Below are 239,827 nucleotides of genomic sequence, written 5' to 3'. Positions count from 1 at the left end.
AGAAGTAGAGTCTTCCAAAGGTCTTTCATTGTAACTACTTGTTGCATCTCCTATAGAGCATTCCCAGGAGATTCCTGTCACCTCTGAAAGCAGAGTTCACAAAATAGTCAATTCCACTTGTATTACTAAGTAGCTCTGATTGGGCGCTGCGGCTGTCTTCCTACGGGCGTGCACCCATCCTGGGGCCAGCTGTGCCCTGCATTTTCGCTCCCTCTCTTCCGCAAGGCAGATTGACACAAGTGAAACTGATCATCAGCGCTGGCAAGTGCAGCAGCGAAGGGCTGCAGGGCTCCAGCTAAGTCTTGCTGACGAGGCTATTAAACTGCGTACGGAGGCCCTCGATCGCGTACACTTAAGACCAATTCATTCATTCCTTCATTCGTGCACGCAACAGTGCCAGGCTCCGTTCCAGGGTCCCTGCACTTAGGAAGCTTACAGCCTCAGATGCCAATTAAGCAAGCAACAACACCAAGGTGAGAAGGGACTGAGAGGGGCATCACGGGGTACCTGGGTGCACCCCAGGTTCTGGGTGAGGGCAGAGAAGGGGGCTAAGTTCTATTCCCTTCTAGTTTTCTGTGTAATCATGAATACATTTCTTAGCCTCTCTGAACCTTGCATTCCAAAATGACCAGGGGGAGGCCAGACACGGTGGCTCACACCTGTAATCCTAGCACTCTGGGAGGCCAAGGCAGGAGGATCCCTTGAGCTCAGGAGTTAGAGACCAGCCTGTGCAAAAGTGAGACCCCCGTCTCTAGCAAAAATAGAAAAATTAACCGGGCATGGTAGTGCGTGCCTGTAGTCCCAGCTACTCGGGAGGCTGAGGCAGGAGGATCGCTTGAGCCCAGGAGTCTGAGGTTGCTGTGAGCTGAGCTGATGCCACAGCACTCTAGCCTGGGCAACAGAGCGAGACTCTGTCTCCAAAAAAAAAAAAAAAAAAATGACCAGGGGGACAAAAGCCCTAGAGACTAAGGAAAGTAGCCCTGCTTATCCCACAGGACAGGGGAGGCTCCAAGACACAGCAGAGCAGGGACTGAGTTGTCTGCCCTCTTCCCCATGAGCAGAACCTCTTGAACTGCACACAGCCCAGGAGCCAAATCCCAATTGGTTTAAGCCAATCATGGCAATCTCTGTCTTTAGCCCTTCATTGGTCTGGAGTGGGCACATGGTCCAGTTCAGAGTGATAACAATATAAAGAAGATGCTCCGGAGGATGTGTGGGGAGTGGCAGTGTGATTGGAGGTGAAGATTTTCATCCTTGATGGAAAAAAAAGCCAAGTGAAGAGAAAGCTCCTTTGCTCCCATCCTCCTTCCCTATTTTTGACACTGTTGTGTGAGGATGTGGTGCCTGGAGCTGTGGCAGCTATTTTGTGACCATGAGGCGTCAAGCTTGAGGATAAGCAACAACATGCTGAGGGGCCCGGAGTGAAAGGGTTAAAAGAACCAGGGCGATGATGACATTGTTAAGCTGCAGAATCAACATTAGGACAAGCTACATCGGATATCTTGCTAAGTGACCAACAGATATCCTTATAGGTCAAGCTACTGAGAGTCGAGTTTTCTGTTATCACAGCTAAACATTCTTTCTTTACTTTCCCAGTTCCTACTCAACCTTCCTAAGCCAGGTAGTCTTATCTCCTTCATACAGTCATTCAATAAATGTTTGCTGACTATCAACAAATTGTTATTGAGCACCCATATGGCCCCTGCTCTGTTTTAGGTGTCAACTAGTGGGAAAGAGACAAAAATAATAAATAAATTGATTACAAATTGTGGTGAGTTTTATACGTTAAACAGCGGGGTGCTGAAATAAAGAATGAACCCATTGATAGAGCAGTCAAGGAAGGCCTCTCTGAGGAGGTGACACGTAAGCAGAGACCTGAACGAGTGCAAAGTGCAGGGTGGGGAGATTGCCAGGAAGTGGGGACGCCTTGGGCAAAGGTCCCAAGGTGGAAATAGCTCAGCGTGTTTGGGCGACTGGAGGAAGCCCATGTGGCTGGACAGCGGGGACTGAGGAGGAAATGGTGACACTCACTAGAGGACGTGGGGAGAAGGCAGAGCCAGATTGCACGGCAGGACCAGGAGTTTGGGTTCTATTTTAGGGGACGCCACCAAGAGGGTTTAAGCCGGGAAGTGGCACGGTCTTATTTCTGTTTTAAGAACATCGCTCCACCTGCCATATGGGGAATGAGCTTCCCGGATCCTCCCCTGGGTTCCCTCTGCCCTCGCCTGTTTTAATCCTCTGCAGATCTGCTGTTGCCCTCCAGCCACGTCCAAGGCTTCCTGATCCTCAGGACCCAGCTCGGTGGCCGACACCTCGCTCCTCCCTGGGCAGTCAGCGTCCGGCAAACCCTTCCAGGCGCCCCGCGGGGAACAGGGGACAGGAGCCTGACAACTTGCTCCAGGAAGTGGCCGACAGGCCTGCGCCCCCGGCCACACACAGCAGGCAGGGGTGAGCCGGGGCCACCGGGAACCAGCACCAGGTCTGGGTTTGCTCAAAGTTTTATGACCGTGCCTGGGTCCAGGAATAGACAAGTAGGCGATTCTGTCCCCCTGTTAATGTCATCAAGCTGGGCTTCTCCTTCCTGCCTTGGCTGCCCTCTGCCTCCTCTAACTCTTCCTTCTTTGACACCGGCAGGCTGTCCAAGGACAGAGGGAGGGAGGACAGAAAAAGAACTTGTTCCTTATCTCAGAAAGCAACTCTGAAACCCCCTCATGTCTCCACCAGCCCTCAGGCTTTGTGGGGAGTGGAGACCACCACCTCCCAGAAGCACGTGGCTAGCAGCTGGCAGCCTCTGCCACCAGAGCTCAGCATGGCTGGCGGCTCCGGGACACTGCGGGTGAATCAGCTGATGGGGCCCCAAGAGAGAGAAATTCGGCTCAAAGTGTCCTGGTCTCTTCCCTCTGCAGCCTGGTCACGTCCTTCCTCCTGTGACGTTTATTGCTGTGGACTGTATGTTTCAAACACCAAGTCTCAGCATCCTGGAACACCAGGAGCCCTCAGAGATCAACCCAGGCCTGCCCAGTGCCCAAGGGATACGAGTCACACCCCAGCCTGCCTGAGCAGAGCCACAATTCTCAGCGCAGGGACAGGTGGGGGCCACAGAGCTGCGTGACCCCCTCTGAGAGTCTGAATTGGACCCTTCTCACCCAGCACAGGGTCCCCGGGTGGGCAGAGTCCTGGTTAAGGGCTCGAGCTCCAAGCCAGGCTGCCTGGGTGGGAATCTCAGCTCCCCCACACACTAGGAGGCCATCTTAGGCATGTGCCTCAGTTTCCACCTCGCACAATAGAGATGATAATAGAACCTACTTCAGGGGTTTAGGGAACGCTGACTCGTCGCGCGTGCTGAACGGGCCTGCCCCACCGTAAGTGCTCACGAGGAGGCGGCTGCTGTTGCTATTTGCCACTGTGGCGCCTCAAGCCGGGAAGGGCAGTCGTCACCCAAGGCCACCGAGCCAGTCTGCAGCAGGTGCAACTGGTCCTAACTTCCAGAACTGAGTTCCCCCGGGCTTTGGATGTTTGCAAACACTTTTGTTCACCACTTTGGGGGAAGCATGTTCAAGGCATTGAGCAGCCACCCACAGCCATCAACACACTCACACCGTCTCCCCCAGGGCCGTACGCAGATTAAATCACGGACGGATACTTAAGTGCGTATGTCCACATAGTCCCAGAAATGCTGAGATACTGACGATCACAGGAGCACGCGCGCGCACACGCACACACACACACACACACACACACACACGTCACGCATGCGCTCTGCGCCCCCAGGACCCAGACCTTCTCCCAGACCCCACCTCCTGCTCTGCTCTCTTTCCTTCTCCCTCCTCCTCCCCTTCCTCTCCCTCCCCACACACTTACTCATGGCTATTTTCCCAAAGTCCCCAGCCTGTCACTTGAACGAGGGGTGATGTTGGCAGCTCCAGCCGCCAGCCGGACACACTGGGTGCAAGTGTGTCTGGGACCTAATCAGAATGTCGCAAGTGTTGGCCGTGATCACTGGGCACCGGGTGCTGGGCTCAGTTTTCATTCCCAGCTCAACTAGCTGGGTGACTCTGGTCAGGTGACATAAGCAGAACCTCCATTTTCTTGGCTGTTAAATGGGCACAGTCATTGTACTGTTTGTCGTCCTGGACGCAGGGACAGCACAGTGGTGGCCATTCTTGAGATGATACCAGTGACAGCGACAGTAACGTGCCTGCCCTCAAGACGCTGCAGTCGTGCAAGGAGCAGACGAGTCACCGGCCTCTCCTGCTGCAGCCCAGCGGCTGCTGCCCCGGAGCCTCTGGGACAGTGTGAAGGAAGGGCCACCAACCTGCCTGGCAGGCGTAGGGTGACCCACATGTGCAAAGGCTTGGAGGGGAGAGGACACAGCACAACAAAATGATAACAGGACGCCGCTCTCTGGAGCATCTGACCCCAGAGGCCCCATATCCTCCCCAGGATCCTCTAAGGGAGCTGGTAAATGGCCAGAGGTGGCAGCCCTGTGTCACCAGGAGAATATAGAAGTGGTCGCGTCCTAGTCATCGCCAACGAGAGGCCGTTAAGGAGATACTCTCGGGGAAGAAGGAGGCAAAGCACACACAGAAAACACACTGGCCCCGAATCTGGAGGTGTGAGACTAGCTGCTGTGTGACCTTGGACAAGTCACCCGACCTCTCTGGACCGCCACTTCATCTCTGGGATGCGTGTGGGTTGGAGGGAGGGGGACATGCGGATCCATCGGCACGCCCGGCCGGCCTGGGAAACCCCGCCTTGTGGTCAGGGGAGGTTGTCCTGGGTCTCGGCTCATGTCACGTCCCAGATTCCTCCCTGTCCCCTGGGACGTGTGCATGGGAATGCCAAGCCCAACCTTCTTCAAAGCCACGGGTATTCCAAGCTGCCCCATCCCCCATCACTGTCCTGCAGCTCGAGGCGAAGGCAGACGGCTGGCAGAGCCCCACACAGCCCCAGGAGGGGAGGTGGCACTGCAGTTGGTGGCAGACCTGCTCCGTGCTCATTCTTGGCAGACACTGACCCTTTCAACCCTCACCATAGCCCTATGAGGTAACTATTAATGTTTCCATTTTACCCATAAGGAAACTGAGGTTCAGAGAGGTTAAGTCACTTGCCCAAGGACACGCAGCCAGTGCATGGCAGAGCCAGGATTCCAGGTCTCTGCAAAGTCAGCAGCTTGTCTTGTGCTGTGACACTCAGGGGACCAGAGGTCTCCAGACTCCTGACCCTGCAGCTTTGAGGTGGGGAGTGAGGAGGAGACCTGAGGCTGAAAGTGTGGAGGCTGTGCCAGGCAAAGGCTAATGCCACGAGCGCAACCCTGACCTGCAGAAACGGCGAGGACGTGGCCCCGCTCCTGGCTCTTCTGAGAACCACCGTTGCAACTGCTCACGCACGGAGGAAACAGCCATGCACCAAGCACTACCACTTGTCAGTTCCATGCTGGGCATCGCCACAGTGACCAACACACAGTCCCTGCCCTCATGGGACTCAGGGGCCAGGGCAGGTCCGGAGTGCACTGAGTGTTAAGGCAGAGGGGCCTGGGGGCCATGGGAACCCAGAGGAGGGGCTCCCAGGCCAATCTGGAAATCGAGGAAAACTTCCTGGAGGAGGAGGACGTGGACAAGTGGCTCTTCAGTGGGCTCAGCCAAGGAATGGTCTGCTCTGTTCCACGCTACCTTCCTAGGATCAAGGACGGTGCCCAGCAGAAGGTATTTCTCAGGAAAGAATGGCTGAAATGATTTGCTTAATTGGAAGCCCGTGACAAAAGGCATGCCTTTGAGAATCATGCCAGCAAGGTGCTGCAGGTGCACAGGGACGGGAGGGGGCAGTGGGAGGGGCGACGCTTCCCTGTTGTCACAACCTGCAGGCACTCACCTGGAGGAGGAAACAGCCTGGACCTGGGGGACCCTAAGGGGCAAAGCCAGGCACGTTTGGCTCCATGTAGGCATGAACATTTGGCAATCCAAGGGTTAGAAAGGCCAGGAGCTGGCGTGTGACGTTTGAGTCGAGACCGGTGACTGTCTGTTAAGGATGTGGAAAAATAAATAGATCAAAGGCCTTGGTGGGAAGCGGAGTGAGCTGAGTTTTTAAGGTCTCACCTGTGGCTGAGTCTGGGACGTGCCTACAACAGCCAACTCGCTTCGTCCCTGCTCACAGAGCTCCCGGCCAGGGTGGAACATCCTGATGAACCCGGGGCTGGAGAGGAGTGTCTGAAGCCATTTACAACCATCCTCCTTCACTAAGTCCCTCCCACCCTGCTCTGCAATCACAGCAGTCATGCGACCCTGTTCTTGCAGATGGTATATCTGCTGAGCAACTTCTAGAAAAGGTCTTGTGTCCTCCCCACACAAGGGAGCACCCCACCCACCCACGGCTGGGCTGGCGCTGCCATACTTCCTTATGGGGATGATGGTGAGAGAACACGATGCTTGCAGCTGTATTGAGACCGTGAGGCAACGAAGCACATACTGAAAAGCAAACGCTCAGGACAGCAAAGCGTGGGATAGCAAGGCTTAGCAATTCTAAGACACACCATCTTTTGACATTTTCACATCTTTCAGATCAAGATGCATCTTAGGATAATCACTAGGTGTCAGAGTGTAATTGGCTTTTTTTTTTTAATCAACGGAGGCACGGCCTAGCTTGGGGATTTGCCCAATACCCCATAAGTAAAAGGTAGTAGAAGCAAGATTGCAACCAGATCTTTTCCACCTCGTGTAAGACATGGTCAGAGAGGAAGGGAGGGAGCTCAAACAGACTGAGCACCTACTGTGTGCTCAGGCACGTCTTCAGTATCCCCTCTCCTAACCCCGGACTTGCCCAGTGTCACCCACCCATCAAGTGGCAGAAGCAGTGTCTAAACTTACATTCAGCTGACTCCGAAGCTGAGGCTCCCACAGTGTGTCCCTCTCTGTCCTCAGGCCCGTGCCCCCTTCCAGCGCCACTGCCGAGGGTTGAGCACAGGAGCCGCTGCCTTCGCCTGGGCAACAACGTCTCCGTGGTTTCCACCCGGCTTGCTCCTTCCTCTTGCCCAGGGAGCTTGGTCTTCACCCCAGGGGCCAGGAGGGGCTGCCACAGTGCTTACAAGAGGGGACCGATGTGCTCACCGGTGACTTATTCTTCTGGGTGAACACTGCTCCACCAGCCTCCTGGCCTGGCAGGCGCCCGCCAGGCGCCCGCCAGAGCGGAGTCTCACTGCTGACCTGGCCCTGCAGCACAGCAGGTATCTCGGGGGGCTCCTGGGGCAGAAGGGAAGATGGGGACGTGTCCGAGGGGAGGCTCCCAAGTCAGCCTCGCTGGCTTCTCCAGTTGGCCAAGCACGGGCAGAGGCCCTGCCATGTCCCTGCCTTTGCACAGACCTCTCCAGTCGGTCCCCTGCACAGCCAGCCTGGCCACCCTGAGTCCATCACCCAATGTCACCCAAACGTGGAGGCAGCAAACAGCAGGAGTTGACCACATGGGCCTTGCATTTAGGCCTCTCCAGGCTCAACCTCAGCCTCTGCCACCGATAGATGGGTGACTCAGGCAAGTCATTTATTGTCTCTGAGCCTCAGTTTCTCTCTCTGTAAAATATGGGTAATAAAACCTTTCCATACAGACTTCTGGTAAGTATCAAATAAGAAAAAAATATAAAGAACGTAGCACCATTCTGGAGCAGAAAACGCTGTAAAAACTACTATTAACGCTGCTGTTGCAACTGTCTAACAATCTGCAGGAAGACAAGGCTCAGAGAGGGGACACGGATCGCCAGGATCATACAGCCAGGTGGTTCTTCCTGCTTGGTAATAACAATAGAAATAACAGCCATGGCTAACACCATGTGCCAGGCACCATTCTGCATGTTTTAGACGTGCTTTCTCATTTAATCCCCACGATTCCCCATTTTATAGATGAGAAAACCGAGCCATATTAAATAATCTTCCCCAAGCCACAGAGCCTCAGTGGTAAGGCCAGGATTTGAACCCAGGGAGTTCTGGCCCCAGAGTCCGGCACACGCCTGCAGCACGTGTAGCCAATTCACCAAGGCATTTTCCCCCGGAGGCGGCATTTCACCCGCCTCTGGTGGCAGTATTTGCACCCTGACGGGGGAGTCAGGCCAGCCTGATAGGGCTCCTTAAAGCACACTGTGACGGCAGCTTCCCCACCATTTCCTGCCTCCCTCGTGAACAAATGATGCTCACCGGGCACCTTCCGGGGGGCTGTGCGGGGCAGGACACTGGGCTCCCGAGTGGCACAGTTGCCTGGCACCCTGGGGCTGTACCTGGCCCCACAGACTTTCTTCCAAATGCCCGAAGGCCACGTTCCAAGAGGCAGCAAGACCAGGCCAGGAGTGGGCAGATGCCCGCCCAGCCCACGGCCCCCACGGCCCCCCAGGCAGCCGGAAGCCGCGGTCAAGGTTGAAGCCAGACTCTAAGTAAAGGTCGGAGGCTGCTTCCTGCTCCAGCACAGCCCGTCCTGGGCCCGCAGGCTCCTCCTCACCCAGCGCCTCCGCCAGGGAGGAAGAGCAGGCCCGTGCCACCGCCCGGCCGGGCACACAGCTCCGGCCTGACTGTCCTCTGCCAGGGGATGGAAGTCACTTTTTAAGTTTGGCATCCAAAGGCGCTTGGAGGCTGAGATGAGAGAACTGGGGGCAAAGGAACTGTTCTGTCTTGGTTATGATGGTGGTTACACACCTGTGTGCGTTTGCCAAAACTCGTAGAGCTGAGCACTGAAAAGGGGAAATTCACACCTCAAAAAAACCCAACTGAACATCACATCTGTATAAATAAATAAACATAAGACTCTAGAAGAAGAAGAAAGACCTGTCCAACACACGGGTGAGGCCCGAGGGAGCCCCGGCCACCCGTAGCCCCAAAAGGTCAGACAGCAGCCCGGGCTCCCGGCCACAGCACTGCGGTGGCACTCAGGCGGGGAGAGCAGGGGACACCTGCACATGAGACGACTGTCCCCTCTCTCAACCGCCTCATCCAACGCTGCCCCGCAGCCAAACACTCCTGGAAGTTAGTGCACTGCCCCGGAGCAGGCAGCCCTCTCAGCCGCTTGGGTCTCCTCCTCACCGGGCCTCGTTCACACGTGAGGTCCGGCTGGGTTTATTCTCAGCACAGGTGAGATGAAACTGGGGCTTAGAGAGGCTGAGGGACCTGCCCACCGTCCCCCAGCCGATAATAGGAATAATCCCCACAGCAGCCTTGAGATCAGCACCATTAGTGCTCTTACTTTATAGATGAGCAAAGTGATGCACAGAGAGGTTGAGTGACTTGCCCCAGGTCACACAGCACATAAAAAGCAGAGTTAGGACTGGAACTTGGGAGTCTGGCTCCAGGGCACTGCTCTCAGCCACTATTGTCTTTTCCCTCTGAAGACGGCGAAAAGCCACCACCTCATGCCTCTCCCTAAAGAGCGTGCTCAGAGCCTGTTACGGTGTTACTGGGTGCACCATGGCCCCAGGCACCCTGCTGCTAATAGTTGAGCTGGCAGTTCCATGGGAGGGTGTGACCCTCCGGTGTAACCCCAGCTGTGTGAGTTTGGTTACTCTGCAGCTCTGTGTTCTCTGCCTCACCTGTTTAGGGAACGATGGTGGCGCCAACCTGCAGGGCTGCTGTGAGCCTGCAGTGAGTGAACACAGGACACACAACTGCGCCTGTGCCAGGGCGCTGACAGTGCCGTCCTGACTGGCATCCTCACTGTTGAGCAAGGCAGGGAGCAAAGGACAAATGACACAGTCTCACTGCAGCCAGAATCCAGAATCACGTTCACTCAACTCCCAGGCCCAGCAGTAGGTTCTCACCCACACAGAGTGGGCGGCCGCTCCCCCGTCTTGTCAGCTTGTCCCCACCCGAGGGCAGGGCCTCCCAGCTCGGCCTTGGGTCTCACCTGCGAGGACCATCAGGCATCCTTCTTGGAGCCCCTCTGTCTGTCTCCACTTCTTCAACTGCGGGAAGGGGTGGGGCAGAGAGGGCTGGGAGATTCCAGCCCCTGCAGGTGGGGGAGGGGAGGGGGGTGGCCTGCACCTAGGGTCTGGTCCCAGGGCAGCATTCCCCGAAAGACAGGCAGACTTGCTGTTCTACCACTTGTATCTTGTGCTGAAATAGGGCCTGTCTTCTTCTTGACCTGGAGCAATATTACAAAATGCTGCCTTCACCAGAGCAGTGGGCTGTCCTGCAGCATTTTGTTTAATGTAATTATTTGATGGTCGTCTTCCAGATAGATGAGAGGAGAGGCTGCGTTTCTCTTGTTCGTGGCTGTATCTCCAGGGCCTGCATACAGTGAAAGTGAGGGTGGGTGGGTAGATGGGTGGGTGGATGGATGGGTGGGTGAATGGGTGAATGAGTGGGTGGGTGTATGGATGGATGGGTGGATAGGTGGGTGGGTGGATGGATAGATGGATGGATAATTGGGTGGATGGATGGATGGGTGGATAGTTGGGTGGGTGGATGGATGGATGGATGGGTAGATGGGTGGGTGGGTAGATGGATAGATGGAAGGATAGTTGGATGGGTGGATAGTTGGATGGATGGATGGGTGGGTGGGTGGATAGCCAGGTGGGTGGATGGATGGATGGGTGGATGGGTGGGTGGGTAGATGGATAGATGGATAGTGGGGTGGGTAGATAGTTGGGTGGATGGATGGGTGGGTAGTTGGATAGATGGAAGGATAGTTGGGTGGGTGGATAGTTGGATGGATGGATGGGTGGGTGGGTGGATAGCCAGGTGGATGGATGGATGGGTGGATGGGTGGTTGGGTAGATGGATAGATGGATAGTGGGGTGGGTAGATAGTTGGGTGGATGGATAGGTGGGTAGTTGGATAGATAGAAGGATAGTTGGGTGGGTGGATAGTTGGATGGATGGATGATGGGTGGGTGGGTGGATAGTCGGATGGATGGATAGATGGGTGGATGGGTTGGTGGGTAGATGGATAGATGGATAGTTTGGTGGGTAGATAGTTGGATAGATGGATGGATGGGTGGATGGGTGGGTGGGTGGATGGATAGATGGATGGATAGCTGGGCAGATAGATAGTTGGGTGGATGCGGCTGGGGCTGGGGGCTCAGGGAGACCACTTGCCTTCTCTCTGCCTGCTGTTCAGGACTGAGGACTTGTGGCATCTCCTCCACAGGCCCTGTCAGGGGCCTTGGTCCCTATGATCAGTGGGTCAGCCCCAGAGGCTCCCAGGCAGGGCCAGGGTGGCAGACTAAGGAAGAGGATCTGGCAGAGGTTGAGGACAGGGGGGTTGGTGCTGCGGGCGGGGCGGCACAGCGAGCACAGAAAGCGTTTGGCGGTGGAGGAGAAAGGAAGAAGGAAGAGGAGGGGAGGCGGAAGAGGAGCTGATCAAGGGAGAGGCAAACTGGGCAATCGCTGCTCCCTGCGCGTGGTTAAGAGCTCTGCCTGGCGACTTCCAAAGCCCTTTCCTCCCCATTAGCACATCGCAGCCGCAGCCGCACATCTCTGTGGGTCGGTTTTATTATCCTTCCCCTAGCACGGCCCACGGAAGGAAGATGTCAGCAGCGCTATCCTGGGCGAGCGTCCTGCTCCCTGTCCTGGCTCAGGGACCCTGGCCGTGGTGTGGCCCTTCCAAGTCTCACCTTCCTCACCAGTCAAACAGGGGTGACCACGATGCCACCTGGCAGGGATGTCAGGAGGAGGAAACGAGCGTGTGTGAGGCTCTGGAACCCAGGTGGGGCCAAGCCGTCCCCTTCCCTCCTCCTTCCTCTCCCTGCTCTGAGTGTGCGACGCCCACAGAGCTCGGGGTGCAGGCAGACCCGTACACCCGCAGGTGGCTTCGGTGTGGACCAGTGCCTGGGCCTCCCCCAGAGACTCTGGTTCCACTGATGTGGGGCCTGGGAACCAGGACTTTTTTAAACTCCCCAGGAGATGCTGGTGTGCAGAGTTGAGAAGCTCCAGTCTGTGCGGGTAAGGCAGAGGTTCTACAAGGAGACCCACGGAACTGGTCACAATCGACAGTGTCCCTGGGGAGGCCGGGTGGCTGGGACTTGGAGGGCAGCGTGGGAAAGAGGAGGATATTTTTCCGAATCCCCTTGGGCCTTGTGAGTTTTGTTCCATATGCACACAATATCTATTCAAAGGGTAAAATTAAAATGGTTATAATCATAAGCAAATGGAATCAAATCCAGCCCAGCCCACTCCCAAGATTGACAGTTCCTCCCTTTTTCCAGGGATCTCACGAGAACCCGATGTTACCTGGCCCCTGGGACATGGAGGTGGCAGCAGCCTCAGTCGCCACTCAGCTGTCACAGGCTGAACTGCGGCCCCCCAGTGCCTCAGGATGTGACTATACGTGGAGACAGAGTCTTAAGGTGGTGATGAAGGTAAAATGATTAGGACACACACAGAGAGAAGGACAACCACGTGAGGACGCGGGAACAAGACGGCCGTCTACAAGCCAAGGAGAGAGGCCTCAGAAGACACCAGCCTTGCCCATGCCTTGAGGTCAAACTTCTATGCTCCAGAACAGCGAGACAATAATTTCTGTTGTCTGAGTCACGCAGTCTGCCGTGAGCTTCAGACAACAATGCATTCACCGCACTGCAATGCATCTAACCTGTGTGACAGCTTTGCTCTTTCAGCCCTTCGAAACACAAAGGCCTGGCCCGGGCCCTCCCTTCCCTGAGCACCTGCAGGGGTTGGTCACCATGCAAGGACCTTCTCAGTCTTCTTGCTGTTTCTCCATCCCTCCTGCCCTTCCCCCCTTCCTCCCTCCCGCCCTCCCACCTTCCTTGCTAACCTCCTGTAGCCTTAGGACTCTTACAGTTGCAACTGACAGAACCTTACTTTAAACTATTAAACAGTTTAAGAGAATCGGTTGACTCACAGAACTAAAAAGTTTAGAGACAGGCCTGAAGAGTCAGGTGTAGGCTTCAGGCCTGGCTGACTCAAGGGTCTCAAGTGGTGACATTTCTCTCGCTGTCCTGTGAAGAGATGGTCTCCAGGCAGCAGGCAGGAGGCCCCACGGGCAGCAGGAACAGGGCCCATAAAAATTCCCAGGGAGGATTCCAGTGGGACTGGCCAGAGACCTGTGCCCATCCTGAGCTGTGGCCAAGGGCACGGGACATTCTGACTGGCCAGGCCTGAGTCGCAGGCCCACCCCTGGCAGGGGGCAGGGGGAGGGGAGTGGGAGGATTTGGGCCCCATCTTCAAAACGTGGGAACACATTTCCACAGGACAGAGGCATCTGTTGCCAGATCGGGGGGAGTGAGAGCGGGGAGGTCACCCGATGTCATTTGCTGCCCTCCCTTCCACACACCTGTGTGGGCACTTACTCCTGGCTGAGACTCCTCCCCAGCCACGCCCTTCAAAGCTGTCTCAGTGTCCCCACCATGCACAGCCTTCACCTGGATGGATGTTCGGGGAGATACTGAAGGGGTTCGCTCAGAGTTCTGTAGGCTCCACAGAACTGCAGGGATCCTTGCACGCGTCATAAGCATATTAGGCAGCTACTGCTGCGTAACAAACCACCCCAAAGCTCATGACAATGACAATCTTATTTTTCTCTTTCCCCAATCTCAGGGCAGGTCTGCTTCGGGCCGTAGGTTGGGTGGACTGGGCTCCTGGCTGCAGGGGCGTCCCGGCTGTCTCTCACCCGCCTTAGAACAGCGCCTTCCTGGGGCTGTGCTTTGTCATGGTGGCCACGGGAGACTGACAGGCCGGGCCACGTGGTGCAAGCTCATCTCTGGTGCTGCCTCTGTTTCTGCCGCGTCTACTCACACTCCTCTGGCCAAAGCAAGTCCCATGGTTGAACCCAAAATCCATGGGGCAGGAAGGAGACCCTTCCCTCAGAGGGGGCGGGCAGAGAACGGCTGCCCTGCCGAACAGTCCAGCACAGTGGGAGGAAGGTCAGACCCCCTGGAAGTCCCCTCAGAGCTGAGCAGCATCAGGGAGCCCAGTGCCCAGAGACGTGGGGCGGAGCCTGGGGCAACGGAACTCCAGAGATAAAAAGGAAAATAAAAAGAGGACAGAACTCAGACCCAGAGACAGACAGAACTCAGCCCAGCTTGGCTGCCCGCCAGCTGTGTGAGCTTAGGCAGCTTCCTTAACCTCTCTGAGCCAATTATCTCATCCACAAAGGGAGGAATAATTATTCTAACCTCACAGGCAGTGGGGTGGTGTGAGAACTAAATGCAAGAGTTTGAGGAGCGTGGCTCTGTGCACAGGGTTTTGTATAGATTCTCTCCCTTAACCTTCCTCCGTACCTCAGTTTCCCCATGTGTGAAGTGGGAGTAGCAACGACACCTCATTATTGGAGGAGGGGGTGGTTGGAGAAACGCTGAGAGCAGACCACTGAAACATGAAGCCCCCGGAGCAGAGCATTGGTGTCTGTGTTTCCTCAGGGGACATATTCCCACGGCTCTGGGACGCAGAAAGTTAATTCTCCCAGGGCCTGCAGGGCCGAGGGTGGCCTGGGGAAGGAGCCGCTGGCCTGGTGTGGCAGGACCGGGCTCTGGCTGAGGAGCTCTGGGTCTTCCTGCCCCTTCCTTCTCTGCGGACGCTTGACCCTGTCTCCTACCCGAGCTGAGGTCCCAGACACGGTGATGTGGAGCAAGGAGAGTCGCTGACATTCAGGGGTCGTACAGACCTGGGCGTGGGGGCTTGCCCCGTCCCCTCCTAGCTGTGTAACACTTCCTCTTCTGGGGCCTCGGCTGAGGGAGGGGGAAGGACGGCTCTGCCAGTGCAGTTGGCAGGGAGGGACCCGAGGGGACAAGGGGACCTCTCTCCAGACAGCCCCGGTGCTCCCCTGAAGCTGTGTGTAATTGAATCCCATTTTCCGGCACCCTGGGGGGCGGACAGTTGAAGGGACCCAGCTAAGGGCCTGCTGAGATAATGAAAGAGGAAGTCCCTGGAAAACGGCAGCTTGCATGCCAATGAGCCGGGCCAGCCCCCTTCAAACTGATTATAAAACTCCTTAAAGGGGGGCAGTCAAGGTTGCTCAAAGCAAAGTAGACCCGTGCACAGGGGACTCCTCCCCTTCCTGGGGGCTGGGAGAGTGACAGAGAGGTCCTGGAACTGCAAAATCATCCGTGCACTTCTGTGCCCCGCCCCCGCCGGCACCCTGCACCCCCGGCCCAGCACCTCACCCACACTCGGTGACACGCTGGGCGGAGGGAGCGGAGTGGAGATGTCAGTGCACCCAACACGCCCGGCGCCACGTGCGCCCGAGGCTGTTACTCAGCAGGAAAGGAAGCAGCGGGGCTGCACTGTGCCCCTGCCTACGAGGGTTCTCCTGCTCGCAGAGGAACGAAGCTCAGCGAGCCGCATGCACACGGCTGGGAAGTGGCAGCACTGTGCTTCCAACCTGGGTCAACCACAGCGCCCTTGCTTTGTCCCACTGCAGCAAGGCCTCTGGGTCCCTCATTTGTCCCCTGCCTCCAGCCCCTCTGCCCCTCCCTGATCCCAGCCCCCTCACCCAGGTGGCTCTCCTACCTCCAACCTCCCTCCACTTAGCTCCAGCCTGGACCCATCTGCAGAGGAGTTTGTTCTGCAGAAAGCTTGCATTCTGTTTCTGTCCTAACTTTGCTCAAAAACCTGCTGTGGCTCCCCATGTCTTCTAAGAATCAAATCAGAAATCCCCAGCCAGGGACAAAAGGCCCCTCAAGCACCTGGTTCTGTCTCACCTATGTAGTTTCCCTCCCTCCCCTCACAGACCCTCTGCTCCAGATGGGCTGATCTGTTGGCCCCTCCTCTAAGAAGCCTCCCAGCCACACATGCCCATGACAGTTTCATACCCCTCTGAACCTCGGAATAACGGCTCCCATGAAGTTCGTGTCCTAATCCCTGGAGCCTGGGGATATGTTAGGTTACATGGCACGGGGGAATTAAGGTTACTAATCAGCTGACTTTAAAATAGCAAGATTAGGCCCGGCACGGTGGCTCACGCCTGTAATCCTAGCACTCTGGGAGGCCTAGGCGGGAGGATCGCTTGAAGTCAAGAGTTCGAAACCAGTCTGAGCAAGAGCAAGACCCTGTCTCTACTAAAAATAGAAAAATTAGCCGGGCACGGTGGCGCACACCTGTAATCCCAGCTACTCAGGAGGCTGAGGCAGGAGGATCACTTGAGCCCAGGAATTTCAGGTTGCAGTGAGCTAGGCTGACACTACGGCACTTTAACCCAGGTGACAGAGCAAGACTCTGTCTCAAAAAATAATAATAATAATTTTAAAAAATAAATAAAATAAAATAGGGAGATTAGCCTGGATTACCCCACTGGGCTCCTTGTGATCACAACAGCTCTTACAAGCGGAAGAGGAGGCAGGCGAGGTCAGAGGGATGCGACGTGAGGGGGACTTGCCAGCAGGCAGCCGTGACTCGAGGAACACAGGCAGCTGGAAAAGTCAAGGAAACGGATTCTCCCGGAGAGCCCCAGAGGGACCGCAGCCTGCCAACACCTGGATTTTGGCCCAGCCACATCCGTGTGAGCTTTCTGGTCTCCAGAATTGTACACTAATACATTTGCCTTGTCTAGGACACCAAGAGGTCATTTGTTACAGCAGCGATGGGAAACCGAGACTCGTGCACAGAGAAAACCACACCGGCGGCCAACTCGGCCTGTTCTCGAGCCCTCCGAGGAGCCGTTTGACCTTTCTGAGCCTTAATTTCCACATCCATAAAACCAGAACAGTAGCACAGCCTCCCGGGCTCGCCGGCAGGGTTGGGGAATGTCGGGTGCGGTATAGACCCCGTGGCTCTAATCATCTGCGTGGCGGCACAGTTATTTTGTTTGGAGACAAATATTGATGTCTTCCCAGGCTTCCCTTCTCCAGATTAAAAATCCCAACTCCCACCCCGCCCCTGGCGTTTCTAACCATTTTATGAAAAGGGTCCCGTCTTCATAAATGGGGCGTTAGCATCCCAGGGCCAGGACTGCCTTCACCACGGCTTCTTGAACAGTCATTCTCCCTATTGGTGATAATAATAGCTAGGATTACTCCGTAGTTCTTGACTAGGGTCAGTTTTGTCTCCAGGCGACATTTGTCATGGTCTGGAGACATTTCCGGTTGTCACAACTGAGGGATGCTGCTGGCATCTAGTGGGTGGAGGCGTGGATGTTGCTAAACAATCTGCCGTGCACTGGACGGTCCCCTACAACACAGAATCATCCAGCCTTAAGCGACAAGAGCACAGAGGTTGAGGAACCATGGGTGATTCAGATGTCCCCTGTGTGTGAGGCCAGTTTAGGACACTTTGTATCCGTGAGCTCTAAACTTTGCAACAACTCTGCAAGGCTGCGTTATTGTGCAGAAGATGACAACTGAGGCTCAGAGAGGTCAAGGAACTTGTGCAACATCACACAGCTAGAGAGAGACTGAGCCAGGACTCCCTCACAGGACTCCACTGTCTGCTCTCAAAGCCAGGGAGGGCCCTCCTGACAGTGTCCACCTTCTGCAGGTTATGGGATGTCACAGCCGGGCTCAGCATCTGTGGGAACCCCTTGCTGTTGAAGACCTCAGGACCCAGGCTCGTCCCAGCCCACTAGAGCCTCTGGAAAGGTCATTACACATTCCTGCTGCCCAGCCCTGCTCCAGGCCAAGGAAGAGACGGGACAGGGGAGAAGGGGACACTCAGGGGATGCTTTTTTCTTCAGTGACATCTGTTTGTTTAACGAAGGGCAATGACATTCCCCAGGACACCCCGTGGTGTAAATATTTACCCATCTAGAGCTCCAGGAGGACACAGGTCTGCAGGAACCTCCAGCCTCAGAGCAGGAAGCAGAGGGTGAGGGGGGGTGTTGGGGAGGACTCGCCCTCCCAGCACTGACCTCACTTGTGCCTCAGAGTCCTGGCGGGAGGGAGGTATTACTCGCCCGTTTGACAGAAGAGGAAACCGAGGCCCAGGAGGGCGTCACACAGCTGGGAGCCCGGGGCCCCTGCCCTTTCCATTCCTCAGGCAGCCTCCCAGGCCACGCAGGAAGGCAGATTCTGGGAAGGGTGGGCTGGGGGGAGCAGTCAGAGACAGGTAGCAATGGCAGTGCCAGGTGGGGACTTGTCCAGAGTCCCAGGTGCCCCATCCTAAGTGTCTCTGTCTCTCTGTGTCCACCTCTGACTCTGCCTCTCCCCCAGGTCACATCTCCGTCCCTCCCTCTCTCTCTCTCTCTCTCTCTGATTCTTTCACTCTTTTTCTTTTTTGTCTCTCTCTCCGTCCCTGTCTCTCTGTCTCTCTCTGATTCTCTTACTCTGTTGTTCTCTCCTTCTCTGTCTCTTTTGTCTCCATTTCTGTTCCTCTCTGTCTCTCCCTTTCTCTGATGCTCTTGCCCCGTCTATTTCTCTATCTCTGCCCCTGTCTCTATCTCTCTGCCCCTGTCTCTCTCTCTCTATCTCTGTCTTTCTATCTCTCTTTCTCTGTCTCTGATTCACCGTCGTCCTCTCTTCCTCTGTCTTTTGTCTCCATCTCTGTCCCTCTCTGTCTGTCTCTGTCCCTCTCTGTCTCTGATGCTCTTTCCCCGTCTCTGTCTCTCCATCTCTGTCCCTCCGTCTCTCTGCTGTCCTATCTGAAGGTGACAGAGCTGGGGTCCCAGGCTCTGTGGGGCCCAGTGTGTGTGGTTGGACCAGTGTCTGCAGGGAGGGCGGGCCCATGTCTCGTGTGGGGACCCCTGGACGGGCAGCAGGGGTCTTCAGGGAGAGGTGGGGCAGGAGCAGGAAGCAGGGAGCGGCCAGCGAGAGCCCCTTGCCCGAGAGCAGGCGCCGCACCCTGCTGTCTGCCTTCGCACCAGCGCGGCCCACGCACAGATAGACTCTCGGCCTATAGCCGCGTCCTGAGCAGCCCTTTTCACGTCTCCCAGCCTCAGTTTCCTCATCTGCAAGGAGGGGACAGCAACACCTTCCTCTCAGGCCAGGCGAAGTGGTTTGGGAGCTGGCACAAAGGAAGCCACTGGCAGGACCCACGTGCAAAGCAGCCGGGACACGCCCGGCCCCGTCCCTCTCCGGGGCTGGACTCCACAGGCACGTAAATATTTGCCGAACAAGAACAAATTCCACAAGTGGCAGGACTGTCTTTAAAAGACGTTCTATTTGCATAAGAACTGGCCACACTGGCACCTCGGCCCCGGAGGGTGGGGGAAGTTTATTCTTGAACACAGACGCCCACGCAGAGCCAGCCGGGCGCTGAGCAGCCGGTGGGGCCGGGCTCCTGCCCCCAGACGCTGCCTCTTCAGTTCACACTTGATTCAGAAAGTTAAAGTGATGGATCGTCGTGCCTGAAGCCCTGCCCGGTGCCAGGCGACTCCGCTTGGCATTTCATTGAACCTGGAGCCAAGTTTGATCCCGAGTGTCACTTTACCACGGGGGAACCTGAGGCGGCCGCCCACCCTTTCATTCAACACACACTCGCGGACGCCCACAAGGTGCCAGGCTCTGTGCCACGCTCTAGGCAAAAGGTGCCAAAAGAGGGGGACAGAGTCCCCATCGGAGCAGCCTAAGTCCTACTGTGGGCGGACAATGAAAACAATAGTTTCAGAGTGTGACGCCACCCGCAGTGCAGAGAGTGGAAAGTGCGGTGTGGCGGGGGCTGGGGGTCTAGAGAAGGAGGTGTCCAGGCCAGGTGCCCCCACCCCTGCAGACACCAAGGCCTGAGGCCTGACCACGTGGAAGGCACCTGGAGGAAGGCGGAGTCGCTGGAGTGCCCGCAGTCAAGGGGCCTCGGCGGCACCCCCCCACCGCCGAGAGTAAAGGCAGGTGACCGTCTAACCCCACCCTGCGTCCAAGCCCTGCTCGTTTTCTCAGTGCCTGGTTCTCACGAGGGTTAGAGGCGCAGGAGAGAGGAAGAGAAAGGGGAAAGGGCAGAGGCCAGGGGCCCAGACAGCCAGGGCGGGTGGGGACCTGCAGGACCAGGCAGGCTGAAAGGGGACCCTGCCCGTGGGGTCTCAGACGGTCCCCACAGAAGCCAGAGGGCCTCGATCCGCTGTAAGTGGCCTCTGTCCTTACCACCTGGCCTCGCCTCGGTTTCTCCCTCCTCTCCCTTCCCTTCTCCCTACAGACAGGGGTTCTCTCCGCCCACTCAGCAACTACTGCTGACAAGGCCAGGAGCCCCTGTCTGCTTCTGCAGGGGGACAGGGGACAGACTAGTTAACGAGGGTGGGGGGCAAAGTAGGGCCTTAACAGAAAGCAAAACTCAAGCCCCAGTTCCAGCGTGGAGCAAAGAGGGACACAGATCCCAAACCCGAGTGTCCCAGCGGACCTGCAGACGCTGCTCTGCCTGCCCCAGGCCCGCACGGGCTTGTCATGAGGCAAAGACGATGGAGACAGCGGATCAATAATTGTCTGAAACAATCGGTCTGTCGGAGCCGGGCCGGGGCCGCCTCCCTGCCCGTGAGCACGCAGCCTGCGTTGGCGGAACTGCCTGGCAAGGGGGCAGAGTTTATTCGCTTTGCTAAGGATAATCTCCTCGCACTGAGGCCCACAAAGTTTGACTTAATACTCCTGTTGCCCCGGCAACCTTCTGCGCTGGTTCTCCCATGTCATTCTTCATCAAAAACCATGCTAGGAACTTTTTGCTTCCGTTGGAAACTTATGGTTGCCAAGGCAACCCCCTCAAAGCATCCTAAGGATGTAGGTGGGCCGCAGGTGATGGGGGAGGGGAATCTGTTTATCTTTGGCCCAAGACGGCTACACGGGGGGAAGAGGAGGGACCCAGGGCAAGGGTGGGTGACGGGGGATGCATTTGGTTAGAGTTGGGGGGAAGAGGGGATGTCAGGAAAGAGAGGACCACGGCCCCCACGTGTGCACTTGTTCACTCACCTGCAGTCACTTGAGCACCATCTGTCCGCGGGTTCTTTAATCTCCCAAGGGCCGAGTGGACGGAGGGGTGTGCAGACGCCCCCCCACATACAGCCAGCCCCGCAATGTGGAAAACGGGGAGCAGAGCGAGCACTGGCCTCGGAGTCAGACGGACCCGGGTTTTCATCTGGGCCCTTGACTCTTTCCTCATTTATAAATAGAGCATAAGGACAGACCCCCTTCTGGCAGAACCCCCTCCTGAAGGTCCTGGGGGCACCGCAGAGAGTCCAGCGCACCCGAGTCCCACAACAGCACATCGAGCCCGGACTCCGCACCCGCGGCGTGTGCAGTGAATGAGCACAGCTCTGTTTGACTCTCCAGTGGGGGTGGCGGCGCTGACCCCGGGGCAGCCAGCGCTGGCAGAGGGTGGCAACGTGGAGGTAGGGCCAACACGGGAGGGCAGGGCTGGGGGGCCCTCCCTGCTTGGAGACAGCCCCCCTCCTCCCCAGGTCTGCCCCGGAGGGGGAGCGAGGGAAAGGGAGCGAGGGAAAGGGAGGGGCGCGTGGCACTGGGGGCTTCCTGCCGCGCTTTCCAGGCACTGTCCCTCCCGCTTAATCCCAACAAGCCCCGTTTTGCAGATGGGGAAACTAAGCAAGGTTGAGAGAGGTGGAGTGAGGTCGCCCAGAGAGCGAGCAGCTGCTGCAGAACTCAGCCGTGGGCCATGTTCCCTCCACAATCCCTCATTAACTCTCAGAACAGTCCTGGGAGGCGGATTCCATTATCCCCATTCTGCTGACGAGAAAAACAAATCTGAGAGGTCAGACAGCTCGCCCGGGGTCACACAGCTCTTGCGGGGGCCCCGGCCTCTCTGTCGGCCCCTGCTCGGCCCAAACGCCCGGGCCTTGGGATCGTGTCTGCCTGCCAGTCCTCAAGGCCCCACTGGGAAGCCGGAAGGGAGAACACACGTCTATCGTCTGTTCGATATTTCTGCTCTGCCCCCGACCTCCAGCAGCCCAGCCGCTGGCCAGGGTGCGGGATGGGGAGGGGCTGGGGTGTCGCCAACGCCAGAAGCCGGCAGCACAGAGCAGACCGGAAGCCCCTTAGACGTGTGGGGACTGTGGGCAGGGTGGGGAGTGGCCACCCTGGGCTGGGAGCTGAAGAGCCGCAACCCCCTCGCCTGCCCACCTTCCAGAGGAGGAAACTGAGGTTCCAAAACCTTAAACTGTGATGTATCCAAAGCTCACAATGACCAAGGGACCAAAGCCAGGTCTGTGGACTCAATACCCAGAGCCCCTCTGAGCAGCGGGGGTGGGGGTGGGGGTGGCTTCTGTTTCTGGGCCCCTCCCCCTTCTTCCTGCACCCACTGGGGCGGCCCCTGGCTGCTGGCTGTCCCATGTGTGTCCTGCACTGGGCCTCCTTCTTCCTCAGACCCACCAAGCCCCCCTAGAACTTTGACCCTGCTCTCCTGCCACCCAGAACATTCTCTCCCCACCCCATAGCCACTCACACTCCATGCAGAACTTCGCTTAAATGTCCCCTCCTCAGAGAGGACTTCTCTGACCGTCCTTTTGCTTAAAATCACAGGCATGGGGGTGGGGGAGAGGGGTCAGGATAAATGATACAAGACAGCCACGCCGGGTGACAGTCACATGGGGGTTCGTTGCTCTCTCTACCTTTCTATATATTTATAATTTTCCATAATAAAAGTTTTTAAAATAATATTAATGTTAAGCATCAACTCTGTGCCAGGCACGGCTCTGGGACACAGACATGACTAGGACAGGGGGATAGACTGGGTGTCATGGAGCCACTTATAAACGGGCAAACAGGTGACATAATGTCAGGGAGCGTTAAACGCCGTGAGGAAAATAAAACGGGCGAAGGGGTGGAGAGTGACGGAAGGAACGTGGTTCTGTTATTCGAGCCTCGAAGGGACTCCAACACGCTGGGGACGCACGTGCGTGGACGGCAGACCCGCAGTGGTCTGAGGCTTTGGGCCGCCCAGCTCTAACCGCAGGGCGGGACTCAGAGAGACACTACCTGATTCTGCAGTTACTCACTCAACAAACGTTCAAGGACACCCTCTTGTCCAGCCTGTGCCGGCACTGAGGGCCCAGCCGCGTCTCCGGGGAGGCCCTGGCTGTGTGGCACACGTGCCCGGGGCTGGGGCTGCCCGGGAGGGAGCCTCACCCAGTCTCGGGGATCAGGAAGGGGCTCCCAAAGGAAGTGAGACCTAAGTTTACTCTCAGGCTGAGCAGGATTTAGCCAGAGGAAGGGCTTATCCAGGCAGAAGACACGGCACAGCCAAAGGCCAGCGGCAGGACAGAGTGAGGCGCTGGAGATCTGTCGCCTGTCAGTGGGGCTGCAGCAGAGAGATCACGGCTGGGGACTCAGCAGGGAACCAAGTGCAGAGGTGAGGGGCAGGCAGGAGCCTGGGCATCCCCATCTGTCCCCTCTGCCTCTGTCAGCTCCAAAGAGACAGCAATTTGTTTCTGCCTCTGGGTTTTCACACTTGCTGGAACATTCTTCCCCAGCTCTGCACGGCCGTCCATCTCCCTCAGGGCTGGGCGAGAGGAGAGCTGCCCAGAGGGGCCGGCCCTCAGCAGCCCTGAGAAGTGGGGGCCCCACTGCATCTCCCTCTAGCACCCCGCACCCAGTGCCTCCCCCTCCCGCACCCACCGTTCTCCCGTGACGTTGCTGTGCCTGCCGCTACAGCAGGGCAAACCTTCCCACTGCTCTGATGCTCTGACGCCGCCCCTGACCAAGAGGCTTTCTTTGTCCTGCGGAAGGTGGGCAGAAGTGAGTGTCCCAGTTCTGGGCGTGGGACTTCAGAGGCGCTGCAGGTGCCCATTAATTCCCTGCACTTCTGCCACCACCACAGGACAAACAAGTCCCGGGTAGCCCCGTGGTCCACAGACAAGAGGCCCACAGAGCAGCCCCAATCAAGCCCTGCTCAATCTGTCGCTCCCCAGCCGACCTGCAGACTTCACAGTGAGGACACGCGGTTGCCGTGTGAAGCCACTGGGCTCGGGGGTGTCTGTTGTGTGCATTATTGCGAGAGCAGGCGGCTGACAGCCAGCGCTGAACACTCTCGCTGTCCCGCCCCTCTCAGCGCGGTCTCACCCACACTAGGCCCCGCTCCGTGACAGCCGGGACCCTCGTCTGTCTCGTCCTCACTCAGGGTGCAGTCCCGGGTCTGGGGCATCACAGGACTTCACATGTGTGTGTCGCGAGTGGACGAGCCAGTGCACCGTCTGGAAGGCTCTGCAGCAGGAGAGGTGTGGCGTGCCGTGTGGTTTAGGAAGACAACTCTGGTTGCAGTAACAGGAAATGGATGACAGTGGGGCGGGCTCTGCAGAGGAGGCCAGAGGGGGACAAAGGTGGCCGGGACTCCAGCACGAGCAGAGACGCAGACAGACTCGGGAAGGCTCAGACACTCGGGAGGCTGAGGCGGGAGGATGGCCCGAGCCCAGGAATTCCAGGTTACCGTGAGCTAGGGTTGCGCCACTGCACTCCAGCCTGGATGACAGAACGAGACCCCGTCTCTAACAAAAATAAAATAAAATCCTCTTTCAAAAGCAGGGAAACATAGCTAAGGCTGAGTTACGCTGCAGGCTGGGCTCTCGCGCATGTTACTCCATTAACTCCTCACCGGCGCCGTGTGAGGTGGGCACTTTGATCATCCTCATCTCCTAGAAGAGGAAACTGAGGCACAGAAAGAGTCTGTAACCCTCCCAGGTCATGCAGCGGGTGAGCCGGGGACCCCAACCCAGGCCGCCTGGCTCCACTGTACCCTCGTGTCCCAGTCTCCTGTCTCAGGGTGAACATGAGTGGGACCCCAAGACCCCGATGGCATGGGGGGGCTAAAATGGGCCCCAGCACGTGCGGGAGGAGGGGGCGGCTCCCACCTGGGGGGAAACCAGGGAACCAGCATTGCTGCTTTTTGTGATTTAATTCGACGTGCAGGGTCATTGTCTGTGGGCAGAGTGCCGGGTCCCAGAGGCCCCTTTCCCTGGGGGTGTGGGTGGGGGAGGCGGATCTGTGAAGACCCAGGGGGCAGAGGGGCCGAGGGGGGCCTCACAGACCCTGCTGCTGTCCTTCCTCTCCCGGCCCACCGAAGTCTCGGCTCCCGTTTCCCTGCCCGTCCGGCCCAAAGACCGTGCGGACGGTCTCACCCTGGACGGTCAACAAGCCCCGGCACAGGCCACTGCGGTCCTTCTCCCAGGAACAAGCAGAGAGAGAAATCCCTAGAGACGGAATCTCGGGCGTCCCTGTGCAAACCCGGGAGGCAAAGGGGGTCCCTGTGCAGGCAGCAAAAACCCTCCTGTGGGGTGTCTCACCCTCCAAACCCGCCGGGGAAGCCGTGCGGAGAGTGACGCTCCCATCTGTTCGGCTCTTGCAGTTTACAGAGCACCTCCCACACACCTCGTGTCTGGTCCTCACAGCAGCCCCGGAGGGGGCGCCGGTCTCCCCACCCAGAGACGGGAAGCCTGAGGCTTCTGGAGCTCACAGCAGAAGGACAGGAGCGGGTGGGACCCTGGTCTTCTAACTGCGTCCCTGAGCTCATTCCGCCGGGCCGGTGACATGCAGGCCACTCCTGAGCCGGGGTGCAGAGCAGGCCGGTGTCCTAAAGTGCAGGCGAAGCTGGGGCCCCAGGGGGGCTCGGTGCATGCCGGGGCCTGGTGGCCCACTGGGGAGTCTGTGCACCGGGTAGGACGTTGGTCCCTGAGGGTTTGTCTCTGTGGAGGGAACCAGAATCTTTAGGACAAACCCCACGTCCAGGAAAGACTCTCAGAAGGAATTTGGGTGATGCAGATGCTCGAGAACTCTGAGGGAGGTGAGAGGGTGAGGTAATGTCGTGAGGAACAGCTGCTCGGGCTGGGACTCGAGGAGAAGCCAATCTGGAAAGTTCTGCAGGCAGAGTCCAGGGAGGCTTTGAGTTCCTCACTGCTTCCTGCCCTGGCAGAGCGGCAGCCGCTCCCTCCTCAGGTGCCCAGGTGCTCCTCCTCGCGCGTCACAGCGCTCGCCGGTGGCACCTGCTTGGTGGTCTCCGCCCGCCGGGCTGTGAGTCCTCTGCTCGTCCGTTCGTTCTCTCACTCACAGGCGGCCTGGCAGCTCCGGGGGCTGGAGACACGGTGACAGGGTGACGGACAAGGTCTACATACCGGTGGTGTGGGAGATAGGACTGGTGTCGTCGGGAGGGGGCTGGAACTCGCCCTTGGTTTACACCTGGACACTTGGCTCTCTCGGTGGGGAACCTCAGCGCAGGAATGTTCCAGCCAGGGCCTTGTTACAACGGCCCACCCCTGTGGGAGGATGGGGGGCCCCCTCTCCTCCCAGCAGCCCGGCCGCCCCCTATTAGGGCTGCTTGGCTCCTTTTGCTGAAGACGTTGCTTCCTGTTAAATTCAGATGTGCCCACGAAAGGGGAACACCGGAGCCTTGTCCCTCAGATGCTCCTCGTTTTGTATGGAGCTGATGTGTCCGGGAGCCTAGCACAGAGCCTGGCGCAAAGACGTGCTTGCTGGATAGACGCAGACCAATCCTCGCACTCAGTAAATGTGGAGGCGAACGCCCACCAGGTGCCGGGCTGGGCGGTGGAGACGCGGAGGCAAACCAGACACGCCATCGCTGACCTCCGAGAGCACAGGGTCTGGGGCTGGCGACAAGTGCGGATCAAATAGTTGCAACACAACGTGATTAAGAACCATCTGTGTGTTCACTCCAATTTTCCGAGGATCAGGTATCACTAAAAGGATCTGCTAAACTGAACTGGACCCAACGCCAAAGACATTTTCAGAGCGTAGTCAGATGCCTCTGACGCAGGACTGCACTTTCCCTTAGTGGCTCCGAAAGCCTGTTAGGACTGAGAAACACACCAGGGTCAATACTGGGAGCAGCTGCTTTCAGGTGTGTCTACTTGCAAGGTCAGCTTATTCCCATTTCACAGGTGAGAAAACTGAGGCTCAGGAAGCCACACAGCTAGGAAATGGAGATGGGGAGCAAACGCAGGCCAGAGCAACCCCACAGTCTGTGATCTTTCCATGGCAGGCCAGCTCCCAGCTTCCAGAAAATCCACATAGTGAACTTCCACTCACATCTCATTGGCCAGAAGCAGGTCACATGGTCACTGTACCTGCAAAGGAGTCCAGGAGGTACGTGTGTGAACTGGGCTGCGCCAACTTAACTGGATTTCTTTCAAACAGAAGAAGAGAGGATGAGCATGGGTGGGCAAGTTTGCTGTATCTACGTCATCTTCGATGATGGGTATCACTATCATCATCGCTATTATTGCCGTCCCCTGCCCATCTCCAGCACACCACCCAGCCCTGTGCCAGCAAGGCACTGCCCCCACCCATGCCCACCACATAGACCCCACAGGAGGGACTCCCTGAGCCTCCACCTCAGCCACAAGGCACAGGTCATGGGGGCGCCTTGCCAAGTGCTGGATCACAGAGCCCAGGAGGGTGGATGGATGAATATATGGGTGGATGGACGAATGGATGGATATCAGACAAGCAGTGGTTCCTGGGCTAAGAGCAGGATTATTTCCACCTACTCTCTCAGCATCTGTCTGAGAGGTAGGGATGGGGTTGCCTAGGAGACAATGGTCCCTGCCCAGGTCCCTCTGCCTGGAGGAACTTTAAGCTTTCCCTTCCTTGCCCTCACTCCAGAGGTGAATAGGAAGATGAATAGGGCAGTGGGGGAAAGGACAGGTAGGACATTACCACTGACTTGCTGTGTGTCCTTGGACAAGTCACTTCTATGGGCCTGTTTCCCTAATCATAATGTGAAGGGACAGGACTGGATCAACACTTTCCAACCTGGCTGGTATCAGAATCTTCTGTGAAGCTTGTGAAAATGCAGATGCCCAGGCCCTTGTTCACTGAACCAGCATTTGTTGTTGTTTTATTTTTTTTGAGATGGGGTCTTGCTTTATCATCCAGGCTGGAGTGCAGTGGCATGATCATAGCTCACTGCAGTCTCAAACTCCTGGGCCCAAGTGATCCTCCCAAAGTGCTGGGATTACAGGTGTGAGCCACTGCACCTGGCTGCAGCATCTGTTTTTACCAAGCTGCCCAGATGACTCTCACAATAGGCCAGACTTGCAGATGAAGGACTGGAAGGTCCCCAAGGTCCCAGTTGTAACACCCTCTAGCCCATGGCTTCTTCGTATGGCCCTTCCTGTAACCTTTCTCTTGCCCTTCCTCGGCCTCTCTCTGAGTCAAGATCCTTTCCGTTACAAGGTCAGAAGTCCAACCGACACTAAGCTGAAGGGGATTTATTTGCCAATATATTTAAAATCCAGAAGTGGATCTTTCTTCAGGCCCAGCTGGATCCAGGGGCTCAAGCAGTCTCTAAGGCTCTGTCATTTCATCTCTCAGCTCTGTGTCCTCAGTGTGTTGGTTTCGGTCTCAGGTAGGCTCTCTCTCTACATGGCATGATGATGGCTGCTGGCTGACCCAGCTCTGCTCATGCCAGCTGTCTCAGTCCATTTATGCTGCTATAAAGGAATACCTGAGGCTGGAAAACTTAAAAAAAGGATTATTTGGCTAGCGGTTCTGCAGGTTGCACAAGAATCATGGATGGCACTGACGTCTGCCTCGGTGGGCACCTCAAGGTGTTCCCACTCATGGTGGAAGGGGAAGGTGCTCCCACTGATGACAGAAGGGGAAGGGGAGCCAGCATGTGCACAGATCACACGGTGAGAGGGAGGAAGCAAAGAGAGAGGGGGAGGAGGCATCAGGCTCCTTTTAGCAACCATCTCTCAGCTGCAAATAACAGAGTGAGAACTCACTCACTCCCCACCCAGGGAGGTGTTAATCTATTCACGAGGGATCTGCCCCCATGACCCAAACACCTGCCATTAGGCCCTCGCCTCCAACATTGGGAATCAAATTTCAACATGAGATTTGGAAGGGCCAAACATCCAAACTACACACCGTCCCACAATTCAGTAGAAAGTGAGAGCAACTCCCTCTTTTGGTGTCCACGTATCAAATCTCAGGGAAGACTCTGATTGGCCCTGCCTGAGCCATGTGCTCACTGCGAGCCAATTCCTATGCCAGGGATGAGCCATTCTGATTTGCCAGTCCAGGTCACATGACCAAGCAAAACCAGTGTGTCTATTGCACTGCTCGTTCCCTAGGCCTAAGGCCCTGGTCAACTTACAACTATAGGGACTTCGTGGGTGAGGGTGGGGAAGAGAGCCCAGGCTCCTCCCGGGTCTGGCCTGCACTCGCCCATGTCAGGTGACACCTGTCTGGAAGTCAGGAGGCTGTGGCCCTCCCATGTCCTCTGAAGGAGGTGGCCCTGTGAAGTGAGACTGAAGGCTGTGCCTTGGGTCTCCTCCCCATCTGGCTTCAGGAAGTCGCCCTCCCACTCTCATCGGCAAACCGACTCTCTCCAGCCTGGTGAAGCTTAGGTTTCGAGGCCCAGAGACGACAGTCTTTCCTCCTCACCCCACCATCCCAAGGGCACTTCCCTAGACCCTTCTCGTTTGTGTTTGCGAAGACTGGGTGGGAGGACATTATTACAACATGCTGCTTTCCTGGGATGGGGTCCCGCCCCAGTGGGCCTGGACATGGGCAGGCGAGCTGGGGACAGAGAGCCAGGGCTGGGGACAGCTGAACGGCTCTGCACAGAGTGAAGGGGACTGTGAGGGGACTTGCAAGGAGAGGGGGCACACACCAGGGAGATGGCACAAGGCCAGGACCCCCAAGAGATGCACCTGGTGTGGCGGACAGTGGCCCAGGAGTAGAAAGATCCGAAGCCTCGCGTAGAAAACGAAGCTCCGTGCAAATCCTCCCGCAGCGTTCCGTGAGGTCTGCCATCTCGCACGTGAGAGAGGACTTTCGTGGAAACTGAGGAAGGGGCTGAGTCCCACGTCTGGGCTGCAGTCACACAAAACAGAGAGCTGAGGAGATGGTGGGTGGGGAGGCTGGGAAGCTGCAGAATGTCGGGAAGAGGAGCCCAAAGCCTCTGGAACCCACAGCGAGAGCGGATGTCAGTACTCAAAAGGGCAGGGGACCCAAACATCTGGGTCCCGGTGGGGCTAGACACTTTCCTCCCACTCTGGGAAGCACAGCAAGAAATGCCATCCGCCTTTCACTCTCAAGGAGACAGGCCCACAAGAGGTCGAGAGGTCACTCGGTCACCCTGCAGGCCTCCACCTCCAGTCTGGCCAGAGAGGCCACGGCAGGGAGGCTGTCGGGAGGGGCTCAGAGGCAGCTGAGATGGAGGCCCCTGGGGCTGCCGTCTCCCTCCGCTGCCCCTCCTGGCCAGGGCTGTGTCTGGCTCAGACCCGCTGTGCCCGGGCATCAGGGCACAGGCCCACAGGACAAAGGCTACGGCAGGAGGGCCAGGGGATAAAGCTGCTGCTGTGTAGACCAAGTTCCCAAATAAGCCCGACTCACCAAGAGTCTGGTCACCATGGCAACAGGAAAGTTGTTCTGCACAAGCCTCCTTGATGAAAGGCCCGGCAGCCACCGCCTTCTTCCCTTCCCAAGGAATCAAGTCCCTCTGTCACCAGGGGGAGCCTGCCAGGCCCAGGCCCCAGGGTAGGCACTTGCAGACACACTGCCCCACTGAGGCCCCACTGAGGCCCCACTGAGGTCCTGTGAGACGGCCATCGTCATAATCATCCTGCAGATGGGAACACCAGGGCTCTGAGACAGGGGCCCTGGCCAGGGTCACCAACAGCCCAGGTCTGTCTGGCTCCAAGTCCAGCAATGCACAGGCATTAGGAGGCCTGGAACCAAACTCACAACTCCCTCCCTGCCTCCCAGCCTCCTCATTCCTTCCGGGCCTCAGTTTCCCCTTCCCCACCCAAAGCATTGTCAAGGTAGAGATGGGGGCAGTTCTGCACCCTTCCCAGGGTGTTAGTGGTGGAGAACAGGCATGATCACTCCTGAGCAGGGACTCTGGGATTCTTGAAATAATCTCCTGCCCTCAGGGTTTAATTACAGCAATGTCCCCTGTGGGGTTCATTGATAATTTCTCCCTGCAGGGTAGGTGGTATCACACAGACTGGTGGCTAAGGTTTTGTGTGCCCCAAGCATTCTCATCCCACTTCTGGGGACAGGCCCTGTCTTGCCTGGCCACAAGAGTAGGAATTTATCTGGACTTGACCAATCAATCCTTGTAGCTCATCTCTCTGGCAACTGTGATTGGTCCAAGAGATAATGATTGACCCAAGCAGAGCCAGTCAGAGAGCTCCCTGGGACTGCTATATGGACATTGAGAGAAGAAAGCTCTTGCTTTCTTGGCAGGAGTGGGGGGGGTGTCAGGTTGATGAGTTGGGACTTCCAGGGGCCTTGTCCCACATACTGTGGACAAAGTGTGAGTGTCATCAAGGTTCAGTGACAGACAACACAATCCATTCTACATAATGGAAGCAAAAGGAGATTTTCTTTTAGCATATTAAGTGACCGAGTGTCAGGGGCAACTGCCCAAAACATGCTGCAGATCTGGGCTAAAAGGCTGAGGTTCCTGCCTCTGTTGGGAAGCTGTGGACTTGGGAAGCCACCATGGCAGCTGCCAGCGCCAGGATTATGCCTGTGCTCTGCTACCATCCACACAGCAGCACGGGTGCTCTGCGCCCTGTCTCTCCCCCTAGGAAACTCAGTTCCGAATCCTAGTCCGTGCATGTGTGTTCGAGGGCAGGATTTACGTCCCTTTGGGGAACGCCACTTGCAAGAGAGTCGGGGAAGTGTAGTTGTTGAGTCTTCCAGCTTCTGCAGCACAGGCGGGCATGCTACACAGGGGTGTGGCACGCATGGTGTGTGCCACCAGCAAAGTCCAACCCTCACTGTCATCACTGTCACCTAGATGATGCTGGCACAGTTTCCCACACTGCGTGTCCTTCAGCAAACCTCTTATCTCGGGGCCTCAGTCTGTTCATCTGTCATTTAGGGGTGTTCAGACCTGTCCCCAACATGTCTCAGAGCGGTTGTGAAGATGAAGGTGAGACAATAGGAGGAAAAGGCTTTGCACCCTGCAAAGAGCTAAGCACCCGGGCAAGTTTATCACTATTCAGTAAATGGCTTGAACCAAGAGGAAAATGAACCCAGAAGGGGTGAAATGACTTCTCCAAGGTCAGATCTTCAGTCAATAAAATGTGAGTGACTAGAATTTGGGATTGTGAATTCTTCCTTAGGTCTCAGGGAAGTGGGAGGAAGGGCGGAAGGGGAGGGGCTCAGTGTAGACGGCTCCCGGAGGTGGTGGCAGTGGGGGAGGGTATTGTATGCGGCCACCTGTGTCTGTGTGTCAAGTTTCCCTGCAACCCGGTGGCTTGAAACAGCAAGTGTTTATTACCTGATGGTTCGTGTGGGTCAGGCCCCTGGGCACGGCTTAGCTGGGTTCTCCCGCTCAGGGACTTCTGTGAGGCTGCAGTCAGGGCTGTGGTCTCATCTGAAGGCTGGGCTGGGGGGACCCACTTGCAAGCTCACTCACGTGGCCGGTGGCAGCCACAGGTCCTCACTGGCTGTCGGCCAGAGCCAGGCAGCTCCCAGCACGGCCACTGGCTCCTGAGCAAACAAGAGTGAAGGGGAGAGAGAGCTCCCAGGACAGAATTCACGGTATGTTTGTAACCTGATCTCTGGAGCAGCACCCACCACTTCCGCTGTGTTCGGCTTACTATACTCAAGCCGCTAAGTCCAGCCCACACTCTAGGGAAGAGGCCAGCAAGAGCGCGTGACCACCAGGAGGCGGGACCACTGAGGCCATCGTAGCAGCTGTCCACCAAAGGGCTTGAGTGAGAGGACCCTGCCCAGGCCCAGCTCTGGCCCACACCTCTGGGGAAAGCGATGGGGAGGGTGAGACAGGAGAGGATGTTCTCAGCTGCTTTGCACCAACGTGCCCAGCCCGGGTCCTGCAGATGGAAAAGCTGAAATGAAGCCTCTCTTGGCCACCGCCCCTGCCCCCATGGGGTCCAACACACGGAAGCGGGAAGTAGGCGGAGGGGAGAGGAGGATGCATGGACACCAACATGGCAACCACTTGGATCAGATCTTCCCAATGAAATGAGAGAGCCCCAAGGCCCCCAAAATGTCATGAGAGGAGCACCGGACTAAGAAGGAGCTAAGGGGTCTGGGCTCGGGCCCTGGGGCAGCCCTAACAGGCTGTGTGTCTGTGAGCGAGTTGTATGCCCTCTCTGGGCCTCAGTCTCCCCAAGGGTCGAAGTTCTGTCACGAAAAGGGGATGAAGGGTAACGGGATAGAGACAACCCAGGGGCTTGGCCTGGGTGCCACCACCTGCCCCCAGAGGCGCCTGTCCCCAGAGACCTTCCCCCTCCCCTCTCTCCTGGGCGCCTGATTCCCTGTCTCTGTTCCTGACCTACCATCTCTGTCCTCACACAGCCCAGCCCAGCCCAACCCCCAACCGCCTCCACCTGCCCCAGCACTGCCCCCCGCTGGGCTGGGCCGGTCTGGGCTTGAGGAGGGGGCCAAGTGGACGGTTGGGGCCATGGCTGGAGATTGTTCACCTGAAGTCTGGGCTCTTGCCTTTCTCCCCAAGGAAGGTGGGGGAAGATTCTTCCAGACTCCAAGCAGCGGCTCTCTGATGCTCCTCCTTCCCGCTCCCCACTCAGCCCTGCTGCTAAGGAGCACTTCCACCTGGGGGCTGGGGGCTTATGTAACTGCCGCCTGCCGCCCCCACTCCCAGCCAGCCCCTTGGCTCCATCTCAAGGCACAGGGCCATCCCGGTGCCCCCACGCCGGGCCTCCATGGGGTCCCCGCCTCTTGGAAGGCCCCATAGCATGTGTTCTCTCTCACAAGGCCCTTCATGCTGGCACGGACGTTCTTTCTGGCTCTTTCTCCCCAAGCAGGAAGAAACATGCTTTGTTCTCTGTATTCACTGTGTCTGGGAAACATGTGGATGCTCGGCAAATGTAGCTGAATGAACTAAAAATACCAATAATAATAATAGAAACACTCAGAGAGGATGCAGCGGCACATTCTGAGAATGCCACCGTGCTCGTGCACTTAATCCTCCCCACTCTAGATCGCAGGTGCTGTTCACACCCCACGACATGCACGGGCGAACGAATGCCATGTTCTTTCCCCGGGGAGGCTCTGACCCAAGAGAGGTCAGACCCATCACCGGGTGCAAAGCAGGAGAGGTGCCACACTGAGCGGTCCCTGTCATATACACATTACTGCAACAGCCAGCGAGGTATAAAGGGCAAAAATATTGTCAAAATCCCACTTTCCTGACCCGTATCAGTCAGGATAGACAAGATTAAACCGAGTAATAAACAACCCCAAATCTCAGTAGCTTAAAACAACAAACCTTTAGGCCGGGCGCAGTGGCTCACGCCTATAATCCTAGCACTCTGGGAGGCCGAGGCGGGCAGATCGTTTGAGCTCAGGAGTTTGAAACCAGCCTGAGCAAGAGTGAGACCCCGTCTCTACTAAAAAATAGAAAGACATTATCTGGACAACTAAAAATATATAGAAAAAAAAAAATTAGCCGGGCATGGTGGCGCGTGCCTGTAGTCCTAGCTACTCGGGAAGCTGAGGCAGAAGGATTGCTTGAGCCCAGGAGTTTGAGGTTGCTGTGAGCTAGGCTGATGCCATGGCACTCTGGCCAGGGTGACAGAGCAGGACTCTGCCTCAAAACAACAACAACAACAACAACAACAAAGCTTTATTTCTCACCCCTACAGCATGTCCATTGCAGGGGTGGGGACAGGACTCTGCTTCACGTTGTCCTCCATGCAGAGCGCACTGGAATGTCCCGGTGGTCGGTGGTTGCTGCACTGAGGACAGGGACTGGAGGAGTCACACACTAGTTCTTAAAGGGCAAGCGCATGTCGAATGGCTAACTCAAGAGGCAGGGACATGCAATCCTTGGTGGGCCCAGAAGATGGAACTGTGCCTTTTGGTGAAAGGTATTGGGCTAAGTGTGTCACTTGTGGGGAGTCTGTTCTGTGCTGAGCACAGGGAAGAGACACTGAGCTCAGCAGGGTCCTGCCCTCCCAGAGCACAGCTTCTGATGGGGAAGCAGACGGGAGAAAATGACAGACGAGAGCTTGACATTGGAGAGGGTGCTCCAAGGGGGCCCCTGCCCTGGCCCCGGAGATCAGGGAAGGCTCCTGAGAAAGCAGATATTCACGTCAAGGATGGCTGGGTCTTCTGGGTCTGGGGGCCTCTGCCCTCCCAGGTGGCAGGCCCGCAGCCCCGAGCCCTGCCTTTCAGGGCACCTCATAGGGAAGCGAGCCTAGCCCAGCATCCTGATGCCCACCATGGCTCTAGACACCTCTGCTCTGCCCCCCTTGGGAGCAAACTGACAGTGGCTTCCACCAGGAGCAGGTTGGGCCTTTCTGGAGGCGGGTGTAGAGAGATTCAAGGTTTGGAGGCTGGACGCAGACCCAGTCTCCCTGTCACTGCAGGGGACACCCTCTTAAGTGCCACCAGCCCCTTCTGAAGGGATGGCTGAGCTCCTGGAGCACCCAAGCCACAACAGTGCTAGCAGCAGGGACCCCAGGGCCAGATGCTGGGTTGCAGAGACAAGGTCACCCAGAAATCCCATCTGAGATCCGATGAGTCTACATCAGGAGGAGACCCAAGAAACTAACTGTGGTCACCTCCAGGGAGGGAAACTGATGGCTGGGAAAGGCCAGGGAGAAGGGGGACTGATTATACTTTTGTATGTTTCGTCCACAAATTACCTAAGCAAAATCTCTGTATCTGTATATTTGATTTGAATGAGTCTAGCCTTCTGAGCCTCTAAGGTTATAAAATCATTCTGAGATTAAGGCTCTGTGACTCTCAGAGGCAGCAAAGATTTGGGGGTCAGACGTGCAGCAAAGATTTGGGGGTCAGAGGCGCCTGGGTATGGATCCCAGCTTCACGCACTGCTGTGTCTTAGCGTCCTGGTCTGCGGTCGGACGTGAGGATACCTATTTCCCCTGGACCGTGACCAAGATGAAGTCAGGGTCTGGCACCCGCAATGCCTTTGTCTAAACAAAGCTAGTGGTGAATACCCTGGGCCTGGAGAATCCTTCAGGCACAGCCTGGGCTGCTGAGCCTGAGCCAAGGAGTTTCCGGATTCCCGGGGTAGGAGGCCCAGAGGTCCCTGCGAAGCCTGGAGAGCTGGCGGGGCAGCCCGGGAAGGCCAGGCCGGGCGGTGCCGGGGGAGGGGAGGCTGCAGCCTGTGCCTGGTGCTCTGGCGCCCCCTCATGGACACTGTGCTCCTCGCACCCCTGGGAGAGCCGACTTTTACCAAAAAAATCTCCTGATTACTTGGACTTAAAAAAAAAAGGGGGGGGGGACCAAGACCAGAAACAAGGTAAGAGTCCCCACCTGCACTGGCTGCTTTGGGGCCCCAGGCCCACTACACAGCACTCGGTAAAGGCTCGGGAGCTTTCGGCAATGCTTTATCGATGCCTTGTTAACCACGGGCGCCACCTGCTGAGCCGGCACCCAGGTGCCCACACTCTCTGGATGAAGGCTCTACCTTTTATTTTACTTCCTCCTCCTTATACCTCTCTCAGTCCGCACTACTGTTTTAGCCTCTTAAAATCTGGGGGAAAGGAGACCTAGGGAAATAAAGAAACTGAACTCAGGGCACATAGCCAGAAGTGGTGGCATTAGGATTCAAACTCAGGCCATCTGCCCTTTGCCACTCCCGCCATATGTAAGGATCAGTAATTTTATCTTCCATTCACTGAATGCTGAGTGCTCACACGTGCACAGAACCCGACCACAACTCTTCAGACGGATTTTTATTTCCCCCATTTTTAGGGTGACCAACTGTTTGGTTTGCCCAGGACTGAGGGGGCCCAGGGATGCAGGACTTTCAGTGTTAACACTGGAAAAGCCCTGCTTATTTTACAGACAAGCAGGCTGAGATTCAGAGAGGGTGATATCTCACACAGCTATTAAGCATGGAGCCTGGGGTCTGGCTCTGGAATGCGGCAGGTCTACTGGCTCTACAAGATTGAGCTGGTTCTGTAAGTAAGAACAAAGAGGAAAGGATGGGAGGGGGTGAGAAGGAATGGTAGGAAAGAAACCTGGAGTCTCAGAGCCAGAACAGTCTTGGAGGCAATGCTGATATCTCCTAATAAGACCACCTTGGGTTGGTCCTCCACTTGTGTTTCTTAAAATCTTGGAACCTCAATTTCTCATTTGTAATTTGGGGATAATAAACTTGCAGAGGTGCCCATTTCTTCAACCAGTATTGACTGAGCACCCACTGTGGACCTGGCATTAAAAGAGAAGGCAATGGCGTGTATGAAATGGGTGGTGGTAGCCCTGAGTAGTAGCCGGGGAGAATCCTGAACCCCTAGACCTGCAAGCCCAAGCCCTCCAATGGGCGCTGGGCTCCCACTTGACCACCGACAGAGGCAGGGAGCTTACTACCTACAACACAGCCCTTCTGTTAGAACGAGCCAATGTATGTAGCTTCTTGCACCCACCTTACATATTGAACATTCAATGTGCCTTTACTCTGTTCTAAGTGCTTTGCACATATTAACTCATTTAATTCTCTTAGTTACCCTCAGCATCTAGGCAGGAGCTTGGGCTGGAGGCAGGCCCAAATCCTTTTAATAAAGGGATTTGTTCTGTGAAGTTTGGATTCAGTTGAGGGGCCACACTTGGGGATCCGGAGGAAGCTGTAAGTTCCCCACCCTTTGGACCAGTGCAGGAGAAAGACTTCCGACCGATTTAGGATGTGGCATCCTCTCTCTCCCTCTGCCTGGCCTTCTGCCTGCCTTGGGGTTCATCCTCTGCTCCAGGGACAGGGGACTTGGTCCATTCCTGACCAAGTTGCCACATTTCTGATTTCCAAGCCTTTGCTGTTCCCTCTGCCTGAAATGCCTGGCCCTGTTCCCCCACCCCTGGTGACGGCTGGGGCTGGAGGCTCCCTAAGAGATACTTAGTGGGCACACCCCCACCTTGGCATCCAGGAAAACTCACTCTGCATGCAACAGGCACTCGCTTCATTTTCCCTCACTTTCACCCATCCTTCCAAGCCTTTCTGACCCACCCAACAACCTCTCTGGTTGAACTGTGTCCTCCTCCCCCAAGTCAGTATGCTGAAGGCCTGGCCTCCAGGAACCCAGAATGCTTGTGTATGTGAAAATAGGACCATTAGGGTGGGCCCTAATCCACTGTGACTGGTGTCCTTATAAGACATTAGGACACACACACAGAGGGGCACCACATGACGAAGACCCAGGGAGGAGACGGCCATCTACACGCCAGGGAGTAAGAACTCAGAAGAAACCAGCCCTGCCGACACCTTGACCTTGGACTTCCAGCCTCCAGAACTGTGAAGGTACTTCCTGTTAAGCCCCCCAGTCTGGGGTACTTTGTTGTGGCAACCCCAGCAAACCAATACACCCCCGACCACCAGGATTTTACAAGCTTGTCCAAACTGGCCTCTTGCTAAATTCTGGGGGAAGGTGCCAGCTACCAGTCTACCACTGGAAGCCAGTTCTCCGATCTCCCTCTAAAATAGCTCTAAAGACTCAGAAAAGGAGACCAAAAAATCATTAAAAATCATTAAGGGGAATTTAGTTCCCCAATAACTTTCTCCACCAACATTGTGCTAAGATGTTCTAAGAGCTCAGTGGGGGCAGCTGACCAAGTGGCCCCGGGCAGGGCCCGGCACACCCACCGGCCCTGCTCTCACCTCCTCCTCAGGAGCTGGGCAGTGTCATCCCCACTCTGTGAGAGAGGAAACTAAGGCTCAGGAGGTACAGGAAGTGGCCCAAGGTCACGAGCTAGAAAGTGGCAGAGCTGGGATTTGAACCCAGGCCATCTGGCTCCAAACCCATGTTCTTAACCACTATGCTTTATTGCCTCATTATTTTAAAACAAAAATGCTTACTTTTGCTCTATTACCAAAAGTCACATTGAAAATCATTTTATGGACTCTTTGGCCATGTCACCATGTCTTGAAACCAGTGTTTACCTTGGTTCATCTAGACTTGACACTTACAATTTAACATTTGTTAAATACCAAACTGACACATTCATGTTTAAATATACGAATAAATAGTTGTTACAGTATGCAAAAACATAAAACTTTCTTTCATGAGCTGATGTTCAAGATGCTTATCTTTTGCATTTTTATAATTCAACATTTTTGTGATTTCGTTTCATTTTTTGTATAATAATAGCTTTTATTAAAGGAACATCTTATTCTGTGTCTCTTTTACTCTTTGTACTCTGATACGTTTACTCTGTGTCAGGTTCCTGATTTCATTTCTTCAAGACAAGAGAATGGGTTTTAGGCTGCTACCTGCAAGCACCTCTGCAAAATAGCACATTTCAAGTGCGGACGGTCTTCATTTCCAGGAAATAAGAACCCAAATTGGACATAGCTTTCACTAATTTCTCTTTGTAATACTGAGTTTGTAAGCACTTGTGCTCCGTAAGACTGTGGATCTGGTGGATGAAGTTCAGGGGTCTGGTGAAGACCACGTTGAAGATGAGCTTGAGTCCTCAACGACAGCCTAGGCTTTCTGTCTTACGCGAGTGGTCCACAACAGGTATAAACTAAGTTGTATGTGACTAAGGACGACCAACATGGCCTAAGTTCCCAAACCAACACAAGGCTGGCAACTGTCCCCGGAGAGAGAACCGGGGAAAGGAACTCAAGCAGCCTCATCTGGTCTCTCCCTCCTTCTCCTGGACTTTGAACTGCAGAAGGGGTAGCGTGGCTCTCTTCCTGGGAAGGGAAGTTACATGACCCACGGAGCCAGGAGTGGAGGTAGAGCCAGGAGTGGAGGTAGAGCCAGGAGTGGAGCGGGCTGCGAAGGCGCGAAGGCACGACAAGGTGAAACCTGAGAAGGTAGGCGCTGTGGGGTAGCCATCTCAGCCCCTCCTGGGAGCATCTCCCTGGGGCCAGCCCTGACACCTACCCTCACCATTAATCCTCACAGCCACCCCAGGAGGGAAGGGCTACTGTACTGCTACTCACTCCCTTTTTACACAGGAGAGAAGGGAGGCTGAGATGAAGCGACTTGCCCTGCAGAGAGAAATGTCTGCAGAGCAGCGTGTGGCCTGGGGAGGAAAAGGAGATCTGCAGACAGGGCTGGCGTAGCCAGGTCACAGCAGAGCGAAGAGCTCGGCCACCCCTGCAGTGGCTGGAGCAGCTTGGGAATCGAGTCCCTGGCCACCCCTATCTCCAAGCCACGCTCTGAGGCCTGCCCGGGTTATGATCGGCTTCCCCTGGCCACCTCCGTGAGAGGCCGGCTCTGTCCCTCCCTCCTGCTCCCTCCCAGCCTTTGCTTCCCCCAGTGCCCAGGTGAATCCCCCCTGGCCCCCACCTCTCTTCATGCGGCCCCCACCCAAAGGTGGCTGCACATGTTCTAAGCACAACTGCTCCTCCTATGAGCCCCACCCAGCAAAGCCAGTTGAGCCCCCTCTGGCCCCTCAGCAGAGAGGCCTCGTTGGGACAGTCCCCAGGCAGGGCCAGTCTCTCCCACTTGACTGGCACCTCCTCCAGGCCAGGACTGACTGCCCAGCGTCCCACTCAGGCTGGGCTCAGGGACTGCCCAGGGAGGACTAGGCAGAGAAGGTGGTGCGGGTGGAGTCCAGAGCCAGCAGGTTTGAAGCCTGACCCTACACTCCCTCACTGCGACACCCGCCTCTCTGAGCCTGCTTCTTTACCTGGGAAACAGAGGTGACCACAGTGGCACCATCCCCATGGGGGGGGGGGGGAGGGCCATCAGCAACACAAACCTGCGGCTGCAGGGTGAGCTCACTCTGGTCCCACAAACACAGGACAGAGGCTCTCAGGCCCGAAATGGAGGCGAGCCCCACCTGAGCAAGATGAAAGACTAATAGGAACCGGAGACACTGCCTTGGATGCAAAAGCCACAAAGGCTCTCAGTGAGATGGCCGTCCCAATAGGAAAACAAAAGCTGTCCCCAAAGTTCTCAAAATTATCAAAAAAGAAATGAGCTTTGAACATGAGTGAGTCAGAGGAAGACTGATTTAGCTCCTCTCATCTCTCCATTTCCCGGAACAGTATAGAGTCACAAAGAGCTTTGAGCAGCTGGAAATTTTTGCACAAAAAAACTTGTGATTCAATAATGACCACACCGATGCACCAAGCTTTCTTGTGTTTTAGAAAGATCAAATAATCTTACTTTGAGTTCTTCACAAGTGCCTTCATTTTTACATGGTGGTTATTTTTAAATACCTTATCTGCTAATAATCAGAACATATTTATTTAACATATTTCCAAACTCATGTTTTGCTTGAGGCATTTATATTGCTTTTTTTTTTTTTTTTGAGACAGAGTCTCACTCTGTTGGCCTGCCTAGAGTGCCGTGGCGTCAGCCTAGCTCACAGCAACCTCAAACTCCTGGGCTCAAGCGATCCTCCTGCCTCGGCCTCCCGAGTAACTGGGACTACAGGCATGTGCCACCATGCCCGGCTAATTTTTTTTCTATATATTTTTAGTTGTCCAGCTAATTTCTCTCTATTTTTAGTAGAGATGGGGTCTCATTCTTGCTCAGGCTGGTCTCGAACTCCTGAGCTCAAACGATCCTCCCACCTCGGCCTCCTAGAGTGCTAGGATTACAGGCGTGAGCCACTGTGCCCGGCCTGAGGCTGTTATATTTCTAAATGTATTTTAAATGTCAAATATTTTATTTCACTAATTTTCTGGATCCTAGCTTTTTAAAAATAAAACATACTCAGAGTGGCATTTCGAAATCAGGCAAAGTGACCAAAGCACCGTCTGTGCTGTCTCCTCCAACACTGCTGTCACGCGTGCTGCTGGTCAGTCCTCACGAGCTGGGGTAAGGAGCCCCACGATCTCCAGTTTACTGGTAAGCACAGAGCAGTGAAGTGCCCCACCTAAGGCCACACAGCTGTGGGTGGCCACCCAAGGAAGCACCAGCAACGGAGTCCCAGCACCTCTGCTCTCACCTGCTTAGCCAGAGGGCCCAGCGAGAACCCACGTCCCGGAATACCGAATGCCACGGGAGTCTTGCTCCACCGCCTGGCCTGCCTGGGCACTGCACTAGCAGCTGCTGCTCACCGATCCTAAGCACAGTGAGTAAAGCAGATGCTAGAGTCACCCTGTTTACAGGTTAGGAAACTGAGGCACAGAAAGGTTCAGTGAATCCAGGCAGTCCACCTGCCACACCAGGGCACTCACCCACCCCACCCCCCACCCCGCCAAGCTGTTGGGGAACAGCTGAGGCAGGTCAAACTTGAATGCCTTACAAAGCACTTTCCACACACTGGGTCCCACTGAACCTCACCAGTGAGGGACTGGCTTCATTCTCCCCACTGAACAGATAAAGAAACCGGGGCACAAAAGTCACATGACTTGCTCAAGAGCCTAAGTGGCAGACCCAGGTCAGAAACCCAGGCCTGGCTGGGGATAGTGGCTCATGTCTGTAATCCCAGCACTTGGGGAGGCCAAGGCAGGAGGATCACTTGAGGACAGGAGTTCAAGACCAGCCTGGGCCACATAGCAAGATCCTATCTCAAAAAATAAAAAAATTAGCCAGGTATAGTGGCTGGTGCCTGTAGTCCCAGCTACTTGGGATGCCTAGGCAAGAGGATCGCTTGAGCCCAGGAGTTTGAGGCTGCAGTGAGCATGACCAATCCACCACACTCCAGCCTGGGTGACAGAGCGAGACTTTGTCCCAGAAAACAAACTCCAGAGCCTGTTCTTTCCCCACACTTGCCCCACAGTGAGGGCAGGATGGGGGATGACAGGCTGCCAGGTCAGAGGCCTGCAGATCTCCACAGACACCACGGCTTTATTGTTTCCATACACTCCAAAAGCACATTTCCCAGAACTGCAGGGAGGCAGTGGCCCAGAGGCAGCGAGGCAGGAACCACGGCTGCTTCCTCCATGGCAGAGAGGAGGAGCCTGGGAAGTCTGAGGACAGCAGTGCGGCGGCGGCAGAGGTGACGGCAACATTCTCGATGGCGGATGGCAGCAGCGGGGCAGCAGCACAGGCGAGTCCACGGCGGGCGCGCGGGCTCACCTGAGGCGGTAGAGGACCTTGCGCTGCATGCGGTGCTGGATCTCGCCCCGCCGCAGCATGAGCTGCAGCACCTTGTGGATGGCGTGCTCCGGGTACTTCTGCGGGAGCGCACGGCTGGGTCAGGGAGCCTGCCTCCCCGGGGGGCCCACACAGCCCCTCGCTCAGGGGGAGCTTTACAGTCTCCCTTGACTGTAAGATGGCCCACACTCCCTGAGCACCTACTGCGTACCAGGCACTAAGTCTTCACATACTTTAATTCATTCCATCCCCAACAACCCTGTGCGGCTGGTAGTAGGATTATCCTCATTTTACAGGGGAAGAAACTGAGGCACAGAGAGGCTAAGTCACTTGCTCAAGGTCACACAGCAATTAAGTGGTAGAGCTGGGACTTAAGTCCATCTGACTCTAGAAGTGAAGTTCTTGACACCCCTAAACCTCCCTAAGCCTCAGTCTGCTCACCTACAGAGCAGGCATGAGACCACCCACTGCATAAAACTGCTCCGGGAATCAAAATGAGGGAATGTGCAGGAAACGGCACAGAGACCAGAAACCGGGACTGCCCTTGTGATGTTAAAGGTGACATGTTCTTCACAGCATCCGGAAAGCCCACGTCCTCTCTATGGCTCCACAGCACCCTGGCCAACGAGCTGGAATGCTAAGCCTCCTGGCTCTGCCCCTCCCACCCCCCACCCCACCCCCAAAGGCCAGGCAATGCGGGAACAGATGGAAGGGCTGGGAAAACACGGACATGGTCGCACCAGAACCAGCCACCTCTCTTCTCCCCTCCCCTTCATGGGACAGAAAAAATACCCTTGTCCCCGACTGATGCAGTCCCTAAAGGAGAAACAATGGCTGGAACAGGTATGGGACAAAGGACAGCTGCCCCCTCCCTCACCTCCATCCCCCCCACCCCCGGCCTATCTGCTGAGCAAAAGGACACCGGTGCTGGAGGGGTGGGGACCAGGCCATGGGGACCAGCAGGAGGCCCTGTGCAGCCTGGGCAGGCTCACACCCCCAACCCCTGCTCCGAGGAAGGCTCACCTGCTTGGTGAAGTCCTGGATGATGCTGTGCTCAGACACCTGGGAGCCGATGGCAAAGCGGCGCTTGAGCTGCTTCTCGATGCGGCTGAGCATCTCCTGGTCCTCCTGGCTGGTGAAGCCCTCCACCCCTGTGGGCAGGACAGGCAAGGTGGGCAGGAGGGAGGTGCTGGGGCCCCCAGTTTGCCCACAGTGGGAGTTCTTGGAGAGATGGAGGCCTCTAACCCAAGGCAGAGCAGCCCGAGCCAAGCCCGGAATAACAAGTTAGAGAAGGGCATCGAGTGTGCTGGGGCAGCAGGGACCTGACTGAGGAGGAGACGGGACAAGGCCAGCATGTGGGTAAACGCTCCGGGCAGGGCACACAGCAGGCGCAAGGCAGAGGCAGGAACACACTCGACTGACTCAAAGAGCAGTCCAGGGCGCCAGGGACACAGCCAGAGTGGTAACTAGGGGCCAGGCCCGGTGGGCCCCTGTGGGCCACAGCCCAGATTTTGCTGGAGAAGTAGATGGAGGGGACCACCAGTGACCCAGGAAGGAGAGCAGGCCCTGGAGACCACATCTGCAAGGTGCCCGAGGAGCCCTCAGAAATCTCCCATCACTGCTGCAGAGTGGGTCTCCCCTGCTGACCACGCCCTGCCGAGGCCTTGGTGTGTCAGCTAAGGAGACAGCAGGGACGCGATCGGGAAGCCACTGAGAGGGGAGGGAGTCTGTGAGGCAAACTCCTACACAGCCTACGAGGCCCAACTCAGATAAGCACCACCCCTGATCACCCTTGCCCTTTTTGTGTGTAGCATGGCAGAGAGCCCTCCACTAACAAATGTTTCACGTGACAGAAGTGCCTCCAGGGCAGAGACTGAGTCTTTACCAAGGCAGGAAGGGGACCCCAGCCCCAATGGAACATGGCAAGCCTGCTTCCCCCTCAGGGTAAGTGACACGTAAGTGTTCTCTCCACCTGGGAGCCCTTCCCCCAGGGAGCCACGTTTCCCTTCCCCTAGGTCCCTGCTCCACGTCACCTACTCAGAGAGGCCGTGCCCAATATCCCCATGAGAAACAGCACCCCCCTTCTCTAACACACCTGGCCCTGCCGTCACCTCCCCAACCACACTTGTCACCACCTGAACTCCATCTGTTTCTTGACTGCCTGTCTCTCCCCGACCAGAACGAGAATGAGAGCCGGGGGGCAGGCGCGGTGCTGGGGGCCGGGCCGCAGAGACTTTGCGATTTGACCTTAGGCTCCCAGCAGCTAGGACAGTGCGAGGCAAACAGTAAGCACCAGCGAAGTATCTGCTGGGCGAAGGAAAGGATTTCTCCCGAGAGAGCCGGGCACATCATCGGTGCTCGGGAGCAGTCTGCTGGAAGGCTGACCAGAGCAGGCAGTGCTGCGTATGGTGGGGAAAACGATGGCCCGGGGTAGCGACACCTGCACTCCAGCCAAGCGACTGGTGACCTCAGGCCCCACAGAAAGGCCTCCCTGAGCGTCAGCTTTCTCTCTCTCAGATGGGAAGGGCGACTGCCCACCGGGCTTCCAGGGAGCAGCTGTGAGAAAAATGAGGGAAATGGCTCTGGAGGTGCTGAGAATGGTTGCGAGCGCAGTGGACAAGCGCGCCAACCGCTGTTCTCAGTGGTGGTTACCGTTACTATTACTGACCTGGGTCAAGAGGGCGTGTTCAAGGATCTGGAGAGAACCTGCTGCTTTTCACAGTGGAGGAAAACAGCCATGGTGAGAAATGGGGAGAGGGGCTCATAGCCAAAAGGAAGCTCAGAGCAGCTCAGCAAACACGGAGACGCAACATACCGCGGGCCCTGCCCACAGACCACACGTCTGTGCCCCACACGTCTGCTCACCTGACAGGGTGCCAGACAAGGCGGCATCCAATGTGGACACTTGGAAGAGCCTCAGAGCCTCCTCCACGTCCGCCTCTGTGGCAAAGGGCTGCAGCTTCATCTTGCTGAGGGACTCGGCGATGCGCACGATGGCCTCCAGCTGCCTGTAGGAGCAACAGGGTCTCAGGGCAGCCTTGGCCCTCTCTTCCCTCCCTGGCCACCCCAGTCCCAGGGAGGTGCTTGCCCAGGGTAGTAAGGCCACGGTGGAAAGTACCAGCTGTCCCCATCACCCATCTCCCTGTTTGACTTGGTCATGGAACCCCAATGTTTACTCCAGCACATACCAATCTGCTAAAAGACAATTTCCCGCCCCTTTTGCACCCAGGTGTATCTATTAATATGTGACCAAATTGTGGCCAATAAATCATAAGTCCAAGCATTGTGTGGGAATTTCAGGAAGTATCCCTAAAAGGAGAGCCCTACTTTTCCTTCCTCTCCTGCTGCCTGGAATGTGGAGGTGACGGCTGAAGTTTGCAGCCATCCTGGACTCTGAGGGTTAGGGTGGACCTGAAGGAGCCCAGGTTCTGGGATGCTGACGGCTCTGAGGAATCCTCACACCAGTCCCACACCACCTACTTCCAGACAGTTTTACATAAGAGAGAAGCAAACTTCCAATTTCTTTAAGCTATTTATTTGGGTTTGCCATTACATACAGCAAATCCCCTTCTAACTAATCAGTGCTAGCAGCAGGATTCAAACCAGCTCGCTAGCTGCCAGCTCTCACCCACTGTACTGTCGCTATAAACTCACAAGAATGAGCAGAGTTAAGAGCTAAGAAAACTAAGGTCCAAAGAAAGAAAGCAAAGGCCGGGCGCGGTGGCTCACGCCTGTGATCCTAACACTCTGGGAGGCTGAAGTGGGAGGACTGTTTGAGCTCAGGGGTTGGAGACCAGCATGAGCAAGAGTGAGACCCCGTCTCTACTAAAAGTAGAAAGAAATTAGCCAGACAATTAAAAATATATAGAAAAATTAGCCAGGCATGGTGGCGCATGCCTGTAGTCCCAGTTACTCAGGAGGCTGAGGCAGGAGGATCGCTTGAGCCCAGGAGTTTGAGGTTGCTGTGAGCTAGGCTGACGCCATGGCACTCTAGCCCACGCAACAGAGTGAGACTCTGTCTCAAAAAAAAAAAAAAAAAAAAGAAAGCAATTTCCCCAGAGTGGGCTAGAGGCTGGGACCCAAGTCTCTTAACTACCAGGCCTGGGTCCTTCCCTCCCTTCAGGCTTCCCCGCAATGGGAGAAGCCAGACCAAATTCACAAGAGAGGGTTCCAGGTTTTCCCAGCCTCAAATCAACCAAGAAATACAGACGATCAAGGAGACCACAGCTTCTGCTCCAAAAGGACTTCTCCTGCCCAGCCCTACCAGGGGCCTGGCCCAAGAGATTAGCAGCGACCACTGTCCACATTACACCCCGCTTTGTAAAGTGAGGCCCGTCTGCCCTGGTCCAGTCCTGCCCGATGCTCACCGCACGGTGATGGGGATGCTGGAGCGGCGGTCGCTGTCCCTCTCGTGCTGGCGGGCCCCGCTCCGCATAATAATGTAGCGGTTCTTCAGCTTCTCCGCAGCCTCTGCCGACAGGCGGGGGCCACACTTCCTGCAGGACAGTGGGGGGCGGTTGGTGTGAGGCCAGGAAGGAATCTTGGGGCACCCACCCTGTCCCCCAGCACTCTGCTGGCTTGCAGACATGAGCCTTCCCTACACACCACGGCCGCCTGCTCCCGTGGGCTGAGGGCAACACGTGGACAAGATGCAGGTGAAACCTGGCTGGGGTAGGGGCCACAGAGACCAACAAGGGGGAGGACACTGGCAGCTGTCAGGAAGCAGGTGCAAGAAAGCCAGGTGGGTCTGCAGGGGTGAAACTGCTGCCCCCTCACTGTTGGTTTGTCATGCCACAGGGGGCTATTGCCCCATACATGCTGCTAACAGCAGCATCACAGCGGCATGGAGGCCCACTGGGTGGTGGGCTTCACAGTGGTCTCAAACTCCTCCACCCCAACACATCTGGAGATGACACCCACAAGAGGCTCCGCAGTGACTGCAGTCCAGGGGCTGGGGAACACAGCAGACTCCTGGGAGGATGGGCACAGGGAGGTCTGGTAAGTGTCTCATCCCTTCCTATCCCCTCCCCATCCCTGGCCGAGTGACAACCACTGATTTAGGGACAGCCCTAAATCACCCACCCTAATGAGACTGAGGCCTGGAGGGAGGGAGGGAACTCCCCAAGGCTACCTGGGGACTTAGTGTGAAGGCGGACTATAATCCAGGGCTCCCTGACTCACACCTGTGGGCCAGACAGAACTCAGAACCTGAAAAGACCCAGGGACTGCCCATTCACCCTGGGGGGGGTGTTGAATTAGCGACCCACTTGCCTAGAGCTTCAGCCCCTCATCAGAGGGACAAAGAGCCCTCAACTTTTGGGTTTTAGCTCCTTCAGTAGACAGGCTGGGCGTGGTGGCTCACATCGATAATCCCAGCACTTTGGGAGGATCGCTTGAGGCCGGGAGTTAAAGACCAGCTTGAGCAACACGGCAAGACTCCATCTCAAAAAAATAGAAAAATTAGCCGGGTGTGGTGGTGCACGACTGTGATCCCACCTACTTGGGCAGCAGAGGTGGGAGGATTGCTTAAGCCTGGGAGTTTGAGGTTGCAGTGAGCTATGATGTAACCACTCTACTCTGGCCTGGGTGACAGAGCAGACTCTGTCTGAAAAACAAAACAAAGGTAACAGGTGTTGTATGTCAAGAATCTGAGTGTGGTAGTTAAGAGCACAGCCTCTGGAGGCAGGCGCCTGGGTTCACTTCCTGGCTCCAATGCCTCCTACATGAGACTTTAGACAAGTTTCTTAACCTTCCTTTGTCTCAGCTTCACCATCTGTAAAATGGAGTAAGAGTACAACCAATCTTGTAGGGTTCTGGGGAGGGTTCAAGTTCACTCACATACAAAATACTCAAAATACCTGACGCAAAATAAGTACTATGTATATGATTACTATTATTGAAAATCTGTGAGAATAATAATTAAAGTTGTAGCTGCCACTTACTGAGTATTTACTTGGGGCGAGGGTATGCCAAACACTCACTTATCTCGTGCAATCCTTACAAAAACCCTAGGAAACACCAGCCTGGGGAAACCAACTTGCCCAAGGTCACAGAGTGGGGTGGGTATTACCCAGAGCCAGTGTCCGTAATATCCACACGGCACTGCCTCCCTGCATGTCAGACTCCAGGGGGTCTTCAAGACCATCTAATTTCTACCCCCTCGGTGGAGGGATGGGGAAACTGAAGCCAAGAGCCACAGTGACCTGTGCAAGGTCAGACGAGCAGAGCAGACTGAGCAGAGCTGAAGACAGGACAGCATCACGTGGGGCAGCCTGTGCAGGGAGCAGCAGGACCAGGCGCCTGGGCCCTCTCCCACCCGGGGAGGTGGGGCCACCTCACCCCCGCGGGGCCTGCGTCCAGGACTCACGCTCGGCAGTAGGCAATGAACTTCTTCAGCTTGGCCAGGTCGATCTCGCCCTCCACGGCCTGTGTCTGGGTCAGTGCGCTCACGTGCAGAGTGATGACATGTTTGGCCAGCATCTGGGGGGCAGATGGGACACCAGGTCAGCCCATATGTCCTCTGGAGCATGAATCTGAACACAGAAGTGGAGCAGGCAGGGAGGGCTGATGGGGCCCTGGTATCACAGAGCCAGAAAAGGTGTCAGCTCTCAGGCACACTCACCCTGCTCGCTCAGCACCAGCCCCTCCACCTGAGAGGGGCGTGTGGATCCTCCTTTAGAGAGAACTCAATGCTCTTGCTCCCCTGCCCCATCCAGGTGGCTCCGGTGGGGGTTCGGCCTGGATACCCACCCTCTGGGGCATGCCTGCTTCAAGGACGGACATTTGATCCACCCAAACCAATGGGAGTCCACCGTGTGACTTCTGCTGACAACTATTGGAAAAAAGAGACCTCCTTTTCCTTGGGGGCTATTACACTAACAGCTAGTAAGATTTTGCCACCACAAGGAGAGCAGCTGCCCAAGAACAAAACTTCCACCAAGGAAGCAAAGCAGAGAGGCAGAGACAGAGCTGTCTGAGAAGCCGGTTCTGCCTGGGCCTTAAGCCTCTGGACTCTATTCTATAAGCCATTAAGTTCTTTTCTTTCAGAAATGTACTAACTGTAATTAGGGTTCTATTACTCATAACCCAATGTCAACTCCTCCATTTCATATACAAAGGGCCCAAATCACACAGCACATCACTCTCGGCAGAGGCAGAGGCAGAGCCAGGCCGCGGGACCCCGACCTCTACGTCACTGCTCTGCGGTCTGCAGCGACCACCACCTCGGGTGCTCCCCTCTTAATGGCCAATCTGATTCGGGACTTCACTAGCCGACACCCCCGTTCGCCCGTCCCCAGAACCACGAGCCTCCTGAAGCCAGACCCCGGGGCCGCCAGCCCTGCCCCACACGCACCACATCCCTCTCCTCGTTGTGCTCGTCCTTGACGATGAAGATCATGTCGAAGCGGGACAAGATGGTGGGCATGAAGTCAATGTTGTCCTCTCCCTTTGTCTCATCCCAGCGGCCAAACACTGAGTTGGCAGCAGCCAGGACGGAGCACCGGGAGTTCAGGGTGGTGGTGATCCCAGCCTGAGGGGACAGAGGAGCAGGGGAAGAGATGACAAAGAGCCCCAGGACATGCCTGTCTTGTGCACACACGCACACAGGCCTGGGCAAATAGGACTCGGCCCCCGCCAAGCAGAGCAGCCTGAGGACGGCTGGGCCAGGTGGCTGTGGCAGGGTGGGCTCTCCAGGGTGGGCCACTCACCTTTGCGATGGAGATGGTCTGCTGCTCCATGGCTTCGTGGATTGCCACGCGGTCATCTTCTCGCATCTAAGTAGGGAAAGACACATCTGTCAGACCCACCAGGCAAGGAGGTGAGAACATCAGCGGCAGGAAAACCAGCAGTAGCTACCACTCCTGAGTTCTGACTCCATGCCAGGAAATGGGTCACTTCTAATCATGGTGACAACTGTGTGGGCTTGGCTTTCCTCTCCCCACTCTCCAGATATGGAAACTGAGGCTTGGAGAAGTTAAGCAACTTCCCACAGTTATCACAGGGTGACAGGCCCAGGGACTGAACACATCTCCCAAGCCTAAGGTGGTTTCTGCTGGCTGAGCACAGGTCACACACCCCAGCCCCACAACTATAGGTGCCACCCATCTTCCAGCCACCACCGGCCCTGTCACACTCACCTTGTCAAACTCATCAATACAGACGACCCCACCATCAGCCAGGACCATGGCTCCGCCCTCCATGATGAAGTTCCGGGACGAGGGGTCCCTCATCACTGAGGCTGTCAGGCCGGCTGCACTGCTGCCTTTCCCAGACGTGTACACCTGGTAGGTGGGGGGAGGTGTCAGGGCCCAACGACAGTCCCAAGCTTTGACCCCAGTAAGTCAAAGCGGACCCAGAGGGTTATGATTTGCCCAAGGTCACACACCCAAGCTGGCTGCAGAGCACAGAACACAACTCAGAACTCCTCCCTCTGGAAGGGGAGGCCGCCCTGGGCCTCAGTGTGCCTACATGTTCTCCCCAGGAGGGCGTCACCTTCACTCCTCACCAGAGCCTCACCAAGTCCTGAGATGCAGCGCTGAGGGGCCCAGCTCAGAGATGGGCAAACTGAGGCCCAGAGGAGAGGAAATGGTCTCAGAGCTGGGATGGGGACTCCCCACCTTGAGGCCCTTGTCATCTTTGTATAGACCTGCGTGCCAAATGCTGCCACTGAGCCCCTGAAATGGGGCAAGTGCCAACTGAGATGTCCTCAAGTGCAAAATGCACAAGGATTTCAAAGACTCGGTGCTAACAAAAACGTACAGTATCTTATTAATAATCATCTATATTAAACTGTATGTTGAAATGATAGTATTTTAGATATAGTGACTATATTATGAGAATCAATTTCACCTGTTTCTTTTTTATGTGGCCACTAGGAAATTTAAAACGACACACATGGCTCACACTTGCAGTTCACGTGACATTTCTGGAGGGCGCCGGTGTGGGAAACTTGGCACGTTTCCTATCTACCCAAAGACCACCATCTTCCCCTGGACTGCCCCACCCCACTGACCACAGCAGTCAGACACATTCCTGCTCTGACCCCCCCAAGACCCACTCAGCAATGCAGCAGAGGACCCAACTCATGGACAACTGGGTTCAAATCCTGCTCTCAAGCTTACCAGCAGTGGGACCTCAGGCAGGCACTTAGACATTCTGCACCTGAGTTTCCTCATCCATACAATGGGGGTAACAGTGCTTACTACACAGAGTGGAGGTGAGGCTTAAATGAGTAAATATGTGCAAAGCACTTCCAGCAGTGCCTGGCCCTTGATTTTAGCTGTGATTGTTATCAGTGTCTTTATTTAACAAATGGGTGAACTACACACAGGGAGATTAGGTGACTTGATCAAAGTCCACAGCCAATTGCTGGCCAGGCTGAGACCTTAACCTCATCCTAACTCTGAGTCCAGTGTTCCTGCCCCACCCCAAACCTACACACACACCTGCTGGTTCCCTTCCTCCCTTCGCCTCCTCTGCCACGCCAACCTCAGCCAAGAATACCACGGGTGTCCTGAGGACCCAGTGGCCCTGCCCTGCAGCCCTCCTCCCTGCTGGGGCAGCCAAGGTGGAGAGACTGTCCCAGGCCACTCACCCCAATGGGAGAACACTTTTCCACGAACTTCAAAAGCTGGGACTTGGCCGTCCCAGGGTCCCCCAGCATCAGGAGGTTGATGTCTCCTCGGCGAGTAAGTCCGTCAGGGAGTCTGGGGGAGGGTGGGTAAGTGGACAACATGAGAATCCACCTGAGGACTGGGACTCAGGCTGGTCCCCAGAATGGTGGGCTGGCAGTCACACCCCCCGCAACCTACCATGAGCCTCAGAGCAGGAGGGAAAGTAGGGGCTCTGGCCTGAGGACCCAAGTTCACACCCAGCTCTGCCGCTCCCCAGCCGTGGTAGCCTCGCCTAACAGAGGACAGGGCTTGCTCCCAGCAAATGGCACTTATGGCTGTGCTCGGGCCCACCCAGCAAGAGCTGACACATGTTCCTCCCAGCTGGAAAGAAACGGATGAGCGACTGCCTGTGGGCTGTGCACAGGGCAATGAAAGCAGTGCCACGAGGGCAGGCTCCTGGCTCCCCCACGTGTGCTGGGGAGCAAATTCTTTTACTTTTTTGTGCCTCGAATTCCTCATCTATAAAATGAGCACAATAGCTGCTTCCTCACAGGGCTATTGTGAGGACTGAATGGACTTCAGACACATAAAGACTCAGAAGACGCCTGGCATATAGTAAAAACACAGTAAATGGTAGCTGTCAGTAATATTATCACCATTATCCTATTATTTTGTAGTTTCAAGAGGATGCACAATATCTTTTAAGTGTCAGGTTTTTCACCCGTTTTGGGTTCAGAGAGAGGATATCTCTCACCCAAGGTCACATGGTAAGTAAGTAGCAGGTCAGAGACTCAATCCCTGGCGCCCAGACAACTCCAGCCCCAGCACTCTCCATTGCACTTGCCAGGCCCCCGGTGAGACAGGTGCACAGACCAGCCTTGGCAAGCCTGGGAGCTGGCAGAGGTGCCTGGGGGTGGGGGGCAGGCTGAGGGCCTAGGAAACATGACGAAAGTACTCAGTCCTGATCATCTGGCTGCTGTCCTACTGTGGGCCCCATCCCCAGCTCCCCCCGACCCAAAGGACTCAGACCCCCCACCTCTTTCGGGAGCCCCCAAAGAGCAAGCAGGCGATGGCTTTCTTCATGTCTGTGCCCCCAAAGATGGAGGGGGCGATGCTCTTGGAGATGACCTCGTAGACGTTGGGGAGGGAAGCCAGGCGACGGAACTCCTCCTCCTCCTGTGGGCTCACGGCCCCGGCAAAACTGCGGCCTGAATGGGGAGGGCAGGGCGGGTTCGTGAGTTCGTGTGAGGGGTTGCCTCCTACAACCCACTGCCCGGCCTGGCCCCAGCTCAGGGACCTCTGGAGACAGCACAACCTCAGTCCAAGTAAAAACAGAGACCCCAGCTCTCCCCTGTAGCCCCCAGCCTCAAGCTCTTAAGAGTGGACTTGGTGTGTTCCAGGGTCCAGGGAGTAAGAGGAGGAGGGTGTCTGAGGAATTAGAGGACCAGATCACATAAGCCACATGGTCCCCACTGGAAAATCTCCCCTTTTGCCGAGATGGGTGGAGAGCCATCTCAGCCAAGGAGTGACATGGTGTCTTTGGTCATGACAGCATTGCTCACTCTGGCTGCTACAGAACAGAGAAGGTAGGGGCGCAATGGAGACAGGGAGACCAGGGAGGAAATGCAGGGGAGAGACAGCAGGGCTCAGACCAGGGTGGGGACGATGAGAAGTGGTCAGGCCCTGGACACATCATGAAGGTGGAGCTAGCCAGACAAGCTGACTGATTAGATATGGAGGATGAGAAAAAGAGGAGGAGCCAGTTTGAGAGGGTGCGGAAAGGAAGGGCAGCTTCGACCATGTTAAGTCTCAGTGGACGTGTCAAGTCAACAGTTGAATAGATATTAAAAGTCTGGAACATGGGGAGAAGCCCTAGCTAGAAATGGAAATGTGCAAACTGCCGGCCTATAGGTGGGTGGTGCTTTTTTTTTTTTTTTTTTTTTGAGACAGTCTTGCTCTGTCGCCTAGGCTGGAGTGCAGTGGCATCATCACACTTTACTGCAACCTCCAACTCCTGGGCTCAAGTGATCCTCCTGCCTCAGCCTCCCAGACTGCTAGGATTACAGGTGTGAGCCACTGTGCCCAGCTGTATAGGTGGTGTTTAAAGCTATAACTAAGCCAGGCATGGTGGCTCATGCCTGTAATCTTAGCACTCTGGGGAGGCCGCGGTGAGAGGATCGCTCGAGGTCAGGAGCTCAAGACCAGCCTGAGCCAAGAGAGAGACCCCGTCTCTACTAAAAATAGAAAGAAATGATCTGGACAGCTAAAAATATATATAGAAAAAAATTAGCCAGGCATGGTGGCACATGCCTGTAGCCCCAGCTACTCAGGAGGCTGAGGCAGAAGGATCGCTTGAACCCAGGAGTTTGAGGTTGCTGTGAGCTAGGCTGACGCCATGGCACTCTAGCCCAGGCAATGGAGCGAGACTCTGTCTCAAAAATAAATAAATAAATAAATAATAAAGCTATAACTATCTAGGTAGTTCGTACAAATAGGGGATCTTGGACTGAGGCCTGGGGGACACACCCCTACAAATCAATTCACTGCAGCCAGAGGACTGGAACAAACCTGAAAACCCTCAAAGTGGTTCCCATTACCCGTGGTGTAAGCACGAGCTCCCCATCTCAGCACTCACGGCCCTTTGTGTGGCCCCAGCCACTCACTTGCAGACTCCCACAGGGCCTGCGAGGCACTCAGCACCCTGGCCAGGCTGGGGTCTTCACCAGGTCCCACCATCCCCTCCCCGCTGGAAGATAACCCACGCCCGACACCCTCCAAACCCCAGCTCAGGCACCCCTCTTCAGGGAGCCTTCCCAAGGCCCAGAGCCCACCTTCCGCTTCGCTGACCTTCAGCACCTCCTTGGAATTACACAACCCTGCATCTGACGCCACCTCACCCACGCTGTCCCCTGCGCATTCACACTGCCTTATTTTTCCAACTAGCCCTAGGTGCCTGCCTGCCTGGAACCCTGCACTTCACTTCTCTTATATCTTCTGTCACAGCACTGTAGAGACATGGCACTCAGTAATTCCCCTGGATGGGACCCGAGTCCTTCCGCCTTGATCCTGCCTTTAGGCAAATACTCTCAGCCCAGGGCCACACAGCTAGGACCTACAGGTGAAAGGCCTCAGGCAACAAATTTTTGCTTAATATAAAATTGAACATTCTATCGCTATGAGAAACGCAAGGAGGTCCTTCCTGGGCTACCTCATGAGGTAATGAGCTGCCTGTCAGCAGAGGTGTGTAAGCACAGCCTTTTGGTAGGGCCCAGCCAGGACCCCAAAGCCAACTTACCAGAGCCATCTGTGTCCACCTGGATGCCCAGGACACGGATGTAGGAGCTCCGGATGCCCACGCCCACCCTGTCACGGCCCCTACTAGAGGTCAGGCCGAACTTCTTGATGGAGTAGATGCCCATGATGGTGACCCTGTTCCCAGGAACAACCTTGTCACACAGGTACCTGAGGGCAAAGAGGAAGGAGAAAGGTTAGGTTTGGATCAGGGCAGCAAGCCCCTGATCCCACCCACCCCATGGCACTGAGGCCCTGAGCATTTTCACCAAAGGCACCCCTGAGCTGGCCCCACCCCACAGTACCCAGAGAGCAGGTCCCTCTCCCCATTCACTGGCCACCCCATGCCTGGTGGCTCAGCTGCTCGGAGGATGGTGTTGACAATGGTGGCAGCCAAACAGGAAGGCAAGTGGTGGCCTGACCCTCTTGCTGAACTCAAGAGCCCGTCTGTTACGCTGGCAGAGGGGGAGGCTCCGTGCCAGCCCACCTGAGCCCTCCAGAGGCCCTGTCGTGTGGCGCACTTCAGCGACGTCAGGGGAGGACATCCTCCTCCTGCCCTCTAGCCTCGTTGCAGGGCCACTCCCTGTTTTTGGCTCTTCATGGCTCCATGAGCTCGCCCAAGTCATTTTGCCTCTGGGTTTTCATTTCCTCTTTTAAAAATAAGCTATGGAGGCCAGGCGCGGTGGCTCACGCCTGTAATCCTAGCACTCTGGGAGGCCGAGGCGGGAGGATCGCTCGAGGTCAGGAGTTCGAGACCAGCCTGAGCAAGAGCGAGATCCCATCTCTACTAAAAAATAGAAAGAAATGATCTGGACAGCTAAAATTATATATATAGAAAAAAATTAGCCGGGCATGGTGGCGCATGCCTGTAGTCCCAGCTACTCGGGAGGCTGAGGCAGAAGGATCACATAAGCCCAGGAGTTTGAGGTTGCTGTGAGCTTGACACCACGGCACTCTAGCCAGGGTAACAGAGCAAGACTCTGTCTCAAAAAAAATAAATAAATAAATAAAAATAAGCTGTGGAAACAGGGAAGTCTCTAGGTCACTCAGCCAGTGCAGTGTGGAGGGGACACTTAGTAGCTGTGTGACCTCAAAGTCACTGCACCTCTTGGAGCCTGGGGGGCTGATAAAGTGATCTGAGCTGCCTCAATGGTTGCAGAATCAAGTGAGGTAGCAGACACAGAAGTGCTTTATACACCATCAAGAGTCGTATCTCCCTAAAGGACCATCACTGTCACTATTAACATTCTATGGGCCTCCAGCTCCTCTTCTCATACCCACTTCTTAAGCTTTCAGGATCACGTACAGCTTGGGAAATGCCACATACTGAATACTGCTAAACACCTGACATGCATTATTGAGCAGTCCTATGAGAAATTAAGGACTATCCATATCCCCATTTTACTGATAAGGAAACTGAGGCTCAGCAAGCTCGTGTAACTTGAGCAAGAGAGCAAGAGTCTGACCCCTACATGCTCTGCGGTCACTGATGAGCTAATAAAAGCTATGGATCTACTCCTCAGAAAAACTCACACACACAGAACATCTGCACAACTTCACGGTGTGCAAGCCCAGGTTAAGAACCCTAGTCAAAAATCTCCAAACCTCCCACCCAGGTTAGTGTGAGGGGCCCAGCACTCTCCCCGCTTCCAATCGCTCAGCAGAATCTTCACGGAAAGCCTGGGGAGGAGTGTGGGGTATTAGACTGGGAAGAGGCTTTCCCGGCTGATGCTTATCTCGCTGTGCTGCCCGAGGCCTCTCAGTCCTAAGAGGGCTGGACAGATGCTCCTAGGAAAAACACAGGCTTTGGAAATCAACCGACAGACTCAAAGCCTGGCTCCTCCACTCACACAGTCATTTAACCCCTGCAAGTTACATTTCCTTGTCTTCAAAATGGGGGCTGATGTGCCCCTGCAGAGTGTGGGAAGACGAGAGAGATGAGAGGAACCTACGGAAGCACCAGGCACACAGCAAGGCGCTCAGCAGCCAGCCACCTTCTCCGCCCCAGCCACCAGGCTCCAGATGATCCGTGCCCAGCACCCACCGCCCCGCCCCTGCCCGCCTCACCTGTCGCAGTAGAGCTGCATGTGTCTGGGCATCTCACCATGGGGTACTGCGTCAGGCAGCTCCTGCAGCTTTAGGGTCTGGAAGTCCACACACTTGCACTTGTCAGGCATGATGAAATAGGGGTCCAGTGGGCACTTGGGGCGCCCAGCCTGATCCCTGGACGGGAGAGAGGAAAGGGTCACCAAAGCTACCCTAAGAACCCAAAGGCCCAGGAGTCAGCAACGAGATGTAGACAGCAGCAATTCGAGGGGTCTCCAAGTTAAGCTGGGAAAGGCCCTAGGAGGGCAGCTCTGTGGTGGACCGAGCACTGGATTAGGAGTTGAGAGAAAAGCTGGAGGCCCGGCTCCTTCATTGACTTGCTGAGAGGTGGCAAGGTCACACTCACGGTCCCATTGCAGGGTCTCAGTGTGCCCACAGGTGAAGAGAGGCTAGATCGTCAACTCCCTTATTAAACCCCTGCTCAAATCCCAGATCTTTGCTGTGAGATTCTAGGCACCTTTAGACCATTCTGAGGATCCTGGCCTCTGCATACTCCTCCTCTGTGATAGTCATTAACAAACATCACAGCAATATATACAAGCAGGTATCCTAGCAAAGCACCTACTATGTGTCAGCCATTATTGCAGGCGCAGGGGACACAACAGTGAACAAAAGGTCCCAGCTCTTGTGGAGCTCAAGTTCTCAGCAGGGGAGACTGAAAAAACAAAAGCAAACAACCACATGCTACAGCGACAGGTACGTGCTGGGAAGAAAAGTAAAAGTAGGCAGGTGAGAGAGAGAGACCAGGTACGTGTGCGCCAAACAAGAGGCAGGGTCTGGGGAGGCGCCCCTGGTGAGGGGACACGTGAGGGGGAACTGAAGAAGGGAGGACACAGGCTACAGCTGCCTGGAGGAAGATGCTCTGGGCAGAGGAAACAGCAAGGTCAACGGCCCTGAGACCAGGCTGTGCTCTGTGCATTCTGGAAGCAGGCAGTGTGGCAGCGCCTGGGAGGGGAGGCAAGGCCGGAGGGAGCCAGGCGCAGACTGTGGAGGGCTGTGCAGGACTGGACTTGGTGAGGCGGAAACAACCCATTCACTCGCAGTGTCAAGGGTCACCTGGCTGTTGGGTGGAGACCAGACTAAGGGAGACACCAGTGAACAGGAGGGACTGGGGAGGTGCTGCACGGCTCCAGTGAGAGATGACAACAGCATAGAACAAGGCAGACGCGCACGCAGGTCAGGAAGCTGAGGAGGCACCAGCAGGGGAGCCAGGGAATGGCAGCCAGCGAGAGGGTCCCTTTGGATCAGGGTCGGCACACATTTTCTACAGAGAGCTAGACAGTATGCGTTCTAAGTTCTGCGAGCAAATGCACACTCTGCCTTCCTGGCGTGAATACAGTCACGGGCAACATGTAAACAAGTGAACTGGCTGTGTTTCTGGGCTATACAGCTGGCAGGCAGGATCTTGCCCAGCGAGCCAGTTTGCTATCGAAGATTCCAGGTAGACTCATTCCCCTGGACTACTTTTCCCGCCCGACGCTGGGCTCCCAACACAGGTTGTCTGGGCTTCCTAGCAGGGACAGAACTCACCAGTGCAGAGAGACACCATGCCCCATTTATGGTGTCCAGGAGCCCCAGGGCATCAGATCTGTACCAATCCCAAGGCTCTCCCCCACCCCAACCCATCACAGGGGGTCTCTGACAAGCAGCTGCAGGTGGTGCTTGATACTCCCCCTCATCCTTCCTGACCCCCACTCAGGTCACCTCCCCAGTCCCTCTCGGCCACACACTCACGTGTTGCACTTCCTGGGCAGGGGGTAGCCCTCCAGGCCGGGGCGCATGGCAATGTTGGTGAGGGTGTTGCGGCAGCTGCGGCACTGGATGGAGATGCGGGTGGCCTTGGCGCGGACCGCAGAGGCCGCAATGATGATGCCGGGGATCTTCACCAGGTGTGACATCATGTCTGACTGTAACAGAGTCACAGGGAGGCTTGTTGGTTAAAAGGAGCCAGGGCATGTGTGAAATGTGCAGGGCAATGTCCCAGGCAGGGGCTGGGGGAGGGCACAGAACTGTGGGGAAGCCACAGCTCTTCTGTTCAGCTCAACGCTGCATCCAGAGCACCCGCCCAACACCAGGCCACCTGGACCCAGGGACGCAGGAGCCACAGGCATGGCCCCTGCTTTTAAGGGCCTCATAGCACAGTGGGGGAGCACAGAAGGGAGCACATTCTTCCACAGGACAGTCAGCCCTGCTCTTCAACAAGTCAATAATATATGAGAAAGAACTTCTGTCCACAGTGTAAGGGAGGCTGCTGTGGCTTAAGAGACTTAAATAACAACCCAATACGACGTCCGGTCCTGCCGAAACACACGAGCTGTAAGGGCGCTGGGTGTGATCCGTGCCTGAATCTGGGTGGCACATCCGATGACACTAAGGGATCTCTGTTCATTTGGTTAAGGTGTTGACGGTATCGAGAGTATGTAAGAAAAAATTTTTAAATGCATATTGAAGCATTTAGTGATAAAGTGCTATATCTGTAATTTAAAATTCTTTGGCAAAAAAATAAAAGGAGAAAACAGCAAACAAGGAAAAATGTTAATCATTAAATCTAGGTGAAGATATATATGGGATTCTTACACTATTCTCTATGCTTTTCTCTATGTGTATGAAATTTTTCATAATAAAAAGCAAAAAAACCCCAGAAATGTTCCTTTTATCACCTTTCCTTCCCATTCCCAGTAGGGTTTCTGGGCAGAGGGGTGGGCTACAGGTCCATGCTGTGACCCCCACAGAAGCCCACAGGAGAAAGAGGAGACACAGAGGAAGGCGGCCAGAGCCACATGGACCTGCGATGACCCAGGGCCCTAGAACCCTTAGAACGACCCACAGAGCAGGTGTTTTGGAAAATACCTATAAGTCACAGATATCCTAGCACTTTAGGGCCGCAGAGCTGGAGAACACTGACGTTGTCTTATCCGCCCAAGCCATCCTAACAGGCGACCCTTTGGAGAGGCCTACTCCTCACCAAAGGCACACCATTCCCTGTGTTTCCCCGTGAGTCTGGGAGGGGAAGCTAGTGCCTGGGCGGATCAAAGTCTGCCTTGCCTTGATGGTGAGCAGCTGCCCACAAAACAACTCCAATGTCACTTCGACAGACAGGCAGAACCTCGTGAAGCTGTTTGGTTCCACAGGTGTTCACAGAGCCCCTCATGACGCTGATACACTTCACAGCCTGGCGTGCCCATAGCCCTGTTTCTGAAACAGACCTGGCATTGTGCTACGCTAACCGAGGAAGGCTCGTTAGGGACCCCAACAGAGCTGCAGAGGTTCCAGCAAAGAACAGAGCACAGCCTTCTGGGTGCGGTGCACAATGGAGAAGGTGGCTTTAGGGGAATGGGCCACATTTAGGCATCACTGAAGAATTCACCAAGCACAGTTCACTGGATTCTCACAAACCTGAGACACAACAATCAACACCGTCACCATCACTTCCTCTTTGCTGCTCTCCTGGCTTCCCCTCGTTTTATAAATCTTCCACACAGCAGCCAGACAGACCAGACAAACCTTTGTAAAATGGAATCAGACCATTCTCCTACTTGTACCTCCACTGGCTTCCTACTGTGCTTCAAACAAAATCCAAGTTCCTTCCCATGACTAGAAAGTCCCTGGTGGCCGGGCGTGGTGGCTCACACCTGTAATCCTAGCACTTTGGGAGGCCGAGGTGGGCGGATCGTTTGAGCTCAGGAGTTCTAGACCAGCCTGAGCAAGAGCAGGACCCCGTCTCTACTAAAAAATAGAAAGAAATTAGTTGGACAACTAAAAATATATATATATAAAAAACTAGCTGGGCATGGTGGCGCATGCCTGTAGTCCCAGCTACTCGGGAGGCTGAGGCAGAAGGATTGCTTGAGCCCAGGAGTTTGAGGTTGCTGTGAGCTAGGCTGACGCCACGGCACTCTAGGCCCGGGCAACAAAGCGAGACTCTGTCTCAAAAAAAAAAAAAAGAAAAAGAAAAAGAAAGTCCCTGGTGACCTGGCCTCTCTACCTCCTTCCTCCTCCCCAATGCTTGTGCTCCCTGGGCCCCTGCCACACTGGCTTCTTTCCACTGCCAGGAACATGCCCACTCCCCACCGCAGGGCCTTTGCACCTGCTGCTCCTTGAGCCTGTAAATCTCACTCAGGCTGCCACGTGCTGACAATCATCACTCAGATCCAGCTCCAGCATCTCTTCCTCAGAAGCCTTCTCCGACCACCATCGGCTTTCCTTGGCCAGCCTCGTTGCCCCATTTTCTTTCCTTTTCTTCGTGCCTCTGATCCCAGTACCCTGAAGTCATTCAAATGTTCCTTGTCTGTTCCTCCCACTGTAAGCTCCAAGAGAACAAGGTTCTACCTGTTTTCTTCACCATATTGAGTATCTAGCTCAGCAGCAGGCACATAGCAGCCACCCAGTATTTGTTGAACAAATAACTAAACAGATGACAGATGCTCACCAACCTCTCCTGCCTCTTCATTCCTCTTTAGCCATGGTGATGGTCTTTCAGCATGGCCTTGAACGCACCATGCCCTTCTCACCTCTTAGGCTTTGCTGTGCCCCAACCCATCCCACCCCCTGGAATGCTCTCTCCTGTCTGCATGCTGCCCAATCTCCACTGAGATGTCACCTCTTCAAAGAAGCCTTCTCCATCTTGTCTAGAGGGGGCCCCACACTTTCCAGTCACCCTTTTGATTGCTGTCATTGCATTTACAACCATCTAAAATTATCGTGGGTGATGTCTACTGGTTGACGGAGTTTCCCTACTGAACAGAAACTCTGCAAGGACAGGAGCTCGTTGTGTAGTTTGCCATTGTTTCTCTAGGACACAACTCAATGGCTTGCCCACGAGAGAGGTTCAGTAAACATTTGTGCAGTGAGTTAACTTTACAGAGCAGGAGACAGGCTCAGAAAAGTCAAGTGCCTTGCTCAGAGTCATAGAACTGGCAGCCACCCCTGCCTGTACCCAAAGCTCTCTGCACCATGCAACAGCCACCGCCACCCTCCAACTGGCCTGTCCGTGACCCACCTTCAGGCTACGAACACTGGAAGGGCTGGCCTCCGACTGGAGCATGACCTGAATGTCCTGGAGCACCTCCTCGCCGGCAGGCCGGGGCCGGGTCACCTCATCAGCTACCTCCTTGGCAGCTTCCTCTAGCTGGGGAGAAGGAAGGGCACAGGCTGTTAGTGCCTGGGGCAGAACATCCCTGGGGCACTCAAGGATGGGGTCCCACTCACTAGCTGCAGGTGCTCAGTTGGCTGCTTGTACAAGTAGTCGGCCAGGTCCTCATCAAAGCTGGCCAGATCCTCCATCTCCACCTCAATCCAGTACTCCCCCAGGTTGTAATGCCGCTTGAGTTCATCCCTAGAGTGGGCAGGTGGGGGAGGGGAAGGGTGCAGAGAAGAGGAAATTTAACACTGGCTGGGGTGCACTTGCACTCCTCAATCTGCCCACACCACAGCCACCCGCCCCACCATTCCCCTTCCCAAACACACATCTAATTCCAGGTCCTTCTATTATTTAACCCTGCAGAGGCTACACACCTCCAACAGAGGCATCCTCCAAAGACAGTTCCATGGAAGCAGTCCACAAGATAGTTGAAGGATGTTTCAACACACAGGTCAGTGTGCACAAAATGGCAAACCAAGTCTTTCATTACAGGACTTCTCAGAGCCTTTAATTCACTCTTGCACACACCTCAAACTTGGAAGCTCCAAGGCAGCAGAGACCACGTCTGTCTTATCAACCTCCAGTCAGATCCTTTGTACAGAGCATCCCCTGGGACTACTGTCCCAAGAACACATTTGGGGACCATTGACCTATGCAGTCCGCTCCTAGCCGCACAGTATCACAGGCCCTGTCCCCTTCTACCTTATGTCCAGGAACCAATAAAATGGCCAGTCTGACCCTGAAAGCCCCTTGCTATAGGACACCCCATACTTCTACAAAACAACTGCTCCTACCCAGAATGCTTTCCACACCTGAAACTCTTCCCTCAGCTCAAGAGTCACCTCAAACTTCAGCCCCTCCGGAAACCTTCCCTAACTCCTTTACATTCACCCTTTGAGGCAATTATCACCTTGGAATTTATTTTTGGTCTCCATGACTCACTCCCCTGACTTATGAGCTTCCTGAAGAAGTATGTGTCTTTTCATCTTTGTATCTCAGTGTTTGGCACATAGGTGGCAACCGCTGCATGAATGGGAGGCAGCAATGACTTTACCCATTTTACTGACAAAGAAATCGAGGCCCAGAGAGATAACTTGTAAGTCACTCAGATATTAACTGGTCAGGCCCAATCCTGAGCCTGTAAATTCATATTCTCTGCATTTTTTTTTTTTTAAAGATGAGAGGTCTCACTATGTCACCCATGCTGGTCTCAAACTCCTGGCCTCAAGAGATCCACCCACCTTGGCCTCCCAAAGTGCTGGGATTACAGGTGTGAGCCACCATGCCCTGCCATTCTCTGCATTTTAAGGTCTGAGGGATAGAGGCTGGCCTATGAGGATTCCACGCAATGTCACAGGAGCCTTGTCCAGCTTAGATGCTACAGCCTAGCAACCAGAACAGTGCCTAGGTGCAGCAGGTGCTCAATCAATAAAAGTGCAAGACTGGAATGAATAAACGAATGAGTGAACTAAATCATAACTACCACTTCCACCTTTTACACCCATAGGGACCTGGAGTGCACAAGGTAAGAGATATGACCTAGAAGGACATTAAGAAGCAGATGAACAGGGACATGGCCCAAAGGGCACTAGCTGGATTGTGGGTGGCCCACTCAACAGGTGACTCACTCAAAAGTTAACTTCAGGTGAAAACTATACAAAACCTTATGCCACTGGGGTGAGGGGACCAGGGGTGAGTCCTGTGACCCCCGACAAGCTCTTTCCCCTGTCTGGGCCAATCTGTGCCGACTGTCTACGGCTCTAAAAGGCTGAGTGCAGGTATGTGGCAGAGCTTCATCTGGGCCCCCCACTCCAGCTCCACAAGCAGCAGTTTCACAAGCGCCACACCTGTATTTGAAGGTGAAGCCAGTGCGGTCGGTGCCCACTCGGTACTGCCGCAGGAACTCCTTAAAGCGCTTCTGCAGCTGCGATTTTCGGGCCTGCCCCTCAACGGCCCCGGTGTCTCCACCAAAGCTGTCGCTGTAGAAAATGCCAGGGTCGTCAAAGCCCGACATCACTGCACCTGGCGTGGGAACAAAGAGCTGCAACAGGCTGGGGGCGGTGCCCGGACTGCCCTCCCCTCAGACGCCTGGGTCCCCGGCCCCGAATGAGGGGCGGGGTGTCCCGGCTCCGAGCCAGGGGTGCGGCTGACCCCGGATGCCCTCCCGGACCCTCACTCCAGTTCCCCAGGAGAAACCCTGCTCCACCCCTCCCGCGCCCCGAAACGCTGACACCCGCTGAGCACCCCGTGAGGCTGTTTCCGCCGGCTCCCACTCCCCAGTCCCACTGGCCTCACCTCTCCTTTCCCCTACTCCACGAACCAGGGGAGACAAGAACCTCCACGCTCCGCCGCCGAGTTTCGCGGGAAAAACTACAGACCGAGTTCTGGCGCTACGGCTGCTGCGCCCCTATTGGTTCACCGGGGCCCTCCGGCCAGCGATTGGGCCGGTCTGAGCGTACGAGCCCCGCCTCCTGGGCCTGTTGCCGAATCAGATTGGCTGCAAGGAGCATGACGTCACGCCTCACCTCTTTCCGGGCTCCATTTTGTGTGCGGAACAATTTGGCGCGAAACTTCTGGCCCAGAAGGAAGCGGCGGCGCTTGGCTGGGCGGGCGCAAAGATGGCGGAGGGGCGGGGCCGAGCGACGAGCATGCGCGTGTTGCGGGTGCCTTTGTGTAATTTTTTTTTAAGGTTTTGGTTTGTTTTGTTTTGTTTAGAGTCTCACTCTAACGGCCCTGAGTAGAGTGCCGTGGCATCACCTTGGCTCTCAGCAACCTCAAACTCTTGGGCTCAAGCGATCCTCCTGCCTCAGCCTCCCTAGTAGCTGGTGCTACAGGCATGCGCCACCATGCCCGGCTAATTTTTATATATATATATATATATATATATATATATATATATTTAGCTGCCCATATACTTTCTTTCTATTTTTAGGGGTCTGGCTCTTGCTCAGACTGGTCTCGAAGTCCTGAGCTCAAAGGATCCTCCCGCCTCGGCCTCCCAGAGTGCTAGGATTACAGGCGTGAGCCACCGCGCCCGGCCTTAATTGTGGATTTTTAATTCTTTGGCAGTGCTTAAAATGTGTGAAAATTCATGACCAGATTTCCAACCTAGCTTGAAAAGTTGGAAGATTTGGCAAAAGCGGACTGGAATCCTCAAGCAGCAACATGGGAGGCTCCATCTCCCCTCCCCTCCTCCCTGTCCTACCCCCCAACAGGAACAACTGGAAAGAACCTTCTATTCTCTTTGCCACATGCACACAAACATATATTTACAGGGAGAGTTTAAATTATGTGTATTTTTAGGCCTGGCACAGTGGCCCATGCCTGTAATCCCAGCACTTTGGGAGGCAGAGGCAGGAGGATAGCTTGGGGCCAGCAGTTTGAGACCAGCCTAGGCAACATAGTGAAACTCCATCTCTACAAAAAAAAAATTTGTTTTAATTAGCAGGATGTGGTGTCATGCACCTGTAGTCCCAGCTACTCCAGAGGCAGAGGTGGGAAGATTGCTTGAGCCCAGGAGTTTGAGGCTATAGTGAGCTATGATCAGGCCACCATACTCCAGCCTGGGCAGCAGAGACCCTGTCTCTTAAAAAAAAAAAAAAAAAAACAACTGTGTATTTTTACAGAATATAAAAATAAAACCAAATTAATCTGAAACTTGCTTTTCTCATTAATTCTTCATGAACGTCCGTCTAAGTCAACAGACATAGAGTTTGGCTGGGCACGGTGGCTCATGGCTGTAATCCTAGTACTCTGGGAGGCCAAGGTGTGGGGTCAGGAGCTTGAGACCAGCCTGAGCTAGAGACCCTGTCACTACTAAAAATAGAAAAAATTAGCCAGGTGTCATGGTGTGTGCCAGTAGTCCCAGCTACTCGGGACGCTGAGGCAGGAGGATCGCTTGAACCCAGGAGTTTGAGGTTGCTGTGAGCTAGGCTGACACCACGGCACTCTAGCCCACGCAACAGAGCGTGAGACCCTGTCTCAAAAAAAAAAATAGACATAGAGCTAGCTCATTCTATTTTAACAGCTACTTAATCTTCCATATATAATGACAAAGACTCTCTCCTTGACCAAATTCTAGCTGGGTTCCTCTGTGCCTTCTTTTCCACTAGGCCTCAATGTAAAGATGTGAACCAACCAACACTAACAGTTTCTAATAGCTCCAGGCCACCCTTAAGGTGGCTGCCTAAGAAAATTCAAGGCTGCCAATAAATTTTTACAGTTTGTTCCAGGTGGCACCTGAGGATGTGACCTCTATCTCCTAGTCTCTGTGGGATACCCAGATAATTTTTTAATTTTTTTGTAGAGATGGGGTCTTGAGGCTGGGAGAGGTGGCTCACGTCTGTAATCCTAGCACTCTGGGAGGCTGAGGCGGGAGGATCACTTGAGTTCAGGAGTTCAAGACCAGCCTGAGCAAGAGCAAGACCCCATCTCCACAAAAAAAAAATAGCCAGGCATAGTGGCGCATGCCTGTAGTCCCAGCTACTTGGGAGGCTGAGGCAGGAGGATCGCTTGAGCCCGGGAGCTTGAGGTTGCTGTGAGCTAGGCTGACGCCACAGCACTCTAGCCAGGGTAACAGAGCGAGACTCTGTCTCAAAAAAAAAAAAAGAAAAAAAGAAAAGAAAAGAAAAGAAAAAAGAGATGGGGTCTTGCTGTGTCACCCCAGCTGGTCTTGAACTCGTGGCCTGAAGCAATCCTTCCCACTTAATGCCTCCCATGCTGCTGGGATTACAGGGTTGTGCCACTGTACCTGGCCTCAATCTTTCTTTAAAATGCCCGTTCTAAATTAGCCAGGCAGGATGGCACGGGCCTGTAGTCCTAGCTATTTGGGAAGCTGAGGCCAGGAGGATTGCTTGAGCCCAGGAGTTCGAGGCTGCAGTGAGCTCTGATGATGCTACTGCAGTCTAACCAGGGTGACAGAGGGAGACCGTGTCTCAAAAAAAAAAAAAAGAAAGAAAAAAAGAAAAAAAGAAATTAAAATGCCCATTTACCTCTGTACAAACCGAAACTCAGTTCATACTGCACTCTTTTCCCTACTGCAATTGTTATTACTGATTAAAATCTGTCTTTACCACTTTTAGTAGTGTCTGGCTTTGTTTGACAAATGATAGAACACAAATTATTCAGCCATTCTCTTACTAGAATTCGACATGGTTTCTCTCTTTCCCGTCTCTCCCTCCCTCCCTTCCGCACTACAATGAGTATCTATGCCCCTTTCACATGAGGGAACTGGGCCCAGGGTGGGCGAGCTGCAGCTGCTGTGTGAATGCCTATGCTTTGCATACGTAATCTCATAAAGAGTGGCTGCTGGACCTGGGTGCACACTGGAATCTCCCAGGGCACTTTTCATAAACATTGATTCTGGAGTCCCAGCCCAGGTCTCCAGAATCAGGACCTCCCAGGGTGGAGCTGTGGATTCAACGGTTAAGTATTTCCAGGTGATTCTGATGCCACCACGCACACACTGGTGTTTGGTTACCACTGGATCCTCCCACCAGGTGCGGGAGGTGTGGGAGGTAGGTGTATTGTTCTTATTTACCAGTGAACAAAATGAACCTTGAAGTGACTTGGCTAAGGTTCCAGACTTAGTGACACAGAACTAGGGACAAAGATCTCCTGACTCCCAGTCCTCAGGTACTAGTCAGATAAGGAAATGTCTTGTCCCCTGCTCTGGCCAGTACACCTTCAGTGGAGGGTTTTCTAGGATTTCAATTGCTTTCAGGACTTAGGGCACTGGCAAACGCTTGGGTTCTAGAGCTGGACAGACCTGGCTGAAATCCTTCCTGACCCTCAGAGAGTGGTAACACCCCTCAACATAGAGATGACATAGGTGAGATGACTCCCATAGTACAAGAATCACTAACCATTGGTCTCCTCCCTTGCATAGAAGCTAACAGTGTACAGCGTTAGCATTTAACATGCATCTCATTTGCTTTCCAAGACAGATAGGCAAGGTGGGTATCGCTATATTCATGTCATACATGATAAAACAGAGCCCCCAAAGGCCAGGTGCGGTGGCTCACGCCTGTAATCCTAGCACTCTGGGAAGCCGAGGTGGGAGGATGGCTCGAGGTCAGGAGTTCGAGACCAGCCTGAGCAAGAGCGAGACCCCGTCTCTACTAAAAAAAATAGAAAGAAATTAACCAGACAACTAAAAATATATAGAAAACGTTAGCTGGGCATGGTGGAGCATGCCTGTAGTCCCAGCTACTTGGGAGGCTAAGGCAGAAGGATTGCTTAAGCCCAGGAGTTAGAGGCTGCTATGAGGTAGGCTGACGCCATGGCACTCTAACCAGGGCAAAAGAGCGAGACTCTGTCTCCAAAACAAATAAAAATAAAAAAGAAATAAAAACAGAGCCCCAAGAGGTTATGTAACTAATCTCAAAGCAGGGATCTCACTCCTGTCCCCAGGAGTCACTAGACAGAGACATAAATTTTATCCCAGAATCTGCTCATTTCAGCCTAACAGGGCAACCCCATCCTCAGGAAAGGTGAGTTTCCCATCAAGCAGGCTCAACACAATGATTCGCCCACCACCTGCTTAAATCTCACCTCCAGAATGCTCAAACAACTAACTCAGGCCAAGCCCACCATCACCACCTCTCCCACCAGGCATTGGAGAAACAAGCGAGGGAGAGGTCAGCTCCCCAAGGACAACAGAGCCCATGAAAAACACTGCAAGTTACTATCAGACAAAGTCATTTATTATTTCACACAAAAGTTAGAGACCAAGGCCACAGTGCTATTAAACATCTCCCTCCCCACCCCTCCAGCCCCCAGAAAACAGCCCCAACCCTGCTATAAAAACAACAGAACACAACAAAATACAGTTCAGGCTGAGCCAGGAACAAAGAGTGGCTCCAACACAAACAAGACAAGAACACAAGACATAACATCTTTACACGTTTATATAAAAATTGCCATAGCTCATGGGGAAAGTGATTACGGCTATGTCAACAAGGATACTGTGAAACTAGAGAGCGTCTAGAGGTTCAGGACAGCTGCCACTTCTGGCCACGTCTTCTGGGCTCTGCTGCAGGAACTGAGGATGCTGAGGGGCGGGGCTGGGCCCTTCGTCCCACTCTGAAGGTCAGGCCACTGGCTGGATGTGCTTTTGGGTTAGGAAGATGCCACAGGCTCCTTCCTCCTTTCCAGAGAGAGGGACACAGCAGGAGGGCTGGGGGAGGGGGCCCCAAAGGCTTCCTATGCCCAAGATAAGGAAGCCAGCCAAGAGACTGCCCCTCTCCAGAAGAAAGCCCTCCGCTGGACAAAGTTCATGGCCCCTGGGAGCCAGCACACATGCATTCACATGGCATAAAGCCCCACGGCAACCGTCACCACCAGAAAGCTCAGTGTGAGGACCCATCGGAGGAGCGGGGCCTGGGAGAGGACGTTGAGCTGGGGCTTCCCTCTGGGAGTCTCCAAGGGGGTGACGTCTGAAAGAGAAAGAGGCAAGGTCAACGACAGGTGAATGGGGGAGGGGTGTCTGACACACACAGAAGCACAGCAGAGGGGCTGCAGTGTCCCTGGCACCATCCTTGCCCAGTGCCAGGATTCTGCTAGAGCACAGGCAGCTGGCCCTCTCGCCACTGCTTGCATACCTTCACAGACGGGGAGCTTACTAATTCTCCCGGTTGCCCATTCTCGCACGTTCAGCCGGCCACGTTGTGAGAACGTCCTCAGGCCCTAGCCATAGTTTTCACACTTCCTCCCGCTATCGGGAAGGCCCTCCCCTTAAGCTTTACTGGCCAATAGGTCTGAGCTGTAAATCCTCACGTCAGACTCAGAAGGTTTCTCAGAACGGTGGTCATGGGGCAGGAGCTAGAAGGCCAGAGCTCTGAGGTCAAAATCCAAATTCATTTACACGTGACAGGCCAGAGCCAGCCGTGCGATCTGGGTGGGGGGGCCGTCTCCACCTCCTCGGGCACAGAGTAGGTGTTCTCTGGGTTCCTAGAAGTGGGACAGAGCCCGGGGAGGACTCTGGAGCCAGACCAGCTGGGTTTGGATCCTAGCTCCACCCTGGGCATCTGCGAGAGGGGCTCCCTGGGAGGAAGCAGGGCCCCCAGCTTGGTGGCCCAGGGTCGCAGCTGTGGGGAATACAAGCAGGCAGGTGCCCCGCTGCATTTTACACTGTTGTTCGTATTAAAGTTTCCTTTTGATGCACTTGGGGACCAGTTGTCACACTTTTGGGTCTCAGGACTACTTCATACTCAAAGGTGACCAATTATCTATCCAGAAGAGCTTTTCCTTGTGCAAGTATAGCTATTGCTAATGACCATGTCAGAAATTAAAAGCAAGAAATTCTTCACACACAAGAACACACGGGCACACATTCCAGGAGCCATCAGATCCACGAGAGGTCACCACATGCCATGTCACCTTTGCAGAACTCCAACACGCATTCACAACAAAGTAGGAGTAAACAAAGGCCAAAAAGTAGTAGTAAGAGTATAAAGATAACTTTGACCTCACAGACCCCCACCCCAGGGTACCACACTTCAAGAACTGCTGCCTATGGGCAAAGTCCCCTCACCCCACCAGGTAGCCAGTCCCATCAAGACTGGCCACATTCCAACCCTCCTAGGCACAATGCACCAGCAGAAGGGTCCATGTGGCCCTGGCATGGGTGGAAAGCCACAGGCCAGGTGGCTTAAGGTGGCACTCAGAGAGAAGGCCCAAAGTAACCTGCCAATGGGTTCCCACCTGCCCCCAAAGCCACACTCCTTCCCACAGTGTATTAGGCCTGGTGAAGGTACATTTTGTGGAGCACTTTGGTCTTTTTGGACGTTTCCCAGATGTTCTCACTACAGCCACAGCCTTGATCGCTCTCTGAGGCACGTGAGGGAGGGACCGACACATAAGACTCAGAAGGGACACGTATTCCTGCAGTGGATTAACAGCTGAAACAGGTGCCCTGACTCTGGCCACATCAGGGGGCCTGCTCAGCAACCTTCAAAGGGCCTAAAGGGAGTCTAAATTAAGTGTGGCGGGGAGGGGGTTGCCCATGACTTCTGAGGGGTTCTTGTGCACTGTTGAGCCAATGAACTACAACTAGCTCAACCTCCCTGGATTTGCCAGGTGGGGAAACTGAGGTGTGGAGAAATCTCACGGCTTGCCCAGAGCCACAGGCTGAAGGCTGGCCCAGGCCCTTTTGCCTGCACTCTACTTCTCACATAAAACATTCAGAGGACACAAGAGAGTAGAGATACTAGAGACATCCAGCCAGGCTACGTCCCCCTCCGACGGGAGCCCTCACCTTGCGCCCTGCTGTGGGCCCGCCAGTGGAGCCCCGCTGCCTTCGGGGGGCTCTGGTCCTTGGAGGGGCTCTGATCCTTGGCGTCCGGAGTCAGCAGCTCCTGCAACTCCTCAAAGAGCTAAAAGGCAAAAGACACACAGGCCCATCTCAGTGAGAGATGCTGCCAGGCCCCAGCTGAAGGTACAACTCCAACTTTTCTTATGAAATACTTTGGAACTCGTAAGGAAAATACTGAGCATTCCTGGCCCTTTCACCCACCGTAACAGATAAGGTGCTCCAAGCACAGCTGGCGCCCCTGGCCTGCTCCTCCCTGCCCTCCAGTAACAGCCCTCCCGGATTTAGAGTTCACCGTGGCTATTCGTGCCCTTAGTCCTGGCCTTATGCAAAGCGCTGTGTTGCTTGTTCTGAAACAATATATAAGGGGTATCCTAGTCCATGCACGCTTTCTGTGGCTGCTTCTTCACTCGAATTTGTATTTGTGAGACTCATCCTTGGGTGAATGGATGTCGAATGGTATTTATTAGCCTGGTTTTGCAGATGAGGAAATGGCAGCTCCCAGAGGTTCCATGACTTTCCTGAGACTAACCCAGAGGTCAGGCACCAAGAGCCAGGGCTCAGAGGGGCTCTGACTCCAAATCCCCTGTTCTTTTGACTATATTCTCTGAAAGACATAGTTTTTCTTGGAGGATTGATTGGATTTAGGGGGTGGGGGTGGAGGGGAGGGCCTTGCTCCACCACAGGTGCGATGCAAGGCTGGGGTAAGGAGCTGGGAGGGCGTGAGCCAGAGCCCCAGCTCCCCGGGCGCCTCCAGGTGGTGGGAAGGGCGAGAGCACTAACTCTCTGGTTAGAAGAAAACCCACCCCTCCACCTCTGCCCAGGCATTCATCCTTCAAGGCCTTGCTCAAACTCCATCTTCCCCCTGGATTTGGGGCGCTTGTAGAAAAATGTAAACTACATCCCTGGCTGGACTGAGAGTCCCTGGAAGGTAGAAGCTGTGTCTCCAGCACCTGTAACCCCGGCAGTGCCAACCTGGCTACACACTACTGCACATGACTTACATGTAGCCACAGACTGCTGGCAGACAGTGATGCTCTCACTGGGAGTCTCATGCCTGTGAGGACAGTAGCTAATGTTTGAGGGCTTCCCCTGTGCCAGGCAGCGCTGGAGGGACTTTAGTGATATAGACCCCCATCCCCCTCCCCTACAATAAGAGAAGTTACCCAGAGAGGCACGGCTGCAAGAGGCAGCGGCCACCCGAGGCTGCCAGACCCTCACCTGGATATTGAGCAGGAACGCCGTCTTGGCCTCTTCGACCACCCTCTGCCTGACCGCGGGGGTCATCTCCAGAGAGTTCATGCGGGAGCGGTAGAGCTGCTTGAACTTGGTGGCGCTGGCAACATTGGGGAAGGTGAAGAAGGCCAGGCCCTCGCCGGAGCTGGGCAGGTCCAGGGCCTTCTGAGCAATCTTCTTGAGGACCTGGCCCCCAGACAGGTCGCCCAGGTAGCGGGTGTAGGCGTGGGCCACCAGCAGCTCGGGCTCCGTGCGCCCCACCTCGTGGAGTCGCCGCACGTAGCGCTGCGTGGCCGGCGTGCAGGGGATAACCTCCTGCCAGCGGGGCCCATACCAGAAGGCCATGTCCTGCTCCAGGGCTGCCCTGCGGTGCAGCTCTTCCGGGAAGTAGAGGGGCGCGTAGACCGGGTTCTCCTTGTTGCTCTCGATCTCCTCCTCCAGGGCCACGTAGATGTGGTACAGGGAGGCCATCACCAGCTGAAGCCAGAGTGAGCAGGTCAGGGCCAGCCACACACAAGACCCCATCTCATCCTCCCCTCCACTACTGCCACTTCTCAGCTGGGCGCCGCCTCCTGCTATACCCCCAGCCCTTTCCACACAGCAGCCACAGGGATTTTCACAATAGACAAATACGCGATCATGACCTCTCTCACCAAAACCCTTTTACCCCACTGGGTAAAACATGTGGCCTAATTTAACCCGTATAAAAATCCAGCAAAGAGGCCGGGCGCGGTGGCTCACGCCTGTAATCCTAGCACTCTGGGAGGCCGAGGTGGGCGGATCGTTTGAGCTCAGGAGTTCGAGACCAGCCTGAGCAAGAGCGAGACCCCATCTCTACTAAAAATAGAAAGAAATTATATGGACAGCTAAAAAATATATATAGAAAAAATTAGCCGGGCATGGTGGTGCATGCCTGTAGTCCCAGCTACTCGGGAGGCTGAGACAGGAGAATCGCTTGAACTCAGGAGTTTGAGGTTGCTGTGAGCTAGGCTGACGCCACGGCACTCACTCTAGCCTGAGCAACAGAGTGAGACTCTGTCTCAAAAAAAAAAAAAAAAAAAAAAAAAAAAAAAAAAAAATCCAGCAAAGGAATTGCTATTCCCATTTTACAGAAAAGGAAACTCAGGCTCAGAGAGGGTATGGGACATTGAGGTAGCACAGCGAGTAGGAAATGAAACTGGATTTAAGACCAGGCATTCCTCGGGAGCCATCATGACTCTGGAGCGGGGAATACCTGAAATGAACATGCTTAAAGGAAGCTGCCCAGGTGCCTCTGGTCTTAGACCTCTGGGTGACCATATGCAGGACACAATTCTCCTTCCCAGAGGCCCACTCTAAACCCCACCACCTCTGGACACGGCTGGGGCGAGAGGCCCCGAGCGCACCTTGGCTTGGGAAGCTCACTCCCGTTACACATTAATACTCTAGTCTGAATTTGAAGGAGGACAAAGTTAAGATGTTCCAGTTGAGGCTTCCAAGTTATTTCTGAGCCATAAACATTCATGACAGCCGTATTCCTTGAGGGGACAGAAAGCCAGGCAGCCTGATACAAAAGAGCCCAGATTTTCAAGTGTGACGGACCCAGTTCTAACCTCAGCTCGGCCAGTCCTCAGCTGTGTGGCCATGGGCAAAGCACTTTCCCTCTCTGGTCTCAGCTTCCTACCCTAGAGTGGGAGATGATCTGAGGCCTGTGTGATTCTGGGCAAGTCAAGCCTCCGTTCCGTCGCCTGCCACATACTACTCAGGGCTGGTGTGAGGGTTAAGAGAGGTGATGCGGGCAAAGTGCAGGGTGCAGCCTGGCATTTAGCGCTCAAATTAGAGAGGCTGCGATAAGTGCTACCTCCACCGACGTGATGCAGTGAGCACTGGCTTCTCTCGTGGATCTTGGTGCCCATTTTGAACTCTGTGACTTAGAGGCAAGATCCAAAGTCTACAGTAGCTGGGGATGGGACAGTCCAGTGGTCATCTCCCTGCCCTCCTTGCCTCCAGTCACACTACAGCAACTGGGTGTATGACATCTTTTTGAGGGAGCAGGGAGGAGGATGAGGAAGACCCGTTACACACTCAAGGGCCTCACCCGCCCTAGAACTGCACGTTAAATCTCCCCCCACCGAGGCATCTCTCATGTTAGAGGGGGAGGTAGCAGATTGCAAAAGGGAGGGGTTCACACACCCTCTGTCAGCCTGAGCAAGCCTGTCCCCACACTGACGTTTAACACCCAGCACCTGTCTGGCTCTTTGTCAAGTACTTTCCTTTTATTTGCATACATTTCACAACAGTGCCAGGAAACAGCAAAATCAATGCCTAGCACACTGCCGGCGCTTAAGAAAACCCTGATGCTGAAATCCCATTTTGCAGATGAGGAAAAGGTGGCTTAGGGAGGTTAGATGAGGCGTCCCCAGTCTCACTGTTAAATGGTCCTGCTGGGGCTCGAATCCACACTACCCCTTGTCTTCAGAGGCAAATTAGAATTAAGAAAGAGTGCAAGCTCTGAAATGAGACTGGTCTTGGTTTGATTTTGGCCTTTTCTGCTTACTTACTGGCTGTGTGACTGTCTGTTAGTCACTTGGCCTCTCTGAGCCTCCCCTTCCTCATCTTTCTCATCAGAGTTGAGGCATAGAGGAGAAATAAAGTGTATAAAATACCCAACATTTTATAGAACAAGTGCTCAGTAGATGGTATTGCTGGCCCAGCCCCTCCACAACACTACATAGCAGGCCATGAACTTGCTGTGTGACCTTGGGTAAGTCACCACCCCTCTCTGAGCCTCAGCATCATCATTTGTAAGATGACTCCCTTGGACATGCCCATCTGGTCCCTCAGCATCCTTGGCACCAATCCCCACTTAAGCTGTAGCCTGAGCCTTGAATACCCCACACCTGCCACACCCTCCACCAGGGTTAGTCCCACCTGGACCCATACCTTAAAGCCATCTCGGGTCACCTGGCCCTTCTGAAAGTTCTTCATGAACTCGGTGTTCTCTGCCTGGGTGTGCACCTCCTTGGTGGCCTCCTTCAGGGCCTCTGACAAATCCTGAGGCATGCTGCAGAGGAAGCAGGGGGAGGGTGAGGACGGGGTTCTTCCCGACCACCTGTCAGAAGGCCTTCAAAACACTCCCAGTCTCATACAGACCATGTTTCCAATTGCCTTGAGATGCAGCTCTGTAAACACTGTTCAGTCATTAAGATACTATGTCATATAGTCCCCAAACCAAGGAGGAAAACCCTGTTATCAGTGATGGAGGGAGGAGGTACAGCACAGCCCAGAGAGGCAGCAGGCCACGTGAGCACTCATCGCCAATGTTGTAATTGCTCTGATTGGCTTTTGGACCCCATATTTAATTCATTTATTTTGTTGAAGTTTCAGACACAGATCTCACAACCCCCTAATAATATTATGCTCATCATCAAAGTGTTTGGTTAAAAAGCCTGAGAAAGTCAGGTGCATAATCCTAGCACTCTGGGAGGCTGCGGCAGGAGGATCACTTGAGGCCAGGAGTTTGAGCCCAGCCTGGGCAACATAGAGAGACCTCGTATCTATAAAAAATAGGAAAAATTAGCCAGGCGTGGTGGTGTGCACCTTTGGTCCTAGGTACTCAGAAGGCTAAGGCAGGAGGATCCCTTGAGTTTGAGGCCAGCCTGGGCAATATAGCAAGACCCAGTCTCGAAAAAATAAAAACATTCTTGGGGGAAGGGAATAAGCAAGACTTAGAGGTAGAAAGAACAAAGTTCAAGTCCCAGCTCTGACACCTGCTAGCTGGGCAACCTTTGGCACGTTGCCTCCCTGAACTGTGCAATCCTGATCTGTGAAGTGAGGAACACCATGGCCAAGGTGACATTTACACTCAGGTGTTACACAGCTAGTGAGAAGTGGATGCCGCCAAAAGTGGATGCCGCCAAAAGAACCAAGTGCTCTCCACAAGGCTGGGGGAGCCCCAGGGATCCTAGATTAGACAGAGAGCACCTCCCAGCATACCTCAAAAGTTGGATACAAAAATTAAAAAGTTGGCTGCTTCAAAGGTTGGATACCATAAGGACATTCCCATCTGGTCACCCATGGCACACCAGGGTGCCAGGCATGTAAATCACCCTTTCTCCCTCCAGCTACCCCGCCAGCACAGGCAGGATCCCAACCCAGCTCTTTCTGACTCCAAAGCCCAAGTTCCTGGCCCCTTGGCTCTGTCGCTCCCGCCTGTGTCTCAGGAAGGGACTGAGACGCGAGCAGGGCGGGAAGGGAAGAGCCCCGCGCCCCGTGCTTGCCTGTCGGGCTGCGGGCGCTCCATCGGCGAGGCTGGTCTCGCTGGGTGCTGGGTGCTGGGTGCTGGGTGCTGGGTGCTGGCTGCCGGCTGCTGGCTGAGCGGGCGGCGGCCCTGGGGACGCTGGCAGGAGGCGGGCAGCGACTGTACCGAGCCCTATCCGCGCCGCCCATTTATGCTCCGGCCGGGTCACGTGGTCCGGCCGAACAGCTGATGCTCACTTTCTGGCCCGAGGTTGCGACACCCGCGGGGGCCCGCGGGGGCCCGCGCCCCGCCCGCCCCCGGCCCGCGCGGGGTGGAGGGGAGCGGTCATATGACCCTCGGAAAACAAAGCCTGGCCACAGGACGTTTAGAGAGAAAAAAAACCAACTTCAGGAAATCTGAGCAGCTGCGGGCTCTGGGTGTGATTGTGGGCTTCCAGAGCCCACTACCCATTGATGGGACTTGGCGCACCCCAGGAATCCAGAAGGTTCCAGAGAGTTGGAAGGCAGCGCTTCTCAGAGCAAGAGGCTGGTGGGCAACAGACTTGTTCCCTAAAATGTCACCTCCCCCGCAACCCTGTGCTGACAGCCTGCCTCCCCACACCCTCTTTAAATGTACACTTAGGGCCTGTTTTGTGAGCACCCACTATGTGTTAGAGGCTGTACTGGAATCATGGTTCATCCCTACATCACCCGCTGGGGGTGGATTGATCCCATTTTACAGATGGGAAAACTGAGGCTCAGGGGGATGAGTGGTGTGCTCAGGGTCACACACAAAGCAGGAGGCCAGACTCCAAACCTAGGGAGGAGTCTAAGTCTCCACCTACCTCCTCCACGCTCTGTTGGCACTTGGTACACACCTGGCCTGGGACACCTGTCATACAAACTGCCTCCCTGACAGGACATGGGGGACACTCTCCCAGTGCATGTCAGGTCTGATTTGTCTCTTATCCCCAGTGCCCACTTGGGGACTGGAGTGGAGCTGGCCCTTGCTGATCACCCATTGAATTAATTCTACATGAGGGGCACTGCTCTGGACTTCAGGGAGACAGGGTCACTGGGTGAGCCCAGGTGGCAAAACAGATGATTCCTGAAGTCCCTTCCCAGCGCCACAGTTCTGAGTCTAAATTTTTTTAAAAGGTGACTTTCATTCATGACAATGATGTTTAGAAATGGAGGTAGTAGGTGCCCCCCACCCCCGCTCCCCCGACCCCCTGTAAAGGAATGTGAGTACAGGCTTAAGGGCAGCCTGTCAAGCATGGGTTTCCCAGCTGAGAGCCTGGAGGGGCTGAGTCCCTGTGGTCCCTCCCACCCATGCCTGTCCAGGAGTCGGAGGCTTGGTAACCTGCACAGCCACCTCTGCTTCTAGGAACGATGATAACTGTAATAGTTTCATTCACTGAGCGCTTACCGTTCTAAGCACAGGATTTAATCCTCACAATCACTCTGTAAGGTTGATACTATTATTATCCTCCTTTACAAATGAGGAAACTGAGGCAGGGAGGTTAAGATAAGGGTTTAAACTCCGGCAACCTGGCATGAAGACTTCAAAACTTTCTGGAAACCAAGGTAGGGGTCACTATAGCCCAGAGGCACTTCCAAGATTTTCTTAGAAAGGATCATTCTACAGAGGCTGGTGTAGAGGCCATGGGAAAACTTCCCATTTGTTCTGAAGGTTTGCTGAAAATCAACTGACAAAAGGCAGAAAATCAACTGACAAAAGGAGAAAGGCATATAAAATTTTATTTTAACTTGCACAGCATGGGGGAACCGCAGGAGAATGATTACCTATAACCCCGTGTCGTGCAAGGGAGGGAGAAGATGGGGAAGGTAGACAATTTTTTTTTTTTTTTTTAGCAACGGGGTCTCGCTATGTTGCCCAGGCTATAAACAATTTTCTTTTAACTTCTTTACAGAACTTGGAGCTGGTGAGAATGTAGACAGTTCTTTTGAGGGGCAGTAAATCATCGGGGGGAAAGAATAGCCTGGGAGGTGGGGAGCAGACATTACGCAGATACAGTCGCCCAGGTAACATTTCTTGGAGCTGCCCTCAGAATAGCTGGAAAGTCTGTCTGGTTGAGGTGATAACCCCAATCTGTTCTCTCCTCCAGTGGTTGATCTTTTTCCTGATTATCTGATGAGATCTCTAGAAAGAGGGTTTAAGACAGTTGTATTTCTTTTGGAAAGAAGCTTTCTTGGTCAAATAAGGGAATTCCAGAGAAAGTGCCTGGGGGTGGGGGTGGGGGGGAGGTTGGGGAGGGAACAAGACTAGGTTAGAGGGACCTTGCCTCTGAGGCAGCTTCCAGGGCCTCTCAGCATGTCAAAGGGCCAGTCTTAGAATGTCACTTTCTGAGCCCCAACAATAGCATGTAAAGCCTGAGGACAGGGACTCGTCTGCTTTGCTTTGTAAATGCGCAGAGACTGGCGCAGTGCTGGCAGGTGCAGACAGTTAATAATTCCGGATGCACGAATGAATGAATAGACACTACGAGGTCTCTTTCTGGGAAAAATTAGTGTGTGACCTCATCTGATCTTGACAACAGCCCTGTAAGGTGTGTGCAATCATCATTTTTATCTCCATTTTGTCCACATAAGCACTGAGGCAAAGAGAGGGTAAGTAATTTTCCCAAGGCACACAGCTAGCGATGGCAGAGCCAGGATTCAGTCCACAGCACTTTGAAGCCAGACCCCCCACTGCTGACCACCACACCCAGCCCCTCTCACAAAGGCTCCAGGAGCGTAGGGGAGAAGAGTGTGAAGGTCTGAAAGCTCGCCATGTGCAGACCCGAGCCTGTCAACTCAGGGCCTCCAGAAGGTAACGCTCATGCGCTCTGACCACTTTCAATTTAACGCAGGGGAGCAGAGACCCCAAGAAGGGGAGGGACTTGGCCAGGCTGCACCCCCATTGTAGACAGAATGCTCCAGTGACCCACAGTTCCTGGTGCCCGGTCCAGGCTTGGTCCCTTTTCCAAGTTCCCTGGGAGCCCCAGACTCGGCCAGAACAGACCCCACACACAGACGATGCTTGGGTTGGGGAGGCCAGGCCAGAGCTGCCCCGGTGCTGACCGCGGGGCTCTCTCCTATGCTGACTCAGCATCCTGACTTCCCCTTTCCTCAAGCAACTGAATGATCCAAATGCCATCCTCCTCCTGGGGTGGCTGAATAATGGCCCCTCACAGATGTCCACATGCTAGTCCCCAGAGCCAGTAAGTAGGTTACCTTACCTGGCAAAAGGATTTTGCAGATGTGATTAGGTCAAAGCTCTTGAGATGGGAGATTATCCTGGATTATCCTTGGGGGCCTAATGTAACCACTAAGGTCCTTAGAGAGGGAGGCTGGGGGGTTACAGACACAGCAGGCGTCGGGGCGAGGAAAGCAGAGGGACAGAGCGAGATTGGAAGATGCTGCGCTCCTGGCTCTGAAGACGGAGGATGGAGCCACCGATCAAGGAGTACAGGCAGGTTCTAGAAGCTAGAAAAAGTGAGGAAATGGATTCTTTTATGGAGCTCCAGAAGGATCACAGCCCACCCACATGAGGACTTCTGATGTCCAGAACTCTGGAGTTAAATCTGTGCTGTTTTGCGCCACGATGTTTGTGGCCATTTGTTACAGCAGTGATAGGAAACGCATACGCCCTGCTCAAAGCCTGCCTTCCTCATAGCTGGGGCAGATCCTCAGCTCTGGGAAGCAGGAGGGACAGATGGAGACCCTGAGGACCCTGGGGGGTGGGGGTTCTCCAACTGCTCCTCCTGTTCTCCCAGGATACATCTCCTAGCAGATGCCACGGGTGGAGAAATGTGACATGTGAGGGCTCCATGGACTGCAACGTTAACTGGGGCGGGGGGTGGGGTGGGCAGGCGGGTGGGAGCCGTGGGAGGCAGGGGACAAAGGCCTGCAGGCTGGCATGGACAAAGAGTGGCAAAGAGGTCGTGTGGCTGGAGCCGAGAGTAGGGGGAGACAGGGCAGGGGAGGAGGGCAGAGAGAGATGGGGAATGGAGCCTGTCGGGCTTGTGGGCTGTTGCAGGGAGCTTTGGGGGGATGTGGGGACTGAGGCTTTGGAGCGAGGAAGGATGCGATCTCATTTTGGTTTTCCTGGGGTCGCTGTGGTTACTGAGGGTGATTGGACTGAAGAAGGCCCCGGCAGAGGCTGCCTGGCGCAGCACTCCGGGTGAGAGATGATGGGCCTGGACCAGAGGGGGAGAAATGGCCTAGGACATACGTATTTTAAAGGGAGAGCCATCGAGAATTTCAGAATAGCGAACAGGACGAAGAGAGGCATTGCATGGGTCCAAGCAACTGGGAGGTTTGGGGGCAGCGCAGGAGCCCAGTCTCGGACCGGTCAGTTTTGAGATTTCAGGGACAGGGCTTTGCAAACAATGTGTAAAGAAGTAAGAGATAAACAAGAGGCCTTTACCCTGTTCTATAAGTTTCAGTTCCTTCTGCCTACGATGAATGCTGCCCTTTCACCAACCACTGGGGCAGAAGCTGAGGAAGCAGCTGGTGACTCAGCAAAATCTGCCTTCCCTTTGTCCCCGCAAGTCCCCCCTCCCAACCATGACACAGCAGAAACGCAGCTGCTGTGTGGGAATGTGGAAATCGGGACTCAGCGTTCTCAAGGCGCTGCCAGAAAACAGAAGTGGTTTGGGCCCCAGGGAGGGGCCGGGACAGTGGCTCCCAACTCCCTAAGAGTAAAAAACAAAAGCGAGTTGCCAGCTGAGGGGGGGAGCACTTGGCCCAGCTGGATGATGGGAAAGAATAGGGAGACCCTGCCTTGGTGTCCTCCAGCAGAGGACATCCCAGGTAAATAAAGTCACAGAGGGTTCCTGACCACACCCATGCCTCACACATACCCAGAAAGGGCATGTCCCGACCTGGCAGGGCAGGGGCCCCCGTGGTGATCTGTGGCCTAACTGCTCTGCCACAGGCTGGAACACAGCCTTCTTCAGCAGGGCGGACAAACCCAAATCATTAAAATAAAATCTACAGATTGGACTGGAAAATGGTAAATGCTTCTGATGGTAAGAGACCCCACCGATAAGGTTGAAACCCTACCACAGACCGGAAGGAAATAGATGCTACACGTATAACAGACAAGAGATAAACATTCCTAATAAAGGAGCTCCCCCAGAGCAATCAAAGATGACAATCCAATAGGAAATGTTAGACTTTGGTACAGGTTGCTTAGCAGGATCCATTGGCACAGCCGCCGCCTCCGAGGGATAGGAGAGCCAACCCTCTGGCACAAAGGAGCCGGAGAAGAGAGCGGGTCCTGTCCCTTATCTCATTTACTCCTCCTTCTGCCCGGATTTTGCAGATAAAGCAACCTAGGCGACTGCGCCATTCCTCTGGTTAACACCTTTCAATGGCTTCCCACTGCCCTTAGGTAGAGTGCAAGCTCTAGCCTGGCACAGCTGGTCCTTGGCCATCCAGACCTGCCCATCTGTGCAGCAGGAGGGATCTCACCCACTTGTCCCTCAGACCATGTGTGCCACCCACAGAGAAATCCTACCAGCCCCTGAAGCGGCAAGGTGGTCCTGCCTCTGGACCAGGTGGTTCCCCCACCCGGAATGCCCTTTGTCACCCCTTTGCCAGACTGTTCATCAGAGACAGATCACAGACCTAAATGAAGGTGCTAAATCTATAAAACATGCAGAATAAATCCTAAGGGAAAATCTTAGTGCCTTAGATTTGGTGACAATTTTCAAGTACACCACAAAAAGCACAAAATATAAAAGAAAAAAATCAATAATTTGGACTTTATCAAAATAAAAAATTTTTGTTCTTCAAAAGACACAGTTACCAACGAAAGTATAAGAAGCAAGCCAGAGATTAGGAGAAATTATTTGTAAAACATATATCCAACAAAGGACTCGTATGTAAAATAAAGAACTTGTATACTAGCACTCTGGGAGGCCGAGTCGGGAGGATCACTCGAGGTCAGGAGTTCGAGACCAGCCTGAGCATCAGCGAGACCTCGTCTCTACTAAAAATAGAAAGAAATTATATGGACAGCTAAAAATATATATAGAAAAAAATTAGCCGGGCATGGTGGCGCATGCCTGTAGTCCCAACTACTCAGGAGGCTGAGGCAGAAGGATTGCTTAAGCCCAAGAGTTTGAGATTGCTGTGAGCTTGACACCAGGACACTCTAGCCCAGGCAACAGAGTAAGACTCTGTCTCAAAAAAAAAAAAAAAAGAACTTGTATGATTCATTAGTAAGAAGACAGACAAGTGAACAACAACAAAAAAAAGGGTAAAAAGTCTGAACAGATAATTCACCAAAGAAGATATATGGATGGTAACTACGTACAGGAAAAGGTGTTCAACCTCATGGGTGATTAGGGAAATGCAAATTAAAACCACCATGAGGCCTGGCAAGGAAGGTGGCACATGCTTATAATCCTAGCACTCTGGGAGGCCAAGGTGGGAGGATTGGTTGAGGTCAGGAGTTCAAGACCAGCCTGAGCAAGAGTGAGACCCCCATCTCTATTAAAAAAATTTAAAAAATTAAACAAAAAACAAACCACCGCGAGATGTGACTATATCCCTATTAGAATGGCTAAAATGCAAAAGACTGACTATGCCTCCTGTCGAGAATGTGGAGCAACTGGAACTGTCATTCACTGCTGGTGGGGATGTAAAATGGTGCTGTAGGGGATCAGAATATGTCACCCCAAAATATGCTACATTGGCATAAGGGGTAATCTTCATTCCTTATTTGAGCTGAAGGCAATTGAGAAACAGCAGATGCCAAACAAGGTCTTTGCCTTCTCCCCGTTTGTGTAAGAGCACGTTAGACTCTCAGAGGAGACGAGACTAGACTCTTAGCAGCCTAGAGAAGGCACCGAGAGGAATCTACATAATTTACTAAATTCACCTTTATCTTTCATTAGTTCCCCCATGTATTTACCTTCCCAGAGTTTGCCACCCCTAAAAATCTAAACCTCTTTTCCTTTGTCTTGTCATTTCTCCACAAATGTACTGTTCTTTGTTAACATGCTATATAAGCCCGAGTTCTAACCACTCCTTTGAGTCACTCATCACGGATTTCTCCCATGTGTATGTGTGCTGCACAGATTATTAAAAATAAATTCACTTGTTTGGCTCTTGTTAATCTCCCTTTTGTCTGTTTAATTTCCAGGGCCCCAGCCAGAGAACCTAGGAGGGTAGAGAAAAAAGGTTCCTACAGCACAACTACTTTGGAAAGCAGTTTGGCAATTTCTTAAAAGGCTAAACATACATCTAACATAGAACCCAGGCATTCCGTGCCCAGGTATTTAAGAGAAATGAAATATATGTCCATACCAAGTATTGTACACGAATTTTCACAACGGCTTATTTGTGGTAGTCCTAAACTGGATACAACCTATATGTTCATCAATAAGCGAGTGGATAAGCAAATGGTGGTATAAACATGATGGATGTTCAGCAACAAAAAGAATGAACTACTACATTTGTGCAACAGCACAAATGAATCTCAAAACTATTTTGCTGAGTAAAAGCAGCTAGACAAAAAAAGAGCTTTTACTGTATAATTCCATTTATACAAAATTCTATACAAAGTATATCTAGAATGATATAAAATTCTGGAAAATGAGGCCGGGCGCGGTGGCTCACGCCTGTAATCCTAGCACTCTGGGAGGCCGAGGTGGGCGGATCCTTTGAGCTCAGGAGTTCGAGACCAGCCTGAGCAAGAGCGAGACCCCACCTCTACTAAAAATAGAAAGAAATTATATAGACAGCTAAAAATATATATAGAAAAAAAAAATTAGCCGGGCATGGTGGCGCATGCCTGTAGTCCCAGCTACTCGGGAGGCTGAGACAGGGGATCGCTTGAGCTCAGGAGTTTGAGGTTGCTGTGAGCTAGGCTGACGCCACGGCACTCACTCTAGCCTGGGCAACAGAGTGAGACTCTGTCTCAAAAAAAAAAAAAAAAAAAAATTCTGGAAAATGCAGGCTAACCTAATCAGATCGGTGGTCACCTAGTTAAAAAGGTGGGAATACCAAGGAGCATGAGGAAACTTTGGGGAGTGATGAATGAGTTCACCATCTTGATTTGCAGGGATGGTTTCATAGGTTTTGAGTTGTGTCAAAACTCATCAAATTGTATGCTTTAATTATGCACAGTTTATTGTAGATCAATTATATCTTCATGGAGCTGTAAATCAAACAGATTCAGCCCAGGCTTTCCTGAAGTTCTTCCCCTCACCTTATGGGGCCCTGCCACTGAGTTCCCTGTGCCTGAGTTGCCGCCACCCAACCCCAGCCCCCACCCGACTGTGAGTTCCTTGAGGCCAGCAAGGGCCAGGTCAGATTCACCGTCCTTACCAATGTGGAAAACCTGGGTACTAAAAAAGAAGGAAAGAAAGAAAGAAAGAAAGAAAGAAAAAGGAAAAAGAAAAAAAAAGATTCACCGTCCTACTTCCTAGCCTAGAGCGTGGCACAAGGCAGGTATTCGCACACACTTGGTGAATGAGCTTTAGCAAGCAGGATTAATTTCCCTGCCTAAGGTCACAGGGCTCACCTGGGATTCAAGGCAGGTGTCTGGCCCTAAAGCTGCCTCAGGCTCCAGGAGGAACAGCTGTCTAGAAGCCCTGGGGCCTGAGGCAGAGGGGAGGAGAACAGCAACATTGTTTTCACAACTGTTGTTTAGCCTGCATTAGCACAGATGGTTGCTAGTCTGGTCTTGGAGGACCAGGCAAGCGGAGGTCTAGTCTTAGGAAGGTGCAGACTGCTAGGCCCGTCTTGCAAAACGGAGGCTGACGGTAGCCCTAAGACCTGGTTGGATGCTGCTCAATCTGATCTAGGTACTCCTAGTGTAGACTGGCTAAAGTAACGAACTCTAAGTGAAAAGGTTGCAGTCAAATCCGGGACCCATGACTTCCCACCTGTGTACACTTGAACCCCCTAAGCTTTTATTTCCTCATCTGACAAAATAAGGACTAAGAACAGCGTTGACTCAAGGGGATGTGGTGAGGATTAAATCAGTGTGATACAGTAAGGAGCCCAGAGCCGGGCCTGGCACAGAGGAAGCACACAGTAACCGGTAGCTGTTCCTGTTTTGTCAGACAGGCATCCAGTTCCCCTTTCATGGTTCAGCCAGAGCCTTTTCCCTATCTACTCACTTCTGGATGATTCCGCACTAGGGTGGGGATCACTAACACCCAACAAACCTTGTTCTCAATCAGCGGTTTTGAATCTCAGGTTCCTCATCTTTACTCTTTTCTCAAAAAGTAAACTTCTTTGAAATAATTTCAAATGTCCATAAAAGTTGCAAGAATAGTACAGAAAATTCCTGTATACTTTCATCCAGATTGACCAGTTGTTAGCATTTTGACATATTTGCTTTATAATATTCATTCTCTCTCTTGATATATATCATATGTGTACACATAGATTTTTTGACATATATAGAGTATATATATATTTTTTCTGGCTCATTTGAGAATAAGTTGCAGGCATCATGCCTCTTTACCCAGGTATAATTCTTTAGCATGTATTATACCTGGAGGACAGTCTCTGTAACTACCGTACAATTATAAAAATCATACAAATTCATTATATTACAGGGGAGGCAAAATTTATCTCTACCCTCTTAGGGTGTTCAGATGGGCCTGAGAATTAAACTGACAAGGCAGATGAATAGAAGAGCACACAGAGTTACTTAATACACATTTACATGACATGGGAGCCCTCCTAAGGGGGAAACAAAAGACTCAAAAGAAGCAGTTAGAGCCAAACACTTTTTTTTTTTTTTTTTTTTTTGAGACAGAGTCTCACTCTGTTGCCCAGGCTAGAGTGAGTGCCGTGGCGTCAGCCTAGCTCACAGCAACCTCAAACTCCTGAGCTCAAGCGATCCTCCTGTCTCAGCCTCCCGAGTAGCTGGGACTACAGGCATGCGCCACCAATGCCCGGCTAATTTTTTCTATATATATTTTTAGCTGTCCATATAATTTCTTTCTATTTTTAGTAGAGGTGGGGTCTCGCTCTTGCTCAGGCTGGTCTCGAACTCCTGAGCTCAAAGGATCCGCCCACCTCGGCCTCCCAGAGTGCTAGGATTACAGGCGTGAGCCACCGCGCCCGTCCTAGAGCCAAACACTTTTATGCTGAGTTGGACAAAGAGTAGAAAATTGTGAAAACATGACAAAGCAGAGGCACGTGGGCTAGGGTAGTTCACTGGGTAGAGAAGTGACTGGAAGAGCAAGCTTTAACACGGTTTGTACAGATTTCTCTTGGCTTCAATTCCCCCCCATTGATGAAAAGAATGTTACTTTTCTCCTGCTACAGGGAAGACGTCTTCCATACGGGGGTTTTATCTCTTGCTCTCAGGAAGAGAAAGGGGAGGTCAGAGCTGTTTTTTAAAGCATCTATAGCTCAAAAGGATCATATACCAAAGTGGCATATTTTGGGTGACCTGTTCTGAACTCTTTCCCTGTAAGGTCTATATTTCAATGTCGCCAATTGCCCCAGTAATGTCCTCTCCAGCCATTCTTCCCAGTCCCGGTTCCAACCCAAGAGTGCATTTTTAGTTTTCCTGCCTCTTTGGTGTCCTCAGCCTTTGAGGTTTCCAAAGGACAGGCCAGCTAGTTTGCAGACGTCCCCGTTTGAGCAGCTCCCCCACCCCCATCCCCGGGCTTCTACGACTTAAAGTGTGAAGCCCCCAGCACAGCGCCTGGCCTGTTCCCTGAAGCAGGGCTGCGGGGAGGAGCGCGAGGAAGGGCGGAGGGCAGCTGAGGCTTGGCGGGGATTCAGCCCCCAACGAGGACGCGCTGACCCTGGCAGGCCCGACTCCGCCGGCAGCCCAGACTTTGCCCAAGGGATTAAACCTGGAGCAGCTGGACCGTGACTCAGCGAAAACAGATCTCAGGACCGTGACTCAGCGAAAACAGATCTCGGAACCGTGACTCAGCGAAAAGAGACCTCGGGACCGTGACTCAGCAGGAAAAGGCCCGCCACGCGGCTCCGGAAATGATTACTCGGCAGGGGCCCCGTACTGAGCCGTGGTGGTTGCGCCCCAGGCCCTCCTTTGGATGGGGACGGTGAGCCTTCTTTAGACCTGGCCCTGCCTCTTCACCTCCCTCTGCTCTACAGGGTGGTTAACACCCCGCAGCGCTGCTGCAAGGCTCAAGTGAGCCCAGAAGTGAGAGCACGCCTGGGACACAGTCACTGGGTACCTTAACAAATGACTTGGGGGAGTGACTCCGCCAGTCATAGGCTCAGCGGCGTGGGAACTGCTGTAGCTGCCTGGGAAAGCGGTTTTTGCTATTGAGTGATTGGACGAGCTCCTTCAACACAATTCAACAAACACTTGGTAGTCTCTCTGGGGCCTCAGTTTCCCCATTTTAAAATTGAGGAATTAACCTGTTATGGGACTAGGAAAAAAAAAACCCTGAGGAACAAAGATAATTTCTCTTTCACTTATGATATTCCATATGTCAATGTCATTGTCATCCTTGACTTTTAAATAAATTTGAAAATTTATTCCTTCGCGCACACCATCCCAGATACTTAGGAGGCTGAGCCAAAAGGATCACTTGAGTCCAAGAGTTTGAGACAAGCCTGGACAACAGAGCAAGACCCCTGTCTCTACAAAAAGTAAAAAAATTAGCTAGGTGTGGTGTTGCACACCTGTAGTCCTAGCTACTCTGAGAAGCTGGGGCAGGAAGATTGCTTGAGCCCAGGAGTTCGAGGCTGCAGTGAGCTATGATGATGCCACTGTATTCCAACAGAGCAAGTACCTGTCTCTACCAAAAAAAAAAAAAAAAAAAAATACATTTATTCACATAATAATGAATCTAGCCTGGAATATTCTTCTTTATATTACTGCAATCCCAACATGTAATTTTTAATATTTTTTTATGGAGGAAGGAGCCCTCAAAGACAAAGGTGCCTTGGGCACATGGAGGTCGGAACACAGCCTTGCTGGTGAGCTGGGATGACGGGTGAGGAATGGTCAGTAAGAAATTCTCAGTGGTGAGAAATGGACAATGGGCTTTCGGACAGAGGTGTTAATGTCAAACTTAGTGTAGCTGCCTGTGCTGGCTTGTAGTTCTCCTGCGCCAGCCAGACTCTCACTTAAAACCTGCCGCTCACAAAAGGCTTGTACAGGGGTCTTTGTGTCTTTGTGGGCATGAAGGACTAGCCCTCCCAGAGAAGAGATGGAGTTTTCTGAAGCAGGAAATGGGGGAAAGGACTGGCCTCCGGGACTATGTGCCCTTGGTGGGTAGGGTGGGGCTACTGCCCTTGCACTAGAAAATTGGAGGACAGGGTCTTCCCACATAATTCAAGGACTTGGGGCGCCAGGAAGGCAGGCAGTGGGTTACACATCACTGTAAATAACAACAAAGGGAACATCTCCAGGCAAAAAGTGTTTTCCTGCATTTTTGATTATGGGTTTAGATAGAAACCCAAGAGCAGGATGACTGGGTGAAGGCTTCTGCAATTATCTTTTACTCAATTATCGGTTAAAGTAAACGATTACTTTTTTTTTATTTTTTAAACTTGGAATAGTCAACACCTTTTTTAATAGTAAATATGACTTCTATTATTGGGGTGGGAGGGATGCTTCAGCCTGTTTGAGTGACAGCCAGGAGGAAGGACCGCCTCAGTGTCCCGCCAGAGTGTGGGCTGTCAGGCTGGGAGTGACCGCAGTCAGGGGTCAGGGAAGGAAGAAAGGGCCGTGGGCTCCAGGGAGAGGCCTGCTCGGCTGAACCCAAGGCGGGGAGGAGCCTCCTCACAGGCGAGTTGGCAGGACTATGCCCCCAGCAGCTGGCGGGCAGCAGGTGTGGGGACAGGGAGGAGACGGCCACCTGCCAGCCAAGGAGAGGGGCCTCAGGAGACGCCAGCCCTGCGGACACCTTGCTCTCAGACTGGCAGCCCCTAGAACCGTGAGAAGCAAATTGCTGCAGTCTGAGCCCCAGTCTGTGGTACTTTGCTGTGGCAGCCCCGCCAGCCAGCACCGGGTCCTGGGCTTCAAGGCCAGGAGGGGCTCTGCAGGATCCCGTTGTGTCACCCGTGGTTCATAGTTTGCTCTTTTGTTTCTCTCTTTCTTATCTATTTTTTTCCCAAGCCATTTGCGAGTAGGTTGCAGACATCATAGCTTCACCCCTGAGACGAGGGCACAGTCCGCGTTATGGTTCCGCACTGGGGACTCACACACGACCCGTTCGTGTCGGCCCACACCCACATTCCCGAACTTTCTCCAAAACCGTTCTTTAGAGACTGCCCTTCCCCCATCCACGATCCAGTCAAGGCTCCTGCCTTGCTTTGCTTGTCCTGTCTTTTTGGTGTCTTTCATGACGTTGGCTCCTGAAGAATTGTTTTGCAGAGACAGGTCAGTTGCCTTGAAAATGTCCCATGTTCTGGATTTGTCATTTTCCTCAAGGTTCTATTCTGGGTAAACATTTTTTTTTTTTTTTTGGAGACAAAGTCTCGCTGTGTTGCCCGGGCTAGAGTGAGTGCCGTGGCATCAGCCTAGCTCACAGCAACCTCAAACTCCTGGGCTTAAGCGATCCTACTGCCTCAGCCTCCCGAGTAGCTGGGACTACAGGCATGCGCCACCATGCCCAGCTAATTTTTTCTATATATATTTTAGCTGGCCAGATAATTTCTTTCTATTTTTAGTAGAGACGGGGGTCTCACTCTTGCTCAGGCTGGTCTCGAACTCCTGACCTCGAGCGATCCACCTGCCTCGGCCTCCCAGAGTGCTAGGATTACAGGCGTGAGCCACCGCGCCCGGCCCTGGGTAAACATTTTTGACAAGAGCACCGTATAGTGATGTTAACTCCTCTCACACGGGAGGTGAGGAAACCAAGGCCGGGCAATTAGGAGGCGGAGTTTTTATCTGCCTGGGCTCCCATGACTCGGGACAGGAAAAGTGCCTTTGTGTGAAGTCGGGGACCCTCACTAAGCAAAAGGAAATGGGATCTATAAATAAAACCATACTGTTCCTTCCTTATGAAGCCTGGTGGTTAAAACATCCCTAGACTTGGCCTTGAATCCCATTAGTAATGAGCTGTGTGACCTGGGAAAGTCTCTTAATGTCCTGGGCCTCAGTTTTCTTATCTGGAAACTGGGGATAACAATAGTACTGACCTCTTGGGCTCAGGCGAGGGTGAAAGGAAAGTACCCATGTCAGATGTTTAGCATCGTGCCTGGCTTGTTGTAACTGGTCAATGAAAAGTAATTGTTTGTTATGCTAATGATTATCCACAAATTAAAGTGCCCTGGCCCTGCCACCTGCCCCTTCCCCACGGCGGAAGTGAGGAAGACTGGGGCAGGCCCGTAGCCCCACATAGGAGGAAAGACATGGCCTCAAACCTTGAGTGTCCCAGGCTTTTCTGAGGAGCGCAGGACGCAGGGACACTGGGCCGCACAACCCCAGGGGCACTGTCCACGCTGGGACCGTGTGAATGGCCCCTGGGCTGGGCGGTGTAGAGCCTGCCCGGCTGTCTAGGTGGCCTGGCAGGGCTGGGTGAATCTTCCCCAGGGGCACCCTAGTGCCCACCTCCTTGTTGTGCAGGTGAGGAAACTGAGGCCTCAGAGAGAAAAGGGGACTTGTTAATGGCGTAGGGAGCGGGTGGCAGAGGTGGGACCACAGCCCCCTTCTCCACCCTGCCGGTTTCCACTGTGGGACATGGAGGGGGCGCTGGGCTGAGCCTCTGTGTCCTCTGGCCCTTGGACTGCCTGTGACAATGAGGGCCGCCTGTGATGATGTTTGTGGACACACTGTGTCAACTGTCAAGTACCAGGAGGCAAGTGTTTGGCTTCCAGAGGCTCCCCCCGAAGATGGCTGTTCCCAAGGCCCTCTAGGAGGGAGGGTCCCAGGTCCAAAGATCCAAGGGTCCTTGCTGAAGAAATTCCAGACTGTGCCCAGCCTTCTGAGGAGGCGGCATCAGCCTGGGAAGGTGGTCTGGGGCACGGGTCAAAAGCACCTGGCCTTTGGCATCGGACAGAGCTGCGTGCCAGACTCTACCATTTCCCTCACTGTGACCATTTTGCCCCGCAGAGCCTCAGTTCCTTCCTCAGGAAAGTGGGAATGACAGTCTTAACTTTCCAGGGTCAAATGAGATCATGGGGCCAGGTGTGGTAGCTCAAGCCTATAATCCCAGCACTCTGGGAGGCCAAAGTGGGAGGATCACTTGAGGCCAGGAGTTCGAGACCAGCCTGAGCAACATAGCAAGACCACATCTCCACAAAAAATAAGGAAAATTAGCCGGATGTGGTGGTGTGTGTCTGTCGTCCTAGCTACTCGGGAGGCTGAGGCAGGAGGATGGCTTGAGCCCAGGAGTTGGAGGTTGCAGTGAGCTGTGATGATGCCACACTCTCTGGCCTGGGCGACAGAGCGAGACCCTGTCTCAAAAACAGAAACAACAAGAAAATGAGATTGTGGGTGAAGGAGCTTGGCTGGCCCGGTGTGTGGGACACAGCAGGTGCTGAGTCGGGGACCCCAGCCCGCTTTTCCAGGGGAGAGCTGACGCCTGTCGAATGATCAGCAATAGCCAGGACAGTTCAGTGTATGGGTCGAGCTCTCAGCCGGGCTCTGCAGGCAGCCAGCTTCGGTTTGACTCCAGCTCTGCCACTTTGCAGCTGTCTGACCTCGAGAAAATGCATGTGGCCTCTGTGCCTTAGGTTTCTCTTCTCTAAAGGGGGGACAATGTGACTGCCTCCCTCCCGGGCTCCGGACAAGAAGCTCACACACACGAAGGACGGGAGGGGCTCAGTGCACATTCTGCCGTCGTGGTAACGATGCTGTTCCGGTTACCGGGCGGCTCCGGGACGCAGACGCTGTACTTTGTACGTCTCGGGCTGGATTTCCTTTCTCCTGCACACGCGGGCTGCCTGTGGCAGGTACTGACTCGCTGGAGTGTGAGCTCCTCAAAAGCTGACCTTTGGCCAGTGCTGCGACAGTGCCTGCCTCACTGTGTGGTCAGTGGGGGCCAGTGGCTCAAGTGTGGAGGGGTGGTGTCACATTCCACAGCCAGCCAGTGGGACCGTCCCTCTGATTTGGGACCGGCAAAGTGCCTCTGCCCGCCCTCTGTGGCTGTGATCTGGCTTTGCTGTCTGGGGCCGCTGAGAGGAGGGGTGGTTCCCAGCCTGCCCTGACCACAGCTGCTCTTGCCGGGTTCTTACCCTGGAGGCTGCCCCTCTCCCTCCCTCCTCCTCCTCTTCCCCTGCCCCGGCCAGCTCAGCCCCTCCCCACACGCCTCCCCAAATGCCTTGCAACTCACACCCCTGCTCAGTGAGGAAACACCCAGCCACTGTTTCCTAAAACGTACCCCTGGGGATCTCAGTTCTTCCTGTCCCCCTAGGACCCCTGTGCAGGGGAAGACGCAGGGCTGGCCGGGCTGGTGAGGACAGGTGGAGCTGGGGTTCAGCCAGGGGTGGCAAGGGTCACACCCTGGGATTGTGGGACGTTATCTCTGTGCCCCAGAAAGGGAAATGACCGGCGAGCAGAGTGGCCCTCTGGAGTGGCCAACAGGCCGTCCACTCTGGTTTGGAGGATTGAGTGGGTGCTGGGTGGCCCCCCTGAGATTCTAGATCTTTCTAGAGTTATGTACCAGCTGTGTGGTCATGAGACAGTCACTTGCCCTCCGTGGGCCTCACGGAGCTCATCTGGGACACAGGGATGTTGGATTAGGTCAGAAATCCCAGACTGGGAGGCCCCCAGGGCTGCCGGGCAGTGAGTGGGTAAAGCTGCGGGGTGGGCAGCCCGTGTGCCCACCTAAAGGGGCAGTTGCAACTCTGCTCCAGCATCCTCTTTTATGACTATTTTTAATGAGACATGAGAAATTTTTCAATTTTTAAACATTGCAATAGACTCAATTTGTTAGAAAATCCCTCCACAAGACTTGATATGGCCCGTGGCTGCCACTCGACTCCTCTGGGTGAGCCGGGTTTCCCTTCCCTCCTGCTTGTCCGACTGCTTCTCTACCGCTTGGCATCTGCGATTCCCGGCTTGGGTGGGGTTGATCAGGGCGGGTTCCAGCGGGATCACTCCTGCCTCCTCTCCTCTGGCACGTGCTGCTCACGCTACCCTGTGTCACTGACGTTCCCAGGAGGACACAGGCTCCACCCACGCACATTCTGTTTGTGCCCAGAGCTCAGGGCCAGTGTCATCCTGCGCTGTTGTCATTCCACCCAAGGGAGGGCCCCTGGGGACACGAGTCACCATGGCCCGGTCTGTGGGAGGTTAGCAGCAGGGATGGCTTGAACGGAGACCGGAGCCTTGTAGGTTCCCACTAAATAAACACATAAATAATCCGCTTCCCCCTGACTGTTCCCTGTGTCGGGGAAGGGAAGGGCTAGGACTCATTCTGTGTCCTCAGAGCCTAGCACGGGGGCGCGTAGCAGGGCAGGGTGGCAGCAGCCACCGTCCCTACAGGGAACACAGGCAGGGTGTGCAGCTGGAGATACTCAGCCCCGATTTCTGAGCAGGGGAGACAAGACTGAAGCAAAGCACATCATGACCCAAGGGGTGAGGGGGGCCTAAGAGTTTGCCTTAACCGCCAATTCGATTTTTTTTAGTCACCTGCTCAAAACCACACAGCTTGTAAATTGTGAAGCCCAGAGATGGTGCTTTTTAAATTTTTTTAAAAGAAATTGTGGTAAAATACACATAACATAAAATACATCATCTTGATCATTTTAAATGTACATTCAGTAGCATTAAGTACATTCAGTTTATTGTGCAATCATTACCAGAGTCCCTCTCCAGAAATACCCCATTATCCCAAAATGAATCTCTGTACCCATTAAACAATATGCCAACTAGATTTTACAGCTTAATTTATGGGTTAGTGCTGGGAGGTTGGCCAGGTGAGATGGCTCCCGTGGGAGGTGATGAGTGCCCCGTCACTGGAGGTGTGCAAGCAAAGACGGGACACGAGATGTGGGTTGGCTGGAATGGCACCACCAGTCCATGACGCTGTGCAAATCTCTACCGGGTTTCTGCTGGAGGGTGAGACAAAAAGCCTTACATATTGGTAATTGAGCTGGGAGGTGTGCGCGTGCGTGTGTGTCTGTGTGTGTGTGTGTGTGTGTGTGTGTGTGTCTCCCAGGGGACGTGATTTGACCTACAGTAACCTGTATTAAAACCAAGCTGTCTGGTAACGAGGCTCCGTCACACCTCACAAACCTGTCATCTCACCGGGCCAGGCTGGGACCAGCGCCCAGACACGGTGAGTTCCTTCTCGCTCTTGCTCATGCCGTCACCTTCCAGAAATGCCTAATGGCCCCGTCCTCCTGTGTGGGGGAGGCGAGCTGGAGCGTGTACCGTGTGTGGTAACGTGGCCGACCCAGTGGCCATCCCCTCTCCCCTTCCATGACACACCCCCAGCTTGTCAGGATCCAGATAGAATCGTACATCCAGGGAAGGTGCACCTACTAGAGAGGAGTCGTGATTGGTCTGAGGTGTAGACGCTAAGCCATCTTGTGGCCATCCCATTCCTCCTGGCCAGGGCAGTCGTGGAGGTGAATTCCGTGATGAATGACTGGTCAGGAGGTTAGGAGTGGCTTGTCTGCGGAGGTGACACATCAGCTGAGCCCAGAAGGAGAATGAGTTAACAGGTGGTGGTGGGGGCAGGGAGGGATAGTCTATAGGAACAGCACGTACAAAGGCCCTGTGGTCAGGGCGTGAAACTTTTGAGGTGTGAATGACAGCCCATGTGTCTGGAGTGTGGCAGGGGACAGACTTCAGGGGCCTTGGAGGCCAGGCCAGGAGGTGGGTCTTTACCCTGAGAGCAAGGGACGGGTTCTAGGTATGTGTGTTGGGGTCTGGGGGTGCAGATATTGTAAGACACTGTCAGATTTGCCCTTCAAAATGTATCTCGGCTACGTGTGAGGAAGACACTTTGGGGAGGGCAGAATCATGCTTTAACCCCCAACTTCATGTCCAGTAAAGGTCCCAGGTCCTCCCGACGACTTGGGCAATCCCTGGGTGCCGTGTTTTCCCCACTTCCCCTGCCCGGCCGCCAGCGTCTTCCTGAGTATTTTGCTGTGTGCTGTGCTGACTCAGATGTGAAACTCACCCCTTCTCCATTTCCACAAAGCCCTCCTTTGGACAAATACTTGTGGGCAGAGTATTAATTAAAGATCTCGGGGTCACAGAGCGGGGTGACATCAGACACCACCCAGAAAACAACTGGACACAGCATCTGTCCTTCCCCTCCCCTCCCCCACTCCAGCCATCCATCTCGGACCCTCCCGACCCCTGGCCAGGCAGCCATGACTCAGCCTCTCCTGCCCCCCTCTCTGCTCCCTTCCTGTGTCTTGTCTCTGTGCTCCCTGTCCCCCTCTTCCAGATGGCACTGTGTGAGTACCGTCCCTCCCACAGGCAGAGCAGTGAGTCTCTCCACAGCTCCCTCCCCAGGCTCCAAGATTCAAAGTCACAACAAACCTGGACACAATATAGTTTCCTTTTCTCCAGTCACTGCCTCTGGCCACGCCCAGTCCCCCATCGGCGTCTTTTGTGACATCTCAGGCAGTTTTGCTAACTTTCTTGTCTCTTTCAAGCATGAACAAGTGCAGTCTCAAAGTTTAATCTCACGTCCAGTTTGACACCCATGTCCCACCTCCCCTTAGCCCTGCAGGGCTTTGAAGAGGGACCCAGAGAGGGTGGGTGTGGGCTGCTCCTGCACGCCCCTTCCCTCCCTCTGTCTCCTGAGTCCCCGGGTTGTGGGAGAGCAAAGCAATGTCATGTAGGGTCAGTGCAGAAGCCAGGGAGGGCGCAGAGGGCGGTGGCCAAGGAGCGTGAAGGCCAAGGCTGGCAGGAGCCGGGGCAGAGCCCCTGGCGGGCACCGAGCATGGGCACCTTCAGCTCCTGTCCTTTCGGGTCTGGGTTCTGCCCTAAACAGCTGGGGGCCCGGAGGGGCTGGCCAAACGGAGGCTGTGCGGGTAGTTCTCTGGGCTGAGGCTGCTCGGGCAGCTGGAGCACTGCTGGCTGGAATGAGGCGCTGCCTTGGTGTGCAGAAAGTCTGACTGCTGATGCACAAAAGGGAAAAATATCAACTATTCAATGCATTGCAAAATGTTTTATTGCCAAAAATCAAAACAAACAAAACATTTCCAAATCCAGGCTCCAGGGGAAAACCCGGATAAAGGAGTTCCTCGGACTAGCTGGTCTTGGAGGTCTAACATTCTATGGGAGCCCAGAGCAAGGTGCAGGGTGCTGGGGGGCGGGTGTTTCCAAAGAGAGACTTTCTGGCTGCAGCTGCCGTCTCTTTGCCCCCTGCTGCTGGGCAGGTTCGGTGGAAGACCTGGATTCTAGTCTCCGGTCTGTCACACATTTGCTGTGTGGCCTTGGGCAAGAGAAGGGACCCTGCTCTGGTGATACCATCTCTGTGGCTGGTAGGAGGGGCCCTGCCCCACCCTGCCCCACCCCACCCTGGCAGCCAGCCCCTCCCTGCAGGTGTCCGGCAGCTTCTGCAGACCCTGTGGCTGGCCAGACTTAGGTCCAGCCACACACACACACACACACACACACACACACACACAGAGTGACTGTTCTAGCCCAAAGCAGCTCAAGCCACAGCTCTGGTCCCCAAAGAAAATACACTTCACCCTGACCCCCACAAGGAGCCTTTCTCCCCAGACAAGAGGACTGTGACTCCACTTCCCAGCTGTGTGACCTTAGCCAGCTGACTTTTCTGCCCTCTCTCCTCTATAAAATGGAGATTCCTTTTCCTTCCATGGGGACCTTCCAGGGCTCCAGTGAGGCAGGGTCCCTCGGGAGCACAGGTGTCCCCCGCCCTCCTGTCATGGACCCTGCTTCCCCTTTTCTGGGGGCTGGCTGGGGGCAGATGTGGGGTGTTGCCCAGCTTGGGTTTCGCTTCTGTCCTGGCCCTGGGTGGCCATCCCCGCTGCGGGCACCCAGCAGGGCACGGAGGCAGCTGCACCCTCGGCCTCCCTGTCCCGCTGAACCTGCGGCCGGCGCTTTCTCCACCCTCGCTGCTCCTGGAGCGGAGACGAACCCAGAGCCTCTGCTTCCCCATCTCTGTGGACACTTGGGTTTCTTTCTTCGAGTGCCTTCTTTTTTGGAAGGAAGATTGTGAGATTTGGGGGTCGAGTGGGCAGAACAGCAGAGTGGAAAGGGGCTTTAGGATCACTTAATTCACTCTCCTTGGTTAACAGATGGGGAAACTGAGGCCCAGAAAGAGGAAAGGGCTTGTCTCAAATCAAACAGTAAGTCACTCGCTGTGCCCCAGGCCAGGCTGGAGTGTGAGGCTCCCGGGGCCTGCACGGGGCAGGAGCCGCGCACCGTGAGGCTGGCCCGTCTGTACGTCCCACATTGGCCTAGGAGGTCCCAGGGCCCTGCCAACCTGACTCTGACCCACTGGGCATTTGGGGCCCAGGTCGGCTTGGGCTCCTCCCCTCTGGTGGCTGACAAAAAGGGCTGCAGGCCAGCCGCGGTGGGGCAGGGAGAGGCTGGAGGAGTCCTGTGCCAGAGGCAAGGGGCGAGGATGGGCCAGGGAGGCTACTTCCTCGTCTCAGCCTGCCCGGGGTGGGCAGAAGTGAAACCTGCCAGCCCAGCCACTTGGGTCTGCTCTCAAACGCAACAGGCAGCAGCAGGGACCAGGACAGCAGCCCCCAGCCTGGCTCCCAGCGCCTGTGCCCTCCCCCGACTCTGTCCTCCACTCTGCCCCCCTCCTGCTCTGCTTCGGGCCCGCAGCTGGTCCTTCGTGGGCTCCTAAGGGCAGGCTGGCCCGAGGATGGCTCTAGCGGCCACCCTTACACCCCTCCTGGGGGCAGGGGCTGGAGCAGAGTGGGTAGGTGTCACCCCTGGCCGCCCTCTGCAGAGCATGTGGTAACCCCAGAGCAGAGCAGTGAGCCTGGGAGAACGGCCCGAGGGCCTGGAGGGAACCCATGGCGGAGCTGTGTCCCCTCAAATTCGTACGTTGAAGCTCTGACCCCCAGGTCCTCTGAATGCGACTGTACTTGGAGATGGGCCTTTAGAGGAGTGATTAAGGTAAGGCGAGGTCATGAGAGTGGGCCCTAAGCCACCGTGGCTGGTGTGCTCCTAGAAAGGGCGAATTTGAACACAGGCATGCACAGAGGGCAGGCCACACGAGGACACAGGGAGAAAATGGCCATTCACAGCCAAGGAGAGGGCTCAGAAGGAACCAGCCCTGCTGACGCCTTGGTCTTAGACTTCCAGCCTCCAGAACTTCTGCTGTCTGAGCCCCCAGCTGTGGCCCTTTATTCCTGCCGCCCTGGCAGACAGGATTTCTGCGGTGTTTCTGATGGGGAGTTGGGCACGGGTAGCCTGGAGGTGTAAATACCAGCAGTGCACGAACATTTGGGTGGTCTGTGGGGACAGTGGGGACAGACATCCTTTCAGAGAGGCTTATTCTATCTGCTTAAAGTTAAACCCCCTTTCCCTTCTTCCTCTTCTTGCCTTCCTGTCCCGAAACCATGGGGTGGGCCAGGCAAGGTGGGCGTCTGGGTCAGGTGGGGTGGGTGAGGGCTGACGGCCGAGTGGGGTGCGGGGGCCTGAGCTGGGCAGGAGGGGTCTGAGCAGGGGCAGGCGTCCTCCCAGGGCCAGACGGGCACCAGGCAGGCAGGGCAGTGGTGGCAACAGAGATGTGTTACTGCCGGGCATCGCACAAATAAGCAAATGAAGGACAAGAGGAAGCAGCTTCTCACTGCTGGAGAAGAGAGTTGCAGATATGGAAGGGGGGAAAGGACAAGGAACCGCGGGGTGGCCAGAGTTACGGGTGTGATTTCCACATGCACAGAACAGCAGCACAGAGAGCTCAGCGCGTGTCCGCGGGGAGGGCCCAGGAGCACACCTGACGCTCCGCACAGAGCACGGAGGGACAGGGCTCGCTCCTGCCCACCCGGAGCTCGTCTCACCGCATCCTCCCCACACCGCGAGTCAGGAGGGGGTAAGGGGAGTTGAAGCTTCCAGAGATTAAGCCCCTTGTGCAGTTGGCTGTGGAGCCAGACCCTCGGACTGCAGCCCCCAGCCTCTTCGCAGTCACTCGGCCCCACCAGCCAGTCTCGGTGCCGCGGAGGGGCTGGCGAGGCGTTGGCGGCCCCCGCCCCCTGCAGGCCCTGCACACGCAGCGTTGCTGCCATCTCGTGGCAGCCCTGGGGCACTGACTCTGGAGGACTCAGAGCTGGGCGTGCCGCCAGCCACCCCGGGAGAGGGCGGGGGCTTCCCAAAGTGCCCACCGTGAGTCAGCGGAGCCCGATCCAGGACCACCGGGTGGACCCTGCCTTGTCCCCGCTGCCGAGGTCAAGGCAGCTGTGGGCCCCCTTAGGGGCAGCAGCTTACACCAGGAGGAAAGACAAACGCTGTCCTTTGGTCCTCTGCCAGCTGGGGAGAAGAGACAGAGGTTGCCCTGGGAGCTGGGAAGGCTATACCAGAGGCTGAGCTGGGGTGCCCGAAATGACCCAGGAGCCTGAGGGGCAGTGCTCTGAGCCAGGTGTCTGTACCCTCCGTGACAGTAACGACACCCATAGAGCACTTCCTATGTGGCAGGTGCTGTACTACTTGTCAGCTCAGTAAATCCTCAGGACAACCCTGAGGGAGTGACAGACCATTTATTTATACGTGAGGCACAGAGAGGTTAAGTAATTTGCCTAAGGCCACACAGCTCAGAAGGGGCTGCAATGGGATTTGCTGCTTTTTGTTAAATTAATTTATTTGGTTTTAGAAACAGGGTCTTGCTCTGTTGCCCAGGCTGGAGTGCAGTGCAGTGGCACAATCATAGCTCACAACAGCCTCAAACTCCCGGGCTCAAGTGATCCTCACGCCTCGACCTCCCAAAGTTCTGGGACTACAGGCCTGCGCCACCGCACCTGCCAGGATTTGCCGTTGCATGACAATTGGAGAGGCTGTTCCCGAGTCACGGAGGTGGGCGGGGCCACGGTGTGCAGGGGTCAGTTTCCAGGCCCAGGAAGCCAGGAGGGAGTGGAGGGGGTGGAGCCTCTGCCAAGAGGCTGCCTCCCGGGCCGGGGCTGCTTCCCAGGAGCCCCCAACCCCTGCCCACCGGCCCTAGCTCCACTCAACCCTTCCACCATAGCCCTGGCCCGGTGGTGCCCTCTTCCAATGCAGCTGGGCCCAGCAGGGGCCGCCGGCGCCTCCTTAATCCTGCCCCGTGGCGCCAGGTGGAGGCCCTGTTGCTGCCCAAGGCACCCACCAGGCAGCTGGTACTCATTTTCATGGGGTGGTGACTTCCTGTGGCTGTAAAGTGATCCAGCCTCAGACACAGAGCCTGCTGCCGGGAAACCCAGCCTGGCCGTACTAATGGCTTCCTGCCAGTGCCCCCTCGCCCCTCCAGGCCCCGCAGCCTTCTCTCTGGAGGACGGCCCTTAAGGAGCTTGATGCTGTCCTGGCCAGCGGAAGCCGAGACCTCCGCAGGGCCCCTTCCTGTCTGGCATTCAGGGCTCTGCCTGGCCCGTCCTCACTGACCTCCCATCTCCAGTCCGAATCCCTTTCATTTGTTTCAAAGCAGGAAACAATCATTGAGTTTCTGTCTGTCTTTATTGTCCTCTTGCCTCCCACGTGACCCCACTCTGCCGGCACTGCCAGGTTCACCTCCCTGTCACCATTACCTAGCACCACGCCTGGTGTGCAGCCGGCACTTGGGGATATGTCCACGGGAGTGAACAGCTTGGCAGTTTTGGTCCTTAGCAGGGCCCTGAGTCCCTGGAGCCATCTACGGAAAATTCCTTGGGCTTCCTGGCTGACAGAGGGGAGCGGCGACCTTGGCTTTTATCCTTGTAAAATCACAGTTTCCCTAAGGGGTCCGCAGTTAAGTGGAGGGGAAGGAGGGAGGCAGGCAGCGGTGTGTGGGCTGGGCAGGCAGGAGGGGCAGCAGTGAGTAGGGACTGGTCCCACCCCTCCACTGCTTCGCGCATGACTAGGCAGCCTCCAGCTTCCCCAAGCCTCAGTTTCCCCACCTGTAAGTAGCGGCCAACACCATCAACCCCAGGGGCGTGGTGAGGTGTGCAAAGGGCCAGGCTGGGCACAGCACATGGCAGGAGCTCACAGATGCCTGGAGTGGGGGATGGGCCCTCCTGAGGGCAGTGGGCGTCCCTCCTTCCCTGTTTAGGGTCCCTTGTGTCTGCCCCCAAGCTGCCTTCCTTACCAACTCCACCAGGAGGGCAGGGCCAGGCCTGGTCCCCTGTGTGCCCAGCTAGAGACCACACCTCGGGTGGCAGGTGCTGCCTGCCTTCTGCCCATGGTAGCCGGTGGCCGCTCACAGACCCGGGTCCCCATCCCAATCACTCCAGCCCCACTCCAACCCCCTTCCCTTCTGCCGCCAAGAGCTGGGCCAGGAGGCTCCAACGTGCCTCAAGTAGTGACCCCTGGGGGGCCTAGGGGGGAGATTCCAGACCCGAAAAGGTGGTACCCCAAGACCTGGGGCTCTTGAGCTGCCATAGAGGGAGGTAGAGCTGACCCCCGTGCCTGACCTGTGGCCCAGCACCTTGAGCTGTGTACCAAGTCATGCAAACTGAGCTTTGGTGTGGTCACCTGAAAAATGGGGACAATGTGCTTATGAGGAAGTCCCCAGCACACGACAGACAACTGGATCTGTTCCTCGCCTGAACTGGGGCAGCTCATGTGACCCACGGAATCACAGTCTCAGAGTGTGTAAAGCGAGGACGGTACCTTTGCCTCTCCCGGGCTGTTGTGGCAATCCCCCAAGCCAGCGAGGAGCCTAGTGCGGTGCCTGTCCACCAACAGGCCAACACCGTCCCTGCGGGCTCCCTCCCTCGAGATCAATGTGCTGCTGTGCAGGCAGGAGCTGGCCTGAGGGGACAGCAGTGGGAGGTGGGAGGGGGCTGCACCTGCTGCTCCGACTGCACCATCCGCAGAAGCCACCTCTCGGATGGCCCCCAGCCCAGCCCCGAGCAGTCCCTCCCATGAGGCCAAGAAGTCACTTCCCACCAGGGCACTGGACAATGCTGCCAGCGAGGTGGTTTTCTACCTTTAATTGGGGATACACAAGGCACCTCTCCCAGTACAAGAGGATCAGCCACCAGGCGGGCCCCGGTGCCAGAGGAGCCCTGCCAGCAGGAGCAGAGGCAGAAGACAGGACAAGGCAGTGGAGGGAGGGGGGCCCAGGCGTCCCCTGGAGCCCCACCCTGCAGCCTGGAGCTGGCGAGGTCTCGCCCACTGCGTGCAGCTTCGTACCTGGACAGTGGGCGGCTCCTCGGGGGCTTCCACCCCGCGCTCCGCGGCCAGCTGCAGCCGTCGGGTGCACCGAAGCAGGCAGGGAATGGACGAGCAGCTCGGCAGAGCCTCCAGCCAGGCCCAGCCAGGCCCAACTGGCAGTGAGGGCTCTGAAGCAGCTCCTCTGGGGATAGGTCCAGGACAGGGCACCACCCAGGGCAAAGAAAGTCACACCGGGTCAACCAAGCAGCCAGCCCGTCTGTCCTGGGGCCTCCCACTTCTCAGCAAAGTCGTAGTGGTCGGCTCGGGTGGGGAAAGAGGCAGGAGTGGCCAGGACCTCACTGTAGCACGGACCTGTCTCCCGGATCCAGCTCGCTGCCTCCCCACACCAACCGCACAGCCCAGCCGCAGCCGGTCGGCTCCATCCTCGAGGAGAGAGGGGGTACAAGCCACCCCCAAAGCAGCCTTAACACCAAAGGAGGGAGAGAGCCCTGGCCCAGGGCAGGGGAGCAGCAGGGTCCTGGGCCACAGGGTGCCAGACCCTGCGCTCATAAGGCAAACAGCATGTCGTCATCTTTCTCCTGGGTCTTCTTCCGAGGGGCCGAGCCAGGAGGGGGGCCCGGGGGCCTCTCGGCGGAGGGGCTGGAGAGGTTGGGCAACCGATCGGCAGCTTTGGCCCGTTCTTCCAGGAACTTGTCGAATTCTAGAGGAAGGAAAGCGGGTGAGGGTGGGCTCTGAGGCCAGAGCCCGGAAGGGGGGTGGGCAGGCAGGGGCGGGGACTACTACCTTCACTGGTGACGCCCTTGGGCTCTTCTGGGACAGTGCCCTGAGAAAGCAGAAGGAGAGGAGGCAGAAGTTAGCCACACCCCAGGGAGCAAGGCCACAGGCCGCCCACCTGGTGGGGGGGGTGGGGGTGGCAGCTCGGGTGCTGCTGACCAGGGTTCGTTCCAAGCTCAGGCCCTGCCCGGGCTCTGCCATTTCCTGAGCCCCAGAGCCTTGGGTGTCACCTGACTTTGCTGAGCCTTAGTTTTTTCTTCCATAAAATGGGGAGGCTGAAGCTAACTCAGAGGGTTGCTGGGAAGCTAAGACAGGGTAACATGCAAAGAAGAATGCTGAGTGCAGGACGTGGTGCCTGGTGGGTCTTGGATGAGCACCCATTCTTTTCTTCGAGGGTCTTGAGGGGTGGACATTCTTGCCCCCATGGTGGAGAGGGAGACACCCAGAGACTGAGGGCCAGTCACACGGAACGTGGGGGCTGGAAAGGGGGCGAGGCTTCTGCCTCCAGACAGAAAGGCCTGAGTCCTTGCCCCCTGGCCTGACCCTGGGCAGAAACACAGTCTTGGCACTCGCAGAAGGTAGCCTCAGGCCCCGAGGTGCCCAGGCTCTGGTGTGGTCCTTGGTGCCCAGAGAGGGTGGCCCATGCTGGGGCGGAGCGCTGCACGGAGGACCCGAGTCTGACTCCCACCCCCTCTCTCCCTGGGGTCCCCATCTCTTGGCGCCCGCCTGCCTCCTCCTGGGCACTTCCTGTGGAGGACAGCGGACTGCCCTAGGCCTGGGCCCCCCGCAGCTGTGTATCAGTCTTCTGATCTGTACGATGGGGTGGGGTGGGGTTTCCCTCTGTGTGCGGCTCCCAGAGCTTCTGCAGGCCAAGCTCAGCGCCATGATGCTTCCCCGGCAGCCTCCCTGGCACCTGCTGGGACTGCGCACTGGGGACAGGCTCTGGGAAGCAGCTGAGAGGGGTACTGTGCCCAGGCCCTTCCCTGGGGGGGTGGGGTGGGGGGACGTGCCTGGAGGAGGCAGGTGGGTGGCAGGAGATGGTGACTTTATTCTCGTCCCTCTTCACTGGTGGTTCACCCCACTCCCCTCAGGGCGCCGGACAACTCTACCCTGGCCCCGTGGCCATTCATTTCGTTACAAGAAAAATGAGCCCCCTGCCAGGTGAGTGAGGGGTGAGCCTTTGCTTCTTGGCTGGGTGGGCCCCAACTTACCACGTCAGTGGACAGCCACTGCTCGATGTCCTCCATGAAGCAGGCCTGGGTGACAGGGATCTGGAAGGAAGGGCAGAGGGTGAGGCGGGCGGGCAGTGCCCTGGGCAACAAGGCAAAGGCACCCCCGGTTCAGTGCCCCCCCAGCTGGGTGGCTTTGGGCAGTCACCCACCCCTATCCTGAGCTTCCTCCTCCTCACTTGGCCCTGCCCTGTCCCCTGCTGGCATTCCCCAGGGCCAGGCTGTGGGTGAGGGGGTGCAGAGCCAGGGGCCCGAGCAGGAGATGGGGACGGCGCTCCCCTCAGCTGGAGCAGGGCCCGCAGGGAACGGCAGGTCCCTCTCCCGCAGGGAAAGGGACCCCAGTTCTGCCCCACTGGCCGGGCTCTAGGCTGGAGGAGGGCCCTGCGCAAAGGCCCACGGGTGCTCGGGAGCGTCTAACTGAAGAATATGCAAAGCCCAGGGAGGGACCCCAGACGTTTCTCCAGCCATTAAGGTTGAGGTGGGGGACACAGTGAGTGGGCCAGGGGCAGCCAGGTTCTCTCCCCTGGCATCTCCACACGGTCCCTGACAAAGGGTGGTGTAGAAGGGCCAAGAGCAGGGAGGTGCCAAGTTGCCCAGGCAAGGCCAGTCTGGTGGGCTCGGAGGCGCAGTGCTATAGATGGGGGCATTTCACTTCGGGCCACAAAATCACGGGCTCTGCCACGATGGCTGCCGCACAGGGGAAGGGCTTGGGGGCTTCCTTCTCTAGCCGAGTGTGCAGTGGGTGGCTCCAGCTGGAAGTTACAGGCATAGACTTAGGAGTCGGAAGGACTGGAACCCGGCCCGGCCCCTCGGCAGGAAACTTAAATTCTGTGCCCCTCATTTCCCTCCTCCCTAGAGTGGGGACAACAGCGCCCACTGTCCAGGCTGCTGTGAGGGTGAAACAGGACAGCAGATGTCAAGAGCTTGGCACAGTGCCGGGCCCACAGTAGCTGCTCAAGGAATGCCAGTTACTATTTACTACTCATTAGTGTAGCAAGGGTAAAACTATTCCTGGTTACTATTTAGCTGCTTTGGGAAAGAGGAGAGCGAGAGTCTTTCTCCAACCAAGCCAGTTGTCTCCACGCTCCACCAGCCAGGACCTGGGGACGCCCCTGGGCAGCGGCGGCCCGGCAAGAAGGCAGGCGCCGACTTCCTGGCAGCAGCGGCGGCAGGTGCTCCGGCTGCCCACGCCGGCTCCCTCTCCCACCTCCTCCGCCCCAGTCGCCTCTCAGCTGCCAGAGCAGCTGCCTCGGCCTTGCCCGAGTCGAGAGCAGGAACTGGGCAGAGGGGCTGCGGAAGCTGCCGTCTGGGCCAGCCTGGGAACAGCCCGAGCCTCAGGGCCCTCGCTGGCCCTCCTGCCTCCTCTGGGTCTTCGTCCAGGTCCCGCTCCCCCAGGCAGCACCGCCGTGCCGTTTCTGTGCCTGCGGAAGCCCTGCGAGCAGCTCCCCAGCTCTCCGGGTGGCCAGGCCTGGCCCCTGCTCACCATGCCTCGTCTCACCATCCAGTCACTGAGGCTCTTCGCGCCGCCGCCTCCCATCTGGGTGAGAGAGTCACGCTGACGGTGGTGGCATGGCAGGGCCAGGGCCACTGGCACCTGCAGCCTTCTCCAGCAGGGATGGTCCTTTTTGGGCAGGAGGCCCATGTATGTGTATGTGTTGTGTGCACGCAGACGTGCACCGGGGCTGTGGCAGCAGGTGCCAGGGCATGGAGGAAGCAGCAGAGGTGCCCACTGTGGGTGAACCACAACAGCTCTGGGACACCAGAGCCCTGATGGGCTGGGACAGAGCTGAGAGCAAAGGAAACAAAGCTTCTTAGCCCTTTCCACAAAGATCCCAGAGGCTGGGCCCGAGCAATCCTGGGACGGCAGAGCAGGTGGCCGTCAGCCGGTCTGGAGGCTCCCAGGGGACTCCAGTGGGCACCCAGGGTTCAGGAACATTGGTGTGTCCAATCCCCTCATGTTCGCCGACGGCAACAGGTTTCCTAGAACCCCAGAGTGGACTGGGGGTAGAGGGAGACTGGAGTGCTGGCTCCCGCCCGTCACCCCGTGACCGCCTTGCGCACCCCACAGACCCAGCGCGGGCCTGGCTCACTGCCCACCACGGCACCCTAGGGAGCGAAGGAGCATCACCACGCCACAGGGCTGCTGAGTTCTGCTCTGAATCCCAGGGCAAACATGGGCTGCCCACAGAGTTGGCACTGGATTCTGCTGTGTACTTTGCCGCTTGCTGTCATGTTCGGACGGTTTAGTGGGTGAAGGCCTCACCCCCAGCCAGACGTAAGCACCTCAGGAGCAGCAGTCTGCTCACACAGTTTTAGGAAATCATTCTGATCTGGCGGAAGTTGCTTCAAGTTATCGGAGAGGAAATGAGTGATGGTTTGTTTACCAGTTTCTGCTTTTCTGCAGGAGGAGTTGTGTGTGCTTCCTCCCCGTGGGCTAGCTGCAAGGTGGTGTGGCGGCGGGAGACCTGGGCTCTGGCTCCAGTCGTGCCAGAGCTGCTGTGTGCCCCTGGGGAAGTGAGGCCTGTCTCGGGGCTGCAGCGGGAATGGACTGGCTGGGATTGTTGCCTGCTGCGCTGTGGAGTCAGCCTCTGCCCACGAGAAGCGTCTACGCAGGCTCCCAGAGTGTCTGGATTCATCTGGATTCTTGCGGCTGGAAGGGTGGCCCTTGGAAAAGGAAGGCCGAGGACGGGTGCATGTACCTCATTCACTCTCCTCTGTTCCTAAGAGCGTTTCAGATCCAGTGTACTTGCCATCGGCACAGCTTTGAGGCCAGGAAGACCAACAGCAGTGAGACCCCGGGCAAGGTACCTGGCAATTCTAAGCCTCGGTTTTCTCATCTGTAAATGGGGATGACCGCACGGCAGCACTGTGAAGACTAAATGCTGTCTTATTAATGCTTTGCTGTGTGCCAGGCACCACGCTGGGGATATCACACCTACCGTTTCACTTAACCTCTCCCTGGAACTCAGCTATCTCATTTGTAAAAGGGATAATAACATGCCCTAAGGGTTTGGGGGTGCCAAGTGCTTAGCTCGGGGCCTGGCAAGGAGCACAGGCTCAGTAAATGATCATTTATAAAAGAAAAAAAGATTAAAAAGATTGGATGCTCTGAGACGTGGCGTGGCAAGTTGCTCTGCTTGGTGGCAGGTCACACCACACAGGAGGCACTGGGTTTCCCTGCTGGTCCTGCCTGCATGGTGCTCTATGCCTCGCTCTGTTCTGACCTGGGAATGATTCGTCAGACGCTGAAAGACCCAGGAGTGGAGACGGAGCACCCTTGGGAGTCACCGGGACTTGACCGCTCGGTAGACTGAATGGCTTCCGCAGGCTCCTCCCTGGTCTCCCAGCTTCCAGCCTGATCTTTTCGGAATGGAAGTCAGAACAATGTCCCTCCTATGCTCAAGACTTTTCAGTGGCTCCCACCTCATTTGGGATGCAGCTGGAGTCCTTCCAGTCGCGCCAGGTCCCTCGGGCTCCCTCTTCCACCCCCCACCCCACTCTGGCCTGGGAAGCCCCCAAGGTGCTGCCCCTGCTCCTCCCAACTCCTGGGTCCTGCTGTTTCTAACTGTCCCCCACGGGAGCTGCTCTGTCTGCTCACGTACAGATGCAGAAATTCTCACACTGCCCGACAGGCATCTGGATACACAGGTAAAGACAGGAGAATCCTGCGTGGAGTTCTCGCCCAGGGGGAGGGGTCACCTACAAAGTGTGCTCGGTGCTGGACATGTGGCTGTCACTCAATCATAGTGAAGCAACTAAATGAAGCTAACAGACACTCTAGGACTCCTCCCTGCTGTTTCAGGGTACTCCTCTGCCCACACATCTGCAAATGAAAGGTCTCTAGAGGGGCAGTGAGGTATGCTATTGACTGGACTCTAACTCCGTGCCAAGCACCCTAAATATACCCCCTCACGTGTTCTATCGTCAACTACTGCAGTCCCACCATGGGCCCCAACGCACAGATGAAATGGAGGGTCAGGAGGGCTAATGGTTTGCCTGACACACAGCTGGTAGGTGGCAGAGCTGGGACAAGAAGCCAGGGCCACTAGACTGCAGCTCCCTCACTGAGACTCAGGCCAGGATCCCTGACATGTGGCCGGGTGCGGTGGCTCACGCCTGTAATCCTAGCACTCTGGGAGGCCAAGGTGAGAGGATTGCTTGAGGCCAGGAGTTCAAGACCAGCCTGAGCGAGAGCAAGACCCTGTCTCTACAAAAAACAGAAAAATTAGCTGGGTATGGTGGCATGCCCCTGTAGTCCCAGCTCGGGAGGCTGAGGCAGGAGGATTGCTTGCTTGAGCCCAGGAGTTGGAGGTTGCAGTGAGCTATGATGACACCACTGCACTCTAGCCCTGGTGACAGAGCTGTTTAAGCCCTGTCTTAAAACAAACAAACAAAAAGAATCAAAGAATCCCTGCCATGTGAGCTCGGACAAATGACTTCATCTCTCTAACAGTTTCCTTAGCTGTAAACTGGGAATAACCACGTTAGCCACAGAGCGCCAATGTGAGAGCCAAATGAGGAAAGAGGTGTGGATGTGCCGAGCCAGTGCCTGGCACACAGTGGGGCATTCCCTGCCGTCCTTCTGGGCCCCCAGGTGGCAGCAGGGGCCCTTTGCTTACCGTGCTGGTGCTCTGCTGCCGGGCGTCCAGGGCTCCAGCCAGGCCGTCTGTTGCTTGGGGGGCTTCGTATTTTACCCTGAAACACAGAGGCCACCAGGCCATCAGAGGCCACCTCGCCTTACTGGGCCTGCCAGCTGACGCAAGGACGGAACGGTGGGGGCGGCTCAGGCCACCAGACGGGTGTGGGCTGAGGCTCCTACTCTCCAGGCCCGTTCGGGAGTGGGAGGAAGGATCTTGTTTCCTGCCTCTGGGAATCAGGATCAGACGTGTGGGGACAGCAAGGCTGGGGAAATTAGGGAGGGTGTCAGTAGCCAAAGACCAATACCAAGACCACCAACAGCTATGCCAGATTTGGCCGAACTCAGAGGACTGAGATATGGCTCCAATGACCCCATGCTTGCAGAGAATGATCTACAGACCCTTTCTCGAACAGTTTCGTTTCCCAATTTTGTAGACTGGGGGATGCCCGCCAGCCAGGCAGGGTGGGAAGGCAGGAGCTGGGAGGGAACGCAAGGCGCGCGGGCTGGAAGGGGCAGGGGGCAGATCCCGCTGCTGCTGGGCAGGCGAGGAAGGGCAGGGAAGTGTGTGCTGTGTTTGAGGTGAAGTCTCAGGGGAGTGGGAGGAGAAGGTGGGCTGACGTGGGGGCTGGGGGTGTCTCCCAGATGCTGTAGGGGGACATCCAGGGCATCTATTCTTGCTCTGAAGTGCTGGCAGAGGCCAGACCTCGGCCCGGGGTCAGTCCAGCTTTGAGCACAGAGCTGTGCTCACGAAGGGAAAGCCCTGCACAGCTAGGGCTGAGGGTCTCCAGGTGGGGACGCTGGCACTCCACCCAACCTGGAGTGGGCCTAACTCCAGGCTTCAGGAACTGGGACCGTATCACATTTAACTCTTGCAGTGCCAATGTGCCTTCCTAGGAATGGGGTGGGCTGGCACTAAAAGGGGCTTCTTGAACAAGACCCCCGGTTCCCAGGCAGACATTTGAAGAGCACCGCTATCCGCTCCTTCCCACAGGGGCAGAGTTCCCTGGAGGAGTGCGACTGCTGGCTGCTTCACCCCTCGTCACACGGCTCCATCCATGGCAAGTGAGCTGGGGACTACTGGGAGCCACGCTGGCACCACCCTTAAAGCCAACGGGCTGGGGTCCGGGGTGCTCACTCCTCTTGCAGAGCAGCTTAGCACCCCTGGGCAACGAGAGCTGGCAAGGAGGAAGTGAGGCCAAAGACTCAGCAGTGCCCCCTGACCAGAGAAGGCCCGCTGCTTCGGGGAGGGGAGGCAGCACGCTGCCGTCTGCGTCTGAGACATGCTAGGCGCGTTGGGGAAAAGGCAGAATAAGGCGTGTCCGGCCCCGGGAGTGTGCAGAAGCTGATGTTTTCCCTTCACTCGGAAGAACTATACGTTCTTTCCTAATTACTTACTCCTTGCTACCGCTGCCTTTCTCTCTCTCTCTCCTGGCCGCACACACGGCCCTGAAGCTGAAGCTCGGCTGCCCCTGAGGGCCACGCCTACAGCAGTGGAGGGTCGAGGACACCCCGGAGGAAGCCCACACAACCCACACCGGGCTGCAGACCCTGGGCGGGGGCCTCTGCCCCCTGTCAGTGCAAGAGGGAGGAGGGCCACTCCTCAGGTGGGGCTGGTAGAGGGGCTGGACCTGGGGCCACCCGGGGTAACACCTGTCCAAGTGCCTCCTGGAGAGGAGGTATCTGTGCACAGTGGCACAGAGTGTGTTCCCAGGACCATGTGGAGAAGGGCGAGGAGAAGCATCCCACCTCCAGGACGGCCTGGCGGAGGTGCTCCTGCTGCCCTTTGGCACCAAGTGAATGGGCTGGGTCAGCCAGAGAGGCTGTGACGGTGCCAGCTGTGGCTGGAGCTGGAGCAGAAATGGGGCTGATAAGGAGCTGGCTTCCCCGCCAGCCAAGGTGGAGCCAGCTGCAGGTGGGGAGCCAGGCAGGCAGAAAAGGCCAGTCAGGTGCCCGGAGCTAGAAGGTCCCCCAGAAGCACAGGGTGGGCCAGCCCGGCAGGAGAACAAAGGGAGGGGGACTTGATACCAGAGCACACTCCTGTCTCTGCTGAGTCTTTTCTGCTGGGGTGGGAACAAAGCCCTGGGAGGGCCTGCAGAAGCCAGGGCCCGAGAAGGAACATGATGTCGTGTAAGCTGTGCCCTGCCACAGGGAGTTTCAAAGATGCAAATCTGGTAAGAAAAAACCCTTCCCCTGCTCCCTACTGCTCATGCTAGGATAAAATCAATGGCCTCTGTGTGGCCTGGCAGGCCCCACCACCCTCCCACCATCCTGCCCCCTGCCCTGGGTCCCTGTGCCACCTGCCTTTGAGCCTTTGCCCATGCTGTTTGCAGTGCCTGAAACGGCCTTCTTGACCACGTGCTGCCTGGTGCAGCCCTAAGTACCCTCTGCAGAGTGCCATGCTCCCTCCTCTGTGTCCACAGAGCCTGGAAACCCCCTCCAGGACAGCATTTAGCATTGCACAGCAATGGTCCAGGCATCACTGTCCCTGTGAGACTGCAGGCCCTGGAGGGCGAGCTCCTGGCGTGCTTTTCCCTGCCCCCGGCTCCCAGAGGAGTAACAGTGGCACAGCAAACCTCATCCAGGCTGGTGGGCCAGCCAGGTGCCAGGGGCTCTCCACTGAGGCCAGCAGTGCTGCCTGCTGGGGCCTATGTGGACGGGCCACCCCCCTGGCTGCAAGTCCCACCAGACTCATTAGCTTCCCTCTGCCTGGCAGCCTCAGCAGTGCCCCTGACTCCAGGGCACCTGTGAGCTGCTGGTCCCAGAGCACCTGGGTGTGGGAGTGCAGACCTGCCCAGGTACAGAAAGACACAGCTCCCAGCCCACGGGGCCAGGCAGCTGCAGCCTGTCAGGTCTGACCTGCATCTGTGGGTACGGAGAGGGCGTCCTGGGCTCTCTGGAGGTCCAATGGCCAAGTTCCAAAAGACACCAGTAGACCACTGAGGAGTCAAGTGGGGTCAGCTGGGCGGATCCCTTAATCCAGAACCTTCCTTAGCTGTAAGATCCTGGCTGACCACAGCTTAGCTCTGGGGGTCATAAGCAAAGGGCTAAAAGCAGAATATGGAGCAGACTGTCCCCTGACCAGCCTGTCCCTGGGAAGTCAGGGCGAGGGGCCAGGCCTGGCAGACACACTCGGCCATGTGCTGGTGCTGCTAAAAGCACCTCCCTGAAAATGCACAGTCCACCGGGAAGGGCAGAGCCCCAGCTCTGGTGCAAAGTGGGCAGGCCTCAGTGGGGCAACAGAGACTTCTCTGGAAATTAAGGGTGGCTATGGAACAACAGAAATGACTTGAAAGTCCCTGAGGATTTATCATGAAGCTTCCCTGCCCCTGGAGGGCTTGGTGTGTGGCCTACGGTGCAGGGAGGAGGTGGATGGGGCCGAGATGTTGTGCTGTGGAACCAGACAGCCCTGGGCTCTTAACCTAGAGCTGCCAAATACTAGCCACCTGACCTGGGGCAAATGCCCCTGCTGCTCGGTGCCTCAGTTTCCTCCCTCATCAGATTACGTAGGATTCTGACACACAGTTGGTCACTAACCTGTAGGCACTCCTTCCCCACCCATCCCTGCCTGTGGGGCATGCACTCTGTCACTTGACCACAGGGCTCCCAGGCCATGCTGGACTGACTCAGAGGATCCTAGGGGGTATGGGCAGGGGGCTCACTAGGTGCAGGGACCCTGAGAGAGGCTCTCCCTGACAGAGAGCCACCCAAACTGCAGGGGACCAGGGCAGGGCCAGGCCACTCACTCTTTCCGTTGGTCAGCCAGTGAGCTGCCCCGTGTCAACGCAAACATGTCAAACTCGTCTTCCATTCGGCCAGAGGACTCCAGAGACTGCAGGCCAGTCCTCACACTGCTGGAGCCCAGGTCTGCAGGGACAGAAAGGCACGAGAAGGATTCGCCGCCCACTGTCCTTGTGCGCTGAGCTGCTCCCGGCCAGGCCCGGGCTCAGTGCCAGGGAAGCAGCGTGGCTTGGGGGCAGGGGGAGGGACGGGCACCTGCTGGTGTGGGACCTTGGGGAAGCCACCTCCTCTGTCCAGCTTTGGTGTGCTCCTCTCTGAGGTGGAGACACAGTCACCCCACTGGGCTGTAGTGAGGGTTAGAGAACAGGTGGAATGCTGCCTGTCGTGTCTGCTAGAGGAAGTGGCTGGGCAGGAGGACAGTGATCAGATATGTGGTTGATTTTTCAAAAAGTGTAGTATTAGTGATTCAAAATGGGACCCTAATGGTTTCCCAGGGCTTGGCATGAAGCAGGCAGTCAGTAATTTCAAAATCAGTCACAGTGATGAGGGTGATGACCGCCAAGGCTCATCCAGAGTGCACCAGGGCCTGGCGTGGTCCAGGCACTTCCCACGCAAGAGCCTACTCAACCTGGCGACAACCTGGGAGGAAGGGCCCACCCCACCCCTGCTACAGACGAGGAAAGGGCTCCAGCAGTTCAAGTAACTTGCCCAAGCTCATTCGGATGAGTCCAGCCATGGAGAAGTCAGTGTAGAGGCACAACCACAGGATGGTGGGATTTCTGACATCCAAGGGGGCTCAGGAATTTGGGGGTTGCCAGGGGCAGTTGTCCTGCGTGCCCAACCTTGCAGCAAGGTTTGGCTTGGGACCAATGTTCTGCTGTTGGTGTATAATGGAGGGTACCCCCAGACCATAGGGGTCCCCACAGCACTGTAACGTACCCTTGGCCGGAGGCCCCCAAAGCACACTTACTCATTCCCGCCAGCTGGGATGAGAGGTTGCTGGTGGCTGCTGGGTCGGGGCCCATGTCGATCAGGTCAGCTGCCGGCTGGGCCTCGCTCGGGGCCTGGGGGGAGGGAGATGCCCCGATCATCCCCTTTGCCCGAAGCCTGACTCCCTTCTGCCCCAAGCACGGGGCCAGCAGTCTCTGCCCTGGGATCTGTCACCAGGGCCCCAGCAGCTCTGACTGGGAGTCAGGGAGCTTTTCTTCCTCCCCATTGGCTCCAGCTAACTGGACCCCCTGGGCATCGGCTGGTGGCACAGGCTTATCTGCCTTAAAGGGGCAGTGGCGTATAACATTAGAAGGGAACTTCTCTATGAGCCTGGATAGGAAAGTACCATCCTGTCCAGACACTGGGGGAGAGGGGGAGAGCAGCCCTCCTCCCCATCAGTAAGGCATGCTCTAGTCACAGGAAAGCAACCCTTTACCTTGGCGGTCTGGCCTGTTCGGAACCGTTCAAACCTACAAGAAAGAAAAGACCGGAGTCAAGGAGACAGACTGAGACAGGCCAGCTCTGCACAGCCACGCAGAGCTTTTCTAACTGCGGGTCTCAAACTCAACATAGCGGGCCAGGAGCAGGGTGACGACACATCCTGGTTCGCCCTGGACAGATCCAGATTATGCCTGAGGCCCCCAGGTCATTGCTAATGGTGTCCCTCTCTCCCTTGCAAGCGTCCCAGTTTAGGCTGTCAGTCACACGGCCACCCTAGTCACGACCAGCACGAAACAGAACTAGACTCTAACAGAAAAGAAAACAGGAGTGCAGGGCGCACAGTGAAGGTAAGGGCTGCACTACGAAACTTGCTTCCGTTACATACTTGGGGGCGGGCGTGTGTGTGTGTGTGTGTGTGTCTCTCTCTCTCTCTCTCTCTCTCCTCAAACTGCCGTGAGAAAGATGCACCAAACTCTGACCCTGCTTTATGGAGCCACGTAAGGGCCGAGGGGCTGGTGAGGTGGATCAGGAAGGCCTTGGTCTGGGATCTGTTTGAGCCGTGGCCCTGTCACCTATCGTGTGACCTTGGGTGAATTACATTACGTTTGAACTTCAGCCTCCTTGTCTAGTATCTGTGGGCACCTTCCTCCCAGGTGTGGTGAGAACTAAGTAAAGACACTGAGTCTAAGTGACCGTGATCTGGAAGGCACTGGCAAATGCTAGGCACACTGACTAGGTGTCAGTGGGTACCAGTCACCCCCAGATCGGGCCCCTCAGCCAGCTCACAGCCCACACCCCAAAATGGCAGGGAAATGTTCATTTCACTGGGCCAATGAACAGGAGCAAGAGAGATGGCTCGGGCCGTGTGAGGACACCAGGAGAACAGGGAAGGAAAAGGAGAAGGCTGGGGTGGGTGGCCAGAGGCCGGAGGTGGGGTTACCGCTCGTGGCGTAGGAACACGTTGTTGAGATTGTCATTTATGATGAGCAGCTCCTCCGTCAGCTGCTCGTTGGCGATGCGGGGGATGAGCTCCAGGACCCGCTGCTGCATGGCTCGGCACGTGCGGTTGAGCTCCTGCGGGGAAGGAAGTGACAGTGAGGCCATCTCTGATGCGCGGGCTCCGGCCCCTGCACAGGCCTGGGAGGAGGGAGCAGCGTCCAAACTGGACTTCAGGGTTCCACGGGACGGCCTTTTGGGTTCCACAAACATGAATTTGAATTTCTTATTTTTTATTTTTTTATCTTTTAGAGACAGAATCTTGCTATGTTGCTCAAAGTTGTGGCCTCAAGTGATTCTCCCACTTTAGCCTCCCAGAATGCTGGGGTTACAGGTGTGAGCCACCATGCCAGGCCTTGAATTTCATTTCCAGGTGTTCTACATTGAAGTTTAATACACAGGAAATCACCAACATGTTCAACTGTGCGACTGGTTTACTTGGCTTTGTGCAGACTTTAGAATAATGTTCTGTTGCCGTCTTTGCTGAGAAAACTGAGCCTGCAAAGTGGGTTGGGTGAGCACACTGCCACTTCTCTGGGTGTGCTGCGAGGCATGGAAAATCCACTAGCTGACACTATTATCCACAAACCCTGATTTCAATTTTTTTTTTATTATTCCAGCATATTATAGGGGTACATAAGTTTAGGTTACGTATATTGCCCTTGCTCCCCGCCCCCCCAGTCAGAGCTTCAAGCATGTTCAATTTTTTTTTTTGAGGAGAAGGAAAGAGTAGTTTATTAATTTGCTGGCAAATGAGGAGGTTGGCCGTCTCCTGTCTCAAAGTACCAACGTCCTGATGACTTCAAATTTTTGCCTCATTATTCTCGACTCATTTTTTTTCTTTTTTAATAAAGTTTTAATTTTGGAATAACTTTAGATTTACAGAAGATTTGCAAAGACAGTACCAACAGTTCCCACATACCCTGACCCAGCTTCTCCTTTGTTTGACATTCGTCAAAACTAAGGCATTAACAGTGGTACAATACTATTAACTAAGCTGCAGGCTTTATTCAGGTTTCACTACTTTTTCCATTGATGTTCTTTTTTTGTTCCAGGATCCCACATTGCGTTTAGTCACCATGTCACTTATTGACTTTTAATAAGTAAGTGGCATTTTTCTTAAAGTGTCATTTAAACTTGTTTGGAGAAAAAAAATTAAAGACCGTAGTCACGTAGGTTTTGATTTGTAAGACTGGTCATTTGTTTCTTGAGGTACCTCCCAGAGGAACAGGTCCGGAGAGTCGCCATCCTGGCTGTGGCCACATGCCAGGCAGCGCACTTTCCCCCGGAGGCATCATTAAGACTAGGCAGGGCCCAGTGTTTACTCTCTGGCTCTCTGTGGATCTGTCACCCACCCCTCCTAGGTCGGGTTTCTGGGATTTCCTCAATCCCTTTAGCATGGGGGCAGGGCAGACAGACTGACTGTCAACATCCTGTGGGCCTCCCCTCTCTTCCTTCCACAAGCCGCACATTTCTGGCTTTGCTTCCGCTTTCTTGCTGGCACCTCTCAAGAGCAGATGAGCAGCACCTGGAGCCAGGTCCCGGGTTCAAATCCCAGCTCTGCTACTTACCAGCCACATGGCCCTGGGCATATTATACGACCTCCCTTTGCCTCAGTTTCCTGATCTGGGAAACGGGGGGTGGTGAAGATTGTGTGAGTGAATGTACGCCAAGGGTCCACACGGAGCCTGGTGCCAGGAAGTGCCCAACACATAGGTCTGTCACAGTGTCAACCTTGCCCACTGGCTCCAGCCTCGTGAGTCCCTGAAATGGCTCCGATCTGCATGGCCTTGGCAGCCCCCCAGGAAACTCCCTGCGCTGCAGCAGCCTCCTCAGTCTGCTCTCAGCCCTCGTTCAGTCCTCATGGGCACGTGTTCGTTCCACTTTACTCCCACCGCCCACCACAATGTGAGGACCCCTGGCAGCCGGCCTGGTCAGGCACAGGGACACAGAGATGAGGAACACAAGGCCCTGCCCTCAAGGAGTTGAGGCTTGGCAGGCAGGAGACACGAAATCAGATAATCGCACTAAGAACTCTGTCCCCTCATGGGTTCTAGTGACTCCTGAGCCTCAGGTGTTCCCAGCTTTCCTGGCGCCTCTATGACCGACCTCCATGGGGAGGGCGCCTTTCCCTGAGCACAGCCCCTGCTGCTCCAGGGCCCCCAGCTGGGGAGGGGGCCGTGGGAATATCATGTGACACAGGAGCGAGAGCCAGCACTGCTCTCACACCTGCAGAGCCCCCGACTCTGAAAGGTGAAGTCTCACCTGCCAGCTTCTTCTCAGGACCACTTACTGGGCGCTCGCCCTGTACCAGGCACAGGCCTGGGTGTTTCACTACTCTAGTTCATTCTCACATCAAACTTGTACCATAAATGCTATTGCTACAGCAATCTGACAGGTGAGGAAACTGAGGCACAAGGGGCTACTCTGTTCAAACCATAAAGTAGCAGAGCTGAGATCTGAATTCCAGTCTGATGGCATCTGACGTCCCAGGTGGCAACATCTCCCACTGCGATCCAGAGGTTTGGAGTAAGCCATGAAGGAATGCGTGTGGGTGCACGGGCAGGAGTCACCTGAGCCCTGGGGGAGGGGCCGTCCACTCACCTGCAGCAGCTCCAGGTCTGCGGGCTCGGCCTGGGTGGGCACCAGCTCCGTCAGCATCTCTGACATCACCCTCACGTTCCCACTCACCATCTCCAGCTCGCTGCGCAGCTTCCCAATCTGAAACACACCGTGGGCTGTGGTGAGGAGCCAGGGGTCTGGAGCCGTTGCTGCAGACAGGGACAGAGGCCACCACCACCGGTCCTGGTGTGGCACTGCGGTGCCGACCTGCCAGCGCCGTCTCTAGGCAGCCCCACTCCTGCCTCCTGAGCCACAGCCCTGCACTAAGAGGACAAGGTGGGCCTGCCCCACCCCCTCCGCAGACCCCTCACAGAGGTGCTACCAACCGTCACCATGTCCAAACTGGGGAGCCCGGTGCAGGGAGAGGCTGAAAGGAGACAAGCTGAGTGGGAATGAACCGCCGACCGTGGCTGGAAGACTCCAGCATCTCCTGGGCCCAAAGTGGCAGCTAACAAGGCCCTGGAGGGCAGCTCCCCCAAGGGGAGGAGGGAGGTGGCAGGCCCCCTCTCTTCTCCTAGGAGGACTGGGAATCTGCCCTCTTTCTGCTCCTGGGACTGGGATTCAGTCCTCGCTCTCCTCCAGGGCTGGGATTCAGCCCTCTCTGTTCCTAGGAGGACTGGATTTTGTCTTGCTCCTGGCCTGCTGTGGTGTCCTAGGCTCATCCAAGGATGCAAAACATTTGATATATTTGGCTTATTTAATGAACTGTTGGTATAAGTGAGTGGAAAAACCACTGATCACAAACCCAGTGTATCCAAATCAGATGGGACTTAATTACAGAGGAGTCTGGGAGTAACATCAATGCACACCTGAATGTCTTAACATGTCCCAGGAGACAGAAGGGGACTCTGAAGTTAAACAAAGACTACTCAGTTTTGGTAAGCAAGAACCTTTTTGCACTAGAAGTAATCTGAATCTCAATCCACGCACACACTAGACTTCAGGCAAATCAGTTAAAATTATAACCAGGTTGGATAATTTTTGGGCCATGAGGTGGTTTTGCAATTTTTTACCCACCTTTAATTATTTTGTCCAGTTAGCAAAGCTTTCCTAGTAATGTTTGTAACTCTAGGAGGTGATTTCATAACTTCCTATGAGATAACAAATTACAAAAGTTTCTCTTCAAATAGCTTAGGGTGAGAACAAGTCCAAATGACACATACGAGCGATCAGTGGGGACACTTCTGCGGAAGTTCCGTCAGGTATCTGTATCTTTCTCTCCAGCACATTCAGCAGCTAAGCCTTGACATTTAGCTGATGTTTTGGGTCTCAGGTTGGTAAAACACCTCAAAAGTGGGCACCCTGCCAGTGTGCAGGTCCCCACCCACTCCCCAGACGCCAAGTCTAGCATGACCGAGCTCCCAGCTAGCACTGGTCACAGCTGTGGAGTCCCTCCGCAGGTAAGGCAGCTCAAACAGCTCGTGCCAAGTCACCTCAGCTCCAGCTTCAGGAGGAAGAAACTGAGGCACAGAGGTTGCCTAAGTCAGTGTGCAACCTACTCTGTGGTAGGTGGTCCTTCAAAGCCAGTCACGGGGCCCTGGGAAAATCTACGCCTCTGGCATCGCATACTACGCCTCAAACCTTCTTCTTGGGGCTTTGCAGAAAGCAGCATAGTGCAATGCAAATGTTTTTTATTTTTGGCACAGATGTTTTATTTTTTTTAATTTTTATTTTTATATTAATATTTTTTAAGGATTTAGTTGTCCAGCTAATTTCTTTCTATTTTTAGTAGAGACGGGGGGTCTCGCTCTTACTCAGGCTGGTCTCGAACTTCTGAGCTCAAACGATCCACCTGCCTCGGCCTCCCAGAGTGCTAGGATTATAGGCGTGGGCCACTGTGCCTGGCCAGCACAGATGTTTTAAAACTGTTTTCAGCCAGAACCTCAGTTCAAGTGAAACCTTCCGGGAGGACGTAAGCAAACCACATGCTGGGGAGCGGCCCTGGTGGCAGGGGGCTGTCTGCCGGGCATTTCCTCCCCACGGTGCTGCTGGAGGGCTCCACGGAGAACACAGTTTGCAAAAATGGCCAAGGCACAGGGCAACACGTGCCAGGAGTCAACAGACCTGAGCTTGAATCCCAGCTGTCTCTGCTGAGCTGTGTGCTCTGGGCAAGTGAATTTACCTCTCTGAGCCTCATCTCTCAACGGGAAGACGCATACATACCCTGTGGGCTGTTGTGGAGCTGACGGGGAGGCTCGGCAGGCAGGAGTTTCCAGACAGACGGGCCCCTCCCTGACGTGAGTGGAGAGGGGCCGGGCCCACCTGCCTTGACCTGATGCTCCCGACCCCAGGCTTGTTTACCTGCTCAGGGGTTGGCGCTATGGGCGTGTCGCCTGGGAGTATGGCCGGGGTGGGCAGAGGGTCAGCGTGCTGGCTGGAGCTCCCTCGCTGACTGCTGTCGGTGCCCGCCGAGTTCTGTCCTGATGGTGTCTCGGAGTTGAACACAGTCTGGAGGGCAAGCACAGGGTCAGCGAAGCTCCTGGGAAGGACAAGGCTGAGGGGGTTGCGGCCAGCGGGGAGGGGCCGCCGGCCCCCCAGGATAACTCTTGCCTCCCCCGCCAGCCCGACATGGTGACTCTCCTCACCCTCTGGGGTGTGTGGATGGGCGACAGCATGTCCAGGTCGGTCATGGGGAACTCCAGGCCCTTCCTCCGCAGGTCCTCGTAGACGGCGACAACACCTGTCAAATCGGGCGAGCTGCGGAACGCGTCAGCCCAGGACTGAGAGGGGACAAGGGGACACGGCCAGGTAACCACTGCTCACCTTCTCTCCCGCAAGCCCACCGAGCCTGGCACCCAGAAAGGGAACAGAAATTCTTTCCCTGGCCGGGCGCGGTGGCTCACGCCTGTAATCCTAGCACTCTGGGAGGCCGAGGCGGGTGGATCGCTCAAGGTCAGGAGTTCGAGACCAGCCTGAGCGAGACCCCGTCTCTACTAAAAATGGAAAGACATTATATGGACAACTAAAAATCTATATAGAAAAAATTAGCCGGGCATAGTGGCGCATGCCTGTAGTCCCAGCTACTCGGGAGGCTGAGGCAGTAGGATCGCTTAAGCCGAGGAGTCTGAGGTTGCTGTGAGCTAAGCTGACGCCACGGCACTCACTCTAGCCTGGGCAACAAAGTGAGACTCTGTCTCAACAACAAAAAAAAAAAAAAAAAAAAAAAAAAAAAAAAGAAATTCTTTCCCTGCCTTGCTGGTCCCTTTACTACACCCGCCCAGCCCACTCCACAGCAAAGCCCTCAGCCAACAAGCCTCCCCCCACCCACAACACCCCATCAACAGGCAACCAGAACCCCCCAAAGTGACAGCTAGAGCCTGGGGCAAGCACAGTGGCGCCTCCTCCCAGGCCTAGGGCCTAGGGCCTAGAACTCTCCGCAGCCCCGCCCTCCCCGCCCTGGTACTCACCTGGATGAGGTTGAGCACCTTGTCGTGCACGATGGTGGGGGGGTTGTTCTTAGGCAGGATGGTCCTCACCAGCACGCTCTCCACGAAGTCCTGGCTGGCCACCAGCACGTGGAAGCGGTGCCCACAGTTCTTGACACAGGTTTCTAAGACCTGGGGGCCGGAGAGGCACCTATGAGCACCCCAGTCAGAAGAGAGGGGGTGCCCAGGGCCTCTACCCTCAAGGCTCTTCCTACTTCCAGGGGCTCGTTTACTGGAGGGTCCAGCCTGGGACGGGCAGAAGGGTGGTGTGTGGGCTGCAATTCCCTCCCTGTCTGGTGTTCGTGCCTGCAGAATCCGGATGCTATTTCTGAGCTGAACATAGTCTGGAGGGGAGGAGCTCTTCAAGAGGAAATCAGAGAAGACCTGAGCTTCCAGTCTACTGGTGACCCTGTGGCCCGAGGAAAAGGCACTAAACTTCCCTCCCCACTCTGTTTCCCACTTCCTGGCAGGAGCTGCCTTTGATTTCAGTTTAGCAGGAGTCACCTAGATATAAGCGCTGCTTGTGAGGGAGGCTGGGACAGAGTGTCCCCCTCCCCCCAGCCATCCTGCCAGCTCGGATGCCCACTCACACCTGGCCGTCCTGGGGTCTGGCGGGTTCAGTGGTGTGGGCAAGGCAGTTCCCAGCCACTGGCATATACAATATTTTACATTCATTTTTCAGGGCACCAGAGTACCAGGCAGCCCCCAATTCTGTCTGCCAGGCTCCCTGATCCCCCAGAGAGGCCTGACTTTACTGAGCTACGTCCCCTGTAAGTCCTTTGGCTTAGGCCCTCCATGCCAGTGGCTCTAGACAGATACAACCGCAGTGTGTCTGCTCCCGTGCCAGGGGACTGGGGAGGACCTTCCCGAATGCCCACTCTTGCCATTCCATGTCCACTAGCAGTGCAGGCGGGACGGTGCTTTGCTCACAGACCTTTCCTTCCCAGCCCTCAGACGAGGAGCCCACGGGTGGCCGTGAGTCCTGCCAGGTCTGAGGGGAGGTGGCTTGTTCAGCGGACCGCAGTCCTGCCACGGGACGGAGCAACGGCCGGAGGGGGCACTCACCGTGAGAGCCAGCATCACCTCGTGGAAATTCTTGTTCCCCACGATTCTCTTCTTCACCGCTCGGACGGCATCTCTGGGACTGGAAAGGACAAAAGGAAGGATGGGCTTAGGAACGGAGCCTGCTTGCCTAGAACCAGGAGGCCCCGTCGAGCTGGACTGGCCCCCGTGTGCCCACCCGCCCTGCGCCGCAGCCGCTCTGCGCGTCCAGGTTCAATCACGTCAGAGTCTTCCTGCCCCACCAAACCCTCTCAGGGGGTGGTGACTGCTTAGCAGGCTTCTCAGCGTGTGCTCCCTGAATCCTAGCCCAGCTCAACTAACTTCTCAGGGTGTGGGGCCCCAGAATCTGCGCACTTCGTGTGCCCCCTCAGAGGCTTCTTATGTGTGTGCTGAAGTTTAGGAATGAATAAGCTACGGGCATAGATAGTGTCCTAAGCCCCATGTGGCCAGCTCCTCTGTCTATCCCTCCATCCATTCAAATTTCGTTAAGCCCCCAACATGTGCGGAGCACCATGCTAGGTGCTGCGGACACTGGGGATAAGGCCACATGGCCCTGCTTCCAAGGATCCCATGTTTCGGGGAGACCCAAAGAACAGAAGGGAACTGGCAGGTCCTGGGGGAAGAGTGGGGTGGGGGTGGTGGGAGAAGAGCTCCGCCGAAGTGGCACTGCAGCTGGTGCGAAGGGTGGGGAGGAGCTTGGTGCCTCAGTGGAACTAAGAGGAGGGAGGCCACACCGAGTGTAGGGAGGTGGCAGGAGGGGCCAGGAGGCCTGGGGTCACGGGGCGGGGGGGTGCACCTAAGTGTGGTGGGAGGCCCCTGGAAGCCTGGGAGGCAGCCCACTCTCCCTGCCCTGTCCACGGCGCCACCACTGCAGCCCTGCACAGGTGTGGTCGGTGTTGTCCTGACCACCCCTACTCCCAGCCTGAAGGCCCCCCGACCTCCATGTCCATCAGGTGAAGGCCCGGCTAAGATCTACCCCCTCCATGGCATTTTCCCAAGTCCTCCCGTCTCCCCAGCAAGTTCTGCCAGGTGACACTGACCCAGGAGCCCGGGTAGAGAGGTAGCCTCCCAGAGGGCAGGGACAGCGTCCTCTCTGGACACCTTCCCCCGGAGCTTGGCACGCTGTAGGAGTGTGAGTAACGTTTCCCAGGCTGGGGAGTGGCTGTCGGGCCATCTGGCTGTCGCCTGCCTGTCAGTGCTGACCGCACCCCGGCCAAGGAGCAGTCAGGGCGGTCTGGAGCCCTGGCCCCGTGCTCAGTGCTCAGCAGGAGCGACAGAGGCGAGGCTTCCTGGGGATGGAGGCTGGATGAGGGGGTGGTCAGGGCTCAGGGCTGTGCAGTGGAGAGGACAAGGGCAGGGCAGGTGAGGGACTGTGGCCCTTGGTGGGAGGGGGGACCTTGGCCCAGAAGTGTGAGAACACTTTTCAACCCGAGCCACCCTGGGGCAGTTCCTCGCCCTTTGCCGGCTCCTTCTTGGGGAGCTGGCTTTGGTTCCTGGCTGGCCACTGACCTGTGGGCCACTTCAGTGCTCTCTAGGGACTTGTTCCCACTTCTTCTAGGGGGCCCAGAGGAAAGGGCACGGCGCTGGGCATCAGGAGTTGTGGCCTGTGTCTCTGAGTGGGCCCCAGTGTCCAGCACTCCACTGGGAGCACAGAGGGTGCGACGAGGAGGCCGCAACCCAATGGGGAGAGTCACTACTGAGAGACTAAAATTTAGCCAACACACTCGCTTGGTGAGGTCAAGGGTCACGTCTGCCTTTGCTGGCCGCTGGGTCCCAGGGCCCCATGCAGCGCCTGGAACACACGAGTCACTCCAATCAACAGCCAGTAAACAGCAATGCATCTGAACCCCCGAGCCTCCGTCCTTCCCATGTTTGTAAGGCACATGGGGGGTTTGCTGTCTCCAAGGATACTGAGGTGACTTTCAGCCGCTGCATCCATGGAGCTCCCAGGCCCTTCTAGAGGCCCACAGGGTCTTCTGCCTCCTGTCTTCTCTCCTGGGGCCCTGCTTCTGCCCACCGCTCCCACCACTCGCCCTCACTCTGACGTGTCCTGGGCAAGACCAGGGAGCAGGGGCCCGGCGGCCACTGCCCTCTCCTGACTGGGCCACGACTGTGTGACTCAGATGTCTACAGCCTCTCTCGAGCTGGGAGCGGGGTGCACAGAGCACCACACACGGCACTCTGGGCCGAGAGGCACGTTCTACACAGTCTGAGGGCCAACTGGATTGTCCCAGTGAAAAATGGAGATGGCAACGAGATGCTGCTCCAAGGGCGGGTTCCAACGTCCCAGAGCACAGGCCCCTCTGGTAGCGCTTGCTGTGGCGCAGCCCCGCCCACTCCCCACCCGTCACTGCGCTTCCCTGCGGGGACAGAGACTCTCACATGCCCAGGGACTTGGGCTTATTGCTGGAAGGATCTAACGGAGCTTTGCCTTTGAGGACAAAGACCTAAGAGGTAAAGTGACTTGTCCCAGGTCACAAAGCTGGTCAGTGACAACTAGTCAGACATCGGAAGCCAAGACCCCAAGGCATCCCCCCACCACCTGCCTTGGCAGGGCACACCGTGTCCCCAACACAGCCATGCCCCAGCCTCTCGGTTCCGCTGCACTGTCACTGCCCTCCTCGTGATACCCTACCCTCGGGCTGGTGTCACATCTTAGGGAAATGAAAGTCTGTGTTTGTTCTCAGAGAAAAGCTGGACGTCCCTCATGCCTATTCCAGGCCGCAGCACGCAGATGGCACTTGTGGCCAACTCCTAATTGTACGTCTCCAGCTCGCCTGTGCGGGGGAGACGCTGCACACAGGCTGGGTGGGGTGGCAGCACCCAGAGGCTGGCTGGCCAGCTGTCCACCTACCGTGAACTCCTGCCTTGGGTGGGGCTCCGGGACCAGGGGCTCAGACAGCCTTTGCAGCCCTTCTTGGACCGAGGGCCACCAGCGGGCTGGGGCCTGTGGCTACAGCAGTAGTGGGGCTGGGGCGGGGGGGTCCCTGCGGGGTGCAGGCGTGTGCTGCGATGTGGCTGTGCTGTGGCTGGCTGCCCCGCCGTCCCGCTGCCCTCTCCTCGGAGGGCCCTTACCCTTCCTCAGTCTCGTTGATGATGTCGCAGATCTCCATGTTGAGGGCCCAGTCCTCGCTCTGCAGGGAGCCATCTGTAGCTTTCTCTGGGGAGAAGAAATCACAAGTCACGAAAGTGTGTGTGGGGATCCCGGTGGACACACTCAAACAGTGGGGGCAGGGTGGGAAGAGGAGGGAGAGGAGGGAAGACAATGGATGCTCTGGGCACCCAAGATGGGCCAGGCACTGGGCAAAACCGTTTTACATACATTACCTCGTTGTCACTTGATTCTAGTAGAAGCCACCAGAGGCCAGGAGGACCCTATCCTTTAACAGGTGACGAAACTGTGGCCCAGAGCCTACCAAGTGGAAGAGCAGGGACAGAGCCTAGGCAGGCCTCAGAGAGCTTGTTTTTGACAAGCCATGTAGAGACAGTGCTTTGCTTTATTTTTGAATATAAGATGTTCCTTCATGACATCATATTATGTTTTGAGGAGGTCACCATCGCATGGTTCAAAACGTAACAAGTTCCAAAGCAGCACACCCACTTCCCACAGGCACCCCCTGCATTCGGTTTCCTCTGCAACCCCCCACCCCCAGACCGTCCTTATCTAGGAAGCAAAGATTCCATGCTAACAGGTGACCTGGCCTTCCCGTCCCCTTCTGAGCCAGTTTCCACCCAGGGATTGGGCAACACACAGCCACCCCGCAGAACCACACCAAGGAGTGGCAGCGATTCCAATAACATATCAGCGTGGTGCTCACACAAAATAAGTGCCCAGTAACTAGGGGTGGTTTTTTTTTTTTTTTTAATTGAAGTGACAGTCATATAACACAAAATTAACTGTTTTAAAGTGCATAATCTTGTGGCATTTAGTACATTCATGATGCTGTGAATGCAACCACCACCAACTCTATCTAGTTCCACAACATTTTCACGTTGGGCGATTCCTAGGGTAAGATTTTCAGGCCAGGGGTCAGCGAGAGGGTTCTCGAAGCCTGTCAGAGCCAAGGCCAGGACCATTTGCCACAGATCTGCCCGGTAGCAAGTACCAGGCTGGCAGCCCTTCGTAAACTCTAGTGCGAGAGGCACCGGTTGGTGTTACGGAATGATGAACCCAGGAACCGCCGATGCTAAGACCTTTATAAACATTCTTCCAGACAGAAGAACACTGCCCCTCCTCTCACACACGGCCCGTTTTCGCTGTCCTCTGCATCCTCCTAGATGCTGTCCTCACACAGGCCAGCGTGACACAGTGCACACACAGCACTCTGTCCCCTGCTCCTTGCAGGCAGCATTCTGTCGTGCACATCACCCCAGTGACGTGCACATTTACCACGTGTAGGGCTGTGTGACAAGACAGGCCTTGCTCGACATTTTAAGGTTCAGAGGGTGAGACCCTTGGTGTCCTGATGCAGGCCACTACCCAAGTTCCCTGTCCTGTGGCCGTCAGGCTGTCTCTGGTCTCTGGCTCCAGACACGGAGTGCTCACACGCCTGCTGGCCTCAGGGCACCTGACGACAGGCCTGTCTGGCACACGGGCACAGCGCTGCCAGCTGTCTATCATCTACAAAGAGTGCGTGACAGACTATGCACGTGAGGTCACGCTGTTCCGCAAGGGAGGGTCTCTCATCACTGCTGTAGCCAGGACACAGCTGAGGCTCGGGAGGTGGGTGACACCTCACTTTCTGAACGGCTACTGGCCAGGCCTGCTCCAGGCATTGGGATTAAAGGGTGCCCCAAAGAGGTCAAAGCATGTCCTAAATTAATCTGTCAGAGGACAGAGGAGAGCAGTCTCCGTGTGACTGGGCAGGGCCCTCTGCTAGCCGGGCCGGCACAGCCAGCTCTGTAAAACCGTGGCTTCTGAGACCTTGGTTTTGAAACTGGCCCAATTCCAGTTCCACCCTCTGGCCCAGGTCCTGAGCCAGACAGATGCCAGGGTGGCCCAGGACACCTGCCAGGTGGCTGAAGCAGACGGTTGCTTTACCCCTAGATTATGGCCCGAGGGGAGGAGATAAGGAAGGCTCCCTTCAAAAGACAGGCTCGCCCATCCCTCGAACGTTCCCTGCATGTGGCTTCTCTGAGCCACACTCCCCACCTTTGGGACTCCCATACTTACAGAGCCACCTGGGAAGAACAGAGAGGGCTGAGCAAGTTCCCTCTGTGCAGAGGGCCGCGCCCTGGTCTGGAGGGCTGCGGGGGTAGCGATTAATCACGTTAGTCAGTGTTAACACGCACAGCCTGCTCCTCCAGCAGAGGCCACCTCTCAGTGACCCGTCACATGGGCCAGAAGGATCCGCACCACCCCTGACTCCCAGCCTGCATGGAATGGCCACGAGCTCCTGCCCAGCCCTGCTCTGGAATCTCTCTTCATCTCTCTCCCTCGCACCTACTCCCCTCTCACCCCCCAGCCCGGCTGCCCCAGAGGGAACTTTCTGAAATTTGAAAATGACCATGTCCCTACCATGTCCCTCCTGTGCCCAAGTCCTTCCAAGGCTCCCTAGTCTTCAGCTTGCCCTACCTGTCCTTCCACAATAATAATATTCTGACTTCCCAAGTGATATACGAACTATCAAGCATTATTAGCTATTTATATAAAAATGAGATTTAATCTTCATACCCTACAAGGTGTACATCGTTGCCCTCATCCAACTAATGAGGAAACTGAGGCACAGAGAGACCAGTGACTTGGAAGGGCCACACAGTGGTACGGGAGGGGTGGCCACTGATGCCAGAGCAGGTCCCCCCGTCTCTCAGCAGGGACCAAGAGCTCTGCTTTCCCAGTAGTGTCCTTCCCAACCACTCGGGCAATCTGCCCTCCCCCTCCGACCCTGAGAGTCACTGGCCCCCTTATGACCCTCCTGGTACCCCTGAAAATGATGGGCACCTTTCTTCTGAGGGAGAGAGTGTCAAGGTTTTAAAAGGGATTATGGTTGCTTTGGAAAGGCAAGTGGCTATTGAAGGGAAGTTGGGATATTTATAAGTAAGAGAAATCTCATACCAGGGGATCAGGTGGGCGCAGACGGACCCCCAGAGCGTGAGTCTGATGCCACCTGAGCAGCGCTGGCCAGCTCTTCAGCCCGGAGTGGCGGCAGTGGGGAGGGGTGTTCAGAAGATGGAGGGCATTTTCGAGGGGTAGGAAGGGACAAGTGGCCTAAACGGGAATGTAGCGAGGAAGAGGCAGAAGCAGGGTAAGACCCATCTGAGCAATTCGAGGAGAAGACAGCAGTGGGGAGGCCGAGGGAGACGCCTGCCCAGACCGTCGCTGGCCGCCTCCCTCCCGCTCCCTCCGGCTCTGGGCGTGGACCGCAGGATGGCGGGGTTGTGGGACTTCCTTCAGATTTCCACGGGGTAGGCGTGCTCCATCAAGGGCAGAATTTTAAACCCACAGGAATCTGGGCATATTTGTTTTGTTTTGTTCTAACTCAGCTTGCTATTTTAAGAAGGGGGAATAAAAACACTGACAGTGGTTACTCAGAGAATGATAACTGACTCCTTGTCCTCAGCGCTGTTGGCAGTCACCTTCAAGGTCCCCTGGGTAGCGGCTGTTTTCCCATCTCCCAGCTCCCAAGGGAGGCAGGCCCTGCAAACCTCCGCTTGTCATTAGCGGCTTTGCTGTCGGCTAGGGCTGGCAGGCCTGTGGTTTCAGATCATCGGGCACCTGTGTGTCTGTTCAGCAGTCTGTCCTCTCTGTGCGGGGCCTGTTGCAAACACCCCTCCCTGGAGGGCTCCAGATAATCTGCCTGGCACAAGGGCAGGACCCACCTGCCCCTCACGGAGAGTCAGTACGGGCAGCGGCGCAGGCTTTGGAGTGGGACGGGTCTGGCCTCACCTCCTAACTCAGAGACTGTGCGCACACATCCAACCCTCTGAGTCTCTGTTTTTGCACCTGTAAGATCAGGATAAGACTGTCTGCCCCACAGGGCCTTGTGACCTTTCAACCAGACAATGTCAGAACGTCAGGAAAGGTTAGCAACGAGTGACTGAGCTGCAATGACTGTGACCTAGGTCAAGAGAAGGAGCGAGTGGTCATCAAACACATGTCACGCTTAGCTACGCTCCAGGCAACTGGGGCCTGGTCCCAGCCTGCTCACCCTCAGGGGTGACTCAGGACCCTGGGCATGACAGTGCCCTCATGGCTACATGGCCGCCCTGCCCCTGCAGCTGTGGCGGAGGCCATCTCTGTGGGTGCTCCGTGGAACCCCAGGCAGCCTGAGGGCCTCGGGCAACAGTACCGCCTCCTTCCACGCCAGGCTTCTGGGGGGCAGCCTAGAGCCTTCTCCCTCCCACTTGCCGTTCCAGCAGTCACCAAGGCTCTCACCATCAGTGGGGCAGCTCTGGCACAGGCCCTGTCGCCCCAGGCCTGGACCATCACCTCCACACTCTTCTCCTCAAACACGAATCTAACCACCACTCCCCTCTGTCTAAAAATTGTCCACGACCCCCCCCCTGCCCGAGGGTCCGAAACCTGAACTGCTCAGGGACTGTGGGTTGCGCTGCTCCCTCTATGAGCCTAGCCATCTCCTGCCCCTGGGCTCCCGCAGAGCACGGGACCGAAAGCACATCACACCCTCGGTCAGGGGCACAGAGAAGGCGGTAACTTGCCCTCGGTCCAGTTTGTGAGCTGAGAGCAGAGCTTCGATACCAAAGAGTCCAGTTCTCAGGTCCACACTCGTAACCGCTACGTACTTCCCAAACACACTCCACACTTGTTGTCCAGGTCCCAGGGAGACACCGGGGAGCAAAACCAGCAACCTGCCCTTCGGAAACTTACAAAAGGTCAAGGTTCCATGACAGTAAAGACCAGGTGCTGAGATAGGGCAGGGTGTGCCCACGGAGAGGAGGAAGTGAGCTGGCAGATCCCTGCTCATCTTCTAAGGCGTTGCCTCCTCCGGGCAGACCTCGGCACTCCTTGTCTTGCATTGTGACAACGACATCATGGAGAACAAACGCCAGCATCCACTGAACAAGTCACCTGCCCGGGGTGCACCGACTGCTGTGGAGGGGAGTGACTTGCCCCAGGCCGGAGCAGAGGGGCCAGATGCACAGCTAGGCCTGGGTGCTCCCAGCTCTGTGTTCTGCACTCTGCTCTGTCCCCTGAAGGGTGCCCCTGCCTGCCTGGGGCGGGCACTTACTGGGGCCCTCAGGCTGGGAGAGAGGAGGGGTCACTAGTCTGTGGAGCGAGGGACTGAGCCTCCAGAATACCTAGGTTCCACGCTGAGGGCCCGCCCTCCCCCCTCCCCCGAACAATATTCACTGTATTTCACTGATTAGCCGCCACGCTGAGGACAGGGCAAGAAACAGTCTGGGTGTTTAAAGACAGCTGAACTGTCAAATGGATCCTGAAATTGCCGACCTTCAGATTTCTTGCTAGGTAAACAACGTGTGTTGCTGCGGTGCTTCAGCCGCCGTTGGCTGGGTTTCCTGTTACCTGCAGCTCAAAGTACCCTGAGGAATACTCCTCTACATGCCAAGGTCCAGCTGCCCTGGTCTTCCCACTGTCACTGTGGATGGTGACAGCCCGGAGCCTGAATGATGCTGGGCTCCACTGAAGCTCGTAGGCAGGAGGTAGGCGGCCAGACCTGGCCCGGCCCTGCCCGCGCCCTCCTGCCACCCGCTCAGGCTGATGCCCGCCTGTCCGGTGACCCTCCCTCAGGCTCCTGTGCTTTTGGTCCTGCTGCCCTTCTTCCGGGATGTGGAATGGGGCTTCCCCTCCTCTCCACCTCAACTCCTGCTCCTAAGCCGGCTCAAAGGTCAGGCCTCCTTGTGGAGCCGCTGTGACCCCGCAGGGCCTGCTCCCACCACCCTTCCCCCCAGCGGCCAACAGCATTTCGCACAGACCACGGCTACAGGCTCTGCTTCCTGACTTGTTACAATAACTCGACAGTAGCCGTTTGTTTGTTTCCACATCTTCTCCCCTCCGCTGTGAGCTCCTCAAGGGTAGAGCTTACAGCTCAGCATATCCAATTCTCCACACGTGGTGGGACCCGGACTGGGATAACCTGCAGTACCTGTTTGCTAAATGACTGGATGAAGGACGAGGCCATATTCGCCAGCACAATAAACCTTTATAACACTTCAGGTTAAATGAAATACTTACACCCTTTGGCACTCATTGATCCCTTAGTAGCTGTTGTGTGGAAATCCTAATCTTTCTTCAAACTGACCGTCCTTCGAATATTTTAAAAAAGTACCACGTCCCTTCTTAATCTGTCCTCCAACCTCCAACATCCTCAGTTCCTGCGACCACTCCACTCTGGACACGCCCTCCAGAGCCTTCGCCATGCAGACTGACCTCTCTGGACGCAGGCCCGCTGTGCCGTCCTTCTGGAAACGCAGTGTGGGAACTTACATGCCACACCAGACACTGTGGTTCTATTAACGCGCCCCATGACATTAGCTTTTTATTGGGCCGGGCGCGGTGGCTCACGCCTGTAATCCTAGCACTCTGGGAGGCCAAGGTGGGCGGATCCTTTGAGCTCAGGAGTTCGAGACCAGCCTGAGCAAGAGCGAGACCCCATCTCTACTAAAAATAGAAAGAAATTATATGGACAGCTAAAAATATATATAGAAAAAATTAGCCGGGCATGGTGGCGCATGCCTGTAGTCCCAGCTACTCGGGAGGCTGAGACAGGAGGATCGCTTGAGCTCAGGAGTTTGAGGTTGCTGTGAGCTAGGCTGATGCCACGGCACTCACTCTAGCCTGGGCAACAGAGTGAGACTCTGTCTCAAAAAAAAAAAAAAAAAAAAGCTTTTTATTAACCCTCCTGCACGGAGCTGACTTCCACACTGCGTTGTTGTGAAAGACACTCTTCACTGGCTCACGGCATCTAGCTTTCCTAGCTGCAGCTAGTTTCCTGCAGCTGGGGTGGCCCTGTGACCCACTTCTGGATACTGAGACCTAAGCGGAAGTCTCTTGGGTGGCTCCTGGGGCAGGTTTTGCTCTCCTGGCACCAGAGACGCAGGCAGCTTGTGCGTTCACCTGTGCTTCCTGCCGTGAGGGGACAAGCATGAGGATGATACCAGGATGTCAAAGAAGGTGGGGCAGAAATATAGAAAGAGCCATTACTGAACAAATTCGTTCTAGATGGACAGGGATGTTTTCACTCAAGGGGAAACCCAGCGGGTCCCTTTCAGTCATAAGGGGAAGCAGTGAGGTTGAAAATTTAAGCGTATGGGGTGCAGACAGACAAATCCCAGCCAAAGTCCTGACTTGAGCACCACTAGCTGTGTGACCCTGGGTGACTCCTTAGCCTCTCTGTGCCTCAGTTCCTTCTCTACAGAATAAATAACAAAAGTACTCACCTTCTAGGGCCGTGTGAGGAGGAGAGAAGAGTATGCATTTCAAGGGCCAAAAGTTACCTACTACAAAAATATCAACCACAAGATGACTTTGAAAATTTCAAGCACTCCCATCAGAGATATTAAAATCACATATATGCAGAAGCCATTTATTTTTCAGCCAGCAACTTGTCTTGAAGCCTATTTTCCAAATGAATAACTCTTTCCAGACCTAGCATGGAAAGTTCCATCGGTTTCTGAATTTGCTGAGCCACCCTTCCTCAAAACCCTGGCTGCCTCTCCCTTGTCATTTTTAACCACAGACCACAAGAGAAACCCTAAAATACCTTACAGAGGGTATTACTTCCACAACCCACAATTTTAAAGTTGATGTAACTAACTATTAATATAATACCTAACTAAAGAAAACTTCAGTTAGACGAAGGACGGTTTTCTAAAACTACCTAGGTAAGAGGGAGCAAGGCTGTGAAGGCAGAGGCCGTGAAGTGGCTGGCCAAAGTATCAACAGACACTTTTCTTCTCCCCTTACTTGTGAGTGTAAAAGACGTTACTGACGCCCTGGGTGGTGGGGGTGCAGAAGGGGTTTGTATTAGTCAGGGTCTCCAGAGAAATGCAACCAATAGAGAGAGGGAGATTGATTTTAAGGAACGGGCTTATGTGGCTGTGGAGGCTTGGCGAGTCGGAAATCTGCAGGGTAAGCCGGCAGGTTGGAGACGCAGGGGACTGACGGGGTTCGAGTGCAAGGGCAGCCTGCTGGCCGAATTCATTCTTGTTCTGGGGAGGTCAGTTTTTTTCCTGTTAAGGCCTTCAACTGATTGGATACGGCCCACCCATATTATGAAGGGCAATCTGCTTTACTCAAAGTCTACTGATTTTTTAAAAATTTTTAAATTATTCTTACTTTTTATTTATATGAAGGGGTGGGGGGTTGTGAGGAGGGGTGTTCGGTTGCCTTGTTTGTTTTTGTTGAGGCAGAGTCTCACTCTGCCACCCTGGGTAGCATGCAGTGGCATCACTGTAGCTCACTGCAACCTCCAACTCCTGGGCTCTAAGTGATCCTTCTGCCTCAGCCTCCTGGGTAGCTGGGACTACAGGTGCACACCACTATGTCTGGCGGGTTTTTTTTTTTTTTTTCCTTTCTTTCTTTTTGGTAGAGATGGGGTCTCACTCTTGCTCAGGCTGGTCTCGAACTCCTGAGCTCAAGCAATGCCCACGCCTCGGCCTCCCAGAGTACTAGGATTACAGGTGTGAGACATTGCGCCAGTCCAAAGTCTACTGGTTTAAATTTAATCTCATCTAAAAAATACCTTCACAGAAACATCCAGAATAATGTTTGACCAAGTATCTGGCTACTGTGGCCTGGCCAAGTTGACACATAAAGCTAACCACCACGGGGTTTATACTGTACCAACACAAGCAAGTTCAAACTGAACAGTGGACACGTCTGTCTGTCCTTAAAGTCTCTGTCTGTCTCAGCCACTGTGGTCTGGCTGGCTCCTCTCTCCCCCTCCTTCCTTTCCTTTCCTACCTTCCTGGCAGGGGTGAAGCCGGTTCCTCCCCTCAGGTCTTGCATAACAGTTCTCCATGGCACTTTTCAGTGCTCTTTCAATTGCCACGGTTCCCATGTCCCTTGAGGCATAAGAGCTGGGGTACACAGCCGGGAAGGGGTGGAGCTGACACCTGAACCGGCTCTTGTGATACACAATCCAAGTGCTGGCCTTATTTCCTGCTTATATCCAAGCACTCACAGTGTGCCACCCGGGATCACGTTGGGTGGGCTCATGGGCAAACTTAAAGATGTTTTTAGAGTTACATATTTACATTAATGTAGATTAGCAAAAGAGCATGAACTAGGTCATCAAAGCCATGATTTCATGGATATAATTATGTAGGAAGAGGTCAAATTTAAAAAGGTGAAGCAGGCTGGGCATGGTGGCTGATGCCTGTCAACTCAGCACTTGGGAAGGCTGAGGTGGGAGGATCCCTTGAGGCCAGTTGTTTGAGACCAGCCTGGGCAACATAGGGAGACCCCATCTCTACAAAGAATTTAAAAATCATCTGGGTGTGGTGACACCTGCCTGTAGTCCTAGCCACTCAGCAGCTGAGGCAGAAGGATCACTTGAGCCCAGGAGTTTGAGGCTGCAGTGAGTTATGATCAGGCCACTGTACTCCAGCCTGGGTGACAAGACTGAGACCCTTGTCACCAGAAAAAAAAAAAATAGGTGAGCCAATGAAAGGAAAACATATGAAAATAATAATAAACTGACATGGCAGTATACACAAATCATAAAGGTGGTGCATGAAGAACAGCATTTGGAGAACACTGGCCTAGATCAAGACCTCCTTGGTAAGGAGATAAAGAGTTAACCTGTCCTGAATCCCTTTCTTCTCAGGGGTGGTGGCCCCAAGCTAATTAGGAGACACCGAGTGTTTTGTTTTGGTTTTTTTTTTCCTAAAACCAGAAGAGCGGAAATCCGGAACTTTACTCTTATTTCTTCGAGCTCAGTAAGGGAACAAAACCTACTCACCAGTTCTATCCATAGGGTCAGTCAACGGGCTTAATTCCCAAGCGGGAACCAGCTCCACCCCACAGCCTGAAACCTGACCTGTCTGTGAATGCGGCTGCCACCGAGCCAGAGACTGCTCATTCCCCAGGGACACAAAGACCATCACAAAGGCTGCACTGGAGCCAGAGTCCTGGGATGGCGCCTAAGCTCACCACTAACTTAGACTGTGCCCCAGGAATGATAACACCAGTGAAAACCACAACAGCTAACAATAATGGACACGTCCTCTCTGCAAGGCACCAGGTCAAGTGCTTCATAACACAAAACAACAGCCCCTCTGATAGGTGCTATTATTATCCCTAGAGAGGTTAAGTAACTTGCTCCAGGTAACCGGTGAGGACTGGAACTGGACTCAGATCATTCAACCTGACTCAAGCTCACCCTGGGCCTTACTAGTATGTGTACAGCTGAGGCAAAGCCCTTTCTAGACAAAGCCCTGTCATCCTCAAGACAGACTCTAATGTGGCTCCTGCACTTATAGATCAGAAAACTAGAGCTCCAAAACCTAAGGGCTCCCCAGGGCACACTGCAGGGAAGAGCAGAGGTCCCGAAACAGGGGGCCCAGGGCTGGAGAATCCCCAAGCAGCCCTGCATGGGTGTTCTGGGACTCCACTTTGAGGAACTCTGTCCTCCGTCATTCTGGCCCTGCCTAGCTACTCTGATCGAGGTCAGCAAAACATGAGCCCGTGTGTCAAATTCAGTCTGTTTTTGGGTGGTCCTTGAGCTGTGGATGGTCTCTACATTTTTAAATGGTTGGAAAAAAAGCCAAAGAAGAATAAAATTTCATGACATGTGAAAATGACGTGAAATACAAATTTCACTGCCCACAAATAAGGCTTTATTAGAGCATAGCCATGCCTATACATTTACCTGTGGTCTGTGGCTGCTTTTGCCCTGTGATGGCAGAGTTGGGTAGTTGCAACAGAGCCCACCTGGCCTGCAAAGGTGTTAAGTATTTACCATCGGGCCCTGTCTCGCCCACCCTGCCCGCCAGTGCAGGAATCCTCTTCACAATCATCTTCCCTCCAGCCTCTGCCTTCACACCTCCAGTGATGGGGGGCTCACTACCAAACAAGGCCGCCTGCTCCACCTTTGAAAGGCTCTACGGACAGCTATTTATACTGGCACTGAACTCCTTGCTGTAACATCACACTCTGCCCTTGGGGCCTTGCACAATCAGTTCTATCACTCTTCCACAACAGCCGTTGGTTTCTTTCCTCCCTCTAATAGCAACCCTTCCCTGTCCCTATCTAGCCCCTCTGTTGTTCCCACCAATCCTCTGGGAGGCAGAGGGAGGTGGTGGCACCTCTGTGTTACAGACAGGAGATGGGCAACCGGGAGGGAGCAGAACACGGTTAGGGAAAGAACCAGGGCTGGACCTGGTCTCCCGCCTCCTAGCCTGGTGTCTCCTCAATAACACCACTGGAGTATCCACTTTGATTTCTAGCCCATCACTTCCCAAATGGCCCCTTAGGGGCCCATGGTGGTCTCTCATTTCTATGATTCCTTCCTGTGGCTCCCTTGGCTTGGCCTTTGTGGACCAAGGACAGCTCTCTCTGACTTTTTCACCTCTTCCCTCCACCCCAGGGCTTAGTCTAAGCCTCTGAACTCTTCTCCCCTCACATCCAGCTCCCACCGCCCCAACTACTGAAGCTGGTCCCTAGGGACTGCCCCTATTTATAGCCTCTGATACCTGAAGGTTGCATTCATCAATCGGTTGGGACTCAGACTCAAAATGCCAGGGGTGAGCTCATAGCCAGAAATGGAAAATGGCATCTTGGGTTGATTTCTGACATCTGTCTATAAAACACAGCCAGTAAGATTTGCCCTCAGAGAATACCTGGAAAGGGTTTTGAAATCCTTGAAAGAAGAGGGCTGTGACAACACTGCCTACTCCAAAGGATCTGGAATTCTCTCAGCTATGGGCTGCTGCCCTTGGGAAGCTCTCCTACTAATAGACAAGGGCAAGTGATCTGCAAGTGTGCATGTCCTAACCTGTGGGTAGAACAGTAACTGTGGATCTTGGAGGGCTGAACTAATATAAATTCAGAAGAAGCACTGAGCAGGCAGTGGTAGTGTGGTGAGGGTACAAGAGAAGCCCTGGGTCTAGATTCCAACCCCGAGTAGCTCTGAAACCCTAGGAAGTGATACTTTCCCTCAGACTTACTTGTGGTGAAACGAAAAAAAAACCAGCAAGATCGTGTAGGGACACCATGAAGATTAATACTTAGGATACCAGCATAACACCCGGCAAATGGTATTTGTTCACTAAATGCTACTTTCCCTTCCTCCTTTCTTCCCTCCTACTACATATGTACCAGGCACTATGCTAGGTGCTGAGGGTCTGGATAAATAGGGTACATTTCCTGCTCTCAAGAAGTTCAGTCTGGCCGGGGAGCCAGACATGCACAACTACCAACAGAATGGAATAATGGGGTCCCAGTGTGATGATGGCAAGAGCCAAACACTCACACTGTGCTAGGCACTCTGTGGGGACTATGTTTCTTCATTCTCACAAGCACCTCAGTGAGGTGGATGCTGTTATCATCCACATCCTATCAAGAGGAAACTGAGGCTCAGAGCCCAAAGTCATACAGTGAGGGGCCCCGAGGACCTAGCATGACTGGTGAGTAAAAAAGCAATGGCTGGATCTGAAGAGGTCAGGGAAGGCCTCAGGGAGGAGGTGATAATGCCCTGAGCTTTGAAGGATGAGCCAGAACTCCTCAGTGGGGGAGAGGAGCGGGCACTGCAGGCAGAGGGACCAGCAAGCATAAAGGGGTGTGTGGGGATGGGTGGGAACTTTGTGAGTTGAGTGACACTCACCCCTGATTAGCACCATTAGCACTCATTGTCCTTAGGGATGCCAGTTCTGCAAGGCTCTACTCTCAACAAGGTCATGGGAATCGGCAGGTTTGGGAAGAGATTATTTTACTCCTGCAGCAAAGAGGGGCCTGGTTTACAGAAATACAAGCAGCTAGTACTAGGGTATCAGTAATTACAACCAATGAGCAGTGTGCTGCCAATGAGCAGAGGTACTTCCATCTTCTTATCTAAAAAGGAATGTGGAATACTGGGGGGATTAATTCAAGTGGCAGATACTCTTCATTCAATGCTACTTTTGGAGTCTCTCCAACTTTGGTTCAAATTTTAGTGGCTTAGCTTTGCTATCAATTCACTGAGTCTTGGGAGAGTCACAGCCTCCACCCTTCCCTCTCCCAGACTCAGTTTACTCCAGTGTAAAATGAAGGGATGGGCTAGAACAGAGGTTTTCAACAAGTGGTCTCCAACCCAGCTGCCTTAACATCAGCTGGGAGCTTGTTAGAAATGCAAATTCTAGAGTTACACCCCAGACCTGCAGAGTGAGGGGTAGAGAAGAGATGTAGAGCAGCCATCCCTGCTTTAACAAGCCCTCCCTGGAATTCTGATGTGAACTACTGGGTTAGAAGATCCCCAAGGTAAGGCTCTTTCAGAGGTAAAATTCGGCTTGTGCTGTAAGGTATTATGATTCAGTAGCATCCTCTTTGGACACAAGTATTTGTAGCCCAAGAAAGGCAACCCTTCAGGGTGAGAAGAGAAACTAAGTTTTCTTTGACCAGCTGGAACCCAGAGCCCCGGTGAGCTTTTCCAGAAAGCCTAAGGAATACGTGGCTCACTCTGAAGGCAGATCTTTTATTTGTTTGTTTGTTTTTAAGTCAGAAGTCTCAACCTTGGCATGTGATAAAAGTAGTGGTAACTGTAGTTGGAGAAAGAAAGATGAGAGGAGAGCTGCCTTCTCTTCTCAGCTCCAAACCCATCCCATGACTCACTGTGGGGTGTGCATGTGGCCTGGGGAAGGCGGAGGCGGGGTGGTCCTCTAAGAGGGCAGTTCCTCTCCCTGGTCCAGGAGCTTCCTGATGTTAACTCCTGGTCTGCCACCTCCCCCTTAGAGAGAATTGATTACAAAACCTCAGAAGAGCCACAAACAGCCACAGTGGCGATTACAACACAGAGCTGGGGTGACAGACTTTAGACAGGTTTGGCTTCCAAGACAGTAAGAATAAAAAGAATGTCTTCTTTTAAAGATCTAGTTTTCCTGGTCTGGACATAAGGCTAAAAGTTATATAAAGATGAAGAGACCATTTCACAGTGATGCCATGGGTTCTTCATGCAAGAAGGGGGCACACCGAGACTGTCCCTGGAGAAGTGTCGGCCGTTTGGGCCATGGCCTTTGGGGTCTTCCCACGTTGGTGCCCCCGAATGAGCAATTTCCCCCTGCCTTCACTTGGTGGTATCTCAATAACGATAATAAACATTACAACATTTTTAAATATAGCATTGGCCACGTGCCGGGCGCTGTTCCAAGTGTTTCACATTTATTAACAAATTTAATCCTCACAACAAGCCGACGGAGGTAGGGACCATTATTACCCCCAATTACAGGTGAGGAAACCCCGGCCCAGAAAGGCTCTGTCACAGAACTGTGACTCTCCTGTCCACAGGGTGCAAAGGACCACAGACCAGCAGGTCGGACTCAGGAGTCCCGGCCAGACTGCTCGGCTGCCCCATCTACTCAGAGACGAGGGGGGATGACCCGGCTGGTTTCTAAGATCACTTATGGCTCAGAGGTGCTGCGAGCCTGCGCCGGTCCACCCGACGCCGGTTCGTGAAAGGAGCCAAGGCGGGCTCGTCCCGAGACCCAAGTCTATAAAGGCCTGGTCTCCTGGTCGGGCGGTCTCCGGTGCTGGGCCCCTCCCGCAAGTCGCCCCGCAGACGCCAAGCCCTGGGCTCCCCGGTCCTGGGGAGAAGAGAATTCTAGCCTTCTCAGGTGTCCGTATCCGGAGAGCCCGGCGAGCCAGGAAGGACCCGCCAAGAGCCCAGGTGGCGGGGCCCAAGCTGGGGAAGCACGCGAGACACAACCGAGCAGCCCCACGACTGCCAAACACGCAGTCCCTTTAACCCCGCAAACTTTCTCCCTCGATTCGGGACCCCCGGCAGACGCACATTGGCTGGGCCGCGGCCGTCCAGACCCGCCCTTCCTCTTGACCTATTGGCCGTCGTCAGCATCCATCACAAGCCGAACCCTCGTAATGGCCCGGCTCTTGTCAATCAAGGGTGGGCGGGGAACAGGGCGGGGAGTGACACGCCAGCCTCGTTGCCCTCCCTGCCTCACCGACTGGGGATCTGGCGGCGCTCGGGGGACAGAGACTGGTGCAGAGCACCGGGGCAGGCTGTGCGGGGCTCCAGGGACTCACCGATGCGCTGTCCCACCGGAGAGCTGAACGGGTTCCCCAGGAGAAAGTCCATCGCTGCGACTGCCGCTGCCACCAACCCTGGGAATCAGCTGACAGCAACCGCCAGCGCCGCCGACCCGTCACGTGACGCGCCCGACGGCCCACGGGGCGGGGCAGAGGAACTCCGGAGCTTGGCCGCAGGCCCCGCCCCGACGCGGCAGGGTCCAGCCCCGGGTGAGGGCGATGACCTCACTGCGCCTCACTCGGCGTCGGCGGACGTCACGCACGACGTGAGGCCGGGGCGGGGCCTAGGAGGTCGGGCCTCTCTAAGCCACGCCCCTGACGAGTTTCGAAAGGATTTCTGGGGTACGGTCTCAAGGTCCCTACACTTCTGGGAAACTGGGTCTCAGACCAGGAAATGACTTGGGTAAGGTCACACAGAAGCCCAGACTCTTAGTGTCTTAGCTCTTAGTCCTTGGGACCTCACTGTGACTTCATACCTGCCTACTCCTGAGGTTGACATCCTCTCAGGGCCTGTTGTCTCCCTGCCTGGGTATGACTCTTGTATTTGATGTCGAGGTCTCCCTGCTCCAAGATGCACCCTGCTTACAGCCCAGATTCACTTGCCTTAAATGGGAGGCAAGGACTAAGAGTTTGTGATCCCTTGAGACTGACGGCCAATTTAATGAATTGCAGCTGGGGACCAGCTAGCGCCCAGGATGGCAGAAAGCACACAGATGTAGTCACGTGTGGGAACTCCGGTACCCATCTCTACCATTAATTTGCTGGGTGAGCCAAACAGAGAGCTCCCATTTTCTCTGGAATGTATTTTTTAGGTCATAAGCTCCTTTGAGAATTTGAAAAAAGCCATGAGCCTTTCTGAAGAAAAAAAGGCAGCAATACAATTTTGCTTATAACCTCAGGGAGTTTCTGGGGCCCTGAAGTGCATCAGTGGACCCCACTTTAAGAATTTCAAAGGCCTTTCCCCGCTTTGTGATTCTAATCTCTCCTTCCAGCTTCCTGGCTGTGCACCCTGTGTCACATATGTCGCCTACACCCTAGATACCTATTTAGGATTTTTTCTTCTGACATGTACTCCACGGCCTTGGTCATTTGTGCTATTACAGGGTACTTTAATCATGATGTTTGTGATTTTTAATTTTAAAAGGCTAGTAAATTGACTCTGTACACATTTTAGATGATTGAAAACCTAAATTAGAACTTAATCACTTCTGTACATTCACTTGTTTGAGCAGCCATGGGAGCTTATGTCTTTACTGTACAATATAAAAACTGTGCTTTGAAGTGTTTCCATGATGCTCACGGGACCAGCTAACAAATGCCCTTTCCCCCACTAGTCCAGATGCTCCATGAAGGTGGGGATACTATGTCTATTTTGCTTATCACTGTTGTCTAACACAATGACTAGCATATGAAAATTCAAATCAATCTACCTTTCATTAATGGTATTTGGACTGTAAGGGGAGGGAATGCACATTTAAGATGACCTTTATGTCAGGTACATGCCATGATCTTTCTTCATTTAACCATATTGCTTGGTTGTATGGAGTATATTTAGCATGAACTTCTTTTGGATTCTTCCATTACAACCTTTAACGTCCCTATGTTGGGTGGTGGTTTGCTAGAAGTTCTTGTAAGCTTTATTCGTCATGGTAGAAAATCAGAAACAACTCATATACCCCCAAATAGGAAGTGGACCACGCAAATAGAATACTATATAGCTATTCAAACAGAAATGGAAGGATGTGGATTTTATCAACACAGTAGACAAGGATGTAAATGGCAAACATAAAGTTAGTACAAACCTGATTAAAACTATGTTTTTAAGTGTGCTAATAAGGACCAAACTCATTTAGTAAAAATTTCCACTTACTTTTTCCTTTTAAGTGTTTTAGCAATATTAATATCATGCCTTACTGAGGGTCCCTTGAGATTGACAGTCTGTATAAATGTAATCTATTATGTCCTTTAAGCACTTATAAACAAAAATCAAGATACACTGCCTCCAAAATTTAAAGACAATAGTATGACAAGAAAATTGAAAGCCAGTTGGACATTTGAATAATGCAAAGATCTCAGATAGCTTTCCTACAATCACATTCGCTCAAGACTGTAGAGAATGGATTCTGATTAATGATATACATGACTTAAATTTGAAAGTAGCTTAGGTTAGAAAGAACCTAGGCTTTGGGGTCAGCCGTACAAGTGTTCTTATTTTGGCTTTGCCATTTACTAGCTATATAAACTTACGAAAAGTGCTTTTCAGCATCTTTCTCCTCATCTGTAAAGGGGAACAATATAAGGCTTTGGGGAAGATTAAGTGAGATAAAGTATGCAAATCACTCTCTCTAATAGTCATTTAGTGATATATTGGTCTCTTTCTTGCTGCCTCTCCATAAGATGTTAGCCTTTTAATCGATCGTATTATTTCACTATTTATGACTTTTAACACCTTGAATCTGCATTGAAATTTTTACTTTGAAAATTCAAACAAATCCCCATATATTCAATCTTCGTAATATTACTAAACATTTATGCCAGGCTGGCTGGCTGGCTGCAGGCATGGAGATAGGGAGGTGACATTAACACTATTTTACAGATGGAACTTTGAAAGCCTATAAGGGTTAAGTGACTTACCTAACATCACTGACTAAGCCAGGACAGTGCTGAAACAGCATGAGATAAATCATATTTAGCACATGATGCAGGTGCAACTTACATGAAATTGATGAATATTTTCTTGATTTAGGCCAACATCATAATGTACATAGTTTCATTTGCCAATAAATAAAGCCACAGTTATCAGATTCACTGGATTTGCAATTTGGAAAAGAGAAAATGACAGCCTCTACAATGTAAAAATTAATAGAAACAGTAAGATTTATGTCAGAAAAGTCACTAAGATTAGAAACTTGACCTCTATTTCAGGTTGATTTTTTTTCTTTTTTTAGAGAAAATTATGGTATGATACAGTATGAAAAACAGGTTTTATAATTTCATAGAAACTATGATTAACACAATTAGGGAAAAGACAGCTGAGACTGGGCTACAAATATTAAAAAGGTGATTTTTAATAATATAAGTACAAAATTTTATTTCTTTATACAACTGTAACGGGATTTGGATCAAACCACTAGAATTTATTTAAAAAACAAAATAAAACAATGATATAAAAACTGCAAGAAGGTCTGAATCCAAAGTTTTTCCTCTAATAGTACCAAATACCACAAGGTACAGATTATCATACAAATGTGTACAAATTTAAATACAAATACAATAGGGCTGGGTTTCAAAGGAAAACAAACAAACAAAAAGCAGGTCCTCATCAGGATTTCATTAATGTATACAAATGACAATGATAGGACTGACTTCTTCCTGTACTGTTCATGTTTTCCAGACCCCCACTAGCTACCTGGTATCAAACAGGAAACTCCCACGGGTACAAATGAGGCATGGTACAAGGTTCTAACACATGAAATCAAGCTAAGATTTCTGCTCTTCTTGATTTTGGTTTCCAAACATTCCTGTTTGCTTCTCTGTTTCCCCAATTAAATCTCAAAACTGCTCTGAGATGAGACAGGGATTCAGCATCCAGAATACCTTTAAGCAGCACAGCCCCGTGACAACACTAGTGGGAGAAGGGAAGGAATTAAATAGGACGCAGGCTGGCTGCACTGTCCCCAGAGATTTACTTTGATGCTGTAGTGCTCTGTCTAGGCCAGGAGAAGAAAGCACAGTTACCCCGGAGCTTGGTTTTGGTAGGGAATCTCACATCAAATTTAAAAACAACCCTGAAGTGCTTAACTGTCTCCTTTCCAACTGGGAATCAAAAGTCAGGTTCTTTGGAAATAAGGGCAGCTGGGAATGGTAACATTCCTTTTTATTTTACTTTCTTGACATTATTGAAGGCCATGAAGTTCTTTATAAAGAATTAGAATCCTAATATAATGATTGCTTTTTGATACCTTAATATGTAGATGAATTGGAGTTTTCGGAACAGACCAGAGGAAGGAAGGGAGAAATGACAAATCTGTATCTTCCACATGCTGTTGCTGGTGGAGGCTTTTGTTATTAAATTATATATACAGAAATTTACAGGATAAATTAAAATCTAAGAGATTTTTAAAGAGTTAAATACACATAATTGAAATACACATTCACACGCACACATAAATAAACCTACATGAGAATTGAGTACTTTTTTTTTTGCAATTCGCTTATATGTGGAATGCAGAACACTGTATCTGCCCACCAGGGGAACCCATAAGATGAACCCAAGAATCGTGCTGGGCAAAGTTTATCCACAACAAACAAGCAACTAAGCAGCAGCTTGTGAGGACTTGGTGGCTAACTTAATGCTGCCAATGAAAGATACCAGCTCTTGGCATTGCAGACCAAATATTCTGGGTCAGCTCAGCACATATGTAGGTTCAACTGGTAGCACTGACAACTTTACCCATTTCAAGGTATTTTTTGCTGCCAGGGCTCACATAACTCCTTGGCTTCTACTGAGGCTACCAATGATTACAATAAATTTTGAGACGTGGACACCTGTATAGTAGGCATCAGAATAAAGCCCCTACTCAGTTCACCTAAGCCATCTCAATAACTATCATGGGAACGATTTTATCACCTCCTACCTAGGTCACTTCAAATCGAAAAGCTCTGTATTTTCAGTTAACTGGCATCTTCCCATAATCTTTTCCATTACATTTCAGACTGTAAGACAGGTAAGGCAAATGGTCAGTGACGGGTCTGGAGGTCCAACTGAGTTTGGAAAAATAATCACATTTTAGCTGTCCATAAAGAGATGTGCTTGGCACCTAGAACAAGCCCCCAGCCCCCACGTTACATTGATTTTTAAGGCAGATTTATCCACCACAGGAAAAAAGAATCCCAGGCCCATATTCATGCTGAAGTTTCCTCTTAGCTAAACCTTTGCCATTTCATAAAATTATTAAAAGCAAAGTAGTTACAGTCCTATGTATATATTGTACATTATATATATATATATATGTATAGATATAAAAATTTAAAACCTACACCCGGAGGCCAGTGAAGAGATCTGGAACAGTCATATATACACAAACCAGCAATGGTGTAGGATAAGGTTTCTGTCTCAGGATTCTTTGCTGTCACAGTCCAGGCATGATGTAAGCAATGTTGTCTAGTGTGTTTGACTGCAAAACAAGGTAAAAAGGTTCAATTGAAGAGTTCTTTACCTTGGTTCCCTGAGACATGTTTCTTTGTTCAGGGGAGAGAGATGAGAAAGATAAAGTGAAGTTAGAAAAAATAGGGTGAGAATGAAGATGACATCCTGTTGTTTGTTATGCTAGGAGCTTTTCTGCTGACTTCTCCCCCATTAATCCTAGTAAAAAGAGAGGCAGAAAATTCCTGTACTGTCTTTGTGTGTAGAATGGCACACAGGAAACACAAGAATTACAGTACCTCAATGGCTAGAATCCTTCTCTGCAAAGTACTGTTTTGGGAAATGGCATGTTTTCTAGTTTCACTGAAAGCATGGCATGCATTTAATAATGCAGTATCATGTTCCATGGGCTGACAGATGAAGGAAGCACCAGGTGCCACAAAGCCTTATGAGCCTGTGCCTGATAGTACTCATTAAGGTAGGGCTTCTCTGACTCCCAATGGATCTGGCCCTAAATATCCAAGGAAAACAAGGAAAACTCACCAAGACCTGTTTGGGACAGCCATTCAATTCAGGTAGTTGTGTGGTCAGACATGCCAAGGGGCCAAGTGCACAGATGATGGAATCCAGAAGCACTGACAGACTACCAGACACAGCCACCATGCCCTGAAAAGGAGAGCATTAAAGGAGAGGAGAGTGTAACTTGAATCATATGGATGCTCTCTCCATGTTCTGGTTGACCTCCTCACATGGATCTTTAAATCCCGGGCAGTTCTAATCACACAATATGAAACCTGCAGCAGAAATGGAAGTTTACTTTGATAACTCTGTAAGTTGTTTAAAAAGAAAACTTTCACAATACATTCCTAGGTTTCCTTTCTATATTCCCAACCCATCTTACCTTCTATGTAACCTTGGGGAGATCACATAACTCCTTTCTCCTTAAGAGGAATAGTGAAAAATGCTTTACCTACTCTGGAGAGCCGTTGGCAAGATTTGTGAGATCATATATGCAAAGTGTATCTATTATAAACTCCATAAATGTAGCTGAAATGTGATAACTATGAGAATTCTACAACCCTACACGTTAACATTTAACAGAGTCCTCCATGTATGTGGCTTTTGGTAGCTGATGATATCACTTTCTTGTTGGTTGACTTGTTCACTCTTGAAAAAAAGTGAATTTGGCTCATTTCAAATTTTAATATCTTGTATAATTCATATTGTCTATATATTTGTGATTCAAAGAAATAAATGAGACTGCTTGCTATGAATGCTGCTGCTCAGCTCTTGTATAATCTGCTTTAACTAGAAGCACTGTGACATTTAGGGAGGCAGCATAGCAGAGTCCTTAAGAGAATGAACTCTGGACTTGGGCTGCCCGAGTCCAGATCCTGGCTCCACCACTCAATGTTTCTGTACCGGAGCAGGTTGCTTGCTGTACTGTGCCTGTAAAAGGGAGCACTAATAGCATCTGCAGCACAGATGGGATTCAGATAATAAAGTACCTGGGATGGTGTCTGGTACATGGTAAGTACTTCATTATTACTATGATATCAGTCATTATTACTATGATTTCCAATATCTTTATCTTCAAAACTGCATTTCTGGTTGTCTGCTGGGGCTCTCCAATCTCAACATGCTATAAAGAGGAATAACCTTCCCATCCAAATCCACCCCTCCTCCTAGCATCCATTTCTCTGCCAAAGTCACCACCCTTCACACAACTGCCCAGTCTCAAGGCCTCAGCCATGGCCGACTCTTCCTTTCTCCCATCCTCCCTGTACACCATCCCCCCTCTGCACTTTCTGAGGGCAGCAGCACAGCAAGAAGTTAAGAGCATGGACTTTGAGGTCTTCAAAACTTAGGGGCTGAACTCTAGAGCAAGTGACTTAACCTAAGTATCTATTTTTATTTCTGTAAAAAAAGAAGGGGAACAAGAATTCTGCCTCACAAAGCTACAGTGTGAATTAAATGAAATAATCCATACCAAGCACTCTGAACCAAAGCTGGCTGAGTAAGCATTCAATAAACATCAGTAATTAGAAGTATGTAATATTATTCCATTACCTTTGCCCTACAGTTATTTATAGCCACTATTTTATGTCTGACTCTCCTAATGGATTCTAAGTTCCTTGAGGGCAGGAACCATGTCCATTCCTTTTTATGTCCTCCCAGTAACTACTAGTGTCCCACATATTGTAACAAAGAGCTAGTGGGTGTCAGGAGGCTTTGTCAAAGTGAGGTCCCATGGGCAACTTGAATTCACTCAGTGCTACTGAGTAACCTCTCAATAAGCATCTGTTGCATTAAATTAAAATCTTTGTCATGTCTAGACTAGATTATTGTTATAACTTTTCCCCAATTCTGGTCTCTTTTCACTCCCAATCTCAAATAAAAGATATTCTCAAAGAAAGCAAATAGGAACTCTGATCACATACCTCGCCACTCTAAAAATCCCTGTAGTTACTGAACAGCAAGGTATAAACACTACAGAGTATCCATGAAGACCCTCTGTAATTTGGGTTCTAGCCTTAATTTGCTACCTTATGCATTATATGTTCCAGTTTTACTGCGAAAATCTTGAAACCTACTGTTTCAGCATTTTAGCAGTAAAACTCTTCTTCAAATAAAACATTATATGGAACCCCAATATATAAAAAAAAGCTAAAAGATACGGTTAAAGTGGGGGTGGGGACCTAGGCCTCAATGGGCTTCCTTTCATCCTTCTTTGCAAAAGATGCTGAGGTTGAGGAACAGATGGAATGTCTCTCTCCAACATCTCCAATGGACACAATCCTACTTATTCTGTAAGCGCAGTCTGAATACAACCTCTCTTTCACAAAGCCTCCCCTTATTCTCCCCAACTCTCTTTGTTCTCCAACAGTATTTTAACTGCTTACGCTAGCAGAGTATGACAAGATGAGAAGAGGGCCAGAAGTCTAGCTCTGTCATGTGTAGTTGTGTAAACTTAAAACAGTCACTTAATTTCATCAGGCTTCAGGTATTCAATCTATAAATGAGCAAACTATATAAATCAATGATCCTTAAAGTGTGGTATGAGTTTCAGGTGACATATAGGTGAACATTAACTATTTTGATAATTATACATCCATTATGATGTTCCTTAGAAAAAAATTAGACTATGACCCTTGCGGTGGCAAGGACATCATTGTAAAAGGATGGATAAATTTATTTAAATAAAACTATAAAGTAAATAATGGTATAAATGGTATACAGAAATTGCAAAATTGTCGGGATACATGCAAATGAATAAATTCTGGGGAAAAGTGGACTAGAGGGAGAATGGGTATGGAGTTTCTTTTGGGGGTAATGAAATGTTTTGGAATTACATCGTAGTGATGGGTCCATAATTCTGTGAATATACTAAAACCCATTAAATTCTACACTTTAAAAGGGTGAACTTTAAGGTAAGTGAATTATATCTCAATAAGACTGTTATAAAACATAAATGGACTAGAGAATCTGCAAAGTCAGACAAAATATTAGCTATAATAATGTAAATATGATTAAATATGAAATCACAGAATATTTTATTCTGGAAATAACTATATCCATTCAGATATTGAGCCTATATGAAAGTGCTCAAGTTCTTTTGACACATGCTGAGTTTTTAGAAACTAGTCAAAGAACTTAAATACAGCTTTAACTCTTGTGGCCTTTGGCATTTTATTTATTGAATAATAATTCAACTTTCACCCAGAAGCAAGTGATTAGTTCTCTGTTACTACACTGATTTCTTAGCTTAAAAATGGCTTTAGTGGCTTAGACTGATTTCTTTGCTGAAATGTCTTATCAGAGCTTGGTGGAATGCTGAACTACTGTACTACTGAGTTAGCTACGGGGGCAATATGGTTAGAAACTGAACATGGCAATAGAAATGGAACATAACAGCTTTGCAGGTTAAGTGATTCTGAAATTGAAGCTAAAAAGGACAAAGATCCCCTTAGGGCACATAGCGTTATATAATTCAAGTGCAGAGTAATGAAGAGATTAGAATCTCAACTTCCCCATTTGCTACCTATTTTCAAAGTAGAGGATATCTTAATCCCCTATACAATCTAACCTGTCTATTCAAAACTTTGCTGGAAATGCACAGAAAAATTCAAACTCTCTTAGAAGTGCAAGTGATCAAAACTGCTTTGGGATATGCACTTATCTTTTCTACTGTACTTTTTTAAAAATAAAAATAAGTTACAGGGCATTTTAACTTCTTTTTGTGCCACTGTTTCATTAGGATGGTAACAGTGTAAACTCTGAGAGCTAACAGGTAGATTCCAAACCTCTAGGTGTTTCTGCTACCATTATGTCGTCCTTGTCACTGCATCCTGAGTACTGGCATAATTCAGCATAAAATGGTTGTTCAATGAATGTACACGAAATGAGTGAATGAATCCAAATTATATGAGAAACTGGAGTCATGCTGCTGATGGTTGTACTCACCTCAGTTTCCTGCAGGCGGTGACCGATGAGGCTTAGGGACTCTCCCAATAGCTGAAGATGAGCAGCAACATCAATGGGCTCTGTCTCAGGCGCTTTGGCTGGCAAGGCTGGTAACAGCATGGTGGTGGGTGGGGACTTCTTTTGGGGTGACAGTACTCCTGCAGAAGAAGCTGAGAACAGAGGGATGAGGGAGCGAGGTAAAACTTGTCTACAGCCTTGAACAACACAAAAATGTTCTTCTTGATTTCCCCTTTTCAAGAACTATACTAGGCATTAGCAAAACTATGGCCTGTGGGCTAAATCCAGCCATGGCTTCTTTTCATATGGCCTGTGAGCTAAGAGTGGTTTTACATTCTTTAAGGGTTGTAGAAAAAACAAAAAAGAATATGTGATAGAAGATGTACATGGCACACAAGGCCTGTAATAGTTACTCTCTGGAGCTTTACATAAAAAGTTTGCTGACCTGCGATTTACATTTTCTAAATTTGACCAACTTTTTTTGTAGGCTATAATATTCAGTAATAACTCCTGACAATCAAGGTCTGCTTCTAATATAAGCTGCTCTCCCAATTTCCTAGTAAGGAAGCAAAATTAATAGTGCTTTAGAGAAAAGAATTAAAAGCAGGAGGGAGATGTGGTCACTACCTTTTAGTTTCATGGAACCTTCTGAACTGGATGCTTTTCTTTTCACAGTTGTAGCCTCTGCTTTGTTCTGTTTGTGCTGCAGATACTGAGCTTTTTGCTTCCAAATCTGCAATCACATCAGTGCACAATAAATTAAATAAATTAAAAAGGACAAAAAGTAAAAGGAAAGCAGTTGTGAAGGAACAAAATGAAGAAAAGAAAGGCAACAGTGGAGGGGGACAGACAGAGGGTCAATACTAACTTTTAAGCTGGGGGGGTCACTGAATTAGCTTCTGACAGTTGATAACATTAATATCTTAGTAGAGTACTGTATACATTCCTCGGTGCCAATGGTCAAATCTCAGTATTGATTTTTAGAGATCACTCTAAGGTTGAAATGTAAAATCATAGAGTAAACATCTGGCTCAGTATAATGTTCATGTGGTTTAAATATTTCCTTGAACTTGCTGGTTGGCAATATCAATAGCAGGATAACAATGACATGGAAAACAAAAACTAAGGATAATGTATCTGGGCGAAAAATAGCTGTTCGACTAGATGAGCTGTATCTTAAGCAAGGTGGCAATTCTTGTGCCTATACTACCTTTATATCATCCAACTGGAAAGTATGAATGATTCAGATATGACTGTTTATCATTGTCTTATTAGCTTCTTAGCAGTACGGTACATTATTTGATAATGGTTGATAAGGATAGTGACCTGATACCTGGTTACCTAGTAAGAATATTCCTATGTTTTTACTGTTTGCAGTGACTACTAAGTGGATAACTCCTCAGTTCTCAGACTGTGACTGACTATGACTACTAGGTATCTGTAGTAGAGGGCTCTGACTTTAGATTTTCTCTTAACACTTTATTTTCGATTGACTGCCTGAGACAGGGTCTTGCTCTATTATCCAGGCAAGAGTGTAGTGGTGCAATCATAGCTCACTGTAACCTCAAACTCCTGGGCTCAAATAATTCTCCCCCTGAGCCTCCCAAGTAGTTAGGACTACAGACTGTGCCACCATAACCTGCCAGGTGGTTTTTTAAATTTTTTGTTGAGACAAGGTCTCGCTATGTTGTCCAAGCTGGTCTGAAACACCTGGCCTCAAGTGATCCTCCTGCTTCAACCTCCCAAAGTGCTGGGATTACAGATGTGAGCCACTGTGCCTGGCCTTAATCACTGCCCATTAGGTCATCTTTTGGCTCAATGTGACATTATTGGAAAAAATTAGACAAGGTTAGAAAAGAGAGCTTTGCTATAGCTAAATCCTCACCTAGATTAAATTGCCACCAACAGTGTTATTGACCTCGGCTAAACCAGTTTCCCTTGATTTGTAATGTTTTTCACTATTTTCAGTGCTGTCTTGCTGGATGATCTATAGAAGAACCGCACATTTTGGAAGGCAAAAAACAATGAAAAAATATATTTGTAAGAAAGCATACTTACCAGTTTGTCCTTTTCTGGCAATTGCTTCCACACCTCAGCCAGTTTTTTACTAAGTTCCCCAAAATCTGGCATAAAAGTAAAAAACCCAATATAGTAAAGGGTTAGCTATTAACAACACAGAAAATTGATGGGTGCAAAAACTAGAAAAAGGGTTTTGAAGATCAGATTTAAATACTGCAAGATTCTTCCAGAAAATCGAACCTAAGCCCATTACTTTTCTTCTGATTTTTTCCAGAGGGAAGGGGAAGTTTTTGTGGTCCTGAGATAGGCTCAAATCCTCGCACATCTACTCTCTGGGGATTTACTCCTGAAGCATCTTTCCGGTGTCTTTTAATTTGATCCTACAATATAAGGCCTATCAACTTAGGTTAAAGAAAATACGCTCTATAGAATTTGATAAAAGATGTTAGGTTTCTACCAAATTTCTGAGAGATCAGAACCAAAGGATTTCCCTATAGAAGCAGTCCTCCAGATGTGTAATACTACCCTTCCTTTTGTATAAAGCTTGCGCTTTAAAAAGCATATTGATGCGTGCCTCACAGAAACCTTGTGGAATAGGCAGGGCAGTATTTTACACATTAAGCAAATGAGATTTGTAGAAGTGACTTGTCCAAGGTCTGTGGTATAGTGTTTTTCTCACCTCACTGACTTCTAATATAGAGACAAACACAGTCGGTCCCGACTTAAAATGTCTGACTCACAATTTTCCAACTTTAGGATGGTGTGAAAGCAATATGCATTCAATAGAAACCATACTTCAAGTATGCATACAACTATTCTGTTTTTCACTTTTCAGTACAGTACTCAATAAATTATATAATATATTCCACACTTTATTATAAAATAGGCTTTGTGTTAGATGATTTTGCCCCATTGTAGGCTAATGTAAGTGTTCTGAGAATGTTTAAGATATGCTAGGCTATGATGTTCAGTAGGTTAGGTGTATTAAACACATTTTTGACTTATAATAGTTTCAACTTTTGATGGGTTTATCTGGACATAACACCATCGTAGTCTCATAAGTTGAGGTGCATCTGTACGACAATATAAGACATCTAGTTATAACTCTATATCCAAGGGCAGTTTGAAGAAAAGGTCAATTGTAGAATCTTGGCAATGAATAACTATGCATTTGTGTGCATTTATAAATGTACTGTACTTTATAACAATCTTACACAGTTTCCTATCTTATCAGCTTAAGAAAGATGTAAAAAAAAAAGCCCCTCATCTCTTTTGTGGATGGGGTAAACTAAGGTAAAATCTAAAGTGATTTGCAGAACTGAGGAAAGGACCCTGATTTGTATGCTAATGCTATGGGAGGAAGTTGCCTGCTGACAATGAATTGCACTGCTCCAGAGATACAAATGGGAAGTAAAACAACTAAAGACCAGAAGTGCTCTTACCTATACCTGGATGGTCAGCCACAATGGTTACACGATACTCTTTACAGAACACCTGGTAGGCCGACATATTCTTCTTTTTTGGCTAGTGCCACATAGAAAATAGAACAGGGTAAGACTTGATTAGAACCCAAGTTTAGTAACCCTGAAACTATGGTAACAAAATAGAAAGGATACCTACACTTTTCCATCAAGGGAAGTTTTAAATTACTAGCCAGCTTTCCTAAACAAGGAAAATTAATTTTTAATCCTTTCCTAAACAAGGAAAATTAATTTTTAGCATGTTATTTATCACCCAGAGATGAGTATCAGTTTTGATTTTAGCAGGTAAAAACCACATGCTAAATTATTTTTAGATTTTTCAGGTTGTTGTAACTACATGCTAATTATTTGTAAATCCCTTCATTCTTCCCCTATACAATTCCATGTTATATATTTCTTTTAGAACTAAGTGCTAAGAAAATCTTTACCTCTCCTGGGGTGTCTATTTTTCTCATCTTTGAAAATCAGGACCATGTAATTTCCTTTTAAACTTTAGGGCCAGAAATCTAAGAGCCAAATCTATGTTCTTTTTGTTTCTCTGGTTTTGATTTCAAATCTTATAATTTCCCTCATTCTGTTTTTAATGTCATTTATAGTTTATCATTATTTGATTATTCACATTCTTGTGGTTCAAGGTGAGAAATAAGCAACCAAAGACAATTCCTTGGTAGTCAACGTCAGACAAACCCCTCTTACCTTTCACTTCAACAAACTCTTTCTTTGTACTACCTGAAGCATGTTTGTTCTTCGCTATATTATGACAGTGACAAAAGGAGTGTAAGAATTTTGAGAAACAAAAATCAAATCACTTTTAAAGCCAGTTTGACAAGGGATATCCAAAACAAAATATTATATTTCTGGCATTCCTTTTTACAACTATTCATAGACTAAGAGAAAAAAGTTTTCCCACCTGAATAGGGGCATTAGATTAAGTATCATCTGTCCAAATCTCTCATTTTGAGAATGGGAAAAAAATTAACTCAGAGAAATAGTTTATGCTGAGGGTACCACAGCTAAGCTAATCATAATACCAGAACGACTACACCCCAGGTAGCCCTGACTTTCAGAGCTATGCTTTGTGAGCCAAGGAAGAAACATGTTGCTTCCTTACAAAAAAAGTTACTATTTAAAATAAAGTGTGAAGTCCTGCTTCTCCTGCTAACGAGTCCCCTATTTCCTCCTAGTCCTGCAGTTATTAAAATGACATGAATGTTTGGTGCTTTAAAAGCCACTATAAACTTTTGAGTCAGATTTTATGACTAAAACCAAACCAACAACACAGTCCTGCCTCAAGGACTGTGCATCAAGAGTTACATCTTGTTTTAAACAAAGCTTGATCATGTACTTGATTTACCTGCCTTAGTTCTTAACGTTTTTACCATAACATAACTACCCTCAAAGGACAAAGACCAGCTGAGACTGACGACAATAAAAATCTTGTGTGACGGCCCTGACTTTAATTCCAAAAGGAACTCTGAAATCATTCTGTTGAACAGACACATTCCCAGAACACCTCCCAAGGTAATGCTTTGAATGAGATAGCACTTATATGTATATAAAAATTGCGGCATGTTAAAAACTTAGTTTCAAAATTTTATACTAATCTTAAAAATGGCTTGTCTATATGCTTGACATTACTGGAAAATATATGATGAAAGAATAATTTGTGGAAGCCTATACTTTGCCAAATCTTTCCCAACTGTAGAATCAATCTCACTACTAAATACTGAGAATATTAGAAGGAATATGTGCTTGAGAGATTTCATAGCCCAACTGGCCACATTATAAAACCTGCAAGGAAGGCATTTTAACAATGTTTTCTCAAACATGATATATAATACTGTAAAAGGTTAATGCTACTATTCTGCAACGCTATCTATAGTTGTAATACAAAATTAAAACCACCGTTACAAAATTAATCAGAGTTCTTAGCCAATATACTACATCCAAATTTATATAATGAAGAAAGAGGGGTTCCCTTCATAATTCTCATAAGGGACTTTATTCAATTATGAAAATAAATGAGTATTTATTGAGTACCTGTACTGGGTGGTGGTATAGTACTAAACAGTTAAGAGGATGAGCTTTTGAAGCCCAGATCTTATTCCAAGGAGGTTAAGCAACATAAAATAGTGGAAAACACATGAAATTTAAAGTTTAAAGGTCCACAATCTTGTCCCAGCTTCATTACATACTAATTATTTGATCCCAAATAAAACACATGCAAAATGGAAAGCTTTTTTGACATGTGATATTAAACATATTTTTCTGGCTGGGCCCACACCTGTAATTCTGGGACTTTGGGAGGCTGAGACAGGAGGATTGCTGAGGGCCAGGAATTCAAGAGCAGCCTTGGTAACAGTGAGACCCCATCTCCACAAAGAATAAAAAAATGGTGGCTCACGCCTGTAATCCTAGCACTCTGGGAGGCCGAGGCGGGTGGATCGCTCAAGGTAAGGAGTTCGAGACCAGCCTGAGCAAGAGCAAGACCCCGTCTCTACTAAAAAAAATAGAAAGAAATTATCTGGCCAACTAAAATATACATAGAAAAAATTAGCCGGGAATGGTGGCGCATGCCTGTAGTCCCAACTACTCGGGAGGCTAAGGCGGTAGGATTGCTTAAGCCCAGAAGTTTGAGGTTGCTGTGAGCTAGGCTGACGCCACGGCACTCACTCTAGCCTGGGCAACAAAGCGAGACTCTGCCTCAAAAAAAAAAAAAAAAAAAAAAATTAGCTGGGTGTAGTGGCTCATAACTATAGTCCTAGCTACTCAGGAGGCTGAAGCAGGAAGATTGCTTAAGCCCAGGAGTTTGAGGCTGCAGTGAACTATGATGACACCACTGCACTCCAGCATGGGTGTCAGAGTAAGAGCCTGTCTCAAAAAAAGAAAAAAAAGGCATTTTTCAATGGCAAAGAAGAAAAAGCAGAGACTAAAAAGAAGGAAAGATTTCAAAGACAACAGAAAAAAAGTAACCCCTTAAAGTCCTCTGCCATTCATTTATTAATAAATATTGAGTATCCATATATGCCAGATATTGGGAATTCCATATATGCCAGATATTGGGAATACAGATAACAATCTGTATGGTAGACACATAATCTACCATATAAGCCAGACAAATCTGTCATTCTAATAGAATGCAGTCCTGTTACATGGAAAGCACTGGGTGCTATGGGAACATGGAATGGGAGTATCTCACCAAATCCGGGAGTCAAAGAAAGCTTCCTGGAGGAAATGACATTTCATCTAGACTTGAGAGCTGGGTAGAACTAGGCAGATGAAGAGTGGTTAAGAGTGTTCCAGGCAGAGGGAACAACATGTGGTACACTCATCAAAGGAGAGAGAGGTAAGAGATGACGTTAGAGAAGTGGGCAGACCCCAAACGAGGCCTCATAACCATGTTCGAGAGCATGGACTCTAACCGGAAGAAGCAATGCACGTATCCCCAGCAGGAAGTTACAGTCAGGGTTGCACCTTAGCACCGTGGAGGACAAACCGGAGAAGAGCGAGAGCAAAGGCAGGAAGATGGCTCGGGGCGCTGCTGCAGGAGTGCCGAGGAGGGACGATGGCCTACAGCCAAGACAGTGGGGCTGGAGAAAAGCAAATAAATTGGAAAGGAGGGAGACACGATGGGTTTATCAGAAATACTGTGGCAAAATGGACAGGACCTGGGCTTTGGAGACCAAAAAACCTGGGTTAGAATCCTGATCAAACTATTTACTACTTACACAAATTGCTTTATTTCCCTGAGCTGTAGTTTCCCTGTAAGTAAAACTTGGATAATACCATTTAACTCAAAGGTGGGAATTAATCAAACAGTGTTTGGCACTTCAGTAGGTACTCAATGATGTTATTTTTGTGGAAGGCAGAATTCCGAGATGGCCTCCATGATCGCTGTGCAGTGTCCTCCCCTACGTGTGGGCAAGACTGGTGAATATGATGGGTTATCAGTTCCATGCTTGTTACATGGCACAGGGGATTTTGCAGATGCAATTAAGGTCTTTAGCAAGTTGAATCTGAGTTAATCAAAAGGGAGATTATCCTGACTGGGCCCGACCTTATGATATGAGCCCTTAAAAGAGACAAGAAGCCTAGCAAGTTATTTTAAAGATACCAACAAACTAATTCTAAAGTTCTTATGAAGAGGCAAAGGACCCAGAATAGCCAACATAGTACTGAAGAACAAAGCTGGAGGACTGACACTACCTGACTTCTATGTTACTATAAAGCTACGGTAATCAAGACAGTGTGTACTATGCAAGGGAAGCTGCAAAAAACAAAAAGAAAAAGAAAAAAAAAAAAAAAGACAGTGTGGCACTGGCAAAAGAAAAGATAAATACATCAGTGGAACAGAATAGAGAACTCAGAAATAGACCCTCATAAATACAGTCAACTGATCTCTGACAAAGCAGTAAAGACAACACAATGAAAAAAAGACAGTCTTTTCAACAAACCATGCTAGAAGAATTGGACATCCACATGCAAAAACAACAACAACAAAAATCTAAACATACACCTTACACCCTTCACAAAAATTTACTCAAAATGAATCACAGACCTACACGTAAACTGTAAAACTACAAAACTCCTAGCAGATAACACAAGAGAAATCTAGATGGACTTGGGTTTGGTGATGACTTTTTAGAAACAGCACGGAAGACAACTCCACGAAAGAATGAAGTGATAAACTGGACTTCATTAAAATTAAAAACCTCTGCTCTGAGAAAGATGCTGTTAAGAGAATGAAAAGAGGCCGGGTGTGGTGGCTCACACCTGTAATCCTAGTACTCTGGGAGGCTGAGGCAGGTGGATTGTTTGAGCTCAGGAGTTGGAAACCAGCCTGAGCAAGAGTGAGACCCCATCTCTACTGAAAAAAATAGAAAGAAATTAGCTGGACAACTAAAAATATAAAGAAAAAATTAGCCGGGCATGGTGGTGCATGCCTGTAGTCCCAGCTACTTGGGAGGCTGAGGCAGAAGGATCGCTTGAGCCCAGGAGTTTGAGGTTACTGTGAGCTAGGCTGATGCCACAGCACTCTAGCCTGGGTGACTAGTCCTGAGTGGACTCTTCCTCAAAAAGAAAAAAAAAAAAAAAAAAAAAACCAGAATGAAAAGACTATCTACACAATGGAAGAAAATATTTGCAAAAGACTTATCTGATAATAAACTATTATACAAAATATACAAAGAACTCTTAAAATACAACAAGAAAACAAACAACCTAATAAAAAAAACTGGGCCAAAGACCTGAACAGACACCTCACCAAAGAAGACAGATGGTGGGGCTGAGGCAAGAGGATCACTTGAGCCAAGGAGTTCGACGCTGCAGTCAGCTATGATTGTGCCACTGCATTCCAGCCTGGGCAACAAAGGGAGACCCTGTCTCAAAAACAAAACAAAACAAACCAAAACATATATACATAGGTATGGTACAAATGGTGCTCCACACCACGTCATCAGAGAAATGGAAATTAAAACAACACTGAGATACCACTACACACCTATCAGAATGGCCAAAATCTAGAACACTGACAACACACTGACAACAAATGCAGGTGAGGATGTGGAGTAATAGGAACCCTCATTTATCGCTGGTGGAAATGCAAAACGGTACAGCCACTTTGGAAGACAGTTGGTTCCTTACAAAACTAAACATATTCTTATCATGCAGTCCATTTATGTCCACAAAAACCTGCACACAGATGTTTACAGCAGCTTTATTCATAATTGCCCAAACTTGAAAGCAATCAAGATGTCCCACAGTGAATGAATAAACTGTAGTATATCTAGACAATGGAATATTATACACTGCTAAAAGAAAAAAGGCTATAAACCCATGAAAATATATGGAAGACACTTAAGTATTAATACATATTACTAAGTTAAAGCAGCCAATCTGAGACAGCTACAGAGCAGAGAGGATTTTTAGGGCAGTGAAAAATACTGTGTATGATACTATAATGGTGGAAACATGTCATTATACATTTGTCAAAACCCACAGAATGTTCTGCTCAATTTTGCTGTGAAAGGAAAAGTATATGGAAAAAAAAAAAAGAATTAAAATTCAAAATTAAAAAAAACCCCAAAAAACCCACAGAATGGACACCACCAAGAATGAACCCTACTATGGACTTTGGGGGATAATGACATGTCAGTGTAGGTTCATCAGGTGTAACAAAAGTACCATTCTGGTGGGGGATGTTGACAGTAGGGGAGGCTATACTTATGTAGAGGAGGGTATTATATATGCAATGTCTCTATACTGTCCTTTCAATCTTGCTGTGAACCTAAAACTGCTCCAAAAAAATAAAGTTTTAAAGAGTTTCCTGAAAAAATTTCAGATGTAATGGAAACTAGATTAAACTAGAATTCAGGGGAAAAAAAAGAGACAAGAAGCAACAACACTCTCACACTGTCCTGCTGGACATGAACTTGAAGAAAACAAGTTGCCATGAGTTCTGCAACTGCAAGGAACTGAATGTCGCCAACAACCAGAATGAGCTTGGAAGAGGACCTTGGAGCCTCAGATGAGAACCCAGCTCTGGCTGACACACCAATTTCAGCCTTGTGAGAACCTAAGCACAGAACCCAGGTGAGCCTCATCCAGACTTCCTATCTACAGAACTGTGAGGTAAATGGATGTTGTTTTAAACTGTTAAGCTTGTGATAATCTGTTATGCTACAATATGTCACAAAACTAATGAGTTCTTTTCTATTCCTTATGTATTTTTCAAAATAGACATTGTGGCACCCCAAAAGCCAATACAAGTTTTAAAACAGAAATTGTGGTGGAGGAGGATAGGGTGAAATCTGTATCAAAGAAAATGGCAGCAAGCTCTTTATTTTAAAATTTTTCATTGAAATAAATAGTAAGGATCCTATTTTTGGCATTCTGGTGAAGCCAGTCCTGTTTAGAGATGTTACAAAAGTTCATTCTGGGTGCTGGGTCTCCTTTATTAATTTAGTAGCAGTTTTATATCCCCAAATATTTCATGCATTCTAACTGAAGATCCAAGAATCCTTCCTTTCAAATCCCCTTTATTAGGCCCAAGATACATCTCGCTCTCTTACACACACACACACACACACACACACACGAGCGGTTGTGTAAATTTTATAGGTGCCCATTTGAAGGGGGTACGGATTGATCAGTCTGGGTGATTCCACTTACTGTTCATTCCACTCTAAGAACGAACCTACACCTTGGAGTGAGGTTGACAGGGTTAATAAATCGGCTTTCCCCAGATAGTTGCTGTATGTTCCTTTCAGTGTGTTATAACTCACTACCCAAGTGTGATTCTGGTGTTTGTAGCTGATATAATTTTTTTTAAAAAAATAATGTCTCCTGGCCGGGCGCGGTGGCTCACGCCTGTAATCCTAGCACTCTGGGAGGCCGAGGCGGGTGGATTGCTCAAGGTCAGGAGTTCGAGACCAGCCTGAGCGAGACCCCGTCTCTACTAAAAATAGAAAGACATTATATGGACACCTAAAAATCTATATAGAAAAAATTAGCCGGGCATAGTGGCGCATGCCTGTAGTCCCAGCTACTCGGGAGGCTGAGGCAGTAGGATCGCTTAAGCCCAGGAGTTTGAGGTTGCTGTGAGCTAAGCTGACGCCACGGCACTCACTCTAGCCTGGGCAACAAAGTGAGACTCTGTCTCAACAAAAAAAAAAAACAAAAAAAAAACAAAAAAAAATAATGTCTCCTGAATACATGCCAATGATGTCATCTGGTGCTGAAGAGAGAAAAATCTAGTGGCAATGGACTCACATTCTGCTGGACTAAGAATCTGTTGGCTTTCAACATGGAGCCTTCCTAAAGGATTTTCAAGGGAAACTCTGACTACAACTTTCATTTTATGTGCTGATCTTAGGACCTAACCCTTGTGTAAGATATGACTCCAGTCTGTGAACCTAAAGTTCAGATTTCAAACACAAGGGTTAATAAATTGTTTTTTTGTTTTTTTTTTTTGAGACAGAGTCTTGCTCTGTTGCCCGGGTTAGAGTGTCGTGGCGTCAGCCTGGCTCACAGCAACCTCAAACTCCTGAGCTCAAGCGATCCTCCTGCCTCAGCCTTCCGAGTAGCTGGCATGCGCCACCATGCCCGGCTACAAAACACAACAGTTAAAAATTTCCCAGGGCACATACATTTTTCTAAATTAATAGTTAGAAATACACAAATAGTGGATGATCTCCATATATACAAAACATTTTCATGAGATTCCAAATGCAAGGCCAGTAATTCCACTCTAGACCTAATCATGCAAGAAAACATACAGGATGGCAAATAGATCATAGCCGGAATACACGGATGCTGCATAAATTTAATAAAGTGCTAATATTTTGAAAACTTGGATATCTTATTATTGGTATAAATTACTTGCAAACAAACTGTACCTGTAGCAAATTACTTGCAACAAGTCCACTTACTAAATGTGACTCATGATGTAATTTTACAGCCAGAATCTTTCTGAATATTTGATGAGGCATGTTACAATATCAAGACCTTTCAAAAAGCAACTTCTAATGCTCCAAAAACAGTCCTCCTTAACTTTTTTGAGTCATCGAATTCTGAGAACCTGATGAAATGCCTCTTTATAACTCTAGTGTAAGATCCTATTTTAAAGGATAAAATATCTGGGGGTTAAGGTATAATACTGCTTATGAGTGTTAAAAATAAAATTTGGCTTTCTCCTGCTAATGACAGGAACCCAATCCCTTTAGTTTTCCTAATATAAATGATGTTAATAATAATGTCCTGGCTGGGTGAGTTGGCTCACACCTATAATCCCAGCACTTTGGGAGGCCAAGCAAGGCAGGAGGATAGCTTGAGGCCAGGAGTTCAAGACCAGCCTGGGTAACACAGTGAGACCCTATCTCTACAAAAAATAAAATAGAAAAATAATGTCCATAATATAAACGATTTTTTTTTTTTTTAATTTTTAGAGATAGGGTCTTACTCTGTTGCCCAGGCTGGAATACAGTGGCATAATCATGGCTCACTCCAGCCTCAAACTTCTGGGCTCAAGCAATCCTCCCACTCCAGCCTCCTAAGTAGCTGGGACTATAGATGCATGCCACTATGCCAAGCTATTTTTTTTTATTTTTCAGAGACAGGGTCTTGCTATGTTGCCCAGGCTGGTTTTGAACTCCTGGCCTCAAGCAACCCTCCAGCCTCAGCCTCCCAAGTAGCTGGGATTACAGATACGAGCCACTGCGCCTGGTTTATACAAATGATGTTAATACCATGTAGGAGACATTGTTGTAAGACTTACCTGTAGAAACTCACTTAAACATCATAGCAACTCTATGAAGTAAGTCCCATTGTACTGCTAGTGTGAGGATGAGGAAACTGAGATCCAGAGTCCCAAATCTGGGAAATGGCAGGGGCAGCATCTCAACACAGGCAGCCTGGCTCTGAAGCCCAGACTCATAACCATTGTACCATTTGATGTTCTTCTGAATTAACTGGACTGAGGTCCCCACATCTGATCTGGCTAAAAGGAATGGCTATCAGGTAAGAAAGGTTTTTCACCAATGCTTTTATTTTAACTACCTTGAATGGAAATCTTTGTAAAATGTACTCTTCTGCTATCTCTCATACTGTATCACTGAATATAATTTAAACACTCTGTACAGTAAAAAGAGCATGGCTCCTGCAGTCAGAAAACCTGGGTTCAGATTCCTGTTCTGCCACTAACAGGTGTGTGTCCTGGGGCAGGTCATTTCACTTCTTTGAGCTTATTTCTGTGAAATGGAGATGATAATACCTATACCTCATTGGATTATGAAAATTCAGTGATGTACTAGAAATAAAAAACTAGTACAGTGCCTAGAACATGTTAAGAACTCTATAGCTAGCTATTATGATTGTGATTTACTAATTCCTACACTGCTCTCCTGCTCCCTTCCTGGAAGAAGGCAGGCCCTGCAGCAATACTCTCTGCCTTCTACATGGTTACTTTTAAATTTCTGCTGGCTTCACTATAGTCACACCAACTCTTGGGGTTCTCTGAACATCCTGTGCCCTTTCCTGTCTCAGGGCCTTCACATATATTTTTCATTCCCTGACTGAAATGCCTACTCCTCTTTTCCACCTAATAATTCCTTCTTGGCCTTAAGATTTGGTTCATGATACCTCTTCCAGGAAGCCTGTCATTCCCAGGTTTTCCTTACACGCCCTCAGCACTCTGCACATGCCTCTGTTGAGGTTCTGAGTACTTTCCTACTGGTTTGCTAGACCGAAAGCTCTTTGAGAGCAGACATTGTATGACATCTTATTCATGTCTGTCTCCTTAGCATCTGGCAAGTGCCTGGCACAATGCAATTGCGGAATAAATATGTACAGAATGAATAACAAAGTCTCAGCATTGTGTGTGAAGGGGCCAGAGCGTGCATTCATTTCTTTTACCTTCTCTGATTTTCACAACACTCTTGCGAATGAAGTAGTCTGGGTGCTAGTTCCCCATTTTAAGAATAAAGGAACAGAGTCAGAGGGGTCCCACTGCCCGACTCAATGTTCCTTCCCCCAGTAACCATAGTGCTCTCCAATGAGCTGGAGGTTTTATGACATCTGCTTTTGCTCCTTAGAGGCTCTGCTTTCTTTCTGGTTCTTAACTGTTTCCAAATCTGTGAGATAATGGTAGAGTTTGGCTCCTAAAGGTAAGGTGTTATATTAAGGTGGGGTATCATTTGCATAAAAACAAAGTCTCCTCACTTAGTCTACTATGTGAAATGAATGGTGGAAAAAAAGTTTTAAAAAGATATTTTAAAGTATAGTTTATGCTTCTGAAGAACTTAGGATGTAACCGACAGTAATTATAACTGCAGCTAACGTTTACTGAGCCATGCCCTATGTTAAGTGTGTTACACGTGCCACCTAATTTAATCTAAATAATCCCATTTTACAAATGAGCAAACAGAGAAGTGAGGACGCAATCTCAAGAGAACAAAGCTAGTAAGTAGCAGACTAAATAAGAATCCAAATCTGCTGAATTCAAGTATGGCTTTTAACCACTTCATTAAACTCCGCCTCTTAAGTTTGAAAAACAACCTTTTCACTTCTCAAAAGGGCAAATCTCAAATACCAGGATACTGTATCGGTTTTCTTTGACTTAGAATCTACTTTTATCTTGTCAAAGATGTATTGTGGCACTGAATAACCGTGTCTTAAAGTTTTAGAAAGGCATGTTGTATAGTGGAAAGATTACAGGCTTGGTATAAGAAACCTGTATTTCAATTTGGCTCCACATCTTTTCTTCTCTGCTTCTCCCTCTGTTAAATGGGGCTGATGGCAGCCATCAGTCAAGACTGGTAACGTACGGAAAACGCCTAGGAGAGCCTGGCACACAGCAGCCACTCAATAGATGGTAGTGACGAATTTTTACCAATTATTGTTATTCAGCCTCAGTTTTGCCAGAGGGAGAACTTATATAGTACAAGTCTGGTTATTAATATAATTCAGGATTTAGTTTATTAGATCAACAAACAATGCCTGACTATGCCAGGCACTAGGTTACCTGGCCTCGCCTTAGGTTGCTTAGAGGAAGTGCATGTATTCATACAGATTACTGAAGGGATACCTCTGAAGTGGCAACATCACAGGATATTATTTTCAGTGGTAGTGAATGGGCTTTTATTGATTTAGTAAAACCTAAAAGTAGAGTAAGTTTGAAATGTAACCGTACCCTGCTTCTCCAATATAAACAAAAAAATTCCACTTCAATGGGATGATCTTTAGTGGGAAATCATCAAGATATTACCAACGATTTTTCTACTCTTCTTAGAAAGCAGGACTCAAAACAAGCAAAACCAACCAACCAAACAAGGAAATACAAAAATCACTCCCAAACCAAAACAACACCGAAAGCCCAACTTTCACTAGGGAGGTAGTCCAATTTCCCTTCTCCGTGTCAGTCAGAACTCCCCACTAAAAGCCCACCCCTGCTGTGCTCACTTCCACACTGCTCACTCTTCCCTCAACCCCACTGCACTTGAACTCCCTGGACTCACTAGCATGAGACCAGCCTACTTTTTTTTTTTTTTGAGACAGAGTCTTACTCTGTTGCCCAGGCTAGAGGACAGTGGCATCATCATAGCTCACAGCAACTTCAAACTCCTGGGGTCAGGCGATCCTCCTACCTCAGCCTCCCAAGTAGCTGGGACTACAGGTGTGTACCTCCATGCCCGGCTAATTTTTTTCTATTTTTAGTAGAGATGTGGTCTCACTTTCACTCAGGCTGATCTTGAAGTCCTGACCTCAAGTGATCCTCCCACTTTGGATTCCCAGAGTGCAAGGATTACAGGCGTGAGCCACCGTGCCAGGCCCAGACCAGCCTACTCCTGAAACTGTCTTTCCTCTCCCTCCGTGATTCTCCACTAACGTAACTGCCCCCTCCCCCTTCTCTTATATAAATGCCTTAGTATAAGTGTTCTACAAGATTCTACTCTGGGCTCAATTTCCTCTTATCCATTTACTTATTTCATTTCTTGTACATGAATACCCAATTTTTAACCCTACTTCCAACTGTTTTACCAAATTCCAGGTCTTGCATTTCCATTGCTCTCTGGAAATTCCCACTGAGATGATGATTATAACAACTAACACTTAATGAATGCTCACTAAGGTGCTCAGCATTGTGCAAAGACAAAGTTCCTAAACTTTCTTGGTTCACAGTGCTCATGTGGATGTTCACACAGTGATTGCTTTTTACCACAGCAATTACACTCAGCCTCACAAAGATGTGGCACTATTGAAAGGAATGTAACATACATTGTTGAAACCAGGAATTACTTAGATAATAGTTCAAAAGACATCTGACAGATGTCAAGTATTGCTGTTTCTCTTGAAACTTTAAAATATTTAAAATATCCCGTGTTGCTCTGATGAGTTTGATGTGGTACCCAAGAGCGGGTTGGCCCCCTGAGGCTCTAAACGCTTTTATGTATATTGCCTCTGTATTGCCTCGTTTAATCCTCAACAAGCCTAGGAAGTAAGTCTGTTAGTACCCACAACTTGGAGTCTAACATCACATTGCTTATGAGTGGTAGAGGCAGGACTTGGACCCAGGTGGCCTGGCTCCACAGGCCACTTTCAACTACTTAGCTTTGCTGAATCTCCTGATGCTTGTGTCTTGAAATCTAAATCTAACTTGCCTTCTTCTCCCAAACCAGCTATTCTTCTCACTTTCTCTATATTTTTTTTTTTAATTTTTTTGAGACAGGGTCTTGCTCTGTTGACCTTCTTTCTTTTTATTATGCTCCTGGTCATAGAATGTAAGGTGGAAAGGCTCACAGAGGCCTGCAGCTCCAGTCTCTGCTCATTGCAGGCCAAGGGAACACTATCCCTGAAGCATTTTGTTCTATCTCTGGGCAGACTTTGAACCTGACTTTTATGTAGTCCTTTTTTATACTGAATCAGAACCCAGGAAAGGATATTTTTTTAAAGCTTCATAGGAAATTTTTATGCCCAACTGAGGTTTAAAACACACAGTATACATACCAAGAATATTTGTTAGATAAGTGATTAAATTCAGACTAATGACTACTTCAGATTTTTTGGACACACAAATAGTAACTCATGATAAGGTCCTGTTATAAATTAAAATTCATTTTTTCTAGTAATTGCTAGCCACATGGGGGAATTATAAATAAGTCCCTAACCTTGATGAGATTATTATTATTATTTTCCAAGGCACCCAGGTTCAAACCTTAAGAGACATCCCTTAGGTTTTTGGCTTGCCAGATCTTGTCAATTTTCCTTCAGAGTCTCTTCTGAATTTGTCTGTTCAACTGTATTTCCCTCATGCTTTTATTACTGACCTTCTGGACTATAATAGCCTCCTTGGTGGTCTGTTACATGTCTCCTCAGTCTAAGCCACCTTGTACAGCTCTATCATTTTTTTTTTTTATTTTTTTTGAGACAGAATCCCACTGTGTCGCCTGGGCTAGAGTACTGTGGCATCATCTAGCTCACCGCAACCTCAAACTCCTGGGCTCAAGTGATCCTTCTGCCTCAGCCTTGAGAGTAGCTGAGACTTCAGGTGCATACCACCACGCCCAGGTAATTTTTCTATTTTTAGTAGAGACGAGGTCTCATTCTTGTTCAGGCTGGTCTCAAACTCCTGAGCTCAAGTGATCCTCCAGCCTCAGCCTCCCAGAGTGCTAGGATTACAGGCATGAGCCACTACCACCAGGCCCATTTTATTCTTAAATTATCATTTAGAGCTGCAGTCCCCAATCCCCAGGCTGCAAAGTCTACCAGGCCCAGTCTGAATAGGCCACACAGCAGGAGGTAAGCTGTGGGGAGCAAAGCTTCATCTGTATTTAGAGCCTCTCCCCATGGCTTGCGTCACCCACCCACCGCCTGAACTCCATTTCCTGTCAGATCAGCAATGGCATTAGATTCTCATACGAGCACAAACTCTACTGTAAACTGCGCATGGGAGGGATCTAGGTTACACGCTCCTTATGAGACTCTAATGCCTGATGATCTGAGGTGGAGCTGAGGCAGTGACGCTAGCACTGGGGAGTGGCGGCAAATACAGATTATCATCAGAGAGAGGTTTGACTGCATAATAAATGTAATGTGTTTGAATCATCATCCCGAAATAACCTCCCCCTCCCAGCCCTAGTCCGTGGAAAAATTGTCTTTCATGAAACAGGTCCCTGGTGCCAAAAAGGCTGGGGACTACTAATTTATTTTTTTTATTTTTTTTTTTTTGAGACAGAGTCTCACTCTGTTGCCCAGGCTAGAGTGAGTGCCGTGGCGTCAGCCTAGCTCACAGCAACCTCAAACTCCTGAGCTCAAGGGATCCTCCTGTCTCAGCCTCCCGAGTAGCTGGGACTACAGGCATGCACCACCATGCCCGGCTAATTTTTTCTATATGTATTTTTAGCTGTCCATATAATTTCTTTCTATTTTTTTTTTTTTAGTAGAGATGGGGTCTCGCTCTTGCTCAGGCTGGTCTGGAACTCCTGAGCTCAAACGATCCGCCCACCTCGGCCTCCCAGAGTGCTAGGATTACAGGCGTGAGCCACCACGCTCTGCCGGGACTACTAATTTAGATCATACCTACACCTTGCTCATAAACCTTGAGGTGGCCACTACCAAGTCCCTTATTTTGGTATTTAAGATTCTCTACAATTTGCTCCCAACCTGTTTTTTTAAGACTATGTTTTCATTCATAGATTCAGTCACTTGTCATATACTTACAAAGTGCTTACAAAAGACATGGAGGAGTTGAAGCTACTATTAGGTGACTAAAACCATCTCTACCATAAAGGAGCTTATAGTCTTTAATAGAGGAAATGGAATATGTACAAAGATAACTCCAATATATGGAAGAAAATGAGCGCAATAAGAGAGACAGCAAGGTGTTTTGGGAGTTTAGGAATTAATTCTGCCTGGGTAGTTCAGGATATCTTAGAAGGGAAGGCAGGGGTTCAATATGTGAGAAGGGGAAGGTCACTGCAAAAAATGAGCAAAAGAATGGAGAGGTGAGAACATACGGGAAACAAGTTTTCCACATGAGGTATGTAAAGCAGACCAATAAGTAGTAAAGCTAAAAAGGGAGGATTAGGACTAAATCCAGATAATTATGAATGCTTGGCCAAGGTCTCGACTTTGATATTCATTCATTTAACAAGTATTTACCACCTGTCTACAATAGGCCAGACTATAAGTTAAGCCCCAGGGACAGAGTAAGAGCAAGACAGACATGATCCTGGCCCTCTTGGACCTTACAGTCTAACATAAAAGCAGTGAGGATCCACTGAAGAGGCTCAACACAGGACTGTCATCACTTAAGATCATTCTGGCATCAAAGTGTAAGACTAACTTCATGGGGGAAGAAATGAAAAGAAATGAAAGGGAGGGAAGAGGCCCAAGATAGTGGCAATGGTAAGGCAGAAGATAAAGCCTTGAAAGTTATTAATGAGGAAGACTCTCAGGCTTAACACTTAAGTGGAAATAGTCAGATGGGTGCAGGGAAGAGGAAAAGTAAAAGTGAAGTATAATGTTGGAAAAAAATCAGAAGAGTGGTTGGCTCTGGGGGTTGGGATTGACTGGGAAAGGGTATGAGAGAGCTCTGTAGGCTGATGCTAATGTCTGTATCTTGATAGAGGTTTGGTCACACAGGTGTGTGCATTTATCAAAATTCATCGAATGGGACATTTAACATCTGTGCATTTCACCATATGTAAATTTTATCTAAGAAAATCTCTGAAAATATTGAACTCAAGTTAATGACATGCAAGCTGAAGTAGGGGTGAAATGTATGATACAAACAACTTACTCTGAAATACATTGTAAGAAGTTAAGGTAGATTGATGGATGCATAGATACATGATAGAGCAAAGAGCAAAATAGCGACTGTAGACTCTTGGTGGAGGGTATGTGGTGTTCAAGTACAATTCTTTCAATCCCTTTTGTTTGAAAAATTTTGTTAACAGAATGTTGAGAAGAATGGTAAGCATACAGTTTTGAGACTGGGTTGACTGGTAGGACACTAGGAATACAGGAGATGCGGGTTTGGAGCCCAGGATGACGAGCTCAATTAGCGACCCAAGGGCTTGAGGTACCCAAGGCATCTGAGTAGAAATATTTACTGGGCAGCTGGAAACACACGAGTAGAGTTCAATTATTTTACTCTGCTGCATCCTAAACATCTCTGCCCCCACGTATTCCCTCCTACTGAATTCCTTTCCCTTCTCTGAGCTTCCTCTGAATACCGTGCCTTCCCATGTTCAGCACTGCACAGTTAGTTCATGGCATTATCATCTATCACTGGACTAGAAATTCTTAGGATAAACAAAATCTTACATAGGTATTTGATAAAGTGGTTTTCAAACAAACAAATGAATAACACCTGACTTAGTATTTGAACACCCAGGTCTTTATGGTCACACTGATTCTTGGCTCAGAAAGTGCAGTGTTGTTTTTTTCTTTCTGAGATAGATACATACACATACGCTTTTTTAAAAGGCACCCTTTGCAGTCGGGAAAATAACTTCTATCTCATAGAATGAAATTCCCATTCCTAATTTTTTTTTTTTTTTTTTTTGAGACAGTCTTGCTCTGTCTGGATAGAGTGCAGTGGTGTCATCATAGCTCACTGCAACGTCAAACTCCTGGGCTCAGGCAATCCCCACCCACCCCCATGGTCTTGGCCTCCCAGAGTGCTGGGATTACAGGAACGAGCCACCGTGCCTGGCCTCTTAAATTCTTGATATATCCGATTTTCTCTTCTTAGTAGCTTTTATTTCAGATTTAATCTGACATTTCATTTTGCAGAACTATAAACAAAAGAAGAAAATGGTTGTCCTTAGGTGGCAAAATTATCCTTGATTTCTTTCTTTCTATTATTCTGAGCTTCTAAATTTCTACAAAAATTTTTACTTTGATAACAGGGACAAAAAGTCTATAAATTAAAGGAAACCATTAACGACACAGTCATCAGCTAGAAACTTCTGAGTTGTGAAGAAAGAAATCAAACCAAGGTTACTGATTTCTCATTCCTGTAAAACTAAAATAAAATCTTAAGGCTCATTCCCACCACCAGCTGACTGAATGGACTCCCTCTTGGCCAAAACTAAATTCCCTGACATGAGGAGGGAGGCCAGACCATGCCTCATCATGGCCCCCTCCCTTGGAGACATCCTTTGTAACCCATTAACAGGCCTAAGGGTATGCAAGACAAACCTGCAGGTCTTCAATTTACACAACAAACATTATGTCCCTGTGGCTTGTCTCTGATTAACAGCTCCTTATCTTGAAACATTCCAAGCCTTTATACAAAGCTTCAAGTCTTTAACCAACTACAAGTCAAAGAATCTTTAAACTCACCTATAACCTGTGAGCCCCACCCCGCTTCGAGATGGCCCACCTTTTCGGGCAAAATCAGTGTGTGCCTTCCACGTATTGATTTATGACTCTCCCTGTGAACCTGTCTCCCTGAAATGTATAAAACCAAACTGTAACCAATCCACAGCTGAGTCCACTTGTTCAAGACCTCTTGGGCATGGCTCTTGGTCATGGTCCTCAAATTTGGCTCAGAAAAAAAAAATCTCTTTACAATTATTTTACAGAGTTTGGCTTTTTTTCCATTGACATTCCTATCTCTCTAATCAGAGAGCTCTCTAAGGTCAAGAACTATGTCCCTGCTCATATTTGCACTTCCCGGCACTATCCATAGCATTGAGCTTGGCATACAGTAAGCGAGCACTCAAATGGTGAAAGAACACACATTTGACACTAAAAAGAATACTAGGTAGTAGCCAATTCCAGTTAGTGGAAAGCCATTAGCTTATTCTGTTATTTGATTGCTCATTATTCTACCAATTTTGACAATATATTTTTCAAAATGGACTCAAAGAACACCTTTTATACATATCCCAACTGCCTCAGGCAACAGTGCTGCTAAGTGAAAGAAACTGGGTTTAGCTCGTAGGAATTCTAAGAACCAGTCAGAATAAGCGATGGTACACCTAAACCTATTCTTGGCACAATGGGAGAATAACTCTATTAAGAAAATCCATGAATAATTAAGATTGCTCCTATTTTTGTACCAGGCAGACTCAACCATTGGTAATATTTTATACTTTATATCATTCCAACAGATCTCCCTGACCATTTTAAATTCCCAGCAGTTCACCTCAATTGTTTAACTCCCAAGTCTACTTACTATCTAGGAAGAACCTGTTTCATCTCTTACCTCCACCACACTTTAAAAAATGTTTTACCTTTTCTCCCCTCTCTCTCTCTTTGTCCTTCTCTTCTTTCTTCTTTTTCTTCTCACTATGCCCGTCTGTGTGGAGAGCAGGAAGTGGCGGGGGAGGGGCAGGCGCTCCAGCATATGGGATGGTGGGAGGAGGGGCAGGTGTCATTGTGACCTCTCCCACTGCTGCAGCAGAAAGTCCTGAACTTCTCTTGGACTTCGAGTGTCGCTTCTCTTTGTGTTTTTCCTTGTCCTTCTTCTTTTTGCTCTTCTTTGACTTCTTTTTCTTCTTGATTTCCCGGTAAGAATCATCTATCACTAACTCCCCAGCCTCTAGCTCCCCCCCAGAGGATGAGTCTGATTCTACTAGAATAGGCTCAAGCCCTGAAAAATCAAGGTTAGCACTGTGGGATTCTGGGAATTGGGAGGCGTCAGACCCACAGCCTTCAGGGCCAGGAGATGAACGTGGGTCTGAGGATGACTTGTGCTTCTTCCGGGCTGTTCTCAGAAAGCTCTGTAGCTCGTGTCCTAGGAGTAAAGCACCTTGCTCATCCCGAGCTGATTTCTTTGAGGATTTTTTCACAGTCGCTTGTTGAGAGGGATGTTGAAAAGACTCCTCATCAACTGAGCTGCTTCCCTTCTCCTTTGGTGAGAGAATAAGTTTCATCTTTAAACCATCAGGCTCACGAAGGGTCAGTGTCTCTGTGTTCACATAGAGCGGTTTCATTTTTTTGGATTTGTGGGAGCCACCATCCTCCAGGGGTAGTTCCCCACTACTTCCGCTTACTTTCTTTCTGTGGTGTTCCTTTCTACTCTCCGAATGGCTTGAAGAGCTGGAGGACTTCTCCCCGGTCTTTTTGGAGGGCTTGGCGCCTGCTGCCAGTGGGGAAGTGATAGCTCTTAATAGGTCCATGGCTGTATCAGTAGGTTGTGGGCTGGACTTTTTCTTTTTCTTCTGTGACGATTCCAAAGATGAAATGTCTAGAAATAATCAAGAGAAGTGCTGTCAATATGACAGGGAGCAACTTCTTACACTGTCCTCTCTCACCAAAAACACCCACCTAACAAAAGGAAGAGGCTAACAGGAATAATTTGAAGGGAGACCCTTTAACTGATCCTAACATTCAGAGATGATGCCCATGTGCTTCTTGGCTTGGTATATTTTGCCTCTGACCCTGGAGACAGTTCCTGCCACTAAAGTTGTTTTTCTTCACTGAGTCTTCAGAAGCAACCAGAGAGCATACCCAGAATGGACTGTAGCTGCGGGATTACAGGTAGTTACAATTTAGATCGCAGATAGAGTATCATTTGTTTGTGTGTTCAGGACAAACCCGTTCTGATAAAAGTTTAGTCTCATCAGCTATGTGCATAACACGGCTAAGAAAACTGGTTCTGTGAGTGGATATACACTGGTTGAGAAGTGACCCACAGGTGCAGGCCAGAGGGCCCAAGGACTACATATGGCAAAAGGGATGCTAGATAACAATGGGCACAAGATAAGTGGATGATTGGGGGGAGAAGGAACCTGGTACCTGGTGTATCACAAATGAAGACTGTTCTTCTATGCTGAATCCTCCAAAATACCAGCCCTCCACCTCTCTCCTCCTTCACACTGGTTTATCGGCACTCAGAACAAGAACCACTGTCCTGTTAAATAGGCCACTGAGTCAGCAACATCTGGATCCCTTTCCCCTACCCCGACTCCAAGAACCAGTGATGTGTTTATCCCACCTGTTGCCCCTTTCCATCCTTACCTGCATAGTAGTAATCATCAGAGGAGTGCTTCCTCTTCTTCTTGTGTGTGTCCGTCCCCAAGAAGTAAAGTTCACTATCCTGCAATCAGACAAGAAGAAGAATTAACCAATACTAAGATGACAAGGCAAGAGCACTTCGGAACCACTCTTGTTCTTTGATGACATTTGACTTTGGAAAACAAAGTACAGGTAACAAAAACAGAAGGGAACAATGTTTTTTCTTTTCTAAAGTTTTTAAAGGACACTTCCTTCTTCAAATATTAGGAAATATGATAAGCAGTAGGATTCTAATGTTTAGGATTTACCTTTAACTTCTTCTTGGAAGAATTCCTGACCTGAGCAGCAATTTCTTCCTCTTCCCTCAAAAAATCTTTGTAAGAACGTTTCTTTTCTCGTTGGCTTCGGCCAGCTGCAAGTCCTATGTCCTCAAAGGTGTGATCACCATCAAAGCAATCTGAGAAGCACAGGTTCAATTGGGAAAGGAAATAAGAAAGTAAGTAATAACCAATTACCATGCATATAATGCAACAGTCTCTCTATTATCAAATCAAAATAATGTTTCAATAAGTCCACTGAAATACAGGGCTAGACCCAGGGGGACAGAGTATTTCTTGATGACCTGGCTGCAAATACAAGAATCAAACCTGAAGAAACAATGCTTCCATGCTATGCAGAGGTTCCATGTGCATCCTCAGATATAGTTTCTTAGCTGTGATTTGGCAGGTGGACACAGACTTGCAGAGGTAAGGCTGAAAAGAATGAGGATTCATGTGCTGTGCTGCTCTGTGGGAGTCCAGTATATGATTCCTATCCCCAGACTCCTGCACACTGGAGCTGGCAAGGACCAAGAGTGCTGCAGGGGATCACCCCAGTAAACTAAGAGACTCTTATTTCAGACTCTCATGTTGGAACCCCTGTCCTGGTTTTCGTTTCCATGGGCCCAATCTGGGGATGACGTGGAGGCTGAGTGTCATAATAGTGCTCTGGACCACCACTTGGGAGTCCAGGCTGTGATGCCCAGTCCTGGTCTCTATATCCATGGGCTGCAAGGACTGCAGAGGACACCCCCTTTGGAATGCTTCTCAGATTAAGGGGTCATACCTTCTTTCTTCACGGAGTCATCATAAGCCATGGTGGTCCTGCAAGGCCTTTGAGAATGTGTCACTGTGTCCAGGCTCCTTCCCGTCTACAGGACCAGGTCTGAGAAACAAAGAAGGAAAACCCTCCTGTAATGCGAAATGACTGTGGAGAAGCAACCTTCCAGATGCAAATGCGGAGTGATCCAAGGGTGGACTGGAAGGGCAGCAAGAAATAAAGGAGTATCTTGTCACCTCCTCATTCTGTTTGTAAATATACTGGGGTTGAAACTGCAAGAAGTATGCTAGGCTTAATTAGATTTCAGTCATGAATTAAGGTTGTCATTTGGGGAGGTATATAAAATACCTCCTATATAAAAAATATTTTCAAAATTAATGAGAATTTCTGAAATGCCAACAGGACTGGGTAAAAACTGACATTAAGCCAGAGGGATAGGTTCATTCAATCATGGTTACAAAATGCAAAGGTAAAGCAAGATGTAGAGGAAGACAGATTACACCAAACGCTTGAAGACCACAAAATCCTACCAATTGGACTGGTGAAATGGTAAAATCTATTGCATTGCAATTTAAACAGAAATGTTGATAACAGCAAAGGGATATTAAGACTTTACAGCATAATTTCTTTTGTATGTATTTTGTTGGGCTATATGAACTTGCTTAAATTTATAGAATTATAAAAATAGGTATGCTGCTTACGTTAGTTTGTAAGTTAGTATTCTGCTTTCAACACTAACAAGCCTTTCTTAAAGGCCAGGTAAAAACAGGGACAATTATCATTTTTCACCGGTGATGAAATTTTTATGATTATTGAGCTCTTCAAAAATAAAAAGCCTTATAATTTAAATACCCTAAATAATGTATTAAAATTAGAAAAATTATTTGGGATTCAAGTTTACATGTCCATTTTGACTTTGAAGATGACAATGCTATAGGAAACTACACTGTAAGGTAAAGTTCTTCGAATACTTTTAAGGACAAGCAATGTCACAAGTCCTGCAGGAAATTTAAAAATTATATATTAAATATTTTGGAAATGTTCTCATCCAGCTAGCTAAATGCTTAAAAGTTAATCTGATTGGTCATTTAGTTTTATTTTACCTTCATTATTATAATGGGATTTAGAAATACTGAAGGACACTGCAATGATACTATTACTAATCCCTTTGGGTAGGTGTGGACAGTACTGAAGTATGATACTTTTGTGAAAGAAAAGAAGAATTTAATTAACAAGGGAAACTTTCATAATAAGAGTTACATTTAAAAAAACAAAAAGCAAAGACTTAATTGCACAAATCAGATAAAATACAATGCACAGGCAGGTCTAAGTTGAAAACAGAAAAAGAAGTATTACCAAGAATGATTTATAAGATTAAGAAAAGAAACATTTGCATTTCTCCACGTTCCTGAGAAGTGAAACAAAGAGTGGCCTTGGTCAAGGTAAGAGAAGCTAGAATAAAGCAAAGAAACTGCATTAACTGGATTATTTTAAAGATAAACTGGAGAACTGCCCGCTCAATGGCTTTTTCATAGGAGACGAAGGGGATATAAGGTCAGGCCTCAGGTAAAAACGCAAAGAGGCAAGATACATAAAGTAGCCAGTTTTCAAGTTTCAGCATTTAAGTATCAAACTGTTTTAAATGGAAACTGCTGTCCTCCCCTTTCCACTCAAGTGGTGCTGACTCTAAAAGGGGTGCAGGGAAGGGAAGGGGACTGTCATACAGGGAATTATATCCATTCATTTGAAAACAGTCTATCTTTTCATTGGTACTAAAATATTGAGTTTATAAGAAAAACACACAGATCATGTTGGTTTTCATAGATTGGTAACACCAAGAACTACCACAACTAGAGACCTCAAGTCAAATGCTTTTCATGCCAAATGAATTTTGGCAAAGAATGTTTGAGAAATAATGGCAAAATCTTAACAATTCAGTGTCATAAATATAGCCATCAATCTGTTGACAACAAAAATGCACTGCTGAATGTAAGCAAAGGCAGGTCCTGAGACTTATAAGCAGGCCTTCCCTGTGGTAACATCAAAACCAACATAAAACAGAGCTGAGCAATCTAACAGAATAGAAATAAGTCCCTCTGAAGACAGTATGAGAAAGAAAACGACTGTGACTTACTGTATTATGGAAAAGCACTCATGGTCTTATAACTGACTGCTTTAAAAAACAACTAGTGGATTTAAAAAGTTGTGAGAGGGAATAGAAAATTATGAACTGCTCCTCAGAAGCACAGGCCAACACAGGAAATGTGCTGGCGTTAGCATTATGTATCAGAGTTAGGCCCACTGCTGTTCAAATTTTCTTAAAAACACTGAAGAGCATTTTATAAATTACAGGATTAAACAACCTGAAGGAAAAAAAAATGAATGAGGCTTGAAGATTAGTCCAATTCACTAAAGAACTGGGGCAGCCGAGAGCTTGAAAAACTAAAATTAAACACAATGGACTATATCATAGCTTGGGCAGACTGATGGGCTCCGAATTTCTAGGTTCTTTAAAATCAGGGTATTATTGCAGTTCAGGGATTAGTTTTAGTTGCTGACTCACAGAACAAAGATGATACCAGATAAAGAAGTCTCAAGCAACAGTGTGAAAGAAAGGCAGAGTTTAGGCAACATTTACAAAAGATCAGATGAGCCCCTGATATTCCTTCTAGGTCTTGAATATTATCCACAATAAATTCAGAGTTCAGGGGTAGGAAGCAGATTATGAGGATTAATGAAAATGAAAAATATCAGGTTTGACTTTCATGTTAAAAAACAGAGGTCATAATTACATTAAATGTTGGCAAATGTAAAACAGGTGTTAAACCCATTCTCCTGAATTCCATAATTTTGGAGTTCATAAAATTCAATGTTGTCAACTTCAAGAGGCAGGGATGATTTTGTCTGTCTCCATGTGCTAAGATATGACAACATAAGTAAAAGTTCCTTATTTAATATTGTTTATGGAAGAAACATGCATCATAAAAATGTATACCTATGCAATGTGTAAATTGTTAACCGGCTCTTCTGGGACTTTTCTTCAAGATACGAAAAACGGGAGGCAGAGTTCCTTTTCCACTTGTAGACAAATATACCAGTTATGTTAAGGCATGGGCCTTCAGGATGACCAAAGTAATTAGGGATCTGATGATCTAAAATCATCACATAGAGTACTTTGTACTCTATACTGAAAAAAGTTTCAGAAGGTGGTTTTCTGAGGTAATCTGAGCTGTAGCAATCATTAACAATCTTCTTCATCCAATAATGTAAATGAGTATTGAAAAAAAAAGAAACAAACTAAGCCTCATAAAATGGGCAACAAGAGAAATCCTGAAATCCAAGTTTAGTCCAGGATGAGAGCTTTGCCCAAGATTCCGAGTTCTCTTCTTCCTGCACGTCTTTCAAGAACTCAAACTGCCCGTCAGTGAAGGTAAAGGAAGATGCACATCCAGCTGTTGCCAGTTTCTGAAATTTTGTTGTTATTGTTACTTCTAGTATTTGAGTAGGTGATGCGATGTCTTCCCATTTTTCTTGAGGTTTCCTCCAATCTCTGAACACAGCGACTCCGAATTGTCTTGCCACTCCCTTCTCCAGGGACCTACCTATATGCAGCACTCACAGCCCCTGCCAGCTCTGGAAGCTGCAGAGATCCCGACAGCCTGGGATGGGGATTGAATCCTCTCATTGCAGTGCAATTAAGCGGAACCACGACCACCGCACAGATCGGCTGACAACACACATTTCCATACACCAGCAATACTAATTTTGACAAGCCTTGGCCAATCAACAGGCTTTATTTGGGATTCAGTTTTTTATTTATTCTGCTATAAGGGAATATAATCAGCCACCAGCTTAGCCATCAGAAAGAAGGGAAGTAAATTTTCTCCTTTTTTGCACGATATAAAGTGAATCTACAAGTAGTAGTTGTGGAAAGAAGATGGGCCTGTATGGAAAAGAATCCCACTACGAAGGTACGTTCAAACTGGATCGCACGCAAAGAATACACACAATACCAGGTTATTTACACAAACAGCCCCCAGATCACCATTTTTATGGCCCCCACGGCAAACCAACGGGGTTCTCCCGGCAGTTTTGCTGCAACAGCTAGTTCAACAAAGCTCTGTAAAGAGGAAAAGAAGAAAGCTCCTCGTATCCTCTCCTGTCAGCCGAGGACCCAGCCCTCCCGTCGGCCCGGCCCTGGATCCCTTTCCCCCTGACAGCCCCAGGGACCCCCGCATCCCGCGTCCGAAGCTGCAACTCTGCCCAGACCCGGGTTCCCGCGTCCTCGGCGGCCGCACGGCGCCCCCGAGGGCGGAGACGGTCCGGGCAGGGGGAGGGGCGGCCCCGGCCCGCAGGCCCCCGGGGCGGCCGCACGCCCCCTCCCGGCCCCGCAGCTTTCCCGCCTTCCCCATTTGAACAGCTCCCGCCCGCCTTCCTTCTTTGGCCCGCTCCAGCCCCTTCCCGGGGGCGGCTGCGGCCGCTACTCCAGTCCCCGGCTCGGCCCCTGGGCTAGGCCGCGACGGGCCTGGGGCGTCCCCGGGGAGGTGTCGCGGGCCCAGGGCGGCGGGTGGCAGCAGGGCGGGGCTGCCGCCGCCTCAGGGTGGGGGCCCAGCCCGGCCTCGAGGGGCCTCCGCTCGCCGCTACCTTCACTCGGCTCGCCCGGATTCCGCCTCAGCGCCGCCGACAGCCGCCATCTTGGAGAAGGAGAGAAAAGCGCGAGCCGCCAGGGAGCCTCAGTCGAGCGCAGAGCGCAGACTCCGGCTCAGGAGGGGGAATCCCGTTCGAGAAAGAGCGCCGAACGCATCGAATGAAACTCAGCTTGCTGAGAACGGGAGCTAGTATTTATGGAGAATTTGTTACGTGTCAGGCTTGTGCTAGAAGCTTGACGAACATTATATCATTTAATCCTCTCAGCATCTCTATGAGGTCGGTTTTGTCATAATTTGCAAAAGAGAAACAGGCTCACAGAGGTTAAGTGACTTGGCCAACGATGCATAGGTACTTGGAATGCGAGCCAGGATGCTTACTCCAAATCTTCTAATTCCTAATCCAGTGCTTTTCTCCAAAAACTGTGCTGTTTGTTTCAACCTTTTTATACAGTAATTCCCCTCTTTGCAAAACCTAGATCCATCCAGATTAATATCGGTGGTGCTTATTTGGAATTTAGCGTCTGCATTTGGATGTTTGGCATATCTGGGGTGAGGTGGAAGACCATATATCTTTGTAACAATGCACTGTGAAATAATTTGCATGGCGAATCATCTACATTCTTCTCCCATAAATTATTTTCATTTAAAACTTAGAAACAGTCTTCAGAGGGATGAAGAGATGTCATGAACAGGAGAGAACCCGATTTTTCTGACTTGTGGATTTTGCTGATTTTTTATGGAGAACCTGGACCAATGGGTAGAAATTACAGTGTGCAGAACTTGGTGAGCTTCCTGTCACCGGAGTAGTCCAAGCAGAAACTGGTGTCTTTGTTACTGTAAAGCAGAGAGGTTAGAGATGTAGGTTGGCTTCTAGAGTTGTGAGCCTCATAAAACTCTATTCAAAATCATGTGTTTGTGCACATGTGTGTTTTGGGGGGCTCAGGCCCCATCAAAGATTAAGAACCCCTGTCCTAGTGGGCTTTCCATTGCAGAATTGGATGAGTGCTTGAAGATGACGTAGTCATGAGACCAAGAGAAGCAAGGTGATTTGTCTCAGATCACACTGCTGATTGGTGACCAGATAAGGATTAGAAGCCAGATTGTTGGACTCTTGGTTCAGTGCTCTTTTTGCCATGTCATGTTCTCTCCCCTTCTGCATTGGGTAGGAGATTGGATTCTGTTTAATAGCTGGTGAGATGCTGAGATGTTAAAACACCTGAAGCAAAGTTGCTGAATTTATTCCCAAAATGTAACTGCTGTGAATTAAAATAAAATCTTAAGGCTCCCCCCTACCGGCTGACTGAATGGACCCCCTCTTGGCCAGGGGAATCTCCTAAGACTAAATTTCCTGCCACAACGGGGGAGATCAGACATGCCTTATCATGTCCCCCTCCCTTCTTGGAGACATCCTTTGTAACCCAGTAACAGGCCTAATGGTATGCAAGGCAAGCCTGCAGGTCCTCAATTTACACAACAAATATATGTCCAGAGGCTTGTCTCTGACTAACAGAACTCCTTATCTTAAAACATTCCAAGCCTTTATACAAAGTTTCATGTCTTCAACCAATTACAAGTCAAAGAATCTTTAAACCTATGTATAACCTGTAAGCCCAACTCTCACTTCGAGATGGCCCACCTTTTCGGGCCAAACCAATGTATACCTTCCACGTATTGATTTATGACTTTACCTATAACCTCTGTCTCCCTGAAATGTATAAAACCAAACTGTAACCCAACCACAGCAAGTCCACTTGCTCAAAGCTTCTTGGGCATGGCTCCGGGTCACGGTCTTCAAATTTGGCTCAGAATAAATCTCTTTAAAATTATTTTACAGAGTTTGACTTCTTTTCCATTGGCACTGCAAATAATAAATAAAACTAGCACCATGGCTACCTTCTCATTAGCCCCCATCCTGTTCACCAAAAAAATAGGCAATGAGTTTCTCCAAAAGATATTATAATACATTGCATTTCTGGGACGCCTGGCCTGATGTTAGGCTTTCCTTCGAGGCATTTAAGAGCCTTAAGAATGTATTTTCTTTTTGTTCTTCAATACCCAGGATGTATTGTCAGGATGTTTTCAGTTGTAAGCGACAGAAACCCAATTTAACATAGTTTATCAGAAAAGGGGAATTTATTGGTTCACATGATTGAAATTTCTAGTACCTTCTGGCATGGCTGGATTCAGGGACGGACTCAAGCTGGTCCCTTGACATCTCCCTGTGGTACTTTCCTCTGAGTTGGTTTTATTCTCACATTCAGGTGGTGACTCCTGTAAGGCTGGTGGCAGGCACCCCTCCCCTCCCTAATGGAAAAAGAAGAAGCTCACCAGACCTGCCAAGGACAATGCCTGCAAGGCCCAGCTAAGTTAAAGGACGACCACACCTGGATGGTTACCCTGATAAGAGTCTCAGTTCCTGGAGTCCACACATACCACCGGCCCCTCCTATTTCTCAATACCCGCCCTAAAACTGCAACAAAGAAATTCCTCACTCTTCGCACCAAAATCTTCCCACCGAAGAAACCCCCATTCCCCAACTCTAAAAACGTATATAAGCCCACTCAAAACTTCTGGGTGATGCGACTTCTTGCACACATCTCTCTCTCTCTCTCTCTCTCTCTCTCCTGGGACCCGAGAATCTCACCCACGTCCCTCTCTTGGGACCCGTTACCCTCACCCAGGAGCCCCCCAACAAAGCCTCTTTACTTATCCCTTTCAACTATGCTCATCTTTCTTTCTCTGGCGCTGGCCCAATCCAAAACACCTTACATTTGGTGCCGAAACCCGGGAGGGTGCTTTGACTTTCGGCTGCGCCGCCCCTCCCGTAGACTCCGGTCCTAAACCTTACAACTCCAACAGCTCCAGGCTTCATCATCTTTACTGCTAGCAGTGTTTCTGGGGAAGAAGTTTCTTTTTCCCGTTTGCTTTGGCAAAAGTCATGGGATTCACTTTTATTGCCTGAATTGGATTGTGTGTCCAAACAGAAAGCAATCACTATGAGCAAAGCTGTAGGGTATGCTGATTGGCTAACTTGTCACATGCTCACCTCCAAAAGTAGAGTAGGGATAGACACAAGGAAAATCAGGGGTTATTGTCAGAAGGGTGAATGGATGCTAGGTAGGCAAGAACAGTAGCTGTCCAACCAGTGTGCCACTAGCCTGGACCTTAGTGCCCCTTGAGTCCCATTGAGTCCCATTTGTCCCTTTTCATCCCACCTGAGGATGAGGCACATCAAGTTCTTTTTCATCTTAAACTCCCATGCACCTGAAGTCAGATCGCTCCTCAGCCTACTCTCTCAATCACAAAATGCCATTAACTTGCTCCCAGTCTTGGACCACTGCTCATGCATTCGTTCATTTAACAAATAGTTATTGAAAACACAGCACATACCAGGCACTGTCCTAGGTGTTGAGAATAGAACAGTGAACAAAATCAAGAGTCCTTGATCCCGTGGAGCTTACATTCTTGTTGGGTTGGGGGCAAAAAAATTAAAACATAGATAATACATTAGTTGATGGTCATAGGTGGAGAAAGATAATGCTGGGTAGGATAAAAGAGCACCAGGAGGGGGTGGGGATGGGAATGGACGGCTGTTTAAAATAGTGGTTGGGGAGGCTAGCTCAGCCAGAGGTGGGTTGGTGGTGGGGGCCAGGTCATAGCTCCTTGAATGGATTCAAGTCCTTCCTCTGGACCTAGATGGAAAAGTATTCTCTGTTGAATATCTTATCATAGTTCTTTTGTATTTTTAAAACTTGGAAAGAGAGAAAGGAGGACCCCCTGGGTAGCCTGAGATGGAGAGGAGTCTGGTCATGGTGCACTTTGTGAATAAAAATGCCTTGTCGCACGCTGGGTTGAGGAAGGCCTCTGGAATATGTGAAGACCGGGCATTCCCTAAGTGTGGGGCTGTTCTCTGGTCCACCTGGCCTAAGTAAAACTGCCCAGTGCATGGCAGCAGCGGGGGTGGGGGGAATTAAGTAGTGCTTGCTTTGGGTATCTCCTTCTTCAGACCATTTATCTTTTCTCTCCCTTTTTAAATTTTTGTTTTATTTATTCATTCATTCATTTTTTTTTTTTTTTTTTTTTTTTGAGACAGAGTCTTGCTCTTTTGCCCAGGCTAGAGTGCCGTGGCATCAGCCTAGCTCACAGTGACCTCAAACTCCTGGGCTCAAGTGATCCTCCTGCCTCAGCCTCCCGAGTAGCTGGGACTACAGGCACATGCCACCATACCCGGCTCATTTTTCCATTTTTAGTAGAGATGGAGTCTCACTCTTGCTCAGGCGGGTCTTGAACTCCTGAGCTCAAGTGATCCTCCTGCCTCAGCCTTCCACAGTGCTAGGATTACGGATGTGAGCCACCTCACCTGGCCTGCTCTGCCCTTTCTAGTTGTGTTTTGAGCAGCTTCTTTGTGTTAGGTCTGATAAGAGGGTGCAGTCATGGGTACATACATTAGGCAGAGTTTTTTGGCTAGAAGTCATGGGACCTAACTAAAACTACCTTAAGAGACAAGCAGAAATGTATTGCTCATGTAATAACAAAAAACACACTCAGAGCTAGAGAGAAGCTGGCCCGCTGTACAATTGGGTCCATGGATTCATTTTTTTTTTTTTTTTTAGACAGAGTCTCACTCTGTTGCCCATGCTAGAGTGCCATGGCATCAGCCTAGCTCACAGCAACTTCAAACTCCTGGGCTCAAGCAATCCTCCTGCCTCAGCCTCCCCAGTAGCTGGGACTACAGGCATGTGCCACCATGCCTGGCTAATTTTTTCTATATATATTTTAGTTGTCCAGATAATTTCTTTCTATTTTTAGTAGAGACGGGGTCTCGCTCTTGCTCAGGCTGGTCTCGAAATTCTGAGCTCAAACAATCCACCTGCCTCGGCCTCCCAGAGTGCTAGGATTACAGGTGTGAGCCACCGTGCCTGGCCGGATCCAGGGATTCAAATCTCTCCTTCTTAGGTCTATTCTTTCAGGCTGGCAGTCCCGTTGGACCTAGAATTACGGCCACAGGTAGCCCAGGCTTACATCCTTACACTCTCCTGACCAGAAAGGAAAGAGTAATTTCCCACACCAGCACCATGGAAAAAAATCCCAGAGAAGAACTCTAATAGGCTGACATGGGGTCCTGTGATCATTCAGTATTGTGATGAATAGTTCCTGGCAGAACTGCAAAGCTGGAATAGGGCAGGAATAGTTCCACAGAAGAAAGTGGGTTCTGTTCTAGGAACACAAACAATGTAGTGAAGCAATGATCCTCTGATCCTGCTTTTGAGAAATTACTGTCCTCTCTGTGTGTGGTACGTGTGTGTTTGCATGTATGTGTTGTGGGAAATCTAAAACAAGTCCATAATGGCCATGGGACAAGTGAAAAAGCAATAGATGTGCCACAATAGATGTGCTGTCGCTCACTGGGCTATTACAACAGCTTCCTAACGCAGTCTTATCTTCCAGCCCCGCCCCCCCCCCCCACTTCCAAGTCCATCCCCCCAAAGCCATCAGGATGAAGCACAGCTAAGGTGAGCTTGTACTCTGGCTAATGAAATTTGAGCAGCTCCACGTTGCCTGCACAATAAAGGGCAAGCCTTTTTAATACGCCTCACATTCTTCTCCACCCTCGATTTTTCACATCCCTCGACATCGGGCTCCAGCCACCCTGATCCTCTCACCATCCCCCACACCTGTAGGAAATTGATAAAACAAAGAGCTAGTTCTTGATAGGATGGTGGTGGGGGGGGGGGGGCGGAGAGAGAGAGAGAGAACAGATTACCATTGTCAGTAATGGAACAAGGGATATTACTACAGACCTTGCAGATATCACAAAAAATAATAAAGGAATACTATCAACAACTCTACACATGTATATTTGACAACCTAGATGAAATGGACTAATTCTTAAAAAAAAAAACAAACCACCATTAATAGATCATTTTATCATCCCTATAACTAAAAAGGAAATTAAGTAGTAACACAATTTTGAAGAGGAAGAATATGGTGTCAGGAGTCATTCTACCTGAATGCAAGACTTATTATATACCTACTGTAACTCCGTGGTATCAGCAGAGGGAGACACCTACATCGTTGGAACAGATTATAGAACACAGAAATCAACTCATACAAATATGCCCTAGTGATTTTTGACAAAGGGGAAAAACCAACTCAATGAAGGAAAGACAGCCTTTTCAACAAATCCTGCTGGAGTAATTGGACACCCGCAGACAAAAACAAAACCTTGAACTAAGTCTCACACCTTGCACAAAAATGAGCTCAAAATGGATCATGGACTTAAGTGTAAAATCCCCAGAGGGCGTCCAGCTTTCCCTTGGGTTTCCTAAATTTCCCAGGTGCCCAGAGGTTCTTGTGCAGACCTGGGATTCAGCTCTTGTTCTGCCTTTCCTCTCCCCAGCACCCCTCCCTGGTGGCCTCGTGACATGGCTCCAACAGAGCCGCCCACTCGCTTGACCCCAGCTTCGTCTTCCTCCACCTCTCTCTGTTTGTGCTTAGTCAGGGGAGTCACATGGCAAAAATGCCTGGTCCCCAGGTGTCCCAGGAGGTCCTCAGTGATGAGATCCTTGAGAAGGACGTACAGCCATGTCTCGTCTCCAAGGCACAACCACAGTGCCAGACGGCTGGACTGTCACCGGTCTCTGAGGGCAGAGTTCTCAAATTGAGTCCAGGCCATGGGTCCAGACCCTCATCACCACACCCTCAGTGCCCAGCTGCCCACCTTCCTCCCAGGATCTGTCCTTTCCGGCCATCAGGCTCCAGTTGCGGCTACCCTGATCCATAAAATGTATTTGAACGACTTTGAACTTCCGTTGGAAGGGATCAGAGTTCCTTTCCCTCTTCTCTCTGAGGGTGCTGCTCATATGTAAAGCTGGCCACAAATAAATAAATAAAAAACCACGGTCTGACGAGGGAGGATTGACATCCTGTTATTCTCCCAGTGGTCGCTAATTCTAGGCACTTGTTTGGGACCAACTTCCTGGGACATGAAGAAGCTACTTATTTTCCACCCAGTCCAAACCTACTCCTCCCCCAGTCTGTTTTAGGGGCCACATCTGGGACCATTTAAGCATGAAAATAAACAATGGTGGTAACAAATTACAAACACTGAACAAAGTAGGAATCATTGTGTCCACTGATGAAATAAGTAACGGGCTAGAAGGGAAAGCGCTTCCATACAGAGGAAAGGCAACTAATAAATGGAGAAAAAATGACACTGCCACCATGTGGCGATCATTATCACAACAGAGGCTCAGGCAGGAGCGGTCAGGGGATGCTAACACTAGTGAGTGGGCTTAGAGGAGTAACAGGATAATTACATAGTCTCAAGTTAGTGCTGCACAAGATACTTATTAATTACAAAGGGAAAAAATAGTAACGAAACGGCAGAGCAACCTGGAAGATGCCACTTCCTCCACGTGATCAAAGTCAGCATCACCAGTAACGGGACAAACGACACCATGAACTTCCCCATATGATGTACTGAGGATAAAAAGCGTCACTCCTGTGGCATTCTTACCTGAATCTAAGCATGAGGAAATGTCAGGCAAACCCCAAATTAAGGACATTCTGCAATATAACTGGCTTGAACTCTTAAAAAAAAATGCTAGTGTCATGAAGTGTGCATGAATGAGCACGCACGTGGCTGAGGCGCTGTTGTGTATCAACTAAGACTGAAAAGACCTAACAGTGGGACTGAACGCACGGCCCTGGATTTTCTTTTGTATAGATGACATTACTGGGACAGCCGGTGGAATCTAGATAAGATGGTAGAGTAGATAACAGTATTGTATTTATGTTCATTTCCTGATTTTGATCTGCAACCAGCTCCAGAGGGCTCTTGCAGACACTGCACGCCCGCTGGGGTACATCGAGAGAAAGGGACAGAGGGACAGACTCTGTGGGACATGTGCACATTTGGGGAATTTGGGTGAAGGACACGTGAGAATTCTTTGCATCATTCTTGCAACTTTTCTCTAAACCTAAAATTATGTCAAAAAAGCAAAGTTAGAATAAAAAAAAGAAAACCTCCTCTTTAGCTTCATTCATCTCACACCTGCACTGGCCTCTCCAGGCATTCCTTCCTTCCAGCAGTGACATTTCCTAAAGCCCGTGATGGCCCACGAGCCAGGGAGGTGCTGGGGGGAATGTAGGGGTGAATAACCTCCCCCCTGCACTCTTTGGGGGTCTGGGGAATGGTGCATGAGATAGGCACACACCCCTCTCTGCCCTGCACACGTGGCTGGGCCTTGGGGATCCCTTGTGAGTTTGTAGTGAGCGTGGTTTCTTTAGAAGAGTGGATTCAGAAGCTGTCTATGGTCATACCCCCCTGAACACGCCTGATCTCCCTTGATCTCGAAAGCTAAGCAGGGTGGGGCCGGTTAGTACTTGGATGGGAGAAGCAGAAAAAGATGTCAATGTCAATAAATTTTCCTTAGAAACGAACTTACATATCAAGGTAATTTGCATAAATTTACCCTTTGCATAAAGCACTTACATGTCAGCCACCTTATCTAATTTTTACAACCATCTTCTGAAATAGGTATTTATTTAATTCTATGCAGATACAACTTTAGATATTTCTAGAAAGAGAAACTGAAGCTCAGAAGGATAAATTTAGTTGCCCCACAACAGACGACAAGTAACTCTATGTCGGGACGCTGAGCTCTGAGCTTCTATAGATAATTACACACCTCTGGAGTTGGGAGGGGCGGGGCCGTAGGCTGGTGAGGAAGTTTCCAGGAAGGCGGTGGTCAAACTTACCCGCCTGGTCCTAGGTGTCTGGTGGGCGTGTCCGCAGCGCGGGGCTCGGTGGGGCCTTCCTCCACGTAACCACTAGAGGGCGCCGCCGGCCCAGTTCAGAAGTAATTTTTTGCCCTTGAATTTAGGAGTGGTCAGGGGAGAAACGGCTGTAAAACCTAAAGAAGCTTAAGCTTCACGGCTTCTCACCTGAGCAGACCGCTTGTACGTTTGTACCCAACTTTGCATTGATAATTTTGTCATTTTTCCATAAGAGGGCTTCCTGAATAAATTTCAGGCTCCCGAAATCTGTAGCCACCCCTGCTTATGTGAATACCTTAGTAACTCAGGTGGGATTCCCGGACGGTGTGGTCTTGAGCAGCACGGAGTGTAGATTTCCAAGGGGTCTGCCCCTCCACCGCCCCGGGGCTGTGGGTGCCCAGAGAGCCGGGGTTCTGCCCCGTTTGACCTTGACTCCCTGCAACGTGGAACATGGTAAGCTGTCTGGAGATGCTTGTTGAATGACGGAAGGAAGGGAGGTAAACAACCCCCCAGTGCTTTGGTCTTCTCTTTGGGTCTCAGTTTCCCAACTTTAAGGTGGGGGTTGGCGCTGGACTAGAGATTATCTCAAAGGTTCCTTTCCGGGAAGATACTTATCTAAGATGCCTTCCCTGTGCTCTTGCCCCTCCTCAACTCTGCCAGCTGTCGTTTCATTTGGTTTTATTCTCTATTTCTGTTCTTCCCTCCAGTCCCTCCTTGGCTCTGCTGACACCCTTGGGGAGGCCCTGGGCTCTCGGGGGGTGTGGTTTTCTGGGTTTCTGCGCCTGAGGAACCGAGGATAGCATTGCGTGAACACAGCGGGCAGGGGTCTCGGGGCCAGGAAGGGCTCCACTGCCCTCCGTCAGCTTCGCTCCTCCTCCTGCCCTGCAACCTGGCTTCCCAGGCCACGTCAGCGCAGGAACAGCTAAGGACTGAGATGACAGCCCTCTGACTCCTTGGACGCCACTTCTGATCGTCCTTGCACTGCTCGGATGGCTCTTTCGAGTCTGCTTCCTGAGCTCGCCCCATCAGTGCTGGGGTTCTGCCTGTCGCGCTTTCCCTGCCCTGCTCTCCTTGCTCTGCGAACTCTCCCCGGCGACCTCCGCCACTGCCCGGTGTCTGTCACGGACATCCTGAGGACTCGCACGTCTCTGCGGCCACCTGCCCTCTCTGAGCTCCAGACCTACCTCACCGTCACATGCCACTGGCACCTCCAGCTCAGGCCTCTGACATTTCTGTCAGCTCTACTGAGGTATAATTTATATAAAATCCATCATTTTAAATTTTGACAAATGCATACAGTAAGTAATGTAGCCGCCACCACGATCATGGTGTAGAACATTTCTATCACCTCAAGTGTCCTCATTCCCCCTGGCCTCCCCCATTTCTGGTCCTTGGCAACTACTGATCTCTCTGGCACTGTGCTTTGTTTTTTCTAGAATTCCATATAAATGGAATCTTTCAGAATGTAGCCTTTTTTTGTCCACCTCCTTTCACTTAGCACACTGTTTTTTTTTTGTTGTTGTTGCCCAGGCTAGAGTGCCGTGGCGTCAGCCTAGCTACAGCAACCTCAAACTCCTGGGCTCAAGCGATCCTCCTGCCTCAGCCTCCCGAGTAGCTGGGACTACAGGCATGCACCACCATGCCCGGCTAATTTTTTCTATATATATATTTTAGATGTCCATATAATTTCTTTCTATTTTTAGTAGAAATGGGGTCTCGCTCTTGCTCAGGCTGGTCTCGAACTCCTGAGCTTGAACGATCCTCCCGCCTCAGCCTCCCAGAGTGCTAGGATTATAGGTGTGAGCCACCTCGCCCGGCCTAGCACACTGTTTTTGTGATGCATCCAGGTTCGTTCGTTTCCTCGTGAGTAGTGTTCTACTGTATGAATATATCATAATTTGTTTATCTGCCAGTTGATGAACAAGGCATCTAAAGTGAAACTTGCCTGAGTTTGAATTCAGATTCTTCTACGCATTGCCCGTATAATCCTGAGGAACTGTGTGGCTTCTCTAAGCCTCAGGCTTCCCAGCTGTCCGATAGGGACAGTGATGCTCCCCCCGAAGGTTGCTGAGAGGATTAAATGAGCTCACCCAGGAGAAACACCCGCTCTGTGTCTGGTGCTCAATAGCTAGTTGGCATCACGGATGTGCTGAACCGTCTGAACCAGGTAGGGGCACATCTTATGAACCTAACCATACTGCAGGAAGGCCCTAGAGCTTTCTGGTCGTTTGCAGCTCAGAGCTCTAATCCCATATTCCATGTAATTCTCTTCTCTCCTTCCCTCCAGCTCAGGCTTGACCACTGTCCGCGGACCTGCCAGGAGGAGTATGGGGAAGGTTGGGCACAAAGGGCAAGATGCTGGCCCCTCGCGCACCCTGGCTGTGCTACAGGGGGTTCCCACGGCTTTGCCCCCGCCCCCCGCCCCCAACACTGTGCCGCTCTCCAGGTCTTTTCTCCCCTGTTCGGTTACGCTTAGAGGGCAGATCGGAACGCCTGCTGCACAGACGCAGATCCGAGGGCCTGTCCTTTCAGGCAGCTCTAGAAGATGCTGGGGGAACATCCCACCCACAGTCCCTGGCTCTGCTAAGGTGCTCACTGGCCGTCCTTGGGTCCTGTCTCAAGGTCTCCTGGGGGAACCCGGACCTTGACACAGCCTTGATCTTTGGAAGTGGTCTTCTTGAAGTTGGCTTGGGTGGGGGCTGGGGCTGGGCAGCAGGCAAGGAGAAGCCACAGGCCTCTCCCCACAGGTCAGACTCCCTTCTCTAACGAGCCTGCCGGGGTTCCGCTGGGCCTCCTGCCAGTCTAGGCTGAAAGAGGCTCAGGGAGGGGCCGTGGCCCAGGAGCAGAGGGGCTTCTGTCCTTTCCCAGCTCAGCCTGCATGGCTGCGGCACAGCACTGCTTAGAGTGTGAGAATATTTAGTGCCCATTGTCCCCAGCTTGGGGGTTTTTGCACAATGGGGACAACAGGGAAAGCCTCATTTGTTAGTACCACACAGAGCACTTAGGTATTAGTCTGCTTGGGCTGCCATAACAAAATACCATGCACTGGGTGGCGTAGACAGCAGACATTTATTTCTCCTCACTCTGGAGGCTGGAAGTCCAAGATCAAGGTGCTAACATGGTCCAGTCTGGCGGGGACCCTTTTCCAGGCTTGCAGACAGCCGCCTTCTCGCTGTGTCCTCACGTGGCCGAGAGAGCGCTCCGGGGTCGCTTCCTCTTCTTATAAGGACACTAATCCCATATGAGGACCCCACCCCTGTGACCTCATTAGGCCTAATTATCTCCCAAAGGCCCCGTCTCCAAATACTACCACCTTGGAAGTTAGGGCTTCAACACATGAATTTGGGTGGAGACACAATTCAGTCCAAAGCAACTTATGAAAATGATGATGATTTACCTCTGACTTCACCACACTGAAATTTGTTTCTACTGTGTTCCTTATGTTGGGAAAGACACTCACTCTGATCCCCTCCTCTCACGTCCAGTCAGGAGTGAAGTCTTGTCAGTTCAACCTCATGTATCACCCACGCCATCCCTTTAGTCCCCCACAGCTTCCTTAGGCCAGGCCCTCATCGTTCACATCAGCTAGGACTGAGTAGCAGAAGACTCTGTTGCAGTGGCTTAAAGAGGTAAAGAGTATATTTAGCATGTGCCTAGGGAAGTGTGGGCAGGCAGTGCACAACTGGAACAGGTGCCCAAGAATGTCACCAGTGACCCTGGCTCCTTCTGCTTTTTTTATTCCACTGTCCTCAATGTTGGCATTGGTTCTCATGGTCACAAGATAGCTGCTGCTTCTCCGGGCATTGCTTCCACATCCCAGGCCATAACTCCTAATGGAGAGCCCTTGTCTTTCTATTTGGAAAGGTGACCCCTCTCCAGGGCCTTCCACCTGCCTCTCATGGGCCAGAGCCGTGTCACATGACTCCCTCTCTCGGGGGGAGTCTGGGCAGGTGAGGGACTTTCCAGCCTCTATAGCAAGGGGAGGAAGGGGGGCGCAGATGACTTTGGGTAGTCAGTTCCTGGGGTCAGCTACATCATCTCTTACCGCGGCAGCCTCCTAACCGGACTGTCTGCCTCCATCCTCACCAGCACATTCCTGTGGACAGCAGGTCTGCCTGAGGGGCAGTGAGAAACCATCATACCTAGCAAGTCAACAGTGACACAAACGCTGACAATGCTAGCAATGGCGATCGTTTATCAGGTGTGTAACTTGTATGTGGAGCATTCAGGACGTGTGAGGCGTAGTCACAAAAGCCTGTCACTATTGCTTCCCACTGCCCCTCTAGTGCTGGCATGAGGAGAGTTGTCCCTTCCCCGGCCCTGAGTGAACACTCTGGGGGTCCCCATGACTCTGCCAGTGATCTCACTGTGAGGTGCAGAGCAGGACCTGGGTCCAGGGTACGAGTCAGCACTTCCGTCTCCCCCCAGGTCAGACTTCTCCCTCCCCATCCGGCTGCAGAGCGGACGTTGGCACTGTGCTTTGGAAGGGGCACAGCCCTTTTCTCTTGTTCACTGAGATGTGCTACTTCTGACTCCTTGGGGGTTGCGGAGATAAGGTAGGGGGTGTGGAGGGAAGAAGGAAAAGAGGTCAGAAAAGTTCTTATGTGCCTGTTAGTGTCACCGTATAGTGTCATGATCCTTGGCTTAGCTTGAGATTGGAGCTGACTCTTTCTCTGCCAGGCACTTGATGGGTTTTCTGCAGACTCCCCGCTGCCCTCAGTCCCACCCTCTTCCCCTGGGTACCGCTGCCCCAACAGCTCCCGGACACCCGCCTCCCACTCACACAGACACGCAGACCCTCTCAATTGGTGGAGCTCCCCTGGCTGCAAACCCTGTGTCTTTTTGCAGGAGCAGACCCTGAGCTGAACTTTCAGGGACACGTGGTTTATGAAGACGGTGTTCCAAAGGGAACAGTGAGCCAGGCAAAGTGAGACTTTAGGTGAAGCCCCGGAATCCGTGGATTCTATGGGTGGCTCTGGAGTATGGATGAGACCTCAGAGTTTGTCCCAACTCGGCAAGGGTTTCTTAGTTTCATACTGCTGAGCTTTCATATTTTTGTGCCACACAGTCCTTGCTGACTAATGCCTGCCCCCAGGGGGCTGTGGAGCTGCAAAGCACCTCCAATCACCCAGGGGCAGGCTTCCAAAGAGACTTGGCAGGTGCTGCCTTTACAAGCAAAGTGCCTGGAAGCTGGGGTATGGGCACTTGGGTCCTGGTAGGAGCCATTAAAGGAATGTGAATAGAGCAGACAGTGTCCCCAACACCATCCTTACTGGGCCCTGGGGGCTGTTTATTTTGCAGTCCAAACTGGTTTTTCCAGAGATCAGCTCTTCCTGTTTATCAGATCCTAGCATTCCACGTCTAAAACTCCTTCTGAGAGGCTGAGGCCTGTTGCAGTGGGAGGAAGGGTATTGGAGAGTGTCTCCATGCTGGAGGCCACCACTGTCCCCACTTTGTCACCCTCCATTCTTCCATCATCCATCACAACTCATCACTGTAAACTTTGACACACACTTTGTGTATTTCCATAATGTTGTCAGCCGCCCATATAGCATCGAGAATATATTTCCCCATTTTAGAGTGCTGGTAACTCAATTTATAGCAATTTATTCCACAAAAGCAGACAGTAACTCAACTGGTGAGAGGAGGAAAAAAAAAAAAAAAAAAAGACCCTACCAACCCAGCACTGTTTTTCAGTGCTGGAAATCAAAATGGTAATGCACAGAATGGATTTCTGCAAGTAATAGGCTCGGTCGGCAGACATGTGAGCTGAGTTAAATGCCTTTTAAGTAAATCTCGGCGTGAGTTATCTGTTCACTCAGACGTGCAGGCACGGAGACTGGGTGGCTGTGTGGACAGGCGGCACACGCTGTAACTTTCATTATCCCACGCTGAGATTCTTTGTGAATACCCACAGTCAAAGAGGCTGTGTGTTTTCTGATTGCTGTGACAGGTGGCTACCAGGGTGAGGTTGAGACATTCATTCATTCATTCATTCCCCAAGCCTTTGTGAGGCCCAAGACATGCCAGGCATCGTGCCAGGCAGTGAAGGTGCAGAGATGCAGAGATAATCGGATGAGGCCCCTGCCCAGTGGAGCTCACGGTCTCGTGCAGAGAGAGGGCGACAGACAGATCGGGTGACGGCGTGTTACCATGCCGTGAGAGCGGGCGAGGTCGTGGGCTCTGGGGTCAGTCTGCCAGTGTGTACGTCCTGCCACTCACTGGGCAAGATGCTTAACCTCAGATTACTCATCTATGAAATGGGGCTAGAAATACTGTCTGCCTAGAAGTGGATGCGGGGATTAAATGACAAAGTGATTATAAAGTGCGTGGCAGAGCGCTGGAGTACAGAGAGTGCTCCATAAAAGTGAGTTGTTGCTACTGTTATTCCTGACACCCACCCGGGGCTCCATGCAAGGAGGGTCGTTCAGGAATGTTTTGATGGAGCAGGTGATGTTTGTTCAGACAAGGAGGGTCCGGAATGTTTTGACGGAGCAGGTGACGTTCGTTCAGAGATTCGAATGGTGTTGGTGTCTCTAAGTCAGGAAAGGGACTTGCGTACAGAGGAAGTGGGTTGAGCACAGGCAGCAGAGCACGCTGGGAAGGCTTTAGAGTTGGTGTTAGTCTGCTTGGGCTAACAAAACGCCACAGCCTGGGGGCTTAAGCAATAGGCAGCTATGGCCTCACCGTTCTGGAGGGTGGAGGTCCACAGCCAGGGGCTCAGCGGACTCGGTGTTTGGGGAGGGCTCTCTACCTGGCCTGCAGGCAGCCGCCTCCTTGGCATGTCCTCATGTGGCCTTTCCTCTGTGCACCTGCCAAGAGCAATTGAGGTCTTGACATCTCTTCCTCTTCTTATAAGGACATCAATCCTATCAGATTAGCGCTCCCCCCCCCCCCATGACCTCATTTAACCTTAATTCCCTCCCTAAAGGTCCCATCTCCAAATACAGTCACATTGTGGGTTAGGGCTTCAACATGTGAGTTTTGGGGGAACACAAACATTCAGTCCGTGATGGAGTTCTTGGAAAACTAGTTGTATGGCTCATGTTTCCCTACTTAGTAGCTGCGTGGTCTTGAGAGGTATAAAATTAGGTCAATAACGGCTAAATCTTGGGATTTTTGTATGGATTAATTCAGGGAATATGTTGTGTCAGAGTGCAGAGAATGTTGAAGGCTGTGGCTACTTAGGGAAATAGTGGAGCAGAAAGTGGCTTGTGGCAGGAGGAGGGGACAACGTGAGTCCAGGAGCATTTTTGGTGCTCGTGAGTGGAGAGGTAGCCCGACTCGGTGACCCATGGTCTTTGGAGAAGCCAGTGCTCAGGTGTGTGCGGACATTCTAACTTCTGTACTGAATGTGTCTGGGAATTCCACTCCTGCTGGTTGGGACAGCCCGTGCTGCAAGAGGTATCGGAACCTTTTGTATCGAAAGGTGCTATGTGTGCCACGGGCCGATCGAAACTAGACACAGCCAATCTTCTCATCAGTCTTCTCTCAAGTCAATACATTCTGCCCCTTTCCTTGGCAATAGTATGAATGAAGCATAAAAAGGAAAATCGGACAAGCCATTAAGGCCAGACAAGCCGACTATAGATCCACGAACCTCAGGAATCACCTTTGGCAGCTGGGGTTGGCCGCATGGCAGAAGTCATGCCTGGCCATCTTGCAGAAGACTGTCGTCTCCAAGATATTGCTAATTGACTAATGTTATGGTCCCTCACAATGTTAAAAAAATTATAACCCACGTAAATAGCAGACCACCTTGTGTGCAGGCTCAACACGAACCTCATGGTACAAAGACCATCAGTCCAGAATCCAAAAGTAATTTAAAAAACAATTTAATTTTTTATTGTAGTCCTTTAAAGAATAATGCAGGGAATTTACATAAAAAGGCATAGAAAACCCCCTTCATCCTTGTTTCTTGTACTCTTAGTATCTCCCCCATACAGAGTGTTCCCCACTCCATCCTCCCAGCTGATGTTACTCTCTTGCTTTTTTCTCCCTCCCATGTAGTTAAATTACTTATTTATTTGTTCAAATTTTTATTGCGTCTCTCCTGTGTGCCAAGATCTGTGACTATAATGGCAGACCAGAGACATGGTTCTTGCTTCCTCAAGGTTATATTCTTTGATTGTGGGTATCTAGTGTCTTTTATATCCTCCCCTGAAGATTCCTAGAAGCCACTAGTCCTATGCGAAATTGAAAACTTGGAAAGGATCACCGGGACAAGAAAAATAGATCTTATATTGGAAAGGAACTTGAGAGGTCATCTGGTTCAATGTTGGGGGTCTGGACTGAGGGCACCCCCTCTGCAGTATCCTGGGGGTCACCCAGGCTTGGCCTTGGCGTGTCCAGCACATCATCTGCAGGTGCAGTGACCTTCCCCGTACCGCTCACTGCAGCAACTCCAACACCTGGGACACCAGCCAACTAGCGCTGACTTCTGGATGAGTGAGGAACTCCTGCTTCTGGGAGGCAGCCTGTCCCATGCTACATAACTCTAACTTTTAAAGAAAATTCATGATATGGAGCCCAAATCTGTTTTCCTATAACATAGCCCCATTGTTCTGAGCGCTACCTGCCCAGAATGGCAGCTGCCAACAAAGCCGTCCTCTCCAGGATGAACGCTAAGATCATTTCTGAAGTTCCTCTTTAGGGATCGTTCTTAGTGCTTATTTCTGAGCTACATCAGGGAATCGGGCTTGGTGTCTTGTCTTAATTTCAATGTCCTGGAGCCTCTTCCGTACTGGGATTTGTAGTGATCCTGTGTTTAGACCAAGGGAGACTCAAATGGCTGGGAAGGGCAGGGTGGGGTTGCAGAAATCACTTAGTAAGCTGCATATCTTCACCACGGCCCAATCTATAGATTGAAGTTGGGTGTATAAATATTGGTGTAAGGTGCTAGATTTTTTCTATTTATTTATTTATTCAACCATTCACTTATTTATGCAACAAACATTTATTTAGCACTTGCCATGTGCAAAGCCCTATGTTAACACTGATATGAATGAGAAACTCCTTTTCTCAAGAAGCTCTTAGCCTAGTCGAGGAAACAGACATGAAGATAAACAATTGCAATATAATGTAATGCATATTATAATAATCTTCATTATGGGCACAATGAGTGCTCCAGAGAGGAAGGGTCCATTATGCTTAGCAGATGGGGCCAGGGAAGTCTTTCTTTCTTTCTTTTTTTTTTTTTTTTTTGAGACAGAGTCTCGCTCTGTTGCCTGGGCTAGAGTGCCGTGGTGTCAGCCTCGCTCACAGCAACCTCAAACTCCTGAGCTCAAGTGATCCTCCTGTCTCAGCCTCCTGAGTAGCTGGGACTACAGGCATGCGCCACCATGCCCGGCTAATTTTTTCTATTTTTTTAGTCGTTTGGCTAATTTCTTCTATTTTTAATAGAGACAGGGCCTTGCTCTTGCTCAGGCTGGTCTCAAACTCCTGACTTCGAGCGATCCTCTCACCTCGGCCTCCCAGAGTGCTAGGATTACAGGCGTGAGCCACCTCGCCCGGCCATCAGGGAAGTCTTTGCTAAAGAATTGACACTTCAGCTAAATTTTGGAGATGGAACAGGTAGATGGCATTGAAGAAGGTGTTGGAAGAAATTCCCAGGTTAAGGTAGGGAAAATGCAAAAGCCAGGGGGCAGGGCATGAAGGAGCCCAGTCTGTTTGGGGATCTACTTGGATGGCAGGGTCGGGGCACATGCGCAGGAGAGCAACCGTGTGGAGAGGGAGGCAGGGACAGACCTCAGAGGGCCACCCCATCCTCAGATCAGAGCCACTCTGGCTGTTGTCAGTGCACTTTTGCTGGATTCCCTGTGGTTATTGTGGAGTTCTTGGCTTTATGGAGATCAGAAAGGGGCAGCCAGATTTAAAGAAATCATAAAAAATTTGAACATGATCAAAAGTTGAGAGAGAGTACAACGAATTCATTATATCCATCACCCAGATTCAATGATCACCATGTTTTTACTACATTTGCTCTATTCATTTTTTTTTTTTTTGTTTTTCCGGGCTGAAATATTTTAAAGCAAACCTCAGACATCACGGCATTTTACCCCAACATACGTTGAGTTGGGTTGTTTGACTCAAATCAGAAAAGATGGGTGGGAGGATGCTAACCTGAAGGATTAGAATGATGGATGCATCAACGAGGCTGTCTTGGTGGGCAGCTCCAGGATGGCTCCCAGTGTCCTTATAAAAGAGCTCAGGGGAGCTTGTTTCCGCCTCTTGTCCTTCTGCCACGTGAGGGACAGAAGGTGCCGTTTAGGAAGAACAGGCCCTCACCAGACACTGAATTTTCTAGTGCCTTGATCTTGGACTTCCCAGGCTTCAGAACTGTGAGAAATAAATTTCTGTTGTTTATAAATCACTCAGTTTAGGCCGGGCGCGGTGGCTCACGCCTGTAATCCTAGCACTCTGGGAGGCCGAGGTGGGCGGATCGTTTGAGCTCAGGAGTTCGAGACCAGCCTGAGCAAGAGCGAGACCCCATCTCTACTAAAAATAGAAAGAAATTATATGGACAGCTAAAAATATATATAGAAAAAATTAGCCGGGCATGGTGGCGCATGCCTGTAGTCCCAGCTACTCGGGAGGCTGAGGCAGGAGGATCGCTTGAGCCCAGGAGTTTGAGGTTGCTGCGAGCTAGGCTGATGCCACAGCACTCACTCTAGCCTGGGCAACAGAGTGAGACTCTGTCTCAAAAAAAAAAAAAAAAATCACTCAGTTTAGGGTATTTTGTTACAGCACCCAAAGGACTAAGACAGCCTCCTAGGGTTGCCTTGGGAATAGGGATAAGCAGGATAATGGTAGAGTTTCTGGGATGGACAGAGGACAAATTCTTATGTTAAGAACCTAGGCTCTTGGTAAGACTTCTGGCATTTGAACCCCAGCTCCTCCACTTCCTAGCTTTGTGAAGTTAGGCCAGGGCATGACTCAAAGCCTCAGTTTACTCATCTATCGAATGAGTGTGTTAATGACACCTGTATTATGGGATTGTTAGAAACTGATAAGATAATGCAGGTGAAGCTCTTAGCATAGTGCCTGGTGCAAAGTAAAGTTTCATTCAAAGTTTGTATTATTATCATTGTTATTACTATTATTTCAGGTTACATGACTTTTGATTGGAAGACTACTGTCCTGGAAACACCCAGACTCTTGGGAAGTCAGCCGTATGAACAAGCAAAGGGAACCTAGGAGTTTTGACCCTCCAATCTCCCTGCTTTTCCCATGGGCTTAATTCCTGTCCTCTCAGACTAGGCTGTAGAGCCTGCAGCCTCACCAGTTGACACCAATGAATGGGGCTGCCAATTTCAGAGCAGAGCAAGGAGCAGGGGATTACAGCCCGTTGCCTCTTTCTATGTCACTTGCGGTATTTCTGTGGGAGTCCTAAACTGACATGTGTCACAGCTAGAGTTCATCTGGTTCAATGTGTCCCATTTTACAGGTGAGGAAACTGAGGCGTAAACTAGGAACATAGACCTAGATGGTAGAAGAGCTTGATTGTCTGACTCCTGGGTCAGTGCTCCTTGCACTACCCTGCACTATTAGCTGGCTATCTTAGCATCCTCTCCCAAGTTTTTCTCCCTTGATAACGAATTTAGAGTACAGCTGGATATGTTAATGTGATCCCATTTTGGCCAGAGATGTAAGTGGAAGTCTGTTGGGGGTGAGGGGAGGGCATCTAAGAAAGTTTTTACTTTACTGGTAAAAAGGACAGGTAATCTTTACTCTCCTCCCCCTTTCATCCTACCTGGAATGTGGAGATGATATCTGGTGCTATAGCAGCCATCTTGCAACCATGAGAGAAAGGCAAGAGAATTGGAGGGACATGGCCTGTTATCATTGAGCTACTGTGTGGACACTGATTGCCTCTCATTTGCTTGTGTCAATCAGACATTCCTGATGGATAGAGCCCCTCTGCCTTCCCCCTTCCCCTCATCGTATAGGTGAGCCCTTTGGACAGGAGAGAGGGGCTGTGCAGGAGGATGGGGGCCCGAGGAAATGCCGGAGGCTCACACAGAGCACCGACCCTTTGATCTAGACATTTGCAGAAGCAGCTTTCAGCTCTCACTTGCCTCGGAGGCCTCGTTCCCGCCTGTGACTTAGGGCTGAAGGCTGGGCTACCAGTTAATAATACAGGCTGCCGTATGCTAATGTCTGCGCCCTCCTTGCTGAACAGCGGTCTGTGCACACATAGCATTGTTATTATTAGCCCTGCCCCGGCCCCCTGAGCCTCCAGGAGCCAATGAGAACGCACTGTTTCACTTGTCCGAGAGACAGTGAGAGAAATGTAATTTTGATTTAATTCTTGGCTCCTCTGAAAGGTGCCTGGACGCTGCCCAGGGGTGGGGGGAGGAGACAGTGCAGCGGCAACACTCCGCATGGACGGGGAGGAGAGAAATAGCCGTTTGAAGGAGCACTGGGCTTCATTTAAAGGCCCATTTTCCATGAGATGCTTTATAAATTATTTGAAATATAATCTTGAATATAATCAACAGTCTCCCTTCTGCCAACTCCCTGCACTCCCGCTTCTTCCCCCACTAATCTTCAGGGGGAAGATCTTTGGGAAGGCTGACCTTCCACTGATTGCTCTGGAGCTGCGGGAAGCTGAAATGACTGCTTAAATGACCTCAGCTTAGATCCACGCTGAGCTCAGAGAGGGGACTGAGTAGCTTTGGCTTCTGTGGCCCAGAGCCGCTCTTTCCCCCTCCACCCTAATTCAGGGAATTAGGAATTAATTTATTAAACAATTATGTGTGGGGTGCTCACCCTATTTCATGTGTCTGGTTCCCTCCCTGAGAGCAGCAACTCTACCTTTTTTTCCCTTTTATCTCCACAAGGCAGAGGCTGTTTACTTAGTGACCAAGTGACAGGTGCTGGTGCCAGACCTCCTGGGTTCCAACCCTGGCTCTGTCATTTAGCTGTGTGACCCCAGGCAAGGTAATTGGCTTCTCTATGCCTTAGATTCCTTATCTGTAAACTGGAGGTGATAATATACCTACCTTCTGGGGCTGTTACGAAGCTTAAGTAGAATAATATGTGTGCAGCCCTTAGCTGTTGCTGTGTATGTGTTAGCCTCTCGCTCCTGCCGGCTGGAGCTGGGCGTGGTTAACGCCCAGGAAGAATGATCATCACGGAAGTGGTGGTAGAAAGAGCAGCTGACAATCTTTGAGCTCTCGCCTTTACCAAGGCACTTTGTAAAGCTTCTTCCATCCATGATCTCATCCGGTTCCCGTGCCAGTGCTGTTCATTCCTTCCTTCCCTCCTTCACGCACGCCGGCATTCATTCACCGTGGTCGCCGGAAAGCCTCGTGGTGCCAGGCATTGTCCCTATAGTGGGGAACGCAATAAACAAGGTCCCTGCTCCAAGCGAGTGACAACAGTTACATTCTTTTGGGGAGATGGCGGAAAAGTTAACAAGAATGTTATCTAGAGCTGTGGTCCCCAACCCCCGGGTACTGGTACCAGTCCGTGACCTGTTAGGAACTGGGCCCGGCATCACCATCACTGCCTGAGCTCCGCCTCCCGTCTCCGCACTCTCCCACCCCGTGGAAAAATTGTCTTCCATGAAACAGATGCCAAAAAGGCTGGGGACCGCTGATCTAGAGTGAAATGTTGCAAAGCGACAGGAGCGATGCTCTGAAAAGAAGCCAGAGGCCTGGGGAGCAGAGCGCCATGGGAGGAGCTGTGTTCGACAGGGTGGGAGGCCCCGTGCTGGGAGGGGGTGGGCCGTGGAGGGTATAGGCAGGTGTTCCTGCTCTCATGGGGCATCTGCTTCTGTGGGAGAGCCAGATGTGAGCCTGGACCTGCAATCAAAGATGACACAAGCTTTCAGAGGAAAAGTGCAGGGCACTCTGAGGACACAGAGCAGGGGACAGATTGGGTGGGTGTCTTTCCTCTGCAAATGACAGAAGCGCCACTCAACTGGGTTAATCGAATGGGGACACTATGGCTCAGGTAAGTGACAAGTTGGGGGTGGGGTTGGCTTCAGGCGTGGCTGCATCCTGGTGCTCAAATAGTGGCTTTAGCAAGACGTCTCAGCTCAGTTTGTCCCATGTGAGCTTTGTTCTCAGCAGGCTGTCAAGCTGGTGCCCTCAGTCCCCACACTGATACCTGGCCAGAAGGATGAGCAGCGTGCTCTGATTGGCCAGGCTGAGTCATGTGCCCACCCCCAGAGAGTGAAGAAGAGGTTTCCCAAAGGAAACTCAGGCTGGTGTTACTGCAGAAGGGCTGCCGGGCAGATGGAACCAACAGGTGTTCTCTGCAGGGACCAGACCTCGTCGTGGGGCAGAGGACAGGGCCCCCGGTGGAAGGGACATTTAAGCAAGCCCTGCAGGATGATAGTTGAAGAGGGTGGACAGAGGTGATGAAGAAGGGAGGAAAATCACAGTGTGTCTGGGTTGAGAGGGGTCTTAAGGGGTCCATATAATGTATCGCCACTCTGGGACACTTCTAGGAAGGGAAGGAGCACTAGTGACAGTTACACTGGGACACAGGCATCACAGGGACGGCCGGGGCAAACTGCAATGTAGGGCCACTCTAGTTAAAATTATCTTTTTTGAAACTCCACTGACACTCAGCCCCCCTCCAGAGCCCTGCCAAGTGCTGCGGGCCTGGGCTTGCGCGCCTCCAGGGCCGGAGACGTTCCGTTTTCTTGGAGTTCAGCTCTGCTTAATTGTTTCTCCATTTGTTGCATCCAAATTTGCTTTTCTGAAGCTTCCACCCATTGCTCTAGGTTCCAGATTCAACACCTTGGGGTGCTTTATTCCTTTATTGCTCCTCTACGAGCAGTCAATTGATTATTTGAAGATGAAGGCAAGGATCGAATCTCCTGGGAATGTCTGTTCTGCTGTCTAAATCCTCACACTTCACTCTGGGGAAGTTTCTTCATCAATAAACCATGGATGGTGACGATTGGTGCCCAAGCAGATGCGCCGGGCTCCCAGAGAATCACAGGTGATGTGCGCGGTAGAGTCCCTCTCCCTTTGCCTGCCCTCTTCAAATCCCACCCCTCCTGCGCAGCCTGGGGGACAGCTTGCTTTTCCCCAGGCAGTGTTCTCGGACTTGATTCATGCAAGCAGAGACCTTGTCTCACACCACTCTCTCTCTGTCCCCTGTTCCAGCCACACTGTCCTTGTCTCTGACCTTGGACACACCCGACTCATTCCAACCTCCAGGTCTTTGCACTTCTCCATCCCTCTGCCTGAAATGCTCTCCCCCCAGAACTGCTTGGCCCCAGTCTTTACTGCACACAGGGACAGTCCTGGGAGGCCTTCCCTGCCCGCCTCTCAGGCTTCATTCCCCCCAGCCCCCGACTCCTCATCACATGCCTTTGTTTTGTTAATATTTCCTTCACTGCACGGACTTATTTTCTAAGCGTGTCTTGTAATTTACTTACCTGCTCAAGGTTGCTCTTCCCCACCAGAATATCCACTCGGGGAGGGCAGGGCCCTTTGTCCTCGTTCACGTCTGTTTCCCTAATGTCTAGCTTAATGCCTGCCACCTAGTGGTTGCTCAATAAATATCGCCTGAATGAATGATCGATGGGTTCCCATCCCTGCACAAGTCTCAATTTTATGATGATTCCTGTGTTTTCTGATTTCCTCCCTCTGTACCTTCCCTAACCCCGTGGGCACAAACAGTCTGCTTAACCCTGAGTGATACACATGGGCGTCACATTTGGATTCAGGTGATGCGGGCCCAGACCAAGTCCTGTCTTGCCTTTTACTCACTGTAAGAGCCCGGGGGAAGTCACTGACTCTGTGTCTTCAGTTTCCCCGTCTGTCAAACAGGGACAATAAAAGTGCCTAAAGCACAGAGTGTAAGATCACATGGGATCAAACTGAAAATGCTGTATGGATGTTAGAAAGTGCGATTGTTATAGGTAAGCTTGCCTTGTTAATTATTAGGTTGCCCCTATGGAATTACTAATATTTGGCCATTTTGACCTACTGAAATGGTAGTTCCACATGGTTCAACCTAATACACGTAGATATATTTTTCCACCTAAAAGTATGTTCTTTTCCCCCCATAACTAGAATACCTTGCTGAGTTCTTTGAGAGCAGTCACTATATTCCTCACAAAGCTTAGCAGAGTGCTAAACACCTGTACACAGTAGATGCTTGCACGTGTGCATTTGGATACTTTTCCTCTAGAGCCGTGAGGGCTTAAATCAATAGGCAGGGCTTATCAAGGAGGTCTTCTCAGAGGAGGCCACAGGGGAGCAGAGTCTTGAAGGATGAGCAGCCGTTTAGCAGGAGAACAAGAGGGCAAGGGCAGCCCAGGTAGAAAGGGAAACGTGCAAAAGTGTGGCCATGTGACAGCACGGTGCATTCTGGGAACTATGACGGGCTGTTTCTGGGCAGCAGGACACCTTTCCAGATCGAACCCAAGTGTTAGTGTAACCAGCTTTGTGAACAAATGTCAACGACCGCTATGTGTTTTTTATAATCCTCTTCCTCTCATATTATGGCTTCTCAGGCCAGTAGGATGTGATGGCCAGAACCCTGTAACTTTCAACTAACTATTTGACATTTTTGATTTGTTTCCCCAGAAATGGCAGAATTTCTGCAAGGCAAAGGAGTTGAGATTCTGAAGGCTCCTGGGCAGACTTCCTGACACCGAGACTCACCCCCCCTCACCACTTGCCCCAGTGCACTCGGCCCCTCGTTAATGTCACCGCACCTGCCCCAGTGCACACAGCCCCTCTGAGAAAGCTGGTGCCTTCCGCTCGTCAGAGAGACGGAGTTGAGGCTGCTGCCCCGTTCTCCCGACTGTTGCCTTTTATATTAAAATTTCCTTTCTTCCTTGGCAATCCTTGTATCAATAATTGGCTTTCTGTGTGGTGAGTAACAAAACCTAGGCCAGACGCCTGGGTTTTGATAACATTAGTGTCTTTCCCTCATCAGCACCCCAGGTCACTCACCGTCTCTGCTGCTCCTTTAGCCCTTGGCTCATCTGTCTTGGTTATCACTGCTTTTTGGTTTTTTTTTTTTTTTTGCGACAAGAGTCTCGCTCTGTTGCCTGGGCTAGAGCATCGTGGCGTCAGCCTAGCTCACAGCAACCACAGACTCCTGGGCTCAAGAAATCCTCCTGCCTCAGCCTCCCGAGTAGCTGGAACTACAGGCATGCGCCACCATGCCCAGCTAATTTTTTCTATATATTTTTAGTTGTCCAGCTAATTTCTTTCTATTTTTAGTAGAGATGGGGTCTTGCTCTTGCTCAGGCTGGTCTTGAACTCCTGACCTTGAGTGATCCTCCCACCTCAGCCTCCCAGAGTGCTAAGATTACAGGTGTGAGCCACCGCGCCCGGCCAGTTATCACTGTTTTTGGTCTTCACCTGCAGTCTCTCTCCTAGTCAGCGGGCAGTGCAGACAAGGTGCCCACAGCATGCCCTGTGTGATCACTCGGAGAGCAGTCGCCATGCTATGGGCGTCAAGCAAATGGTGGCTGATCGAAGGCTTGGTCTTGTCCCTGTGAGATTTCTAATCTCAGGTTAGGCCAGTTTATGTCAGGAAAATCAGAGCCTTCTCCTCCTTCACCGCAGCCTGGCGAAGTCTCTGGCTGTGGCAACAGGGAGACTTGCTTTTACTGAGTGTCAGTGACAGCCCAGGCAATGTACTAAGCATTTCATTCATTCACTCATTCGTTCATTCTTGGAGCACTTACTGTGTGTCAGGCCCTGTTCTGATGGGGCATATAACAGCAACCAACTAAAGTACCTGCCCACATGGGTTGTACTCCTGTGAGGAAGACAAGCAATGAAAAATAAAACAAAAAGATATAACATCATGTGAGTAATGTACCACATAATGATATAATTTCTAATATAATAGCTAGGGATTTATTGAATCCTTGCAACCCCCTGCAATGTATTATTTTTTTCATTTTAAAGATGAGGAAACCAGGGCTGAGAGAAGGTAGTAACTTGCCTAAGACAAGCAAAGCTCCGGGCTGGCAGAGCCAGTGTTTAAACTTGCTGTCTGGGCCCAGTCTACAGTGTCACCTCCCAGGCTTTTATGAAAATTGGAAGATGTGCATTTGCATCCCAGCTTTCTCGTGCTCATGGTGCACTTAGGCACATTGATTCACCTCTGCAAGCCTCAGTCCTCATCCTGGAAAATGGGTTCATACCTACAGGCTTGGGGAGGATTGCTGTGAAATGAGGGGTGAAGGAGGCTGTTTGCAAAGATCTAGGGAAGCTTTCAGCTTCCAAATCTGCTTTGCGCATGCTTTGAACGGCTAGGACACTTGAGAAATTTGCCCTCGTGCTAAGCCACAGTGCACTTGATTAATCCTTATGCACAATTGATCCATTTATTTCTGTTGCTTTGAAGAGAGAAACCAGTCCTGGGCCACAGGAGGACAGGATCCAGGTCTGGGTGTGTTTTGGAAGGAAAATCTTTTCCAAAGGTTCACTCTCAACCACCTGTACACGGACCTGCACACATTTCTCTCGCTGTAAATAAAGGTGGTCCCCCCGCCAGCAATGTGGTCGGAAGGAAATATCAATAACACAAGTAATTACGAAAATTCCATAATGCATCATTAGTTAGTAATTATGACTTTGTCAAGTGCCTGTTAATTTTTATGTAAGAATCACTCAGTGTGTGACATGGAAATATTAGCTTGTCATCGGCTTTCCTTTCTGGTGGGGGAGAATGATTTGAGAGTTTAGGTTAATGATGCATCAGGGTGCAGAAGGAGGAGGCGGAAGGAGGAGGGGCAGGGGAGAGAGAAGAGGAGGAAGAGGAAGGAGGCAGAAGGAAGAGAAGAAGAGGAGGGGAGCAGGGAGCGTGTGGTGGCCCAGGAGACAGCACACATGGGGGGATGCAGGTGGGAGGAGCCGGGAGCTGGCCCGGGAAGGTGAACCATGTCAAACTTGTCGGCCTCCTGCTTCCGTGCCAGGCCCACAGAGCTTGCATGAGGTGTTGACACATTTTCCTAATAAGCAGGCATTATCGTTTTACAGCCTCCCCGGAGATTCTTGGCATGTCTCATTTTGCTTGAATAAATTATTAATTTGGTCTAATTAGGCTCACCCAGCAGTTGGGAGGCAGGTTGAGCTAATTCGGGATTCCTGTGTGGGTCTGCAAGTGTGTTTGGCTCTGTGGGGCAGGGGTTGGGCTGGAAAGCACCCCCCGTCCCTGTTGGAGGGGATGAGGCAGCTGAGAAGGAAGGTTTTATCCAACTCCATTCACTTGTGACTATTTCTTCACAGGCACCTGCCAACTGAGTTGCTAGTGGTAAGAACCTATGCCTTTCTTTGGACACTTGGATTCTTTTTTTTTTTTTTTTTTTTGAGACAGAGTCTCGCTTTGTTGCCCAGGCTAGAGTGAGTGCCGTAGTGTCAGCCTAGCTCACAGCAACCTCAAACTCCTGGGCTTAAGCGATCCTCCTGCCTCAGCCTCCCGAGTGGCTGGGACTACAGGCATGCGCCACTAGGCCCGGCTAATTTTTTTTCTATATATATATCTTTTAGTTGGCCAGATAATTTCTTTCCATTTTTAGTAGAGGTGGGGTCTCACTCTTGCTCAGGCTGGTCTCGAACTCCTGAGCTCAAACAATCTACTCGCCTCGGCCTCCCAGAGTGCTAGGATTACAGACGTGGGCCACCGCACCCGGCCTGGACACTTGGATTCTTGATATCACCCGCAGAGTTGCCTAGGTGGGACATGTTTCAAGGGTGGATGGCATGGAGTTGTCCTTCAGCCTGGATTTCAGGACGCTTCCCAATCAGGGTGCATCTACCAAGTTTATTTCCTCGGAGTCCCAGAGATGGCCTTGGTTGCGAGATGCCCAGAGATGGCCTTGGTTGCACAGATTCTGAGGCAAGACAGCCCTGGGTTCAGGATGGGCCTCTACCCCACACAGCCCTTTGAACTTCAGAAAGTCACATCAACTCTCCGTGGCCGTGGCCACAGTGGAATAATAGACAGCTGCCCTGCTCTGTCACCGTGAAGATGAATCGAGATGATAAATGTACGTGAACTTCCCAGCACGGTGTCTGGCTCATTGCAATAAACGGTCAATAAATGGCAGCTGTGAAGTTCAGGAGCGAGGTGGGGCAGAAATGGTTGCAGCTGTGTTATGCACGAGAAAATTAAAATCCAAGGCACTGCCATGGCTTGCAGACTAGGACGAAGACGAAGGACAGACTAGATAGACTAGACGAGGTCTCTGTCTTTCTTCCTATCCCACCAGGCCACCTCTCAAGGTTGACATTGTCATTTTCCTATTTTTTTTTTTTTGATAGAAGTTTATGTTTGCTGGAATATAAACAACGAAAAAAAAAAAAAAGATGTGCTCAAGAGCCTGATTATTTTTGATGGCGTTCACATCCTGTGACATTTCTCTCTGTGTAATAAAGTTTCAAGATTTAACTTGTTTTTAAGGGAACAAAATCATCTTCATGGGTGATGATTTTTTCCTGGTTTCCAGTGAACAGCAACCTGTTTCCAAGTGGCAGCATCAGAATCCATCAGGCCCTCCCTGCGTCCCCAGCGCCATGCGGGAACTCTCGCCCACGCCCGGTGTCAACTGTTCTTTATATGTTTGTCTCCTGGCTCGGCTGTGAGCGTCTGGAAGACATTGTTCCTCCCCCAGGGGTGGGAGCTGCAGCCGGGGGCTCTTCCAGGCCCCGAGCTGTGTCTTTATCTCAGCGCCCCCAGCTCAGGGTAGGGCACCTGGTAGCCTTTCTGAAACTTCTTGAGAAATGACGAAAAGGCACTCAACAAAAAAGCTGCAGTAACTGTAATTTTGTCTTTCTTTTGTGTTCAGAAGGCTCTTGAAGCACCTCAAGGCCAGCAATTTAAATCAATCAACACACATAATAACAACACCACGACTGCACTGCCTCTGTTCCAAGTGTCAGCTCTGTTGCCGACTTGGGAACAGAGACTGTCGACTCCCTCGTATTGCAAATGGGGAGACTGAGGACCAGAAGAAGAAAGCAACGTGTACGAGGGCACCCGCACTTAACTTCCCTCTCCATGGCCGTGTTCATCAAACTGATCAGATGTTCTCGACGCTTCTGTTGATGTACATATTTTTCATCCCATCCCCACCGCTTTGTGCCAAGGTTCTCGAACTCCCTGCCCCACTGGTCTTCCCGCTTCTCATGGCCTCCCTCTTGAGTTGCGTAGCCTCCCGGAGAGGCAGATTCTCCCAGAACAGGGTTTCTTCGTCTTACTCCACTTATTTTCATTTAAAAAAATTTTTGCCACCTGACTTCGCAATGATATTTTGCTTCTTAACATTATTGATATTTTATCTTTTGAGGTTATTGTGCAGATTTTATATACGGTCACGTGCTTCCCAACATTTCCGTCAACAGGCTGTGCACACAACAGTGTTCCCACGAGAGCATAGCAGCATATTCTCGCTGTGCCTGTTCTGTGCTCAGACGCACAGACGCTTGCATCGTGTTACAATGGCCTGCGGTACTCAGAGGGGCCACATGCCGCGCAGGTTCGAGCCTAGAGCAACAGCCTCGGTGTGCAGCAGGCTGTGCCATGTAGGTGTGTGTAACTGCACTCTGGGGTGGTCACACAATGCCGAAGTCACCTAATGACACATTTCGCAGAATGTATCCCTGTTGTTAAGCAACATATGATTGTATACAGAAATGTACATAGTATTATCTTATATATATGGTATCATCTAATGATTTTATCATTTATTTATTTATTTTATTACTATTATTTTTTTGAGACAGTGTCTCACTCTGTTGCCCAAGCTAGAGCATCGTGGCATCAGCCTAGCTCACAGCAACTTCGAACTCCTGGGCTCAAGCGATCCTCCTGCCTCAGCCTCCCGAGTAGCTGGGACTACAGGTGTGAGCCACTGCGCCCAGCTAATTTTCTGCTTTTAGTAGAGACATGGTCTCGCTCTTGCTCAGGCTGGTCTCGAACTCCTGACCTCAAACGATCCTCCCGCCTCGGCCTCCCAGAGTGCTAGGATTACAGGCGTCAGCCACCGCGCTTGACCTGATTTTATTAATAGTTCAATGATTGATACTAACGGTCACAGAATAGAGGCTAGTTAGTAAACATTTATGAATACACTCTCTTATCCTGATTATATTAGAAGGAAGACAAGCATGGCAGTGAAGAGAAATAGTGAGAGGAGGGATTGACAAGGCAGAAAAGAGAGGTGGGTTGAGCAGGGAGAAAAAGAAAACAAGGCACTGGGAGGGCGAGAGCGGGAGAGGAGGGAACAGGGAGACAGGGACAGGGACAGGGAGGCGGACCACCGGCGTTGATGAGAGGCAGGTCAGGAGCCACGCTCTAGGAGGCTTCACTGGCTATTTTGGAATATTTGCACACCAGTTAACCGTGGCTCTCAGCTCCCCGCTGTAAGGTCAGATGGTCCTTTGGGTATGGCCCCAGCTACTGTGCGTGTTTATGGCGACTCCCCACAGGAAGCCCAGGGAATTAACTCCCACCATTTGGAGTCGCTGGGGCTTCCTCCAATGTGCCTAACCACTGTGCCAGCCACTCTGCCACCGTGCAGTGCCAGACACTCCAACGTGCCTGGGTGGACGCCCCAACCCAGAGCCCCCACAGAGAGCGTTCACTCATCTCCCTGGTGTTCCTTGGACGCTTCTGCGGTGCTCTGTGCTCTGCAATTTCCCTTTTCAATCAAAGCCGCCCCTGGCTTTGGCAGACATGCCCGCCCAGCCTTGCTCCTTCAGTTTCTGGGGGACACGGCTGTGGAGGAGGCTTGTCTCAGAGAAGAGAGGAAGCAGAGAATGGAGACTCGGTGACATTTTAATTTTCCACTCAGACGGTCATTAACATTTGGCAAGAGGTCCCTGACTTTGCGCAGGCTGTGCAGGCGGCCCAGTTCCCGGCTGTCAACGTCCCGAAGCTCAGCGGGCTGCGGAGGGCCTGGCCACGCTTTCCTGCCCATCAGCGCCTGTGCAGGGCGTGGCTTGCTGGCACCTGAGGGACGTCTCAGGGACCAAAACGGAGGCTGGGTGTGGAAAGCCCACGAGAGGGCAGTGGGGAAGGCAGACCTGGGAGGTGCAGAGGAACCAGGCCAGGCAGCCACAGGTTGGTGGGTCTGGGCCAAGAAGACAGGTGGGAAGCAGCCCGGCCACGCTGGGATCAGGTGGGGGGTGCAGTGTCATTTTTGCATACACTGAGCGTCTCACGTGTGCGAGCCTCATGTCTCTGTCCATTTATTCTGCCTCCTTCCTGGTACAATGGAGGAGCTGTCCCCGCTCCTATCCAAGGCCACCCTTCCACCCGTGCACTAGACACCCCTACCTTCTCAGGGACATCACTGTAGCCGCCCTGTCCTCTCTCTTCTGCATCACCAGTTTTCTCGTCTAAGCTCTGGGTGGTTCCCATCAGCACACAACACAAACAGGCTGTGACATCTCCCAATTTAAATGAAACCCTCCCTTGACCCTACCTTCCCCTCCCGTGTCCCCTCTTTGTCTTTACTCCCCTTGACAGCAAAACTTGTTGAAAGAGTTTGCTGAAGTCACTGTCACCAATTCCTCTCCTCCCGTTGGCTCTTTTTTTTTTTTTTTTTTGAGACAGAGTCTCACTCTGTTGCCCAGGCTAGAGTGCTGTGGCGTCAGCCTAGCTCACAGCAACCTCAAACTCCTGGGCTTAAGCGATCCTACTGCCTCAGCCTCCCGAGTAGCTGGGACTACAGGCATGCGCCACCATGCCCGGCTAATTTTTTCTATATATATTTTTAGTTGGCCAGATAATTTCTTTCTATTTTTAGTAGAGATGGGGTCTTGCTCTTGCTCAGGCTGGTCTTGAACTCCTGAACTCAAGCAATCCACCTGCCTCGGCCTCCCAGAGTGCTAGGATTACAGGCGTGAGCCACCGCGCCTGGCCCCGTTGGCTCTTGAAGACACCTCAGTCAGGCATTTTCCTACCTCTGCCGCAAACTGCCCCCAGATGGCCACACCTGGAGGGTGCTGTGTCCTGGTCTTCGCTGGCCTCTCAGCCCCTTTGCCTCCTGCTGGCCACTGCTTCACTCTAGAAACGCTCCCATCTCGGCTTCCGGGAGCCACATCTTCCTGGTTTCCCTCCCACTGCGCATCCCGCTCACCTCCGTGTCTGGCTCTTCCTCCCCTCCGACCCCAAAGGCTGCCTTGCCCGGGGACACCTTTGTACGTCGACTCCCCTCCAACATGTGTCTTCTGCCCACACATATTTGAACTTTGGATGTGTCTACACAACTGTCTGCTTGACAGTTGTCTATTTCCACTTGTGTATTTCACAGACGCGTCACACTTACACTCCAAGCATCACTCTTGAGTCTGCTTCCTCCTGTCCCTGCCCCCCACCTGCCTCCCCGTGCTCCCAGCTCAGTCAGTGGTTTTACCATCCCCCACTGTTTCAAGTCAGGGATCCAGAAACCATCCTTCGCTCCTCCTCTTCTCTCCCCGCACCCCATCCGATCCGTCAGTAGGTGCATTTCCCTTAGGCCCTCTCTGTGCCCACGGCCCTCACCGTCATCTCTCAACCGGATGGCACCAGCAGCCTTCATCCCTGTCCTTCTGCACTTGCCCGTGGGTCTGCTGCTCAGACTGCCCACCTGGGTTCTTGTCCCTGACTTCTACCTTCCCCTGCTATCTCCTCCCTCTTTCCCTTCCTCCCACGCTGTTGCTGCACACGTCTTCTGCGCCAGGCGATTGGGGATCCAGAGTGGATGACATTGTGCTTCCTGCTCCGAAGGGGCTCCCAGTCGCTGTTCTTTGCTTTGTTTGTGTAACTTCTAACTCATCGATGAGTTTTCTGCTTTGGTATGTGTGTCCTCCTGTTTGGGGGCTGACACGAGCTCCTAGAAACACTGTCCAGGTGTTCAAATCAAGACCTGCTTTCCAGAGTCAAGAGCTCGATCTCTGGGGTGGGGTATAATCTGGGGCAGCCAAGGGTGGGAGGGGACAATTGATGAATGTGAAATTAGCCCCTTAGAAACACAGAAGGTCAAAATCAGGAAATCCAATTGGATCCTCAAGTTTATGAATGGTATGGGCCCAGAAATGGGATACTCAAGTACTGTGTTTAGTTGTGTAAGTTGTGCACTGCACAAGGCCACTCCCACCATGGGGGGCAAGTGGGGACTGAAATCGGCCTGTGTTCTTCCCTCTACGAGTGCTTGCTCAAGGCTGTGTCATTTTTCTGATTCACACGAAGGAGCCATGTAGACTAGCTGGTATTCTGACTATGACCCCTGCTTCTTTTCACCCTTCAGCCTGAATGCCAGTTCCTGGGTGCTCTGGTTTGGATGTGGTTTGTCCCCGCCAAGACTCACGTTGAGATTTAATTGCCAATGTGACCCTATTGAGAGGTGGTGAGGACTTTAAAAGGTTTGGTCATGGGGCTCAGCGTTCATCAGTGGATTCCTGCTGCTCTCCTGAGACTGGGTTGGTTCTCTCGAGACTGGGCTGGTTCTCCCGGGACTGGGCTGGTTCTCCCGAGACTGGGCTGGTTCTCTCGGGACTGGGTTAGCTACCGAGAGTGAGCGGTTGTAGGGCAAGGCTGCCTCTTTCGTTTGGTCCCGTTCACACTCCTGCCACCCTCTCTGCTTCTCTGCCGTGTTGTGACGCAGCACAAGGCCCTTGCCCGACGCCGAGCAGGTGCCGGCTCCATGATCCTTGGACTGCCCAGCCGCCAGCATCGGGAGCCAAGTAAACCTCTTTTCTTTATAAATTGCCCAGTCTCAGGTATTCTGCTACAGTGACAAAAAACAGACTAAGACACTGAGGGAGCCCTTCCCTGCCACTCCAGTTCTCGATGCCCTCTGCAGTGACCTTACCTCTGGTGGATTTATAATTACGCATTTGTTACTGTCCCCAGCAGACTGTGACCCCCGGGGGGCAGCGCCCTCTGCTGGGCTCATTGTGTGTCTAGACCTGGCGCATTGTGGGCGTTAGTTAATTCACACATGTGGGATGAGTGGCCGAGGCAGAACCAGAACAGAGGATGGGGGTACAGAGAGAGGTGGGAGTAAAGTTGAGGGGCAGCCACTGCAGGTCAAAGGTCAGACCCGTGTTTGGGTTTCCTAATTGGCTGTGCTGTATGGGCTCCAGGCTCCTCCCTGTGCCCCAGGTTCCTGCCCAACCTGCCCTGAGCCCTTGTATTGAGCACCTACTATGTGCCCAGCCAGCACTAGATGTGGGTGATCGAGGAGGCTCAGACACAGTCTCACCCTCAAGGACCTCACAGTCTCACGAGGGAAACACGGTTTGGAGGGCAAAGAGACACAAACTCAGTGGCGAGAGGGCAGACGGGGCGGGGGAGAATGTCAGGTTGAGAATCAGAGATTTCAGGGAGGAGGGGGCATTTGGGGGCTGGGCTTTGAAGGAGGGATATGATCTCCGGGGAGGGGGAAGGGGAAGGAAGTTCTGGCCCGAGGCAGTGCGGCTGGCTGGATGAACAGCAACGAACAGTGTCATGGTCTCAGCCACTCTGCGATGTAATTATTATCCTTCCCTTTTCCAGATGAGAAGCCTGAGACTCAGAGAGGCCAGCTCGTATGGCCAAGGTCACACAGTGAGAAAGCAGTGCAGGTGGTGGCCCTTCAGGAAAGGGTGTGACGTGCCACGTGTGGAAGCTGGCTCAGAGCAGGTGGGGGGCCCGCGCGGGGTGCTGCACGGCCTGGCGAGGGAGGAAAGGAGGCTCCGGCGTGGACAGGTCCCAGGTCCTGTCCTGCCTCTGAGCACCTGCAGCTCCCTCATCCTAGAGAGGGATGGGACGTGGCTCTCAGGGAGAAAGGCCGGGAACTTCCGGTGGCTGGGACAAGCATCCTCGCTCCCCACCCTGTTCCCATGCTAAGTCTGGGACATCCTTTTCTCAAAGGAGGCTAATTGATAGATCAGGGCGATAAAACGTTATCACTGTAATTCCATTGAAATGCAACAGCAATGCCCTATAAATGTTCTGTAAATCACCCGGAGCTTAAAGAGGAGAGTGAAATGAGCATTGTGTCATAAACCACAAAGCCCATTAATCACATGGCTACAAACCGTGAATATGACAAGTACATCCATCAGTCCTGCACCTTTCTTTCTGGTCTGCAAATGCACGCATTGGCAACTTAATGGGTTTAGAAGGCATTTTCTCCTATAGACTCGGAAGCAGAGAGTATTTTATTATTAGCCTCATGGGCCCGAAAGGAAGGAAAAAGGAGTCACCTTTCACGACAGTGCTCAGAGGCATTGCAGGGCGTGTCCAGGCGGTGGCCAAGGCGCTGAAACTGCCGGACTCTGGAGACATCAGAGGTCCAGGAGCCTGGCGTCAGGCATTACGGAGACTTTGGGGGCCATGACCTGCCCTTCCCCCTGCCCCCTCACTGCCCCCTAGCTGCAGCTCCTTGACTTGAAGGCTCTGGCCTGCCCTAGGCTTCTGGGCCATTCTTTCCCTGCGATTGGAGGGATTTATCTAGCACGAGTTTATAACACCAAAACCAGGTCCTAATTCTATTCCTGCTCTTAGAGCTACTGTGATCTTGTGTCCTTTTTTTTTTTTTTTTTTTTTTTTTTGAGGCAGAGTCCCACTCTGTCACCCTGGCTAGAGTACCATGGCATCAGCCTAGCTCACAGCAACCTCAAACTCCTGGGCTCAAGCGATCCTCCTGCCTCAGCCTCCCAAGTAGCTGGGACTACAGGCATGCACCACCATGCCTGGCTTAAGTTTTCTATATATTTTTAGTTGTCCAGCTAATTTCTTTTTATTTTTAGTAGAAATGAGGTCTCACTCCTGCTCAGGGGTCTCGAACTCCTGAGCTCAAACGATCCTCTCGCCTCGGGCTCCCAGAGTGCTAGGATTACAGGCATGAACCACCATGCCCGGCCTGATCTTGTGTCTTAATGATGGGTTTCTGTCTTTTCTCTGAGACTGTGTTTCCACCTACTCCCTGAGTTCTGCTGGTTCACTCGTTCATCATCCATCCACCCATCCACTCACTTATTCTGCACTTGCCAGCGCTCCTCATGGTGAGTCTCCCTGTCTGTGCCTGGCTCTGGGAAACCAATGTCTAGACGCAGTCGTGACCCTCTGGGGCTCCGGGTTGAGGGGGAGGTACACCCCAAGTGTCGAAATGCAGAGACAGAGAGGTCCAGAGATGGCAAGAGCCTTGGTCTTCTTGGTCAGAGCAGTCCTTCCTGGTCACTGCCACCCTGACCTCAGGGCTGAGTCTTGCTGGATTTATGAAGTTCAGCCCTTGGCTGGGCCATCCGCCCTGCAGACCTTCCTGAGGGCTGAATGATGAGCTGAGCCCACAGGTCTGGGGCTGGGTGCCCTCTCGTCATCACCTGACCGTGAGAGATGGTGTCTTGGGTGAACAGGACCAGAGGTTTTGGCACCAGACAGGTCGGAATTTGGATCCAAGCTGTGTGACTGTAGGCATGTGACTTCACTTCTCTGAGCCTCAGTTTCCTATCCGTGCGTGTGGGTGGCCCCTGTCTCAGAGCTGTTACTACTAGTAACGGACACGTACTATGTCTTCCTTTTTATGGTGCTCTATTCAAAGAGCAGAATTCAAGGCTTGTATCATATAATTTAAAAGGAAATTTGATCTCAGCCTAATTGTTTGTGTAGGATCCCAAGTTTTACCTAAAGGCGTTTTATATATTACATTTTTGTTTCTTGATTATAACTCACTGTTAGCATTTTTTAAATAAAGGAAGGATTTATTATTCCAGTTAAGACTGGAGGATACTTAAGGTTTACTTTTCAAGTGTGTTGAGCCAGTGACTGTTATGTATGTGCATTACATTCACAGACTCATGGAAAATTTATTTTCATTGCTTCTCAAACTCCAGATAATAAAAAGGAAAAAATGTCACATATCATCCTGTCACACAGAAATGTGCCCCAATTTACACTCTGGTGTATTTAATCTCAGATTGCTTTTTTTTGGTTCATATGCTATGTATCAGTATATATGCTTGTTTAATGAGATGCTAACATACGTATAGATTGCTTTTTTTTTTTTTTTGAGTCAGAGTCTCGCTTTGTTGCCCAGGCTAGAGTGAGTGCCGTGGCATCAGCCTAGCTCACAGCAACCTCAAATTCCTCTGCTTAAGCGATCCTCCTGCCTCAGCCTCCCGAGTAGCTGGGACTACAGGCATGTGCCATCATGCCCAGCCAATTTTTTCTATATATATTTTTAATTGTCCATATAATTTCTTTTTCTTTTTCTTTTTTTTTTTTAGTGGAGACGGGGGTCTCATTCTTGCTCAGGCTGGTCTCGAACTCCTGACCTCGAGAGATCCACCCGCCTCGGCCTCCCAGAGTGCTGGGATTACAGGCCTGAGCCACCGCGCCCGGCCTAGATTGCTCTTTAATTGCTTTTTTAGCTTTACATTTTTCCATGCAGATGAGTGAAACTTCACTGCTGACAGACACACAGCCTGGGTGTGAAGGTGACCTCCAGTTAGAAGCTGGAGACACAAGACTCACCTGACACATGGGAATAACACAGGTTCACAGTAAAGGCATATCAGGAAAGCGCAAGGAAAAAGAAAACAGTGGGAATCACAGCATTAAGCTTACGGAAAGTGGCAGGAATCAGGCACGAGGAAAAATTCATCACGATGATCGTGGTGGTTAGAGGACACGCAGACACTGCAGCTCCCCAGGTGTCCTCCCAATGTTTCTCTGCTCCTCTGTGGACGTTTCCACGGCATCTCCATCTCCACCCATCCCATCCCTGACCTGTCTACGGGGTACGTCCCACTGGAAATTAGGGGCAAGGATTTGCCAAGAAGCCCCTTTTCCTGGGGGGCTCCTTCTGTGTGTGTCGGGGGTTTCTCTGACTCCAGGGCTCCCTGGTGGGGCCAGGATTTGTCTGCTCTTTGCCAAGTTCAGTTCACAGGCCCTTCTCGGCCTTAGGATTCCTGCTCGTGGGATGGGGAGAGTCGGGAAATGTAGGGAAGGCTGCAGGAATCCATGCCTACCCCAAAACCAGTCAGAGCTGCAGTTACTGCTGGGGATGGGGGTACCACCAGAGGGTCCCTGAGCCACCTGGGGAACACCAGGTCCCGCCTGCCTTGCCTGAGGGGACCTTCAGGCTTGCCCTAAGGCCCTATGGCCACCTTCCTGTCTGGCCTGAGCCTTGTGTGGTTAACGGCGGCTAACACCAAAGGGACTTCAGAGGGCATGAGGGAATGAGAAATGAGGCCAGGTGACGGATTTTACCTGCCTACCTGGATCTATCCTTGGAGCTCAGAGAAAAGTCAGCTCAACTCCCTCCTCTGTTCCACAGGGTCCCAGCAGGAAACAGGTGGCTCACTTGGATAGGGTAACAGGGGAGAGTTTACTCAGTGGACTACTTACAAGGCATAGACAGAGCTAAGGACACCTGCAAGGGATGGTAGAGGTTCCTGGGCCTGGAAACATCTGGAGTCGCCATCTACCCCAGGCCTGATGTTATGGGGGGGGAGGTGGAGAAAGTCGTTGCTGTAGGAGAGACTCCCCCATAGGAGCCGGGGCCTTGGGTCGAATAAGACTCCATCATCAACCGTGGCCCAGCAGGGAGGGGAGGAGAACATGTGCTCCATCCTCTCTCCCCCTTGCCTCCAGCCTCCTGCTGCCTCTCCCTGGCCGGACCTGACAGGGAGCAGAGGGCAAGGGAGCTGGCCTGGCAGTGCAGAAGAGTGAGTATCTACCATCTCTGGGTCAAGGTCACGCGCCTGTAAGCACAGCAGCTTCCCCACCTCAGGGCCGAGCGCAGGGGCAGCTCTAACTGGTTTCTCTGAGCTGAGCTGGTTTTACTCAGAAATCAGCGAGGGCCAGTGGAATCAGACTGAATTCCTGTCCCTTGTTGGCGGTGTGACCTGGAGCAATTTACTGTAGGTGATCTCTCAGGTTCCTTGTTGGCACAGTGGGGACCGTGACAACCACCGCCAAGGCTGTGAAGATGAAATATGCTGGTGGTTTACTCTGTTTCAAGCTCTGTTCCTAATGGGTTTTAAAACATCTCCTGACATCCCTGTGCCATATCTTTATCAAGATCCTTATGTTACAGAAGAGGATGCTCAGGGAGGTCAAGTGACTTGCCCAGGGCCCCCTCCCCGAGTGGCAGGGCCAGAGCCTTCACCACTGCCCAGGCATTGCCTGAGATTGCGGGAGCTCAGTAAATCACAGTTAGTATTCTAATACCTCATAGATGACTATGAATTAATAGCTATTGAGTACCTACTATGTTCCAGGTACACTGTATGAGGCACTTTCCTTGGAGTCACCTTAGCAATTGGGGTCATCCTCACAGATGGAGAAACTGAGGCCCAGAGAGGTTTAGTGACTTATCTAAATACTACTCCGGAAATAAGTTTAATTTTAGAAAATGCCTTTGCCAATTTTGGGAAAAACAAATCCTGCATTGCCATCCAGTTTGCTCATGAGATTATTAGGTCTGACATATTTAAAAGTGGTGAAAAATTGGAAATTCTGTGGAAAAAAACCCTTGGAATAAAATAAAATACCCTTCAATTTTTCACCCTTTTTTTCCCCTGGAATGTTATATCTCTGACAAGTAGTTAAAGCTTCAGGGCCACTGATGACAAGGATGCTGGTGAAGCCAGGCACGGGCCAGATGGAACGGGCAAAGTGTCATGTCTGTCCCTTTAATAACTCCTTGGCCAGGGCGACCTGTCACCATCAGCAAGGGGGAGGGAGAAAAATGAGCCACTTCGTTTCTAAATGGCTCTGTAACTCCAGGGTGTTATCGAGCAGAGACAAAGGACACCCCATAATTCTTGGGAAGGGAACCAGGATCCCTGGGAAGCAGGCGCAGACTCCGTCCGGTCCGCCGAAGCCTCCTGTCACCCTGGGGTCCGTGCTCCATGAATACACTGGGAGCTGGATCTCCCGGTGCCATTGATTTCCCCTTGCCGTCATTGATTGCATTCTTGGACGAGTGGAGACTTTTCGACCGGAACTAAGCTCTATGTATCTTTCTTGGAAGTCTTTGCAGTGCTAAGGGTTTGGCCGAGGGAGGAAGCGGGGTCTCTGTTCTCTTCTCTGACTGCTGCCCACCAGCTACGTCCTGAGTGTGGGGACGTGAGGGGTTTTCCCCGGGCCCTTCAGTTTTCCAGAAGGTGTCAAGTTTGGGAATTTTCCCAAGCGAGAGAAGAAAGCAGCTTCAGCTGACATTGCCTATATACATGTTCTACGTGCATAAAATCAACCCCAGTTGTAATTCCTTGAATTATGAATGCAGAGGAGGGCGGGACTGCCCTTTGCGGAGCTTCTCAGACTTTAAAACGCACAGGTGTCACCTGGCATCTCGTGAAAACGCAGCCCCTGATTCAGGAAGCCTGGGCTGGGTCTTGAGACTGTGCCTTGCTTACAAGCCCCCGAGCGATGCCAGTGCTGATGGTGCTGGCCTGGGAGCCACACGTGGGTGAGCCCTGCACCCTCTGAGGCTGTGCATTTGAGCCTTTGCTGTCCTTCAGGCCTGCCTTTAATTGCCTTACTAACTCACTCATCAATCATTTATTACCTTCTGCTGTGTGCCAGGCCCTGTGCTGGGCTCTGGGGATGGAGGATGAAGGGAACACAGTGCCTGCCCGCAGGTTACTTACAGCTGGCCTGGTGACACAGCTGTTCAACAAGCACTGCTAATGCCACGTGAGTGGTGTCCTGAGAGAGGACAGAAGGCCCCACTGCAGGACCCTGTTGGGGAAGGGGTGATTAATTCTGCTGGTGACACCTGGTGTAGGGCTGGGGCACCTGCGGTCTTAAGGCCACGTGTGGCCTTCCAGATCCCCAAGTGTGGCCCCTCAACTGAATCCAAACTTCACAGAAGTCCCTTTATTAAAAGCATTTGTTCTGTAAAATTTGGATTCAGTCAAAAGGTTGCACTCAATGTGCACTCAAGGTGGTCCCAGGGCTGCAGGTCCCCCACCCGGATGAGGGATGCTGGCTGCAAATGCCCCAAACTCAGACATGGCTCAGTGGAGTGCTGCTTTGGCTGTCACCACCAGACAGGGAGCTCTTGGCCCCACTCCAAGGACCTTGCCTGGCTTATCTCTACGCCCCCAGCCCTGGCAAATGGTGCCCAGAAAATACTTCATTAAACCAAAATGAAGTTGATTTATTTCACTTTTGGCAGAGGTGTTCATACTTTAGTGTGCATGAGAAGCCCGTGGAGGGCTGTTAAAACAGATTCATGAGCTCCACCCCCAGAGCTTCTGATCCAGTATGTCGGGGCTGGGGCCTAGAATTTGCATTTCTGACAAGTCCCCAGGCAATGCTGCTGCTGCAGATCCAGGAACCACTCTTTGAGACCCGCCAATCAATGGCCGACATCATTGTGTTAAAGTGAGTAATTAATTCCTCTTGGGACAGGGGAGTGGGTGGGTGCATAGAATGCAATGTGGATTAACGTTGAAGCATAGCCTTGAAAGCTGGATAGACCAGATTCAATCAAGTTCTGCCACCTGTGTGACCCTGACAAAGTACTGACTTCACTTTCCCCATCTGTAAAATGGACACACACTTGCCAAGTGTTGTTGTGATAGGAGTTTCTTTCTCCTCCATGGAGAGACTTTGGATCAGGCGTTCCCTATTACCAGTCTTAGGACTCTTTAGTAAAGTTTCAGGTGAGAAAGAAATAAAAAAGAAATGATTACCTAATAACTCAGAAGTTCGGGTGTCTGGAGTAAGGTGTGCCTGGATCCAGGAACTCAGAAGATGCCCTCGGAACTCTGTCTCTTTCCATCATTTGGTTCAGCTTTCTTCTATGCTGGCCCCATTCTTAGGCAGGCTCTCTCCTTGTAGCAGCGAGGATGACCAGGTAGCTTCAGAATTATATTTTTCTCATAGTTATCGGTCTCAGAGAAAAGAGATGTCTTATTCCCAGTGTTTCTAGCAAAAGTCCCAGAGATTCCTTTGATTGGGTTGGTCTGGGTCATGTGCCCATTCTTGAACCAATCATTGAGCCTGGGGTATGGAGAGCTCTGATTGGCCAAACTTTGGTTAAGTGGTTGTTCCTTGTAAAGGGTGTGTGGCATTCCTGAGGCCAGCGTGGACAAGGTTTCCCCTGGACAGCTGCTCTGTTGCCGAAAAAAGGGGGCAGGAAAATATTGTGCTGGGCACTTTAAAACTGCTTTGCATGCAAAGTATTCCATAATTTAGAATCTTCACCGTTTTAGAATTCCTCTCAGTCCGCCTGGCTTAATGAGGTTTTTAAAGGACTGATAAGGACTTAGAGAGCCTCCCATTAGAATGGCGGTGAATACTCGTGTGGTGCTTGGGAAGGACCAGGTAGTGTTCTACACATTTTTCATATCGGTTCACATATTCTAAGAGCCTTAGGAAGTAGATACTATTCTTATTCCTTTTTTTTTTTTTTTACAGGTGAGGAAACTGAGGCACAGAGAGGTTAAGTAACTTGCCCAGGGTCACAGAGCTGGCGAGTGATAGGGACGGCTGCAAACCCAGGCGGTCAGTGTCTGTGTGCCTCTAGAGAATCCATCTTGAAACCTCATTATTGGAAAATGCCTTAGAGATGGTCTCAACCAGCACCTCTCCTCAACCTTTTTTTCCCCCCAAAACTGAGGCCTCGAGAGGAGGACTCATTTACCTGTCATGCAGCCCTGTAGTGGCACGGCCAGGATTGGAACGTCCTGTGCTTTTTCTGCCATACCGTCCCTCCGCTGCCTTCTGCTGGGCTTTCTGGGAAGTCACTGTTCGTAAGAGTGTGCAGGAACCGGCTGTTACAGCTCTTGGTGACCACAAGCAGCTGGGCTGTGGGCGGTGGGCTCCTCATCTTTGTGTCCCCAGCTCCTGGCCTGTGTCTGGCACCTTGTGGGCACACTGTTCCTATGTGCAATTTTTTGGTAATCCCAGAAAGCTTTTTCTCACGTGTAACCCAGTCTGACTCTTTATTTCTTTGGTTCGGATCAAGGGGAGACTGGACACACTGGGGCCGCTGACGACGTAACGGCATCGTGGATGAGCCCTTGCAGGTTGGCTGCTGGTCAGCACAGCTCAGAAATACCATTTTCCTCGCCCCTCACAGTGGGGTCCTAGGTCTCCTGGGAGCTCCTTAGCAATGCAGTATCTCAGGCCCCGTCCCCGACCCGTTTTTAACAAGATCTGCAGTTGGTGTGTATGCACGGTCACGAATGGGAAGCCTTGCTGTCAACCCGACTCCTCGCCCATCCCGGAGAGAGAGGAGAAAGTAGCCACTAGGTGGGAGTGTTGCCTGGGTCCAGGCCCACATGGCTCGGAACAGTGGGAGACCCCAGCCAAAGAAGAGGCGCGGCCCAGCTGGCCAGGCTTTGAGCTGCAAAGGGCACAAATGTTTTGGACTTCAAACAGCGTCCCCGCCATCCGCACCTACGTATTCCCCTGTTCCCAGCGGCTCTGGGATGTTTCAGAAAATTCAGACTAACCCTAAGGATAAAGATGTCCCCAATAGAGAAGGTTCAAAGAAGGTGCCTCAGGCCCTGTAGCCATCTTCAAAGGGGGTTAACTCCACCTTGCCATTGAGGAGGTGGGAGGTCCAGGTGCCTCAGTCGGGAAGGGACTGACTTCGAGTCCTCTTTGAGGACCTTTGGCTTCAAAGCCTATGCCTATCCTGCCCCTCCAGCCTGGTGCCTCCCTACACACGGAGCACTTTGTCAGAATGAGTATCAGTGTGCACCCGGACTGCTTTAAATAGTGTGGGCACAGAGGCCACTAGACTGTAAAGCTCTGGGCTCTTGTCCAGAAAACTTGCCCCTGGACAGTGAGTCTCTGGCTCTGTCATTAACTGGCTGTGTGTCTTTGGGCAGGTATCTCAACCTCTCTGAGCACTTGGCATGGGGAAGACGGTATTGTCTCTCGTGTTTGCTATAAGTATCAAAATCAAATGACATTATAAAGCAAAAGTACCTTCTAAGCTGCAGAGCGCTGTACAAAATGAGGTGTGATTGGGGATTTGGGGCATTAAGAACAGATAAAAGGTGATTTTGGGGAGCAGGATAGGCAGCCGTTGGGACCGACGTCAGCTCAGCCGCAGAGGCCTCCTCTCTGTTCTCCCAGCTTGCATTCCCGCCCCACAGTTCGTTCTCTACACAGCAGCCAGAGTGATATTTTAAAATAAAAAGTCAATATATGACCCCCACGCCTTAAAACTCTTCAGTGGTTTCCCCTTTCCCTTAAAATAAAATTCAGTTCCTCATGCATTCCAGTCCTTCTTGCTCTCTGTCCCCCGTTCCCACCTCAGGACCTTGGCATTTGCTGTTCCTGAGTCTGCTTTGGGTGCGGCCAGCTTTCTTTTCACTGGGACCTCCATTTAAATGTCACCTCCCCAGAGAGCCTGTCTCGGGCCACACAGTCTAAAGCGGTCACCCAGCCATCCCCTCTCTTTGCCCAACACCTTATTTGAATTCTCTGCACAGCACTTCTCACTATCTGATATCTCGCTCGGTTATCAGTCCAGTCTCCCCGACGGGTGTGTGATCAGTGCTCGAGAAGGGATCTTGTCTGCCCTGCTCACCTTGTCGCCTAGAACGGTCGACGCCTGGCACACAGTAGGCGCTGCTTACATTCCTGTTGAGCGAATGAATGGCTGAATGAGCGCATCTGCAGCCCTGTCTGCCGGGAATACTCCAAACCCAGGGGACACCTAGATGCTTTCGCGGGTGTGCACGCATTGTGCTCCCACGGGCCACCATCTCGGCCTTTGCATTCTGCCTCGGTGGGACCGGAGGAATTTGGAGGGAGACACCTGCTCAGCCACATGGCTGTGTTCAAGCTGTGTTTTCTCTGAAGCCCATTAATGCCTGCGAGTTGGGAGAATAATTAAATCCCATTTTATAACGATTCAGTGTTATCTCACACTTTGGTTCTGTTGTAATTATTAAGCAGGATGGAAAAGAAAACATCCAAATACCGTAATTAACTTTCAGAACAGAACAGATGTCAGCTTGGGGAGGACAAACACCTCTGGGGCAAATCTCTTTTTCTTCTTTCTGCCGCTGCCTGCCCGTCCCTTGCCTGTGTCTCCCCACGCCCCTTCCATCTAGATGTGCACCTATTTCTTTGGTCAGGAGGAACTCCTCCTCATCCTTCAAAGCCCAGCACAGGCATCACCTCTCCCTGCTGGCTTCCTGGGCCCTTTCCTCTCCAGTCTCTGGGAGCGGGTGCTTCCTTAGTCCACACTGGGTCTGCACCTGGCACTCAGTGGCAGACGTGCTGGGGGCATGCGTGTCAGCCCCCCCTGCCCCCGACTGTGTCTTGAGGATCACACCCATCTTGTGTCCCATCGTACGTACCCCAGTGCCTAGAACAGAGCCCGCTACTTAACAGGTACTCAGTAAATATTTGTTAGATGAATAAAGGTTCTTATTCATTTCTCTGTCTCCAGGAACCAGTCCATTGCCATGCTCAGTAAATGTTTGGAGAGTAAATGAACTAAGGCAGCAGCTTCACAGATGGAGAGAAAAGGAGATCGGGGTAGGGGAGGGGGAGCCCCGGACATTTCACGGGGGTGATAATAGACCCTCCCTGGTAGCAGAGGTAACCCGGCAGTGAAGAAGGCCCCACCTGGAATAGAAATGGCATGTGCCCTGGAATTGACACGGGAAAGCCGTCTAAAGCGTGATGAGATATCGCCGCTCGCCCTTCTCTGGAGGTCGTGTGGGTCTCACGAGAACTCCGGGAGGAACGTATTGTTATTGTCCCAGTTTATAGCAGAGGACACTGAGACACACAGAGGTCAGATTTAGGCTGCCATTTACATAAAACATATTCAGCATTACGGTCTGTGTATGGGTGCAATTTGATACTATTTATGTCATAAACCCCAGAAAAACGTAATGTATATGCTCAAAAGTAAATGCCTTAGAGAAGACAGGAAGATGCTGGCTAATCAGTCCCAGTGGTCCCTGAGGGGCAGAGGCCAGGGTAGGTTACAGTGACCAAAGTCACTTACAGTCTTAGCCATAATGTTTTCAATTTTTTACAAGGTTACTCTTGTATTTTTGGTGTAATTCAAAACCCCCTTGAAAGTATCTGAAGTATGAGGTTCAGGGAACGTGGCACGCAGTGGGAGCTCGAAATTGGTGAGCTCTTCCCCCGTGGTGCTCCCTCCTGCCGGGTGGGGTCTGGGAGGGGCAGGTGGGGCTGAGGAGGGTCTGGGGACGGCAGGGCTCTCACTCATCTGACCATCTGAGCACCATGCCGGCTGGACATGATTTTCCTTAGGAAATTCCGGGGAAGGCAAAAGGCCCGTCCTAGCCTGTTGAACCAGTGGGGCTGGCTGACCTGAACAGCCGGTCACCAGAGAAGATGTGTGCACGCTCCAGGTGCCACCAATTTTCCCAGTGACCTCTCACAGCTGAGTTATTTAACCTCCTTGGGCCTGATGGATTCATCTGCAAACTGGTAAAAAACCAATTTAGGGCTTCTCGGGAGGGGAGGTCTCCTCCAGGAGGAGCTGGAGAAGCCTTTGCCAGGCATTGCCCAGGTGTCGTTAGCAGGTGAGCGCGGGCAGGAGAGTCAGCGGGGCTGGGGGGAAGGTCTCATCGCCTAACGGCAGGGCAGGAGGCTCCTGGGGCCGGGGACAGACTCGCACTTGGAATTCACAGACACCCTGTGGCACCTCTCTGTTCTGCTACTATTTCTCCTGGTAACCAGCTCCTCCATGGGTTGGGCACAGGATCCAGGTCAGACCCATCAGAATCCGTCCTCCTCGAACAGGTGTTAGGAGACCGGACACATCTCTCCCCACGCTCCCTCTCATTAGGAGAGAAATTCCCGTCCCTGTGAGCCAACCCGGAAACCTGAAGTCTCCTCCTTTCCCAGGGAGTTCCCCATTTTTCTAGAAGTATTCCTGTTCTCTAAATTCCCAGAGACCAAAGCGAAGTCCTGAAGGCAAGACTTGGTCAAGAACGATAACTCAGAGCACACGAGGAGGGTGTGGCCAGGGCCAGTACCGCTAGGCGTGTCGCCACTGGGACCTTCCAGTGCCTCTGCAGCCCTGAAATTGAGTGGCTATGCTGCACCGCCCCCCACCCCCCCGCCTCCGAAAGCCGTTAGCAACTTGTTCTCAGCACGATGGGAAACAGGTGGCGAGTGCGTTCAAGAGAGTTTGATGATTGGATAATGCCTGATGATGCTTTAAAGCACCCTTGATGTGGAGGAGGAGCCAGATGATCAGTCTGAGGCCTTCCAGCTTGAACGTTGGAGATCCACGCCCACCCTCAGTCTCTTTGTTTCTCAAGTGGAGAGAGAAGAGAGAAGATGCACAGACCACTGGGCAGAGGGGGCCACCTGTAGAGAGCGCTTGGGTTCACATGCAAACATGAAAATCCACTCCTGCAATTATTGTGCAACACCCTCACCAGACTGCTATCTGCTCCCGACTTGCCTGTCTACATGGAGGCTGCATGTCCCACGCTGGTGAGCATTCGAAGGTGATAATGGAAGGCCAGGACAATACCTGGGAGTGGGGGTGGGCCATGAGGGGAGGCTCCCACCAGCAGATGGTCTCTAGGGACAGAATCACCCAGGTGAAGGGCAGCCATTTCCAACAGCAGAACACTAATGAACATTTTCCCCAGAGAAACCCAGGCAGGGGAGGTGGGAAGGAAACTCTCTCAGCTGAGGACCCGCTATGGGTCAGGTTCTGTGCTCTGTACTGGAGATATATTTTCTCAGTTCAGCCTTAGGTCATTTCCACCAGGAAACAACAACAAACCCAATTTCTATTATGACAACACTCAAGTTCAGGTTCTTTAAATTGCCTGAGGTCATAGAACTAGAAAGCATCAAAACTGGGATTTGAACCTGAGTTAGAGTTGACACTAGCCCATATGGCATGTTTGTGCACATTAAAAGACGGTGCATGCCCCAGGTGCATGAAGCTCCGTATTAGGGTGCACAGCTTGGTGAGCAGAGCCCAGGTCACCCTCCCATTGTGAGCACCTCTGTGCAGTGCACAACTTCAACAAACATACCTGGCCACCCTGCCCTGGTCCATCCCCTAATCCTGTGCTCTTCAAGACATGCAGAGCCATCTCCCGGCTGGGCAGAATCATTTCCTCCATTGCCCCCTCCACAAACGTTCCTTCCATCCAGTAAGTGTTTGGATGAGAATCAGAGAAGAAACACAGTTGGAGTAGAATTGGGGCCATCAAATCCAAGCCTCTCGTCTTACAGGTGAGGAAATTGACAACCAGGAGGTCGCAGTTACAGCTGAGGACACATCTCCGAGTCAGAGTAGAAACCGTCAGTCACTGGCCTCCCCGCCCAGTTTGTGTTTGATCTCCAGAGCACTCGCTCTCAGGCCGCCTGCTCTCACGCTCCTGGAAGCTCATCCCGGCAGCAAGAACACGCAGGCCGTGACCGTGCCCTGCTGCTGCACTCGGGGTTCCTTCCTCCCCAGGATGGCCGAGAGTCTGGGCTTCCACCCTTCACCGTCAGCAGTTTGCCGAAGTGTCTCTTCTTCAGACACACTGACGGGAATTTGGCAACTGGATTTTCTCCATCCTGTTACTCTCAGAGAGCAGAGCCACTTCCCTGAGGTTAGGATTAAATGAGAGAAAGCATTTGATGAAAAATCAGCGTTGGTGGCAGGGGAGGTGTTCAGAATATTTAACCACCAGCAGGACCTGGGCACTGTCCAATCAGGACCGATGCTGGCTGTAGCCAGGGCAGGGCCCCCTGCGGCTGGACAGTGGGTGGACCAGGTGGTCCTGGGGGAGAGGCAGGGTGGTGGAGTCTCAGACTCGGGGCAGAAATGGTTCAATATTGGACAAACGGTCTGCCCGTCCCTTGCCTTCGGGCTTGCTGTCAGCCCTGGTCATTGGTGAGAAGTGGGCCACCCTCTAAGGCCCACCCACCGGCCACCTTCCCCAAGTCTGGGCCCAGCCCCAGGTAGAGCCAGAGCAGGTGCCCACGGGCTGAGGTGCCAGGTCAGAATTCCAGCTCGACGCTTTCTCTGGGACAGCACGAGGTGCCACCGGCTCCTCCCTTTCCCTTTTCACCCCCGTGCCCTGCTGGTGACCCGGGTTTATGGGCTGCCTATCTTCTCCCACAGCTGCAGCGGACCCTTATCAACAAGGCAGAAACACCCGCCCTGCTCCAGGAGGACAACATGGAGCTCTAATGGTTTTATGGCCTCTTCACACTCAGGGAAGAGGGGACACATGCCAGCCACATCGATCTGGTTTCTAAGGCTTCTGTTCTACAGGTACCTCCTTGTCAACCCCTCCTGAGTCCCAGAAAGGCCTGGCGTGGGGGCAGCGGCACAGGGAAGGCACCTGTGGGCTGTCCGAGAGCTTCAGAACGGTGGAGAGAAAACATCCAGAATTTACATTTGCATTTGGTGAAAGGAGGCAGTTGCTCCCCTGGATCCAGACAAAACCCCCACCTACCTGCGTCCTCCTACCTGGCCCCATGACAGCCACTGGGGGGCCTGAGCCCAGCCAAAGCAAGGGCTACACAGCCTGCTGGGACCGCAGCACCCTTCCCGTCAGCCAAACTCCAGCGGCTGACACCTGTCACCTCCTGGTGCCTGGAACAGCCCAAGGCATGGGTGGGACTGGAGAGGGCAGGAAGGGGGATGCACTTCACGGTTCAGGAAACTGAGGCTGGGGAATGTAAGGGCCCTGCTCAAGACAACGAGTGGCAGAACCGAGATTTGAATCCAGTCTCCCTGCTCTTTCCTCCTCTTCCCTGTCCTCTCTCTCTCTTTCCCGCACACTCACTCCCTTGCATTTTTCCTGGGTCTTTCTCACATTGCTTCTCTCTCGTCTCAATCTCACTCTGCTCCAGCTCTCTCTTGTGGTCTCTCCCCGCCACCCTCCCTCTCATTTCTCTCCTGTCTTGTCTCCTTTCTGCATCTCCTGCTCTCCCCAGCTTTCCTCCCTGCCTCCTTGTCCACGGACATGGTGTTTCCCCTTCTCTCCCTCCCTCCTCGCAAACTGCTTTTATGGGAGGGCCCAGGGGACGCCGTTGGCTGCTCCGCCCTGTCTCCCTGCAAGTGTCGGGGGCCCCCTGTGCTTGGCGCAGGGGAGCTGCCCATCCAGGTGCAGAAGCCGAGCCCGCCATGGCCTGGCCGGCACAGGAAGCACATACCTGTCCCCTGGGTGGATCCGGGCCTAGCCTCAGTACCAGGGCCTCCTCCCAACTTCTTTGTTTTTGTGATTCCCTGCACTTGTGCTCAACAGTGGCCCCATACATAACTAGGAAAACACTTTAAACTGTATTATTTATTTGATCTTCAAAACTGCGCGGTGAGGCAGGTTGAGCAAGTTTGGCGGTTCTCATATTACAGAAGGGATGGGAAATGAGCAGTTATCAAGGGCTTGCTCTGTGCCAGTCACTGAACACACACCTTCACCTGTGAGGCTCACGCTAGCACTCCTGATGACCCCTAGGGCACCTATGTGCAAATTAGGAAAGGGTGCCCATTCTTTGATATGCTTTCTAGCTACCTGCTGGAAAAATGTAGTAATAAATACAGAAATATAGAAATTCCTAATGCTGCTGCTGCAGATGGTACCCTTTAGAGTTGTGCAGTGCACAACCTGCTCCCATGTACATGGTGGTTCTGAACAATAAGAAACTTTCAAAGAAGGGATTATTGCCTGAATTTTGCACGCAAGGACACACTGCTCCTATGGTCTTAAGATAGCAGACTGCCCTTTCAGCTCCTCCAAGCCTCCTGTTCCCCTGGTCTGATTCTCCTGGTTCCTGGATATAAATAAGCCTGGTTTGGGACTAACTAACAGTCTCTGATTCTCAGCCTTGATGTATTCAGCTCAGCTAGTTCCTTGATAAAAGGGCACCAGGCTGGGGGTCGGGAGACTTGGCTCAAGTCTAAGCTTGGCCCTTACTGCCTGTGCAACTCCGAGCCAGTTACTTTAACTTCTCTAAGCCTCAGCTTTCCCATCCATAAAATGGGAATGATCATATCTACCTTGCCCACAAGGTTTTCTGGGGATTGAGTGAGATAATGGATGTGAAAGTGACTAGCATATAGATGTTAATAAATGTTGATGAATAAAATAACTAACAAATAAAATTTCTATAGTGGGGTATATTGCTCACAGGAGATAGAGGACTTAGGAGATCATATTAAGATCCAAGGCTCCCGGGTGAATTCCTGGGATCAGAATGAGCCTTCAGAGCCAGCGAGGTGCTCCTGTCACACACAGACCCCTAGTCTCTGAGAACCTCAGGGACAACTGTCCTGAGCTGTACTTTCTGCTGTTGTAATGGCCTCCACATTTGTGTTTCAAGGAACATTCTGGAAGAGAGATGTTACTAGGCACCACTGGCTGTTTTAACCCCTGGTGGCTTCTGATCACTCAACAGCAGGTCAGAACTCCTCTATGCTGGTTACCTTGCTTTCTACCATGGGAGCAGTCTTAGAATGTCAGGAGTAAATTAAAATTTTGCAAATCAAATTCTATTTTCACAGCTCTAACTCAAATCTTCTTGATGGTGGTGTGGTTGCTAAATGGGCAATCGAATCCTCAGTTATCTGGTCCTTGCGTGCTAGATGCATTCTTTACTTTAGTTGCTGGAAAGCTCAGAGTCAAATTTGTGACCTCTTTGTGTCACATGGCTGGGACTTTGAGCATACCCCAGATCTAAGCTTTTCTTCCTTTAACTTCCCTTTGCTTTTTTTACTATCCACTTGTATGTGTCCTCAGGTATTTTATCTTGCTGGTCCACATATATCTTGGTACACTGCCTCGAACCCTTTGGGGAACCAGGTAGGGCAGAGATAAATAAATTTAATTTAAATGTGCCAGGCTGTTGGAAGCAAAGTCTACCTATGCGACTAAGGGGATTGCACAGAAGCCAGGCTTTGCCAGGCTTCCCCTTGCTGAGCTTCCTCAGACCTGCAGAGGCTGTGCTGGAAGACAGGGCAAATTCCACATAAATATATGGGGATCTTGACCAGTCCAGAGATTTGTAATCCTGGGTGATCCGTGGAGGCTTAGGCTTCTGTGGACTAGGGTGTTGCAGCCACTGGAACCCCGGGGTCCTGTCTCCCAGCTCCTGCCAGAGCCTTCTGCTTCCTTTCCTGTTTATTTACTGGGCTTCCACATGCGACTGAAGAAGGGGGCTCATGGCTAAAGTCTGAAAAGCCTCGGAAGTGGATAGGCTCCCCAGTTCTTTCAAGTCCCACAAGTCTTTAGCTATAACGTCCCCTGTTGAGCTTTTCTTGGGAAAGGGTGACATTCTGAGAGTCACTCTGTGCTCTGAAGCTGTCCCCTCATGGACCCCAAGGTCCTTCAGTTCTGGGCTCTGGCCAGGGCGAAGCCAGGCAGGCTTCTAGGGTGTAAAAGTAAGGAGACACCTGCTCCCAGGGTTGGGCAAACCCCGACCCTGCACTTCAAGAAGTGAGTGCCTCAAGTTCTACAACCCCAGCGCCAAGACACCTCACTGCCTTAGCTTCGCCGAGACTCCTGCTGTAGTTTCCTTTTTTCATCCCTCTCCTGCATTTTGCTCTCTTGGATCTTTAAAATAAGCTCAAATTCCACCCCCGTTTGGAAACACAGCAACCTGCACCCTCCTCTCCCCTGTAGCTGCCCCCTGCCTCTGCCCTCCTCTTGGGTGCCATACTCCTTCCAGGGTTGCCTGCGCTCTCTGTCCCATCCCCTCCCTCCTCAGCCCACCCCCACTTGGCGTCTTCCCCACTTTCTCCAACGAATGCTCTCGTGGAGGCTGCTGACTTCTCCCTGGGGCTGAGCCCACGATGTGTTCCAGACCCCTCTCCTCCTCGAGACACCCCTCCGCTGGCTTATCCGAGACAGCAGTGCCCTGGCTTTCCTGCTGGCTCTCTGGACACGTCCTGTCTCGTCTGTGGTTGAGCATCCTTTACCGGGCCCGGAGTGCTGACGTCCCCCAAGCCCCATCCTGCGTCCTCTGCCTCCCCACTTCATCCTCATCCACCCCAGCCCCCAGGCGCCACCTGTGTCCCATGTCTTCGGGATTTGCATCTGCAGCCCAGACCTCTCTGCTGGGTTCGAGGCCAGTATAGAAATTGTCACTTGTCACCCGTCTTTGGATGTCTCCAGCATACCCCCAAATCCACATGTTCAAAACTGAACTCCTGATCTCCATGGCTCCCCCGCTCCGCACCGCCCCCAAATATCTGGTTCTGTTTATTCTGTCTTCTATATATTTTTCTAACCAGGAGCCAGATACATGGGAGAATGTAGGTGCAACATGGTAGGAGGAGTCGTGGAGGCTGCCTGACCTTAAATCCCGGAGAGGGGGAAGAAATTATTTAGTTGTCAAGGATATGACAGGACTGTCAAAAATAAATGAGATGAGGAACATAAGTTGTGAAACATGAATCACCATGCTGTTCACTCTGAGATGCTGTACTCACGGTAAACTTTTCCTGAAAAATGATGAGCACCAGGGCGAAGTCTGCTGATGAGAACACCTGACGACACCTGGTGGCACAGGCTCCAGCATCACATTCCAGACGCCTCTGTGCTGACCCCTGCCCCGCTCCCAGCCCACCCACGGGGAGTTCTGGTGCTGAGTTGCAGGAGATCCCCAGAGGTGGCCAGTGACAGCAAAGCCCTCCTTTGCACATGCTGTCCCCACTCTCCCTCCCCAGCCCTCCCCACTCCCCTCCCCTGACCAAGTCTTACTTATCCTTTGGTTCTCAACTTAAATGCCACTTCCTCTGGGAAGCCTTCCTGGAATCCCCTTCCCAAGGTGGTTCTGGGTGAGAGGTGGCCAGTGAGAGGCACCCCCTTCAGTGCTGCAAATAATAAGTAATATCTATCTTCCCCCAAACCATAAGCTCCACGTGGCCAGGGTCGCCATCTCTATCATACGTGGCTGTATCCCCAGGCATTAGACTAAACTGAAATAGAACCTATATCATCCCATTTAACAGATTGGAAGACTGAGCACCTGGGTAGGTCACGAGATAGTGGCAGAGCTACCATCAATCTCTTTCTGAGTGCATTCTTTCTATGCCATGAGAACACTAGAAAAGGAAGAGAGAAACAACTTATACTCAAAACAGCGTTTTTTTGTTTGTTTACTGTCTATATTTCTACCAATCACAACAGCTTTGGAGTCACCGTTTCAGGAGTTAAGGGCTCCAAATCGAGATGCCAGTCACACTGAAAGCAAACCACAGGCTCTCACTAATACAGTCGAGTTATGATCCCCACTTTCCAGCTGACAAAATTATTTCTTTGTGTTTTACAGGTATAGCAATAAAAATGATTGTCAAGGGCATTATTACAATTTTTAACTACTAATGGAATTATGTCTGATGGAGTATCCGCAGCAGAATGGACTCCTCACAGCAGGTGGGGACTTCTTATTTATTATCTCTGGGCCTTCCGGTTGCCATAGCAATAAAATTCATACTCGCGAGGATTATTATCATTTTCAACAACTAATGGAATTGTTATTTTTGTTTGTTTGTGGTTTTAAGCCTTAGAGTAGAATGTAATTTCCATCAACAGTACTGAAAATTTTAATGTCCTTAAACATTACCACGAAAGATCAATATAATAAGAGAATTCCTCTAAACCTATCATTGTCACTCCTCTTTCAGCCACGGGGCCTTTTTGTTCCTCTCGCTGTGAGATCCGAATTTGTTAAGGGAGCATGTGGGGCTTTCATTCAGTGAGCAAGTGTTCAGTAAGCAGGACCCGTGCTGGGGGTGGAGGCCGCAAAGACAAGTAAGACGTCTGGCGTAGTAGTTAAGGATTCAGGCTTTCAAACCACCTGAACAGGAGTTTGAATCACAGTCCTGTAGGGTGGCTGCGGGCCAGTTATCTGACTGCTTGCAGTTTCTGTTTCCTTATTCCAGAATAAATGGGGAAACAATTCCCACCACTGGATGTGGGTGAGGATGGAAAGGGAATATCTTGGCAATGTGTTTGGGAAAATGCTTGGCTCAGAATAGATGCTCAGTGAATAATGGCCATTGCTGTGTTTGTGGCTGCTGCTGTCGTAGTCATAACTCAGCCCCTTCTTGCAAGGGATTTGCATTTTAAGCAGGGCACGCTCCACGAGTGTGATGTCCTATGCAGAGTACCTTAGCAGAGCCGTGTAAAGCAGCTGGGAAAGGTCAGGGGCTTCCTGCAAGAGGTGGCCCGGAAGCTGAGTCTCCAAGGAGGGGTGGTATCGCTACTCAGGGAGGAAGGGAGAGAGGGCTTTCCAGGCAAGTGCAAAGGCAAGAAAGCCCCTGAGAGCTTAGCCAGCACCTGCGGGCAGGAGAACAGAGTCATTAGATAGAGAGCAGTGGGCTTCCCTGCAGGCTAAGTGACCTCCCCCAGGCAACTCTGGGACTTTGAGTAACTCCCCAAACTCCTTCTTTCTTGGTGTGTGAAAATCCATTACTAGAATACACCATGCTTGGGAAGCCTGCAGGCTGTCTTTGCATGAAAGAAAGCATTATCATATTAACTAATTACAGGAATTAAAATAAATTAATTAAATAAGTGGCTTAATGAGATTAGTGGATTTGTTATTTAATTATCCATTACTACTATTGATAGGAATAATGAATTCTGCGTTTATAACAGGTGACAAGCCTTTCAGCAAGCAGCAGAATTTAAAACCACAAAGGGGTCACATAGACAGGGTAGGACAGGGGATGCTGTAACACCCCTGGCCTTGTCCTGCAGAAGCCCATGGTGAGAAAGGTCAGGATGTGGCCAGGGGGCTTGTTTTCATCCCTCCCTCAGGTGACTTCTCAGAGTTTTGGCTTCTGCACCTGTAAGAAGGACTGGGGCTGTCTTACCTTAGTGGGCTTCAGTGATACTGAAGTTGGATAATATCCACACCTACGTCCGGGTTTCCCCCAAAGCAGAGCCGGGGTCAAACGAGTGAGTCCTTGGTTGCCACTTGGCCTTGCCAGCTCAGTAAATCCATCCACTTGGCCTTTGAAGATGAGGTGCTCCACGGGCCTGGAATTCACCATCTCCATGGACACTGGACATTCCGGTCCCGCATGTTCACTCCTTCTGCCCTCCCCACTGGCTCCGATGCTGCAGAAGCCGGAAACCAAGAGCCGTGGACGTTGTTTTCTGTTGCTGAAGGATGACAGTTTCCGCAGCGCTGTGCTGAGGGTGTTGTCGGTGGTAGGGGCAGGAGGGGTTGAGCTGAACGGTCCAGAAGGGCCCCTTTCCCCAGGTTTCAGGGAAGAAGCCTCAAGCCCAAGGTGCTTTTTTATAATAGCCCCAGCTGTGTGGTCCAGGAAATGAGGATTTCATACCAACAACAACAATAATAAAAATAGCAAGCACGAGGCAGACACTTAGCATTAATAGCAGGCTAGTCTATCAGCGGAGCACTCAGCAGGCCTGAACTAATTAAAACTGCTCCGAGGTAAGCAGTTATTGATTTGTGAGGAAAGATTAAGAGAATTCCACGTAGAGGTTCTTCCGTCCCGCCTGCTGAACAGTGAGTCAGTTGAAGACACAAGCTCCCTGGTCTTATCACGGTTGCATTCCCAGGACGGGGGCAATGCCTGCAGTTCTGGGACGCTGGGTCCCCTTGAAGGCCTGGAATCCAGTGGACCGAAAGCTTTTCTCAGCTGCAGAGAGGAGACAGCCATCCTTGCCCCCCTGGGGCCTGGGCAGGGGGGAAGGGATAAACTACAATGACAATAACACTCCTGTGAGTAGAGCACTTGCTACGTCAGCGTCCTAAGTGTTTACCTACATTATCTCATTTACTTCGAACAACAGCCCTATGAGGCCAATACCATTGTCCCTGCTCTATAGATTGGGGAACTGGTTGTGGGAGAAAGTGATTTCCCCAAGGTCCCACAGCTAGTAAGAGAAGAGCCTCATCTCAGAATTTCATGTAGGTTTTGCACAGACATGAATTTGATCCTTAAAATGAACCTCTGGTGCCAGAGACCGGTTTTCCTCTCACACGTGGGGAAACTGAGGCCCACAGAAGGGTATCACTTATACATGGTGGGGCCAGGACCCAGGTGAAGGTCTGTCTTACCCCAAGGCAGACTTCTCTTTCTCCTCCCGGGCTCTGAGACAGATGGAAAGATGGACTCTGCCTTGAAGAGAAAGTTTCTGACGTCAAGTCTGGAGCTGAGAGCCCGTGCCCTTCGCTCGGCACACAGACCAGAGCCATAGATTCGAATCTCCAGCCGCTCTGGGCGCCCTCGTCTGTTCCCCAGCCTTGCTCTGTGCCTCTGCAAAGTAATTCCATGTCTGCAAGGTGCTTTCACACTCCTTTTATCAAAGCTGCGCAGCAGGCAGGGCAGGAGCACGAGCTGAGTGCTCAGGCCCAGCTACAGGGCAGACCCACAGTGAGCTTTGGCCATCTGGCACCCAGGGCCAGGGGTAGGGTGCACCCCAGCTGCCTCCTAGACCGCAGGCTCCTGCCGCCAACGTGGCTAGCACCCCGGGACCACTGCCTGAGAAAAGGAGGTGGAAAAGAAACACGTGCTGAAACCCTACTGTAGCTCCCTGCTGGGCTACGCATTTTCACTTGCTCCAGAATGTAACCCTCACAGAAAGCTGAAGTCATTGTCAGCTTTGCCATAATGCAGAGGAGGGAGTGGACTCAGCCAAGGACACACGGCTGGCAGGTGAGCGAAGTGGGGAGTGACTCGGACACGGCGGCTCCAGAGCCCACATGCTTATATCTGCAACACTTGTCCACCTGCCCTGGAAGGGGGGGATGACACTTTATTACTACTAACAAAGCCAACATCTCTGAACGCATATTGTACGCCATACAGGGCCCTTTTATGTGATCCCTACAACAATCGTATGCAGAAGGTGTCGCTGTGCCCATTTTGCAGACGAAGCATTCAAAACGAAGAGTTCTGTGGCTTTCCTGAGTGACCTTCCCTGGTGAGTCAGGAAGCAGGATTTGGGGCTCAGGTCCGTCTGCCTCCAAAAGCCAACTCTCACCTACTATG

The 239,827-nt window shown here is 51.5% G+C and overlaps 4 protein-coding genes across 7 annotated transcripts; all 4 read right to left on the bottom strand.

The window, feature by feature from the left end:
• Positions 1–42,258: 42,258 nt before the first annotated feature.
• On the bottom strand, positions 42,259–65,220 carry MCM5 (minichromosome maintenance complex component 5). The gene is made up of 17 exons (XM_069489607.1): positions 65,151–65,220; positions 64,703–64,877; positions 62,924–63,050; positions 62,715–62,843; positions 59,450–59,622; positions 57,677–57,832; positions 55,614–55,780; positions 53,355–53,526; positions 52,300–52,411; positions 50,843–50,986; positions 50,414–50,479; positions 50,059–50,235; positions 49,072–49,184; positions 47,072–47,200; positions 45,570–45,712; positions 43,728–43,855; positions 42,259–42,784 (listed from the first exon to the last, which is right to left on the bottom strand). Exons 2-17 carry the CDS (start codon positions 64,867–64,869, stop codon positions 42,683–42,685), a joined length of 2,205 nt encoding a protein of 734 aa, XP_069345708.1. The 5' UTR covers positions 64,870–64,877; positions 65,151–65,220; the 3' UTR covers positions 42,259–42,682.
• A 4,338-nt stretch (positions 65,221–69,558) lies between these two features.
• Positions 69,559–77,787, bottom strand: HMOX1 (heme oxygenase 1). Its single transcript, XM_069490192.1, has 5 exons — positions 77,661–77,787; positions 76,324–76,444; positions 73,387–73,878; positions 72,112–72,229; positions 69,559–70,291 (listed from the first exon to the last, which is right to left on the bottom strand). The coding sequence occupies exons 1-5, from the start codon at positions 77,681–77,683 to the stop codon at positions 70,161–70,163; spliced, it is 885 nt and encodes a 294-aa protein (XP_069346293.1). The 5' UTR covers positions 77,684–77,787; the 3' UTR covers positions 69,559–70,160.
• A 25,216-nt stretch (positions 77,788–103,003) lies between these two features.
• Positions 103,004–142,542, bottom strand: TOM1 (target of myb1 membrane trafficking protein). Of its 4 annotated transcripts, none has more exons than XM_069491665.1 (15): positions 142,439–142,542; positions 126,754–126,838; positions 123,682–123,760; positions 122,599–122,748; positions 121,777–121,911; positions 121,493–121,639; positions 119,174–119,290; positions 116,514–116,647; positions 115,569–115,602; positions 115,113–115,206; positions 114,148–114,268; positions 110,385–110,460; positions 105,748–105,807; positions 104,543–104,585; positions 103,004–104,462 (listed from the first exon to the last, which is right to left on the bottom strand). In XM_069491665.1, the coding sequence occupies exons 2-15, from the start codon at positions 126,789–126,791 to the stop codon at positions 104,308–104,310; spliced, it is 1,383 nt and encodes a 460-aa protein (XP_069347766.1). In that variant the 5' UTR covers positions 126,792–126,838; positions 142,439–142,542; the 3' UTR covers positions 103,004–104,307. The 4 variants fall into 4 exon arrangements, with proteins under 4 accessions (XP_069347766.1, XP_069347764.1, XP_069347765.1 ...); XM_069491663.1 differs by lacking the exon at positions 142,439–142,542 and adding an exon at positions 141,833–141,919; XM_069491664.1 differs by lacking the exon at positions 142,439–142,542 and adding an exon at positions 141,833–141,919 and having other exon boundaries at positions 104,546–104,585.
• A 4,329-nt stretch (positions 142,543–146,871) lies between these two features.
• Positions 146,872–181,214, bottom strand: HMGXB4 (HMG-box containing 4). Its single transcript, XM_069490155.1, has 11 exons — positions 181,172–181,214; positions 176,534–176,632; positions 175,738–175,886; positions 175,433–175,511; positions 173,704–174,659; positions 154,925–155,006; positions 153,522–153,586; positions 152,091–152,196; positions 151,446–151,615; positions 147,525–147,647; positions 146,872–147,012 (listed from the first exon to the last, which is right to left on the bottom strand). Exons 2-11 carry the CDS (start codon positions 176,562–176,564, stop codon positions 146,968–146,970), a joined length of 1,806 nt encoding a protein of 601 aa, XP_069346256.1. The 5' UTR covers positions 176,565–176,632; positions 181,172–181,214; the 3' UTR covers positions 146,872–146,967.
• Positions 181,215–239,827: the final 58,613 nt, after the last annotated feature.

The sequence above is a fragment of the Eulemur rufifrons genome, chromosome 16 (assembly GCF_041146395.1).
Source record: "Eulemur rufifrons isolate Redbay chromosome 16, OSU_ERuf_1, whole genome shotgun sequence".
In the NCBI taxonomy this organism is placed as follows: domain Eukaryota; kingdom Metazoa; phylum Chordata; class Mammalia; order Primates; family Lemuridae; genus Eulemur; species Eulemur rufifrons.
This window is presented reverse-complemented; position numbering and strand designations above follow the sequence as displayed.

Coding starts and splice junctions, on each gene's coding strand:
- HMOX1 (XM_069490192.1), bottom strand. CDS start 77,683: ATGGAGCGCCCGCAGCCCGACAG. Junction 72,230..73,386: donor CGTTCCTGCTCAATATCCAG/GTGAGGGTCTGG, acceptor TTTGCCTTTTAG/CTCTTTGAGGAGTTGCAGGA. Junction 70,292..72,111: donor GGCCCACAGCAGGGCGCAAG/GTGAGGGCTCCC, acceptor TTTCTCTTTCAG/ACGTCACCCCCTTGGAGACT.
- MCM5 (XM_069489607.1), bottom strand. CDS start 64,869: ATGTCGGGCTTTGACGACCCTGGCATTTTCTACAGCGACAGCTTTGGT. Junction 59,623..62,714: donor CCAGTGTTCGTAGCCTGAAG/GTGGGTCACGGA, acceptor ACTCTGTTACAG/TCAGACATGATGTCACACCT. Junction 52,412..53,354: donor TTTGGGGGCTCCCGAAAGAG/GTGGGGGGTCTG, acceptor ACCCTCCCCCAG/ACTCCCTGACGGACTTACTC.
- TOM1 (XM_069491663.1), bottom strand. CDS start 141,884: ATGGACTTTCTCCTGGGGAACCCGTTCAGCTCTCCGGTGGGACAGCGC. Junction 121,912..122,598: donor AGGTGCTCAACCTCATCCAG/GTGAGTACCAGG, acceptor GTCCCCTCTCAG/TCCTGGGCTGACGCGTTCCG. Junction 121,640..121,776: donor CCATCCACACACCCCAGAGG/GTGAGGAGAGTC, acceptor CTTGCCCTCCAG/ACTGTGTTCAACTCCGAGAC.
- HMGXB4 (XM_069490155.1), bottom strand. CDS start 176,564: ATGGCTTATGATGACTCCGTGAAGAAAGAAG. Junction 155,007..173,703: donor AGAGAGAGAGGGGAGAAAAG/GTAAAACATTTT, acceptor ATGTGGCACTAG/CCAAAAAAGAAGAATATGTC. Junction 152,197..153,521: donor TGCCAGAAAAGGACAAACTG/GTAAGTATGCTT, acceptor ATGTGATTGCAG/ATTTGGAAGCAAAAAGCTCA.